This window comes from Notechis scutatus, chromosome 8 (assembly GCF_049901735.1).
Source record: "Notechis scutatus isolate UNSWTSFEM ecotype Mainland chromosome 8, rNotScu1.2, whole genome shotgun sequence".
Classification (NCBI taxonomy): domain Eukaryota; kingdom Metazoa; phylum Chordata; class Lepidosauria; order Squamata; family Elapidae; genus Notechis; species Notechis scutatus.
In genome coordinates this window covers 3,376,167-3,664,524 of record NC_142016.1, presented here as the reverse complement: position 1 = coordinate 3,664,524, position 288,358 = coordinate 3,376,167, and the positions used below count along the sequence as shown (strand labels likewise).

Sequence of the window (288,358 nt, the reverse complement as noted above, 5' to 3'; positions counted from 1 at the left end):
CGGACATCAACTGTTTCAACTCCTTCCCTCAAAACGATGCTATAGAGCCCTGCACACCGGAACAACTAGACACAAGGACAGTTTTTCCCCCATGCCATCACTCTGCTAAACAAATAATTCCCTCAACACTGTCCAGATTTGCAAAATCTGCACTACTATTAACCTTCTCATCACTCCTTATCACCCATCCCCTCCCACTTGTGACTATATGACTGTAACTTTGTCGCTTGTATCCTTATGATATATATTGACTGTTTCCCAGTATGATTTGATTGCTTATTGTACCCTATGACTATTATTAAATGTTGTACCTGATGATTCCTGACTCTTGACGAATGTCTCTTTTCTTTTATGTATACTGAGAGTATTTGCACCAATACAAATTCCTTGTATGTCCAACCACATTTGGCCAATAAAGAATTATATTCTATTCTATTCTAAGAAAGGAAGGAAAAAATATATTATTTGAGCAATAAATATTTATAGTTTTATAGATTATTGTCTAATACAATTGTTATTTGAAACATTTTGTATGTGTTTTTTTCCTTTTCTTTGATAATGTATATATTTTTATCTTTGTGGGATTTTTTTTCCTTTTTCATCATTTTAAAAGCAATAAAAGAATAAATGTTTCTGAGAAATCAGAATATATGAATATATAAGCAAGGGGAGGGGGAAGGAAGACATATGACAGACAAGACACATATATATACTGACAGAGAATTCTTCAACTTTTGATTTATCCCTGGATATTGAAATGAGAAAATTATATTGTCCTGAATGTAACTGTTAATTATCCCAAGAAGCGATGGACACCAAGATTGTTGGAATATTACAACAGTTCCACTGGGAAATTATTTACTTGAACAAAGATTTTAAGATATTATATTTTTATGCATATATTCTGTTCTGGAGAATGGCCTAGTCTTACATACACATACACACAAAGCATTTTTGCAACCTGATTCAAACATAATACAAGGTTGTATCAAGTCTGGGCATTTTTATGGCTGTATTTTAAATCTTCCAACAGTAACCAGTGATGAAACAAGTACAGATAGTCCTTGACTTACATTTAGTGACCATTCAAAGTTACAACAGCACTGAAAAAAGTAACTTATGACAGTTTTCACACTTATGACTGTTACAGTATCCCTCTGGTCATGTAATCCAAACATGGATGCTTGGCAACTGAGTCATCTTTTGACAGTGTCCCAGATTCATATGAACACCTTTCATGACCTTCTGAAAAGCAAAGTCAATGGCAATACCAGATTCACTTAACAACCATGTTTCTAATTTAATCTCTGCAGTGATTCACTTAACAACTGTGGCAAGAAAGTTCGTTAAATGAGGCAAAATTCTCTTAAAAAATATCTCAGTTAGCAACAGAAATTTTGGGCTCAATTGTGGTCATAAATTGAGGATTACCTGTATGTAGACTAAGAGCACTTCAGGTTTAGTGAGTTCAAAGAGTTTTAACAACCTTATAACTTGAATGGTTTGTAGATACCCAGATGAGGAGACATGAGTGTGCCCAAATGACTATACCAACATTTCTGCAAGTGAGTCCTATAGCAATATTGTTGAACCTTTTGGGCTCAGTGTGTCAAAAATTCAGAAAATGCCTACCTCAACTTTACTGGCATGTCACACATAAACAGACACATACACATATACACACACATGGAGCATGTGTGATCTTCAGATGCCTCAGAGGCTGGGGGAGAGCAAGGCCTTCTGTGATGACCCAGGGTGGGATACAAAACAAACAGTCACAGAAAACCGATGAAACCCCTTTTATTCCTTCAGTTTGCTTCCAAGCTCCGAATATCTTGGACAGAAGACAAAAACACTCCCACACAAAGAGTTACATGAAGAAGGAAAAAAGCAACACAAACCAGACAAGATAAGGGCTGGAGGATGTCCACACACTGGGAAGATAACACACACTGGGAAGGACACCAAACTCAGAGAGAAACTATAAACTAGAGGTATTTACACCAGGGGTGGGATTCAAATTTTTTAACAACCGGTTCTGTGGGCATGGCTTAGTTGGTGGGCGTGGCTTGGTGGTCATGTTATTGGCTGGGCGTGGCCAACTCAACATCACTTACATCGAAGCACGCATCTCCTCTCCTGGCCTCTCATGACTGTGGGGATGCTGCAACAGTCGTAAGTGTGAAAAATGGTCATAAGTCACTTTTTCAGTGCCATTATAACTTTGAATGGTCACTCCACACAAGCAAAGTACCAGCAAAGGAAGGGAAAAACCTCCAGAGAAGTTCCTGAAACAGGAAGTCTAGTCCTGCCAAGAATGTAATAAGGGTTAACAGAGAGGCAGTTTCTGTAAGCAACACCAGAATGTTTCCTTCCTGCCTTCCTTACAGGATTAGGCCAATAATTTCTTCTAACAACTGGTTCTCTGAACTGCTTAGAACGTTAACAACTGGTTCTAGCAAATAGGTGCGAACTGATAGAATCCCACCCCTGATTTACACACTTTGTTTCCAGTGTTCGTTAGTACACAAGTCCAAACTCTTATGCAGTTGTCACAGCTGCAGTCCATGAAGAGGATCAAGGCCCTCTCCTCCCAAGTAGACCACATTTTCCCCTGATCCTCTCCTCCCTGCGTGCCCTAGGATGGCTAGGGGATGGGCCTGGGTCCTCCTCTGACTGCTCAGCCAGCCTCTGCCCTTCCCCAGCCTCCTCCACCACCTCTGGAGCCACACTTCCACTCCCTGTCGGCTGTTCCTCCTCTCCTTCAGAGTCAATCTCCACCAGGGGCATGACACCTTCACTCACAATGTCTACAGGATGTAGATTCAGAGGAGTCCAAGACCCTAAATAGTATGTTATTTGGTTTATAGTTATGACTGTGACTCTTGCCACAATCACTTTCTGTTTCTTTCTCTCTTTTTTCCTATTTTGAGAATTTATTACAATAAGATTACATTATAATTGTAGATGTTTCAGGTTTTTTTCACAAATATTTGTATTTTAATCAAGATCTGGAATCTAGTCCAATCTCCAGGCCACAAAATATTACAGTTTTAATGAGTTTTGTTCAATTGTATTTGTTTCAAGGTATATAAAGGAGATGGAGGTAGAGTATAACAAAGTGGAAGAATTCCTTTAGATTTTTTTATATAAATTATGCAAGTCTGAAAGGGGCTTAAAATAAACTCATATTCTTCTGGAGGAGAAACATATTCATTCCAGAGTCTCAACATCTTTTTTACATCGTGGCAACCAAAATTGGATGCAGTTTTCCAAGGCATTATAAAGTGGTATTAACACTTCATGTGATCTTGATTCTATCCCTCTGTTAATGCACCCGAGGACTACATTGGCTTTTTTTGGCAGCTGTAGCACACTGATGGCTCATATTTAAGTGATTGTCCACTAGAACTCCAAGATCCCTCTCACAGTTAATATTGTTGAGCCAGGTACCACCTATACTATACTTGTATATTTGGTTTTTCTTCCCTAAATGTAGAGCTTTACTTTTTTCACTGTTGCATTTCATTGTGTTAGATAAGGCCCAATGTTCAAGTCTGTCAAGATCCTTCTGTATTTTATGCCTATCTTCTGGAGCATTGCCTATTCCTGCCAGCTTGGTGTCCCCTCATCTAAATCATTGATAATTAGTCATACAACTGAGCCATCCAAAAGATGTCCCTGCAGTTCTTTCTTGATATTGGAGGCCAAGGACATATGGATAGGGGAAAACAAGCTCAACAAGACTATGGATTTGGTGGGGGGGGTGTCATATTTTGTTTTGAGTGGGGTTTCTGTACCCTAGACAGACAAAAGTCGCAAAAAGAAGTGGCAGCTGTGACTCAGACGTCCTTCCTACAAATCCATCTCGTGTGCCAATTGTGCCCATTCCCGCATCAGGAAACCTTCCTCATAGTCATTCATGCCATAATCACTTATCATCAGGATTACTGCATGCATACTATGTGCTGTTGCCCCTGAAGACAACATGGAAACTGCACTCCAGTATGCCGTGTAAGTTTCATGTTGATTGAGTGGTTGTGTAGATTAATCATTTAACTTTATATTAACTATAGAGCTGTAAGGTTTTTTTTTATTTAAGCTCGAGCCTTCTCTTTTGAGCTTCTACTTTTTATTAATTAATTCTACAAATAAAAATTCAATCTCTGTCGGAAAATGTTTTAATGAGAAACCTTTTCAACTCTATCATGGAACAAAACAGTTTGGACTCTGACCCCCAATTGGCCTAAGTCCAACGCTTTAACTTTTAGCCTATGCAGGCATATACTCTGAACTCCCCAAAATGTCTCCATCCAATACATCTGGTTGATGTAAGCTGATGCAAGCGTTTCATCCATGCTCCTATCTGCTTGAAAGGATCATTCTGTCCTTCAATCCTAAATCCTAATTTTTGAATTTTTACCTTTCAGCCAAGACTAGCAGGAGTAGTCCACATGCTTAAGTAAGGAACATCATATCTAATTTAGCCAGTTCTTCACACCCTCTCTCCTGCATTTCTGGAGTTATAATAAGAACGGGGAGAGATGGTTCGGTTTAATGGTTAAAGTTAAAAACGGGGAGAACATGAGTTAAAGTCTTGCCTTAGTCAGATGAGTGCCCTTAGTCCAGTCACTGTCATGGCTGCCATTCAACTAAGCTATGCACTATGCATTGCAAGCTGGCAGCCTGACATTAGTAATGGGGGGAGGGAGCAGTGGGGCTAGGGACGCAGGGAGGAATTGAAACCAAGCTGTCCCATCCCATGACAAGCACCAGTTGTCTCAAGGTCACACCAAAATAATGCAGAGCCTGTGAACACAAGAAACATGGTATTCCCCAAACAATCTGGTAGCACCTAACTGGATATTGACTGATAACCAGGAGGTTGGCTGGGAACAAAGGGAAGTTAATTGGATCTTTTTCATATGAAAAGCTTAGATTCTGTTTGGCCTCTTCTCTAACCAATTTGGCTTTAGTGAAGTATATTGGGCCAGGAGTCTTTCTTTCCTAACTGACCAAGATGGAACAGTTGACAGACACTTTCTTTCTCAGCCCTAGGAAGCAGGCAATACCTTGCCAAGAAAACTGCAAGGGCTTGTCCAGGTAGTCTTGGAGTCTTAGTGGACAACCAGCTAAATAGGAGCCAGCAGTGTGCAGCAGCAACCAAAAAAGCTAATGCAATCCTAAATTGTATTAACAGAGGGATACAATCAAGATCAAGGGAGGTACTAATACCACTCTATAAAGCCTTAGTAAGACCACACCTAGAGTACTGCATCCAGTTTCGGTCACCACACTATAAAAAAGATGTTGAGACTCTAGAAAAAGTACAGAGAAGAGCAACCAGGATGATTGGGGGACTGGAGACTAAAATATATAAAGAACAGTTACAGGAACTGGGCTTAACTAGTCTAGTGAAGAGAAGGACCAGGAGAGACATGATAGTAGTCTTCTAATATTTGAGGGGCTGCCACAGAGAGGAGGAAGGGGTCAAGCTATTTTCCAAAGTACCCAAGGAATAATGGATTGAAACTGATCAAGGAGAGAATCAACCTAGAAATAAGGAGAAACTTTCTGACAGTGAGAACAATCAACCAATGGAACAGCTTTTGCCTTCAGAAGTTGTGGGAGCATCATCACTTGAGACTTTCAAGAAGAGATTGGACTGCCATTTGTCAGAAATGGTGTAGGGTCTCCCACTTGGGTGGGGAGGGTTGGACTAGATGACCTACAAGGTCCCTTCCAACTCTGATTATCCAACTCTGTTATGTGCTTAGTCTGTGAGAATTGGACATGGTTGAATGGAAGAAAAAAATATTCGGAAGCACTATTGATTTAATAGCAGTTATTACCACTAGGAACTGGTTTGATGTTTTCATTAAACAAAATTTTAATGCCGGCTCATTTGAGATTAGCTCTCTGGAGGCAACAGGGGATCACTTTTTCACTTTCTCATTGAAGTGTGATTTATTGGGACTAGTTCAAATGTGGCGCAGCTGACTGCTGGTGAGCCAAAACCCAGCATAGTTCTCTATTTAAAAAATAATATGTGGAATTGATTTTACTTTGGTTCTGAAATGTTCCGTATGTTCATCCAGCAACCTTCAAGTCTAAGGTGAGGAAAAAGATCATTCAGAAGGAAAGGAGAATATAAAAAAAAGAAGAGATAAAACAGAAATATGCAGAAAAGATTAGCAATTGGTTGTCCTGAATGTGAGCCTGGTAACAGTACAAGGAAAATTTCAGTGAGTTGTTTTAGAAACAGATCAAAGTAGTTTGCAAATGTCTTTTTCTAGGATTTTCTTTCTACATTTTTTTTTTAACATCACAAGTCTCCAAACTCGGATTTCCTTGTCTCTCCCATGCAAATGAAACAAGTATGACCCTTCTCTGCTTAAAAAAAAAATGACAGATAGGTCTCAATTTATTACCATAACTGGGCCCAAAATTTCCATTGCTAAGCTAAGTTGTTTGCAACCTTTCTTGCCAGAGTTGTTAAGTGAATGACTGCAGTTGTTAAGTCAGTAACACTTAATCAGCAGGCTTGTGCTGATCTGCGGCCCAGAGGTTGGGGACCCCTGCAATAACAGAATAAGAGAGTTGAAAAAGACTGTGAAGGTCTTCTCGTCCAACCCCTTGCTTAGGCAGGAAACCCTGTACCATTTCAGACAAATGGTTGTCCAATCGCTTCTTTAAAAATTCCATTATTGGAGCACCCACAATTCTGGAGGCAAGCCATTCTTCCAACTTTCTTCAGAAAACATTCGTTCTAACTGTCAGAAAATTCCTCCTTAATTCTAGGTTGGTTCTCTCCTTGGTTAGTTTCCATCCATTGCTTCTTGCCCTGCCCTCTGGTGCTTTGGAAAATAGGCTGACCCCTTTTTCTCTGTGGCAGCCCTTCAAATATTGGAACATTGCTACCATGTCCCTCTTATTCCTTCTTTTCATTAAACAAGACGTACACAATTCTAGCCATTGTTCTTTATATGTTTTAGCCTCAAATCCCCTAATCGTCTTTGTTGCTCTTCTGTGTACTCTTTCTAGAGTCTCCACATCTTTTTTTATATTCTGGTGATATAAAAATCTACATGAACATATAAGACAGTGAGTCGTGTATTATGAGTTCATTTCTTTCGTCCAAAAGTCTGCTCGCAGATGATTGAGATGGAATATAAACATGTGGAAATATAAAAATTTCAAGATTGAGTTAATACATGTAATTACTTCACCCTTCTTTGCTTTCTGTAAATCAGCCTGTTGCCCAGATCAAATCCAGCTCAAGTTTCTCTTCTCTAAGGGTTTTCTCTCTGATATTTTTTATTCTCACCAGGTTATTCAACAGTTTGTCAAAACAAAAAGGCATTGTTACAACTGCTCACCCACTTAATCTGAGATGTTACAATTAACCAGAATTTTATTTACTTTACTACCGTGTTTATCAAAAAAATAATACCAGGCCTTATATTAATTTTTGCTCCAAAAGATGAATTAGAGCTTATTGTCCAGTTAGGTCTTATTTTGGGGGGATATAGTACTAAATGTGTCTGGCTGATGATCTTAACTGGGGCTTATTTTGGGGGTAGAGCTTATATTACGAGCATCCTGAAAAAAAATCTAGAGCTTATTTTCTAGCTGGGTCTTCTTTTCAGGGGAACATGGTAGCTAATGACCTTTTTATCATCCCTCCTGCCTAGTTATGCTTGCTATAAAAGGGAAAAAATGTACTAGATTCCCCCTTTCTGCCAAGCCTTTTTAATTTTCGTATTTCTATTGTTATTGACTCTCTCTACATATGCATTTAAATGCATCGATTGTACACATTTAAAAAAAAAAACACCTCTGAAAAGTTTTTACCCTTTATTGTAAACCACTGCATATTGGTAGGAGTAATGGTATTCTATACTGAGAAATAATATAGAAGAATTTTAAATAAATAAATAAATAAATATAGTCATTGGTATTTCAACAATGGATGTGTGCAAATGCACAGACGAAGCAATTATTATGAACATGGAGACGGCATTATCAGCCATTTGGGTCAGCAGGATTCACCCCAAAGCTGATTGGGGCATTTCTGCTCTCCTTATAGGGGAAAATCAGTTCTCAGATGAATGGAATCGATTGTATCAAGTTGATATATAGAGGTGTAAGGCCACAGTTTTTTATCTTACTGGAACAATCCCAAAACTTTGCCATGGGAAATGTTTTTCTTTGGGTGTCTGGCATTGACAAGCTCCCCCCTTCGCTTGATTTATGGGAGAGTTTTCCCTCCCTGCTCTGTTGCTCTATTTCCCACACATACCTTTTCTGTTTGTTTGTTTGTTTCTGAAGGAAAACAGACACAGGATATAATCTGAACTCTGTTACCTATAGTGACTGGACTTGGGACCTTTTACCTATGAACATGTATGCTGACATCATTTGTTGCTTATGCATTAGTCTCTCCTACCTTTCCAAGAAGTATAAATATAAGTGCATCCCTTTGTTGGATATCTCAATATTGTTTGGAGGGAGTCCCACAAGCATATGCTGTCTGATAAACACTGCAATAAGTCTTGATTGGTTGGTTGGTTGGTTGGTTGATTTTTAACCCTTTATAAGTAACTCAAGGAGATAAACATACCTAATACTATTTCTTCCTCCTATTTTTCCCACAACAATCCTGTAAGTTGAGGAAGAGTGCTGAGAAAGAGTGATTGGCTTAAAGTGACCCAGCCAGCTTTGATACCTAAGGCAAGACAGAAATTCACCATCTCCTGATGATTGGCCCAAAGTCATATAGCTGGCCTTCATTCCTTAGGCAAGACTAGAACACATAGTCTTTCCTGCTGATTGGCCCAAAGTCACCCAGCCAGCTTTTATGCTTAAGGCAGGATTAGAATTCACAGTCTCCTGGTTCCTAGGTAAGCACCTTCACCACTATAGAAAATTCTCCCCCGAATCAACTACCGGTATTGCAAAACAAGTTTTCACTGTGAAATGGCAGAGCTGAAGTCATGGTGCCTAAGGCTGGTCCAGGAACCCTCCAAATCAGTGGTCCCCAACCACCGGGCCCCGGACCAGTACCGGTCCATGGATCATTTTGTACCGGGCCGCTGGTTTGCTTGTTTTGACGGCGCTTGAGAAAGTGCTTCTGGGTGAGCTTGTCGGTCGTCGGTTGTTGGAAAGCGGCGTTTGGGTGCTGAAGGAATCCTCGTGCCTTAGTTTCGTCAAAGAGGGGAGGGGAGGCTTCGAATGAAGAGCCATCCTGATGGCGGTGGAGTCTCACGTTACTCAGGAGGAGATTAAGAAAGAGCCTGAGAAGTACAAAAAAGGGTACAAAGGAGGAGTTGAAGGTGGCGGGGAGAAGCGGGGGACGGCTGGCTGGCCGGTCGCTCGCCTCGCCTTGCCTTGGTCGTGCGTGCTGATGCCGGTACCGGTCTGTGGATCATTTTGTGATGCCGGTACCGGGCCGTGGTACAAAAAAGGTTGGGGGCTACTGCTCCAAATCCATAAACCTTGTCCTCTTCCAACTAACCCAGTAATTACCGCTCCCATATTACTGCTCCTTCTGGGGCATACCTTTGCCTGGTATTCTTTCCCCTTAACCCCAGCAAATGAGATGTATAGGGTCCACACAACCTGTGTACCTCCCTGGCAAATTAAAAGTAAGTCTGATTAAAAATGAAATATTGCACCACTTCTTTGCACCAGTATTAAGACATGCAACTAGGAAAAATAACCTCCATACACTCCTTTGGGAGACAGATCAGTCTCACAGGGTATAAATAGAACCAACCTTTATTTGAAAGAAAAAGAAGTAAAGAAAAGAAGAGATAAACATTTCTTTTTAATGTTAAGTAGTCACACGCAAGACATTCATCAGTGGAGGAGGTAAAAATATAGACCTGCTAAAATTACAGGCAGCAGCTTAAAAGAGCCTGCAATAGAAAAACCTAGAGGAAAAGATAAGGATCTGATAGATCACAGGATGATGTTGGCCTGCTTCTGGTGTTCAGATGTCCTGAGCTGCACACACAAAAAATGGAACTGAGTTTGTATAAACAATAATTATCAAAGATGGGAGATTTAAATACCCAAAGTCAAAAATATTTTACGGAATATTTGTAACTAAATGTTTTTCCCTCCATTGTTCCTGAAACAGATTTTCCTTTCTCTCAATTCTTCCCATCCCCATATCCCTGAGGATTTGAGTCCGTGAATTCTGGAAATTGCCCTGTTTCTCTTCTCAGCCTCGGTTTCCAACTCTTGCTTTTAACATACAAACAGCTTTTCTCTCTAGCAAAAAAAGGTAGAGCAAGATTTGAGTTCTTGGATTCTGCAGACAAACACAGGCAAGTCCATCAAAGTCAGTATCCATTGGGGAAATGTCCTTCATGGGTAGAAAACACCACAAATGTTCTCTTAGATCTCTAACTATGTGCCTTGGCCAGGGGGCAGCATTTAGAGCCACTAATCAAAAGGACAACACATTAACTTGTCACCCATCAAGAGGCCTTTCCTCAAGGTACCAATACTTGGGCAGTCAGAAAGGTTGTCAGGCTTATAAATAAACCAACCAGGTGAGCATTTCCTACCCAGATCATACTGGGGTCAATTGCCAAGGTGATATCTTATTTGAATATTACAATATTACATTTGAATATTACAACATCTTGACATGTTGTATCTATTATAGTCTATTGTAACATGCAAATCAGGGGGTGGGATTCTACCAGTTCAGACCGGTTTGGGCAAACCGGATGTTAAAGTTACAGCTGGTTTGCTGAACCGGTATTTCAACTGACCGGCTGGCCCCGCCCCTCCTACCCACCCCTCCCAGGAGTCTCCACGTGGCCCATTTTCTATGGAGGGTGCAGGGTCCGCATGGAAGCTCTGGGAGGGGGAAAAAGGGCCTTCTGGAAGTCCAGAAATGGGCCTGTTTCCGACTTCCGGAGGGCCTCCAGAGGCTGGGGGAGGCTGTTCTCACCCTCCCAGAGGCCCGGGGGAGGCCTCTAGACCCTTGGGAGGGCAAAAACAGCCTCCCCCAGGCTCTGGGGGCCCACCGGAAGCCAGAAACAGGAAGTTCCAGTAGGCCATGGCCACCATGGCCACGCCCACCCAGCAACTGGGCAGCAAACCGGTTGCTGGGATTTTTGAATCCCACCCCAATGCAAATGCTATGGTAGTTTGTGATTGGATCTGGTTGATTGACCAATCAATAAACATTAAGTACCTAAGTGCAAAAGGAAGGGAGGGCTTGGGTAATCTGACTTTGCATATGACCTTAGACATGAAACTGTCCTTCTTATCCTATAGTTGAGGATTTTAGAGACTGAAAGTCAGGTGCGCCTGGTGTTGTGTACATGTAGGTTGCTTGCCCGTCCACTCCCTGCTTACCTGGCAGTGCAGGACAACCGCTGTTGTGCTCCAGGGGCTCCTTCTTGCCAGTTTGTGCCTCCAGAAAATAGAGTTGCCCACAAGTCTTTTTCGCCCTATTGATGTATTATTTGTGATATTAGTTTTTAAAGGTAAAAACTAGAAAGCCATGCATTTCATTATTGTTTGTTTTTTTCTTTTTCTACTACACTGAGTATTGTGTCAGAATATTGTAAACATACTAGTGGATCTAAAGCCATATATTTGTTCAAAAAATGGCTCCAGTATCAGAATTTGGAAAGATCATAGTATGAATTTCTTGCTGAAGAATGATTGGGACCAAGTGGACAATTGGGGAGGAACAAGGAAGAACAGCCAGAGGTGGCCCAAGATCCAAGAAATCCATTAAAAGGGAAGCAAAGCAAGGGCTATAACTCATTAAACACAAAACACCTGTTTGGTCTGGAGAAGATCCTAAATTGGATCCTCTGCATTCCCAGTTATGCCTGAAAAACTGGAAAGTTGCTATTAGTTGGTGATGCCAATACAATATCCCAGTGGAAGAGCCACGGTGGAGCAGTGGTTAAAAGGTGGTATTGCAGGCTAACACTGCTGACTGCCTGCAGTTCGATCCTGACCGGCTCAAGGTCAACTCAGCCTTCTATTCTCCTGAGATTCCAAGTGAGGATCCAGATTGTTGGGGGCAAGGTGCTGACTCTGTAAATCGCTTAGAGGGGGCTGTAAAAGCACTATGAAGCACTATGTAACTCTAAGTGCTATTCCTATTGCTATATCAGGGTAGATGCTTCTTAGAAAGCTCTTTGTTCTTCATCTACCCCTTGAGTCCAATAAACAGAGGGGGAAATAGCAAAGCATCATTTGATCGCTTACCTACTTGGTTCTCTTCTAATTATCCATATTGATTGGAGTTCAGTGACAATAATGGTCTGCCACTGGAGAGTCTCCAAGGTACTGGCAGGAGGTCCAGCCATGGACCAGGAGCTCTGGAAGGTCTCCAAAGAAAGACTTCAAGGGAGCTTGTGTACATCTGGAAATCTAGTAATAAGCCTTTGGTGTGACAACAATTATGCCCGTCAAATAGGAGTTGCTGAAGACACTCTCATCCACCCCATTCCACCTGCATCCTCCGCACTTACTAAAAAGGGGATCTGTTTCCAACAAGTAAGGGAGAAGGCTTTAGCTGCTGGATTTCTGTTTGGCAGACTAGCATTAAAACCCCCGGAGTAGAGCCAAGTTTAAAAAGATGACAATGTTATCATGCTTCCTGATGCGAGACAGAGCAAAAGACATGGGAAAAAATATCAGGACAGGAGAAGAGGATGCAGAGCCATGCTGAGCATGAAAGATCAACTGTGGAATTGAAAACTGGAAACTATTTATTTCCATCCTGGGGAAAAAGAAACTGCACTTCACCATCAACCTGGTTGCATTCATGGCTGTGGATTCCTGCTCTACTACGAGTCTTCTGCCATCTACAGAAGGAGAAGCAATATTTGGAAGGCTGCCTATGAATCCTGAGGACATTTGACTAGATGTGTCAAAGTCCAGAAAGTCTGTCTACATCTTTGAGGTAGGGGAATTTGTTTAAGTATTGCTTTTCTCCCCATTGTTTTTGTTCTGCTCTAGTTGTTCCTGTTACTTGTTGGATTTAGAGGCCCTAAGCACTGCAGGCCAACTGGGGCTGTTCCTTTGTTTTGGGATAAGAATAAGGCAAGAGAGAAAGTGAATCAGCAAGACTTGCTGGCCCATAGAAATTAAGATCAAGGAGTACAAACAATGTATGGACAGAGCTTCAATGCCTCTACAACAATCTTCTCCAACCCTTGACTTCCCCCTGTCCCCACCCAACTTAGTTTAGAGCAGCTGTGACCCAATACAAGAAGGAATGGTCTTAGATGGACAACAATTACAGGTAGTCCTCAAACTTTGAGGGGCACACTGGCCTAGCACTTAAGACGCTGGGCTTGTTAACTGAAAAGCTGGCAGTTTGAGACCCAAATACTGCATGACAGAGTGAGGTCCCATTCTTGCCCCAGCTCCTGTCTGCCTAGCAGTTTGAAAGCATGCAAATGCAAGTAGATAAATAGGTACCACTTTGTTGGGAAGGTCACAGTATTTCATGTGTCTCAGCATATAGCCATGGTGGCCACATACCTCGAAAGCTTCTTTGGACAATGCTGACTCCCTCAGCTAGGAAACAGAGGTGGGCATCACCCCAAAGAGTCAGACACAACTGGACAGGAGAAGCCTTCACCTTTTTTAAAATCTGAACTTTTGACCACAATCGGGTCCAGGATTTCCATTGCTAAGCAAGGTAATTATTAATTGAGTTGTGCCCGGTTTTACTATCATTTCCACCACCATTATTAAGTAACTCACCACAATTGTTATATGAAACATGTGGAATTAAGTGAATCTGACTTCCTCTATTGACTTTGCTTGTGGGAAGTGAGCTAGGAAGGTTGCAGGAGGCAATCACTTGACCCCAGGACACTGTGGCCATTGTAAATGTATACGTAGCCCAGAGTCACTTGATAGTGATGTGGGCTGCATATAAATAAATAAATGCTAGTTATTTTGCCCAACTTTTGATCCTAGGACAACAGTTGTAAGTGTGCAGACTGGTTGTAAGTCATTTTTTTCAATGGGGTAATTCCAAATGATTGCTAAACGAATGGTTGTAAGTGGAGGACTACCTACACATCTAAAGTCTGTTGATAGAATCAGAAGTAGGAATGCACAGTGAAGTTAGTGGCTAAGTGACTTAAGCATCTTTAATATACTCACTGTATTGCAAGTTACTCAAAGCAGTCTGGATTTGCACTAAGAATAGAGTAGGGTAGATAGAATAGCTCTCAAAAGATAGCCATTATGCATATGCCCACATATACACACACATGACACACAGAAACATTACAGTCTAATTCAAAAATATACCTATACATGGTGAAATAAAAGAATCCTGCAAGTTTACAAGACAGATGGTATAAGGAACAAAGATGTTACAGAATCTAATAGTCCTGCTATAGATACTTTGAGATCTCCACCCAGAGGGGAGCAACAGAAACAAACCATGAAGTGGGTGTGTGGAGTCCCTAACAATGCTTCGAGTTTGAACAGAAACAAGAATAAAAGTAATTAAGCTCAATGTGCGCAGGAAGCCACAAAGTCATTACCTGGCCGAGTGCAACTGATGCAAAGCATCAAAATGAATCAGGGAAGGTCCATGGAGGCATTTTGCTGGACTTGGGGGGCAGGATCATTCTGTGGGAACAGCAGCAGGATCCCTAGCAGCTTTCTAGTCAGTTTTCAGCTATCCTGGCCAATGTTTCTCAACTGGCCAGGGAGATTATTCTGGTCACATCCACAGCAGCCAAGAGATTTATTGACTGCTCTCTTCTCCATCACAATCCAGCAGAATTTTTTTCCCCAAGCTTCACAGTACAAAACTGGCAAGAAAAAAGACAGGAGTAGAAAAAAGAGAATAAGAGGAAGACAATCTCAATTGTATGGTAAATTAACTGTTTCAATTTGTCCAGAGTACAGTATGGCAGAAAAAGGCATTGGAGGTCAGGCAAACAGGAATGAATGATCGGTTGTTGGGGGAAGACTTTTGTCAGGGCAAAGCAGGCTGAAGAGAACCTATAACATTTGGAGACAGGAAGGTAGGGGTGGGATTCTACCGGTTCAGACTGGTTCTATAGAACTGGTTGTTATGATTCTGCGCAGTTCAGAGAACTGGCAAATCATGCCCTGGCTGGCCCCGCCCCTCTCCGCCAGCCCCTCACCTCCCCATCCAGTCAGTCCTTATCATGCATGCGCGACATCGCATGCATGCCTGACATTGCTGACTGCGTTCTCCCCCGCCCAGTCACTCCTTAAGGTATTTCCTTTTTTTCCCCTCCTGACAATCAGCTGTTCCGATGCTCAGCTGTGCCGGGATTCCCCTCGCTGTTTTACTGCTTCATCCAGGAGGCTTCCCTGAGGCCCAGGAGGCCCAAAAACTGAGCACGGGGTGTGTGTGTGCTGTGCACCCCCGTGCTCTGTGTTTGCCTTCCTGGGCCCCGGGAAGCCTTCTGTGAGCAAAAATGCCCCCCAGGAGGCTTCCCTGAGGCCCAGGCGGCAAAAAAGGGGCGGGGGAGTGCTGGAAGAAGAAGAAGAAGAAGAAGAAGAAGAAGAAGAAGAAGAAGAAGAAGAAGAAGAAGAAGAAGAAGAAGAAGAAGAAGAAGAAGAAGAAGAAGAAGAAGAAGAAGAAGAAGAAGAAGAAGAAGAAGAGGAGAGAGGAGGAGGAGGAGGAGGAGGAGGAGGAGGAGGAGGAGGAGGAGGAGGAGGAGGAGGAGGAGGAGGAGGAGGAGGAGGAGGAGGAAAAAGAAATGCCCACCCAGTCACATAGCCACACCCATCTAGCCATTCCCACCTAGCCACACCCACAGAACTGGTTGTTAAAACATTTGAATCCCCCTGGAGGAAGGGCTTTGACTATACAAACTCAGTGGCCATCTTGACTTTTTATTGTCCCCCAGATACCCCCAGAATGAATTCTCCTGCCACTTGGAGAAGTAGACATTGTGGCACATTCAGTCTCTTAACAGCAAGCATGATCAAAATATTTGTCCTTTTGCTAGATTTCAGTTTGCATTCTCCTCCTTGACATATTCAATATTCAATAGCTTAATGAACTAATAATCAAGGGAAAGGGACTCACCTCAACCTAGCCCTTTCTTCCCCAATCTGGTGCTCTCTAAAAATGTTTGTACTTCAGCTTCCATAATTCCCAGAGGGCAAGTTTAACCTATTTGGAAGCACCAAAAGTTGGGGAGGGCTAATTTATCCTGTGAAATGGGCATATGATTCCTAAATAGAAATTCCTAAGTAGAAATAGCCTCTCCCACCCACCCAGTTTCTTGCATTCTTTCAAATGCCAATGCAAGTGTCAAGTTTGAAAGGTGCTCATGCTATTATCACTTCTTAGCTTGCCAAAGAGGCGGGGGGGGGGGGGAGGGTGAGATGGAATGTAGGCTCCAGATGTTCCATATTAGCATACTCGAAATACCCTTTTCTGATTGGTCCAGAATCGCTGCACAGTGATTGGTTCAAGTAAACTATTGTGATTGGCTCAATAGGAATCAACCGCGATTGGCCGGGCCGATCGCGGGAGATTCAAAGAGCCGTCATTGGCTGCGAGCCGCGAGCAATCCCTATATGAAGGGCTGCTGCGGCTCCGAGGTCCAGCACAGATCTATACAAAAAAATAAAGAGCTGAAAAGTCACACTGGTCTCGAGTCTCTTTTCCCGCGATCTTGCACCAGACATCAAAAAGATGATGATCTGTGAGAGCCACTTTAGCAGGTGTTTGCCAAACCCAAAGACTGTTTTTTCTCATAAAAATACAATAATACTCAAATTGGACAATGTGACCTGCATTAATGAGGGTGAATCCTATAACTTAATTATCTGGGTTTGTGTGGGAATTAGCTAGATTTGGTTTTGCCCTCATCGGATAACGGACTCAATGAAATTTGGATCAGCTCAACCATGCTTGCTTTGGTTGGGTTTGTCAGTCGGGATGTTGACAGCAGGAACTGAATCTGGAGACTTCTGCTAAAAAGCTGGTGTCCTGTCAATTGATTGTGGCCTTTTGAGATTTATCTGGCCTTCTCAAGTAGGAAAAGCTGCTGCTCAGGGCAGCCATGCCTGGCTCCTCAAGGCAGGAAGACTCCAGAGATTTAAGAGTGTGTTGGAGAGAGGAGGGAGGGGAGATCATCCTGTAGGCCAGAGTTTCATACTCTCAAGAACTTTAAGCCGTGTCAACTTCAGCTCCCAGAATGCTGGCTGGGGAATTCTGAAGTGAAAGTCACACATTTTATAGGTTGAAGTTGAGAAACATGTCTGTGGACTATGGTTTGACCTCTGGCCTGAGATCAGGTACATCATTGTCATCGTTGTCACTAGCAGAGGATGACGTCATCCATTGTGCACTCTTGAAGGCAACTCCAACAGCTTCTGGTCACGGCTGGCTTAGCAGAAGGCAACAGGTTCTGCATACAGAAAAACCCAGCAGATTTTCTGTCTCAGATAACAGAGCACAAAAGAGAAGTAGCAGACATGAAGGATCAACAGGAGATCAGAAAAATCCAGTGGTTTCTAACATTGATGAGGGAGGAAGGAAGGAAGGAAGGAAGGAAGGAAGGAAGGAAGGAAGGAAGGAAGGAAGGAAGGAAGGAAGGAAGGAAGGAAGGAAGGAAGGAAGGTGTTGAATCAATAAAAGTAACTAAGCCAAATGCAAAGCAGGTTTTGAAAGCCTGCACACTTGATTGGTCAAACAACGGATTGGTCCATAACAAACCCCTGATTGGCCATTTTAGGACACTTCTTATTGGTTATTAGTTGAACTTGATGCACTTATTATTGGTTAATAGGGTAGCAGCCAACCCTATAAAAGGGTTACTGCTGCCCATAGCCTTGCTCTGTTCTGTTCTATCTACTGTTATTAAAGAGTTGAAGTCACTGGTCAGATGTCTGGTCTCCATTATTCTCCAAACTTAACAGAAGGAAAGAAGGAAAATATGCCATTAAGGATGGAAAACATGAGATTTAGTACTGGGAAAGGAGGAAGCATGAAAACGAAACTTAAAACAACCCTATTTTAATTCTGTTTGCTGTAAGGGGAGGCAGAGTTAGTCTTTCAAGCTTCCATGGTTATACCCTACAATGGCTTACAATACCAAAGAACAGGTAGTCCTTGTCTTACAACCACAACTGAGCCCAAAATTTATGTTACTAAGCAAGACAGTTGTTAAGTGAATTTTGCCCCATTTTACAACATTCTTGCCACGATGATTAAGTGACTCGCTTGTTGTTCAGTTAGTAACATGGTTGTTAAGTGAATCTGGTTCCCCCATTGCTTGTCAGAAGGTGGCAAAGGGGGATCACATGACCTCAGGACACTGAAATCGTCATAAATATGAATCAGTTGCCAAGAGTCTGAATGTTTATCATGTGACCATGAGAAAGTTGCAGCGATCGTAAGTGTGAAAAACAGACATAAGACAATTTTTTCAGTGCCATTATAATTTCTAACTATCACTAAGTCGAGGACTACCTGTAGCATTCCTGGAATCTCTATGATATCTGCCTTTTTTTAAACCTAGCATACCTTGAAGGGTTGTGTTATGACCAACGTCGCCTAGGCATTGGTCATAAACACATCAATAGAGTCCCTTTGGTTCTGCTAATTCCAAATGGCCCTACAACGGCCAGAAAGGTCCACCTTATTTATTATTAAGCCAGTAATCACCAGAGCTGAACCGCCAAGGCAGAAAGTCCAAAAACAAGTTGCAAGATCCGTAAGTCATACACAAGATTCCAGATCCACAAGACAAGATCAAGAGTCCTCAAGCAAGGGCCGGATTCCACAGGCAGAAACATGATTCAAGGCATTGTTTTTCTAAGCTTGGGGAAGTGTAAGCAAAAGCAAAACAATTGTCCCTCACAAAGAAACCCTCCCTCAGCCTCTGCTTAAGTTAACCCAAACCAGTTGTTCTTTGTGAGGAGGGAGTGAGGCGGCCTTCTCCCATGCAGCCTCACAGAACTCCTTCAAACTTGCCTCCGCTCCACTCTCCCTCAGGCCAAGTGGGGGAGGCAGCTGTCCCTTATCAGAGGGGGATCTTCTGCCTCTCAGCATCCCTACCAGTCATCAGTGGTTCTTCCCCCCAGCACGTCCCCGTCCTGTTGACCACCTCCCCCAATGCCTGAAGGGCTTGGGCAGGGGTGGGATTCTACAGGTTTGCACCTATTCGCTAGCACCGGTTGTTAACATGCTAAGCAGTTCGGAGAACCGGTTGTTAGAAGAAATTACTGGCCTAATCCTGTAAGGAAGGCAGGAAGGAAACATTCTGGTGTTGCTTACAGAAACTGCCTCTCTGTTAACCCTTATTACATTCTTGGCAGGACTAGACTTCCTGTCTCAGGAACTTCTCTGAAGTTTTTCCCCCCTCTTTTGCTGGTATTTTGCTTATGTGGAGTGACTATTTAAAGTTACAATGGCACTGAAAAAAGTGACTTATGACCATTTTTCACACTTACGACTATTGCAGCATCCCCACAGTCATGAGAGGCCAGGCGAGGAGATGCGCGCCTCGATGTGAGTGATGTTGAGCTGGCCACGCCCAGCCAATAACATGACCACCAAGCCACATCCACCCAGTCACATGACCATCAAGCCACGCCCACCAACTAAGCCACGCCCATAGAACTGGTTGTTAAAAAATTTGAATCCCACCCCTGGGCTTGGGGTAGCGTTGTCCTCAGCCCCTAGCCTCTCCAAACATTCCAGGGGAGACATGCCATCCCCGTCAGACGGTCCTGGTCCCAACTCCTCCTTCTCTTCCAAACCGGGATCGAAATAGGGCCATGACAGATGAAAAGATCACACCTGACAGTCAGAGACAGCTCCTTAGTGTCTAATCACACTTGGCCAATAAAAAATTCTATACTCTATAGCAGGGGTCTCCAACCTTGGCAACTTTAAGCCTGGAGGACTTCAACTCCCAGAATTCCCCAGCCAGCTTTGCTGGCTGGGGAATTCTGGGAGTTGAAGTCCTCCAGGCTTAAAGTTGCCAAGGTTGGAGACCCCTGCTCTATAGTGTTCCTGCCACTCTCCTGGCAACTGGCCATTATGATAGGGGGTTGATGCAACATGTTGTCATTACTGATGAGTTGCCCTCACAGAGGAGAAATGGGTGTAAGCAGAGCTGAGTGGCTGATGCAAGGATATGTCTCCCTTGCCACCAAGATGGCATCTCCAGAAGTCTTTCTTTAAACTCCTGGAGAGCTGATATTCATCAGGATCACTCTTAGGAGGCTCAAGCAAGTGATAAGAAACCCAGAAATTTGGTGCTTTACACCCAATTCAAGAGCTGCTTCTCCAAAATCCCTGCTGCAAATTCTCCAGATGCTACTTTCCATTTTTGTTATTTGGGGGGGAAACCGTGCTCCAATTCTGTTAAAGTACCATTCAGCAGGGCTTTGCTGCCCCCTGCTGGTTTAAACAGGAAGCAAGATGTGGTTTTTCCAGGCCAAGTAACCATTGGAAAGGGTTAGTTCTGCCTTGTATCGCTCCAAGAGTTTTAACAGCTATTTTTTTTTGCATTTGGCTAGATGATTTCTGGTTATTCCTCCCAAATGTGGAAAAATAGGGGAGCTCAAACTGCCATGTGTCAAGTCATTGGATGAACACAGCAGGTAAGGAACAAAGAGTAAACTCTTCGGCAGGAAACTGTATCGGATCTAAACCAGAATCCTAGATATAGGTAATCCTTGACTTACGACCAGAATTACGACCAGAATTTCTGTGGCTAAGCAAGTCGGTTGTTAAGTGAGTCATGCTCCATTTCCCGACTTTATTTACTATGATTGTTAAGTGAATCACTAGAGTTGTTAAGTGATCCTCATCACACACAGTTGCTAAGGTAAATCTGGCTTTCCTCGCGTTGACTGCTCCTTAGAGGCCAGCTGGGAAGGTGTCTGCAACAGTTCTAAGTACCCACCAATTGGCGAGTGCCTGAGTTTTGATCACATGACTTTGAGGATGCTGCAACAGTCAAGAGTGCAAGGATGGTTGTAAGTATTTTTTTCCCCATGGTTACGAAACAAATGGTTGTAAGTCAAGGATGACCTGCATTTGATGCCATCAAGTTCTGTGCAGGGCAGGAATCCAAATTCAAATCCAAGCATCCACATTTACATAAAATATATCTTTTAAAAAACAGGCGGAGCTTCAATCTCACCACAATGATCAACATCTTGACTTTTCTGACCACGGCCTTCAACACTCATTTTCTACCTTTCTGTAACTCAGGTTCATTATTCTGCATCCCTTCCTCTGGAACAGAGGTCCCCAAACTGGCCACTAAGACTTGTGGATTTCTTCAGCTCCCAGAATTCTCCAGCCAGCTCTGTGGAAGTCCACAAGTCTTAAAGTTGCCAAGTTTGGGGACCTCGGCTCTGGAACAAGAGAGAGGAGATATTGAGCTTCTGTGCGACAGACATCCTTTCTCAAGGCCATATGTCCTTCCTTTTCTTTTGATCAGGCTCGGTTCAGAGTCCTGTTAAGGTGTTTTCCTCCAGGCCTTAAGTCAGCAGGAAAGGATGCCGGCATAATTGTGCTGACCTGGTGGCCAAGATCAAATCGAGAGCAGGGTTTATTAATTCATTCTATGTAAAAAAAAAAAAGCATCAATTCGGAAGAATAATATAAATAAGTAAATGAAACAGAGCCTGTTTGGGGTAGTGGATAAGGAATCAGGCTAGAAACCAGAAGACCACGAGTTCTTGTCCCATCTTTGGTATGAAAGCCATTTGGGTGACTGTGATGACCCGGGGCGTGGCACAAAGGCAACACAGTCACATAATCAATAAGAGTCCCTTTATTATCTCCAACTTTGCCCCCAATGTCCAGGTTACCTTCAGGGCTGGAGAAAAACTCTCCCAGGAATAGCCTTGACTATAGAAAATTCAGTCCAAAACAAGGCACACACAAACTGTAACTTAAAATCCAAACAAACCAAACTGAAGTAATTAGCTTGGCAGGGCAGGAGCAGGAATTTCAAACTTGAAAGCACGGCAAAACTCACACAGTTGGGAAGATGCCAGGAACACAGATAAGCCACAACGATACCAGATAAAGTCATGTTTGCTCTCAACAGCTTGCTGCACGCAGCTTGCCTTTTTTATACACTGTGTTCCCAGCTGCAGCTAATGAAGGGAATCAGGGCCTTTTCCTCCCCCCAAGCCATGCAACCCACATTGCTCTCTTCTCCATTCCTCCCTGCATGCCCGAGGATGAAGAGCGGGTGGGCCTGGGTCTTCCTCTGAACTCTCAATTGTTCTACCTCTCCCCTGCTCTACTCAGCTGGACTTTGCCCTTCCCCAGTTTCTTCCACAGCCAACTGACGGAGCCACACTCCCACTCCCCGTCAGCTGTTCAGCTTCATCCTGAGTCAGATTCCAACAGTGACTTTGGGCTAATCGCTCTCTCTTATCCAACCCAACTCACAGAGAAACGTACGGGAAAGTTGTGGGGAAATCAGGAAGAGGCAGGAGTATTAGGTAAAGTTTGCTATCTTGAGTTTTATGTGAAAAAATAGATGGAATAAAATTCTAAAAACTAATATGGTTAAGTAAAATAAACTGTGCCAGGAACCAAACACAGACCTTCCTACACAGGTAGTCCATCATTACCACCATTTGTTTAGTGTCTGAAGTTACAATAACACTGGAAAAAGTGACCTACAATAGTCCTTGCACTGAGAATCGCTGCAGCATCACCAAAGGTGACCCAAACGCAGGCAATTCTGGCAACCAGCCTATATTTTTACAACAGTTGGCAGGGACCCAGGGTCATGTGATCACATTTGCAACTTTCCCAGCTTTTATTTTATAAAAATAAAAGAAAAAGTTAAAAAAGAAATAGCCAAAGGACAGATTGCAGGCATGCCTGCAAGTTGTCCCTAGGCCTAGTTCTCAACCTACGAAACTTGGGATCAAAGTTTTGATCAGTAAGTGATGTGGTCATTAGGTGAGTCCATCCCAGGACCAGACCCAATTTTACAACCATTTTTACCTATCAAGTACAGTCATTAAGTGAATCACATATTTGAAGTCACTGCACAGAGCCTGGAGAACAGTGAGCCTGGCCATAGATTATGTTGTCAATATATAGAATTTTTGCATAGAAAGAGGAGCAAATCTTGACTTACAACAGTTCACTTAGTGACCATTCAAAGTTTACAACAGCACTGAAAACATGACATGACCATTTTTTACACTTATGACCATTGCAGCATCCCCAGGGTCACTAATCTACATTTGGATGCTTGACAATTGACACATTTATGACAGCTGCAGTGTCCTGGAGTCATGCAATCCCCATTTGTAACCTTCTGAAAAGCAAAGCCAGTGGGGAAACCAGATTGACTTAGCAACCATGTTACTAACTTAACAACTGCAGTGATTCACTTAACAAATGTGGCAAGAAAAGTTACAAAATGGAGCAAAATTAATTTAATAAATTTTTCACGTAGCAACATAAATTTGGGGGTCAATTGTGGTTGTAAGTTGAGGACTAGCTGTACTTTGAAACGAGAATAATTAACTATAAATGATGGTCTGAAGCATGGGAGAAAGCCAACATCCTAAGGACAGGACTTCTAAAAATAATTAGTCAAGTTGTCCTTGCACTAGTGGCAGTCCTTAACATATAACTATTCATTTAATGACTGCTTGAAATTACAACTGCACTGAAAAAAGTAACTCATGACTATTTTTCACACTTATGACCATTGCAACATCCCCGTGGTCATGTGATCAAAATTTGGACACGTGGCAACTGGCATCTGTTCATCACGGTTGCAACGTCCCTGGGTCATGTGATCACCTTTTGCCACCTGCTGACAAACAAAGGAGGGATGGGATTCTACTGGTTCGGACTGGTTCTTTAGAACTGGTTGTTACGATTCTGCACAGTTCAGAGAACCGACAAATCGCGTCACTGGCTGGCCCCTCCCCACACCTACCCTCCCACTCACTCCTTACCTGGTATGCGCACTATCAAACTTGCTTGCTAAGTTGCTATTTTTCCTTTTGCTTTTTCCTGACCATCAGCTGTTCTGCTGCGCTGGAAGATTTAGATTAGCTAGAAAGCAGGAAATAGTTGCATTTCTTGCTTTCTAGCTAATCTAAAAGCAGAGGTGAACCTTCCTTAGAACCGAAGCTTCTATTTTTCAGTGCAGACTCAGGTAGCCGATTGCAGATAGATAGATCTCTAAGTGAATCTGTGATTCTGTGAGCAACTCAATCTGCCTGCCTGCTTTGCCTGATTTTTGGTAAAAGTTGCTCCTTTTTTAATAAAAGTTCAATATTTGCATAAATATTTATAATATTTACATACAAGCCATGCCCAGCCAGTCACATGACCACCAAGCCACACCTACCCAGTCACTTGACCACCAAGTGACACCCACAAATTAGACCACGCCCCCATAACTGGTTGTTAAGAAAATTTGAATCCCACCCCTGAAGCAAAGTCAAGGGGGAATCCAGGTTCACTCAACGGTGTTACTAGCTTAACAACTGCAGTGACTCACTTAACAAGAAGGGTTGCAAAAAGGGGTAAACCTTACTTAACAACCGTCTTGCTTAGCGATGGAAATTTTGGCCTCAATTGCAGTCATAAGTCGAGATAGGTAATGGGATGTAAGAATGATTCCTTGGTCTTTTAGGGGAAGAATTGATCTCTCTCCAACCCCATTATCCTGAAAGACACACCAAATCCATCATCTGTTTTTCCTTTCTTTTATTTGTCTGGCCTGCGAAGGATGGAGAAAGAGGAGAAAACCACCTGAGGGTCTTGGGAAAATCTCTCTGAAATGTTGATGAGTCAAATGCAAGGGGTGGGGTGCTTCAGACTGCACCCCCCGGTTAGGAAAACTGTCCCTCTCCGATCGAGTTAGTCAGCAGCATTTTTTCCGTTTATGGCAGCTGCCAGCTGTATTAACATAATTAATTATATTAGGGGGCCAGTAGATTAGCCAATTATAAAAGTGTGGTTGTTCTGATTTTCCTTTAATTAATTTGTTTTGTTTACAATGCAGCAACATCTGTCAAGGCCCCAATGGACTAGAGCCAGAATAAGACAGAACACACCTCCCTGGGATACAGAATTCCTCCAGAAAAATGACACTGTCTTTTAAAATAATCTTTTATTTCTAGGATGTTGTTTAAATACAGATTTCCAGCAACTGGTAGCCCTTTGTTCTCCTCACCTAGAAATTTCTTTTTCTTTTCATAAACATTAGCCATGTGTTGGCCTCTAATGTTTTAAATCACTATGGGTGAAATCCATTGATAGGGCTGAGAAGTTTAAATGATTTGGTGGCTTTTTAAAAAATGACCTATTTCAAAATCATTTTAGTTCAATCACTAAACCTGAAGATCTGATTCTCAACTTCAAAAAAAAAAAAACCTGAAGATAATTTGAACAGAAATCAGGGTTTTCCTATAACTGGTTAAACCAGTTTTGTGATTTTTGCTATTGTTTCAACCATTCATCCACTGTCTAAAGAACACAAGAAATATTGATGAAAAAGTATGACGTCTTTTTAAAATCGCTTTGAATGTGGATTCCTCTGCCTCTGGCCTGCATTTTAATAATAGTCATTAAAGCAATTAATGCTGGCATAAGAGAAAGCTCTTTTGAAAATTTGCTGCTGCTTTAGGTCAAGTTGATTGTTAGGTTGGGGAAATTAACATTAAAACTTCCTTTATCAAAAATGAGGTTGAGTGTACTGAGACAGGACTCTTAGTGAATCTCCTTCCAAAAAATATTTCACTCTCCAAGGATGTGTCAAAGAAAAAAGGGGTATCTCCAGACAAATTAATGGCTTTGAAGATATTTGCATATATTTGAAAATATTTGTCTTAAAACCTGACTTTATGGAGCACCAAGAAATTCTGGGTTCCATTTGGAAAACATGAATTCAGCAAATTTGTCGTATGAACCAAGCCATCCATACCATCAACCCAAGTGATGTCACAGTGCAATGCTTGCTCGCATTAGTCCTCAAGGAACAAATGCCAATATGGAGGCCCTGTTTAATATACTATTAAAATTATTTTTGTGTCTGTGACTTTTAACTGGATGAAACTGAGCATCACAGGGCAACAGGTGATTCGAACCAAATCAAATGGGCTAATGTACAGAATGCATCCAAAATCTGAGGTCCAAGATTTCTGTAGAACTAACATTTGGCAAATTTCATAAAACTTTTTATGACACAATACAAAATGTCATAAAACATTTCCTGCAGTCAACTGCTGATGTACTGTTGTACAGTACAACATGAGTTACTTTCAGGGGTGGGATTCTACCTGGTTGGTCCGGTTCTATAGAACCAGTTGTTATGGTTCTGTGCAGTTCGGAGAACCGGCAAATCACTCCACTGGCTGGCTCCCTCCCCGCCCACTCACACCTTACCTAGCATGCTTGCCTGACTTTAGTAAGTTGCTATTTTCCCTTTTTTTTTTCCCCCGACCATCAGCTGTTCTGCTATGCCAGGAGATTTAGATTAGCTAGAAAGCAGGAAATCATTGGATTTCTTGCTTTCTAGTTAATCTAAAAGCAGAGCTGAACCTTCCTTAGACTGAAGCTTTTCAGTGCAGACTCAGGTAGCCGATTGCAGAAAGATAGATCTCTGAGTGAATCTGTGATTCTGTGAGCAACTCAATCTGCCTGCCTGCTTTGCCTGATTTTGGGTAAAAGTTGCTCTTTTTTATTTAAAAAAAATCAATATTTACATAAATATTTACATACAAGCCATGCCCATGCAGTCACATGACCATCAAGTCACACCCACAAATTAGGCCATGCCCACAGAACGAGTTGTTAAGAAATTTGATCCTACCCCTGGTTACTTTCAAGATGTACTCTGAATATCTCCCTGAATTTTAAAGATTTTTTTCCAATACATTAGAAGCTCTGCCCTTGTTGAAGGTACATAGGAATCTGGTAAAGGAAATATATTTGAAACGATGACTCAACAGATCACAGGTTGCCTAGTTTTCATTCATGCCAAGAAGAGCATCTCTTAGTGGAGGGGTTTGAATGGATGCACAAGAAGTCATGCAGGCCACGTGTCACATGGCCACCTCATCACTGCAAAAAATTTACATTTCACCAGGACAATTTCTTCTAAATTCTGTTTCCCTTTGAAAAGATTTAAAAAGCAAATTATCTTTTAACCAACTGAAAGTTGATTAGGGCATGTTTTCATGCATGAGATGCAATTTGGTTTTTTCAGAAAGTTCTGGGCAATAAAATAAACTGTTGATTTCTGGTTCCCTTGATAATTTTCTGGTTCTTTATTTTTCTGCTGTTGTGCACATTTCATTCTTTTCTCTTGTTTTGTGATCTTTCCTTTGTTCTTTCTTTGACCTACACAACTGCTGCATTTTTTTTTAAAAAAAGGGCTTTTTGTTCATCACTTTAGCCACTTTAGATTGATTGCAACAAGAACTGTTAGGTGCATATGTTTAAAACATGTAGATAGATAAAATAGGGTAGAGGAACACATAGACTGTCAGTACAACCACTATTCCTAGCTGACACTTATGTCACTTAAATGCTTAATGTAGGACTGCATTAGACAGTAAGAGAGTCTATTTGGTGTTGTGGTTAAAGGCACCAATCTAGAAACTGGGAGACCCTGATTTCCAGCCCTCCCTTAGAATGAAAGGTGGTGGAGGGGAGGAGGAGCTGATGTCATGACGATACGATGTACTTTCCATAGTGCTCTATGGAAGTTCGCTGAATTCCTTCTGCCAGAGGGTCCTGAGAAACCTAAGCTACCCTAGTGGCCACAATAGTGTATGCACAGCATGGAAACAGGATAATATACCATCTGAGGGGACTGTGATAAGAAAGATTTTGGACTGCGCAGAGATGGACAGGCTGACTTTAGAGTTAAAAGATAAAAGTGAATCAGAGTATTATTTAGTCTGGAACACCTGGTACACTTGATTAAACAACAGATACGAAAGTATAGCAACTAATATATTAATATGAATGTTGATGCTGTAGTTGTTGAAAGTATTGATATGTTATGAATTGTTGGAAAATGTTTAATAAAATGTATTTTTTAAAAAAGAAACCTAAGCTACCCTGGAGGGGTGGTGAAGAAGAGAGGACATTCAGTAGATCACTAGGAGATCACAAACTCCTTGTTTGATCCAGAAGAACACTCTCAATCCGTCAGGAAGAAAAAGACGGCCATTGTGTGCCTGACCCAGGCTGTGACAGCCGACCGGAGAAGAATGAGTGAAGATTGAGGAGGAACAGTGTGGCGACTGGGTGAGAATTTTCCAACTTCTGTTGAGGAATTTGTCCCTTTTAAAACTGGCTTGAGCGACAGTGGGACTGTAAAAGAAGGTAGACAAAAATATTTGTCTATCTTCCACCCCCTGAGAATAGCAGCAAATATGCACAAAGCTGAAATAGATCCAAATAAAAAACTTGAATTATTTGAACTATTTTAGAGAAATAAGTGTTAAAAGAAGAAAATGGGACTGGTTATTCTAAGGACAATATTAATTGGATTTTATTGAACTAAAAAAAATTTTTGCACTATAAAACTTGGGCTCTGGAACCCCTAAAAGAAAAGGATTTGGCTTATGTTAAAGGAAGTTAAAGGAGAGGAGTAAAGAGAAATAGAGCAACAGTGACACTTGCTGTTATAGTGAAAGTGAAGGGAAAAAAAGTGAGATTAACAATTGACCCTGGATGGTTTATTGAAAGAACATTGTTACAAGACTCAGATAAACTGCCTGCACCTGGGAATGTTTACAGAGAGAAGTGTAGAGAAAGAGAGTGGAAACAGTGTAAGTTTTAAACACTATAGCTCTCTGACTAGATATGGATTTTATAATCTAAGCAACTGGGAAAAAAAGAAAATAATAGAAGTTGTTTATAAAGCAAGTGGAGACTTTTATCTTTCAGGTTCTCCTTTTTGGTAATTTATAATTTGTTTGATACAATCTTGGGGTTTGGTGAGCCTTTGTGCATTATAATTTATCAAAAGGAAAACAACCTTTTTGAAGAGAATTTTGGACTATGGATAAAGATATCTACTTTGTGAAATACAACAGCTAAAAGAGTGAAGTAACTTGAATACTGAAAATAAGAACTGGGAACAAAAAAGGAAATTGTTGGACTGTTTCTGGTGTATTCATTAAGTTGGGTATTGTGGAGTATTGTATTGTTTTATTTATTATTGATTGTTTGATTATTGATTGGTTATCTCTGTTAAATAACTATTACTTAAAATATTTTATTATTTAAAATTATCAAAATGATGAGCAACTCAAATTTAAGCAAAACAGGGAGGAAAAAAAATGCATCTTCTGCACCACCACCAGCAGCAGCATCAAGCCCAGTGAGTCAATGCTATATAGATACTATGTTACAGAATGAAAGATTAAATACTTTTCAGTCACAAATGAAAACTATATTCGAACTACTACAAGAAGCCATGGCTACGAATCATGATGATTTGGCAGATAGGATGCAAAAGATGGAACAAAAGATGGAAGATAAAATCAATAACATCCAGCAAATGATCACTAAAAATGAACAACAGATTCAGAAAATGGAAAAGAAGGCAGAGCAAACAGATAAGAAAGTAGAAGAGATGGATTACAGACTGACTAAGGTAGATAATGAGCTTGGGCAATCCATAATTATGTTGGAGATGGGTAGAGCAGAATACTTCCTGAGATTTCAGAATATTGAGGAGGAAAAAGGGGAAGATCTTGATGAAAAATGACAGAATTGTTGGCAGATACATTGGAAAAGAGCAAACAGGAAGCCCTCTCTGGGTTTGATGAAATATTCAGAAATATACACAAGCTATGCTAGAAGGAACAAACTTCCCAGAGAGGTACATATGAAATTTTCAAAGAAGGCAATAAGAGCGGAAATATTTCAAAGAGCAAGAGATGCACCATTGAAATACAAAGGGAGAGAAATAGCAGTCTTGAAACAAATACCCAGTAGAGTAAGAGATACAGTATCAATTTCTGACAAGACAACTAACAAAATGTGACGTAAACTTTAGATGGCTTATGCCTGAGGGAATATTGGTGACTTGGATGGAAAAAAGCATAGATTAGATACCATAGACCAGTGGTCGCCAAATTTTGGTGGTCCACAGAGAAATGTCCCCCCCCCAAAGCACCCCCCCAAAGCAATTAATCCAGGAACACAAGGCTGTGCCACCCACATGGCCCACCCACCTGCTGGTCCCCACCCTTCGGCTGAGTGCAAACATTACCTTGAGTAGAGCCACACAAGCTGGAACTGGAAGGTAAGAACAATGGCAGGGGAAGGAAATCCACTCAGGGGTGGCTTGCTGACGTTGGTAGGAAAGTCAGTCCCATATTCCAGAACCGCAGTAGTCACAGGACTGGCCTTTTGATCATCCCAGAGCAGCTCCGGGATGACCAAAGGACCAGTCCTCTGACTACTGCAGCTCTGGAATATGGGACCAGCCCATGGTGGGGTTGGAAATCTCTGCCATAGGCTGTGGCACGTGTAATGTGCAAATTTGCAGGTGGTGCAACATGCAAAAAGCAGCACAGTCCTCACCCGCCAGGACGAGGTAATGGTTCTGTTGCGGCAAGAGGGGGTCATAGTTAAACCACCACATCTCTGTTCCGAGCTGAGGGTTGCAGCCAAATTCCCTGCTCAGTCGGTGTTCTGGGAAGACGTGGCTTGGGAATAAAGAGCCTCTCCTCTGCGCAAGCAGGCAAGTTGGCAAGTTGGCAGGGCACTGCCTGAACTGGTGCCTGAGGCTCCTCCAGCCTTGGGAGGGGTGCTGCTTCCTAACCTGCCCCCTTTCGGGTAAGCCCAGCTGGGCGCCACATGTTTGGTCTGGTAGCAGATGGGGAAATGGTGCATCCTTCCCCACTTCCTGCAGGGCCTGCAGGCAAAGCACCCCTCTCATGCACCCGCCACTGCAGTTGGGTGCATGAGGGGAACATGCTCCACGTGGGGGAGGAAGACATGCTCCACGCCCATTGTGCTGAGCCAAAGGGCACCGGTAGGCAGGGGAGCAGCTGCAGCTGGCTGGCAAAGTGGTGATGCCAGTGGGTAGACTGATGCATGCAGAGAAGGGAGTGCATGGGAGATGGCAGCATCAGGACCCTCCCCGACTCTTCCCTGAAGTGCCTCATACCAGCCAACTACCCTGCCCCGAATGCTACCGCTATTGCCGCTTCCCGCCTTGCTTGGGATGCTTGCAGTGGCACTTCAGACAGGGTGGTGGCAGCAATGGGGGTTGGGCTAGTGAGGCTTCCCAGAATTCTCCTTGGCTCTTCCCCGAAGTGCCTCACACCAGCCGAATCCCCTGCCCTGAATGCCGCCACCACCGCTCCCCACCTTGCTTGGGTCATCTCCCAGGGACAGGAATTCGGCCAAGCTACCTGCAAAATCATCCCTCTCTCTCGAGGAGCACTCAAGGAGAGAAGCCGCCGGAGTCACTCTTGTCTCTCAAGAGCCCGGCCAATATTTAGCTTGTCTATTATTATTTTGATAAAAGAGACAAGCTAAATATTATTGTTATTATAGTATTAATGTTATTGTGATGAATGCTATTGTAAACATTTTGATTATGATTGCCTAAAAACAATTGTACCCAGACAACACACAGTTTGATTGAAGTGGAATTTTTGATACGTTATACAAATGAAGTAAAACAAACATTAAAAAAAAGAATGAAAGCTGGTGGTGATTTGGGGCCAATTGTGCACTCTCTAAACTAGCCTAGTTCACAGCTTGATATCCTGAGCAATGTAGGATGTGGAAATATACATCTGCCATTCTGAATTGTACAAAATAGAAGTGGGGTGCATGCATCTAATTGTAAACAAACAACATTAAAGAATTGTGGAACAGAACTCACTGACACTTAATCAGAGGAGATAAGAACCTGAGGAAATCTTGCTTGATCACATCAACATTTCTTCCCATCCATCATCTTGTTTCCACAATGGCTCAATCAGATGCCATTTGGAAGGCCACCAACAAATTACTACGATGGCATTCACACACACCTGCATTCCTCAGTGATTAACAGGGGAATGACTGTACTATCTCGGTCTCCAGACAAATCTGTTGCCAGGAGTAGAAAGCTTCCTTCATTTTCTAGCTTAAAACATGTTTTGTTAACTGTTGTTACGCAGTTTCTCGCAGGTCAAATCTTGGCTCTTCAGAGAAAGGTCAGGCCCAAATAGTTTGGAATTATGCTCATATTTTATGTTGCTAATGCTTTGCTTCTACTGAAACAGTGGCAGATCACCTTGGTGCAGAGAGAGATAGAATGTGAACTAAAGGATTTTGCTGATTTTGCATGGGATTCAGTTCTGAGCCAGTTCCAATTCGGTTATTCGGTTCCAGGCTTTGAACCCTCCATGTCTCCAAAATTACTGGCTATCCTTCACATTGAAAGCCTGCTGGGTAGCAAGGTGATCAAGAATAATAGACTTCTCTTTCTCTTTGGCTGAATACCAAGCCCTTCTGTACCAGTCCTCCAAGATATCAAGTATAAACCTCTGAGAACCACTGTGATGCTGACACCAATCCATACCTGTCATGCCTTCTAGCCAGGAATATTTTATTTTTTGCAATTGTGGATGAAATTGAATTTACCAAATGAATTATGAATGGCATAAGATGTGAGAGTTTGTGAGAGGTTGGAAAGGAATAAAAAAGGCATGTTAAAGACATGGATGGCAAATCCACTGGCAACTTATAAATGGCAACTCAGCCCAGGTGATTAAAAAACTGGGAAGAAACATTTCAAAGCATTCGCTCAAATGAACTCGCTATCAGTGACGGTTGCTAATTCCTCTTGCAGTTTCCAAGAATCTGTATTTTCCCCAAGACTAGCATGAAAGAGACCTGCCTGAAGTTTGTACAAGTCTTGTTTCTTCAACCTTGCTTGGATTCGACCAACGTGACAGCAGAGTTAAAGTGACTTCACTTTCACAGAATTCAGGAACAGGAAGACAGACTTTTTTGTTGACATTCAAGCTCTTGGTCTGGTTGATTGTACCACAGTATCTCACCCAGGGGAACCATGAAAAAGAGATTGTAAAGTTGTTTTCTTCAGTTATTGCTGGAAACACATCACTTTGGGAAGCTTGGCAATGTTTTAGTTCTACGGTCAAGGATAACTTGTCAGCCAGTTCCTCACACATCCATCATCCTCTAGCAAAAGATCCGAAAGGGACGGCCAAACTATACACACATGTTTTTCTTCTCCTTTTCAAAATATTGATGCTCTCCCAAGAGAGATTTGGAGAACTTATGCAATTGGACTGACTCTGGTGAATGAAGATGTATAAGCCCTGGTGACACAATGGTTAAAGTAGAATATTGCAGGAAAACTCTGCCCACAGCTTGGAGCTCAATCCTGACAGGGCTCAAGGTTGACTAGTCCTTCCATTCAGATTTTCAGATTAACAGAGTTGGAAGGGACCTTGTATGTCATCTAGTCTGACCCCCTGCTCAAGCAGAAGACCCTACATCAGGGTCGCCAAACTAACCCAGGGACCCTCGATTTTAATCCACAGAACTGAATTTTGATTGACGGTGGCTTGCTGACATTGGTGGGAAAGTCGGTACCATATTCCAGAGCTGCAGGAGTCACAGGACTGGCCCTTTGGTCATCCTGGAGCAGCTGCTCCTCCACCCGGATGCACCGGCCTGCCATGGACTGGAGGAGCAGCTCCGGGATGACCAAAGGGCCAGTCCTGTGAATCTTGCAGCTCTGGAATATGGGACCGACTTTCCCACCAATGTCACCAAGCCACCCCGGGGTGGATTTCCCTCTCCCGCAGTTGGTCTTACCTTCCAGTTCCAGCTTGTGTGGCTCTACTCAAGGGAAGGTTTGTGCTTGGCCGAAGGTGGGGGCCAGTGGGTGGGCAGGCCATGTGGGCAGCACAGCCTTGTGTTCCTGCACAGCCTGGATTAATTGCTTTTGGGGGGTGCTTTGGGAGGGACATTTCTCTGCGGACCACCAACATTTTCTCACAGACCACCAGTTAGCAACCACTGCCCTACACCATTTCTGACAAATGACAGTCCAATCTCTTCTTGAAGGCCTCCAGTGATGAAATTTGTTCTACTGGTTAATTGTTCTCACTGTCAGAAAATTTCTCCTTATTTCTAGGTTGAATCTTTTGATTAGTTTTCATCCATTATTCCTTGTCTGGCCTTCAAGTGCCTTGGAAAATAGCTTGACCCCTTTCTGTCTGTGACAGCCCCTCAAATATTGGAAGACTCCTATCATGTCTCCCCTGTCCTTATCTGCACTAGACTAGCCAAGCCCAGTTCCTGTAACTGTTCTTCATATGTGTTGGTCTCTAGTCCCCTAATAATCCTGGTTGTTCTTCTCTGTACTTTTTCTAGAATCTGAACATCTTTTTTATAGTATGGTGACCAAAACTGGATGCAGTTTTGTGGCCTTAATAAGGCTTTATAGAATAGTATTAGTATCTTACTTGATCCCTCTGATCGCATTGGCCTTTTTGACTGCTGCTGCACACTGCTGGCTCATATTTAGCTGGTTGTTCACTAAGACTCCAAGATTCCTCTCAGAGTTACTGCTATTAGGCCTGGTTTCAGCCAAGCTTCAAAAGAATCCAGATTTATTAGGAGCAACATGTCAACCATTAGTCTGTATGAAGCCAACTCTGGCATATATAATTTACAATCACCTGTGATCATTTCCCCCCCTTCCCCCTGGGTGTATCATAAATCAGATTCTCCAATGAAGCATGTTCACAGGCTGGGTGTCATCAATCATGTTCTTTAATTAAGGATTTTCCCGGGCAGAAGATCCAGTAGCTTATTTACAATCTTTGTGAGGTAAATGTGGAATGTGCTTCTGGTTTTAAACTGCTGCCCTGCTCCTTCAGATTTCCTGCCCCCACATTTATGGCAACTCTAAAAGAGGCATAGGAATGCTTTATGAGTTGACATCAAGATCCATCTGGATCTTGAGCTTATCATCTAGGGTATTAGCTATTCCTGCCAGATTAGTATCATCTGCAAATTTGGTAAATTCTCCTTCTATTCCCTCATCTAAGTCATTTATGAAGATATTGAAGAGAACTGGGCCTAAGATGGAACCTTGTGGTATCCCACTGCTTCCTTCCCTCCATGTAGACATAGACCCATTAAGGACTATTTATTGAGTGCGGTTTGTCAGCCAGTAATAAATCCATCTGGTGGTGATACTATCCCACCTTTTTCAATCTTACCAAGAAGTAGGTTGTGGTCTACTTTGTCAAATGCCTTGCTGAAGTCTAAGTATATTATGCCCACAGTATTTCGCTGGTCTACTAATTTAGTCACTTTGTTGAAGAATGAAGATTGGTTTGGCATGATCTGTTTTTAACAAACCCATGCTGACTGCTAGTTATTATTTTACTCATTTCTAGATGTTGGCAGATCTGTTTTTTTCTGTAGATGGTGCTCTCAACTTGCTTTTCAACAAAAATCTCCGAAGTGCTTATTTTCACAGCCTAAACAATTATGTTTTAAGAGTCTCTTATCACAGATTTTTTATTCCTTGGGGTTAATTTTTAAGTAAAAGAAGAATCATCTCACCCACCAACAATCTCTATTCACTGCTCTCTTTGCTCCTGTACTTTCTTAAGTGTTCTAAACTGTCCCCTGGCTTGATGGCAGCCATGTTGATCGACTGCCACTGCTCCTCGTCTTTGGATGAGGGGGATTTTCCAAGTCAAGGAGGAGAGATGTAGCTCTTCTCGGCTGCAACATGCCCCCCTTTACTTCACCACCCCTACAGGGTGGCTATGGCTTCTTTTGGAGCACTCCAACAGGGAGAGCTTGGAACGGGGCTGCAGAGTTCGCGGTCCTTGCCTCCAACGCCACTGGAAGCAGTGCCGGAAGCCTGCCTTGCAAATACTTAAGAACCCTATTTATCTGCAGCATATGAGTTTCCAGATCTGAATGTATAACAGAAGGCACTGCATGGGACAATGCCACAATAGACAAGCACCATGTCCAGAATACCACATAAGATCAGGGCAGCCAAGAATAAGGACTTGAGTGCTCTGGACTCTCTGATGGGGATTCTTCAGACAAAGAAGATGGTCAACCAATCTCTTGTGAACCAGGTGTATCTGGTCCTGGTCTAAGACTTGGACCAGAACCATTCCCTGCTAATGTAGGATCGTTTGCTCATGATTCAGGTCCAATCTCATCTATAGAGCCATTAGATCAAATAGAGATAGTCCTTGCCTTACGATGGGTCACTTACCAACCGTTTGAAGTTACGACAGACTCTGCAAAAGGTACTTGAAAACTGATTTCAAAGTTAAGACCACTGCAGTGCCTCTGCCATTGTTTACCCCATTACTGACCACAGGGATGCTGCAGCACCTCACACACACTATCTCTTCCCATCCCACCAGGTCTCAGCCTATTCGTAATCATCCAGACAAGGGAATCGAAAGAAGCTATTATCACACAGAAGGCAATTATAGCTTGTAGGCTACTTCCCATCCAACCATCCAAGAGACTTGCAGGACTTAGAAAATCCCCTTGAGATAGGGAAATCCTTTATCTACATAAAATCATTCCCCGTCCCAGAACCCTCACCCCAAATTGCAAGACTTCAAGTACTCAAAAGATTCAGAGTTAAACATGCCCCACTGGGTGCACTCTTTCTACTGTAAAGTCTCAACATCTTTTTGTGTCATGGTGACCAGAACTGGATGCAGTATTCTAATTGAGATCACACCAGGGCAGTATCTCTATCTCAAATATCTATCAAAAATGTTTCATTCAAAGTCTGTTGGAAGAGTTTGGGGCAAAAACACATTTTGTTGTACATTTTCCAAATTTGGCCTTGAAATCCAGAAGGGAGCAGGGAGTTTTCTGTACCTCAGTGCTACCCTCCAATAGTAATCATGGCCTCTGCAGTTAGATTTAGCAAACCTACTTCTGGTATATCTGTTGGTACACAAATATTACATGCCTTCTACGGTGTCAGATTCCAGAACGGATGTAAAAGATTTTTTTTCAGGAGGATGCCCTTTGAGTGGTGCACCTGAGACAGTTCTCCAAAACATAGGAGGTGTCAGGAGGGGAAAAAAACAACAACCTGAATTTAAATCCATGTTATTCACATTTGAAATAATTCATTGGTGTCAGTACAGATAGACCTTGACTTCAGACAACAATTGAGCCAGTGGTGGGATTCAAAATTTTTTACTACCAGTTGGTGGGCATGGCAGGGGGAGGATACTGCAAAATCCCAATTCCTTCCCCACCCCACTAACCTGCTTTCCAGCTCCATTCTCCTGTGCAGGGCAACCAAAGAAGACCCAACCGATCGGCTGGGACTCAATGGGAGGCAGAGAATAGATGTTAGCGGGGCCAGTCAGAGGCGGCATTTGCCGGTTTTCCAAACTACTCAAAATTTCCACTACCAGTTCTCCAGAACTGGTCAGAACCGGCTGAATCCCACCTCTGAATTGAGCCCAAAATGTATGTTGCTAAATGAAACATTTGTTGTGAGTTTTGCCCCAATTTATGACTTTTCTTGCCATTGTTGTTAAGTGAAAGTTAGTAGCACAGTTGTTTAAATAAATCCATTGACTTTGCTGGTCAGAAGTTTGCAAAAAGTGATCATGTGACCCTGGGGCACTGCAACCATCATAAATATGAACCAGTGCTAAGTGTCTGAATGTTGATCACAGGGCCATGGGGATGCTACAATGGTTGCAAGTGTGAAAAACAGTCATACATCACTTTTTTCAGGGCCGTTGTAACTTTGAATGGTGACTAAATGAACTTTTGTAAGTCGAGGACTACCTGCATTATGATTACTCCAGAAACCTGAAAATAAATCGACCCTCAAAGAATTCTTAAGACTTCTGGCTTGGAAAAACAGGCCTGGAGCATTTTCTCAAGGAGATGCCAAGATGGCTCGCAACACCTTCCGTTGAAAGAAATGGGGAGGTTGGCTGAGGAATTCTGGGAGTTGAAGTCCACAAGTCATAAAGTTGGTCAAGGTTGGAGACTCCTGGACTAGACCAATGTTTCTCAGTCTTGGCAACTGTGTGGATTGCAACTCCCAGCATGCTGTCTGGGGAATTCTGGGAACTGAGATCCACACATCCTAAAGTAAGATTAAATTACTCAAAGCCCCCTTACAGCTCTGAGATTTTATTCAGAAAACAACTATTGCAACTTTTTCCTTACCTCAGCACAAATAAAAAAAAGACTTAAAAAAAACCCTCAAAACCCCATAATCTTGCAAAAGTAATAAAATCTTTATTTAAAAAAAAACACTTTAGAATGGTTTCTTAACATGGAAATAAATGTTAGGAACAGTTGTGTCTTCTGTTCAGACAATAACTTCAACCCCAATGCAATTCTCATTTTCCTCATGGAATCTGCCTCTTGCTCAACATACATATTCAAAAATCATCAGCATATGACATGAAATCATAAAACTATCCATCACTTTTTGCCCTGGAAATTACCGAATGCCAATTTCCATTAACTTCATGGAATGTGCTCATTTTAAGTCTTGAGTTTACAATGGCTTTTGGTGAGCCAGTTGGTTAGCTGTTGTCATAACCATGGTATGAGATGGACACACTAGGATTCAGATAATTTACAGTTTCCAGCTCAGTGTTTTTCAATCTTGGTAACTTTACGTTGTGTGGAACTTTTAACTCCCTAGAATTCCCGGCTGGCTGGGGAAGTTGCGAAGATTGAGAAACACTGATCTAAATGATTTTTTAAACTCCGATCAATATGCAATTAACATGTAAATCTACCCCGTTCTCTTAGAACTGTAAGGAATAAATATCCAAGCAGGTTAAGAAAGTAATGAAACCTCCTTCACCTGCATCTTATTCCACCCTATTTCTACCCTGTTTGGAGTTGTCCCCTTTCACATCTGTCACTGTCCCAAGCATCTCAAGTTGATCCTATGTAGTATCCACCATCTTGCTGGACTGGAGATGACTCTATTCCTGCTGGAATCTGAGACAAGGCAGAGATCATTTCCTGCGTAAGGAGACTAAATGGTTGAGCTTCCAGATTTTGAATGTTGGACTGCATCTGTGTCACATACTGGATGAGACATAAAGTTTCCTCCACAGATGGGTTATGCTCTCCAATTGTGTTGGCATCAGGAATCTGGGCTGAAAGTTGACCCTGACATTCTTCAAAGGGTGTCACAGTTTCAGCATAAAGGACGCTCGGTGAAAGTAAACTTTCGAAGGTGTTTATTTGGGCTCCATGTGGTAATGCCATATGTGTTCCATGTTGATCTGGATGTAAAACCCCAGAAGGCAAAAGAGGCCCAAGCATGCTACAGAAATCTGATGGATGAAGATCAATGGAAAACTGTCCCTCTTCCTCACTCTGACATGGCCGTGCTCCCAACATTTCAGGAGTTAAATTGCCCAATTGTTCTCCAGTTGAAGCAGAATTCGCTGTTGAATGGACAGTATCACCCAAAGAAGTTTGGTTGACTTCATCTCTTGCATCTTGGTGGCAAGAAGAGGAAGGCGCTCTACACAGTATGTCTCTTTTGAGCTGTTCTAAGAGACTGAGAAGACTATCAACTGTCAGCTCCTCTTGCCTTGGAAGGGTTGACAGACCTTCTCCAGAGGAAAGCCCCTCTGTGCACAGAGGCTGTGGGCTCTGTCCCTGACCAACATCTACCTGTAAATGTGAAGGGACAGTGAAGCAGCTGTTTTCCGGGCTGACCTTAGCAGTGACTCTCTTTCTCTTGGTTTTAGGAGGAAGATCATGACTTGTCTTCAGAATGTCCAGATGAGTTCTTTTGGGTAAAATCAGCCCTAACAGCAAAGCTGGGTGGCATCGATCAAGACCTGTTAGAAGAAACAAAGCCATGGAATTAAAAGGACATTGCCCAAGGACACTTCACCAGAGTTTCAGCCATTTTTAAAAGAAGTGCTTTGTCTTCGCTGGTTGCCAATACTGAAAAGAATGAAGTTAGTGGGGAAGGAACTTGTGGTTCTCAAGCCAGACGGAAGCATAATGTCAACCTTAAGCACATCCTTCCTAATCACAATGCTGTGAAGAGAACAGCCAATTTTCTGCTGTCTATTCTGCAATTTAGCCAACAATTTAAATCTGGACATACATGCATATATATATGGTAATGTAATGGTGAGCCTTTTGGGCTTGGCATGTCATTTGGAAAATGCCTAACTTGACTCTACTGGCATGTCGTTCTCACACACACATACATCCCGAACAAAAGAGAAGCAACTCTTTACACATCCATTCATAATTTAATGCACATTCACACAAAGTTGATAACACACAATTGCTGATAGTATGATCATTTTGCAGACTGTGGTTGCAGATATCCTCTACGCTTTCTCCTCAAAAATGAGCTTTCCTGTGCAAACAACCACCCCATGCAGCAGCTAGGGGACAACTTACCTATATAGCTGCCATGTTCCCATTGCATTTTACAAGCTGCACTCTCATCCCAAAGGTGCCTTTTCAAGAGGCAACTGTACTTTCTGTTTTTTCTTTGAAGACATTTCTCTTCTCATCCAAGAAGCTTCTTCAGACCTAAAGAAGCTTCTTGGATGAGAAGCGAAATGTCTTCAAAGAAAAAAACAGAAAGTCCAGTTGCCTCTTGAAAAAGCACCTCTGGGAGAACCATGATCTGGATGACTGAGAATCTCCATAGACATTAAGCTGCATTCTCTTTCGTGTCACCATCAATCATGCCTTTGAAGATGGCAAATCACATGCTGATATGGATGGGGAGAATCCATTTTAAGCTTTGGGTGGTGCAGGGTCACACATATTTTTTGTATTTGTATTCATTCAGTTTCTTTGGTAATTCAAATAGGGAAAACAGTTGTTGTCGGATGTTGGTGGACACTGGCATGTCATGCAAAATGTCATGGTGTATAACTTTGGACATGCATGTCATAAGTTCATCATCACTGATATAGATACTGTATATAAACACAGATGATATAGATGAGATATAGAGATGGAGATCTTTATTTATTTAGCATATAGCAGATTAAAGATATTAATTTTGGTAGACTGCCATAAGCAAAACTGTGTGTATATGGTTTTCTTCCTGTCTCCACTGAAGCAATTAATCTAGGGGTGTTGTGTCCCCAAGTTCTGCTATAAGCAGTTTCCTGAATACAGACATTCTGTAAGAGTCTGAAGAGTCAGTGATTTACTGCTCTATGTAGGAGAAGCCTGTCAGATATAATAAATACACCCTAACCGTTTGCAAGTCGAACTTGACCAGGGTTAGGGTTGGGTGGGGGGAGGAAGGAAGGAAGGAAAAACAAATTTTTGGGTAATCTTGGGATTTCAAAACAAGTCTTTAAACTTGTTGGCCCTTATTTATCCAAAGATTTAACTAACGTTATATAGATGCTGTACAATGCTCTACCTTACAGACGCCCTGAAGTACAATTCTTAGAATATTTTGCTTAGATCTGAAGCAAAACAATGCAGTAAAGGAGACTAATCTGCTTTATTTAGAAAATGATGGGATGAATTGCTTTGACCAACTGGGTATGTTGGTCCCCTGCCTTTTTCTCTTCATCCCTCACCCCGGATTTAAGTAAATAGCACACTTGGCAGCTGTGCGTATGGTTCTCTGGCAATTTGCAATGTGAAACGAAAGGACGAGGCCAATTTCAAATGTCGATGGAGAAATTTTAATATCCTGTTCCAGTTGCTGCAGGACAATCAAATGCCATGTTGTCTCCAAACAGGCTTGCAAAGGTCATCGTAACAAAGCCAGTGAAAATGACAGCATTGGGGGGACAGGAGGTGGTAGATGACAGCTGAGGAAAGCAAACATCCTGGAAGGTCCAATCATTAAAGATTCTGCAAGAGTGCAGAATAGTTTCAGCTCATGTGGAGGTTGGTTGTAATCGGCCCCACGCATTGCAGATTCAATTAAATTCAACAAAAGTTCCAACATTCCCATGATTGCCCCTGGAGCATACAAAAGTATAGGACAGTGAATCATCCAAGAGGCCTGGAATGCATCACACCCAACAAAATCAAAATTGAGCCCCTTCGATGTAACACAAAGTTGCGTCACCTTTTTCAGCTAAGTCCATCTTTGCCTTTAGAACTTCATGTGAAATATACATTTTATGTTATTTGTCTGCATGTATTCTCAGTGGTTTCCCTCGTTGGTCACATTAAACGTAACAAATTATTGGTAATTTTTAGAGGACTTTTTATGATCTCAAAGCTGTAGGATAGGCATCCTTGACAGAGATGTTATCTTCCTTGGTGCACATACCAGAGCTAATATTTCTGAGTCTTCTTCAGTATTGTCTCCTTTGCCAACTATCATTGCTTAAATGTGATCTTAATTTTGAATTGCTTTAACAAAGTGACATCACAGGGAGTTCCCTGACAACCTTGCTAATGGCAAAAGGTCTTGACACTATTTAGTGCATCTTACCACAGAAATGTTCATATCTATACCATCCAGCGCAGGGGTCTCCAACCTTGGCAACTTTAAGACTTGTGGACTTCAACTCCCAGAATTCCTCAGGCAGTCCATACTGGCTGAGGAATTCTGGGAGTTGAAGTCCACAAGTCTTAAAGTTGCCAAGGTTGGAGACCCCTGATCCAGTGTGTTGTGTTCCCTCAGGTTTTCTCTTATCAGCTTTCCCGAATTCTGTTTCTTTTTCTTCAGATTGTGTTTGGACAGCAACACTCAGAACTGCCATCTACTCTGGTCAATTCCCAGGTTGATTACATTGATTGGGAATCTGAGTTCAATTTTTCTTCCACTTCAACTCTCCAATTGTCTTGTACTTTTCTTGACATATAATCAGAGAATTCTGTCAACTCTGTGTGAGATGGCAGTTTCTTTTGGTTACTCCTGCCCTGTCAGATATCAATAAACCTAGCAATTATCTGTGTGGTCCTTCATGCTCTCTGAGCTTGGTTGTTTTCTTGTAGGGGTTTTATGACCCAACTAGGTAACATCATCAGTATTAGCAGCTTTCTGCCATTCTCCTTCTTCAGAACTTTTTTTTTCTTCATTTCTCTGATTTCACTTGAGCTTTCATACCTCAGCTACACAAGTTCAGGTACCAACCACTACATGGCAGCTAAAAGATACAGAATACTCTCTTTCCTGTCATCTACTATGTTTCCCCAAAAATAAGGCCCAGACTTATATTTTGGGGGGTCCCAAAAGATGCATTAGGGCTTATTTTCAGGGAAATATGTACAACGTGGGCAAGACGAGAGATGGTGGGACGGATTGACACACAATTTAGTGGAGGCAGGTGATTCTGACACACAGCGGCAGTGGTTGCAGGCAGAGGTGGGGGAAGGGGGATGACAGATGATTTCTGCCATTCCCTTTCTTCTTCAGACCTTTTTTTTTTCATTTCTCTGATTTCACTTGAGCTCTCATACCTCAGCTACAAAAGTTCAGGCGCCACTAGATGGCAGCAAAAAGATGCAGTCCACTCTCTTTCCTGTCATCTAGTGCAATGGTGGGACTCAAATTGTGTCATTACCGGTTCTGTGGGCGTGGCTTGGTGGGTGTGGCAGGGGAAGGATACTGTAAAATCTCCAGTCAGAGGTGGGATTTGCCGGTCCTCCGAACTACTCAAAATTTCTGCTACCAGTTGAACACTACCTCTGAAGCAGGCAATAAAGATTAACACAATAAAGAAACAACATCAGAATGTTTCCTTCCTGCCTTCCTTACAGGAAAATGGAAAAAAAACCAAAAGGAGATTTCTTCCAACAACCAGTTCTCCGCACTGCTTAGAAACAACCAGTTCTCCCGAATAGATGTGAACTGGTTGAATCCCACCACTGATCTAGTTGCCATTCCAATGTCTGCAGTCCATAAATTTTAACTCTATAAAAACTGCTGAAACAAAGAGAATTTCACTTGAAAGAGAATCCATAAGAGAAAGGTTGTATTAAATTATAATAGCCAAAGAAATAAAAACAAAAAACACATAAATTTTCCTTGACAGGAAGCTTATCTTACAAAGAATGTTTGTCCTGGTTTTAAGCTGTCCAGCTTCCTAAGAACCAATAACTTAAAAGAGACCAGGTCTGGTTCCTACCTGGTCCACCTACAGGGTGGAATTGGGAAGGCACCAATTGGTAGGCTGGTAATGGCACCAGGAATATCTCCATCTGGCTGCTTTCCACAATGCCGTATCTCTGTTTGTTGTTCAGGTAGGTATACAATGTGTGGTAAGAACTGAAATCTCTGGATAAACTGGGGGAGAATCGTATCACCCCCATTTCCTAAATGAAAAGGTAAGAAAAAGGCCATTAGCCGATGGAAAATTGTTTGTAACATAAACATTTGTCTATATAATTTATGGGTTTTCTTGCAAGAATTAAAGCAGGGACTGCCTAAACCACCAACACACTGCAGGAATGGGCAAATTCTTTGAGGTGTGTGTATGTGTGTGTGTTTATGGTGTGTGTGTGTGTGTTTGTGTGTGCGTGTTTGGGGATTTACTTTATGTTAAGTGTTATGTTGGCAAATTAAGCCTAACCCAAGAAATAGCTAAAGAAGTAGAAACTGCAAAAGCTTTGACCTTGTGAGTGTAGAACTTACACCCAGGGGGTGTTCTAGATTTCAAGACAGCTAGTTTACTTCATAAGCTAAACAGGGAGGATTTCAAGAATGGAAATCCTGAAGGGAAAAATTCTTCAGGAGGCTTGGGAGAGTCTGAAAAAAAAAATTAATTATACCCCAAACACAAACAGTGCTAGAGAGAAAGAAAAATGAAAGACAGCTGATGAGACCATCATCGTTTCAAAAGATGCTCTCTGATAAACCGAGAAACACAAAGGACAACTTTTAAAAATGGAACAAAAGGTTGTATAATGAAACTAGAATACAGTCCAAACATGGGGCCATGAAGGCTAACGCTGAGAATGAATTGAGGCTAGTGATGAATGCAAAATGATAATAATAACAAGGTTTCTTTGAAGTATGTACAGAAAAAAGTCAAGGCAACAGGGAGTCCGCTGGTTGGAGAAGATGGCAAGATAGACTAGGAATTGAGACCCTATGACTTCTAGTCTTTCCTTCGGCATGCAAGCTTCCTGGGTGACTTTGGGCCAGTCAGACACTCTCAGCCAAATCAGGGGATTCCAGCTATGGGGAGGAGGTTGGATTAGATGGCCTCCCATGTCCTTCACATCCTATATTTGGAAGTGGAAGTTGGTTTGTTAGGATATGAGTAACCATCCCTAAACAAAGGAAGAATTTGGGAAGAATGAAAATACCTCTCTCTTTGTTGGCCATATGCTGTCTATATAAGCCCAGACATCCTTGGGGAGAATAAATCCCTCTGACTGAAGAATTGTTGGTAAAGCCTACAAGAAAATAAAAGAGGCAAACTTTCAGTGTTGCAAAAAAAGAAAGCTCCATATTTGGTAGTAAGGCTAATCCAATGGATACACTTTTTATCAGCACTCCTTATGGCAAGGAAAAGAAGTCCCTGCAGATTTGATCTGTTTATCATTGCCAGCTACTGTATAGGGGACAGTGTTCGTCTTCATTTCAAGGCCATTGAGCTAGTGCTGTCCAAAGACATTTCTGTGGTCACGGGGCCAGCATGATGTCTCAGAGTGCTATAGCTTCCCACCAAAGTGGTACTTATTTATTTACTTGCATTTCCATGCTTTTAAACGGCTTGGTTGGCAGGAGCTGGGATGAGAACAAGAACTCACCCCATCACATGATGCTCAGGTCTCAAACCTGGGCTGCCGGCTTTCCAGCCAACAAGCCCAGCACCTTAACCATGTACTGAGCCACCACATCACCCGCTGCTTATAGACTGTAGTAAGAAAACCAATAGGGCCAAAACCCCATAGCAAAAAGAACACAGATGTGTTGGGGCTCTCTAATAAGCTCCCAATGGAAGCAGAACATTCCTGCCTCGCAGCTTATAGAAGTCCATAAGGATATAAGAATAACTGTGGTCCATTTCTGTAATTGAAACCAGTCTGACTTCTCCTTTTTTTCTCCTTGCAGGAGTTCAGTGATCAAATAGTACACGTTATTATTCTTTTATTCTTTTATTTTTCTTATATGTACCCATTTCATGTATTCACAACTATGTATACACTTATACTTATTATCTTGTAAACAATTGGCAAATCAAATAAATAAATAAATAAATAAAATAAAATAAAGTTATTCTAAGCATGGATGCATTAGAGATGTATACGGGTAGTCCTCACTTAACAACCACAATTGAGTCCAGAACTCATGTCATAATTAGTTGCAATCATTAGGTGGGTCATTATGTGACCTGACTCAATTTTACAACCATTTTTATGATGGTCATAAAGCAAATGCATTCTCCTGAATGGGTGTAATGCTGAATTCCAAATTTCAAATGTTGAAAACCAGCAAAAAACACTGGAAACTGGCAAAAATTGCAGTCACATGACTGTAAGTTGCTGCAACCAGTGTTTCTTAGTCTCAGCAACGTTAAGCTGTATGATTTCATCTCATACAGTTCCCCAGCCAGCATTCATTAAAAAAATATTTTTCAAATCACCTATTTGAGATGGGAGCCAAGAATGAATGAATGAATGAATGAATGAATGAATGAATGAATGAATGAATGAATGAATTTTACTGCAGTTTGTTTTTTCCCCAAACATCATGTCTTGCAACATCTTTTATAAAAGTGCATTGTAATGAATTATGTAATTATGTATTTAAAATTTACCCATGCTGTGTAATGTTCTAGTGACAGAAGTGGAATAATGGAGAAATTGCACACTCCTTCTACGGGGCACAGAAGTGGCTGTGCTGATATTATGTATGTCAGGACATCAGGAAATTGTCTACTGCTATCCCAATGAGGAATAGCACTAAAATTCTGGCCCTTTTGGTGGTGTTATGGGTGAGAAGAGGAATCAGAAGGTAATTTCCATTTCAACTTGAAAGATAGACGCCCAAAATCACATTGCCAAAATTGACCATTCTGTGGCTGAATTTCAGCAACAGGTCAGGTCTTAACGTGCTGAGAGGCTGAAAATGGGGGTGTCAGGTGTGCATCTCACAGGTAGCCCACAGCTGATTCAGTTACTCAAAGCTACCCTTACCAGTGGGTGCTCTTCTTGGTGCTCTCTGAACGTGACTGTTTTCTGCAGACATTTCATTGCTCAACTAGGTAACATCTTCAGTGCTAGATTAACACTGATGTCCTAGCACTGATCGTGTTACTTATCATCTACAACATCTACAAGAAAACAACTACAAGAAAACAACTAAGCTCAGAGAGCACCAAGGACCACACAGTTCAACTCTGAGCTATAAATATTCTCTTCTTTAGATACTACCCCTACCTGACAGAGACGAGGGCCAAAACCAGAAACAGGGTATGCTTTGGCTACAAACTGCTTCACACTGAATGTCTGGATAAGCCCATTCCAGATGACTGAGTAGCTGGACTGCTTTGCCATCGGTCGATTTTGGTTTGCACTACTAGCAAAGGCAGACCTGAAGAAAGAGAAATAAATCTGCAGATCATGGTCTACACACCAGTTGCTTTGGGTCTTCCTATTTCATGTCTTAATTAATCCCTATGAGTTTCCACTCAATTTTAATATGCTAATGTTTCTACATAATAAATTTCAAATAGAAATGACTACTGGAAGTCACAGCATGTTTAATAGGGGTTATCTGACATGGATCCAGTGAAAGAATCACTGGTTGTGAGATGGGCAGCATATAGATTTAATAATTGAATAAAATTAAAACTTAATAAAGAAATGCACAACAGATGTACTTGAGGGATGGTCCCAGAGCAAGCAAGCAAACAAGAGATGAAAGATGGGTTTAATATTTAACTGCCAACTGCTTGGCATTGACCCAAAGGATCTAACCAGTTTTTTCCTGTTTTTGCTGATGTCTTTTTTTGCCCAACAGAAATGCATTAGGCTGCTTTGGCTAAAGGGCAAACACTGCCTTTATCTCCTATTCAAAGCCTGAAGATAAGAAATAGACATAGTAAGCAGGGCCCCCATTTTCTCAGCTCAAATATTTTCTTTCAGAGAGAAGACAGACCAATTTGCATGGGATGGAAAAAGAAAATACTCTGGCCTCTTCAATCTCCATTAAACATGCGTCTTGCTGACCAGAAAAGAAACTGAAAAGCAATCAGCCATAAATTAGGAGAACAAATTTGCAAAATGCAAAATGCAAGGTTACCTGCTGGAAACTCAAATAATTTAGAGATGACCATTCGATGAAAATAACAGTGCCACAGTTTGCTCTGGCTTCACTGCATTTGACTTTCAGTATGTGTTCCTCTCCTGAATGTGATAGCGACTGGGAATTTGGGGGCAGGGAGAAGTTTTGTCATTACAAAACTCTGCCTGGTGTCAGCTCTGATGGTGTCCAGCCATGTTCTTTGGCAGTCTGGTTTCCTTTTACCACTAACTCTTCCAAACCCACATAACATGGCCAAAGTAAGTGAGATCCAGTTTCATGATTTTGCCTTCTAGTGTCACTTCTGATGTTATACGCTCCAGTACGTGCTTGTCAATCACCTGAAGTCAGGCTGGAATATTCACATAGCATTCCCTAAGACCTCTGGAAGCTTTTATTGAAAAGGTCGAGACACTCAGTGGTTCATCGAATGTGAATACATGATTTGAAAATAATAAATTCCACATCAGGGGTGAGATTCTACCGGTTCAGACCGGTTCTATAGAACCGGTTGTTAAGATTCTGTGCAGTTCAGAGAACTGGCAAATCATGCCCTGGCTGGCCCTGCCCCTCTCCATCCACCCCTCCCCTCCCTGCCCAGTCAGTCCTTATCGCGCATGCCCAACATCGCGTGCATGCCTGACATCGCTGACTGTATTCTCCTCCGCCCAGTCATTCCTTAAGGTGAGGTCTCCAACCTTGGCAACTTTAAGACTTGTGGACTTCAACTTCCAGAATTCTGGGAGTTGAAGTCCACAAGTCTTAAAGTTGGTAAAGTTGGAGACCCCTGCCTTAAGGTATTTCTTTTTTTTCCTCCTGACGATCAGCTGTTCCAACAATCAGCTGTGCTGGGATCCCCCTCACTGTCTTACTGCTTCGCCCAGGAGGCTTCCCTGAGGCCCAGGAGGCAAAATGGGGCATGCAGGGGGGGAGGTGCTGCACGCCCCTCCGCACTCCATTTTTTACCTTCCTGGGCCTCAGGGAAGCCTTCTGGGAGCAGAAACACTCCCCAGGAGACTTCCCTGAAGCCCAGGAGGCAAAAAAAAAATGGAGCAAAAGGGGGAGGGGATGCTTCAAAAAAAAAAAAAGAAGCCATATTAACCCAGTCACATGGCCATGCCCACCTAGCCACGCCCACAGAACCGGTTGTTTAAAAAATTGAATCCCACCCGTTCCACATGATTTGAAAATCATAAATTGAGCTCCATAGACAGACCTGCCCTTATCCTGAGGTCTTTTGTCAATTTCCGAGTATGTGATGTTTTGATGCAAAATCTGAGAGGGATTTTCCTGCTGCTGAAAAGTAAATTTATATGTGGCTGGCTCAAATACCCGATCACTGTCAGCAGCCAACTCTCCTGCAGAGCCAGAAAGAAAGATACTCATAAGTGTTGTTTTCAATTACAGGAAGTTCTTAACTTATGATTACAACTAGGACCACAATTTCCATTGCTAACCAAGGCAGTTGTTAAGTAAGTTGTGCCCAAATTTACAAACTTTTTTGCCATAGTTATTAAGCAGATCATATGTTGTGAATACATTGTGAATAAATCACATTAAATGAATACATGGTCAGTAAGTGAATCCAGCTTTTCCCCTTGACTTTGCTTGTCAGAAACCAGTTAGGAAGGTTGCAGATTGTGATCACATCACCCAGGGATGCTGCAACCATCATAAATACATGCCAGTTGCTAAGGGTACAAATTTCAACCACATGACTTTGAGCACACTGCAATCATTGTTGAGTGCAAGGACCAGTCATAACTTTGAATGCTTGCTAAATGAATGGTTGTAAGTCAAGGACTACCTGGGCATTTTAAATGATCCTCAGTCAATTTTTCAAAATCCATGTTCACAACTCTAACATAAACAATTAATAAATGGACAAACAAATGGCAAGCCCTAAAGTTTGGGACAGATTGTCACTTACATTCCATGATTGACTGATTAACTCTATTTATTATTTATTCAAACATCTCAATATCAGTATGTCCTTCTGGTTAAAAGGGCTGGACTCTTGTATAGTTAGTTTTTCTCCTCCAAATCATCCTACAGCTCCTTCTTACAATACCATTCCCTGGTGAAAAAACTAATTCTGAAATGAAGTAGTAACACAGCCAAACAAACATAGGTATGATTGTTCCCTCACCGGAAAGTTTGCAGACTCCCCAACAGTGTGTTCTGACCCAAGCTTTGTTCAAATTAAGAAAACACATGCTGTGTGTAAAAGCAAACCTTTTTTAATGCGGCGCTGGGAATTATTTACATTTCCAGCCAAACTCATTAAACACAATTGTCTGCAATAAAAGCACGCCTTTCAGGCTTGTACAAGGCTGCCAAGAAACAAATGTCCACTTAATTAGCAGATAAACTGACAGAAGTTCCAGCAAAGACAAACCAGAGTCCGCAGGGCTTTGATGAGGAATCAGAATCTAATGAACTTCTTTGCTTCCTGCAAAGAGCACATCACCGAGGGCTGGCTTTTATCCCTTATGGGAGGGACAATCACCTCCCAGCCTTGCTCCCAAGTCACCCCTGCTGCTTCAGCTGCTCTGTCCTACTAGCAACCCTGCGCACACGTGCACTGGGAACAGGCTCCCTAGGGTCCTCTGCTTTGCTCCTACTAGACTCCAATGGCTCTGCAGGCAGCACCCCACTCTCAGATAGTCCTGGCCCCATCGCTGCATCAGATGCAGGACCCTCGTCCAAGTCCTCTTCAGACTCCCTGACTGGTTCTCTTTCGTTCTCACTGTCCGATACCTCTGCCGTCTGCACTGGCTGCTGGCAAATCACAACACAGTGATGGAAAAGGAACAGTTTGAAAACCAACATTCAGTTCCATTTATTCATTTCAGAATGATGTTCACTGGAAAAACAGCCTGTAGATTTTACACCAGAGCCTGGACCCAGGTGTTTCTTGTAGAACCCAGTGACCTGAATGCCAAATTCAGAAGCACCAAAGCAGTTTTGAGCCTCCCCTACTCTAAGCTGCAAATACAAATAAAATAGACCCAAATCCTTTAATGCACAGAACTATTTAGAATCATTTGGAGAATTGAGATTGCTTATATAGTTGTTTTTAATTAATTAATGTTTAATTTTATAGATTTAATGTGGTTTTATATGTTGTTTTAATTTATTTTGATTGGGAGTGGCCAAGACTTGGTGAGAAAATCGGCAGCTAGATAAATGCTTTCAATCAATAAAATATTAGTCAAATAAATAAATAAACTTACTTATTTGGTTGCTCCCAACTAATGATGGCACCTCGAGTAGCAATGATTCCTAAAAAAATGTACCACCAGGAGAGTTACTGTGCTTTTAATTTTTAGCCCCATCAGCTGACATCTATGATAAAGTTAATGAAGCTTGCAGCTTTAATATAATTTACGGGGGGGGGGGGCGTGTTTAGTCAATGAAGCTACTCTAACAAGAGAAAGACAGTTTGCTACACGTAGACTTCAACTTCAGCAGTTGGGACCAGAATTTCCATTGCTAAGTAAGGCAGCTGATAATTGAGTTATATCCGATTTTACATCACTCTTTTGCCACATTTGTGAATCGTGACATCATTAAGCAAATCCAGCTTCCTCCATTAGGTTTGCTTGTCAGAAGCTGGCTGGGAAGGCTGCAAGTAGCAATCACATGACTCTGGGACACGTCCACCATTTTTAATGGTTGCCAAAACCCCTAATTTTGATCAGGTGACTGTAAGATTGTGGCAACTGTTGTATGAGGACAGCTCAGTCATTTTTAGTCCTGTTGTAACTTCAAATAATTTACAAATGAATGTAATGTTCAGGACTACCTTTAACAATATTAGCAAAGGCAGTCAGAAATGAAAAATCTAAACATTAGATTTTAGGCATCTTTTTCCCAAGATTCTGATTTCCAGTGTAGAAACACCCATTTGGTTAACTTCTACAGCAGTTAAAGGAAATGTTAATACCAAGTAGAGTAAGATTGCCAGTAGGATGATAAGAGTCAAAAAGGAACTTGGAAAATCATCCAATCCAGACATCTTTTGTAATGTTAGCTGTACTATCTACAACCAATTAAACAGAATCCCAGGAATTTCACCATATATAACATCAATTCGAACCTTTTTCTTATTTGGTTGATCTGCTACTGTCTTTTTGCTATGGGAGGGAGGGAGGGAGGGAGGGAGAGAGGGAGAGAGAGGGGGCAGCAACTAAACCAAAACCAAATCAGAATAAAAAGTTGTAAGTACATTAAAATAATAATAAATGCTGAAAACACCCAAGAATTAAATTTCTCCATAAATTCATTGCAATGGAAAGCAGAGAGGCCAAAGGCAACCCCCAAGTTACATAGCAGGGCAGGAAGATGGGTCTCCGACCAGAGCGAATCTTGACAAGAGCCTCTTCTTCCAATCTTAACAATTCAATTGGGTCCCAATGATGCTTTTTTTTAAAAAGGCAACTGGACTTTCTTGTTTTTCGTTTTGCTTCTCATCCAAGAAGCTTCTTCAGCTTCAGTTGGGGGGTAATCCTTGATAATCTCTTCCTTCAAACTCAAGGGAATTACCTTCAGCAACACTCAGTTGGTTGCCCTTGCCTGAACACTACCCTCTACTCACAATTATTTCTTCAGATGCCACATCTATGTCTGCTTCTCTGTATATCTCTACAATTCCTTTATGGGTGAATTTTTCAGAGCAATGCCTTGGCACTTCTCGCTCCTCTTTCTCAATTATCTCCAGTTCCTGTAAGCAAGAGAATGAGACGGACGTAGCTCCAAAGAGGAGGGTCATTTCTCACATGACATTCAAAGGTACACATCTGAGAGTGGAGTCAAGAGGGTGACAGACCAGCAACTTCTGAAATAAGCTCAAGGATAAGAAGAAGAATCTGAACTAGACCCAGCAATGATAGTAGGACCCACAAATTTAACTGAGCAATGAAACATATGAGTGTCAACGCCTATCTCCCCACCACAGAGCAACTAAAAGTATGAATAATGGATCCACCAGGATCGTTTGCATCTCCAAAGATTATCATAATGCAAACCCATCTAAAAGATAGGCCACCTCCTTGCCTTTCGAAGATTATGCCTAAACTATTTTGGGGAACAACTATATCACTAAATGTCTCTAGGAGGCTTGTCTTGTGGCTGCAGAAATACAGGTAGTCCTTGGCTTATGACCACAATTGAGCCCAATTTTTTTTTGTTCTAAGTGAGACATTTGTTAAGTGAGTTTTGCCCCATTTTATGACCTTTCTTGCCACAGTTAAGAGAATCACTGTTAGGAATATAAGTCACCTAACAGGTATTTGGGTTAGAAATATATAAACCAGGATAAACATTTTAGTACTATATCTTTAAGAGATTGCAAAAACTGCAATTGGGTGTGGTTTTTCAAACAGCCATAAGATGGAGCCAGAAACCTGGGTTGTTTAGTCTTAGTCTCAGAAGAGAGTGTGTCTGAGTGAGTATCTCTGTTTCCTTCTGTTGGAAAGTATTGCCCTTGCTCCATTTCTTCTAATTGACTGATATTACTGGTTTTAATGTAAGTCTGATACTGAACTGTTCTTGACACTGGAATTTGATATTTGGATTATCCCTGGATTGAAAACTGACCGATTTACCTGTGAATGATTTTGGATTGCTTATTTGGGACTTTGCTTAAACCTTTATGGAAGTAAAAACCTACATTTACTGTACAGTGTATCTGTGTGCTCTGTGTGTATTATTCAAACACTTCTCTCAAATACGTCTCCCTGTATGCGCTCATTCTCCTAATGGGGAATTACCTCAACAATCACTGTACTTGTTAATAACACAATTGTTAAGCTAATCTGACTTCCCCATTGACTTTGCTGATTAGAAAGTTGCAAGAGGTGATCACACTACAGCCATCACAAAGTATGAATCAACTGCCAAGCGTCTGAATTTTGATCATGTGACTATGGGGATGCTACAATGGTCATAAGTGTGAAAAATGGTCATAGGTCACATTTTTTTCAGAGCTGTTGTAACTTTGGTCACTAAATGAACTGTTGTAAGTCAAGGACTACCTGTATTGATTTTTATCTTTATTTATCCATGTATATCCCACCTTTATTATTTTCTCAAATAACTCAAGGTGGTGAATATATTCAACACATCCTCCTCCTACTGGTGTCAAGAGTCACTTGAAAGTAAGATGGGTGGTGTATAAATTTAATAAAACAAACTTGGCTGCCAATATTAACTTTTTCAGATGGGAGAAATAAGACTGTATTTATACCCTCAGCAAATTCTTACCCTTCCAAATATGTCAGTCAAGCTGAAAAGGGCGCAGGGATCTCAACTTACATGTTTATTCTTCTTGGCTCTCCACTCTGCTAGTTCCTTGGAGGCCATCTCTAAATAATTCATCTGAACTAGTCTCCTTGGGGTAACTTTTCCAAGCATCAACTTGTGGAAGAGCTGGGAAAAACACAAGCAAAAGATGTTTTGCATGAGAGCTGTAATTAAAATAATAGCTGGCCTAAAACCGCCTTATTTTCCTGTCCGTGAAAGAATACAAGAAGCCAGAGATGCTTTTGAAACAAATAGTCATATAGATTACAAACCAGGATCTGTAATCTAGCAAGCTGGCTGGGTCAGCAAATCTCTCGCTGCCTTCTCTAGATTTCTCCAACTCAAGATGGATAAACTTCTTTCAAACTGGTGGGCGGGCCTCCAAGTGCATCTCAACATCCAGCAAGTCTTTTCTGTCCCATGAATTGATTTTATCTCACCCCCAGCCCACAAAACAGCCTTAAGTTGTGCTTAGCTGTAGAAGTACTAAGGTAATATTCATTACTTAGTCCAGCACTGTTCAAGGGTGGCCTCCAAATATGTCATATTTGTTTGTTTCATCGCTTATATCACCTTCCAGGAAAGGTTAGGAATTGAGTCGATGTAATTAGTCCTCAATTTATAACCATTTGTTTAAAGTTTGGAGTTTATTTTGTTTATTTTATCTACTTATTTGATTAATCCATCACTCATCTCAGAATAACAGACTTGGAAGGGACCTTGTAGGTCATCTAGGCCAGGGGTCGCCAACCTTTTGGACCTCAGAGTTAAAAGCAGAGCCAAAGATCTAAAGACTAGCTAGGAAGCATGAAATCCAACCATTTCCTGCTTTCTAGCTAATCTAAATCTCCCGGCACAGCAGAACAGCTGATGGTCAGAAAAAGGAAAAATAGCAACTTAGCAGGCAAGTTTGCTGGGTAAGGAGTGAGTGGGTAGGGAGGGTTCCAGTGGGCCATGTGGGCGGCACAGCCTTGTGTTCCTGTGCAGCCTGGATTAATTGCTTTGGGGGGTACTCTGGGGGTGAGATTTCTCTGTCGCCCACCAAAATTTTCTCAAGGACCACCAGTGGGCCACAGACCACCGGTTGGTGACCGCTGATTTAGGCCAACCCCCCACCCAGTGCAGGAGACCCTATACCAGGGATGTCCAACTCAAGGCCTCAGGGCTAGATCTGGCCCATGGGGCTGCCTTGGAAACAGCGAAGGACTGGCCCGTGATGCTTCTACCAGCAAAAACAGAGCTTCCTAGGGCCCTGTGTGGCCCTCCCAAACTCAGGTTTTGCTGGCAAAGGGTTGCAAGAGGCTGTCCCAGCTGAAAATGGAGCACGGGAGCCCATTATCATTGGCAGAGAAGCTCAGGCCAGCACAGGCACTCCCTGACACAAGTGACATCAGGCTGGCCACACCCACCCCAGCCACACACCCCACGCCCCCAATGTCAAACACAACCCTAATGCGGCCCTCAATGAAATCGAGTTTGACACCCCTGCCCTACACCACTTCTAAGAGAGGGCAGTCCAGTCTCTTCTTGAAAGCCTCCAGTGATGAAGCTCCCACAACTTCTGAATCCAACTTCTGTTCCATGGGTTGATTGCTCTCACTGTCAGAAAATTTCTCCTTATTTCTAGGTTAAATCGCTCCTTGACCACTTTCCATTTTTTATTCCTTGTCTGGCCTTCAGGTGCTTTAGACTTCAATGAGAAAGTGAAAAAGTGATCCCCTGTTGCCTCCAGAGAGCTAATCTCAAATGAACCGGCATTAAAATTTTGTTTAATGAAAACATCAAACCAGTTCCTAGTGGTAATAACTGCTATTAAATCAGTAGTGCTTCCTAATATTTTTTTCTTCCATTCAACCATGTCTAATTCTCACAGACTAAACAGATAACAGATAATCAGAGTTGGAAGGGACCTTGTAGGTCATCTAGTCCAACCCCCTGCCCAAGCAGGAGACCCTATACCATTTCTGACAAATGGCAGTCCAATCTCTTCTTGAAAGTCTCAAGTGATGGCGCTCCCACAACTTCCGAGGGAAACTTCTGTTCCATGGGCTGATTGTTCTCACTGTCAGAAAGTTTCTCCTTAGTTCCATGTTAAATCTCTCCTTGTCCAGTTTCCATCCATTATTCCTTGTCCGGCCTACAGGTGCTTTAGAAAATAGCTTGACCCTTTCTTCCCTGTGGCAGCCCCTCAAATATTGGAAGACTGCTATCATGTCTCCCCTGGTCCTTCTCTTCCCTAGACTAGCCAGGCCCAGTTCCTGCAACCGTTCTTCATATGTTTTAGCCTCCAGTCCCCTAATCATCCTGGTTGCTCTTCTCTGTACTTTTTCTAGAGCCTCAACATCTTTTTATAGTATAGTGACCAAAACTGGATGCAATACTTTAGGTGTGGTCTGAATAAGGGTTTATAGAGTGGTATCAGTACCTCATGTGATCTTGATTGTGTTAATGCAACTTAGGATTGTATTGGCTTTTTTGGCTGCTGATGAAAACTGCTGGCTCATGTTTAATTGATTGTCCTCTAAGACTCTTAAGATCCCGCTCAGAATTACAGTTATTAAGCCAGGTTCCATTCAATCTATATGTGTACTTTTGGTTTTCTCACTTTGAAAAGGGCTGCAGTTACAATGGCATTGAAAAAAAGTGAATTACAACTGGCCTTAACATGATTCTTACAGTGTCCCTGCAGTCATATGGTCAAAATTTAGACAACTGACAACCAGCATGTAGTTATGATGGTTGCAGCATCCTAAGATCTCATGTGATTGCCATTTGTAACTTCCCAGCTGATTTCTGAGAAGCAAAGTCCATGGAAAAAGTTAGATTTGCTTAACAACTACGTGATTGACTTATCTGTAGCAAAAAAAAAAAAAACCATAAAACCAGGTGTGACTCATTTAATGAGATTGAAATCTTGGTCCCAATTGTGATTATAAGTCAAGGACTACTTGGAGAGGCAGCAGATGGACCAACAAGGGTGACAGCAAATTTCATGCTGATACAGCTTTCTGGCAACTCAAGGATGAGTACATATTACCGGCAGTCCTTGCTTAGCAACCACAAGTTGCAACTGGCAACTTGGTCATTAAGCAAAATGGTTAAGTAGAATTAATAGGCATGATATTCCCTCTGAAAAAAAAAATCGGGCTCGCCAAGAGACCCCCACCGCCAAGAAATCGCCCGCCCGCCCGCCGCTCGCCTCGCCGCTCACCCTCGCCCGCCCCGCCCGCCGCTCGCCAAGAAAACGCCCGCCCGCCTGCCGCTTGCCCGCCCGCCGCCGCCAAGAAATTGCCCGCCCGCCCGCCCCGCCCGCCGCCAAGAAATCACCCGCCCACCCGCCGCTCACCAAGAAATCGCCCGCCTGCCCCGCCCGCCCCACCCGCCGCTTGCCAAGAAATCGCCCGCCCGCCCGCTCACCAAGAAATCGCCCGCCCGCCCCACCCGCCGTCGCACCGCCCGGCCGATTCCCAAAATCGGAATTCGATTTTAATCGGAAAAATATCATGTCTGAATTATAAGAGTGCCTACAGCTCTACTTCAGCTTTTCTTTGATTTACAGACTTCTAAAGGTCATAAATACAAATATTGGCCATAAAGTTACTTTTTCATCATTAATGACTGTAAGCAGTCATTAAACATAGAAGGTGCTAAACAAAGTTGCTACCTCTACTATCACCCAATACAGAGTTAAACCCAAGAATTGCATGAAAAGCTCATTTTATGTGGTAGTGCAGTGGTTAGAATGCAGTACTGCAGGCTACTTCTGCTGACTGCCAGCAGTTCGGCAGTTAGATCCTGGCCGGCTCAAGGTTGACTCAGCCTTCCATCCTTCCAAGGTTGGTAAAATGAGGACTTTTAGAATTGTTGGGGGAATATGCTGACTCTGTAAACTGCTTAGAGAGGGCTGTAAGGCATGATAAAGCAGCATATAAGTCTAAGTGCTATTACTAGTGCTACCTAAATCTAGCAGAATTTGGAGGAGCCATAAGCCACTGAACTGCAGCCTCCTTTGTCCTTCCTTTCATATATCATATTGAATAAAAACCAGACAAGAATAATTTATCATTTATCTTATAATTTATCATTTACCATAATTATTAACGATTCTTCTAATTTATAAGAAAAATTTATCCTGCTCACTAGATATTTGGTTTAAAAGTACCTTTTCTGATTAAATGTAATTTTAAATGGAACAAAAAAAAATGAATGACAGCCCAGGATGGTAATAAAGCAAGTCGTACTTTAAGTTCCTCGCTTCATAGTTAAGATTCTCTTAAATGTTTCAAAATAAATTATGAGGCAACTTAGCTTTTTTTTTTTTTTGTATTTATGACCTGGTTGTCTGTTGATTTCAGATTGAAGAGAAGACTGCGATACTTGTTTTTGTAAAGCCGATCCACACGGCCAAACTGTTTGAATATCTCCGTCTCCACTTTCTTTGCTATTTTTGATGCTGTATTTTTCTGCACATCCAAGTCAAGGGACTCATTCAGCCTGAAATACAGAGAGGCATGGGATACGTTAGTCTAACCAGTCAATCGCTCGCACCAAATAACATGTGTTCTTTTCATTTCCACCCAAAATTAGCAAACAGGCTATTTGGAATGCTGTTCTCTCAAGACTTTTCAATGAAATACTGTATTTGAAGATACCAGGAAACACCAAGGAAGAATATTTGCTTTGGTGTTCTATGAATCAGACAGAGGCCAACTCAAGCGGCCACTCTATCCTAAAGCATACCGGAGGAATGTTGGCGGTCCTCATTCTCTTAACCTATCTCAAAAATGAGTAAGGGATGCTATTTATACTATCACATGTGTAAGTAAAACAAAAGGGACTGTCAGATCCCTATCGTGATACAACCATTCCTGTGGGGAGAGGGCCTGGATACAATATTAGCTTATTGCTCTCTTCCTATTTCCCATACATCCTGTATCCCCCTTAGTTCAGAGCTCAGCAACCTTTTGGACCTCAGGGACCAACAAACTCATAATTTTAAATTCCGCGGACCAGAGACCCTGGGAAAATCCTCCCAAAAGTCTGCAGGAAAATTCCCCACCCTGTTTTCCTACTGATCGATCGTTCTTTATTTGGGATTGCAGGATACCGTCTCCAGCTTTGTTCTCAGGGGGAGAGAGAGAGAGACTTTTGGCTTCATGCAAGGAAAGCAGCAGAAGCAGCAAGTCTTTCTTTCTCTCCCCCAAACTCTGCCAGAAATTAGTCTTTGCCAGCGCAGCCTCTTGGAGCAGGATGCCTTGCAGGATCCCAAAGACTCATTTCTGGCAGAGTTTAGGGGAGATAAAGAAAGACTTTTGTTGCTTTCTTTGTATGCAGCCAAAAGCAGAAGAAAGAAGCAGAAAGAAGCAGCCTGGTGACCAGGCAAGCCGCGTGGGGTGAGTGGGACAAGTTCTTCCCCTCTCCCCTCACTTCCTCATGTTGTTTGCAATGCAAGGGATGCAAGCCTTGTGTTCCCGTGGGCCATGTGGGAGGCGCAGCCTTATATTCCCACGCAGCCTAGATTAATTACTTTGGGGGTGACATTTCTCTGTGAACCACCAAAATTTTCTCATGGACCACCAATGGTCCCTGGCCCACTGGTTGGCGACCACTGCCAGGGTCTCTGTCCTGAAGTTTCCTGCAAGACGAGCTTCTTATCTCTTTCTCAGGCCATCCGTTCTAGCAGCATCTTTGCACCTGTGGATTGGCTCATTCAACCTCAGACTGAGGAGAGGGGTTTCTAACTACTTTATCCTAACTGTATTGTTTGTCTCCTGATGGGGACTTTAGATCCTGCTTTCCTTGGTCCTGCAATTACTCTCTTCCAATAAAAGGTTCCTTTTGAAATGCTGGAGTTTCAAGAGCCTTTACTTTCTTGAACGGAGAGGAGAGGCAGACCCTTACAGAGACTTCCGTTTGCCACCATTGTAAAGTGGGACCATGTTAGCAAAACAGAAACATAAAACATAAAAGGAAATGTGTGCTAATTCAAGCATCCTTGAAGTGTCTGATTCTCAGTAACCTTTATCAAAATTTCTATCACCAACTGACAGGTTCTTCTATTAAGAAAATAATTCTTGAAGACAGCAACAGTGTCGCGACTACGCAACACACGCGTTTGCATCGAAGCCACAGTAACCTGAAGGATGGCATTCCTCTTCATCAGAATAAACTCTGTATCATAATTATATGAGCGGTCTATGTAAAATGCTGTGAGGTGAAACTCTATGCATTAACCACGATTCATGTGATTGAGTTCATATGAATAATTATCATTAAAAATGGTAATCATGGGTAATAAGGGTAATCAGGGGTAATGAAGGGTAATGAGGGGAAATCATTATAAATATCGAGTCCCAGGAAACTCGGGTTAGATCCAACTTTATTTTGTTTGCTTAGCTATTATCTCGGACTCCTTGCGGAGGAAGGAATAAACAATAAGCTTTTGTGTTACGAAATACTGAAGCGAAGAGTGTCTTATTTTCTCCCTGCATTTGTGCCAAAGAGTAGCTGAGAAACAGTATAATCTCCAATGCCCACTGTTAAATAAGTTGTTCTTCAGTAAGCGTTGATTATCGTTTTTTGGGTCCTGCATTTGATTCCACGCATCAATTAATTTTTAATTACTATTTATCAAATTTAAAATCCCAATTTGATTCATGGTAATTAAAAATTAATTTCATCACGTTTGTCCCCCTCCTGTATACCAAGGATGTCCAGCCATACTGACCTACCTTTTCTGGAGGGTTTCTGTCAAGGCTTCTATAACTTTAATGCGACTTTGTTCTTGAGAGAGCCAAGACCTAGATATTGGTTTGGGAGTCCTTTTTGGTGTTGTCTTCTCTTTTGTTCTGCAGCCTTTTAAAATAATAGGACATACTTGAGGCAATATAACAGAGGAATTTGCAGAAGGAAATTTGAGGAAGGCCTACTATTACTTCCTTGTTAAAAGCTCCTCTTTTTGGCAATTCATATATATGCATTCAGTACAATAGAAGAATGCCTCCCTATCTTCTCAAAAAAAAAAAAAAACTAATGTCAGCATTCCAGAAAACCTCCACTCCAACCAATAACTCCGAGACCGACAAACTCTCAAAAGTTCCTTTTATTTGGATAGTAACTGGCACAACCGTGGAATCCCAAATCTGAAAGTTCTGGGCTTCCTTACAATAAGTAAAAACTACAAATCCATCCTCTGCACCCATCACCACATCATATGGCCCAATCACCATCCGCCCCAAAGTAACATGACCTGACCTTGAATCAGAAAAAGAATTTTATTATGTCTTAACTAGATATACTCCAATGAATTCCCCCCTCCCACTTTCTCAGGCTCAATTGTGGCAGTGTGGGAGTGTCAGATCTCAATATGGCTTCCAAAGCTGACAGCTTCATTCTTAGCCTTCCAATCAGTTTAATGAAATTTGCCTCAACTGAGACATCTTATGAGGAGACAGGTCCCAATTCAAACACGCTCTCTAATTATCAAATCAGATTCAAAAATTAAAATTATCTCAGAACTAAATGAGAGAATTAGATTGGGGCAGTTTAAACCCTTGTACTTGTTTGTTTTCGGGTAATAAAAAAGAACTTGCTGAAAAAAACACATTTTTCAAGCTAGCATCTTTAAGATAGGTGGACATCGACTCCCAGAATTCCTCAGACACCATCCTGGCTGAGGAATTCTGGGAGTTGAAGTCCTCACATTTTAAATTTGCCAAGTTTGAAAAAACTGCTGTAAAGAGATTAGAGCAGGAATTCAAATTGCCATTCCAAATCACAAAAGATTCAAAACAGAAATTGTTGAGCTCGTTATCAGAAGCACCTCTTCATTCCGTTTCAGTTTTCCTGGACTTCTCTTTTTCTCTGAAAATTCCAAGCTTTGCTTTCAAGGTCTGTGAAACAGGACTAATCACGCATGCCTTTGTCTTTGTGACAGGAAGATATGGGTTCTAACTTTTCTGGTTTGGAAGCTCAAAGGCTGCCATTCACCTCCAGTGCAGTTACCAATGCTTTTTACAACATATCAGCCCTGAATTTAAATTGCACAGAATTTTGTATTTTTCTGAGCACACTTCTGATTCTAGAAATAGAGGAATTTAAAACATCCACTGAATGAAATGTATGGCCCATTAATGCATGACAGATATTCTTCAGAGCCTGTAAGGGCTTTCAACATTTTATAGACCACGATGAGCGCTCCTGAATTATTGCTGCAATAAACATGACAAGAAGGATCTTATCTTCTTCATAGCCCCTTCTTCAAGGAAGCTGTTGCAAATTTCAGAATCTCCTTTTTTGCCCATCTTTGTTCAGTTTCAGTCAATTTTTTTAGAAGTGTATGCACATGGTTGCAGTTTGCCTTCTTCCTTTTCTTGGAGTAGGACTGCTCCAACTGTCACATCACTGGTGTCAGCTTGAACTACAAAGTTTTTCCAGATCAAGATGTTTTAACACCGGTTTGGCTGAAAAAATATTTTCAGCTTTACAAAGGCTGCTTGGCATTCCATAGACAATTTTAGTGGCTAGCTAGGTTTCGGTTTATCTACCCCTTTGGTTTTCAACAAGTTAGTAATTGGAAGTGCTATTTGGGCAAAAGAAGGGATTTCTGATAGAAGTTGGCAAAACCCAGGAAGCTGTGCAATTGCTTGCGGACATGAGGGGTTTGCCACTCCAGCACCACCCTGACATTTTCTGAATCCATTTCCACTCCTTGATGATAAGATTCGGTATCCCAAGTAATTTATTTTGGTTTGGTGGAATTTGCACTTGGACAGTTTGGCAAACAACTTAGCTGCTCTTAGCTTTTTCAAGACTTCCCACACTAACTTAATATGTTCAGCCTTAGTTTCAGTGTAAATCAATATGTCATCAAAATAAAACAAAACCCCTTTGTACAAGTGCTCATGTAGCACTTCGTTAATCAGCTGCATGAAAACAGCTGGAGCCCCTTGGAGTCAGAACACCAAAGCTTTGAACTGAAAACACCCCAACGGACAGTTAAACACTGTTTTCCACTGATTCCCCCTCCCAAATTCAGATCCGTTAATAAGCTTCCTTTAAATCTAATTTGGAGAAAATCCTCCCTTTTACCAAATGAGCCAGTGTGTTTTTTATCAGAGGTAGGGGGTACAGATTATCCTTGCAAATAGCATTCAAATTTCTATAGTCCACTCATAGACATAGTGAGCAGTCCTTTTTCTCTCCAAACAGTACTGGGGCTGCCATCTTGGGACTGACAGGTTCGATGAAGCCGCACTCGAGTTTTTTGTCTATGAATCAGCTCAGGTCATCGAGTTCCCAAGGGGTCACGGCATGCATTTTTGGCTTAGGTAGTTTGGACCCTGGTAGAATCTCAATGGCAGTCTGTTGGTCTATGAGGGGGGAGTTTGTCTGAAGCTGCTTCACTAAACACATCAATTAAGTCTCGGTACTCTCTGGGGATGCCTGATAGGGATCTGCTTGTCACAGCAGGAACTATTTCCTCACGGTGTGGCATTCCTGCCTTGTGAGGCTCCTCCATCTGGGCCGATTCACTGTTAGGGAATCCATGGGTCCCTTCCATCCAGTCCACCCTCAGGTTCTATTTCTTTAGCCAGGTTAGTCCCAAAACTAGTGGTCACTCAATCCCTGGTGTTACAACGAAAGCAATGGTTTTGGAGTGGTTTGCCGTGGTGAGCTCCAACAGTTCAGTGGCACAAGTGGCTGGGGTGCTTCCTACAATGGATCCATCAAGCTGGCAAAAAGAGCCTGGAGTTTTTAATGACCTTAGTTGGATCTCCAGTCTTCCGACTAAAGTGGGGATTATTAGGTTCCTTGTGCACTCCCGAGTCCAACAACGCTTTAAATCTTACTTTTCTCCTCGTTAGTGGGATTAACAGTTCTATGGGGATTATAAGGGGTTCAACATTCCCACTTACCAATGGGTCTTTGTAGTCACTCCCTGAATGGTCAGGTTCTTCTGCTGGAGGGGTCAGAGTTCCCAGTGCCGGAGGCGACTCTGGCAGGAACTGCATGACCATGTGACTCTTCAAAGTGCTGTCCCTAGGATGCTGTGGTGGTTTTGCAGGCGTTCCTATGGTTGATTCTCTTCCTTCTGGGCAGGGGTCTTTGCACAACAATCAACCATGCAGTGGCCTTCTTTCTTGCAGTTAAAACAGGTGGTCGCATGCGGTGGGGCAGAGCAAGGTTTGGCCATCTCTCTTCTCTATTCGGGTGGGGACCTCCTCCAGGTGTGACTCGTGCAGTACTGGTTCCGGGCTTGGTTGATTTCAGCTTCCTCAGCCAAAACATACTAGTCATATAGGCAGTGGGGCTCCGCGGGCCACACAGGCGGTCATTGTTGAGCCCATCCTTGAACCAGCTCACTAGTATTTCCTTAGCCAATCCACGTGGCTGGCCAGGTCTCAGAATTCCTTGATGTATTCAGCCACTGGTTGGTTTCCCTGTCTGATGTGCCTGATGCAGTCTCTAGCCTTTTGATCAGTTAGGGGGTCCTCAAATCTTTGCCTCAGAGCCGTCATAAAGCAGTTGATGTTTCGGAACTCTTTCTGCATTGTGGCAGGTCACCATCCAGCATGCATCCCCCTCTTCTAGGGCCAGGGTGAAGACTCTGGCTTTGGCTCCTTTTGCGGGGAGGTTCCTCCCATATTCCTGCATGTAGGTTAGCACGTCCATGAGGAAAAATTCCAGTTGTTGGGGGGTCCCCATCAAACTTGACCCCAGGGGGTACCTTTCACTCTAGGGGGGTGCCTCCCTTCATCGAGCCATGGGCCATGCCCCATGCATGGGGTCCCTCCTGGGAGGATTTTCCAGGGTGATGGTGGACTCAACAGTGGCTCCTGCATCATCCACAGATATCCCTGGTGCTGAGGATCAGCATCTCAAAACCTGCCCCCACAAACAAGACAGTCTTGCTCATCCCATAAATTATCCCATTACTCCATTGCAATGGATCAAACTGAGAGCTCTTATAAGTTCTATTTACACTTTATGACCAATAAATCTCACAATTCCCAGTTGATTGTTAATGTGGTAGAGGGGCCAGGCCCACAGCAAGCTGACATTTGTTCAAACCCTTACTCTGTCATAAAGCTTATCACACAAGTCCCCAGGGCAGGGTTTAAAAACACTACAGACATTTCCATTTGCGCCCTCCAGGCCCTATGTGCAACGGGATGTTCAATTAAAAAATAATAGTAAACAAAATTAAGGAGGAAATGGGGAAGTTATAAAGGAAAACATCAGCTTCTAGCATCATCCATATTTTAAAAAATGCCTCTGGGGGCCATAACATTCCTATAAAATAAAAATAAATGGGGTTGTTTTCTTTGGAAATCGGCCTCTTTGTTGAGAATTACAGGAAAAATAAGCTGTGGAGTCGAATGACGTACTCTGCAATATTGTTGAGAAGCACCCTTAGTTTTTCCTTTTTCGTTTTTTAAAACTGGAAGCCGACCACGATAGCTATTGGGTAACACAGCCAAAATGCAATTTCAACATTCCCAGTGTTGTCCCAGCCCTCAAACTGGGAGTCACTGATCATGGGTTCAACCTTAATTCACCTTAATTAATTTGCTCCTGAACATATAAAATAAGCAAATCCTTAATTATCTGACAGTCTCCTTTCTACTACAATATGAAGGGCTGCAGCGTCTATGGAGATTCTCCGTCATCCAGGACATAGTTGTCCCAAAGGTGCTTTTTCAAAAGGCAACTGGACTTGCTTTGTTTTTCTTTGAAGACATTTCGCTTCTCATCTAAGAAGCTTCTTCATTTCTGACTGAAGGGTGGAGAATGGAAGGATTTATATTCCTTGCCATCAATCTAGTCATTAGCACTAAGTTACTCCAAGGAACATAAAATGCTTCCATTCTCCACCATTCAATCAGCACTGAAGAAACTACTTGGATGAGAAGTGAAATGTCTTCAAGAAAAAGATCTGACACAACCCAGAATTACCATGGACTTTGCCAATTTGATGCTTTCCTAAATAAAAGAATTTGTCTTGGAAGATGGGCTTTGTTCTTTTCTTTTTAAATGGATTTCATCACTTGGAAACCTGACATAGAGAAAGTCACATTTACTTTTTTATAAGATGCCCAGATCTCTTCGCTGGTTATAAATTCTATAAATAAATAAACTAGCAGCAACTTACCTAAACATATGGCTCTGTTTGCTAAACAGAGCCTATCTTCTTCTCTTCTCTTTGAACTGAGCCTGGCACCACTGCCTTCATATTTCTTGCATTACAGGAATTATGACAATAATGCAAGGGGAAAAAAACAGGATTAAATTAATGGCCTCTTCCAGACATGAATTCAAATTAAATTACCCATTGGTTGGTCATTAGTATGCAGCCCACAGTTGCACAGGAGAAAAAGGAAGTTTACCCTAGAAGTGGGCTCAGGCATCAGATTAATCCATGGATCGTTTAACTATTGCTACTGTTAGAAACAGTACGAGTTTGCAGACAGAACAACTTGAGACAATAACTTGGAAGCAGCAAAGGATTTATTTATTTTATTTGCAAACACGGGTGCACACAAGCTGGGCTCAGCATGAAGCATTCACCAGCTTTTTATCTCCTTACAGAAGTTCACCCTCCCCTGCCACCACTTTGGCACCGCATCCTATCAAAGACATCAACTTTATATGGTACCTACTCCCCTCAAAAAAGCCTGCTCGCCTGTGTCACACCTCCAGTTTAACAGCTTAACTATAACCTAGTTTTTGCTAGCATAAGCTCTATTTTTATCTTTGTCTTTCCTCGACTTGAGGTGTCAACTGGTATTTAGCTGTTAGCTGCTTATCTAATATTGAAGCTGCTCAGAATTTCCCATTTAGCACATATGTTAAGCATTTATTTTAGGAACAATAATAAATCCGTTTTTAAAAAAAATAAATGATACTGCCCCAGAAAGCTGGTCCTGCCCTGTGGGCAACACCTAATGGAACCACACACTGAAGTGGAGGTTTGAAAAGACTTTTTTCTGCACAAAAGAAGGATACGGGGGGATCGCTCCATGCCTTAAACCAGAGGTCTCCAAACTTGGCAACTTTTAAGACTTGTGGCTGAAGAATTTTGGGAGCTGAAGTCCACAAGACTTAAAGTTGCCAAATTTGGGGACCCCTGCTTTAAACAATACATTTTTACAGATTTATTTGCTCACCGGCCCCAGAAGCCATCTCCCAAGACCACCTAAAAGACCAACCCACTTCCATCCCCTATATTAGGGGTGGAGTTCTACTGGTTCAGACCGGTTCGATAGAACCGGTTGTTTTGATTCTGCACAGTTCAGAGAACCAGCAAATTGTGCCCCTGGCTGCCCGCCCCTCTGCCCGCCTCTCCCTTCCCTGCCCAGTCAGTCCTTATCGTACATGCGCAACATTGCGCGCATGCCCAACATCGCTGACAGCGTTCTCCCCAGCCCAGTCACTCCTTACTCCCCAACGATCAGCTGTTCCGATGATCAGCTGTTCCGGGATCCACCTCGCTTACTTACTGCTTCGCCCAGGAGGCTTCCCTGAGGCCCAGGAAGACAAAAAATGGAGGGGGCACTGTTTTTTTCCTTCCTGAGACCCAGGAGGCCCCAAAACAGAGCATGGGGGGTACTGCTCACCCCCTCCAGGCTCCTTTTTTTGTCTTTCTGAGCCCCAGGGAAGCCTTCTGGGAGCAAAAACACCCCCCTGGAGGCTTGCCTGAGGCCCAGAAGGCCCCCCAAAAAGGGTAGGTGGGGTGGTGCTGCCCAAAAAATGCAAGCCATGCCCCTCCAGTCACATGACCATGCCCACCTAGCCATGCCCACAGAACCAGTTGTTACAAAATTTGAATCCCACCCGTCCTATATTCAGCAAATCAATATATAATTAATCATTTAAACAATTCCTAGCATTTACTATCCCCAAGCTCCCTTTTTATGAGGCCTCCTTATACCATGGCCACATTTAGGGTTTCAACAGAGCAGGCATTTCTGCGGGTTTACTGACCAAGCTGTTTTCATTACCACCACCACCCCTTATGCATTAGCAACTGATTGCAAAAGGTCTGCAAAGCAAAAACAAGAATTTCTGGCAGATGCTAATTTTTTTAGGGGAAGGGGGTCTTTGGACCTTTCCTTCACTAGGAATTTCTAAATAAATCAGTATTAGTTTAACTGAGCTATAGAACAAACAAGAAGCCATCAAACTTTCAGATATCCAAAATTATTTCATAGCAATGAGCTCTGGAAAGTATGTTAAAAATAAATGATTTTGTTGTATAGGTACTGTTTTCGATGAATGCTCTGATTTTGAATCTGATAATCCACTCAAGACCACCAGAAAGAGAAGAAGGGAAAAAATGAACCAATAAATGATCAATACATTAAATATTGCATTGGTGAGAGCGGTCTTTTCTCCTGCAACATCAACTGCACAGGATGGAAATTTATCAGAATTCTTCTTGGCACAAATTATTAAGTTTTTGCCTGAATGATGCGTGCATTCTATTCCATCTTTCTGTCATTCACAGCTGTTCTGTTCTGTCATTTATTCAATTATTCCATGAAGTTGCAAAGGAAGATGCAAAATAACAACCCTGAATGAAACTATGGAATGATTCACCTCAGCATTTGAAGAATCCTCCAGTTCCGTAAGTCTTCCCAATCTGGACTTTTTCTGATTAACGCTGGGACTTCCAAGAAGTTTCACTAGTGACCCAAACAGTTCCTAAGGGAAAAAAACTCCACACAATTACAGGTAATCCTTGACCTACAACAGTTCATTTAGTGACCATTCAAAGTTACAACGGCACTGAAAAAAAGTGACTGATGACTGTTTTTCTCACTCACAACTGGTACCGCATCTCTTTGGTCACATAAACAAAATTCAGACAACTAGCAACTTGGCAAGTGATTGGTATTTATGATGGTTGCAGTGCCCCAAGGTCCTGTGAGCCCCCTTTGCAACCTTCTGGCAAACAAAGTCATTGGGGAGTCAGATTCCCTTAACAACCATGTCATTAACTTAACAATTGCAGGGATTCACTTAACAGTGGCGGCAAGAAAGCTCATACAATGGGGCAAAATTCATTTAACGACTGCCTTACTTAGCAACAGAAACGTTGGGTTCAATTGGGGTTGTGAGTCGAGGATGATCTATATACTAAAAATTTCTTATAAAAAATTCTTCTGAATTATTTTAGAACTGAATAATCACATAAAGAGCAATGATATTTTAAAAGGATAATATATTAGTACTATAGATTGTAAATTTATATCATTTTGTAAAAAAAAAAAACACTTCTGTAAATATATATCTTTAGGGAAAGAGGATATTTTAAATTTCTAGACAGCAATCCTAAAATATTTCTACTGGATGCAGAAGTAAATGCCTGGGTGAAGTTCCAAGTAGCTTTGGATTTTCATCAGTTTTATTGTAAACAGTTTTATTGTTTCCTGCATCTGTGAATCTTAACAGACAAGGATGTCAAGACTCACAAAACTCTTTCAAAGCTTACACATGAAAACACTCTTAACAATTTTCCCCATTTTTTCACCTATAGCATAACTATAAAATCTACAGATAGTCCTCAATTTTTGATCTTTTTTTAATTTAAAAATTCTTTATTGAAATTCAAAATAATAATAAATTATAAAAATTCAAATTATTAAAAAAATTACAAAAAATTCTATAATAGATGTGTCAATATTTTTCAACATCATTTTCTTGACAGTTCAATAAATACAATACATACAATTTGACAGTTAATAGTATTACTACTAATTCAAGTGCCTTAATAATATTAATAAAAGTGATTCATGAATTAGGTCATTGGTTCAAAAGAAAATATCATAGTAACACTAAGTGTATGTGTGTGTGTATATATATATATATATATATATATATATATATATATATATAGAGAGAGAGAGAGAGAGAGAGGGAGAGAGGGGGGAGGGGAGGGAGGGGGGAGGGAGGGAGGGAGAGAGGAGAGAGAGAGAGAATTATAGTCTATGTACTGTGCTCTCTATTGGATAGCTATAAAAGGAGGTATGTTATATATTTTTCAGTATACAATATAACTATAGATATAGATATTATAAATTAAATATGAATATTTACATGAATATTTTTGATCTTAATGGAGCCTGCCCATTACAGTTGTAAATTGTGATGATCATAAAGTGGATTATCACGTGATTCTTTTTGCAATTTCATTTTTAAATGAACCTATTGTTCTCTATGGGATGTTTTTTGCCATTAATTTGATGTGCTGAGCCTTGGTGGCGCAGTGGTTAGAATGCAGTACTGCAGGCTACTTCTGCTGACTGCGGCTGACTGTAATTTGGCAGTTCAAATCCCACCAGGCTCAAGGTTGACTCATTCTTTTGAGGTGGGTAAAATGGGGGCCCAGATTGTTGGGGGCTATATGCTGACTCTGTAAACCGCTTAGACGGGGCTGTAAAGCACCATGAAGCGGTATATAAGTTTAAGTGCTATTGCTAAATGCCAGTTTTTGACCAAAATATCATAAATTGTAGTCACATGACTATGGGACCTACCCTTAATGAACAGCATGACTTACAAATGTAATTCTGGCTTACTTACAGTCCTAAGCTGAGGACTACCTGTAAACATTTGGCTCTTTAAATTGTTTTGGAACTCTTGCCTCCAGGTGGGACTGTTGTTGTGATTGTAACACCAAGACCACTAAAAACTAGTAACTTCAGAATTTGCACTCTAGAAATTGCAGTTTGAACCTGGAACAAAATATCTGTGCTGCACATTTAACAATTACTCCAACGGAAAAGTTTAATCAAAGGCAGTTTCTATCTATGATGCTGCAAAAAGGAACTTACATAAAAGACCATTTTTACGCTCTGAGACTCACACCGCAGAAAGCCTTCTTCTTCCTTAGAAAGAACATACAAATCTTAAGTCATCCTTTCATATTAGTTTATCTCTTTTTTAGTGACCTGTTTACACAAAAGGATCGTCTCCTGATCTGTTTTCCCTCAAATCCATCATCAAAATGAAACACAAAGATTCTTCTTGACTATTCTGCTGGGCACTAGGTCCAAATAAAAATGTTTCATAGACTGCTCTTGATTTTAAGTTTCCCTTCTCTGAAAGATGGGACTGAAATTTGCACCTAAGAAATGGTACACTGAAATTCTCCATTGGAGACTCCCTTTTACCAACCAAATGTAGGTTAAACCTGACCAGAGAAACAGGTGCTAGAAAGTTTATGCTGATGAATAAGCATAATAAGAACAAGCATAGTGTGTGTTTTGTGACAAAGACCCAGCTTTTATTATTTATGCTGATTTTTTGCATTTAAGGTCTTAAGCATTTAAATGTAATTCTCTCACAAAATCTAGGAAAGCAAATAATGACTTTGAATACTGGCGCTAATCATGGATAATATAAAATACATTGTTAACACTTGTTACCAGGGGCATATGGAGGAACTTCAGAGTCAAAATGCTTATCCATCATAATTATGTGATCAATGTTGCCATTTCAACTTTTTTTTAATATATACACACACAAGCACACATACCCTGGTGTTAACCCAAGGTGGGAGCAATAAGGATCTGGAAAAGCACAGAAAGTACAGAGGTAATCCTTAACTTATGACCTTTTGTTTAGCAACTGTTCAAAGTTACAACAGCACTGAAATAAGTGACTTATGACCAGTCCTCACACTTATGGCCATTTTAGCATCCCCATGGTCACGTCATCAAAGTTTGGGGGCTTGGCAACCAGCATGTACTTATGTACTTATTTGTCAGAAATGGTGTAGGGTCTCCCGCTTGGGCGGGGGTGGTGGTGGACTAGATGACCGACAAGGTCCCTTCCAACTCTGATTATCTGTTATCTGTTATGATAGCTACAATGTCCCAGGGTTATATAATCATCATTTGAGACATCCACGAAGATTCTTAATCATCCAGGTCATGGCTGTCCCAAAAGTGCTTATCCAAGAGGCAAGTGGACTTTCTTAAGTTATTTTCCTTGAAAACATTTTGCTTCTCATGAAGAAACTAGAACTGAAGCAGCTTCTTGGATGAGAAACGAAACGTTTTCAAGGGAAAAAACCAGGAAAATCCAGTTGCCTTTTGGGACATTATTTGACACTTCCCAACCAGCAAAATCAAGGGAGAAAGCCAAATTTGCTTAATGGCCACATGATTCATTTAACAACTGCAGAGATTTACTTAATAACCATGGCCACAAAAGATCATAAAAAATGGGACCTAACAACCTTACTTAGCAAGAGAAATTCTAGTTCCAACTGTGGTCATAAGTCAAGGACTACCTTTATATTTTTAGATTGTCTTACTACTATTCCTATATTCAGAATCTGGTCACATTTGATCCAGCCTAGAGTGTACAGGGGACATTTTCCTAAATTGAATTGTTACCCTCCATAAAGAGACTAACTATAATCATACTCCCACAGAAATGTTTTATTTTGCTGGTGGAAAATCCATATTTTCTTTTTCATTATTGAAGAAACTGACTTGTTTGTCTTCAACTGGCATTGCTGCTTTTTCTACTTCAGTGTGTATGAAGACTCCATCATCGTCATCTGGGTATGTCTGCTCTGCTAAATGGCCATCTGATAGTAAACATTCAGCACCGTGACCTGAAAGGCCATCATCTCCATATTCCAAATCCAGAGCCATTTTTTCATCAGCTACACACACAGGAGCTTTATCACATTGAATTTCATTGTTTTTTAGCAGAGACCAGAAGCTCTCTATATTTTTACCGCAATCCTTGGTATTACTTTCTTCCTTTTCAAGGGTCATTTGATCTTCATGGATCTTTTCAGTTAATGTATTCAGACTGAGATCCACCATTTCCTTTATTGGCAGCTTAATTTCACTCTTGTTGGAAGTTAGAGTCTGTATATCTAAATTAAGACTTATTTCTGAAAATGATGAGAGAACTTCCGATACCTGACATCTGCCTCCTTTATGAGGGTTTTTATCAGACAAGGTCATTGTGCTAATTGATGTCTTGGAGAATATGTCCTTGCTAAAGGCAGGGATCATTTCCTGACTCTGCAAAATTCCTTCATCAGAGATGGAATGTAGGCTGTAGGGTTGGGTTACATCACTAATAGTTGTTTCACTTGAATCTCTTGAGAGCATTATCTCTACATCTTGATCATCTTCTGTTTTATAATAGGTGCCATCCTTCTCTCTTTCTTTAACCACATGGCTCCCAGATTCCATACATTTTTTACTGGGTTCAAGACATTGAGTACTCAATTTTTCTGCATCAAAAATCAGAGGGGAGGCCTTCTGAAAGCTTCTTTCTCTGTCTTCATCTGTTTGGGTGTGACAAAGATCCATTACTGCATTTCTATGGTTTGGTTCAATAAAAGATAATGTTGCAAACAAGCTCTGATCATTCAACGCCGAGCATTTTGAAGATTTGGCTCCATTTCTAGATTTTCTAATGTCACAATCTGAATTGGTTTGCTCAGGGTCCAATTCTTCAGAAAATCCCCCTGCTTCCGTAGAACTATCCACCTCTGTGGTGCCCCTCTCTGTTGTGTCCTTTTTATCCTTTTCTAGCATTGCTTCAACATTTGAGATTTGGTAGGACTTCTTTAACGTGGGAACGCAATTTTTATCCGATATGTCATATAGTGCGACTTGCAGTTTTCTAAAAGCTGGAAACTTCTTGTGCTGTATTTGTGGTGCCAACTGCTTTCCACGTGGAGCCGTTGAACAACAATCATGCCTTTCTTTTCTTTCATGGTTGATATTTTTCAACAGTACAAAAGATGCCTTTATTATTGTATTCTGCTTTAGAGATTTCTTTCGGCGTTTGCAAGACGTTGATAGCATTTCTGAGGTTAAACCAATCTGTTTTCTACTGTTTTCTTTCTTTGCTCCTGCTTTTTTGGATTGATATGCTGTAAATTCCATTTGTAATTTCTCCAACTGATGCTTTTCGTAATGAAAAGGAAAAGGTTCCTCGGTGTATTCTTTCCTTGCAGGGCAATTGCTATTTCATGTCCTTTTCTCTGCACAATCCTTCAAAGACTATGGAGTCTGTATTGTGAAAAGAAGACAAATCAAATACAGAGGCAGCACAGTCTTCCTCCCTTATTTCTTTTATCTATTTTGTCCCCTCCCCGTAATCTCTACCAGCTTTGAAGGTAAAATCTCAGCCATGTCTTTAAGGAGGGTGCATCTTTATATGAGGGTGCATCAAAAACACGTTATTTCACTGCGCCCCATCCTGCCCCAGCGGGCCGCGGGAAGCCGGCGGAGGGGTCTCCACGCTGCGTCCTTTTCCAATGCAAGACCCCGCAGCCGAGCAGGGGGAGGATGGGGCGCAAGCGGGCGGCTTAAAGCCCAACGGTCGTCCAGTCCAGCCGCGAACAATCCACGCGCCTCCTTTGCAAAGGGAGTTTTGATCCTACCTGGGGACGCCCCGCCCACTCCCCTAGGCCCCGCCCACGCCGAGTCCGCATCCCCCAGAGGTGGGCGGGGCGAGGGAGCGGAGCCTGCCCGAGAAGCCAATAAGGCGGAGGAGGGCGGGGCTTGAGCGCTTCCGGCCCGCCCCCACCGGTAAGCACGTGTAAGTAGCGGATTTTCTTCGGCAGGGATCGGTGGGTTACGGTCGCCCGTGCGGGGCATGAGTGGCGATTTCATTCAACGCAACTGAAGGACGTCGGGAAGGCTTGGCCGGGGCTTCGCGGCACGTGTTCAAACGGAACGTCGGACAGGAGCCGGGGAAGGCACGGAAGGCAGGAGTGGGCAGGGCTTGGGTCTCGTAGGAGAGCCGCCCCTAGTGGTTTCCTCCCTCCCGTTGAATTGGGTCTTGGGTCTCCTTTGGATTTTGTACAGTATAATTGAGGACGGGGAGGGGGTGGCTCACTTTGTAAGGAAATCATCAAAACTAAACGTAAGAGATCGAGGCGGTAGAAGTCGGACAATCATTAGATCAGGGGTCTCCAAGCTTGGCCACTTGAAGCCGGGTGGACTTCAACTCCCAGAATTCCCCAGCCAGCAAGGAGTTGAAGTCCACCCGGCTTCAAGTGGCCAAGCTTGGAGATCCCTGCATTAGATAACACATCATCAGAGTTGGAAGGGACCTTGTGGGTCATCTAGTCCAACCCCCTCCCCAAGCGGGAGACCCTACACCATTTCTGACAGATGGCAGTCCAGTCTCTTCTTGAAAGTCGCAAGTGATGGCGCTCCCACAACTTCCGAGGGCAACTTCTATTCCACAGCCAAGAATGGAAGCCTCTTCCCCCCCACCCACCCACCCACCCCAATTGCAGCTCAGATCTGGAAGCTCCAGTTCCTAATAAGGTGGCCTTCGGGGGAATGGTTGGGCAGCGTTTGAATGGTGCAAAGGGTGTGTGTGTGAGAGAGAGAGGAAGATGGCACGCTGCTTGAAGGGAATGGCTGAAACAGGCGAGACCTAGAGCCAAGCTTGAAAGGAGCCTCAAAGCAATGGGGGACAATCAGTGGTGGGATTCATTTTTTTTTATTACTGGTTCTTTGGGGGTTGGCTTGAAGGGTGTGGTAGGGGAAGGTTACTGCAAAATCCCATTCCCGCCCCACTCCACTAACCTGCTTTCCAGCTCATTTCTCCAGTGCAGGGCAACAAAAGACACAGACGATCAGTTGGAACTCGGGAGGCAGAGAATAGATAGGGTTGGCGGGGCGTCAGAGGTGGTATTAGAACTACTCAAAATTTCTGCTACAGGTTCTCCAGAACTGGTCAGAACCTGCTGAAGACCACCTCTGAGGACAATGGAAGCAGGATGACGCTGCTTTAAATGGTCTCATACCTTGCTCCAAGACTTTCCATCCGTCACGGGATGATTGCTTTTCCCTGCTAAGAGCCTGAATTAATTGTTCACCTACCTTTGGTATCCCAGCCCGGTGAGCACCAATATGAATAATCAGATAAAATAATTCATGCCACATAGCTCAAACAAAACTGAGGACTCTGACATGAAATAAGCAGGCAGATTAAATATCTAACAGTGGTATCTTTGATGCAGATTGGTTGTTTACAACCGTAAACCACCTGCCATCAGTTACATTAGGATAGTAGCTGATTGACACTATTTCAGGGAGTTGTTTGGTTTTGGCATAGTGAGGCATGAATTAAAAAAAACAGGGTGAAGGATATTTAGCTGCATGTACCCCTATAGAATAAAACTATGAAGTGATAATTGAGCTACCAATTTTTGGCTGAGTTCCTGTTGTCTTGCACTGAAGGAACAAGAGTGACATGCTCCCAGAGAATGGAAGTATCTACTTCCATCTACAACCTTGTTTCCCCAAGATAGCTACAGTTGCCTTACTTTGACTAATTAAATGTTATTAGCAAAACAAACCAATTAGATTCTGGTCTTGTACCCTAAATTCCTGTTCTGAGATTGGCTCTTGTGAAGGAAAGTTTCAAGAAAGCAGGTTTCCAAAATTAAACGCAGCTCAGATAGTTGTGTTTACATGACACATCAAACTGCAAAGCAGGTAACCACATTTTAGCTTAGTTTGTTGTGCAACTTGGCCCATGGGGTCAATGCCAGATTTAGACTTGAGGCCATAAACCAGGGTGTTAAACTGCCGACCTGCAGGCTGGATTCATCATGTGCAGGTGACACCCTGCTCTGCGAAAGTGGGAAATGTTGCAAGATGTCATGTGATGGCAATGGGACATGGCAAGTTTGACACCTGTTCCCTAAGCTATATAAAACCTGAAGGCCTCTTGTTAAAAAAAATTGCACTGGAAAGTCTCATAAAGATGTGTAACAAAGCAGAACCTTTGGTCACCACAAAAAAAATGTGCATTTTAATTACATATAAAGCCATTTTAAAACCTCACATTTACTATGCAAAGTACACATAAGTGCCACATAAAATTCTTTTTAAAAAATCTCTGAAATGTTGAGGCGCCCTATGGATTGGGAGGCCTAAGTTTGGCTTGTTTAATGTATGCCTAAATCTGACAATGCATGTGGTTAATTCATAGCTCACTTCAGTTCATGTTTTTTGCATCAAATCAGTCCAGTAACTAAGGAATGCCCAGATCTTGAAGTGAAAGTTCAGACATTTAAGGCAGGATGTGTTGGGTTTAATATTCAAGCTGATAAATTCCTCGGTGTATGTAGCACAGCATTTATGTGACTGTTGTAATTATGGAATGGTTTCTGAATCTTAAAAAAAAGATTCTGATAGCATCCAATATTATTCTTCAAGTAAAGAGATTCAGGCAGCACCAGATACAGGCACACAAACTTCCTTCATCCCCACAATCCTCTGAAGGACAGGTGATAGCTATCAAAAAATGAATTACATGAATTCCTAACAAAAAGGCTTTTCAGAATCAGAAGTTTGGGAATTAACAGATAACAGATAATCAGAGTTGGAAGGGACCTTGTAGGTCATCTAGTCCAACCCCCACCCGCCCAAGCGGAAGACCCTACACCATTTCTGACAAAAATGGTGGCAGTCCAGTCTCTTTGAAAGCTTCCAGTGATCCCACAACTTCAGAGGGCAAGCTGTTCCATTGGTTGATTGTTCTCACTGTCAGAAAGTTTCTCCTTATTTCCAGGTTGAACCTCTCCTTGTTCAGTTTCCATCCATTGTTCCTTGTCTGGATTACAGGCGCTTTAGAAAATAGCTTGACCCCTTCCTCCTCTCTGTGGCAGCCCCTCAAATATTGGAAGACTGCTATCCTGTCTCCCCTTGTCCTTCTCTTTACTAGACTCTTTAATTACCAGTAAGTAAATTGATTGATTTGGTATTTCCTAAAGGCAAGATCACAGGTTCAGAGTGGATCATTTTCTCTGAAATGCCATTGGGTCTAACACAGAAAAAAATAAAAAATGAAATCATATATTTTCCAGAAGGAGGCAGCAAATCTTTTTAAGTTCTTTCAGTATCTGGACTTCTGCCCTAACCCGACAGCTGATCCTTGTAACAAACTCACTAAGAAGCCAGGAGGAAACTTTACAGGAAGAACTTTATTGCACTATGTTTCAAGTGCTAAACCAGAAATTGTGCCTATTAAGCTCGGCTCACATTGAAGCTCCAGCATTTCTATTCTATGACAGAATGTGTAGCCCTGTATACCGAACTGCTCCCCCCACCCGCCCCCAATCAGTTCTGCTAGGTTTGAAATACAAGCTAATATACTGTAATACAATACAGTGAAACTGAAAGGGGAGAACAAAACTTTACATAGGGAAAAGAAAAGAAATCCAATTATTTTACAAGTTTAGGGCAGAACTTTAGGAATTTTTTAAAAATCTGACTTCAACACATTATGTTGCAGTATTTTTTGGTCAAAATAACATTTTTTTTGAGGAAATCAGATCTGATTACAAGGATGTGCACTTTTATGCACATGTGTGACAGCCAGAGCAGGAAATAAGGAAAGACAGCTCTATTTTTCTTCTTCTTAGAATTATGCTTCCAGGTAAACATGATCTTTCTTAAATGTAAGACATGCCACTCTGAACACTTGTATGTTTTACAACCGTGTAAAAAACAAAGTATCAAGGAATCTGGCATTTGGGACTTAATAGATTTACAAACTGAAACCAGTCAAAACTGCAATCTTACAAACATTCAGGGGTGTCAGTTTCCCTACATTTAAAGAAGTTCTCAATCAGCATGCATAGGATTGCACTCCAGGCCACCCACATTGAGATTTGAGTGGCATTATGATCACAATCTGCTTTCACACAAGTTTTGTCAGGAAGCTTTAATGATTTTTAGACTCAATATATTTAAAAGGACTACTGTATATCAAGTGATTCAGCACAATATACCATGAGATACCCTGTTGGAGAGAGCTGGAAGGCCTTGTCTGTGTGTTCACAGACAGAGCAGCTGGAGGAACTCACTGGAGGCTGATGCTGCGCAAAGACTGAAGAATATAAATTAAAAATCTTCAGCAAACACATTTTAAAAAGCAAAACTGAGCTGGAAGACAAACAACTCAGTTTAATTGAAGCAATTTGGCAGATAAGTAACTTAAAATGAACAACCGTACAAGCAAAACTTCCTGCCTTTCCTAATCAAAATCAGTAATCAAAACTGAGCCCAGTTTCCCCCTATTTTACACAAAGACAACATAAACATATGAGGCGTTGACAGTGTGTGATCAGCAAGTCTCCCTTAAGAACCTGGTGAAAAGTTAAAAACAAGGCAATCAGTGGTTAAGGTGAACTCTATGAGAGGCTAAGCTGGAAAAATGCCCAGAGGCATTGGGAGCTCAAGATGCCAAGGGATGGAAAAGCAGCATGAGAAGACTAGGCTTGACTCAACTGTTAAGATCTCTCCAGGCAGGAAACACGTACCATCTTTTCATCCACCCTGGATGATAGTTGGCATTTTAACTGTTTTCACCAAAAACATTCAGTCTCTCTCTTTGCTGGAAGATATTTTTTTTCTGCTTAAATTGCAGGAAGTTAACTTCTAACTCAAAACATTTAGATAACATGTAACTGTAGACAAATGTTGAGCAATATATCTCAGCACTGAAGACAACATCAGAAATACCCACCATCATGTAATTTGGACATCTGCATAATAAGAGCATGAAACATCACTGTTAAAATGTATCACAACCACCAGCATTTATGAAATGAGCCCACACCCCAGCCTTCTTCCTGGTGCCTTTTCAGGTGTAAACTGAAAGATACTTGTAGATAACACCTAGTTAAGGGCTTTAGCCCAGAATATCAGATTTACTGATGCTGCCTGTCCCTCCCTGGTACAAACAACCAGTTGCCAGCAAGCTTAGACACATACATATATCACACTATTTCTAAGAGCACCCCACAGGGTTTAAGACTGTTGCTCACTCATATGGACCATACGAAACTCCAATTCTATCTTTCAGGTTTCAACAAAATGAAAGAGAAACCACTTCTAAAACTATAAAAATAATAATAAATTCAGGCTAGGGCCTCATTAGGGCTCCCCATCCTACTCCACCATTACAAATTTTCTGCACATACTCCGGTGTTCCTCAAAACATAAAATCAATTTGGTTTTCTTCCACCAATAAAGGTTAAAAATACAGAAAAGTAAGGAAACTCCCATCGCTTGGCAGATGATCAGACTGTAACATGAGAAGACAATCCTGCACTGAAATGTTTTGTTTTAATTTTATTTTTTATCACAATCATTATCATTAGGAGAAAGGCAGAGGAGCCCTGACTCCACGATGGCCAGGATGTCGCTCAATGCAAGAATTACAATTCCACATTCCACAAGTCCAGAAAGACAGCCATGATAGCGCCAAAGACGTCACAAAGGGACTTGGCTTACTGCACAATGCAGTGCCCATTGGCATCTCTCAAGCGTAACCTCATCTTCGGCCGGTATTTCTCAAGATAGAGCAGCTGTTTAGAATTGAAGGCTCCTCTCCTCTTCCTGAAATACAAGAGATCCCAGGCATTAGTATATAATTGCTGAGTCCATGACTAAAACAGAATAGCCCCAAGTGTGGACAATTGAAAACTGCTTTGTATTCAGCCCCTTCCACTCTATTATCCCAATGACAGCAAGACACAAGACAAAGGAAGTTATTGGCATGTGTGCACACAAGGGCAAGTGGATCCACAGACTGTATTAAGCCTGCAATTTAGTTGATTGCTACCTGCATTAATTCAACAACAGGGGAGACCCAGCAATGCGGCTGCATTGATTGCCAGTTTGCTTCCAGGTTCAAAGTGTCAGTTACCACCTTTAAAGCCCTTCATGGCATTGGGCCAGGTTATCTGGGGAACCCCCTCACCCTAATGGCTTTGGTCTGCTCCACTTCCTCCAGCAGAAGAGGCCACCTGGAGATCCTGCCAGTGAGGAATTTCGGCTAGTGAAGTCAAGGAGAAGAACCTCTGGAACATCTTGTCCCCAAAACCGAGATCCACTTCCACCCTTCCAAAGGAGCCTTAAAGCTTGTGGTCCTGCTGGGGATGCATGTTGCTGGAGGTGGCTGATGGAGTTAGAGACAAATGTCTATCCCTCCTGTGCTTTCCACTCTCTCGGTCTTAACCATTTATCTATTTGCTAAACTTATTTGTAATGCTTTTATATCATGCTTTTATATTATTGCAAACCACACGGAGAGTCACTTGAGGCAGGTAGCATATACATTTAATAAACAAATTTCTTCTTTTGCAAGGAGAAAGAGAAGAGTCCATAAGCCAAATCTAAATCAGTAGTTTTAGGATAAAATGGGATGTTTTGGGGGAGCCTCATTTGCCAAACGTCTTAGAGGAAAGATGCAATTAAAAAAATATTTTACAAGCAAGCTGGATTGGTGAGATAAATGCTTAAATTAAGAACATGTGGCATATTAAGAGAAAACCAGGCTACCTTTGCTAGCAGCAGCCTTTTTCTTCAGTTAAATGCTGTAGGAATTACCTCCTAAAGCAGTGGTCACCAACCAGTGGGCTGGGGACCACTGGTGGTCTGTGAGAAAATTTTGGTGGCCCACAGAGAAATCTCACCCCCAAAGCAATTAATCCAGGCTGGGCGGGAACCCAAGGCTGCGCTGCCCACATGGCGCATGGGAATACAAAGCTTGCGTTGCTTGCATTGCAAACAGGAGGTAGTGAGTGGAGGGGGGGGAAAGGGAGGAGAGGGGGAACTCGCCCCACTCGCCTGGCCTGGCTGCTGCTTTCCGCTTTTTTCTTCTGCTTTTGGCTGCACACAAGGAAAGCAGCAAAAGTCTTTCTTTCTCTCCCCCAAACTCTGCCAGAAATGAGTCTTGGGGACCCTGCAAGGCCTCCTGCTCCAAGAGGCTGCGCCGGCAAAGACTCATTTCTGGCAGAGTTTGGGGGAGAGAAAGGAGGACTTCTGCTGCTGCTGCTTTCCTTGCATGAAGCCAAAAGTTTCTCCCCCGAGAATGGAGCTGGAGACGGTATCCTGCGATTTCCACCCCACCCCACCCACCCAAAAAAATGATTGATTGGTAGGAAAATGGGGTGGGGAATTTTCCTGCAGACTTTTTTTTTATTTTTTATTTTCCCAGGGTCCCTGGTCCGTGGGATTTAAAATTATGAGTTTGGTGGTCCCTGAGGTCCAAAAGGTTGGCGACCCCTGTCCTAAAGGGCACTTTCTGCACAGACAACTTAGGTTTCTCTGGAAAATGTACCATTATCGCCTGGACCAAAAATCTTAAGCAGGGAAACTCTCCCATCCAGACTGGTTGTATTGGCCAAGTATTCCAAAGGAGCTGGTCAAAATCCCAAGGATTCAAGACAAGAAGTCAGCATTAAGGTGCTCTTTTGCCAAAGCTTGTATGTCCTTTAAGGGGACATTCTCTAGTACCAGCAGAAATCTCAAGCACAAATCCTTGTTTTCTACTCATCAGCTGGGAAGAAGTCTGAACTAAGTTTTTTTCACAGCTGCCTCTGCACAAAATCAGAAATAATTACTTCAACCACTGCGACAGAAACTTCCTCAAGACAAAAACTTAAACAGAAAGCAAGGCAGGAGGAGACAGAATACCCCAGAAGATCAACCCCACTCACTGTCTTATAAACTGCACAGCGTCCTCATACTTCATTCCACATTCAATGAGTGCAAGGGCAACCAGAACTGGAGCTCTGGAAGGATATGAAATATTAAGACAGATTTAAAATTGGTCCAATAAACATTCAGAAATAAATCCAATTAGCATAGCCATTGGGCCAAGACAGTTTTTGCCTTGAAGCAACAACACCTGTTCTGATCTCGATTCAAGTCCAAGTCAGTGGTTTTCTGGGTGCCAAACAGAAGTGATATAACTATGGTTTGTACATTTTGCTAAAACAGCTCGTTACAAATAAATGAGACATGGGTAAGAAAATAAAGATACCTTTGGTAATTAGGAACAATTTTTAATGAGCTGACACACTCATTCAAAAGGCAACTGGACTTTGTTTTTTCCATTTCACTTCTCATCCAAGAAACTTCAATTCTGAGTGGACAGAGGTGGCAGGGGATGGAAGTATATAGATTCCCTTTCAGTCATCTGGTCATTAGCACTCTCTCGGAGCACTGTTGAGGCCACTTGGGTTATCTCTGCTAACAGTTGTAGGCACTCTGGGCTTAACCAATCCATCCTTTGTATTACTAAGCACTCAGAAAGGTATTATCGGTTAAGATATTGATATCTTAAGATGGCGATATCACATGCCATTAGCATAAAAAGGAAGTCTAACACCAAATCAGACAATCCTCCACCAACAGCCCGAGGCTCAACACACTAATGCAGACTACTGCGTATATTAGCACTCTTCAGAATGTTTCAAGATGAAAATAGATATTTCAAGTTTGAAACAGTCGGACTCTTCTGAAAATTCTAGAGTGTTTTAAGCCCCAGATACCCACAAGAACCTCAGACCAGCCTTGTTTCATGTTTGAAACACTGTTACACCTCTAGCAACCATGCACACACAGGGGCACCTACTGAGAGGAGACAGATTATTTAGAGGTGTAGCTAAACTAAGCTAAATTATTTTCAAGCAAAACCCTAAGAATTATCTGTGTCCCTCTGAGGAATGTCAGAGGTCTATACTTTAGCACTGGCAGATTGATTCTCATGCTTTATAATGTCCTAAAGATGATTGTTTTGAAAGAATAAATTGGAAACTGAAAGACTTTACATGGTTAAAGATTAGCTTAATGAAGGAAAAACAATGTATGTGTGCCTCACCAGAACCCAGAACACTTCTAAGGGAAAAATCTCTTTGGAAGAGGCATATTGCTGTACAAATAGGTTAGTTTACTATTTATTTTATGTGCAGTTGCTCAGAGGTAAGGCAGAAATTTAAGGAGTTGACTAGTCACCTTTCTGCAGACAAACATATGCCTATTGACAGACAGCTGCCTTCACTCTAACCCTAACCCTCAAAAGAGACTGGGCCACATTCATCCAGTGGTATCTGACAAAGGGATAAGTAAGTTTTAACAGTATATCTGACATAAGTAGGCAAGAATATTTCCTGTCAAAACCACAATAAGCCCGAAACAGTGTTACAAACCACACAAATAAATCTCAACCTTGCTAAGCTAAGCACAGCCTCATTCAATTTACCTTTTTACTCTATCCCACCCCCTTCAGCACCCGCCCCCCACACAAAACAGTATTAGTTAGTTTTCCTGTTCTAATGTAAGGCAATGCTTACCTTCCCAATCCTGCCACACAGTGCACAGCAACACAGCAGCCTGGCTCCTCACGGAATTTGGTTTTCAACAGGTTGAGCCAGTCCTCCACAATTTCACCAGGGGGCGGGGCTCCATCATCAAATGGCCAGTCCTTGGAAACAGAAGAAGAGGAATATCCAGTTTGGTCTGATGGTAAAGACACCTGGCAAGAAACTGGGAGCTCACAAGTTCTAGTCCAGTCTTAGACATGAAAGCTGTCTGGGTGACTTTGGGCCAATCACCAGGAGACAATGGGTTCTAGTCTCACTTTAGGCATGAAAGCTATCTGAATGGGCCAATCATCAGAAGAAATGTCTACAGAGATTCTCAGTCATCGGAACATGGTTGTCTCAAAGGTGCTGTTTTCAGAAGACAACTGAACTTTCAGCAGTTCCAAGAAGATTCCATATCCATTTGCACTCTGATTCAGGTGACTCAGAGGGCAGAGATAGCCCCCCAAGTGGTCTTAACAGCTCTTCGAGAGAGTGCTAATGACCAGATGATTGAAAAGGTATTAAGGTCTTGGGATTTAAGAGCCAACCAGCAGTGGAGCTGATTAAACTGATGTAATAAGAATGAACCAGCATATATAAAATATTATAAAATATTTACGACCATAATAGCAAATAGATTGAAGAGATTATTGAATCAATACATCCATTCGGATCAAAACGGTTTTTTGCCATCCAGATATATCAGGAATAACTTAAGGATAGTATTAGACATTTTGGAATATTATGAAGCACATCCGGAGAAACAAGTGGCCCTTGTTTTTCTGGATGCCCAGAAGGCATTTGATAATCTAAATTGGAAATGTATGATACAGCAAATCTATAATATGAACCTAGGAACCAGGTTCGAGAATATAATAAATACAATATACTCCAAGAATGAAGCAGCATAGCATGGGTATTTCCCTTTAAGACTGGGGATGGGTTCTACCCCTTTAAGAGGTGTTTATATAAAGGCAGCTATTAAGGCAGCCATTAGAGGGCGTGTTCTCTCTCCTTGTGTCCTGTATCCAGTGCAGAGTTTCTCCGTGTAGAGTTAAGAAGGTATTTGCCTACCACATATATGTCTGTGTATAACTGTTGTATATAAACCACTGTTAAATGTTTAAGTCTCTGTGTGCTGTCACGCTGCAAACGCTCTGACTAAAGGAATATATATACTTCCATCCCCTGCCATCACTATCCACTCAGAACTGAATAAGTTTCTTGAATGAGAAGTGAAATGGAAAAAACAAAGTCCAGTTGCCTTTTGAAAAAGCACCTTTGAAACACCAGAAGACAGTGACTTCTAGTCTGGCTTAAGGCATAAAATCCTGCTGGGTGACTTCATCCCAATTCATTTCAGAGCATTGTTGTCATGGGAAAAATAAGAGGAGGAATGAGTATTATAGTGTACCACAGAAGTGAGTATATGGCCTCACATTTTGTAAATATTTAAATATATCTTTTCATGTGACAACACTGAAGAAATGACACTTGGCTACAATGTAAAGTAGTGAATATACAGCTTGTGTAACAGTGTAAATGTGCTGTCCCCTCAAAATGATGCAATATGCAGCCATTAATAGGTGTTATCGCTCTCACTCTATCATACTGGTCACTGAAGTTCAACATGGCACCTCGTGGAAATTAACTCTCCGAGGATCTTAAAAAATGAATTGTTGCTCTTCATAAAGATGGCCTTGGCTATAAGAAAATTGCCAAGATCCTGAAACTGAGCTGCAGCACGGTGGCCAAGACCATACAGCGGTTTAACAGGACAGGTTCTACTCCGAACAGGCCTCACCATGATCGACCAAAGAAGTTGAGTGCCCATGCTCAGCATCAAACCAGAGATTGGCTTTGGGAAATAGACATATGAGCATAATAGACATATGAGTGCTGCCAGCATTGCTGCAGAGGTTGAAGGGGTAGGGGTCAGCCTGTCAGTGCTCAGGCCATATGCAGCATGCTGCATCAAATTGGTCTGCAGGGCTGTCGTCCCAGAAGGGAGCCTCTTCTAAAGATGATGCACAAGAAAGCCTGCAAACGGTTTGCTGCAGACAAGCAGACTTAAGGACATGGATTTCTGGAACCATATCCTGTGGTCCGATGAGACCAAGATAAACTTATTTGGTTCAGATGGTGTCAAGCGTGTGTGGCAGCAACCAGGTGGGGAGTACAAAGACAAGTGTGTCTTACCTGCAATCAAGCAGGGTGGTGGGAATGGCATGGTCTGGGGCTGCCTGAGTGCTTCCGGCACTGGGGAGCTACAGTTCACTGAGGGAACCATGAATGCCAACATACTGAAGCAGAGCATGATCCCCTCCCTTCCAAGACTGGGCCCCAGGGCAATATTCCAACATGATAACGACCCCAAACACACCTCCAAAATGACCACTGCCTTGCTAAAGAAGCTGAGGGGTAAAGGTGATGGATTGGCTAAGCATATCTCCAGACCTAAACCCTATTGAGCATCTGTGGGGCATCCTGAAACAGAAGGTGAAGGTGCGCAAGGTCTCCAACATCCACCAGCTCCATGATGTCATCGTGGAGGAGTGGAAGAGGACTTCAGTGGCAACCTGTGAAGCTCTTGTGAACTCTATGCCCAAGAGGGTTAAGGCAACGCTGGGAAATAATGGTGGCCAAACAAAATATTGGCACTTTGGGCCCCATGTGGACATTATGACATAGGGGTGTACTCACTTTGTTGCCAGGGGTTTAGACATTAATGGCTGTGTGTTGCGTTATTTTGAGGGGACAGCACATTTACACTGTTGTACAAGCTGTATACTTACTACTTTACATTATAGTCAAGGGTCATTTCTTCAGTGTTGTCACATGAAAAGATATACTTAAATATTTACAAAATGTGAGGGGGGTGTACTCACTTCTGTGATAGACTGTATGTGTTTTCACTGTCTTATTTATAAAATAATAATGGCTGGACATAAACAAATAAATGTGAAGTCCATCTAAGGCTGAAGAAAAGGGGGAATGGCACCAACTTTCTTCCAAGCAGGCAGAACAAAGTCAACACCCCCATATCTTCAAGGCTTCCATCAAATCCCATTTGCAAATTAATGGGAACAACTTAGAACAGGAGGCACGAGGCACACACGCTGGGAAGAGGAAACAATCGGACTCCTAATTCATACCTATGTAACATGAGGCCCCAGGAAATTTGGATGTGGTCTAGTATTGCTTACTAAATTTGTTTTTATATCCCAGAAACAAAAAAGTATTAAATATGAGTGGAGTTTAATCACGCATGCACACACAGAGTTTATATGTCTGCAGTCAATAATAGAGGGCTTTCCGGAAGGCATCTGAAGGCAAAACAGAGGCCAAGGTGATGCGTGCAAGTGGCAGCAAGCGGCTGCAGAAGGCGAGGCAGGTCTGGTAATAGCAATAGCACTTAGACTTGTACACCGCTCACAGTGTTTTAAGTGGTTTATAGAGTCAGCCCTCTTGCTCCCAACAATCTGGGTCCTCATTTTACCCACCTCAGAAGGATGGAAGGCTGTCAACCTTGTGCCTGGTGGATTCGATCTGCCAAATTGCAGGCAGCTGGCTGTAAGTAGGGCAGCTCCACCATCCCCATCCCCACCCTAGCTTTTTTTTTTACCTGTGTGCCTCGTCCAACCCCCCTGCACCCTGAGGTCGTAATTAGGGCTAATTTTGTGGGTGACGCTTAATTTGATCGCATGCGCTCAAAAATGTGATGCGGCTTCTTTTCAAAGTGGCTCGTCTTTTTGGAGAAACACAGTATCTACCTACCTACCTATTTTATTTATATACACCGTGTTTTCCCGAAAATACGATCTACTCTGAAAGTAAGCCCCAGCTTGATTTTTTAAGAAGGGTACCCAATATAGGCCCTACCCCCCCAATAAGCCCTAGTTAAGACCACACCCACTCTGTTCCACCTGGTTGCATGGGGTGGAGCGAGGCACATGGGTAAAAATCAAGCAAAGGTGGGGATAGGGGGCAGATTGAGCTGCTTACCTTCACATAGTTGCAGCCAGACGTCGCACATCCCAACACCTGCCTTGCCGACCCACTTCTGCAGCTGCTCACCGTGGCTTGCGCACGTCATCCCCAGCCCCTGTTTCTTTGTCAGAGGCCCTTCAAGAAAGGCCTCTGCAGCCAATAACAGAGCTTTCTCTCGCTGGGCAGGCAGATTTGTCCCAGTGTTACAACTCAAGATATGACATAGGAGGGGAAATGGATGCAAAAGTAAACAGGGATGTGTTTAGGTTGAATTACACCAAGAGTAGGATTCCAGGAAAAATTAGTTTTGAGTAGGGAGCTAGTGGGAACAAAATGGCTTCAGGAGTTCCAAGATGCAATGAAGTAATGGAGAAAGGATGAAGTCCCCAAGAGAGATGACTTTCAATTGATGAAGGAATGAAAGTTGCAGACAGGAAAGCATCAAGATATGAAAAAGAAGGATAATGAAGATCTTTGAAGAGAAGGACAAGGTTGCATAGTATAATCTGGAATGAACAGCAAGCCAATTTGGAGATTTAAAGGAAAGGCAATTAAAATCAAATGGCTTTGGGTAATGGAATATTAGAAATGGAAAAGAATGTGCAGAACCAGAAGGCTAAAGAAAAGGCTTGGCTAGAGATAAACGGGACATTCACCGGAGTTTTTGTCACTGGAAAAGAGAAAGGACTATTTTTGTTCCAGTTCTGCAAATGAAGAAACAGTACAAATAGGAGAGAGACTAATCCTTCCAGACGTCAGAAGTCTTTGAAACCAATTTAGTCAATGGAGAAGGATAATGTGTTGAAGCCTCCAGCCTAACTTAGTAGGAACTGCATACCTGAATTAATTACTTCTTGACCAACAAGAACAATTGAATACAGTATCTTTAAAATAGCCTTGTGTTTAATCAAGTCCATTAATTTAAATTAGTTCAAATTTATTTCATTTCCAACAAGGAATGGCACAGTATGATTTGTGTAACGTTTTAACTGAATTACATTCTTTATTTTAGCTGATAGTATTATTAAGCAACTAAAGTTAAAATATTACCAATCCAAAACATATCCCAAGAGTCCTCTCATCCAAACCAGGGGATTACCATGCTGTCAAAGGAACCCAGGGTCTACTTGTATCTCAATCGAGAAAGCGGCCCGTGTAAGGAAGTAGGAATAGATTAAAAAGCAGGAAATCAGAATTCCACTCAGCCATTAGGCATCCTTGGTCAGTCACTTTCTCTTAGCTTCACTTGAGATGTAGCACAGGAATAGCCCATGATGTCTTGAACTACTTAAGTAAAGGTAAAGAGTGATACACTTTAAAGGCAATGCCACAAAATTTAGTCAGGTAGTGCCTCTATCCCTCACACTGTTAAATTTGTTATTTTCTGATCCACGCACAAAACACAAACTACAAACTTCTCGTGCAGATGCAACCAACTGTTCTAAGAGCATAAGGTCTGGAAGTGAAGGATGGGTCAGAATTGTCAACGTCCATAAATTAATAGCAGCATTCAGGCTTAATCTAGCATATAGCACTGAAGGAAAAGGAAGCGGCATGGAAAGAGAGAGAGCAAATGGGGGCACTAGTTCCCATGTTCAAAGTTTTATCAAATCTCCAGAACGGATAACTCTGCAGCTTGTGTTATTGATAGTACAAAAACAAGCCCCTAAAAAATAAGCCACAAATCCCATCTTGTCAAAACACATGCAGGGATATCAGAAACCATTGGCTCTCAATGTAGACTGGTGGCATCTGAAGGTCTTCCCAGAATCTACAAGCATCTGGACACTCTGAACATCCGGACATATTGAACTAATACCTCAGCCAGTCCAGATGACATTCATCAAACCCAAGGCAAATCTTCCTACTGCTCTTCCTCCTCACAAAGCATCTGATTCCAAAGATCCCCATCCACTCAATAAAGACAGCAGCCAGGGAAGATGGCCAGAAAGAAGATCTGCTTTAATTTTCAGGAAAACAGTTTCAAGCATTTTTTTTTTTTTTTGTCGACAAGACCAGAGTCAGATTTTTTAGTATTTTTATCCCTTTTTTATATTCTGAAAAAGATACAGTCAGTAGTGGGTTCCTACCTTGGTCACTACCAGTTTGGCGGGTGATTGCGCGCAGGTGTGCGCACCCCCAACACGCCAATCAGGTGAGAGGATAAAGAAACGAAAAGCTAGGAGTGACCCTTCCACCCAACCCATGCGCTTGTCGCTTCTTTTATTCTCTCAGCTGATCGTCAGAGGAACCGGTTTGGCCGTACCAGTCCAATCCGGTTGCATACCACTACTGGGTACAATCTGTATTTCAATCCACCCATAGTTAGTTAACTAGATCCCCAAAATTAACTGAATAATTATCACCATACCAGAGATAATCGCCCTTAGTACACTGTGCCACCAACAAAACAGCTGCTAATTTTTAACATTTTAATTTCCAATTAAAAATTTTAGTGTCACATTTCTGCATTTTTGTCCAGAAACTGCAAAAGATGCGCAGGAGTGGGCCGAAGGAAAGAAACTCAACAAGCTAGGATAGTAAAATTGTGACAGCAAATAGGGCAGAGTACACAGCCTGCAACATGAACAGAAGTCCATGGAGATATCAAAGGAAAAAGCAGCAACCTCAATGCAGGCATCCTTGCTGTAATAAGTCCTATAGAGTTTATTTCATAAGGACATCATGTTGTAAACACTCATGAGAACAACATTATTGGCAAGAAGCTCCCACACACTATTGCTGGAAGTTAATTCAAGCACCTCAATGAATCAACATCTGTTTAGAACTCAAAAGCCCTTTTATTTCTCAAGTTAACAGCTATGCAAGACCTTCCCTGCAGTGCCTTATCAGAATGGATGCCAGGCACCAGAGGGACTTCCTACCCATGAAAAGAGGTACAGGGCAGAGCTACTGAAATTGAAGCTGCCACTGATAAGTTATTGTCATGAGACAGGAATTGAGATGTCTTTTAAGCAGCAATGGAAGCTGATTAAGTTGCAAGACTCATAAAGTGCACCCTTCAATTCTGAAGGAGACCAAAAGGACAAGAGCTGCATTCATTGCTACTAGGAATATATTTATAGCTTGCTAAATTTGTTTCATGTTTGTTTTTCTTCCCAAAAAGCCATGAACTGGCAGTTATTATTCTCTGTTTGACATGTTAGGGAACAGATTCTAAGTCAGGATGAACAGTTCTAAAACATATTTGTGTGTTAGATTTATATCCTGACTTTACTTCAGGAACTCAAAGAACCATATATGGTGTTCCCTCTTCCCATTTTCCCCACAGCCCCAAAGAAATAGGTTAGACAGAGAGTGTAAATCTGCTCCAAAGATATCAAAGGAGCTTCCAGGAAAGAGGAGAAGCTAGACCAGGGGTCCCCAAACTTGGCAACTTTAAGACTTGTGGACTTCAACTCCCAGAATTCTCCAGCCAGCTGGAGAATTCTGGGAGTTGAAGTCTACAAGTCTTAAAAGGTGCCAAGTTTGGGGACCTCTAAGCTAGACCAACACATTTATTCCTGTTGCACATTAGTGTCAGATGGTGCTCCATTCAAAATCCAAGAAAGAAATACTTAGACTCCGTTAATTAGAGAAAAGATATCTTTTGCTGGAAATCAAATGGTAGCAACAAAAGAATTCTGAATCTGAGAAAATGAGCGCGTAAATCACATATACAAAGTGATGGCAACGTTCCCACCCCCAATAGTTCAATTGGCTCATCCAATTAAAAGTTGTGTATATCATTATGTGGGCATCTCCTGGTGGTGATGAGGCCTCTGTCCGTTGACCTTGACATATTTTGATAGAGTTGCGGCTGCGTATAGCATAGAAGCCTAAGCAAGAACCTTCCCCCCCCCCAACTTATACAGTTCTGTTTTGTAAGACCTCCAGCTCGCTTCCCATAACCATGTCCCCACTCCTCCCCCGTTACTTATGACAGCCGAAAGATGCAAAGCAAAGGAAGAAAATATTGAAGGCTGACATTTAGCTCTTCAGGGACACAATGTATATATGAATACAAACCTGCAAATTGGTTCCTATCTTTCAGGCAAATAATTAGGCTCACATACTGCTCAAAGCTTGCTAAATATAATTTACAAACATACTCAACTCATCTACAACCACCAGAGTCAAATTATGTTGTGTTCCAGACACAGTTACTTCTCTGTAGCACCTTCTAATGAAACCATTCTTAGAAAAGAATTTTGTTATCTTTAATCGTGCCTGCTTTTCAAGCACAAGCTATTCTTGGAAGCCAACACATGAACTTGTGATGTTTCAACAACTGCCATGGATTAATCTCAATAAAATCCCATGACCATCCCCTTCTCTTTTCCTTTACGGAATGACATCCTTATGAGGGCTTGTTGTTTACTAACATTATAAAAGAGGTCAGTGGAATTAAATGTAATCTGCCAAGGCAAGATCAGTGAATTGTTCTATAAGCACCTTGGACCCATCTTATTCTCAAACAAATCTCCAATATGACAAGGGTATCTTTGAATTGTAATTTTTAAATTGCTTTAAATTACCCATTAAGAAAGTGGGAGGTAGCAGCAAGGCCAAGGTCATCTGTTGGTTTTCTACTTGAAATCCTTCCCTGGCCTACAAGTACTCTAGAATTCACTGGATACATTTCCCCCACACCTCCATCTGGTAACTATTCAGCTCTATTTCTGAAAAGTGGTAAAATATGTGAAGTCTCTTTTAGGACCAAATAAATGAACCAACCAGGAGGAGAGGGGAAGAGAGAATGTGATGATTCTTAAATCAAAATTCTCTGAGCAGTGAACCATAGGCCTGGGAGGAACCATGGAGGTCTTTCAGACCAACCCTGCCCAGGGCAGGAGTTCCTATACTATTCTAGACAAATGGTTCAATTTCTTTTCATGAAAACCTTCAGTGACAAGAGCACCCACAACTTTGGGAGACAAGCTGATGCATTCCACGGATGTATTGTTCTCACTATCAGGACATTTCTTCTTAGTTCCAGGTTGGATTTTCCTCTGACAAGCTTTCCATCCATTGTTTCTTGTCCTGCCCTCAGGTGCTTTGACAAATAAATTGACCTCCTCTTCCATGTAACAGCCTTTCAAATGTAACTATTAGTACAGTGGTGGCCAAAATTGTGGAAACCTTTTGGGAAAAGTGTATTTTTGAGGCTTAATGGCTAATAACACCACTTTTGTTTGAGTGGTACCATAAAATTATATATCAATGGAAAGATTGTTTAATCAATGCAATGAAGTTTGTTCAATTATCTATATTCTATGAAGTTATAGCCAAATAACCAGAAAAAGGAAGCACAACTTGCTTGGGTTTATACCAGATAGCTTTCCTTCATCTGATTGTAGCCAATGAGCATGAGTGTTTAGAGAGCCAATCAGGTGTCATCTTGTTTTGGCAATGAACGAATCAGATCACAGTAGGATTCCTTTATTGATGTCATGTATTGAAGCTGAGAGGACATTTGTCAGTGTGTTATGTGATCGCTATCAAGTTGGTTGGGTCTTTTTGTGTTCTTTCATTTAGTGAGCTTGTAAAATGTAATAAAATTAAAGTAATGGTGCAAAGAGGTGACTGGTCACCCAGAAAGCAATGTAAAATAGTATTATTAAGTGAACAAGGCTACAGTTATAAGGAAATTAGAAGAAAAATTGGTGGAAACTTAACCAAAAGTGGCATTTTGTCTGGATGCTGGATGTCTTAGAAGGTGGTCATAATAAGAATGTCTGTTTCAGAACAAGATACAAATTATTTACTCTGTAAATAAACAACCTGAAATAAACTGTGAACTGAATACAACAGAAAAAAATGGGGCAAGGGGGGAGATCTGGGTTGGGTGGGTGGGTGTGGGGGTTGGTGGTTGGGTGTGGGGTGGTGGGGGGCGCCGCGCGGCCGGGGCCATGGGATTCTGTAGACTAAGGAAATAAAGAATGCAACATGGATCAATCCATAATAAAAATTTAAAACCTGATTCTAATTTGCAATTAGCTCCACTTTTTGATGCATAACTGTTTCCTTCTGGTTCTCCAAATTTTATCCTTATTGGAGATTTTTTTTTCTTTCTTGGGGGGGGGGATTTTATATTAAATATTATTTTATATTGAATATTAAATATTTTATATTAAATATCAAAAACTCTTCTGAGGTCCTGATATTTAATGCTGACATGAAACATGTAAGACATGTGTACTGAAGTTAGGCTCAAAGATGGCCCGTTCCTAGTCCACTTTAGCTAAGGCAGAAATCAAAGCAGAGTCAGCTCCAAGAAGAATTTGGGATGGGCAACTTCTAGGAATTCCAAGGCTGGAAATTCCTAGAAATATGGAAGATCCAAAAATAATCTTGGGAGAAAGCAACAGCCGCTCACTTTGGTAATGCCGACAAGAAGCCTACTGAGTTGAGCTTCTTGAAAATGTCTTTACTTCCACCTTTACAAAGACTTCGCTTTGGCCTTGAATAAATTAGAATAGCTATTAAGACCAGAGGGCCCTGAATTTTCATTCGGAAAAATCAGTACTCATTTTTTTAAAGATATCTTATTTAATCCTCCCATCTTAAAGCATTTGTTAAATATGATTTTCTGAACAGGGATTCCAAGATCTTTTCATAGTAATTTGTTCTTTTTCATTATTTTCATAATTTCTAGTCAAGAAACCCTTTTTCCTTATATATTAATTGTCCCAAATATTGATGTTAATAATTGTAGTGATATTTATAAAAATAAGATTTTCTTATTTGAAAATATTGAAGCCAAGGCAAGATCCAAGTCCCAATACTTTTTTATCCATACTTTTCCACAAAATCTTAGCTTTGATCTCAAAATTGATCTAAATTTAGATTTGTCGAAGTTATCCAAAACCTTTTATTAACTTTTAGGTTCATGATGATTGATCAATGAATATGAACTGAAATCAGAATATCATAATAATTTGTTTTAGCCACATCCCTATTTTATGCTATTTTATTTTAAATAAACCAAAAATACAATTTGAGAAGTTGACTCCCTGAATTTTTATTGCATTTAAGTTATTACAGCTATACTTCACCTTAGAAAGTTGCATTTATTGAAATATAGGGCTTGTTTTTACTTTTAACATGCATTCAGAAATCTTAACGTTCGATATCTAATCGACACTATAAGAAATTTAAACATAAATAGGAAATGAAATCGGGGTCCTGCAGCTCAATCATTCCCACTTTATCCCTCCTGCCAGAGGGAAGAGTTAACCAAAGCAGTGAATTTCCTCACCAGAGTTTCTTAAGTATTTTTTTCAACTGATTTCCCATTGTTTTTCTATGATTTGCCGTTCTCTCTTTTTTAAAAAAAGCAACTCTCAGAAATCAGTTTATTTTTAAGATTCTTGTTTCTAAAACAGCAAGAGTCCAGGGATTTTTGGCAAGTTTTTAAAAAATACATAGCTTCCTTGGCTCAATTTAATGACAGATAATCCTTGCTTAGCGTCCATTCAAGGAGCCCTGTATGAAGGGACTAAAAGACCAGTCCTTGAAGTTCTGGCCAATGCAATGCCAAAGGAACAAAATTGTTCCATTGTTCCAATGCCAAAGGAACAAGATTCAGGGCCACTCACATTTACAGCTGCCTTTTGGCCATCCACCGACCTGCTACCACCCGCTGCTGTTCCTGCCACCCAGCCCTGCTCACATCATGCTCTACTATTGTATAGCTGGGATCTTCTTTGCACCACCTTCTTTCATGCTGGTGCAGCCAGGGCTTCTCATGTGACCTGTCCAGGGCCTCCATTCATGTCCCATCTAGGGCCTTCTTATGCAAAGTAACCTCAGCACATGAAAGCAAGCCCTGCCTGGCTGCATCAGTGCAGAAGAAGGCAATGGGAAAGGCCCTGGCCAGTACTGTAGTAGTATGTACTGATGAGTGCAGAACAGCTGGCAACAGAATATAGGCAGGTAGCCAAGAGGGCACAGCTGGGGGGAGTTCAAAAGGAAGCGGTCCCTTACCTTACTGGGTCTTGGAGCTGGGAGAAAACAAGCTGGGAATGACTTTAGTATTAGTACCTCAATTTATAACCACAATTGAGACAGAATTTCAATGGCTGTGCTTAAGCAAGACAGTGATCATACTACTGGGGAGGGCATTTTGCAACAAATCAGACGTGCTTCACAGGCCATAATTCAAATGGTTATTAAATGGCTGGTTGTTAAGCAAGGATTACCTGTTCCTCTCCGAATGACTGTTGGATTTAGCTAATAATGGCAACAAGGTTGCTGCTGCTAAGCAATGCGATCACATGATTGTCACACTTCCCAACCGCATTACGTAGCAATGGACATTCAACAGACATTATCTGAGGACTACCTGTATACACAGAGGATGCCACGCAGCAGCCCTCAGACTGCTTGCACCGATATGAATGATCCCATCAAATCTTAGTCAGAATTCTGGAGTCTCATGCCGTGCAAAGAAATCCCTCTGACAAAAGGGAGGAGAGAGATTCTGGGAATCCTTCTCCATATTAGAAGAATTGAGATTTTTATATTTTCCTTTTTAGTCTGCTGAAAACAGCCTCCCCCACACACAGAGATGCTGATCTGTTGAAATGAATTTTGCTTCAATTTATTGTTGATAAAATACTATTTTGCTTATTTATTATGTTTTATAATTTCTGTATTACTAGTTTACATTTGTTTGTGCGAGAGAGATTAAACAACCACACCAATGTTTAAGAATAATCCAAGGTTCTGGAACTCTACCAATGCATGAGGGAAGGCTTAGTCATCCTTCTCTGCATCTTGCTGGATCTCTCTGCTGCTTTCTAGCATCAGCATTTATCGCTCACCCAGGCATTGACTGATTATGAGCAACCTAAGAAGACTAAGAACCCACCCCTTCCTCTTCTCAGATGGCACAATGGTGACTCAGTTTCTCATCCCCATAATATTACTAAGAGATAAGCAGGATAGTTTATAATCAGATATCCTGGCATGGCAGCTGTGACTGTGGTGTCAGCTCTACAAGGTAAACCAAGAAGCTTTGTATGTAAAACTACTCTTATTAAAACTGACTAAAGTAACATATCTGAACAGGTACAGTTTTCTGAATATTAACAGGACTGAATGAGCTTCTCTGACTCTTTATCTTCATATGAATTCAGGGTGTGTCTGAGATGCCTTCAGATCTCTTCCCCCCCCCACAAAAAAAAATGGACTTTGTGATATTTATCTGCCCATTATTTAAAAAGTGGATCTTCCCCCTGTTATGGTCATCCTCTATATTCCTTTACTAAGCCATAGTTTGCTTTAACAGTCAGCGGCCAGTTAAACAAATTACATTCTGCTTTAATATTTGACTTTCTCATTAATACCTTTGGACTGGTTTGCAACTTACATCAAAATATACTAAAAAGCAACATGCTAGTATACTTTATTCATATCATAATCATGGGTCCCTCAGAAAACATGCAGTTAACCACCTGGGACTATTTCCTCTGTGACTTCTCTATCTAAGAAGAACTTAGTTCTGTATATCTGCTGAACCGATCAATTTGAAACCTTTTGTCTGTTCTGATGTGAACAGGATACTACTACTGCTTCTTCCTCTAAATGAGTAACTGTCAAAACCTTGACTGGTCATAGACCTACAAGGAGAAAAATGCAAGCTGCTTTATAGACCAGATTCCAAATCAATTTTACACAGATACAGGAACATTCCACAGCATTATAAAAGACACTTAGCAATGACATGGAAAGATTGCCATATTGACAGTCCCATCCTGTTCATGATTGTATTTCCCAAAGATCGAAAAATACTCACCAGAACTTGTATTCCTTCTTTTTCAACAGGTGCTTTATCATAGGTAGCATCGCAAACTCGCACCAAGGTGGTCACGCCGTATTTCTTCAGCTCCTTTTGTGAACAAACGGGAAACATGTCCAATTTATTTCTCGGAGTAAGGGGCAAAAAGTGTCACTTCTGGAGACATGCAGCTTTATTAATAACTGTTATCTTACAGCAACCTATCAAAAAGTATTTTTGCTGCAAGCTAAGATGGCTGTCCTGATGCCTCTGTGTCAACAATGCATAAAAAGAGTAATATTATAACAGCAGTATTTAAAAACTGTGAACCTTTGGAATTTTCAATATTTCTGCATAAATCCAGGTAGTTCTCAAGTTACAACTGAAGTGGAGCCTGCAGATCATGGTCAAAACTTATGACCTCATAAAGCAGGTAAAGTCGACTGTCAGATCCGTGTATCTGCCGTTCTTCAATGGAAGAAAAGGGTGGGTTGGATTTGATAAATTAATTCTTTTCCTCACCATGTATCCTAAATATCCTATTTCTTACATTGACTTTATATAACCTTTTACACGATTTATAACCATTGCCTGGTGCCCCAGATGCCTGGAAAAATCTCACCTCTTTGAGGGATGTAAGGGGAGAAGGGGCCATGTGGATTGCAGCACTGGAAGATAACTCCTGGGAACCTTTCCCTATTTGCTTTCTCAGAGCCACTGGGATAATAACATCTTCACACCTCTCTTTATCTTAGTTGCATGCCCTGAGGGACCCCAGACCCTGCTTTGAATTTGGGCATGCTTTAGTCCTCTTCAATAAAAAGATTCCTTTTGAAATACAAAGTTTTCAAGAGTTCATACTTATATTTTGAAGGGGGGAGGAGGGGCTAGTCCTTACACTGACATTATTTTTGTAAGCAGTTGTAAGTAAGCACTGCGGTCATAAAGCAGCCGCAAGCAGTCGTTTGTGGGCATGGTTTTGCGAACAATTGAAAATACTGTAAATACTGGATTTGGACAAGACTGTCGTAAAATGCAGTCATGTGACCACAGGACCCTGCAAACAATTATAAATGCAGTCCAGTTGCTAAGCACTCAAAATGGAATCACATGATGTGGGAAGGGAAAGGTGATCATGGTAACTTGCAATCCAAAGTTGTAAGTAACCCCCCCCCCCCCGTAGATCTGTTGCAACTTCAACCAGTCACAGTCAGGGGTGGGATTCAAATTTTTAAACAACCAGTTATGTGGGCATGGCTAAATGGGCATGGCCATGTGACTGGGTGGGCATAGCTTCCTTTTCTTTTTTTGCAGCACACCCTCCATTTTTTATTTTATTTTTTTTTGCCTTCTGGGACTCAGGGAAGCCTCCTGGGGAAGGGGGTTTTTGTTCCCAGGCGGCTTCCCTGAGGCTCAGAAAGGCAAAAAACAGAGTGGGGGGGGTGAGTGCTGCACAACCCATTTTTGACCTCCTCCTCAGAAGCCCACAGGGATGCGGTTTCTCAAAGTCCTGAGTGCGTGCCAGGGGCGCAGCACACACACCCCGCGTCCCTTTGCCTCCTGGGCCTTAGGGAAGCCTCCTGGGCAAAGACAGTGAGGGGATCCCAGCACAGCTGATCGTTGGAACAGCTGATCATCGGGGGGGGGGGAAAAAGAAATACCTTAAGGAGTGACTGGGCAGGGGAGAATGCAATCAGCAATGTCAGGCATGCACACAATGTTGCGCATGCACGATAAGGGCTGACTGGGTGGGGAGGGAAGGGGCGGGCGGAGAGGGAGGGGGCAGCCAGGGGCATGATTTGCCGGTTCTCCGAACTGTGCAGAATTGTAACAGCCGGTTCTATAGAACCGGTCCGAACCGGTAGAATCCCACCTCTGGTCACAGTTGAGGACTATACCCCATACAAGTCCTAAAACTAGATAAAGTGATCCAAATTAAACAAGTGAGTAAAAACTTTGTCCATGTATTTATTATTGAGGAAAATAATCCAAAACTATGTGTTTGCATGTGGCAAAGTATTGAAACCCCTAGGAATGTAAATTCTTTTAAAGGGGAAAGAATAATTCCTTTGATTGAAACACCTGATTCTTATCAGGTATAATATTTTGAACTTATTTAATTTGCCTGGAGAATAGGTAATATTTAAGGTCATATATATGATGAAATATTGAAAATTTAAAAGGATTCACATTTTTTTAAGCACCACTCTAAAAGTTTCTAGTTTTACTACAAATGCAGCAACAGGCTGTTGAATCTCAAGAATGTGGTACCCTTCATTTTTGCCTATTAGGAGAAATAGTCAAGTAAAGGTAACTCTAAAAATAGGGGGGGAAATCAGATTATTCTGGACTTCATCCTCCCTCAATAAAACACTAAGATGTATAACCAAGCTGGGGAGAAAGTAATGTGCAATACAAATTTTGCTCCATATAATTATTCCCATATATATAATTTTTGGTCTAAACATTTCCAGACAGAGACTAATTTCTTTTGCATCTTAAGTAGTTTAGATTCTTTTCTGTTTTTCAAAAGCTTTTGAGAAGAAACAAACTCAAGGGTGGGGATGGTCCCTTAATTGCTCCAGGATATTTTTCTGAGATTCTACCCTGCTAGGAATTGGTGATATGTGCTGAAATGTGGCTGCTCTTGTAACTATAGTGAAAAATAACGGACTATTTTAAAGGGGAATTAGATCAATTCATTGACAAGACCATCCTAATAACTAACAAACCACTTTAAGAAATATAATTTCCTGCTTTCTGGTCATGGTAAAAATAATTCTACAGGTATCTGCACTAAACTAGGGACTACAGTGGAGAAACTGGTTTTTAGATAATTATATTTTAGAGGACATATACACAGAAGCAAGGGCATCAGCTTTTCATTTAGAGTAAACTCTTAACAGATGACAAAAATTGTTTAAATAAGTAACAGTGAAACATCAAATTCTCTTAACAGAAGCCCACAGGTTACAGTGACTTTATCAAGACAACTGCTTTGCTTTAACATTATATTGTTTATATTTATAGAGAAGGAAACAGAGAAGCAAGCTTTATCAACAGCCTAAAAGAATATTTAAGAATGACTTTTTTTTAAATCAGAAGAAAGGTAACAAATGTTAAGTGTCCCCAACATAGACAAAAGCCCGGCAATGAGGAAGAACAAAACTAACCTACTACCACCAGCTCTACGAATCTCATTTACATGGAAATGTGTGGTTGCCTTGTTTGAACAGTCATCAAACTTTACTTGTCTGAAATACTGCCTTGTTTTCTGATGGCAATAATTGTTAAGAGTAAGCAAATCATTTCATTTTAATTGCAAATCTTATCATTAAAAAAAGAGAAATTAGCATACTGCAATGCAAGACATTCAGCTCAAGCTTGTTCTGCGTTCCCAACAAGGCCTCTTGACTCCATTAGCAAAAAGGGATTCTTGGGGAGGTATCAATCAATTCAATCCCGATTACTGGTGATTACACAAATCTATGCAACTTTCTTGGCAACATTTTCAGAAGTGGTTTTTTAAGGTTGAGAAACTGGTAGGCTCAAAGTCATCCAGCTAGCTTTTGTGCCTAAGGCAGAAGTAGAACTATGGAATTTAACTAACATTAAAGTTGCTCAAAGCATTTTTAGAACAATAAAATGGCAGTGGGTCAATGCTGCTTAGTAATGTGTGCATTCTGACATTTTGCAACCATCTTATGAAATGTCCATCACACATTTTTAATCTGCAAATTTGTCTACCAGTTCAGAGAATTTTGTGGATCCTGAGCAGTATCTGACATAAAGGCTATGGGAGAAAACAGGAAGACATATTAGTCAGTTTTGCAAAGTGGGACTGTATTTAGGTGTTAAACACACCAAACACAGGGGAAAAACCTTCTTTGTATTTTCATCGTACTCCTCTATTATGTAAGCTGTCAGTCGCTGACAAATTATGGAGGATCAATAATGGTCTCTTCAAAGTAAGTCAAAGGAATGATAAGTTCCTTTATTTTAAAAACTGAAATAGACTTGACATTTATTTTTACCACTGAATAGTTAAAGTGACTAACCTAGATTTGGTGAAGTGCAACCCCTCCTCGCTTAACTATCTAAATTGGGACTGGCAAGTTCATCACTAAGTGACACAGTCATTAACCAAAAACCTCATTTGACTATTCTGATTAGCAATGGTGGTTCCAGCAATCCCAGTTGCTGCTGAGCGAATCTCACATGGTTAAGTGAGGACTCAATGAGATCCAAGCATTATTGGAAGAAAGGGACTGCCTCTACTTCAATGTACCTCCATCGACCTATCTCTGCCCTTTCGGCCATCTATTTAATTGCTGCCACCAAATGCCCCTGCCACCCAGCTGGCACTACCAGCTGGGAATTGTCTTGCCAGAAAACAGGAGCCAGACAATAGTGGAATGTAATGCAGTGCACACACCCTCCTCCTATACTATCACCCACCAGTGCATGGCCAAGATGCATACCCCAGCAGAGGGGAGGCAGGTGAAGACAATGAAAGTCAGCAAAGGGGGTGGTAGTAGCGGTTGTAAAAGTGGGTGGGCCTGAATTTTGCTCATGTAACTGTGGGGGCACTGCAATGGCAGGAACTCTTGTTATCGCTATGTGTATCATAGCTATTATCTGCTCCAAATTATCTGCTTTTTTTGGGTAAGGAACTCATGGGGGCTGTACTTTTAAAATAATGAATTCTTTTAGATAATCTATGAACCAACAGCAAAGGAATTTTTATGAATGGGCTACATAAAATTACTTTTTTCTTCTTTTGATATGCTTTTTTCTTCCTCCTTTCCATTTCTCCATCTCTCAATACTTTTACTAATGCTTCAAACTTTATACATCATAGATGGATAACCCCTCTTACCTCTGTGAATTTGGTGAGGGTTGCATTGGTTGGGTTGTGGGTAATCAGGAAGCGCATAGTCTCATAAGTAATCTCCACTGGAGCAGGACGGTTCATAATGGCGAAGGGACGAAAGTGTATGAGAGCTAACAAAAATTAAAAATCAAATTGTGCAATGTTTCACAGCAGAAAACATCAAAGACCACTAAAGTGGGGAATAGGTGAGAACTTTCCTTATTTCCTTGGTTTTGTTCTTCAGAATAATTTTTCACTTTAAGAAATACTGGTTTTCTTGAGCATCTGCTGAAATTCAACTTCCAGCCTCAATCACTGCAGGTGGCACTCCTTCAGATTTTGCAGGTTTCTACTACATGCAAAAAATAGGCAGCCTTGATTACATTTAGGCACTGGTGAGGCACAAAGAAAATTGTACGGACAAATCTTCTCTCCAAGGGAGTTCAGCCAGGCTTTGCTTCTCTAGTGTCACTAAGAGGAAGAGGTTTCCAATGTGCAGAAGATAACCCCATATATTGAGGGTTATTCTCAGGGTCTTGAGTCTTCAAGGCCAGGTTGAGTTAGCCCACGAGGGACCGCAGCCTCCAGCTCACTTCTCAGCCAGGGTGCTGTGCTGGGCCCGGCAGAAATCTGCCCTGACGCTCAGAATCGCCATAAATGTGTGGCTTGGATTCAAATGGAAAACCTAAAAAACAAGGAAGAAAGTATCTAGGCTTACAGAGAAGTATTCATAGATTTTTAAGGAATGCATGTATGAAAGAGGCAACTTTCATATTACCTGACACATATAGCCTTCTGCAGATGATACACTGCACTAATTCTCCTTGCAGATTTAGAATCAATTCTGCTTTCCAATGATTGTGCTTAATGCACTGATTAAAAAAATTGTTACCTTTCATAGCCTGCTTATGGAAGGTTTAGTGTCACGATATGAGAATTGAGGGCTTCGTTAAATGCTCTGTTTGCATAAAGCATATATGTATAGCAGTCATGTCAGGAGGAAGCTGAAAGCCAAGAACAATTTCACAAGGCAAGAGTATTCCATGACGCACAATATAAAACAAATACCAGGAAATTCTAACCTGCCTCACTTCAGTGTTGATCCTTACCAAGGTTGTGACATACATTACCCAAGACAATATACTAAGGAAGGGACTACATGCTTCAGTAGCCCATTTATAAATTCCCAGGTAAGCACTTTAATCACTTCAGTAGCCTGTTTACACAATCCCAGGTAAGCCCCCTCAACCCAATCTTAATTGCTTATGGAGAGGGCTTTTAATCAAAGACAAAAAGCTAGCCATGTCCTGGAAATTCTGAAAATACCTCAATTTTATGGATTATGTTTGAAAACAATTTAGCTATTACAATGAGTACTGGAGGTATAGAAATGTCTGCAACAGTCTATCATGCTCACCTACTGGGGAACTACAACCAAGTGGGTTTCACAAATCTATCCTCACCACATATTATAGAGAAGGTGGTAGAGATATGTGCTGTGCCACTAAAGGCACAGGGCTTTTCAGAATCAAAGACTACTTTGAAAGAAGGAAAGACTGATGTGCAAAAACCATGTGCCACAGAAACATCTGACATTTTCCAGTCTCATTACTACTAGGATTTAAAGCTCTAAATCATTGGATGTATGGGACCACAGCTCAGGTCCCAAGTAAGATGATCTTCCATTGTACTGACTGCAGGTTATAGCTGATGAAGTTCAATACATAGAAAATCCCAGACTGGCAACGATAAACTGAAAGGGACGCAGCTTAATAAAATGTATAAAATGTTGACTGTGTGAGAGGGGATTTTGAGGCCTAAAGACTGCTTTGCAATGCTGTCGATCAATTTTCTCCTTGCCCAGGGGTCTGCAACCTTAAAACACTCAGAGCCATTTGAACCTATTTCCCACAGAAAACACCAGGAGCCACAAAGCCTGGGTGGGCGTGACCAACACATCACTCACTCCCAATCAGTCACATGACTCCCCAGCCACGCCTACCCAGGTTTTGTGGCTCCCGGTATTTTCTTTTCTTTGGGAAACAGCTCTCTCTCTCTCTCTCTCTCTCTCTCTCTCTCTCTCTCTCTCTCTCTCTCTCCCTCCCTCCTTTCTCCCTCTTTCTCTTCGCTCATCTTTCTCCTTCCCTCTCATCTCCCTCCCTCTCATCTCTCTCCTTCTCTCTCCCTTTCTCTTTCATCTTTCTCCCTCCGTCCATCCCTTTCTTCTTCTTTCTCTCCCTCTCTCCTTTCTTTCACCCTCATCTCCATCTCTTTCTCATCTCTCTCTCTCTCATCTCTTTCTGTCTCTTTCTCTCATCTTTCTCCCTTTCCCCCCTTTCTCTCTCATCTCTTTCTTTCTCCCCCTGTTTCTCATCTTTCTTTCTCATCCCTCTTTCTCATTCCTCCCTCGTGTGTGCGTTCCTTCTTGAACCATTTCCAAAAACAGGTGAGGGTTGGGTTTTTTTTAAAATGATGTTCTTTGTTCTTCTTTGAGTGGTTTTTAACCATATGATTTAAATCAAGATCATTTCAGGTTCCCAGATAAATGAAGCTCTTCCATCCCCCTGTGCTGTGGCTCCCTGTCAGCTGAACCCACCACTGGCTGCCCCCCCCACTCCTAGCCTGCCCTGAGAAGGGTGGCAGTGGCGAAGACTCGCTCCATATTCCAGAGCGGGAGAGAAGCACCCCTCTACTTGCCTCTTCTTCTGGCCCTTCTTGGTGCTGTCCGACTTTCTCTCTGCCCTGAAGTTCCAAACTGTAATTGGGCCCCAGGAGGAGGAGGCGCTGCAAGAGCAGTGAGCAGGCCATGGAGATGGCGAGAGGAATATGAGGACACACGCGGCTTCCTCTCCGTCCGTCCCGGGACACTGGCTGGGCCAGCTGCATCTGACGCCGCTGCTCTTGCCGCCTCCATGGGTGCTTGCTGCTCTTGCAGCGCCTCGCACAGCACATTTTTGCTCCCGCTCTGGATTACGGAGTAAGTCTCCATCCACCCGCAGTAGCCCTTCTCTTCTCAGGGCAGACAAGGAGCGGGAGGGAAGGGAGAGGGGTGGGCCCAGCCACTGGTAGGGTCATCCGACAGGGAGCTGCAGGCGAGGGCCCAAAGCGCCATGTGTGGCTCTAGATCAGGGGTGTCCAATCCTTGGCAACTTTAAGAGTTGTGGACTTCAACTCCCAGAATTCCTCAGCCAGCTTTGCTGGCTGAGGAATTCTGGGAGTTGAAGTCCACAACTCTTAAGTTGCCAAGGTTGGACACCCTGATCTAGATCCTCACGTTGCCAATCCCCATCCTCCCCTATCAATACATGTAAAGCATTCAGGTCCCCAAAGAATCTCAAATGGTCCAATAGCTAGGGAAGGTATATGAAGGGAGGTGAAGCCATTTTCTAGGCAAACAGCTTGAAATACCACTGAATGCAGAGAAACAATCAACTGACAGTAGGGAATCAATTAACAATATAGTTACAAGTGAGAAGAGATTTATAAAACTGCTGCTTGCATAAAATAATGCTCTTGCTATAGCTCTCCTTAACAATCCCTAAGGGATTAGACTTCTAATGGGTAGTTTATACAATAGTGCAGAATTTTAATCTCTTCTATTTTTCATTTTTCCAATTGCCTATGTCACAATATGACAGATTCAAACCATAGTAACAAAAGGCCAATGGTGAGCAAACATATATTTACAAATAGAAATATATTTGTTTTATATGTAGCATTGTAACTACAGAAAAGTATCACAGGCTAGCAAAGGAAACTATCACTTCAGAAATGGAGATGGTATTACTATTTGAAAACCTGAAACTGCACTAAGAATGTATAAAGTGTGTATAATGTAACCTCATCGGATTGATTAGTACCCTATAGAAAAATAATTGCGTACATATGATTTTTCAAGACCATCTTTGAGACATGGATCACAAATTTTAGAAAATACTGTTGGAAGTCCAAGTCTTGGTTATTTTAATTTATGAGGATAGCTTAGTAAATATCAAACTACAAGAAAATAAATATAGAAGAAAAGCATGTTTTTCAATCTTTTAAAATATCCTGACTTTTTTAAAATTTTGATGCTTCTTTACCTTTTCTATTTAAAATATTTCCATTTTATTCTTCTCATAAGAAGAGTCATAAAGCAATTTACTTTTATACCTGGTAATACCAGCAGACTCTGGATTATCAAGCTTGATAGTTTCCCTTCTGGAAACTATGGTCTCTGTCCCCTCACTCCCAAACTTAATCATTAGCACTTTGATTAAACTCCAGCATGACCATAATCAAAAGAATGGCATGAAAGCAGGAAGTGATATTTCCTCTTTTCTTGCTCGTGTATTAAAAACTGTTGTCAGAAGCAGTTGTATTTTACAGAAGCATTTCACAACCAGTCATTTAATGACTATACAGATGCTTTGCTTTATGGCTCATAAAGCATTCCCCCAAATGTCAGAAGTGGTCATGCGCTCCCCTTGGGACCAAATGACCACATGTCAGGCAACTTTATAACTGATAGTGACATTCTGTGGTTACATGACTACAATTCAAATTTTTCTGCCAGTTTCCAGCAAAAACGCCCATTCAAATGGATTCATACAACCGTCATGTTTGCTTAACATTAAGAAAATATGGAGCTCAAAGAAAAAAATCCTCAGAGCTTTGAAAAAAAATACAATTTGGTTTTCATTGCAGCAAGAATGGATCTAGCAGTTTTGGAAGTAATTTAGGAGTAGATTAGGCACTAGATTAAGAAACCCAGAATTTTAGGATGATATGACATAGGGACAGCAACATGGTTTAAACTTTATCTAAGCTTAACTCAAAACACAGCGTTCCCCAAAACTGGATAACCTCCAGCTGCACTGAAACTACAACTCAGAATTTCCAAACAGCATGCAATGGCAATGCTAATGGGAACTTTTGAGAACTGTAGCCCTAACATATACTAGATAATAGAAGCCCAGGTTGATTAAAAACATAATCAAGCAAGTCCTGGAACAAATACTAAGTTTCGTTGCTAGAAGACAGAAAATGTTAAAAGTACCTTGACAATGTTATTCATTTAATTCAGATCATTTACTTTTTTTGTGCCAAACTTCTAATTCAGTCTCCTATCAGGGACTGGAAGGGACTTTGGAGGTCAACAGCCTGCTCAAGCAGGAGACCTATGCCATTTCAAACAAATGATTGACCAATCTCTTCTTAAAAACCGCTAAGTGTTGAAGCACCCACAACTTCTGGAGGCAAGTTTACAAGCTGCTAATCCATCAGCCAGACATTGAATACTAGTTTTTAGTATGTGCAAGCAACATCTTTAACTTATCTGAACTCATTCTACTTCTTGCTGTATTCTACATTTCTTTATTTTCCATATAAACATAAATAATAGAGTTGGAAGGGACCTTGTTGGTCTTCTAGTCCAACCCCTGTGTGAGTAGGAGACTCTATACTAATTCAGAGAAATGGCTGTTCAGTCCAGCCTTCTTAAAAGCCTCCAGTATTAATGGAATACACACAACATCTGAAGGCAAGTTGTTCCATTTATTGATTGCTCTCACCATTAGGGAATTTAAATAGTAACATAAACTTCTACAAATAGTAACAGTAAAAAACTGTGGGGCTCTTCTCCATGTCAGGTCAACAGACATTTTCAAGGATATATTATGAGTAAGTATTGTTTCTTGGGGGGAGGGACACTTTAATATTTTAAAAATAACACACACAAAGTAGTCACCGAACTGTTAGTAACACCAGTTGAATTCCCCCCCGCCCCCGCCTTTCACATTCAGAAGGAGGTAAACTTTCCTTTTTTCTCTTTCTCTTTAGTAACTTTGTTACTAACTTAACAACTACAGTGATTCTCTTAACAACTGTGGCAAGAAAGGTCATAAAGTGGAGAAAACTCACTTAGCAACTATCTCACGTAGCAATTGGGCTCAATTGTGATCTTAAGTTGAGGACTATCTATATTGTTATCCCAAAGATGCTTTTTTTCAGGAGGCAACGGCACTTCAAGAAGCTTCTTTAACAGGACAGTGGGGAATGGAAGGATTGTCCTGCCACTGTCCTGTCAAAGCTGAAGAAGCTTCTTGGATAAGAAGCAAAATGTCTTCAAAAGAAAAAAACAAGAAAATCCAGTTGCCTCCTGAAAAAAGCATCTTTGGGACAACCATGACCTGGATGACTGAGAATCTTTATAGACTTACCTGTACTGTTAAAAAGTGTTGGGTGCATTGGTCCACCTTCTCTTTCATCTTATTCTACTGAATGTATTCTTAACATATAGTGTTCAGAGTCATTATGAATTACATAGCCTATAGATTTGATATATAAATTTATAAACTTGGAATTTAAAAAAAATGATAGATTCGTTTTCTTTTTAAGGGGTCCAGTGACTTAGATTCAGCAAAATAACATACAAATTAAACATTCAAAATAGCCTAAAGTCTGCCTACAGGATAGAGAATGCTACACCTGGAACCACTATTCAGTGATAATTTGGTTTGAGGAGATGTTATGAAGATTGTTTTATATTAAACCATATACTAATAGCATTTCATAATTAGTGATAATTTCATAAAGAATATTTTTTTCATTGGGTTGTAAACACTGAAAAATTAATCTAAATTTAAATGAATCATGAATACAGGTATAAAGTATCTAATAGTAATATACCTGTATTCATGATTCATTTAATAGTATCTAATAGTTACTTGCTATACTGAAATATTATCAGCCTGAAAGCAATTATGAAAAAAGCAAAATACCAAAATATGTTTTTGTTACTAAATGTTACAGGAAAAAAACAGAAGGGAGGTGTATGCGCATTAAGGGGCTTATCAATACCTCAGGTTTCTAGGCGTCAGTGCCTAATTTCTAGGAGCCCAGAAGGGTTAGGCAGTAAGCTGTTAAGATTCTGCACCAAAGATAAAATATTACAGTATAAAGAATTGTCCCAAACACATTTGCATTGCAACGATGCATATTTTCTATAAAACACTGAACATGGAAATATTTTGGAAAATTACACCATGCAAATTGTTCAAGATAAGTTGCATAAGGAAATTTTCAGATTGCACTGGAAAAGTTATGATGCAAATTACCCAATTCAAATTAGCCACATCAGTGATATAGAACAGAAAATTTAAAACTCAAGAATTTTCCATATTGCAGTAATCTGGTTAATGGCAATTTATTTTCAATTATCATCTATATCAACAGAATTCAACAAACCTTACATGATGTGGAAAAAAGAGCTAGAAACTGCAAATACAGAAGTGATTTCTGAACAGTGGAAGTAATGCATGAAATTAGTTCTGCTAATGAAGGAACTTGTGATTTTGCAGACTTCCTAGAATTTGCTAAAATGAGCAAATGAATTTCAAAGCAAATTAATTTAGATCCATAAATAAATTACTGTAAGATTTCCAATTACTCACAATATTGAGGGAATGTGTTTCCAAGTATATGCAGTTCCAATTTCCGGGGGTGGGGGTGTATGTGGCAGAATGGAAATAAAATATATTTACAAAAACAACTCGCTCAACTCCCTCAAGCATATTTCACATGTAGCATATTTCACTCTAGAAGCTGATGATCTATCTACCAATGTCTGATCAATGTCAACAATTCTGTTTACCCAAATGACTAATTACTGATATACCTCCGGATCACATAGACAAGTTGGTATAAATCCATTTTCAGAAACTAAGTTGACTGTTTGGAGAACTTTGAGAGATAAAGGTCAAAGTGCAGCATGATTGTAAAAGGTTATATATATTTTACTGAACAAGCAAGCTATTTAAGATCAATTCTGTATTAAACAAGTTATCATTCACCCCATAGGCTAAAATTTAGCTTAGCATTGTATCAGAAGTCAGTATGATAGAATAACGAAATTTCTCCTGTAGTATCTTGTGTGTGGTAGTTAGAGATAGAGATTTCAGGCATTTGCCTATCATTGTCAGTAGCTTCAAAAAGTGAACATAATCTTCTATAAAATCATTATTCCAATGTAAAAATCACACTGTTGTATTTACTTCAAGATGTACAAATTCTTTAAATTAAATTTTGGATGCTTTTTTATCAATCAACTTTCTATCTATGCTTGTGCTGCTTTGTCCCATTTCTTTAGCAAAAATCACATTATCCACCAATTTGAATAAGATTTCTTATTCTTCTCAAAAACAGAGGAAATTGCATCCCATTTCCTTCCAGTAACAAAATGCAGAACTTCTATGCTGTATGATGAAAGGTATCCCCCCTTTCCAGTTCTTTCTTTAGAAAGAAAAACTGGATTTTCTAAATGGCACAAAATTCTCAATTTTAAGAAATGATCATAGTAACATTCTACTTGCAAAAGACAGAATTGAAAATAAAGCTGAAATTTCAATTCCAACCCCGCCCCCTAAGTTTAAAAATGGATATTTTTAAAAAATAGTTTTTAGTGAAGTATCTACAGATCAAATAAATTGATTGTAAGTAAACGTATATAGTAGCATCCTAAAAACTTTTTGCACCTTACTTCAGACAGAACCACAAAGTCTTTATTCAAATTAAGTGACTTTACAGCCACATATTCTCTGTCTTTCTTTCTGGGCTCTCAATAGTTAACCAGCACAACATTCCATAGTAGGGCAAAGTACAGAGACAGGGTAGAAGATAGATTAGGTGTATTCACTTTAGCTTTATAGGAACAACTTTTTGTGACAAGCTTACTGCTGAATCATACTCAATTCTCATAGTTTAAATCAATTGCCAGAGTTTTGGCAGCTAACATTAAGGTATATTTTTGATTTGTTAGCGAAATATTTAAGTGGCCTAATGAAACATTTTTTGATCAATTAACTCTTCCAATTTGTGGAATAAAATGCATAACTCATATTAATATATTTTCTATGATTATAGAATGAAAATTACTTTTAAAGGAACTTTTCAATACCAGTATCAGTACCATATTTTTTTTAGAAAAAGAAATTTAAGTAAGCAATTGAAAACAATGCTTTTAATGAGTAAATGTTAAGAATGGAAGAAAATCAAACTTCATTATTTTTTATAAATAAAATTTCATCAGAGCTCCAAAATAAATCAACAGGCCAAGGTGTCCTACAGAGACCCTATCATCTTCTGTCCCAATCCCATAGACACAAGCCTTTCTCATGAAGAACTGACCAAAGCCCATTTCTGCACTTTGAGTCACAAGAGGAGGAGGTGCCTGGTTTTCCTTACTACTGCAGTTCTGAGTCACAACCACTTCTGCTCATTCAACAGGAAGTGGGCAAGTGTTCTCTTCATTTTCAATTTACACAAGAACTAACTGAAACTAGCAACCTGTCCATGGAGACGGAAATCAACGTCAAAAAGACTTCTTCCAAGACCAATGGGGGGGGGGGGGGAGTTTGAAGCAAACAAGAAAGAGAGAGATGGGAGCCAGCCACTTAACACAAATATCGAAGCACACCATTTTTTCTAGGCTTCTAAAAGACCCCTTACCCGCGGGAATATGTTAGCCCCAACAGACTGCCTCGATTCCCTATGAGCTGTCTCTGCTGAGCTTTCTCACCCATTTTTGCTGTTCCGTTTCTGACTCGGTGCCCTTTGCACCTTCCTGCCTTTGAATTACCAAGCAGTAATCTTGTCTACTGTATATGGGCAGCTCTCACTTCCTCAATGTCTTAAGCTCTAAACTCCATTTGTTGTTACATAACCACCGCCTCTTACTACACTGAACTAGAGCCGTAACTCCCCTATTACAGCTTGCTTCCTTACTCTACACCCCAAACTACACCCTTTAAGCCTGGGGGACTTCAACCTCCAGAATTCCCCAGCCAGCATAGCTAATAAAGAGTATATGATCACAGGGTTGGAAGGGACCTTGGAGGTCCTCTAGTCCAGCCCCTGTTGAAGCCAGAGACCCTATATATCAGGGGTCCCTAAACTTGGCACAAAGCTGGCTGGGGAATTCTGGGAGTTGAAGTCCGCCAGGCTTAAAGGGGCCGAGGTTGGAGACCCTTGCTCTACACAGCTCTTCCCCAACCCGCCTCCTGTGCAGCCTCCATTTTGTGCTCCATCCCAACGAGGGAGCCATGCCACAGGTGGCTCGTTGCAAGGATCTCGGCGGCTCCCCCACCCCCCTCTCCCGTCCCGGGGCGCTCCAGGTGAAACGTTCCTCAGCCCCTCTCCCCCCAGGTGCCCTTCACCTCCCCGCTTCTCTTAAGCCAAATGCAGCCGGGCTTCCCCGTGGATCCAGGCTGCCATCTTTGCCTCCAAGGGCAGGCACGCTCAGGAAGCCCGGCTCTCGGGGAAGGGAAGGAGGGGGAGAGAAGGTCACTCGCAAAGCCTTCGCCGGACCTGCCCGGGTACGAAGGACGGTTGTTGCCCGGCTGGTTTCCACCAAGGTCCCGCCAGCATTTCCCCCCCCACCCCCGCATCGTGACTTCAAGCAGCATTTCCTGGGGCCCCGTCTGGTCTTCAGCACCCCCCGCAGGCAGGACCCCTCCCCCGGGGCCCTCGGAGAAAGGAAAGCCCCCCGCTCAGGCCAGGAATGGGCCCCGCCGCCTGCTCGCCTCCAGCCCTCCGGCTCCCAACCGCTCCCCGGGGCTCGCGCGCCTCCAATGTCCCCCCGCCGCCCCACTCAACCTCCCCACAGCCAACGGCGCCGGAGCCCCGCAACTCCCGCCGGGCCAGAGGCCCTGCGAGGCTTCCCTCCCGCGCCCGCCGCCGCCGCCGCCGCCTTCGCGCTTACCCACCGGCAGCATTGAAGGGCCAGGCGCTGAGCGAGCCGGGCGCCTCCCACACGGCCTGGGCGGGGAGGCCCCTCTGGTGCCTGCGTCAGGGCGCGGAGCCGGGCCAGAGCCGCGACCGAAGAGGAAGAGCCGGGCCGGGCCTCCTGACCGCGACGCGACGTCACCACCCAGCCTCGAAACCGGAGCTGGCAGGCGGGAAGGCAGTGACGGCAGCAGGAGCGGCAGCAGCAGCAGCGACAGAAGCGACAGGCCGCGCTTTTCCGACTCCCCCCCCCCTCCTTCAGCCGGCCCAGACAGGCAGAAGGCCGCCCACCAATCCCAAGGCCCGCCGGGAAAGCCGCCCCGGCCGCTGCTCTGGCGGCAGGTGCGCCTGCGCCGCGCCCTGGCCGAGGTAGGGGGGGTGTGTGGAGGCCTAGTCGCCTCGACGCCGCCTCCGCCCGCCCGCCCTCGCGTCATGGTTTCACGCGGCCTCCGCTTACCCCCGCCTCGTTCTCCTAGGGCGGAGGCGCGTGGGCGCCCTTGGGTTTGGACGGGGCACCATGAGGAAGTCCCTGGCTGGGAAGTCGTATAACCGTCCAGCGGGGAGGCGGGGGTGGTGGTGTCTAGTCTCTTTGCCATGAGGTTCTATATCAGGGGTCCCCAAACATGGCAACTTTAAGACTGGTGGACTTCAACCCCCAGAATTCTCCAGCCAGCATAGCTGATAAGAGTATAGGATTCTAGGGTTGGAAGGGACCTTGGAGGTCCTCTAGTCCAACCCCTGTTCATGCTGGCTGGAGAATTCTGGGAGTCGAAGTCCACCAGTATTTAAAGTGGCCAAATTTGGAAACTCGTTCTATATACAGGTAGTTCTCAACTTAAAACATTTCATTTAGTGACCGTTCAAAGTTACAACAGTACTGAAAAAAGCGACCTTTGTAGCAGCCCAGTGATCACGTGATTAAATTCAACTGGTTGGTACTGATGGCTGTGGCTGTGTGTCACAAGGTCCCAAGATCACATTGTGCAAGCATTCAATGAGCAAAATCAAGGGGAAGCCAGATTCACTTAATTGTGGCAAGAAATGTCGTAAAATGGGGGCAAAACTCACTTAACAAACGTCTCAACAACAGAACACCTCAATTGTTGGGCTCGTAAGTCAAGGACTACCTGCATATTAGTATTAAACTTATCCAAATATAAAATACAAATGAAAATAAAAACAATGGGAAAATTGGGAAGAAAACAATGTGGGGGTAAAGGAGAAACAGAAAAAAGCATTAACTTCCAATTCTTCAGCGCAGTAGAATAAAAGTAACATTCCAGCCTCAACTTTTTATTTTTGCATACTTAGTATATAGCGGCCATTTCTATAACCACAAACCTATCTAATCAGCAAATCCCAAAGTCAGAATTTCATTTTTATTATTCTTTTGTTTTCTTTTTTTGTTTCAAGCACAAAATCTAGATCAGTGGTTCCCAACCTTTTTTTCGCCCCGCACCCCTAAAGAAATTTCACTCAAACCTCGCACCCCTGAAATTTAGGCTTTAGGAACTACTGAACAGCGTTAAATATATGGTAGGATTGAATCTTTTCAGCTATGTATGTGACGGCCACTAAATAACGATACTTAACTCTAAAATGAAAACAAAGTTCATCCATTGCATAATGAATAAAAATGCCAACGTATAGCCAATATCCTATTATTTACCTGGACTTTTCTCGCACCCCCTGGAATATCGTCTCGCGCCCCAGGCGGTGCGAGCACCCAGGTTGGGAACCCCTGATCTAGATAGTTTCCAAGCACCTACAGACCCAGCTGTCTTCCCCAGGTGTATGGAGCAACCCTCTGACAGGAGTATTTCTAGAGATGCAAAATTTCTGGAAACGTTGAAACCTGGAGGCAAAAATTGAAGCATTTGCAACCTGGGTAAGAAAGTCTTGGGCTGTGCAGCATTCATTTCAGTAATCAAACGAAATTCTTGGCAGCTAAATTATTCTCCAGCACAAAGAGAGCCGGGGCCATTTTCACCCAGTAGAATGCTGCCAGGAGGCCATGGGGTGGTGAAAATGAGGTGTGGGGGACCACACAGCCCGCCCCCCCCGTGCCCTGTTTGATTAGCAGGGTGCTGCAGGAGGCATCCATCCCGTGTCCCCCCCCCGGTGCCGGCACGTGGAGGAGAACTACAATGCTGATCCAGCCCTGGAAGAAATCCAGCTTGATACCCCTGCTCTAGCAATAAAAGATGAGCAAAGTGGAAAAAAATGGAATTAAAATTAAATATAAAGAAGTTAAACTAATGACAACAGGTAGAACAACCAGCCTTAGAATTGGCAGGGAAGTTCTTAAAGTGGGAGAGAGGCTCTGTGGATTTCAGTCATATAAGTGGTCCTCGACTTACAATCATTTATTTAGTGACTATTCAAAGTTACCATGGCACTGAAAAAAAGTGACATGGCTGTTTTTTGCACCACTATTGCAGCCTCCCTGTGGTCATGTGACCAAAATTAGGATGTTTGGTGACTGGCCATCATGCTCCTGTCGGAATCTGATTTGGAGGGGGAGGCTGAGCAATTGACGGAGTGGGAGTGTGGCTCTGGGAGTGTGGCTCCATTGGCTGTGGAAGAAACTGGGGAAGGGCAAAAGTCCAGCTGGGCAGAGCAGGGGAGAGGTAGAGCAAGGGAGAGGGAATTTGGAGGACGATCCAGGCCCACCCCCTCTTCATCCTAGGGCACGCAGGGAGGAACGGAGAAAAAAAGCAACATGAGTTGCGTGGCTTAAGGGGGAGGAAAGGGCCCTGATTCCCTTCGTTACCTACAGCTGGGAACACAGTGTTTAAAAAGGGAAATTGCGGGCAGCAAACTGTTGAGAGCAAATTGTGAATTATTGTGAAGTATTGTCAAGGCTTATCTGTGTTCCTGGCACTTTCCCAACTGTGTGTTTTGCTGGGCTTTCAAGTCTGCAATTCCTTCTCCTGCCCTGTCAAGTTAATTGCTGCTTGTGTGGATTTTTATTTACAGTTTGTGTTCCGGACTAGCAGGCTTGAAAGCCTGCAAAGCGGATTGGTCCGCTAACAGCGGGTCGTGATTGGTCGCTCCAGACTGATCCGATTGGCTAGTAAACGGGCTGCCGCGATTGGGCAAACCAAGCACGGCAAGCTCAAATCACTGTCATTGGCCGTTTAGCCGCAGCCAGCTCTATAAAAGGGGCTGCTGCGGCTATTTCGCTCAGATCGGAAGTCACTAATAAAGAGCTGTAGTTACTTTCTGAGTCTCGTCTCCGTTCTTGGACCCATCCTTCCAGACATAACACTGGCGACGAGGATGGGATCCGGAGACAGCAGAGCTGACTGAGCACTCACCGAAGATCAACAGAGCACGTGGCTGACAGCGCACAGACGTCGGCAGAATGGCCAGCAGCGCTATACCACCTGCCCCGTTCGATCCAGCCAGCGAATACTGGGACTCATACATGGACAGGTTTCAAATGTTCCTAGAGTCCAACAATCTGAAGGATGCCACTCCCAGCAAAAAACGAGCAGTTTTCCTGACGCACTGTCAGGACCCGCTGTCTTTAAAATGGCCAAAGCGCTTGCAAAACTGGCTGAAGTCAAATCAATGGACTGGGATACCCTTGCTCCCATCCTTCGCAACCATTACACCCCGGCAGTACCGACTCTCATCCGCAGACACGAATTTTACCAAAGGGATCAACGCGAAGGTGAGAGCATCAGGGATTTTGTAGCTGACCTAAGGAATTTAGGCGGCTTGTGTGGCTTCGCAAATCTAGAAGAAGCCATGAGGGATCGAGTTGTCCTTGGCCTAAGAGACCCAACGGTCCAAAGCAAAATCATGGCCAAAGGAGACATCTCCCTCGCAGATTCCATAGCCGACGCCACTGCAGCTGAAGCCACCTGTAAATCAGCAGCACGGATGCGCCGGACAATTGGGGTCAGCCACCAACCCACCAACAATATGGCAATGCCATCAGAGAAATACACGTCAGCCACCCATCATGAAGACATCGAATCCTCATCAGATAGTGAAGAGGAAGAAGTCCACAGACTCCGGTCAGAGCGCGAACAACGAGACCAGCGGGGTCGTAAATCGAATTTCCAATGCGCCGGATGTGGTGGAAACCACCCACAATCCGAATGCAGATTCCTAGACGCCATCTGTCGTTTTTGTGAGAGAAGAGGGCATATTGCTAAAGTATGCCGAAACAAAAGAGGATCCAGTCCCAAACGGAAAGAAAACAGTCTCCGACAAACAGATGGCACCCCCACCACAAATCGGGACCGCCCAAACAACCAGTGGAACCAGTACAACAGAACCCAGAAGTTTACTGGTGCACCCAGACGGGAAGAAGCACATCAGACTATCACCATCGGCCACGCTTCATCCTTAGACACCAAAAAAATCCGTGTAGAGGTCACCATTGAAAATCAACCGTGCATCATGAAAGTGGACTCCGGATCTTCTCTATCCATGGTCTCCTGGAAAACCCTGAAGCAGCTGATTCCCAACATCCGCCACCAGGACCTCAGCACTCAGAGGCTTATATTAAAGGACTACCAGGGCAACTGGATTCCGGTCGCTGGTTCCAGTCATTTCCAGGTCTCCTTCAAGGACCACACCGCAATACTACCTCTCACCATCGTTGACAGAGACCGACCCAGCCTACTGGGTCTACAGTGGTTCGCGCCATTAGGAATCGAAATGGCAGGCATCAATCAGACTGTAGATGAAGACTGGGAAGCGGCCCTCGTCCGGGACTTCCAAGAAGTCTTCAGTGAAACACTAGGCAAGTACAAGCGGTCCCCTATCTCTTTTAATCTCCGCCCTGATATCGCGCCCATTCGGCTAAAACCATGCCGAGTCCCTTTTGCTCTCAAACCAAAAATTGACGAGCAAATGGACAAACTAATTGCACAAGGCGTGTTAGAACCCATTGATCACGCCTGATGGGAGACCCCAATTGTAACTCCCATAAAACCTGACGGATCTTTGAGAATCTGTGGGGATTACAAGGCCACCCTCAACCATGCGTTACAGCAGAGCGCCTATCCAGTACCCGTGGTCCAGCATCTCCTTCACTCACTTGGGGGTGGCAGAATATTCGCAAAGCTTGACCTGGCCCAAGCTTATCAACAGTTGCCAGTAGATGCTGAAACCGCCGAAGCCCAAACCATAGTTACGCACAGAGGCGCGTTCAAATGTAACAGACTCCAGTTTGGAGTAAGCGTAGCACCTGGCATCTTCCAAAGTCTGATGGAAAGGTTGTTGCAGGGCATTAAAGGGGTCGTGCCCTACTTCAACGATGTGTTAATAGCCGCCCCAACAAGGAGTCAGAAAAATGACTGAGAACAGTCCTACAAAAGTTCCAAAAGTTTACCTCAAGGTAAAGAAGGAAAAGTGCCAGTTATGCACTGAAAGGGTTGAATTTCATGGTTACCTCCTTGACAAACAAGGAATTCACCCTACAGAAAAGAAATTGGCTGCCATCAAAAATGCCCCAAGACCACAAAACAAAACAGACCTTCAAGCCTTCCTGGGACTCATTAACTTTTATAACATTTTCCTACCCCAGAAGGCGACCGTCGCTGAACCCCTTCATAGACTCCTTGATAAAAAGGCTTCCTGGATTTGGGGACGACGGGAGGAACATGCCTTTCAACAAGTAAAGGACCTTTTTAACTTCGGATGCAGTGCTCATCCAATATAATGAAACACTTCCATTAACTGTGACTTGTGACGCCTCACCTTTCGGGGTGGGAGCCATCCTGAGCCACGTCCTACCAAACAGTACAGAGGCGCCTATTGCATTTTTTTCAAGAACTTTGTCAAAAACAGAAAGGAACTATAGTCACCTAGACAAGGAAGCCCTCGCTATCGTATCTGCAATCAAAAGGTTCCATGAGTATGTGTATGGGAGATCATTTTCCATCATCACAGATCATAAACCATTACTTGGCATCTTGGCAGGCGACAAACCTACTCCACATATTCTATCCCCTAGAATGACATGATGGTCAGAGTTCCTAGCCGCCTACGACTGCCAATTGAGGCATCGCCCGGGGAAAACCATTCCCCACGCAGACGCTTTGAGCCTCTCTCCATTGCCAGAACTCCAAGATGACCCGGCTCCCACACTATCAACACTACAAATTGAGACACTTCCCTCACCTCCACTAACAGCTCAAGACATCGCATTGGAAACCAAAAAAGACTCATGCTTGGCACGAGTTCTTGGCTGGGTGGAGAGGGGATGGCCAGAAATCAAACCCAACAAAACCTTTAAACCCTTCAAGAACAGACAAACAGAACTCTTCTCACAAAAAGGGTGCGTGTTGTGGGGAGACCGAGTGGTCATACCCGCAAAACTACAAAAAAAAGTTCTACAATTACTGCACGATGGGCACCCGGGCATCGTACGTATGAAAGCGCTGGCGAGGAGCTACGCCTGGTGGCTAGGTATGGACAAACAAATTGAAACCTGGGTCACCACCTGTAGCAAATGCCAAGAGACACGCTCGGCCCCACCGAAAGCCTCACCAGCCGAATGGGAAACGCCCAGGGGTCCCTGGTCGCGCATCCATATCGATTTTGCGGGACCTACAAAAGGGCATACTTTCCTAATAACAGTAGACGCATACTCTAACTGGCTCGAGGTTAACAAAATGAAGACTACCACCACAGATGCAGTCATCAAGAAATTGAACAGACTTTTTGCAACGCACGGGTTACCAGATGTCCTGGTATCCAACAATGGCCCTCAATTTACCGCCTTAGCCTTTGAACAATACTTAGCAGACCGTGGCATACGACACGCATTGACATCACCGGCTCACCCGGCGGCGAATGGTAGAGCTGAACGAATGGTTCAGTTCACAAAAAGAACTCTACAAAAAATGGAACAAGGCAACATCCACGATAAAGTCACCAGGATGCTCCTTCTCCAGCATATTACACCAAACAGTACGACCAACAAAAGCCCAGCTGAACTTCTGATGGCCAGAAAACTCAGATCGCCTCTAGACCGCCTACACCCTGCATACACCCCGGAAAAACCCCTGGGCTCCAGCAGTAAACACCGCGCCTTTAAGGTAGGAGACCCTGTATTTGCAAAGAACTTTTCAGGTGACCCATTGTGGATCCCTGCCAAAATAACTCAAATTACAGGCCCCCGCTCCTACCGGCTAGAAACCACAGATGGGAGAATGTGGAAACGCCACATCGACCAGCTGCAATCCAGGCTGACCACATCTCCCATCAGTGACCCCAACCACGAAACCAGAGGGGGAAGGGAAACCGGGGGTTCTGAAATTGAACCAACACCTGGCATAGAAGAACTAACCCCACAATCACCACATCAAAGCCTACAATACTCACCAGCTGATGAAGAGCCTTGGCAATTGATCGTCTCAGCTAGTAGCAGCAACCGAACAGGTCCAGCGAACCCTGAGAGCCCAAGCGGTAGCAACGAAGGAGGCGTGTCAATCATCCCGAGGTTACCTGAAGGGAGTCACAGCTACGGAACCAGCTTACCGTTCCAGGCAATTCCGGCGAGCAGCCCGTCGGAACCCGAGACCGAGCAAAGACATTTCGAACAGCGCAAGTCAGGTAGACAGGTGCGAAGACCCACCTACCTGCGAGACTACATAACCCCACCCCTTAGACGAAACCTAGAGGGGAGGGGTGTTCCGGACTAGCCGGCTTGAAAGCCTGCAAAGCGGATTGGTCCGCTAACAGCGGGTCGTGATTGGTCGCTCCAGACTGATCCGATTGGCTAGTAAACGGGCTGCCGCGATTGGGCAAACCAAGCGCGGCAAGCTCAAATCACTGTCATTGGCCATTTAGCCGCAGCCAGCTCTATAAAAGGGGCTGCTGCGGCTAGGATATTTCGCTCAGATCGGAAGTCACTAATAAAGAGCTGTAGTTACTTTCTGAGTCTCGTCTCCGTTCTTGGACCCATCCTTCCAGACATAACAGTTTGTATGTACTTTGTTTTCAGACTGAATTTCCTCCACTTAAAGACTGTTCTTGGGAGAGTTTTTTCTCCAGCCAAAGGTAACCTGGACATTGGGGGCAAAGTTGGAGGTATTAAAGGGATTCTTCTGGCTCATTTGACTGTGTTGCCTTTGTGCCATGCTCCTTTGGTTCATCACACTGGCATGTAATGAGGACAGTTGCAGTGTCCCAGGATCATGTGATCCCTTTTGTGACCTTCTGACAAACAAAGTCACAAAATTCACTTAGCAACCATGTTGTCAGGTTCCAAGTAATGCAACCATCATAAAACAAACTCTGGGGCATTGCAATACCCCAAATATTACCAATCCACCACCTAACTTGCATTCAGGCTTGACACATGTCACTAAACTTAATTACTGCAGTGATTCACTTAACAACTGTGGCAAGAAATGTTGTAAAATGGGACAAAACACACAAGTCTTGCTTAGCAATGAAAAAATTGAACTCAGCTGTGATCATTAAGTCAAGAACTACCTTTATAGGCACTTACTCGAATAGATACCCTACAGAGAAGAGACAGGAGGGGTTTTGTTGTTGTTGTCGTTGTTTTTAATTCCAACCATGTGCCAGATTGAAAGAGCTGTCTCTGCCATGCAGACAGCTGCTATGAACAGTCTATGCAATACCCAGCTGTCTTAAGCAATCCTGCATGTATTTTTTTTCTCATTACTTTGATGAATCACATGCCCACGAATACATTCATTTAAAGCACTTTAAGCCAATAGTACCGTGTTTCTCATATAATAAGGCCGGGTCTTATTTTTTTTTGAGCCCCGAAAAAATGGCTAGGCTGTCTTTTCGGGGGTGACTTAATTTCCCCCCCTTGCATCTTTGGGCGGGCGGCGATGGCTTGGATGTTGACCTCAGCATTGGTGGGGCACTTCGTATCGGGGTCAATGCAGGCAGCACCATATCCGGGTGTGCAACAAAAGTACTTCCTAACGGCAAGCCCCCCGCCACCATTCCCCACCATTTCACATGTTTTAATATAGGCCTTAATTTGGGGGGAGGGGCTTAATTTCATTTCATGCCTATAAAACATGCTGGGACTTCCTATTGGGGGAGGCCGTATTGTTGGAGAAACAGGGTATTTTAAATCAACAAAACTGGGACTTCTCTCACCTGCAAGCTATTTTTTTATATTTTTAAAGAGAGAGGTTGATTTATGATGCTTGACTGAAAAAGAGATTATTTTTATGTACTGCATCATATCTCAGCAAGGGCGAGCCTTTTGCATCCTATTTTTCCTTTTATGGGTTGTACCAAGAGCAGATGTGGACAAGCACTCTAAGAGACAGTGATGATGATGATGATGATGATATTATTATTTCACACTACCTGAATTATTATTAATTCACACTACATGAAACAAACCAACTAATATACAGCAGAGCTGCCGTTATAACTGCAGAATTGGGTTATAAAATGCCAAAAAAGAAACCCACGAAATGACATTGACAGGTTGTACCTGGCAAGAAGAAGAGGGGGCAGAGGACTATTGCAAGTCCATCAAACCTGTAGAAGAAAAACAAAGTTTGAATGACTATGAACCAAAGTACAGGAAAAACTGCTACAGGCTATAAAAATGGAGAATATTATAAAAACAATAGAAACAAAGCCAAAAATATAAGGAAAAACAGCTGGATGACAGATTAAATGGATGGAAAACCAAAGCTTTGCACGGACAGCACTTGAAAAACATTGAAGGAAAATGTGATAATAATTTGACATGGGCATAGCTTAAAATGGGAACATCAAGAAAGAAACAGAAGGTTTAATACTTGCTGCTCAAGAACAAGCACTATAATCTAATGCCATGAAAGCAAAGATACAAAACTGACAATCGAAACTGCTGACTTTGCAATGACAAAGTTGAAAATGTTCCACACTTAATATGTGAGTGCAGCAAAATCGCACAAAATCAGTAATGGGAACATAAAGTGGAAAAAGTTGTCGAAAATGAGAAGGTGAAAGTCTTGTGGGACTTTCAAATACAGATGGATCATCATTTGGAACACAAACGCCAGATATCACAGCTGTCGAAAACCAAAGCATACAATTTATTGATGTTGCTGTACGAGGAGATGCCAGTCGAAGAAAAAGAACTGGAAAAAAATCATGAAATATCACAACTTGGCCATCGAAACTATGTAATTATGGATGAAACATGTAACAGTGATACCCATTGTCATCGGGGCACTTGGTACCATGTCCAAGAATTTTGCAAAATACATCAAGAAGTTGCAACTTCCTGCTGTAGCACCAGAGGAGCTGCAAAAGACTGTGCTCCTCGGAACAAGATACATTTTAAGAAGATACTTGGTTGATATTTAGGATGCTGGCAGCAACCCGTATCAACCATCAGAGCCAGTCAATTATATTTGTGATAACATTTTTAAATGTCCAGTTGACTGAGTTTCATGTTTAATGAATAAAAGTTTATAATAATAATTTCACACTCGTGAATTATTATTAATTCTCAGTGCATGAAACAAACCAACTAATGTACAGCACAGCCACCATTATAACTGCAGAATTGGGTTATAAAATGCCAAAAAAAAAAAAAAAAAACACTGAAACACTAAAGTGGAAAATTCAACTTGAAAATAAAATTTAAAAATTACAAGGAGATGTCAGCAATTTGAAATATTTGAAATAAGGAAAACTAAAGAATGAAAAGCTGAAGAATAATTTATACAAAAATATAACCTGCAGGAATAAACAATAATGGAAATTATGGAAGAACCAAAACAGTTTGTAATAGCAACAGCAAAAGAAAATCAAAATACGCGAAGGACGAATAAAACAATATTGTGTAAATGTCCAATTCAGAAGAAACCAACACCTCTTCTACCAGTCACTTGATGAAAATCGAGTCCAAACTAATGTATAAAGAAAAAAAACTTTGAAGTTTTGGAAAGAACTGTGGAAAAACCCAGTGGAACACAATAAAACTGCCTCCTGGGTCACAACATATTCACAAACAACACGAAACAAGCAAAATCCATAGGGAAAGCCGCATTCATTTAAAGACCTTGTGATTCATTTGACACAGTCATTTGCATAACAACTGTGGCAAAAAGATCTAAAACTGTGTGCGACTCACTTAATGAGTGCATTGCTTAGCAATGGTCCCAATTATTGTCATTAGTACAGAACTATCTGTAACGGCCTGCAAGTAGAATGAGTAGCAAAAGAAAGCAAAGATAGTACCAATAGTATTAGGCACTTTGGGTGCAATCCCAAAACATTTGGAGCACCACTTGAACACCATTGGCATTGACAAAATCACCATCAATCAATTACAAATGGCAGCTTCACCAGGAACAGCTTACATCCTGCAACAATACCTACTTGTCCAAGGTCCTTGGGAAGGACTTGATAGGTGGACAGGAATGCCAAAAGCAGTCTAAACATCTGGCTGACTATGCGACCAACCACAATAAGAAGTTTGAAAGATTTTAAAATATTTTGTCATAGGAGTTCACTGTTATTATGGGGAAAAGTTTAAAAACCTGACCTGGCCTATAGAGTGAAGGATGTAGCGGAGAGGAGTTACCTTAGTAGAAATATGCAAGAACCATTATCTAGGCAAAGGGGACTGAGTCCTGGGAAAAAGATAATCTGAAATGGCTCAACAAAGAAGACCCTGATTCATTAGGGTATAAGAGGGAGGGAAGGAGCAACACCATTAGACCTAACAATTGTTATTATCGCCAATACTGTTATTTTTATCATATCCAATCAAAATAAAGCACAATTCTAGTCTATTAGTCTTCTGTGGAGCTGAGGTCTATCTAATGGATATAAATCTTGGCTTTCAAACTATGTTTCACCCAAAGATGTGGTCCTACTTGGAGACCATGTCAGAAGGAAGCTTCCTGTATACAAGTGGTCCCTGACTTACAACCATTCATTTAGCAACTGTTTGAATGAACATGCTGTTCAAATAATGCAATGGGAATAAAGGAAAAAGGAACTTACAGCTGGTCCCTGCATTTGTGACCATTACACCATCCCTATGGTCACATGATCAAAATTCAGATGCTTGGAAATTGGCATGTATTTACAATGGTTGCAGCATTTTGGAGTCATGCCAACTTCCCATCTGATCTCCGACAAGCAGTGTCAGTGGGGGAAACCGGATAAAGCTTAACAATCATGTGATTCACTTAGTAGTTGTAGTGATTCACCTTAACAACCATGGTTAAAAAAAACTTTGTAAAATTGGCCATGACTCACTTAACAACCATCTTGCTTAGAACAGAAATTCTGATCCCAACTGAGGTCATAAGTGGAGGAGTTCTCAACCTTTTCTTCACCATGGACCCCCCCCCCCCCACTTTAAATACCTTTTGTGGTGCCGGATCATGGCCATGGACCCCAAGACTTAACTCAAGATTTAAATCATAGCATTTCTTCAAGCCTTCACGGACCCCTGGGATGACATCGGACCCCCCACCCACCCAGGGGCGCGTGGACCACAAGTTGAGAACCATTGCTCCAAACTAAAACCAGTTCAGATATGCCAGGAAAGAAAGTGGGAGATTATGTCCTCTAGCATTACCATAAAACAAATATTACCTTTCTCCTCCTCTTGCCATAAAGCTTGACTTTACAGTCCAGGACAGACTGTTTCCTCTTTGACATTGATGGAAAAGTACAGAAGGCATCTGTGTGGGTAAATAAATAGAAAACAGGTTTGCCTTAAGTTTTCCCTCCTCCCAAAAAAACTTCCTCTATTTCAAGCTAACATATCACTTGTGGAGAGAGAGAATGGATCAAAAAAAAAAAGGCTTTCATTTTCTCCAGAATTTCCTACATGCAGTTATAGCATTTAATGTATTTAAGGACATTTATGGAAAGTGGAAAGAAGCAGCCCGGTGGCCAGGCGAGGTGCGTGGAGTGAGGAGGCAAGTTCCCCCTCCGCCTTTTCCCCCTCCCGACTACCTCGTGTTGTTCGTGATGCAAGCGACGCAAGCCTTGTGTTCCCCTGGGCCATATGGGTGGGGCAGCCTGGTGTTCCCGGATTAATTGCTTTGGAGGTGAGATTTCTCTGTGGACCACCAAAATTTTCTCGCAGACCACCAGTGGTCCCCGGCCCACTGGTTGGCAACCGCTGCTCTGGATGACAAGGGTTTGGCACTCTCCCTAGTCTCCCAAATCATCATCAATCTCCATTCCTCTTCCCAAGGTATTTCCATCTTTAACTTTCCATATTTCATCTCCATGGTCCCATCTTCCTCGAAAGAGATTTGTGCTCCTAATTTGCATAACAGATCTCTTCCTAGCAACGGAATGGGGCAATCTGGTATATATACAAAACTGCTGAGTTATAATTTGTCCTCCAGTACTACAAATTAAGGGTTTCAGAAATGGTTGCTGTCAGATTTTTCCTGTTGCTCTCTGTAGGTTGATGGAGTCGGGGGAGGGTTGGGTCATAGGCTGAGTTAGGACTGACCGAGTGACTCCAGTATCCACAAGGAAGGGGATGGTTTTGCCTCCTACTGATAGACTGACCACAGGTTCTGGGAGGCGGGCTGAACCCGGTCGGTCTCAGTGCCATTCCTCTACTTCTGCCGGGCCTATGAGGGGGGCTTTTGGAAACCCTTCTCTATGTCCTCTCCCTCCCTGGCTTCTCCCTCGGTCACCTCTCTGGTTCTTCACAAACCCATCTCTTTGTTCCTCTTGTCCTTCCTTCCAAGTTTTTTTTTTTCTTCTTTTTTCTGGGCACTCACCCTTCCAGTGCCCTTCCTTCCTAAGGCACGGCTGGCTTATGTCCCATTTTGTACCCCACACACACACCCCTGGAAAAAATAACAAAGAAAAAACACTGAATGGTGTTGACACACTTAGCTCTGATTTTTGCCTTAGTATACTACTGGCTGAGAGTTATTGATTTGATATTTTTATTTATTTAATAAACGTATAAGCCAGGGGTCTCCAACCTTGGCCACTTTAAGAGTTGTGGACTTCAACTCCCAGAATTCCCCAGCCAGCTTTGGGAGCTGAAGTCCACAAGTCTTAAAAGTGGCCAAGGCTGGAGACCCCTGGCCTATAGGCCATCTCATCTGTACAGGTTATCTCATAGAGATGACTCTGGTTGGCTAGCAAGTAAACAACAGTAAACAACATAACAATAATCAAAATTAAAAATATTTAACTCCCAGGAGATGCTTTGCCTGGCCTGCTGCCGCTGATCCCAGCAAGTAAACAACAACTTATAGAGACAGGATCCTCTAAAGTATGCCTCTAACTGATAAGAAACAGAAGAGAAAAAAAAGAAACAAGGGGGGAACAAAACACAAAATGAATTCTATCACGCTATATTCTGGCCTCATAGTGTTTGGTTTACACAATCATTTAGATGTTTTAGGGATTCCGAGCCAGATCTCAGCAGCTTGACATTCTATACATCGCTATTTTATATCTGTTATTGTTCTTATTTAAATTATGTGCAGAAAGAGGTGATCTTATGAGTCTTTCTCTATATTTATGCCTTTGAGCCAGTCTTGGTTCTTGGCAACCGCCTGAACTGCACTTTTCTTGGCAAGGTTTTTCAGAAGGTGCTTACCTTTGCTTGCTTCCTGGAGCCGAGAGAGGGCCTGGTTCAAGGTCACCCAGCTGGTTTTGTGCGAAGGCAGGACTAGAGCTCATTCTAGCGGCCTGATACCTTGGCCACTATACCAAATGGGCTCCCCCCAAAATACACAGATACATAAATAAAGATCAGCCCTTCCTGCTTTAGCCTTAATTTTGCAAAGTATCAATAGAATCAAGTGAGGAGGAAGAAAGAAGAAAAAGGTAGTCCTCAACATATGACCATTTAAGGAGCCTTGGTGGTGCAGTGGTTAGAGTCCAGTACTGCAAGCTGCTACTACTGCAATTTGGCAGATTGAATCCCACCAGGCTCAAGGTTGACTCAGCCTTCCATCCTTCTGAGGTGAGTAAAATGAGGACCCAGATTGTTGGGGAGGCAAGAGGCTGACTATGTAAACCGCTTACAGAGGGCCTTAAAGCACTATAAAGCAGTATATAAGTCTAAGGGCTATTGCTATAATGGAGCCTCTCCATTACAGTCATACATCATAAGTCATAAAACGGGTTGGGCACATTATTAACCTGATTTTATGCCTTTTTTTTTTTGTGGAGGATGTAAAACACTGCATTAAACAAACCCATTATTAGCCGAGACAGTTTTGCTGAAAGCCAGAAGTAAATTGAGAAAATCATAAAAACATGACCACAGGACAATCTAACTGGATAATATGGCTGTGTTGCTAATGGCAGTCATGTGATAATTTAAAACTTTGGAACCAGGCTGTTAAGTAGATTGTTACTTTAAACAGTTACTAAGCAACCAATTTATAAGCCGAGTATTATCTATATAAACATCTCCTTCCAGCACTGAGTAGTCCCACATAAAATATTCACCAACAAAGGAGATAAAATATAGAATTGTTCAAAATCACATATCATAATTTATAAAGAAAGAAATCCCCCCCCCATAGAAAATCTATGCAGTACTGGTAGGCTTCAACTTCAACAATTCCTTTAGTCAACATTCTAAGTTACAATGGCACTGAAAAAAGTGACTTATGACTTTCACACTTTCGCACTGTTGCTGCATTCCCATGATTACGTGATTAAATTCAGATGCTTGGCAATGGATTCGTATTTATGACAGCTGCAGTGTCCTGGGGTCATGCGATCACCTTCTGCAATCCTCTGGCAAGCAAAGTCAATGGGGATGCCAGATTCACTGAACACCTGGGTTACTAACTTAACGCTTGCAGTGATTCACTTAACATTGGGGCAAGAAAAGTCATAAAATGGGGCAAAACTGACTTAATGAATGTCTTGCTTAGCAACACAAAGCTTGGGCTCAATTGTGGTCATAGGTTCGAGGACAACCTGTACAATACAAGTTTCTGAATGGAGTCAAAATGTCTACTTTAGAAGTCCTTTGCTGAAGAGTTTCCAAGTTGCATAAAAATATCAAATTCACTGAGCTGAACAAGGAACAAACGATCAAAAGAATCATCACCTACGACAATAGACTTAACCCAGAGGAAAGGGAAAATAGCCTTGTGCAATTATTCTAATTAAAAGAGCGGTTACTTCTTGTTTTTTTCTTCTTATGCTTTCAAAGACAGTCATTTTTCCTGAAAATTTTTTCCCTTTGCCTCAATTCTTCCTGAACTCCCCATAATATCTCTGTTGAGGAAATGGAAAGGGTCACTTTCTCTTCACAGCCTCAACTTTCAAAGTCTCTGTTGGTTTCAAAATGACAACGTCTTTTTTCCCCTGGCAGAAAGGGAAGCGGTTGGGCAATCTCTCTTTTGTACATGACCCAGAGCGGTCAATTGTCTCTTGTCCAAATGCGCACAGTAATGAGGAAAGTCTGTCTGAGAGGATATATATTTTGAGACCATCTTGAGTTCTGCCAGCTGGCATAAGAAGATCCTGGTTGGCAGCCAAGTCACAGGAGTAAATGTGAGCATCGGGCTTGCACGGCCATTCGCTACAGCTACTGACTGAAGTAAACCACCTGCCTCAGTTTGCATGACACACTGAATCATAAAATAACCATGTTAGCTCCATTCACACAACATAAATTAACATTTTGATGTTGTTTTCAAGCATTGCTAGAGTCATGGGGCTGGTTTTAAGACTGTTATTGATATTCTGTTGTAAACTAAATGGTATAGAAAAGAAAAGGAGGAGAAAGGGGGGAAGAAGAGGAAGAAGAGGAGGAGGAGGAGGAGGAGGAGAATACACTAAGCCACAAATATGCCTTTTTCTTCACGTTGTGAAAGCTGTCTGTGGTAATTGTTCTGATGAAGCTTTGGAGAAGGGAATTTCCAAAAGCCTTCTGAAATTCCAGCCACAGCATAATCTACCAAATTTTCCCCACCCACGTTTAGCGGGACTCAAAGAATGATGAAAGTTATTGAGATCGAGTTCTTGTTGGCAGAAACTATGCTGCTGCTGTTGCTGCTGCTTCAACAGAAACAACCCTGCTAGAAAGTTTCATTTGACAATGTTTTCCACAAATTGAGCCAGAACACATGTTCAGCTATTTGTAACCTTAGAGATCATACAGCTAAACTTTGGGTGAGAGCTTTAAAGGTGGGCTGCCAAGATCAAATGAAATCAATCAACATGCACTCTGAGATCCTATGCAAAATGCAGATAAAAACAATAAAATAGTAAACATAATAAGACCTCTCTGCTGAATGAGATTGAAGACATGTCCTCTGCAACATCTGCTTGAAATGTCATCAGCCTGTTGCTTCTAAAATCAAAATAACCAAGGTGAGCTGGTGTCCTTCAGAAGACTTCATCTCACCCATAGCTATGGATATTTAAAGAATAGCATGGCTTGGCCCCTGGATATCTGCAAAACTGCTTCTTACAGATGGATCCAGCCCTGCCCATTTCTACACCGCCCATTAGTTCAAAAATAAAAAAGCCTATCCGTTTTATAAAAATAAAACATGATTAACTATATTATAAAAGATCTTGCAGCAAAGGCAGCTCAACCGGTCCATACAGGCTCACAAAATTTCCTAACTCAGATTGTTCGAGCGATTGGAGTGTTATGACTAACAGTTTCACTTCAGTACTCTTAAATTGTGCTGGCATTTTTAATAGCTTCTGTTTCAATGTCTTTACTATAAATGGCCAACTGGATGGGGGTTATGGGTTTGAAGTTATGTACATGAAATCAATAAATAGATAAATATAGTGGGGTGATTGCCTGTCAGTAGGGTTTTATCAAATTTTCCTCTTACAAGGTCTGGCCAGAAGCCGTTAATCTCCAAAATCAGCCTAAAGGTTCTGATTAATGAGGTTTATTAGAAAGAATGGATTAAGCTACAGTTCAAGAATACCAGATACTGATTTATTTTCAAATGAAGCTTCTTTCTTTCACTTTCTTTTTGGCAGAAAATATTTTCTTTTGTGTGTGTGCGTGCTCTTGCAATATATCAACCTTCAAAAAGAAGGACTGGCCAAACTCCACCGTTTCATAGTTTGGAAAACTCAGATTTTTTGAGAATTTGCAGCATAATTCAAATCCAGAAAACACACAGATGACTGATTCAGCAGGATCATTAACTTCTTTATATACATAACAACATGAAGTAAATACCAATAGTTTCTTCCAACGTAACATAACACAAACAGCAACTCAGGAGCTCAGAACAGATTACTTGTTTTACTTTCGGACTTGAGAGCATGGAACTAAGCCACGCCCAGACTCTCAGCCTCCAATTCAGCTCCCATTGGCTGACTTTGTTAACCATGTCTCTGCCAGTTCATGAATATTCTGACAGATTCCCTTAGCAACCAGGAAAATAATTATCAATGTTTAGTATCCAGGTTCTTACCACAGCAATCCACATCTATGTGTGAATACTCTTTCTCTCTCTCCCTCCCTCCCTCCCTCCCTCCATCCATCCATCCATCCATCCATCCATCTATCTATCTATCTATCATCACAATATTTTTCAAACTTGGCAACTTTAAGATGTGTGGATTTCACCTCCCAAAATTCCCAATCCAACAAAGTCAAAGAGGAAAGACAGATTTGCTTAACAATTGTGTGATTTACCTAGCAACCATTGTAAAAAAAAAAAAAACAAATAGCAAAATTGGGCATGACTCACTTAACCACCACTTTGGTTAGCAAATAAATTCTAGCCCCAATTGTGGTCATAAGTCAAGAACTAATTGTACTTGGAAAGATAACTATTTGATGCCACTTTAATCATGGCTTGGCTGCAGTTGAGCCAAAAGCAGGATAGAATTTAGGAATGGTGGGAGAAATTGAATAATGGTGTGTAACCAGCGAACTGATGAGCCAGGTGAATGCCATCATCAGAATGATAGATGAAGACTTTCGGTTTGTTCCTCGTCGGTGTCGGTGCGGAATCCGCAATCATGCGTAGTTTCACCTGAGCTCTCTTGCTGGAGGGTCCCGATCGAAACCAGAACCACCCTGGTGGGGTGGTGAAGAAAGAGGAAATCACCTGGAGGGTTGAGGGGAGCTGCAACTCCCCTCCCTGACAGGAAAATCCCTCCCAAAGGCAAGCTGCAGCAGTGGTCTTAAAATGGCCACCACGAAGACGAAGAACATTCCAGGAAACTAAGTTTTGTGCTGGAGAGAGAAGTTGCGGGCAGAGTGTGAACCAGGCAAAGGACATCACTTTTGAGGTACCCCGGTATCAAATTAAAGGGCTATTTTGGAGGAAAGTGTGTGGAAGCGGTGACCAGAGAAAGTGAGAAAGAAAATGGGTTTTTAAATTTGGATTTGATTATTTTACTGGACTAATCTGGAGGAGAAATTTAAAGGAAAATACATGAACACAACAAAGGTTTAAAAATTAAATTGGACAGATATCGAATTGTGGGCACTTAAAGGGCATGTCTAAATGCTGCAATTGAATGCGTTGAAAAGAAGAGCTAATGATTGAAATCAGCGAACTTAATAAAAACATCATATTTAACAAAGAAAGTTAAAAAGAAAAAGACTTAAGAGCGCCACCTGATGGAACAGGAAAACTTTAATATGTTTTAAAACAAGCGTCTGGTCTTTTTGGGACTTTGGATCTTGGAACTTGAAAGAAAATAAAAGGAACTATATTATTGTCAAAGAACCACCCGGTAATTTGGGAAACAGTTGGGAGGCCAATTAAAAGATTTGGAATAAAGATTCAAGAGTATGAATTGTTGAAAATAAACTCAAAAGATATTGGCTGAAATAAGATACTGGACTCTGGGATTGAATATATCTATCAAAGAAGAGGATTTCAACTATTAAGGAAGAGGAAAGAAAAAGAAAAAAGGAGAAGATATAATGGAGGAGCTACTTGTTGATATAAGACTGGACTTACAAGACATAAGATCGGTTATGCAAGATACAAGGGACATGATAAAAATTAAATTTGAAATGTGTAATTATGTATTACAGAAATTAGAAATGGTGACTCAGCATACACAAGAATACAATAAACCAGAGGGGGAGGAGTTCTATAAAGAAGAAGCCAACTTAGAAGAACAAAACAAACAACAATTATTCAAGCAGGGGGGGAAAGGAATTAGAATTAAAAATTTGTGGTCTGATGGCAAGATAAAAGGGAGAATGGTTTGGAAAATGGTTAAAGAGAGAAGGGAAAAGCAGAAAAAGCAAGTGCAAAGGAAAAATCAAAAGAGGGAGACAGAAAAGTTTAATAATTGGAATGAGAAAAGGAGGGGAATAAGAATGGGGGGACAGGGAATTAAGAGAAAGGACCAGAAAATAAAGAGGAACAGGAAACAAACAAGGATGACAAGAAGGTGCATTGTTCAAAGAGTGAAAGGTAATGGGTGAAAAAAAAAGGGATAAGGAAGGGGATTCTGCAAGGTAATATGTTGGGATGTATAAGAATATATTGAAAATAGTATTTTGTAATGTATAGATGATTCATAGAGAAAATACAATGCGGAATCTGAGAAAAATATATATATTTGTGTTTTATACTAGATAGGGAGATTGATATTAAGGAAGAATGAAGGTGGTTGGCTCGAATTATTAACTAGAGGGGACAACTATATTTACAGATAAGGATTGATAAAATGACAAATGTGACAGGAAAAAATAATAATATGAGAAATGATATTAAAAAGGAGATGAGAATTTTAGAGTATATTGTAAAATAAGATGAAAATATGCTAAGAAAAATGGAAGGAGATATATTAGATTTGGAATTGAATAAATGAATATAGAATTGAGATAAGAATTTTAGATAATATTGTAAAATAAGATAAGAGAACATGAATTGGGATTGAATAAGATAAGCTTAATATTTAATAATGATGATGATATAATATGAAATTAAACAAATAAAATGAATAGGTAACTATGGTCATGTTTGTATTTAGAGGTGAAACCTGGAACCACACTGCTTGCCAAATGAGAATTTTTCATTTAAAAAAAATAAAATGAAAACAGAGGGAAAATTGAATAATGGAATTATCAGGTATGTTTAGTTGATATGTTGGTAGGCATTTGTAGAGAGTAAGGTTGAAAATAAATATTGAAGAAGTATGAATTAATATGAATATAATGCAATGAGGGATGTATGATATACTGATGCCACACTGTTAATGTATTGTTGTTATATGTAGATTGAAATTTAAAAAATTGGAAAAATAAAGAATGATAGATGTCTATGCTCACCAACGGTCAGATCCGTGTATCTGCCATTCTTCAATGGAAGAAGAAGGGGTGTGTGGATACAAGTAATCCTTTTTGATGTAACCTGAATATCCTAATTCTTGTACTGAATCTGTATGACCTACACGATTTACAACTGTGGGCTGGAGCCCCCAGATGCCTGGAAACCTGTCACCTCTTGGAGAGATAGCGAGAATATAAGGCTATAAAAATTCCAGCTCCAAAAGAAACTTCCTGGGAATCTCTTCTCAACTACGTTCCCAGAAAAAAAGGGGGAGATTAACATGTTGCTTCTTTGTATTGACCAAATCCACATCAGACTAAGGGGAGATGTTCTAACTCCCTTTATCTAAGCTGCATGCCTGGGAGGATATGAGATTCTGCTTTGAATATTGACTTCCTGCCTTCCTTTTCAATAAAGAATTCCTTTTGAAATACCCGGTTTTCAAAAGTTCATTCTTATCCTCTGAGGGGGAGAGAGTCTAGATTCTAGTCTTTACAGCAACATCATTTCAGTTTCCGCCAGCAGAGAGCAGTAGAAAATTGCTTTCCTGCTCTAATCAAAAGATGGTACAGACATCAACAATCATCAGGTTTCCAGGCTCCTTTCACGCCGCCCATCAAGAATACTGAAGGTTGCAATGGTAGGGCAGGTGGGACCATGGCTTAAGCCAGGGATCTCCAAACATGGCAACTTTAAGACTCGTGACTGGGGAATTCTGGGAATTCTGGCAACTTTAAGTCCACAAGTCTTAAAGTTGCTGTGTTTGGAGACCCCTGGCTTATACATTAGGGGGATGGGATTGATCCGAAGATATCAGAGGACAGAACTGTTGCACTACATAGCTTGCTGGCGTTGGGGGGGAGGATCAAAAAAGGCAAAACAGCAGATACAGCAATGGTGTCCGTAAGCAATACTGAAAAATTTGTCCACTTATGATGACCCCAATGTGGAATTGCTATCTTTGACAGCAGTCAGCCTATCCAAGTGTGGGAAGACAACCTTTGAATGCAGCAGGGATGCTACCCCTTAATTGAGGTTGGAGGCTCATTGAGGTATTTATTGAAATTATTGACATGCTGCTAAGTTCCAAAAACTCTGGGCAGCAATCCAATTCATTTCCTGGTCTAAAAACAGCACCCATAAAATGGAAGTATTAAATAAACAAAATGAACAGAATTATTTAAAACTGTACAAATCAGGCACCCATCCCTTTCGTATGTCTTCTCTTTTCCCTCACCGTTTTAGAGGTAGTTCTCAACTTACGGCTGATTGGAAGTAACATTTCTGTTGCTAAGTAAGGCTGTTGTTTACTGTAACCATCCTAAATCAATACCAGTTTCCAAGCATCTGAAGTTTGATAATGTGACTGGGGATGCTGCATTGGTTGTAAATGCGAGAACTGGTTGTAAGTCACTTTTTCCGTGACACTGCAATTTCGAATGGTTGCTAAACAAATGGTTTTAAGTCAAGCACTACATGCATATCCATTTATTGCAAGGATCCTCAAATGGGTGTGTGCATCAAGTCAGTTTATCTACAGTAGATCTAGAACAGAGGTGACAAACTCAATTTCATTGAGGGCATTAGGGCTGTGGTTGACCTGGGGGGGGGGGGAGGGGGCTGATTGCATAGGCGTGGCCGTCTGGGTGGGTGTGGCTAGTTTGACGCCACTCCGCAACCTGCTGGCATGTTTCCTCTTAGAATTGGGTAGACCGGGCCAAAGCCAGGCTGGCTTGATCTTTCTTCTTTGCATTGGGTAGACCAGGATGCCCTGCGGGGTGGATCTGATCACATTGCGGTCTCGATCTGGCCCACGGGCCTTGAGTTTGATACTCCTGATCTAGAAGGAGGGAAAAACCCATTCTTATCAGGTTGGATGAGAAACCTCAAGGAAATCCCCAGCTGAAAACTAGACAGAAAAGGTTAAGAACACTCTAAAAGAAAGCTAGTGGCAAACCACATCCATGCAACAAATACAGCCTTGCCTGCACAAGCCAAATGTTCTTGTCCAGGAAGAATTTCTTATGAGGATCATTAAAAGTCCTCCTACTCCTCTTCCCTGTAGCCCAGAGATCCCCAACCTGTGGACCACAGTCCACTATTGGGCAGTGGGCAGGGGTGGGATCCTACAGGGTTAACTACCAGTTCGGTCTTTAAGAGGTTCGGTGATTTACAATGTGCTTCCCTGCACGCTGCGGGGCATGGACCTGTAAATCGTCATCAGCATGCTGCGTGCAGGGAAGCAGCCTTTCAAAAAGCCCTTTTTTCCTGCTTTTTTAACTGCAGCTGTGCCTCGCACGGTAGCTGAAGTTGAAAAAATCAGGAAATAAAGGACAGGTAAGAGCCCGGGTGGATGGGTGGGCAAAAACATCAGCAGACATAGAACTGCTTCTATGTCTGCTGCTCTTCAGAGCTCCTGGTTCTACAGAGGTGGACAGAACCAGTAGAGACCCACCCCTGGAAGTGGGCTAATTGCCACCGGGCTGTGTGAGGGGCCGGCCAGTGTGCATGCCTCTGTGTGCACATGACCCCTTCTCATGCTTGCGTCATCACAGGTGCTCGCGTCCCCGTTCGTGCTCATGTGATGAATGTCATGGGTACTCGCATGTACGCCTGCATGTATGTGCTCGCCCCTTCCGCAATATCATCCCCTTTCCCCCCCCCCCACTCCGGGCCACCAACCCAGAAAGGTTGTGGAATTCTGCTATAGCCAACAGAAGTTAAGGGGAAATAGCCCAGATGGAGCCCAATGCTGCTGTGGCCCCCACACTTTGGAAAATTCATGCCCCACCCCCAGGACATTTTGAAAAGCAGCCAAGATGGCCCTCCTATGCCAAGCTTTTAACAGGTAGTCCATAAGTTATGGCAGCAATTGGGATGGGTTTACTGTCACTAAGCTACGAGGTCGCATTATTTGCTGTTTAATAAAGATGATATTAACATTTTAGCCTAGCACCCATGCCTCCTTTTAAAGTTCAGAAAACCCATGTTTTTCTTTTAGCCAAAACTATTTCCTCTGTTGTGCAAAAACTACCTTATGTAGAAACTAAACAGCTATATTCCAGCTGTATTCTGGAATCTTTGAGTGCTGCAAGCATTAAAGAAATAAGCCCAGAGGGAAAAGGAGAAGCTGCAACATCTTTTAAGGCTACCTGTCTTTCTTCACATCCAATCAATATCTATTATGTCTTGATTTGTTGTTTTGTAATGCCTCACATATACCAGAAGCATGTATTGTTTCTTTCTGTACCCTACATAAAGACTTATCCCTCCCTTTTCATAAATGCCTTTCACTTGGATCAAGGTGGGTCTTCATGGAACAACCAGTGGAATTCAATTAAAATTCCACAACCAGTGGAATTCAGTTAAAAATGGCAACAGGTACTGATGGGAGCATGAGAGGGGGGCCTTTTTGAATAATGTTTTCAGTAACTACGAGTGTCTTTAATGAAGGTTTCAAATTTTTTGAAGCAACAAAGCAAATTTTCTATGAAGAATGTGAATTCTGATAAGAACCGGTTCAAACCTGCTAAAGACAAGGACCGTACAAAGATTTGAACTCTAGAACTTGCAAACCCATTATGCTTCACTATAATGTAAAAATTACAACTTCTGAATATGAGGAGCATTAACAAGATCATACTATGATGGGATGATATATGCAATGTGGTACATATAAAGTTACTGAGCATGCATGCAAGATCATAGATGAGTCAAATGATGCTAACCAATGAAAGAACTCACTCCAAACCCAATGTGTTTGAACTATATATAAAGTGATTCCCCATGAGGTGGTGCTTCTCCTTGTTTATTTATAAACAGGCATTAATCTACCTTTCCAGCTTGGATTCTATTTTAGTATTATTACCTTTATTGTCAGAGTACAACATGTGTACAATGAGATTGACTGAGCCTCCCTTCGTGCACCCCCCCCCAACACAACTCACAGTGAGGACAGAAGCCCCCAACCCAGTCCCAATCTTATTGCACTATGTAACCTTTTTTTTTAATAAATTTTTTATTAATTTTCAATAGACAAACATATACAAACAAAACACAAAACATAAAAACATAAAACTTCTTTTTGGAAAGCGGCTTAGTCCCGGGTTACATCTTTTTGTACAGACATAAATCAAATTCATGCTCACTTTATATACCATTTCATATCTTATTTACCATTCTACATTTTCTATATAGCTTCTCCCCTCTTTTCACTCTCTTAATTCTATCTTATTTATTTCATCTCAATTTAAATCATTATGCTTGTATCATTTGTCTGTTCTATTTCAATTATCTATTATCTTTTCTCATTAACACAAAATTTCTCCTGTGATCACTGATTGAAGTATGACGCCTTTATATCCTTCCCCTAAATTTAACACTTAAAATAATATATAATTTTCATTCTGATTCTGCACATTCTGTACATTCTAAAGCTACGTACTATATTTTAAAATAGGAAAATAATAAGTTTATAATATAATTAAAACAATAATCCATAGCAAATTAAACTCTTATCATTAAATCTTAAGCATTTTACACATTCCTTTTAATATTTTATCCCATTTTATAATCATATAGTGTTCCAGTTTTCTAACATTATTTCAAATACAAATACAACAATACAGTCTTATGTACTTTTGCAGAATCTCTTTTTAAATTATATTTTTACCCATTATCTCTGAATAAATCCTGTTTCTTTACATCTTGTTTCAAATCTTTGTAACTTCTCTTCCTTTTCCCCCCTCCTTTCTTCTCCAATCTAGCCTTTTTACCCCCCCCCGTCTCTTGATCTCCACCCTCTTAATCTCCACCATCTTCTGTATTCCTCTTTTCTGTTGCTTTCTGACATTGTATCGATTTTTCACCTTATTTTTCCCTTTTTTTTAAACAAATTTTATTAATTTTAAAGACAAACAAAGCATCATTAGACATTAAAGACATTGAACCTCTTTCCATTATAAATTTTTACAAGGCAGATAAAACATTGTTTTATACAATATAATTCTAATATATCCCATTTCCACTTAAATATTTTTAGCAGATTTCTCATTATTTCTCTTTGCTCTTATTCAATTACATTTCTTCTATATTTATCCATTTTATACTCATCATATTCATATTTCCCTCTGCCTTGTTTACAATTATTCTTCTCGCTTTCTCCCAAGGTTTTATTAAATCTCAATCAGACATACACACACAAAACACAAAAACATAAAACTTCTTTTTAAAAAGTAGCTTGGCCCCGGATTACCTCTCTTTCTATGGACTTCAATTAAATTCATGTTCAACTTATATGCCATTACCTATCTTATTTACCCTTCTATATCTTCATTATAACTTCTCCCCGCTTTCCACTCTTCTTAATTCTATTTTATTTATTTCATCTTAATTTAAATCATTATATTTGTATCTTTTGTCCATTCTTTTCCAATTATCCATTTATCTCATTCATATTAGAAACAAAAGATTTCTCCTGAAATCACTAATCGAAGTATGATGCCTTTCCATCGCTCCCCTAAATTAACATTTAAGGTAACACCTAGTTCCCTATCTGATTCTGCTTAGTACATTCTACCTACTAAGTTTTTTTTAAAAAGAAAAAAAAAAGTAAATCCATAAAGTAATTAAATATATAATTAAACATTAAATCTCATAACATTCCAATTATCTATTTCAAAAACAAATACCATAATAATAAGTTCATACAAACATCCACACAATAGTCAATTAAAATCTATACTTAAACATATTTTAAACATTCCTTTTAATATTTTATTAAATCTTAAAATCTATCATTATTAAACCTTTAATGTTTTAATCTTTACTTAAGTCTTATAAAATTCTAATTTTCTATTTCTAATACAAATACTACAATACTATCTTATGTACCTTGCAGAAACATTTTGAAACAAAGTTATGCATTACCCATTATCCCTAAAAAAATTTCTTTTTCACATCTTGTTTCATACCTTTGTGGCTTTTCCCCCCTTCTTCCTTCCTATCTTATCCCATCTGGTCTTTTTACCCCCTTAGCTTCCCCTCTCTGTTGTATTTCTTTTTTCTTTTGCTTTCTAACATTGTATTGATTTTGCATCTTATTTTTCTCTTTCTTGGATGTTTTTTTAAGTCTTATGTCCTTTTTCCTTCCTCTCTTTCTCCTTCCTTTCTTAATCAACTTTGTAGACTCATTAAAGATGGCTTCTTCTTCTTCTTCTTCTTCTTCTTCTTCTTCTTCTTCTTCTTCTTCTTCTTCTTCTTCTTCTTCTTCTTCCTCCTCCTCCTCCTCCTCCTCCTCCTCCTCCTCCTCCTCCTCCTCCATTAATTGTTGTGTTTGTTGATAAGTGGCAAGTGCCATTTCTAAAAAGCGAAAAATTTATCTCACACCGTCTTTACCTTCTTTTTTTATTTTACCATATTCCTCTCTCAGTTCATCAACAGATAAAGCCATTATAAACCTTTTCTTCTTCTTTTTTCTCTTCTTCTTCTTCTTAAAACAACCAAGATAATTCAAAGCTTGGAACAATTCCCCAAAATCCCAAAGTCATCAAACAATCCAAACAGAGCACAAAGTTCTTCACACTTTTTCTTCCTGGGGTAATATCAATTGGCAAGGGAAAAAAACAACAACACCAATCTGTATTTTAAAGTCTTATTGCAATTAACTTCCAATCTCAAAATCTTCCAGGCATCTCCTCCAACAAAATCTTAATAAAAATTTTCCTTTTGTCCTCTCCCTTCCCACTTATAACAGAAAGCTTTAAATTTTTACCTTCTGTAAAATAGCAGGATTTTCAATATCCATTTGTTAAATCCATGTGGAAGGAGAGTAAACTTTCTCTTTAAGCACTTTCACTCGCCGCTTGTAAATCTCTTCTGGAAACAAAGTATCTTTCAAAAAATCAGGATTTTCCGGATATTACTTGTATCTTATAGTCCCAGTTCAGCCAAAAAACTTTCACTTCAGAACTTTCTCCTTCTTCCTCCAGCACAATCTTATCCAGCTGTCAGCTTCTTTGTGGCGGCCATTGCTGACCGCCGCTCCACCGCCTTGAGAAAAGAGGGTTAAGCCGGGTGGGGAGGGGGTCTGCGAAAACCCCAACCCCCTGTCCGGATCCCTCCTATCTTCGGCTTCCTCTACGGGGCAGCCTTAGCCTCCAGACCCGTCCGGATCTGACATTCTGACATTGTATCGATTTTTCACCTTATTTTTCCCTTTTTTGGTTGTTTTTTTTAAGTCTTAAATTTTCCATTCTCTTTCCCCTCTTTCCCTTTTCTTCCCCAACTAAAGTTGTTTGTTCATTAAAGATGGCTTCTTCTTTTTCCTCCCAACCTTCTTGTTCTTGTAATTGCTGATAGGTAGAAATCGCCATTTGTAAAAAATGAAAAACTAATCCAGAAGAGCCCTTCTTGTTCTTCTTCTTTTAGCTTTTTAAATTCCATTTTCAGTTCATCAACAAGTAATGCCATTGTGAAAATGTTTTTTAAACAACCCAAAAGTTTTTAATCTTTCAAATAATAATTTCCAAAGGTCCCAAAGTCACCAAGCAATCCAAATACACACAGTCTGTTTCATTTAGCACTTTCTTCTTTTTATACTTTCTCTTCCTGGGGTACAGTTCAATTGCAAAGTTCCAAAATGTAACTTTTAGAAGTCTTGTTACAATTTAACTCTAGTCTTATAAGTTCCAAGCAGCCTCCTCCAGCAAAAATCTTAATATTAATTCTTTTCCTCTCCCTTCCCACTTATAGAAAAAAAAAATTTTTTTTTCCAATGTTCAGAAATCTTTAATGTCCCCTTGGCTTTAACTTTCAAATTTAATTACCTGCTGGTGCCAGAACGGGTTTTTCCGATTTCCATCTGCTATCACCGTAAGGAAGGAGAGTGAGAAAAAACAAACTTTCCCTTTTAACTTTCATCCGCCGCTTTTCACAGTCTTCTTTGGGAACGATGTATCTTTGACAAAATTAAAATTCCAGGGTATTTAAATGCTACTTATTATCCCAGTCAGCCAGAACTTTCACTTTCTCAGCTTCCTCCTGCACATTCTTATCCGGATGAAAGCTTCTTTGTGGCGGCCATTGCTGACCGCCGCTCCACTGCCTTCGGAAAAGGGAGTTAAGCCAGCTGAGGAGGGGGGTTGCAATTCCCCCGGATCCCTGCTGGATCTCCCCTGTCTTCAGTTACCTCTACGGGGTAACTATCAGCCCCCAAATCCGGCTGGATCGGGGGCACTCCAGCGGCGAGCGCAGCAGAAACCGCGCATGATCGCGGATTCCTGCCGCCGCCGAAGCCTTACATACCGGAAGTCCTTATTTGTAGAGTTGTAATTGCAGGAATTTCTTTATCTTGGATGGCAAACCTCAGAGAAAAGAATGCTTCCAAGCAAATACAACTCAGGCAAATAAAGTTACTCATCTAAAGAAGGATTAGAGAGAGGAAGTAAACATATGTTGGACTTTGACTAGAGATCATTAATTGTGTTAGTTACTATGCTGAACAATAACGAAAGTCAAGCAGAAACCAAAGTTAACCAATGTTGGAGGATTACTAAAAATGTGTATAAATGCAAGACTAGATTCCAATAAAGTTCATCATGAATCAGTTGATCATGATCAAACACCTCGACTGCCTCGTCATTACAACACTTATTGCACTATGTAATCTTGTTGCATAATGCACCGGCCCCACAAGTTTATCCTACTATGTTGACATGAAGTTATTTTCCGTTCAGAAGTCTGACAGCCCACGGATAGAAACTGTTCTTCAGCCTGTTGATGCAACTGGCTATGCTTCTCCTTTGCTATGCTATCTCCTACCCAATGGTTGGACAGTGAAGAAGTGCTGACCAGGATGTGAGTCGTCCCTGAGAATTTTCCTCACTCTTCTTAGGCAGTGAGCCCCAGTGAGGTCATCTAGTGGTATCAGGGAACAGCCGTGCTCACCACCCTCTGTAATGGTTTTCTCTCCGTGGCTGTCAAGCCAGCATACCACACTGTCATGCAATATGAGAGGACACTTTTCTATTGTGGACCGGTAAAAGGAGGTCATCAGTCATTGTACCACTTTATTCTTTCGCAAGACCCTGAGGAAATGGAGTCTCTGTTGGGCCTTTCTGGCCACCTGGGTTGTGTTGATTTTCCAGGTGAGATCTTCGCTGAGGTGGACTCCCAGGAATTTAAAAGAGGAAACTCTCTCCACACAGCCCCCCCTCAATGTAAAGTGGGGCGGGTTCTTCTCTCTTCTTCCAGAAGGCTATTGTTATAGATAGTCCTTGACTTACAACAATTTGTTTAATGACCGGTTACAATGGCACTGAAAAAAAGGTACTTATGAGTGTTTTTCAATGGTTTACAATCATTGCAGCAGTAGATACATGATCAAAATTCAGCTGCTTGGCCACTGACTCATATTTATGATGGTTGCAGTGCCCCGGGGTCACCCTAACCCTAACCTCCTGACAAACAAGTTAATGGGGAAGTCAGATTCACTTAACAACCATATTGCTAACTTAACAACTGTAGTTCACTTAACAACTGGGGAAAGAAAAGTTGTGAAATGGGCCAAAATTCACTTAACAAATGTCTCACTTAACCACAGAAATTATGAGCTGAATTGTGGTTGTAAATTGAGGACTACCTGCATTGTAACTCAAGGATTATCTGTATTGTGTCCAATGTTTTTAGCCCATTTTATCATATTCTTTTGTATTTCATTCTCTGGGCCTCTGGTTTTTGAAATATGCTGATTTTCTCCAGATTAATTTTAATGGCCTCTTGCATGGCATTTCTATTCTCTGTATTAACTATTTTGTGTTTTGTAAGCCACCTAGTCTATCAGAGTGGGATACTATACATGTAATAAATAAAGGAATAAATTGTTATTGCCCAAGTCCTATTTTGAAAGAGACTTTATATCCAGTTATATGGAACATCTTACCAACTTTGACAGATCTCAAATAAATTGAACCTAGTTAGGAAGACCACAGGGTAGCGGGCTAAATCAGTTGGCTGGGAATTTAGGGAGCTGAAGTCCCCACACCTTAAAGTTGGCAAGGTTGAGAAACACTGGACTACATGGAAAAACAAGCAAAAAAGTAAACCATTATTGGACTGCTACCAAAAATGAAGTCGCCCGGAGCAGAGCTCCAATAAATAATACGCAGCTAATCAACGAAATAAATTTATTGAAATAAATTTAGCTTTATCAAACGTGGCGTAAACACTACATCTCCAACAGGACGCTCTGGTCTGAAACATCTCATTTACCCCGAGTAACATTGACCCTGCTACAAGGACAAAGCGTGTTTTTGTGCTTTTTTTTTTTTTCTTGCAACGAGAACAAGGACTCGCAGTCCCGATCTTGCATGATCCCCCCCCTCCCGCAAGAACCAATTCAGACGACGGAAGAGGGTACCACGTGCTCCACCGCGACAAAGAGATCTCTGATGCGCATGTGCGCGGAGAAAAAAAAAGGGGGGCGCCTGCGCACCTGGTCTGGAGGGTCTCGCTTTTCGGCGGAGCGGCCCTCCGGTGCGCCTGCGCGAAGGGAGTCGCAGCGAGTCCTGCGCAGGCGCAGTCGGGCCCTGACTCGAGGAGCGGTTGGCGGCGGCCGTAGTTGGCGCGCGGCGGAAAGAAAGGCCGGAAGCGCAAGCACGGACGCCGCGTCCCCCCTTCTTTCCGCTTCCCGCCCCGGTGGCCCCTGCGCTCCGTCGGCGTGGCAACCCTGTTCCCTCGCGCGCCTTTGCCGCTCCTTCGGCCGCGGATGCAGCGCCGCGAGGATCTCGCCGCCGCCGCCGCCCGGCTGGGCCGGCCGCCGGGCCCCGCCGTGGCGGCTCGACTCCAGTCGCCTCAGGCGGCGGCCTCCCCGCGACGGGCGGCCCGCGGCGGCGGCGGCGGCGGAGGAGGGCGCGGGCCTCAGCCGCCGCCGCTCCTGCCGCCCTCGGCCACCAGCTCGGCCCCGCCGGCGCCCAGCGCGGCGCCCACCCCGCTGATGCCCGGCGCGGTCTCCGCGGCCAAGGCCGAGCCCGAGAACAAGTACCTGCCCGAGCTGATGGCCGAGAAGGACAGCCTGGACCCCTCCTTCACCCACGCCATGCAGCTGCTGCAAGCAGGTAAGGCCGCGCCGGAGGGCCGCCCCCGCCTCGCGCGCGGCACGGCGCCAGGCTTCTCTCGGGCGGGGAGGCGCGGCTGGCGGGCGGACGTGCCCCGGGCCCCGATCGGGGGTGGGGGGGTGGGAGCCTCCCGGAGCGCTCTGGGACCCCGGGAGCTCCTCCTGCCTCTTAGCTCCGCGCGTGTGGAATCTCTCCGTCACCCACGGCGTGGAAAAAAAAAAGTTTCTTCCACTCTATTGCGAATGGAGGCTGTTTTTTCACTGCCTGCCTTCCCTTAGAAACAGGGTTTCCAACCTTGGCAACTTTAAGACTTGTGGACTTCAACTCCCAGAATTCCTCAGCCAGCAAAGCTGGCTGAGGAATTCTGGGAGTTGAAGTCCACAAGTCTTAAAGTTGCCAAGGTTGGAAAACCCTGCCTTAGAAGGAGACGATTCCTTTCGGGGACCATTACTACGATCTCAGTTGGATCCGTTACAACATTTCCATGCTGATTGCCACCCCTTTCCGTTGGAAACGGGGCCCAGGCCGTGGGATCTTCCTCTTCCCGCGCGTTTCCTTTGTGCTTTCCCAGCGTGTGGTTTCTTCGGGACGTTTCAGCTCCGTAGTTGGAAAGAGCTGATTCCAGAGTCATCGCCGCGGGCTGGAAGAACCTCTGCCCGGTGGCTGGTATGGAGCAGGGGTCGCCAGCCTTTTGGACCGCAGGGACCACCAAACTCATCGTTTCAAATCCCGCGGTCCAGGGACCCTGGGAAAATACCCCCCCCCCCCAAAAAAAAAGTCTGCAGGAGAATTCCCCACCCCATTTTCCTCCGATCGTTCTTTATTTGGGATCGCAGGAAAGCTCTCCAGCTCCATTCTTTGGGGGAGAAAAAGAAGAGAGAGACTTTTGCCTTCTTGCAAGGAAAGCAGCAGAAGCTGCAGAAGTCTTTATTTCTCTCCCCCCAAACTCAGCCAGAAATGACTCTGTGAGAATTGTTGTACCAGCGCAGCCTTTTGGAGCAGGAGGCCTTGCAGGGTCCCAAAGATTCGTTTCTGGCAGAGTTTGGGGGAGAGAAAGAAACACTTTTGCTGCTTTCCTTGAGGGCAGCCAAAAGCAGAAGAAGAAAGAAGTGGAAGGAAGCAGCCCAGCGGCCAGGCGCATGGGGCGAGTGGGGCACCCTTTCCCCCCTCCCCTCACTACCTCCTGTTGTTCATAATGCAAGCGATGCAAGCCTTGTGTTCCCCTGGTTCCCCTGGGCAGCCTGGATTAATTGCTTTGGGGGTGACATTTTTCTGCGGATCACCAAAATTTTCTCACGGACCACCAGTGGTGCCCAGCCCATGTGAAAGTGGTCTAACAGAGCAGATCTCTGTTAATAAAGCAGAATCCTCCCTCTGGCCCTTTTCCTTTTCAGAAAGATTTGGCCTTGGGCTGGCTTGAAAGTATGACAGATCATGCCACCAGTTTTGTACCTCTTCTGACAATATTGCTTTCGTAAAGCACCAGTGGTGTAGCTATGAGCAGATATTTTATCTGTTTGTTTGTATACGGTACTTATTGTTCCTGTAAGTAGGAAAAGTAGTTCTTTTTCACATATTCATACCACATGAATATTACAAACCTGTAAATGTGGTTGGTCTTAACATAAAACATTCTTTTGTACTTAGGAACAGCAATCAACAACTTAGGTTAAGTTAATTCTGGGTTGCTTTTTTCTCCTCTCATACCTGAGTTTCTTATGAAAATGAGTATTTCAAATGATAGTTTTGATTAAAATCTGTTTGCTGATTATTTACATTGCATTTATTGAGGAACATATACGTTTGAAATAATGTGATTCCTTGTGTTTGCATACCCAAATTTAAGCTGCGTGTTTTGCTCATCAAATGTTCAGGCTTCCAGCCTTCAAATGTAAGAAAGTATATTTGAACAAATCTCTGTGTGTTACAGTGTAAGTTTTTGTGGACTAGTTCACAAACAGATTTAACAAAGGTCTGGTGTCAAAAAGTATCAAATTGTGTATAATGATAAATTCAGCACTTCTATACCTAGTGATCACAGAAGATTTTAATGAGTATTTTTTGCACTCAAAAACAAATACATTCATTGGGGTAAAAGATAATACCATAATGAATTGAGCACTATAATCTTATAGTCTACCCAAGACTCCTTTTGTGGCAATAGGTTAACCCAACTATTTTTCCATAAAATCTTTACATCTGCTTCCACTACCAGACACTGGCTTTAATCTCTTCCAAACTGCTTTGCTAAAACCCTTCCAACCAAAATAGGATTGTACAGCAGATTTACTTAGGCGGTTTTGTAAATATAGCAAATGAGTTGATGTAGATGAAGCATGTCTCGACTATATTGTGAATAGGCTATTTTTTAACTGCCTTTCTTCCCTTAGAAGAAGGGGATGATTCCTTTCGGAGAATATTAAGATCTTAGTTTGATCTGTTACAATATTTCCATGCTGATTGCCACTCTTTCAATTGGAAATATAATCCAAGCTATAGGATATTCTCTTCCCGCATTTCCTTTGTGCTTTTCCAGCATGTGATTTCTTTTGGAACAGTGCGATGGCACCATTTTTTTTTTTTAAAATGTTTTTACTTGGTTTTTTTCCAGCACACTCTGTAATAACAGTGGTTTTATCTGTTCTGAGGAATTATAATAGTTATCTTAACAATTGGCTGATGCTAATTGTTTTTAAAACACTGATTTAAAAAGACAAAACTAAGAATTCCTTTATGTTTTAGAGAAGATTTAAAAAGAGATTTTTCCGTGTATCCTTCTTGTGCAGAGACTTTGCAATCTGTCTCTATGCCATTGCTCTGCATATCTGCATTAATTCTTGTTTCATGCTTCTGGAACCAACCAGAGTGGAAATGGCAGTCTTTGTCTCACTAGCACCCCCTTCTCCATCTTAATAGGATCTAATCGCAACAGTGCAGCTGTTGTGCTTTCAGGATCTTCTTACATCAAGTGAATCTTAACTGGCTGGAAATAAGTACTGTAGTCAGAACGTAGAACAAAGAGCCAGGATTTGTTACTTACTTTGTTTTTCTTCTCTCAGTAAGGTGGAAGTGTTCTTGCTCTGAGGACCAAGCAAATTCTATATTGGAAGAAAATGTATTTTCTTTTCCATACCAGTTGGAAGATCTGTAGTTTAATTTTGCTGGAAGGCACTGTTATTCATTCATTTTCAGTTTTGTATTAAGGGGTATTCTTACCCATGAGAAGCATTTACATATCCTTTTAAATGAAATCAGTTACCTCACAGCTCTAAATTCCATTTGTTGAAACAAAGATGAAAAACAAGATTTAGAAGAACTTATCTTAAATTGTTGATTTCTACAGTTGAATTCTTGACAATCATCATCCCTTTTCTATCAGTTGCTTGTTGTTCCCTGTTATCTCTGGGTTGCTAGACTAAAGAATATAACAATGTCAGAATAATTCCCTTCTCAGAGTTTCATGTCTATTTCAATGCTTGTTGCCTTTGACACATTTATTCCTTTCTGAAGAATTGGAATTAAGTGCTTATTTTTCTGAAACCAGAAAGTCGTCTTTATGTAAAAACACCAACTTTTGATGCTTAAGGAAAGCAGTACTTGCAAGGGCAAAGTCATTTATTCCTCAAAGGAATAAATGTGTCAAAGGCATCAAGCTTTGTGGGGAGTTAAATTCTGCCAGTTAAATTCCATTTCCACCAATAAAAGAGAACCTTGCTGGCTTTGAGGGCCCATGGATAGTTTTACCTCATTTTATCCTGTATTTGGCCACATCAAACAAGCTTTTCAACTCTTTATTTCCTTGTGACCCCGCTTTTGGATTTTGCCCTCTCTTTGAATGTTTTCTGACCAAAAATATCTCTGTATGTAGCACGTAAGTTCTACATCAAGAGAGGGCAGCTTACCCAGTGATTGGGCTGAATTGGTAAAATATGTAAGGGTCCCCAGTGCATGGTCTATGGAGTGTGATCGGGCTGTGGTGCGGCATGCCAGCAACTGGGCCACACAAACAAACAAAGCCCCATCCACAAGATGCAGGCAGCACACAAAACCATGCCCTCCCTGGTCCGTGGAAAAACCTTTCTCCATGGAACCAGTTCCCGTACCCAAAAGATTGGGAGCCACTGCTGTACAACAACGAACTTTTAAAGCAGTTTCTTCTACTACTATTGGAGGATTTTTAAAAGATTAATTGCTATGTTATTTTTTTTTTCATGGGAAAACTGGAACAGTGGAAAAACCATTTTTCTGTTGCAGGCACATTTACCAGGCTCCCCCTCCATAGCATTTAGGGTTAAAAATAGCCCTATTACATCAACAAGAATGGCTACATTAAAGAATTGCTGATGGTTGAACACAGAAGCTTTTCTAACTAAGTTGAGATGTGAAATTTGGAGAGAAAAAATGGGAGCTTTGCTTATTTTTGAAGAATTAGAAATAAATGCTTATTTTTCCTGAAACCAGAAAGCCTTTTTTATGCAAAAACACCAACTTTTGATGCTTAGGGAAAGCAATACTTGCAAGGGCAAAGTGATTTATTCCTCAAAGAAACCCCTGCCTTTGACCTTGAGCTCTCTTGTTGACTTTTGTAAAAGTTGCTTTTCCTTTAGGCATCAGAATGCAAAAATGGAAACAACATTTATATTCTTAAAGGGATTAGAAGCAAAAAAAAAAAATCATTGTTTTGTTCAGGCTAACAAAGTTCATTTAAAGCCTTTAGCATTCACAGGAAGTCCTTCTCATGCTTTTTGAATCCCAATAAATCCAGAAAAGATAAATATGTACAAAGTAGCCAAAAGGAAGCATTTTGTTGAAAAATATGGCTTTAAAACTCAATATGCTGTAGTATATATTGCATATTATATATATTATATATAGCTATGCAAATTAGAATTGAATTCTTATAAATTCTTAATACATTTGTGGGGATATGTCTCATTCAAATATACATTGGTTAGAATCTCTCTATATAAAAGCGAAATACCACTCACACATCATCAAAAAATTTCCAGAACTGAAAAGCCTACAAACTTGAAATTAGGCACGTACGTTCCTCTTGGCTTCTAGGTGCTCACTGAGAAAGGATTTTTCGAAATGACCATCAGCATTAGTATTTTGTATGTTATTATTAATACACTCTGATGCTGAGTTCTACTCCCCCTCCCCACGTGAAAAAAAAATCTGTTCCAAATACAAGCAGAGGAGAGGAGTTTCAGTTTTACGGCAGCAAGCAGCTTTAGTACAGAACAGTTGAGCTAAGCCACACCCAGGCTCCTTGCTCACACAGCAAATATCGTTTCACTTTCCAAATAGCCCTCAACTTTCTCACACTGACAGGATGCTAGCCAGATCAATACCGATGGTAAGCAGAGGCAGAAATTTTTTCCCCCTTATTTTCCTCCCCCAAAATTAAGCCCGGCATAGTTTCGTAGCGAAGCACGGGTATCGAGCTAGTTTAATATATGAGCTATGAGGTTTTGATCCAATCAAAATTCTTGATGTCTTTATACAATGTGATCTTCTTTTGCCCTTCCCCTCTATTTCCCCCCCCTTCATTTCTTTTGGATTCCAGTCTTCCAGTTTGTAGATCCTTTTTTCAGATTCCTTATCTCTAGATAATTCTGGGTCTGTTCTCCATGGAGCTGCTGCGAGCATCCAGACAGTGGGAGGTGCTCCAGTCTTCACTCTAACAGGCTGAGCTGAAATTGAGGAACGCTTCTCCTCCTCCACGTGACTCCTCCACGCGTTCCCCCAGTTTTAGCTCAGCCTCGCTAGAGTCAGGCAGCTGGATTTCTTGCTCCTTGGCCGATCCAGGTTCTTAGCTGTTTCAAAATCAGGTTTGATCTCTCCTTTCCTTGTCCTTTGCGCTTGTAGTTTGTTTGTCTTAAATATTACTGGAGGAACGCTTTCTTTTCGTCCCTCAAGGGGGAAATAGGGGATTTGGAGCCCTTTGCCCCACCCCTCCTCCGTTTTTTTCGTTCTGCCGTTTTTCAAGCCGCGCTGCAGCTGAGTAGCGGCTTGAGATCGCGCCCCAGATAGCGCGGAGTTGCGCCTTCCCCCCACAAACGCCTAGAAGCAAAAGCTTCTTCTTTTAGCCCTCGTTCCTTTTCCAGCCGCTTTTTTGGTGTGCTAGAGGGTTGTGCGTCTCTGAGGTTATAGCGCCGGAATCGGCGGCCATTTTGGGCGCGCCTCGTGGCCGGCCGCCATTTTGGAATTGGTCTTTGCTATCTCTCCGATCGGGCTGCGAGGGTTTTAAAGGCCCATAGCGGGACCGGCAGGCCGTGTGGTGCCTAATTGTTAAGGGTAGTGTGGTTCAGTGCCCAGTTGCCCTTCTCAAATTATTTCTAGTTGGCTTTCTTCTCCGCAGCTCGCCCAGAGACGTAGGCACTTACTTCCCATTTTTGTTGGGAGGCTGCCTCTGGAGGCCCCATCCTTTTTTTCCATTGTTGATTATTCCTTTCTGGCCTCTGCGTTCATTTGGTGTATTGGATGGTTAGGATTTAATTTTTAAAATTTTTTTGTTCCTTTATCCTTGGTAAGCAATATTTTGAAAGCAGCTTATTATTAAGCCCTCCTTTTGTTTGGAATTGATTGGTATTTTTTGGGTCCCGCCCACAAAAAATAAAAATAAATAAATAAATAAATAATAATTAAAATTAAAATTAAAAATAATAAAATATATTATAATAAAAAAAAATTTATCCAAAAGGGGGACGCGGCCCAACTATAGGAAAGCCGGCCTGCGTTGTAGGTCGAACTCCCAGGCGTGCCAACCGCCCTTTTTTTCTGATCTGATATCTTTTTGTGTCATGGCAGAAGGCAATCCCAGTGGCCCTTCTTTGAAGGCAAAGTCAAAAACGCACTATCTGCGCAAAAGGGACAAGGACTCCTCCAAGGCCTCTCAAATGGATGCCTTATGGCGTCATAAGGCCTTGGAGAAGGAGTTTGACAAACGATCTAAAGACTCGCATTCTGTAACTCCTGCCCTGCCCTCTACCTCTATTCAACCCCCTCCCTTGTCAGGTCATCCCTCTCCTTCCGGGTGTTCACCCGCACGTAGTCACCAGGCTTCTCGCACGCCTGAGGCCACTTTCACACCAACTGCAGCGGGCCTACGCCCAGAAAACCTGTCCTCATCCATTATTCCGGACAGCATTAGAGAGTGGATGCAGCTGGCTATCAGACAAGGAATAGCAGAGGGCATTCAACAGTTGTCCAGAACAGGATCCCAAACAATGGCACCCGAGGTCGAGTTGATGTCCGGAAGATCTCTCTCCAGACCGCCATCACATCACGGTCAGGTACCTTCCCAAGTGGAAGCCCCCTTCCCGGAAGGGGAGGTGAGCCAGGAAGAGGAAGAAATGGGGTTTGAACCCTTCAGGGAAGAGGAAGGTTCAGACAGGGGGTCAATTCAATATTCAGAACCATTTTTCGAGGTAGACCCCATGGAAGGGGAGATGTCCGAGGATGAGGGCATTTCCCCTGACCAGCCAGTATTCGTAGGCCTATTTAAGCCTCACTTGTTTAAGTCCTTGCTATTCAAGGCAAAGAATGTCTCAGGCCTGGCTTCCCAGTCTCCTTCTGAACCATCACCAGCGATCCCGGGGGAACCAGAAGACTCAGTTTTCAGACAGCCGGTCATCGAAACCGAGGTCATTCCAACTCCCCCAATTTTTTCCGATTTGGTTGCAAGGCAATGGGCCTCTGCGGGCCCCCCTCCTGCTCCTTCCAGTCAAGACAAGAGATTGTTTAATCTCGACTCGGAGTTTTCTAACATGCTAAACACTCCGGAGGTAGACGATCCCATAGTGAGACTAGCATCCTCATCCAACCTCACTGACGCTTTAGAAGCGCTGAAGCTGGAGGATAAGTGAGCTGAGATGGCTCTGCGACGAGCGCACCAGTCGGATGCTTGGGCCATCCGGTCGGCCACAGCCGCATCATTTTTCACCCGATCTTCTATCAGGTGGCTCAGGCAGTTAAAACAGCATGTCCCCCCGTCAAACACTAGAGCACATCAGGACATTGCAAAACTCACGGCCGCAGCAGAGTTCGCGGCCGATGCCACTTTTCATTCCGTGAAATTTTCCGCTAGGGCCATCTCCTCGCACGTTTCTGCCCGTAGGCTACTCTGGCTTCGGCACTGGCAGGCCGATGTCAAGAATAAAGCCAAATTGGCCTCAGCTCCTATAGCAGGGGGGAAATTGTTTGGCCCAGCACTTGAGCCGCTGCTGATGGAGAGCCGGAATAAGAAGAAGTTCCTCCCATCGCTTTTTCGAAGGCAAGAGTCTAGAGGGTCTCAGTCCTTTCAGAGGGGCTCCTTTCGATCCTCCTTTCCACCGGTTTTCACCCCTAGGTATCAGGGCTCCCCGATGTTCCGGTCGACCTATCAGGACCGGAGCGACTCGGGGGATAGAAATAGAAGGGGAGGCTCCTACAGGAGACCCTTCCGGGGCGCAGGGAATAAAGCTCCCCGCCGTCCCAGGTAGCCCTTCAATTTCTTATCCCATTGGCGGTCGCCTTAAGTACTTTGCCGACCAGTGGGACTTATCCACGTCAGATTTCTGGGTTAGGGACACTGTAAGGTTTGGTCTCCCTCTCCAGTTCCAATCGGCTCCCCCGGAGCACTTTATGGTTTCTCCCCTTTCCAGAGACCCGACTAAGCGGGCTCTCATGGCAACCGCTATTTCTCATCTGTCCGATATCAAGGCCATCCAGCCCGTGCCTTTGTCACAACGGGGAAGGGGGTTCTACTCCCTTCTCTTCTTGGTCCCAAAGCACTCTGGCGGTTGGAGACCCATTTTAGATCTGAAAAGGCTCAACCGCCATATTATTCGACACAAGTTCAAAATGCATACACTTCAGTCGATCTTACAGGGCACTAGGACGGGAGACTGGCTTACATCCATCGACCTCTCCGAGGCGTACCTCCATATACCCATTCACCCCTCGTACTCCAAGTATTTGAGATTTTGCTATAACAATCAACATTTCCAATACGTAGCCCTTCCCTTTGGCCTCGTTTCGGCCCCGAGGACCTTCACCAAGGTGCTGGCGGCCCTGGCGGCTCACCTTAGTCATTTCCCTATCTGCATTCACTGCTACCTTGACAATATTCTTATTTTGTCCCCTACCCGACACCAAGCCGAGAGTGACACTAACACCACCCTCTCAGTACTTCAGGCTCATGGATTCCTAGTTAACTGGGAGAGAGCCAACTTAACCCTTCCACCCGTATAGCACACTTGGGAGCTGTGATTGATTCGGTGGAAGGGAGGGTCTTCCTCTCCCAAGAGAGGTTTACCAGCATCCAACGAGTGATTAGGGTAATCAGACAGAATGGTAAGGCATCGTTGCTGGACTTGTCCAAGTTGCTTGGAAAGTTAGTCTCATGTATTTCAATTATCCCCGGGCACGCTTACATTCCAGATCCTTGCAATGGTTCCTCCTGCCTTACCAACGTTCCAGAAGGAGCAACTCAGGCCTCGTGGTGAAGGTTCCTCCAAGGGTTCTCGCCTCCCTCCTCTGGTGGACAAGACCCTCTACCAACAGAGGCCATCTCTTCAAGGAGCCCCAAAGGGTCACTCTCACAACAGACGCCAGCCTTTCTGGATGGGGAGCCCACATGCAGTCGCTTTCAGCACAGGGAACTTGGTCAGCAACCGAGCGGCGCTGCAGCATCAACTGGCTAGAGCTCCACACAGTATATCTAGCACTGCGCGCCTTCCTCCCCCAGGTGCGAGGCCGTCACATTCTGGTCTTAACAGACAACACTACGACCAAGGCCCACATCAATCGTCAAGGGGGCACTCATTCTATTCGACTCATGAGGGAGGCCGAGCGGATTTGTCGATGGGCAGAGAGGCATCTCTTATCCATCAGAGCAGAGCACATCTTGGGGGCCTCGAATATCCAAGCAGATTGGCTGAGCAGGGCCACACTGGACCAATCGGAATGGCGCCTACACCCCTCCTTGTTCAGGGAGGCAGCAGCGATATTCGGTCAGCCCTTGGACCTGTTCGCATCTCCACTCAACGCCCAGACACCGAGGTTCTTCTCTCGTTACCCTGCCAACGGTGCAGAGAACCACGATGCCCTGCGCTGTCCCTGGCCCACCGGCCTTCTGTACGCCTTTCCTCCTCTTCCGTTGATACCCAAGGTGATTCAGAAGTTGATTCTCGAAAGGGCGGAGGTCCTTCTGGTAGCCCCGTATTGGCCCAGGAGACCGTGGTTTGCGGATCTTCGCAATCTGTCAGTGGCTCCGCCGTGGAGGTTCCCCCTCGACAGGATCTCTCTGTCCCAGGGACCTCTTCAACATCCAGACCCACAGTGGCTTCAACTAGCCGTCTGGAGGTTGAGCGGGAGAGGTTAAAGAATGAGGGCTTATCGCCTCAGGTCATCAATACCATCCTGGCAGCGAGGCGGCCTTCGACTACTCGCATTTATGACGCAACCTGGAACATCTTTTGTAAGTGGTGCCATACGTCGTCTGTTAATCCGCTCTCGCCTTCAATCGCCCAGATCTTGGCCTTCCTACAGGTCGGGCTAGAGAGGGGCCTTTCCCCCAACACTCTGAGAAGGCAGGTCGCAGCCCTGTCCACGGTGGTTGCTGGCAGCTCTTCTGTCTCACTTTCCCACCACCCTCGCATAAGGTCTTTCCTTAGAGGGGCCTCTAATCTGCACCCTCCGGTGATCCACAGATATCCTACCTGGGATCTTAATAAAGTTCTTTTGGCATTAACTAAACCTCCTTTCGAGCCTCTCAGGGAGGCGCCACTTCAGTTTCTCACATTCAAAGTGGTGTTCCTTGTGGCAATAACATCAGCAAGAAGGATATCTGAAATAGCAGCTCTATCCGTGAGAAAGGACTTATGTGTCTTCCATACTGATTGGGTGGTTCTGAGACCAGATCCCGCCTTTATGCCTAAAATCAACTCGGCTTTTCACAGATCCCAGGAATTGATTCTGCCTAATTTTTGTCCCAAGCCTTCCCGGGAGAGGGAAAGGCAGTGGCACACTCTCGATGTGCGAAGGGCTCTTCGTATCTACATCTATCGTACACAGTCAATCAGAAAATCAGAGTCTTTATTCCTGTCCTTTCAGCCAAAGACGCTGGGTTGCAAGGTTTCCCCGTCCACTATTGGCCGCTGGATTAGGGCTACTATATCCAAGGCCTATTTGGCGCAGGCTCTCCCTGTCCCTTTTGGGGGTCCTTCTCCTTTATACGTCACTATAAGATCGATGACCCGCAGCCTGGGCTACTCAGCTGAGGCTTCCTTGTCGCAGCCACGAGTCCTTCAACAGGTGGCAAAGTCCTTCAACAGGTGGCAAAAGATCCAGAGGTGATTCCGGACCAGACGGAGTCCCTCTCGTAGGACAGGCCATGCTTTGGTATGTCCCACTGTCTGGATGCTCGCAGCAGCTCCACGGAGAATGGGCGTTGGTACCTACCTGATACGCCCGTTCTCGTCGAGCTGTGTAGAGCATCCAGCCCCACCCTAATTGGTCCGTCTGGTGGGTAATCCTGTTTCGGCCAATGATGTATATAGTTCACAGTTGAGACTTGTATTATAGTTGACATGAGAGGATAGTTGTTTTCTTCTCGTCTTCGTAAAACTGGGGGAATGCGTGGAGGAGTCACGTGGAGGAGGAGGAGCGTTCCTCAATTTCAGCTCAGCCTGTTAGAGTGAAGACTGGAGCACCTCCCACTGTCTGGATGCTCTACGCAGCTCGACGAGAACGGGCGTATCAGGTAGGTACCAACGCCCATTTGTGTCTTCCAAGTGCTTGTATATCGGTGACACAGCTGTTCAAAATCTGCTGGTTGAATAGCCTTTCTGCATAATCTCCCTGGATAATGGATAAATGGGCTATGATAAAGGATGTTTTTATTACCACATGCAGATTCTGACGTTCTCCCAGAGCTTAACTGGTGAAAACTATTCTGACAGACCTCTGCTTAGCTGGATAAATTTTGCTTGTTCTGTATCTAATTTTTATCTGCTCAACATTTTTAATCACATATGCTTTTCCCCTCCTAAGCATTGCTGCTTTATTGTGATGTGGTTTAAGCCAGTTTGAGTGATGGGTAGGTTGTCAGGGTTCTGGCGATTGCCCTAATTAAGACATGAGCTTCAAGCCAAGCTTCAAAAGAATCCCAAAGATTTATTAGGAGCAACATTTTGGCATTATCCCAGTTGAAGCCAACTCTGACACATGTAATTCATGGTCACCTGTGACCCTGTTTCCCCCCTCCCCCTGGGTGTGTCATACATCAGATTCTCCAAGAAGCACGTTCATTGGCTGGGTGTCATCAATCACACTCTCCAATGAAGAATTTTCTTTTTCTTTTTTTAAACAAACTTTATTAATTTTTTTTTACACACACAAACAAAACATAGGATGTAGTGACATAAAATATCTTTTCTAGAAGACACAAATAAACCATCTTATTTAAAAAGAAGATAATTCCAAATTATCACACTTCTCTTTATTACTCCCTTTCCTTCTATTTAATCATATTTCTTCTGTCTTAAAATTATATACTCATTGAATATATTTTCATTAGTGTTCTTCCACATCCTGTCAGACTTAAACAAACATTACACAAAACATAAATACATAAAACTTACCCCGTAAGGCGGCTTACCCCGAGTTAACTCTTTTTATACAGACATCAATCAAAATTTATACTCACTTAATATACTATCTCATATCTTATTTAGCATTCTCTATTTTCCATATATTTTCTCTCTCCTACTCATTCTTTTAATTCTATTTTATTTATTCCATCTCAATTAAATAATTATATTTGCATCTTTGGTCCGTTTTCTTTCAATCACCTACTTATCCTTTCTATCTAATACAATATTTCTCCTGTAAACCCAGATTGAAGTATGACAACTTTTTATCTTTCCCCTAAATAACACTTAAAATAATACATATTTTCCGTGCTGATTCTGCTCCGTACATTCAAAGTATTACATTTCAAAATAATAAAACAAACAATGTTGAATTTGATAAGTAATAATAAAACTAAAAAAAAAAGAGTAAAAAAGAAATATTAAATTTATAATATAGTAAAAACAATGTTTCATGGGAAATTAGATTCTATTATTAATTCTTAAACAATAAAGATAATATTTCATAAGAAATTAAACTATAATTAAATCATGGCTTCCCTTTAATACATTTTTAAATCATATAATATTCTAATTTTCTAACTCAGCTTCAAATACTAATGTCTACAATACATTCTTATGTACTTTTGCAGAATCATTTTTTAAAAATTATTTTACCCTTTTTCTCTGAAAAAAAAATCATTTTTTAGCATCTTGTTTAAAGCCTTTATGACTTCTCTTTCCTTTTCCCCTTTCTTCTCCATTCTAACTTTTTGACCCAATGAAGGATTTTCACGGGCAGAAGATCTGGTAGCCTAGCTACAATCTTGGTAAGATAAGCGTGGAATCTACTTCTGGTCCCCTGCTTATGGCAACTCAGAAACAGGCATGCTTTACGAGTTGACATTTGACTCCCCTCACTTCTTGAAGACCTATACAAAGCAAAAACAAATTGAGTGCAGGTATAGAATTTAGGGTTGCTACACCCCCCCCCCCAAGGCTTGGTTGGATTTTCTGCATGGAATCTTGTTATGAGGCGATCAACCTGGACGTTCCTACTCTTCACCCAAGATGCCTCTGATAAGGGGTAGCCCTTCCAATTGATTAAGTATTGGAGTTGTCTCGAATTGAGGATTCGCTGCACCTCATAATGGGTTTGGCCTCCTATGACCATGGGATCTGGGGGCTCACAAGGTAGGGGCCTCAGGGTTGATCTGAGCACGGGTTTTAAGAGGCCACTATGGAATACTGAGTGTATCTTCCCTAGCAATCGGGGCAATTTCAATTGCACTATGACTGGGTTGATGATCTTTACTATGGGGAATGGTCCCATAAACTTTGGTCCCAGTTTCTTGCTAGGGAGTTTTAGATATTTTGTGGAGAGGTAGACCTTCTCCCCCAACTGGAATGGCCGTTGCTGTGCTCGGTGTTTGTCTGCCTGTTTCTTATAGGTCTGCGCTGCTTTAGCTAGCGCTTTTTTAACATTCTCCCAAGTTGCTTTCAGCATTGACATCCAATTGGTCAAACTGACTGATGAGGAGGATCCCTTGGATACTCAATTGTTCTGGTGGGCTCTCTGGGAGGGTTCCCTGCATGAGTGATGCTTCTATTTGCTGATGAGGAGGGGCTTGGGGTCCCCTTGCTATCCTCAGTCTGCGGCTGCCCCCTGCCACCAAATGGTCGGGCCCCACTTATCTAGCCAGGAGAGTCCCAGTATGACTGCATCTGTCATTTTGGGGGCCACTACTAATTGAATGGTTTCCCAGTGATCTGCTAGCTCTAGCCTCACTGGTTCAGTTAAGTGAGTGGCATGGGCCCCTCCCAATAGAGAGCCATCAACTTGTTCGAACCAGATTGGGTGGGCCAGCCTTTTTGCTCTGATCCCCAGTTTCAGGACCATGGTTAGGTTGATCAGGCATCTAGTGCAGCCTGAATCTATTAGGGCTTGGAAAGTCCCCTGAGTCCCTGTTTTTGCGGCTGTGAGTCATACTGGGAAGATGAAAGGGGGGATCAGTCCATTCTTCATTGGGTCGTTTTCACCCTCGTCCTCTCTATCATAGGAATCCAGCGACTGGTCATCGTTGCCTGGGGTTCCCCCCCTTTCAGCTTCATGAGGAGGGACCACTGCAGCCTTCGGGCATGCGTTGGTGGCACATCTGGGGCCTCGTTCCCGTTGTGTCCTCGGTGGTGGCTCTGGCCTTAGTTTCAGGGCTGGGATTGCGCATGCCGCTGCCATTCTCCCATGGCTTCGTCGGTGTTGGAAAAAATATACAGTAATTCAGAATATAAATCAATAAATATAGATCCAGGCTCCAATTTTATTTTCCCTGAATATAATTATAATGGTAGATAAATTGACAAACTCTGGACATCAAGTTCTCTAAGGAGCTTAATGTTCTTTGCCATCATACCAAGCAACAGCAAAAATCAATACAAATACTTGTAAGTGGGTTCTTGGAGTAGGTTGGATAGTTTGGATTGGTAGTCCAATGTGTTCATCACGACTGTGGCGTTGCCTTTGTCTGCTGGGAGAATGATTATGTTGTTGTCTTTCCTCAAGTTGGTGAGTGTTTTTTGTTCATTAACAGTAATCCAATTCATTCATTCATTCATATCCTGCCTGTATTTTATAATAAATAACTCAATGCGGTGAACCTAAGTCCACCCTCCTCCTGTTTTCCCCATAATAACAACAACCCCAAAGAGGTAGTGGCTTTCATGCTTAAGGCAGGACTAGACCACTAAACCAAATTAGCTGTCTGTTCTCTTGTTCCTTGCCCCTTTCTAAAACCAGCTTTAATATTGGTCGTTTATCTTTCTATGTAGGGTTTTAATGTGCTTTGAAAGATCCTGAGTATTAATTTTGCTATCATGCAAAATTAAGACTATTATGTGATCATTTGCACTCTTATTAATCATCCAATTGATTAACAGAAATTGGTAATATTGGCCACTGTCATTCTCTAGTTTTTCCAGCATTTTTAGTTAGAGCGTTTACTGTTCCTCCTTTTCTTGTTTGCTATATTTCTGTAGATATTACATTAATTCTTATAGCCTTTCACTTGGTAATGATAAGATTTCTGGTGAGAACTTCTTATGGTGGTTGTATTGAGCTCCTGAAGAGTAAATTCTGATGCTGATCATGATTTTGTGTTTATAAATTGATCATGGATAATTTCCATATATTTGTATATTGATTTTTAACTCATTTTTTATCTCTTGTGGGCCACTCAGAATCACTTACATGAGATGGGCAGCCATACAAATAGAGGCAATCATGTTTGACTGACGATTTACGAGCTTATATGAAAGTATACCAATAAGAGGGAGGTCTTGCAAACTCCGTTTTGCACCAGCCTTTTTATAAGTCATGCATTTCATTTAGATAATAGAAGTCAGCTGATAACTGACTTTTTTCTTTTTTTAGAAATTGACAAAATTCAAAAGGGTGAATCAAAGAAGGATGAAGAAGAGACCTATCTGGACTTGTTTTCTCATAAAAACATGAAACTGAAGGAACGAGTTCTTATACCGGTCAAGCAGTATCCTAAGGTGAGATACCTGTAACATCTGCAAAAGGATTACCTTCACTTTATGACCACTTTCGGATTATAGAACTGTAATAATTATATTAGCATAAAACTGTTGGGAACCAGATATTTCCCAGATATGTTGGACCATCAATCTATATTTGCCACAGTTGTAAAGGGAAAGTGAAGCCTCAGAAATTAAATTTCAAAGGTAAAAAAAAATAGTGGGCTGAGGAATAGGGAAGGAGGTTGGCATCAAGCATCCATTCCTGCAGTGGCCTGAATATATGACTGGTAGAATCCAATAAGGGCAAGTGTCTGAAAGGATGAAAAGAAGGAAGAATGGCAATCCAAAATACATATAGGTTTAGAAGTGGAGGGGGAAGCAAATGGGCCCAAAATAATGGAATGAAAGAAAATAAGGGAAACCAGGAAAAAACAGCAAGGATAGTATGGAAGATACAAGACATGTAGCTTTTCAATGTGTAAATCACAAGCAAATGCTACAATTGCTGATCTCCTAATTGTGACCTGAACCTGTGTTTGGTTCTATTCTTTTACGTCTTAATATAGGTTTGGTAGGGGAATAAATAATGCAGCAGATGGTAATTTGGTAAGTAAAGAGCCATGGTGGCACAGTGGTTAGAGTGCAGTACTGCAAGTTCCTTCTGCTGCCTGCCGGCTGCCTACAATTTGGCAGATCGAATCTCACCAGCCTTCCATTCTTCTGAGGTTGGTAAAATGGGGACCCAGATTGTTGGGAGCAAGATGCTGACTCTGTAAAAGGCTGAGAGAGGGTAGTAAAGCACTGTAAAGTAGCATATAAGTCTTAAGTGCTATTGCTATTGCTGAATGATGTATTCAGAATTAAAGCAGGATTTTTCTATAATGTAATGATGGAAGTTATTCTGCAGAATTGCCGTGTTGCTTTCCTGCCTATACCAAAATTCAGGATGCTTCCCTTTTTGGTTGGAATACTGAAGTCAGCACAGTTGCTACTTATAAATAATAAAGTTGTGCTGCCCACCATCATGACAACTGAAGAAAGTTATCTTTTCTTTCAGTTCAATTTTGTTGGGAAGATACTGGGCCCCCAAGGCAACACCATCAAGCGATTACAGGAGGAAACTGGAGCGAAGATTTCTGTCCTAGGGAAGGGATCAATGAGAGACAAGGCAAAGGTAGGACTCCCTGGACAAAATTTTGACTTTGAGTATCTAATGCAACATTTACTTATCTGTCACCTTTTGTTACCTGCAGATTGACACTGTAGCTTGAAGACTAAAGGTATTTCCTGAAGTTAAATGAATCTTGAGGGTTCTACTCTCAGCCCCCAGACATTGCAGTGTGACCAAGCTCTGAACTGATGTACATTCCTCAATGGCTTTTAATGAATACCTCATTAAAAGATTTTTCTGACTGGACTTAGCACATTGCATGATGTTGAGTTTACAAATGGATTAGCAGATTAAAAAAATGTTTATTTGGATAAATAATTCTGATTTTTTGTTTCCATAGAAATTGAGAAAATGGGTTATAATTTCAAAATGGTTGCCTCCAAATTTAAACATCTTCAGGCAGCCCCAATATTTTGCAGTTCTATAAATGATCTGGGCAATAATCCTATTCAGGCTTTTACTACCAATGGACATGAAACACTTGAAGTGGCCAGCAGGAATATGGAAGGGCTAACCTCACCCCCTCATTGAAACATACCTCCCCCACCCCCAAAAGACATAATTAGTATCAGTCTGAAGTAGGATCTTATCCTTGCAGAAGGCATCCAAATTAATTAGGATTCCTATGTCAATTCTCTATTCTGACTGCCACTTTCAATTATCAAGAGTGTGGGCAGCAGGCATATCAATGTTACAGAAATGAGAAGAACTGAAAGAGTCAAGAACTGAAAGAACTGAAGGATTACCATGATCCTTCTACGGTAGCTGTACTGTATTTAACCTTCAAGGATCACCATGAGCCACAGTGATGCAGCGGTTAGAGTGAAGTACTGCAGGCTACTTCTGCTGACTGCCGGCTGCCTGCAATTTGGCAGTTCAAATTTCACCAGGCTCAAGGTTGACTCAGCCTTCCATCCTTCCGAGGTGGGTAAAATGAGGACCCAGATTGTTGGGGGCAATAGGCTGACTCTGTAAACTGCTTAAAAGAGGGCTGTAAAGCATTATGTAAGTCTAAGTGCTATCTCTATTGTCCTCAAGTATAGCCTTACAATGAGAAAATAATGACGACTAAATTTTGTCTTTAATTTTAACAGGTAGAACAGTCCTAATTCTTAATTCCTTCACAGTACCATAAGTTTTTATCTTGTGCTTGATGGATAACATTAAGAAAAGCTAGGAAAGAAGAACAAATCTTAGCTGTAATCAGATGTTAAGAAGTAATGTGTGATTAAGAATGGTTTATGTCTATTTTAAAACCCTAATTATAATTTATTTTTGTTTCCAGGAGGAAGAATTGCGCAAAGGAGGCGATCCAAAGTATGCTCACTTAAATATGGATCTGCATGTTTTCATTGAGGTCTTTGGCCCTCCCTGTGAGGCTTATGCTCTTATGGCCCATGCCATGGAAGAAGTCAAGAAGTTCCTTGTTCCGGTATGTAACAGTTACCCCCCGCCCTTCTAAATGTTGTGCATAAAGGCATACAAGTACATATGACCACAAGGGGCTTATGACACCACTTCCTATTCTATCATTGAGTCACCACAATCATTTAAACATAATATCTATGACTTGCAATTTTACTTTTGTGTTCTTCATTTATTTCTGCTTGTCAGAAGCCAATTTTGATGACTGCAGGACACTGCAACATAAACGTCATAAATGTGAGGATTGGTCACAGCTCTGTTTTTAACGTCATCATAACACTGAACCATCGCTAATGAGGCAGTCGGTAAAGAAGGACTGCCTGTATTTGCTATCTTAGTTTTCTATGTCTGTTTAACCTTGGGAATTAATTGAGTCAGCCTAGCTGTTGTTCCTTCAGACATTTTCTAGAAAAATGGCCTCTGGGCATCCAAAGACACAAGAATTTGAAATGTTTTGCAAAAAAGAGTTGGTAAACGTCTTAATGAAATAGAGAAATTCAGACTCTTTGGATGGGAGACCAGGAAATATCAGAGCTAGACAGGGAAGGGAAAAAAATCTGAGGAAAAAGGAATGGTGAAACCTTTCTGTGTTGTCATCTTGAAGGATAGGTGATGTGTTTCTTCTAAAGATTCAGTTCCTCATTACACAGTACAATCTTACTTTGGAGAAAGTGTCGGAGACTCACCAAAACAAAGGATCCTGGAGGAAGTAGACTATCTGGTTCCTTTGCGGTCAGGATTCCGAGGTAGATATGGCAACTGAAACAGCACCACTCATTCTTATGGATGAATGCTTGATACTCTTCCCTCCACTAATGTTGTTGCATCCTTCTGGACCACTTGTGAGATAAGTCCTGTTAGGTAGAGAGATGAAAAAAAGAGCCCTTGGCCACTAGTGAGTCATATGTTGGCCCTGTTCAGCATCTATATGAGATGGGTCATCTGCCAGTTCAAAATGAGGGATAATCAGTATGCTCTTGATATCAAGTTGATGACCGAAGGAAAGTTCTGGTGGGCATCTGAATCTGGTTAAATCCCAGTGAAACAGTGTTGTTTATTTCTAATTTTCCAAATTCCTACTTCATTCTGATGGAATTGCTCTCGCCTACAAGAAGCAGGGCTTTGGGCTCTTGGTGTAGCACATGAAGACGATGGCTAGAAGAGCTACACCTACCAAAGGCTGGTGTGCCAGATATCTCCATTCCGGAATAAGGTGCTGTAACATCAGTCATCTGTCATCTGACACTTGGATTATTCATTGTGAGCCCCGTTCGATGTTGTGATTGCAAGCACCAAACCAGAAACTGGGACGCCATGAGTTTAGTACTGCCTTCGGCAGCTGGGTGGGTTTGAGCCAATCCCCTGCCTCAGTTAGGGAAGAAGATAGTGGCAAACCATTTCTAAAAAATTTGCCAAGAAAAGTTACTAGGAGTTAAGACTGAGGCACAAAGGCGCAGCCTACCAACCTTCCTCTGCCTATGCATAAATTACAAGTGGTTTGCAAGACCCCTGCCTGCTTGTTGACTGGCCATTGTTAAGAATAAGACCCCTTTTATAAGAACTGTCTTGATCACTAATAGATTTCCTGTATGGAACAGGTCCTTATTATCTATGGGTCATCTTTTTCGACTGGGACCTCCGCTCTGTTCATTCTACCTGGCAAGTGCACATTTCGTTCTTCCAAGATGTCAAGAGAATGGAGTTTTCTTGAATGCCAAGTCTTGATAGAATATTGCCTCCAAATTTTTTTTTACATTTTACTTTATATTGATTACTGTAAGGTACTCAGTCTGTTATTGGGACAACTTATACATTACATGGAATAAATAAATAAATAAAATTACAACGACCTTTCAATGAAGTCACCAGGAACTGAGCTCAATTGGAATTGGTATTTTTTAAAGAAGAAAACTGATTAATTTTACTATTTTCAAAGGCACTCTGCTACAAAAAATATATTTCTATTTTCTAAAAGTATTGTCTTCTTTATCTGTTTAAAACTTCCTTGAATCACAATTTTGTTAAGCTTTTTGCTTTTAAATTAAAATCCTTTAAAATAGCCCCCCGGCCGCCGGACCGGGAAGGGGAACGAACACCCAGGGCCGGTTTTTGGGGGCCCCCCATTTTTTATAAGCGGCGCCAGTGGGCTTCGGTCCTTTATATTAAAAAAATTATTTTTTTTAAATTATTTTTTTTTTTAAATCACAAAAAATTATTTTTTAAATATTGGGAAATTAAAATTTATGAATAAAAAGGTTGAGGGTGTACCAGCCGCGGCGGACTGGGACCAGGCTGTAAAGGATGTTGTGGTTTCTTTTTTATATATTTTTTTTCTTCTTAATTGCAAGAAGCTTTGTTCTTCCATTCAGAATATCTATCTTAAATTGTAAATTATATGCAAAAGTGCTTAAGAAAATGAGTGTTTTGCATTATATCTTAAAGGCTGCACCAACAGACCAGATCTTTTTATGGATGCAGATTGTTTGTTTTTAAGGAGACTAAATAATTGGTGGATTTTACAAAATAAGAAGATAATAATACAAGCTAGTAATACAAGTTAGTAATACAAGCCAGACTGTCTGACAGAAACTACATAGGCTAATTGGGACTAAAGTGTTAAAGGGAGAGAAAAGCAAACCAGAGAAGGAGAAGCTTGCCTTTTATTTTCATTCTAGCAAATGAGTGTCAGGTCCCAAGAACAACATGTGGAGTTACTTCTGAGTAATTTATTGTCCACATATAGGCAGAATCTTGCCAGATTAAAGCATTTCTCTGAATAATTATAGTTAACTCTGTTAACAGAATTGGTGGGGAAGGGCCGTCTTAACCCTATTCCTCCCTATTAGAATTCCCAATCCTCTTTATCCTCTGGGAAAGATCTCCTCTCTCCTGGGATTCCAGACTACATTCCACCACAATGCTGTACTTTAACTTTCTCATACTGGCATGAACAAGAAAAGCTGCAAGATTGGTATATGGTAAAACAGGTTCACTAGAACAACTACAGATTAGAGCATTTCACAAAATTTGAAGAACTTAGTAAATCTGAAGAAAACATTTGAAGAACTTAGTAAGAAAGTGACTGTAATGGTTATCAGTAGTTTAAATGCTTTTAAAAAAGAAATGGAAACTGGATTTGCAAGAATAAATAACGGATGTGAAAGAAGGGGTTAAGAAAATCTAAGAAAGATGAAAAGATTCTGCACTATGCACCATGGAGGTATGGTTGGAGAAATTGACAGAACTTGCTGAGATGGACAACTTGACCTTGATGAGAAAGAGACAATGTTTATTTTTATGATTGGAAATTCCTTATAGACTATTTGTATAAAATAAAAGCAATGAACATTTATGATTTTGATTATTAGATAATTTAAGGGAAGATGTTATTTTAGAGAGAAAGATTAAAATATAGTCATTTTACGCATTTGATACTATTTAATTTACTGTTAATGTTTCTAATTTTAATGCTTCATATTTTAATGTTTCTAACTTTTAATAGCCTATATTGTTTTCATGGTACTGTAAGCACCCAGAGCCACTCAGTTGTGAGATACCGTGTTTCTCATATAATAAGGCCGGGTCTTATTTTTTTTTTGCATGTTTTAATATAGGCCTTAATTTGGGGGAGGGGCTTAATTTCATTTCGTGCCTATAAAACATGCTGGGACTTCCTATTGGGGGAGGCTGTATTGTTGGAGAAACAGGGTAGGTAGCATATAAATTTAATATAAACAAACAATTGTACTTATAACTGCTGTGAAGAATATTGGAAGCCACTTTTTATATCTTTATATGTTTTTAATATATTTTCTTACTGCGCTTAGAGCCTTCTCTGTTATTTTTCTCTTTTATTTTCTCGATTCTAATTTAGTTTTTATTATTGCTTTAGTATTTTTAATAAAAATTATATTAGCAAATTAAAGAAACTATAAAAACTAAAATTATCAATTCTGTTTTCAACTATGGAAAACACTGAGACAATTGGACACTGGAATAAAACATTGCTTGAGACTGGTTGTCCTGTACTGTGTGTGTATTGTGTTTGATTTATATGATTTATATTTATATGGAATCACCATAGTGATTCCGCTTACAGCAGATTGCTTGAAGCCATTTGTGCACCCTTTGATGGAAGAGAGGTAAAAGTACACAGCAGAGACAGAAGTGAAAGAAGCAACTTAGATTTATTGGTGGATATTAGAAACATAGAAATTCTGAAGAGACAAAAGAATGTTTTGCAAAAACATGATATGCTCCTGTTTTGCGAACAGAATTTGCTGCTGAGTGCACAAAAATGGTCTTTCAAATTAAAATGCTCTGTATATAACAGAAATTAATTCTCTTTGTTTCTATATAGGATATGATGGATGATATCTGCCAGGAACAATTTTTGGAGTTGTCCTATCTCAATGGGGTGCCAGAGCCAACACGTGGTCGGGGGATCTCTGTCCGTGGAAGGGGAGCAGTTCCCCCTCCCCCGCCTGTTCCTAGGTAATGAACAGATTCATGGATAATTAATTTGAAACGATTAAGCATTAATATTGCACTTAAGTTTCAGAAAATGAACAAATGCCATTAAATAAACAGTATTTTTTTTTAGTAAATTTGGAAGAGTTGCATCTGTGGTATGATGCAGTCCTGTTAAAAAAAGTGAGAACCATTATAAAAATTGTTCAGTTTCCTTTAGACAACAAATTTGGAATGTTGGTTTAATAAAGTATATTTAACTTGCCCTAGAACTTCATATATAAATACAAGAGAGAGGTGTTATTTTTCCAGCAGACTTCTTGCCATTCTTGTCTCTTTATTGTGGATCAGTTTTCATTATACCCACCCACATAGTTGTACTAATATATTTTGCAGTGAGCAAGGATGATTTTTGTCTAAAATGTCTCCAATGTCAGGCTACCTACCTGGTTTCCAAACTGGATTGAGGAGGGCATATCTTTCACTATTTTGCGGATAGTTTTAAGTGTATTGTATAGCTGACTTTTAAACATATTTAAATAGCAGTATTCCTTTGGTTCATCGTTTCCCAACTTTGGCCATTTCCAGGTGAAGTGACACACTAGATGTAGAATTGACCTCAGAACGCTGCAACCAATGTGTCCATTCACACTTCTGGGAGTTGAAGTCCACATATGTGGAAGTTGCCATGATTAAGAAACACTGCTTGAAGTCACCCTAACTTTTACTGTCCTATACACTTTTTAATTTGCCTCATGTCTTCCAGGGTCCGTTGATAGATTTGCCTTACATTTGAAAACATTGGCTTTCCAGTTTAAAAAGTCCCAATTGATTCAAAGATTGAATCTTGGAAAATAAACTATTCTGTAAAAAAATTTATCTTCCCCTTTAAATAAAAGAATCTGAGCCAGCTGTTTTGGTAGCAAATAATACTGCTTCCTCTTTCTTATCCATATTTTCTGATCAATCAAATAATAAAATAACTAACCCTCAGTTAGAGGTTTCAGACTCTTCTTAGTGCTAAACCAGGGGCCCCCAAACTTGGCAACATTAAGACTTGTGGACTTCAACTCCCAGAATTCTCCAGCCAGCATGGCTGGCTAGAGAATTCTGGGAGTTGAAATCCACAAGTCTTAAAAGTTGCCAAGGTTGGAGACGTCTGTGCTACACTAACTTATTTTTTAACTGACTTTGATAGATACTTAAACTTATTTAGACTGGGTTTCCAATGCTTTGTGAAGATAAATCATTTTTATCTCAGGTTGTTTTCCTGAGAAGCAACTGATCAGCCTTCCTGCACAGACCACCTGTATTGCTTTTTTCTGCCTTTTCTGAACAGAGGACGTGGTGTGGGTCCTCCTCCTCCTCCTCCCCGTGGAGCCCTTGTACGGGGTGCCCCAGTGAGGGGCGCAATTGCAAGAGGAGCAGCTGTGACCCGCGGAGTCCCCCCTCTCCCAGCAGTGAGAGGGGCCCCTGCCTCAAGAGCTCGTGCAGCCGGCATTCAGAGAATACCGCTTCCTCCTCCTCCTGCACCAGAGACCTACGAAGATTATGTAAGTAATATTAAACATTGGATGCTTGACGGTTTGAGAGCATCTTGGAAACAGAGTTGAAGAAGCTTCTTGGATGAGAAGCAAAAACCTCCTCAAAGAAAAACCAGAAAGTCCAGTTTCCTCTTGAAAAAGCAACTTTGGGACAATCAGGACCTGGATGACTGAGAATCTCCATAGACAGTTGCTAGAAAGAAATAGCCGTTAGGAAATAGTTACAACTATGTCATGTAATTTTAACCCTAATCTTGAATTATCTTCATGATCAGTTGGATGATTTGCTAAAAAAAAATTTTTTTTTAAAGAAATTCTGTTCCATGGAAAATTCCTATGAGCCTCCTCAAGTTCAAGTGATCAATCATCTTTTCCAGATGAGTTTAAGGCTTTTTCTGCTTGATGGAATTTAATTAGAAGCACCATTCCCTTCCCTAATGAACCCCCCTGTGCAACTCTAGCTGCTTGACCGCCTTCTCTCTTTTTTTTGTCCATTTCAGGGCTATGATGATGCTTACGCTGAGCAAAGTTATGAAGGATATGAAGGCTACTATAGCCAGGGTCAACAGTAAGTCCTCCCTTTAGCTTTTTTTAAATTCCAGCTGTCTGGTATTTCCTAGAAAGTCTCTTGATTTGCTTATTACCCTTTCTACTGTTTGTCACCTGGGCTTGAATTAGTGAAGAATTACAAGATTTTTGACTGAGTTCTCTTTAGTTTTAGGACTTGTGTTGAGAGCAGATCACATATTTATGCAGAAATACTGAATATTCAAAAGGGCTCACAAGTTTTGAAATACCTTTATGATTGCATACTGCTTGCTCATTCTGGTATTCAATATACCTTCATTCAGCACTTGGCCTTTCTTGGCCCTATCTCCTTCTGTGTTATCATATACCTTTGCTACATAACTCTTTGCATTCATCTCTAATGTTTTCCCAACAAAACCAGTTCTAATTTTCATATAACAAAATGAGCAGGAGCACATACAACCTTTTTACTTCCGTCTATTTTTTTGTAATATACCAGGGGTCTTCGGACTTGGCTAGGAAATTCTGAGAATTGAAGTCTGGAGACTCCCTGTAATAAACTAAGCACGGCTGCTTCTGTTTTTGTTAGGTCTAATTCTACTGAGCATTCTGCCAAACTACAAAAATTAGCCTTGCTCTAAATTTTTCAGCATACATGCATATAGCTTACTGCTTCTCACTGACTATGTCAGTAAATTGCATGTCAATGTCCTGTTGGCATGCGTAGCAAAAAACCCTCCTGGGACATTTTTTTACTTTACTGACAGATCCATGGAGGCATAGAAGAAGCAAAGCCAGTTCTAAGGTTTTGGTGCAAAATGCACCATAGTTTAAAAAAAACAAAACTTTTCCTTCCTCGGGCCGTCCATTGTTCACTGTCCACCAATTCAACTTACACGTTTTATTTTGGGAAAACAGTCTGCACCTTTCGAAAGTCCAATGCATCTGACCTTGAGATTGCAAGATTTTCTCAGGTTGCAAATGGCATACGTAAATTCCTTTTCTTGTTCCCAACTCGCCACATATTCCAGTCATATCTATCCCCCTTCCTTAGCTTCTTTGTCAAGTTGCAAGTGGGAAGAAATGCCTTGCGAGTCAACCTTGACATGTATCTCTTGGTTAGTGTGATGCAGGGAACAAAATATTGATTTTTTAAGGAAGTCTTTCAGATATGTTATTCTATATTTAAGTAATGTGCTTTGGCTATATATGTGACATACATGAGTAAGACTAAAGATGGTAACCTAGTCTACTGCTTTGTTTTCTTACAAAAAACTGTTTTGCAAAAATCTCAGATTAGGCCGTCTAAGTAATAGCAGTAGTATAATATCTAGAAAACATCAACACAGCCTCTTCTTGTTCTTGCAGGGAAACAGAATATTACGATTATGGACATGGTGAAGCTCAAGAATCTTATGAGGCGTATGGTACGTCTGTGTGTCAGGGGATAGGAACACAGTGATTGTATGGATTCGAGCTTTATTCATTAATTGAATTTGGGCACCAGATGTTTTGCTCAAACAGAGATCCTATGACAAACTGGTAATGTTTTTAGGGATCACATTAAGAATATATTTATTTGGTTTTATTTATATCCCACCATTATTATTTTTATAAACAACAGAAAGTGGTGAACATACCTAATGCACCTTCCTCCTCCTATTTTCCTAAGAGCAATCCTGTGAGGTGGATTAGGCTGAGAGAATGACCCAAGTCACCCAGCTGCTTTTATGCCTAAGGCAGGACTAGAAGTCACTGTCTCCCACTTTCTACCTTGTGCTTTAACCACTAGACCAAACTAGCCCTTACAAATTGGAGCAATGAAAAGCAGCTTCAGGGCTTTATACAGAAACTTCAGTCTGGAATTTATTCCAGATTGGACAATACCAAACTTAGGGTATTTTTAGCATAGTTTCTCCATTTTGTTTCAACTCCACACAGACCCTCTCCCCCCACCCCCACCCCCACAAATAGTCTCTGCCTTTTGGAAATCACTTGTCTGGCTTTGAGGTACACCCAAAAGGGCCTGTGTCTTTCTGGACATTGAGCCCAGATGCCCTTGCTAATTAATTAGTGTGGTAGGAGCAGATGTTTCAACTGGTTTCCTGCAGCCATAATGAGAAAAATAAGATCTGTGGAACACTTCAGGGAAACAACAGTGTTGATTGGAGTACAAGTCATTTGTCCAAGGGGGAATTGATTTTGGAGGTATTAGGTAGAATTCTGTTGAAATTAATATGCAGTTTTGGGAGTTTTAGCCAATCAAAAGAAAATAGAAACATACATGATTTCCTCTTGTTTTACCATCCTAAGCCTTTGGTTCCCCCCCTCCTTCTTCTATTAAGTATTTTGGATGAGCTCCCTCTTGTGTGCCAGCTTTTCTTGGACCTATGAGAACACATTTATACTGTCACTTTGCTGACACTAAGCAGGTGGGAGTATAATTGCAGCTCTTAAGCTCAGCATAAGCCACCTTAATTCCTAAAGGGAGAATATAACATGCTAAGTAAGTGGTTTAAAGGAAAAAAACAAAATGGTTGGAGGAAAGCTTGAAAGGAGCATTTAAATCTCACTGTATGTGTTCCGATATGAGCATAATATGGATATGCAGAGTTCACTAATCTGCTGATCTGTAACATTTCCAGGACACTTATATCCCCAAACTATTCAGCCACCCTGGGAACAGTTTTGCACATAACAAATGTGGAGAGACTCACTCTTTTTCTTGAACAAGCTGCTCCTGAATAAAAAAAGTAGATAGGCTCTCGTTAATCCTGTTTAGGGTTGTCCTGGTGGAATGCATAGTTTCATTCGAAGACATGATAGCTGGAGAATATTGGGAGGTGAAGTCCACACATCTTAAAAGTTGCCAAGATGGAGAAAAAGTGGCACAGAAGCTTTCCATCACTAAATGCATGAATCAGTCTGAAAAGACCCTGTTTAGTGGCCTCTCACAATCTCTTGGTTAATGGGATCATCCTTGCCCCAGAGTTGCTACCCTTTTCCTCTTAGCTAAGTGGGCAAATGTGATGGGTTTTTTTGTTTTTTTTTTCATCTCACAGGTCAAGACGACTGGAACGGAACTAGGCCTTCGCTCAAGGCCCCTCCTGCTAGGCCAGTGAAGGGAGCCTATAGAGAGCACCCGTACGGACGCTATTAGAACATTCAGCAGGGCAAATCACCCTTTTGAACAAACAGTTGTTTCTGATTCTAGTGTCTCCCAGGATTCCTCTTGCTTTACCACAACAGACAAGTAATTGTCTCCCTGATTTTTCTCTGGCTCCCTTTTTCTCCCACCTCCATCCTCCCTGACCACTTGACCCTACATTCTGCGTCTGTATGTAGTATTTTAAATAAGTTAGAGTTAGAAAACTGAATTCAACTTTTAAGTGTGTAGACTGCTTTTCTTTCTCTGTTTAGATTATATATAAAAACAACAACTGTACCTTTAAAAAGAAAACTTTGAGATAAAATGTTAGTTTCCAAAGTGACATGCTTGCTTAACAGTTATGGAATTAAAGTTTGTTAATCTTTAAATTTTTTTGTTTTGTTTTTTAGGCAACCCATAAAAGTTCTAGTTGCAGAATCCCAAAGTAGGCTACATTTCAAAATTCAGAGTTTTTTTTTAATGAATTAAAATGTAACTGTAGTAATTGCCACAGTTAAAAAGCAAGGTCAAATGTCAAAATTTTGCCCTTAACAGCAAATTGCTTGATTAATCTTAACTTTAAATATCAATAGGAAGGCTCCTCTAGAACAAATTAAATGGTGGGTTGTTTTTTTCTTCAGTAGATTTAATTTTTTTTTTAAAAAAAAATTAGGTTTGTAGAAAGACTTCCAATGTGGATATTGAAATTTGTCCCCGAATTCTGGGATGCTAAAGGCAGAGGTTTTCAAGCAAAAAGTGTTCTTAGCTCAATTGTGCATGAAGAGATTTTAAGAAAATGGACATCTAGCTGCTCTGTAATTTTATATTGCTCTAACTGCCCAGTGTTTTGATATTAAGAAATATTAAATATAAGTAGCTGTGCATTGTGTCTTTTTTTCTTTAATGGAAAGCTAACACGAGTGTTTGCAGTACATATTATAGTTCAAGCTTACAATTGGCAACATTATCAAGCTTTTAGTCATTCCAGTGACATGTTTGTGTGTCTCGACACTCGTATTATGTTAAAAAGGGACATTGCAGCTGAAAAACCAAGGAGAGCTTATTTTGTACATAGATTTGTACACTGTCCTCCCATTTTGTTCTTGGAAGATTAAATGCTACTACATGTGTAAGCTTGCCGAAATAGGTAGCTAAAATTTGTCAAGATGTCTGCAGCAGTTTGTCAATAAAGTTTAGTCCTTTTTTTTAATCAAAGTAAATGTGATGAATTGTCATTTTTTTTAAAATTCTGGTCAAGCAGTAAAATAGATTTTCCTCTTTCAATAAAATTTAAATTAATGTTAAACAACATGGTCTGTTTTCTTAAAACAAAAGACTTAAAACCAGAAGAGATAAAATGGTATACTCTGAAACTTTAAAACGTTATGAAGTCAAATGAGCTTAATTTTAAAACAAAACTGTTTTTCACCCCCTGGAAGTTGAACAAGGTTTCAAGCTGCTACATAAATGTTTTGTTTCACCCTCCTTCAACTTGCTGTTCCCGGGGAAGTACTAGATTTCTTCCTTCGTCCCCAAGTTGTGGGTGGTAAGAATCATAGTCTAATCTTTCTAGAGGCCACTGGCTAAGGAAAGCCTTTCCTTTCTCTGCCGGCTATTGACCTTCCATATCTGTAGGCAGTGATTCTGTGCTGTCACCTTGCAACCCGAGTTGATTTCAAAAAGGCACAGCCTCCTCCTGTCCCCCAGCCCGCTTCCTTTTGGGGCCGCTTGCCCAAAGCACGTCCCCATGGACTGTACTCTATAGAACACCAGGCATGGTTGGGCCAAACCATTGCCAATTTGTTCAGTGTCCTAGAAACTAAAAGTTCTTTATATGAAAGAAAAGGGGTCAGAGTTCTTAACAGTCAAAAGTAATGGCTTATGCCAGGGGCAGGCAGATCATTTGCTATGGCCCACGAGGGAGGGGCATAAAACAGAACATTGCAAAGCTGGCCAGTTCACACAGCCTCAAGTCACTAAATTCCTGCCTCCAAGGAGAAAGAACTACTTTCCCTTTGGGAAAAAAAAAGTCCAAGCCGCCATTGGCTATAAGCCTAAGTGGCTATTTGTTCCTGGACTAAAACCAGAATAGGTGGCTATGTAATATTGTGGCTTGTCTTCTTGGCCATTTTTTAAAATTGGATTTTCACTGGGGAGGAACTGCTTGGGGGTGAAAAAAAACTATCCACTGTTACTGTCAAATTGCTCACAGAAGTGCATGATTGAGGGAAATTACTTTTAAAAACCAAAAACAAAAAAAGGTTGTTATTTGTAGATTGTTATTTTAAAAAAATGTAAATAACTGAATTTTCCGCAACGGTTTGGAGTCAGCTTTCAGGGTTTAATGTCTTGCTTGATGAAAAGATCGCCCCAACCCCCCTTTTAAAGGAAAATTTTCGCAGGAGAATTCAGGATGTCTTAAAGCTAACATGCACCGAAAAACTCAAAAGGTAACCTAAATGTCTGATTTTAATAGCGCATTTCTTTTACATAAACTGTGACGGCAACTTGCATAAACTATTTAGCACTGAAATTCTTCAAGTGTTAACTTTAATGTAAAAGTTGGTAAAAAGAAAAAAAAAGATGTTTTAAAAGTAGATACTTAAAATATATCCACTTGCATCTGCATAAATTAGTAATAATGTTTTAATACTTGTGCTCTTTTGTCAATGTAATGAACTGTAAACCTTGGGCAAAAGCAAAAAGATTTAAATCTTAAATATAAATATGGATGTAGCTAGTCCTGTGTTTATCAACAAAATCCAAGTAAAAACTCAGCCCTTATTTACCCATTATTGCTGTTCACTATCTTAAAATGCCCATTTGTAGGTTTTAAGTTGCATGTTTCCTTTCCCTGCAGCGTTAAATTGCATGCAAAAGTTATGTCAAAATTTATTTCAAATTGTGTGTGGTGGTGAGGAAACTTACTCTGTCTTTCCATTTGCAGGTAGCGCTCGGCAGTTTGGGTGAAAGTGACATTTGATGAGAACATGTTGGGTATGTTTATCTATTTTTGCTTGTCTGGTTTTGAAACCATATTCTTGCAGTTTGCATAGGTTATTTTTGCATTGGTACTGTCATTAAAGTTTTAAGAGGTTGTCTGCAGTATTACATCTCTCCATTTGGTTGGCTTGACTACTCAGTTCCTGCTAAGAGATGGAAGCTGGTTGTCCCCCGTTTTGGGGAGGATGGGGTAGAAGCCCACAAAGGGCTGTTTTGCAGTGATATAGTTTGCCATCTAGAATGGCCTCTCAGTGGAGATTTCTTTTTGCCCAAACATTGCCTCTCTTTCTGGAAAAAGCTGAAGACAAGTATTCTTTTTAAAGTACATACTTTATTGGGTGTTATTAAGGCTTTATTTTAATTTTTTTATTTATTTTACATATATCCCACCTTATTTTTTTTTACAAATAACTCAAAGCAGTGAACATATGACTCCTTCCTCCTATTTTCCTGACAACAAACCCTGTAAAGTGTGTTAGGCTAAGTGTGTGACTGGCCCAAAAATCAGCTGGGTTTGGCTCAGAGTCTCCCAGTCATGCTTTCATGCTTAAGGTAGGACTAGAACTCACCGTCTCCTGGCATTGTCACTCAGCTTTCTTGCCTAAGGCAGGACTAGTACTCACCATTTCCTGGTGATTGGCACAAGGTCACTCAGCAGCATTTGATGCCTAAAGTGAGACTTGTTGTGGTTAGCCAGCAGCAGGTGCGGACGGCTGAGGAGAGCGAGGACTCAGATGAGGGGCCAGGACCATTAGGGAATGGACTGCTGCCTGCAGAGATTGTGGGGGCTGGCAGCAGCAATGAGGTTCCCGACGAGCCTGTGCCAAGTGCGCACAGGGTTGCTTGCAGAAAACAGCTGCAGCAGCATGGGTAACTCGGGAGTAAGACTGCAAGGTAATGGCCCTTCCTTCAAGCAGATAAAAGCCAGCTGTGAAGCAAACGTTCTTCGCAGGAAGCAAAGACGTTTTGAAACTCAGTCTCGTGGACATTACAATATCTTAGGTTGGTATTTGAAGACTCTTGTGTTGTAAAATATTTCTTATCTGTTATTCTTGGCAGCCTCGCACAGTTTTGGTGAGGCTTGTGCTTATCAAAGTTAATTAATTTGCAGCAGCCTTTTACCCGGGGATTCATAAGAATAACTAAAAGGTTTCTGTTCCCTTTGGTTCATGTTTGTTTATTGGAAAAAGGTTTGGGTCAGAACAAGACTAGATCTCACAGTCTTTTAGTGTGATGCTTTTGAGCCCGATGCTTTAAGCCAGGAGTGTTAAATCCACGGGCTGGATGCATCACACGCAGTCCATGCCCACCCCAATTCCACAAATGGGGGAAACTTCGCAAAATGTCATGTGACGGCAACATGATATGCCAGGAGTTTGACACCCGTGCCTTAACCACTAGACCAGGGGTGTCAAACTCGATTTCATTGAGGACCGCATCAGGGTTGTGTTTGCCCTGGGGAAGGGGGGGGCATGGCTGGGGTGGGTGATGTCACTCGTGTCGGGGGGTGCCTGTGGTGGCCTGAGTGGCTCCCATGCTCCATTTTCGGCTGGGATGGCCACCTGCAACCCTCTGATTCATGATTTTTTTTCCTACCATAGACTAACATGACTCTCTTCCTACAATGAGTTCTGTATGGGTCTGAAGATGCAAGCTACCTCTTAAACTGAAAGTGACAAGTCTCTTGTATGTAATGGGAACTAAAACATATCTTGGCTTCCAGATGGATGTCTTACTTTCACTGTGATTTCAGGGGCAATTTGAAAAACATGAATATTGTGTTTTGGGGGCTCTGACTGTAAATCACTAAATCATAACTGTGCCACTGTTTTATTGGTATGTTACTGTTGAACATAACCAAAACATTAAGTGATATATTTCAGTAACTTTCTCCATTTTTCTCCAAATAGGCGGAGTCTTCAAATCAAAGAAGATGACTTGGAAACAACTTTTATAATAGAACACATTCTTATCAAATCTTGGAGATTTTCCAATCTTTTTCAACTCTATATGTACTGGACAGGACTTCAGGGCGGTTTATTTTATAGATAATGTAGTCCTTCCTATTTAGCTTATTTCCCTAAGTTTTGGTTGTAAATTTGGAAGTACTATAAATTCTGCCTAACATAAAATGACACTGCAGACTAACGCTTATGGCCTATGTAAAGTGTTTCAACAAGATTTCAATAATTTGGTGATTTGTTGCTCCATAATTACTCCGTGCACTTTCACATTTTAAAAGAATGCACTGACTTTCTAGAAATTCCTCTTTTTATGGTTAGTGCTGGAACAAAGGAATGTTATTTGGATCTATTTTCATGTGCTATGATAGTACAATTCATTTGAATAAAGGTTCCTTTTTTAAATAAATATGATTTTATGTTAATCATTTTGCTAGATGGAGCAACCTATGGACGTTCATTTGAACTTTATTTTTAAATTATAATTCAGCCTTCATATGGATCAGGCAAAATCATTTATCACAGTATTGAAAGAAAGAACATGAAAAATAGAAAGTTTATTGTTACCAGGTAGGTAACAGAAAAAAATGGATTTAATTATAATTGCACCCTTCCTCTTTGAAATGTACACAACCATTCTGGATGGGACAGTTTAAGAAGAAAGATTCCTTCTGCCAAACAGTTCTCGGTCCTTCCTAACTTCTCAGGGTTACTAGAAGCAACCAAATTTTTTTTCACATATAGCACTTTCCAACACCTGTGAATGAAAAAGGGGGAATTGAGTACTTTCCCCCCCTTTTCATTCACAGCTGTTGGAACAAAAGGTCATAATAGTAGATACATTGTTTCCATTTTTATTAGCTTTGCAATATTTAACCCCTTGAAAAACAAATGTGGGGATTTAAAGTATGTTAGAATCTGCTTAAATATTCAAAGGATGTGCATATTTGTCAAGAAAGTGGCTGATCTAGTTCCTCGCTTTTAAAGGATCAGTGTTTGAAGTACACCTTCAAGTCAAATTTAAATAATTCAGTGATCAAATACTCCTCCAAAGTTTGGAGAGCAGGTGGGACCACAAAATAGTGTAAATGCACAGCTCTGGGAAACAGGTTGGTGATTCTAGGCATGCAAGCAACATTTCCTGCTATATAATTTTTCACCTTAATTTAAAGCAAGCTAAAGTTCAGGAGAATGCTCTGACTGGAAATCAAAAGATCTTTATTTGTGGCCATTTTGGTACAGTACATCAAGAAAGAAATGTTGGCATATGAAGACAAGTACAAACCTAACATCAACATGCTGTCAGGATATAGGTGCTAAATTATAGTTGCCAAAGATTGTACAGTAGTGGGAAACAGCCACCCAACAGCTTCACTTCACTGGGCAGCTGGAGAAAGAAAGATCGTTCAGGAATTAAGGTCTGAATTAAAAAGCAGCTTCATTCCTCTGCAGACTCCACGGACGTGTCTGCATAGCTGACTAGGCGAAAGTATGCCAAATATTCCAGGATATTTTTTTCCTAAGTTTAGTTCAGGGGTCTCCAAACTTGGCAACTTAAAGGCTTGTGGACTTCAACTCCCAGAATTCTCCAGCCAGCACAGCTGATAAAGAGTATAATGATCATAGGGTTGGAAGGGACCTTGGAGGTCCTCTAGTCCAACCCCTGTTCAAGTCAAAGACCCTATACCAGGCCCCCCCCAAACTTGGCTATTTTAAGACTTGTGGACTTCAACTCCCAGAATTGGGAGTTGAAGTCTACAAGTCTTAAAGTGGCCAAATTTGGGGACCCCTGGTCTAGTTGATGCTGTGAGATTTTCTGGTGGTCTCCCATCCAATCTTGTTTAGGGTTCCAAGCTCAAGGGTGGGTCCTTGCGCGTCTCCAGCTAAGCTTCGCAAAGCAGACTAGTGAGCTACGAGCGCCTCCTTGTCTAGACTGGAATCCCGGGGGCGGCGGGGTGGGGTTGCATAAGACGCCTTGGCTCCCGAAGCAAAATGGCTCCTTCCATCTGGGCGCCAGTCTCCATTCCTCCGGGCGCGCTGGAATTCGACCAAAGTGAGAGAGTACGGGGCACGCCGCGTTGCGCGCGCACCCTCACCGAAGCTCCTCCAAGAATAAGGGGCGGGACGCGAAGGGGCGGAGCGCGTTCACGCGAGCTCAGCCAAGCGAGCTCTGCGACGGGCCTTTTGTCTCTCGGCGGCCGCCGTCCCCTTCCCAGCGCCGAGAGAGCGCCTCGCCCCCGCCATCTTGTTTCCCGCGGCCGCTGGAGCTGAGCGACCCTGCTGGCGATGGGTGAGGCGAAGGCGGTGGGCCGCTGCGCGGTGGACCGCTTAGGGCTCCTGCAGCGCCTCAGCCGCGCTCCGTCCCGGGGGAGGCGGGGACCCGCGCGTTTCTCCGACCTCCGGCCTGTGCTGCTGCTCGGCAGCTGCGGCCTCCTCCGGCACGAGGATGGGCATTTTGCCCCCCGTTCCCGTCCCGTCCGCCCGGCTCCCTCCTCACGCGAGGCACAATGGTCGCGCCGGAACAGGCTGCGGGGTCTGGCCGCGGGCTTTCTTGATAGCCTGAAGGCGGGCAATCGCGGGGCTCGATAGGAGGGCAGCGGCGGGGGCGCGGATTAGATTCCGTTTCTGCCCCCTCCTCCCATCGCGGTGATGCTTCAGCTGTTAACACGCCTTTTCCTGGTCCCCAGAACTGCTTAATGGGGTCCGTAACGATCCCTTCCCCCTCCAAATCACCCCCAAACCGTTCTCCACAAGCGCCTCTTGCCTCCTAAGCCTCGACTTACGACCTAAGCCCTTGCAGGTAGTCCTCGACTTACGACCACAATTGAGCCCCCCACAGTTTGTTTTTTTTTTTGTGGTGAGACGTTTCTTAAGAGGGTTTTGTCCCGTTTTACGATCTTTCTTGCCACACTTAAGTGAATCGCCACAGTTGATAAGTTGGTAACCTGCTAGTTAGGTGAATTCGATTTCCCCATTGACTTTGGTTGTCCAGAAGGTGGCAAAAAGAGATTGACATAATACAGGGTGCTGGCAGCGGTCATAAGTATGAACCAGTAGCCAGGTGCCAGGATTTTAATCACATCATCATGGAGGTGCTACTCTGAAAAACAAGTCCTAGGTCACTTTCCCCAGTGCCGTTATAAGTTAGAATGAACTGCTGTAAATCGAGGACTACCTGTACAAATGGCTCCAGGATGTGCTCCAACTACCCTCTCTGGAGTAACTACTCCAGGTTTAAAGCTGTCTGCTCTATCCCGTGGCACTTTTAGGGGCTTCTTGCTGATGGTTCCATTCCCTTCCTCTGTTTAAACTGTGCACACTCTAACCTCGTGTTTTTCAAACTTGGCTACTTTCAATTCATCGCTGGGGAATTCTGGGACTTGAAGTACAAGTGGCTTAGAAGTGGTCAAGTTTGAAAGAAAAAAACAACTGGTATAAGTAGTGCTATATTGTGTGGGTTCTTTTACACTGTTGGGGGGGTGTTCCTGACTTTGCGAAATGGATATAAAAGTGTTTTGGAATGAATGACTATAAATAGTTTTGGTTCGTTGTGCACCCCATTTTTCCCCCCAAGATCAGGGATCCCCAAACTTGACCACTTTAAGACTTGTGGACTTCAACTCCCAGAATTCTCCAGCCAGCTATGACTTGAATCCACCAGTCTTAAAGTGGCCAAGTTTGGGGACCCCTGGTATAAGGTCCCTGGCTTGAACAGGGGTTGGACTAGAGGACCTCCAAAGTCCCTTCCAACCTTATGATCATATACTCTATCAACTATGCTGCCTGGAGAATTCTGGGAGCTGAAGTCCACCAGTCTTAAAGTTGCCAGGCTTGGAGACCTCTGCCCAAGATGGTAGCATAAGATTTTTTTTCTTTCAGAATTTTTTTATATATAAAACAGCCTACTTGAGAGCAAGTGGCCCCAGGAAATGAGATTTTCAGAAATTAGTTTTGAATGTTTAAATGTAGCAGTGCTATTTCTAGACCCATGTGCAAATATTCCCAAAGTGATAAAATATTCAAAAATTGGAACAGGATTCCTCAAAGTAGATGCCCAGATTTACTCAGGTTGCATCATTAGGGTGTGTATGTATCTGCATGAAGCAGCTCTAGGATTGTTATAAGTAGAACTCATTGCAGCTTCCCACAGTTTGGCATCCTTAGCACATTAGACAATAATCCCCATTTTTCCTAGTCAGCCATTGAAGCAGGAGAGCACCAGGTAAAGGAAGAGGTTTAACAGAAATGGCAAGCAGATATATGAAACATGCTGCTGTAATATAATGAATAAATTGAAAGTGAGATTCAGGAAATTTCTAGTTTTAAGTTTGAGCCTAATGTATCTGCAATTTAGGAAGAATTTTATGATGTCCCAGTCATTCTTACACAGATTGTTAACATGTTTGTGTAATGTGTAGGTTTGATATTTGTACACCAACCCCTCATATGAGATGCTTTTCTTGAAATGGTAAACCTATACAGAACTTTCCAGATATTCTAAGAATTGCTGTAACAACGCAGGCCTAACAACATTTTCCTTTCCAGTTCATAGAATCAAAGAAACCATTTGAGGAGTGGGGCTGCCCCTCTGAGTGGCAGGGGTTATGGCAGGGGGAAGAAGGGGACCTAACCGGACATCCTACTGCCGCAATCCTCTCTGTGAACCTGGAGCTCCTGGTGGTGCCAGCCACTCCACAACTTCTTCAGTCACTAGTGTGCGTTCACGTACCAGGTAAAGCTGTGCTACAAGGGCAAAGTTCTTGTTGAAACAAATGTAAAACCACAACACAAAAGTGTTTTTCTCTGGAATTCACATCCTGATCAGCTGTGATGAGCCAAGGAAGATTAGTGCAATGATTCACTGTTTTCATGGAGCTGGTTTTAAATTTTTCAGGCCTTTAAAATAATCACTCTTTAATTTGATTTGGAAATTATTGATGACCAGATGTTGATGCTAAGTATTCTTGTGGCCAAGGTTTTCTATGGAGGTAGTGTAGAAGCTGAAAATATATCTGTGCAAAGGGAGCTGTAGCTACTTCTCTTGGCTGTAATGGTTATTTCTCTTGGTTTTAATTGTTCTGTATAAACTGCCTTGAGATATGCAGCTGGCACTGTATAAATGATGTAAGGTGAATACTTTACCTTTATTGTTGATCCAACCTTTATTGCAAGTGATAAGGAGAGGATGATAGCTCTAAATCAGGGCTGTCAAACTCGATTTCATTGAGGGCTGGATCAGTATTATAGTTGTCTGCCGGGAGAGGTGGTGGTGGTAGGGGAGGCCGACTGAGCACGACCAGTTTGATGTCACTCACGTAGGTGTTGCTTGTGAGGACTGAGTGGAATTGGGGAGGGAATCCAGGGGTCTTGGGTGGGTGGGCGTGGTGGGACGCTCATCCTGTGGGATAAGGTGAGGTGAGGCAGGAAGTGGGGCACCTACAGACGGAAACTGTTGGTCACTGCACGCTCGCCGCCCTTTTTTGCAAGGGGGGATGGTTTCCAGGTGTAGCTGCAGTCTGCCGGCTCCTTAGCTGGCACACGCTGCAGCTCCAGAGCCCACTGCCATCACCGGGCTGGCTGTCCATGTGGACCGCTGGACAACTTACTCCCACTGTCTGTTTTGACTTGTGGCTGGAGAGCAGGTCACTGCGGGTCATCTTGGCCCCTTTGCGGGTCTTGCTTTTGGCCTGAATGTGGAGAGCGTTCCCCTCATGCACCTGATACACCTTGGCCCCGTTGCGGGCTGCCACCACCACTGCTCGGCAGACCCACCCAGCCTGATGGAAGCTAGAAAGGCCAAGTAGAGCATGCCCAGGCCCAGCAGGCAAAAGACAGCTACCATGAGTGGGGAAAGCTGGATCTCCCATCACACCATGGCTGCCCAGACTCAGCAGAGAATGGAGGGAGGCACCCGATCCCAGCTGAGCCTGGGCGGCCATGGCGCCGGTGGAGATCCGGCTTTTCCCGCTTGCAATGGCTGCCTTACACCAACTTGGCCTGCGCATGTACAACCACCTCTCTTTGGCTTTTTCAGCTGGCTGCTTCGCCTCCTTCGGGCTGGGCGGGGCTGCTACTCCAGGCAGCAACAGCAGCGGCCTGATGGACCTGCACAAGCTGCTGGTGGCCTTGGTGGTGGTAGCGGCCTGCAGCAGGGCCGAGGTGTGTTGGATATGTGACGGGGATGCACTCCATGCATGGGCCAAGGGCCCCCTTGAGGGGGCCGAGGAGATGACCAGCGGCGACCTGCTCTCCAACCGCGGACCAAAACATTCGGGAAGAGTAGGTGGGCCGATGGTGTCTGGCAGCAGCTGCTCCTCGCCTTGTCTTGGCCCGCCACGGAAGTAGCTGGAGGCAGAGGCGCAGGGGAGAGGCACACGGTCGGGCCTGGACAGCCACCTGCCCTGTCCCATCCACATGGGATGGAGCAGGCACATCTGGTGATCCGCATCACCTGTGTGTCCTCCCTGACTGACTGCTGTCGGTGCCAGCACTGCTATACCTGATCCTTGGAGGGCCGGCTGCGGAGCCCCTGCTGCTACACACCTTCCCCCCAACCCCTGCGCACACCTGAAAGGCACAGGAGGCGGGCTCAGTGCACACAGGCCCAGTCCATCCCGGCGTGCACATGTGTGCCTGCCTCATGCGCACCCCCGTGCCTGCTGGGATGGTGCGGGCCGGGCTCTGTGCAAGTTCACCCGCTGCCTCATGTGCACATGCAAGTAGGGGTGGGATGGGATGGGCGGAAGCGAGGCAGGCCAGGCCCCTTTCCATTTCCAGGCCGGCCATGCAGGCCGGATCCGAGCACATCGGAGACCGAATCGATCCCGCAGGCCTTGAGTTTGACAACCCTGCTCTAAGCAGCCTTTAGAGGGCACTGTAATGGCACGAGCAAAGGACAAACCGATTGGGCATGGGGATGTTAATGACATAGGGAAAGGAGTTGGGTGCAAAACAGATTTGTACAAATGCAAGCAGTCCTCGACTTAACAACAGTTCATTTAGCGACTATTCAAAGTTACAATGGCACTGGAAAAAAGTGACGTATGACTTTTCAGAAATGCGTTCCCCCGTGGTCACGTAATCAGAATTCAGCCGCTTGGCAACCAGCTCGTGTGTATGATGGTTGCAGTGTCCCAGGGTCATGTCAGGATTCCCTTTTGCCATCTTCTGACAAGGTCAGAGAGGAAGCCTGGTTCACTTAACAATCATGTTACTAACTTCTGTGGTGATTCGTTTAACAACAATGGCAAGAAAGGTCGTTATATGGGGCAAAACTCGCTTAACACATCTCACTTAGCAACAGAAATTTCGGGCTCAGTTGTCGTAAGTTGAGGACTATCTGTCAGACCAAATTACATTTCTGGAAGTTGAATAAGTAAAATAGATACCAGAAAATTACCAACATTCCTGAATGCACATAAGCCTCTCTAATCACTTGCTCAAACAGTTACAGAGGCTTGCTCAGAAATATTTTAAAACAGGGCATATTCCTCCAAGGTAACTAGGAAGTAACAGCCACAAAGTCTGACTTGTGCAAACCTCCATTTTATTAACTGTAGTCTCACTGTAAGCAGAAAATTTAATCCGCGTTATCAATAATAAGAATGGCATTTGATATTATTGGCCAGCATTTATTATACAGTTTATTTGAATCCTCAAGGTAAAGACTGTTTTTTATCCCACGCTGTTGTTCAAATAAACTTAGCTTAAAGTGGTCATGTGGTGTTCACGTATCAATTGGGCCATTGGGAATTATCTCCTTCAGAGTAAGGCACATGATGAACCTCTTCGTTTAGTTGACTTCCTCTGTTTTCCTCTTGCAGGAGCGGTTCAGGGACCGGCCTTTCCAGCCCTCCTTTGGCAACCCAAACAGTGGTTCCCCTCCAGCACTGCAAGATCCCAGAGCTTCCCATTGAGAGGAACATCTTGTTTGAACTCCAGCTGTTCTTTTGTCATCTTATTGCTCTCTTTGTCCACTACATAAACATCTACAAAACAGTGTGGTGGTACCCACCATCTCACCCTCCCTCCCATACTTCATTGGTGGGTATTTTATATCTGATTGCCTGTTTGCAAGATCTTAAAGTCACATTTAGATTAGATTAACAGTTGGAAGGGACCTTGTAGGTCATCTAGTCCTACCCCCCCCTCACCCAAGCAGGAGACCCTACACCATTTCTGACAAACGGCAGTCCAATCTCTTCTTGAAAGCCTCCAGTGATGAAGCTCCCACAACTTCCGAAGGCAACTTCTGTTCCATTGATTCTCACTGTCAGAAAATTTCTCCTTATTTCTAGGTTGAATCTCTCCTGGATCAGTTTCCATCCATTATGCCTTGTTTGGTATTAGAGGTGCCTTGGACCCCTTCCTCTCTGTGGCAGCCCCTCAAATATTGGAAGACTGTTATCATGTCTCCCCTGGTCCTTCTCTTCGCTAGACTAGCCAAGCCCAGTTCCTGTAACCGTTCTTCATATGTTTTAGTCTCCAGTCCCCTAATCATCCTGGTTGCTCTTTTCTGCACTTTTTCTAGAGTCTGAACATCTTTTTTATAGTGTTGTGACCGAAACTGGATGCAGTATTCTAGGTCTGGTCTTATTAAGGCTTTATAGAGTGGTATTAGTACCTCCCTTGATCTTGATTGTATCCCTCTGTTTAATGCAAGTTAGGATTGCATTAGCTTTTTTGGCTGCCACCACACACTGCTAGCTCATATTTAACTGGTTGTCCACTAAGACTCCAAGATTCCTCTCACAGTTACTGCTATTAAGCCTGGTTTCAACCAGTCTATATGTGTACTTTTGGTTTTTCTTGCCTAAGTGTAGGACTTTACTTTTCTCTACATTGAATTTCATTTTGTTAGATACGGCCCAGTGTTTTAGTCTGTCAAGATCCATCTGGATCTTGAGCCTATCGTTTTGGGTGTTAACTATTCCTGCCAGCTTAGTATTGTCTGCAAATTTGGTAAGTTCCCCTTCTATTCCCCCATCTATGTCGTTAATGAAGATACTGAAGAGTCCTGGGCCTAAGATGGAACCTTGTGGCACCCCACTGCTTACTTCCCTCCATGTAGACTTAGACCCATTAAGGACTACTCATTGAGTACGGTTTGTCATCCAGTTGGGAATCCATCTGGTGGTAATGCTATCCCCCTTTTTCCTAGCTTTTATTTATTTATATATATACAAAGAGTATAGAAGTGTAATTTACAACAGGATCTGCTGTGAGTCTTGCAGAATGGATAAGGGCTGCACATGACATGGCAAATGAAAGCTACTATATTTTTCTTAAATCTAGTCCCTTCAGTTAATATTAACCTTCTATGCCAGTGTTTCTCAACCTTGACCACTTTAAGTTGTGTGGACTTCAATCCTAGAATTCTCCAGCCTGCTAAACCCTGTTCTATGTTGTCTGGGCTTAATCATTTAAAAAACTATTCATGTTAATTTGAAGGGTGTTACAGAAAAGCAGTAGCTGAGGAAAACTCTGGGGCTGCACCCATTGGAGTGTGCATCCTCAGGCCCAGCAACTACATTGCAGCATAAACTCTAGTGCACTTCATAAAATATCCCAACCATTATTATGAGATAATAATATTTACAAATGTTACATATTTGTTCCCACGTTTGTGAGCTCAATTATACAGGAAGTATGTTAGGAAATCTTCGCTGACTCTGTAATCCAGTGTTTCCCAATCTTGGCACCTTTGAGGAGGAAACTTGACTCACTTAAGATTATGTGATTCACTTAATAACAGCAATGATGCACTAAATAACCATGGCAAAAAAAGGCTTGAAAAATTGGACAGAATTCTCTTAATAGCCACCTGCTTAGCAGTAGAGATTCTTGTCCCAATTATGGTCATAAATCAAGGATTACCTGTATACTCACGGCTTTATTTTCCTATTTCTCCTACGGCTCTCTGGGAACTCTTCTTGCTTTTCGGCATTTGTCAGATTGCTGCTCCTAGGGTAATCATAGTCTTGTCTTTCCTTCCTGCAGAATTTTCATCTCATTGATTTCAATGTCCTGGCAGTGACCACTATTGTTCTGGCAAGAAGATTGATCATTGCTATTGTGAAGGAAGTGAAAGAGGTAAAGTTGACCGTCAGAGATGTAGGAAATTTCGCTGTTTCCGATTATGCCTTGGCTGCTTCTTACTATGTCAAGAACAACGCTGCGCTCAGTGGCTTTCTCTAGTTCCAGGAACTTTCCACAAAATGCCTAGCAGCAGGAAGGAAGTGTTGCTTCCATCCCATAATAAACCAGGTGTGTCAAACTCAAGGCCCGCGGGCCGGATGCACTCCGTGATGAGGCCAAATCCGGCCTGCGTGGCTATCCTGGAATCTGTTAAAGGTCCGGCCCGCATCACTTCAGCCCAGCCCACACCATCCCAGCATGCCTGCGCACCCAGGCCCAGTTCTCCCGCCATGTGCAGCAACGAAAATCGTCTGTGGGACTGCGGTTAAAAAAACATAGTCCAGGCTTTCCAACCTCACAAGATCTTTTTCTTTTCTTTTCTTTTCTTTTGTGAGAAGTTGGAAGGTCTGAACTATGTTTTTTTAACCGTAGTCCCACAGACGACTTTAGTTGCTCTGCACGTGGCAGCGGCAAAAGGAGCTGGAAAGGTTAGTGGAAAGGGATGGGGTGAATGTTTGGCCTGGCTGAAGGGCCCTCAGGTAAGGTGGGGCGGGGTGGGTGGGGCAGCTCTACACCCCCTGCCTTGCTTCGTCCTCCACCCCCCTTCACATCGCTTCATTCTTCACCACTTCTCCTTGCTCGCCTCCATAATCTAGTAGGAGACTGAGCACTGCACTGGTGCGACGGCCACAAAGCGAGGCTGTGGGGGGTGGAGTATGAAATAAGGTGAGGGGGCGGAACTGCCAGCTTACCTGAGCGCCCCGCCAGCCAGGCACGGAAGCTCTGCAACTGCCGCTGCAGAGAGAGAGAGACAGAAGAGGAGGCCTCTCCAAACTCTGTTTGTGTATAGGAAAGAGAGCGATCTTCAGCCAAGCTGCGGGCAGTGGCATGGGGAGGCAGGAGGCACCTGGGCAGGGTGGTGGAGTACGAAGCAAGGTGGAGTGAGGTGTGGAGCCGCCCGCTCCCCATGCCCCCCACTGGCTTACTTGAGCACCCTGCCAGACAGACACCAAAGCACCGCGACTGCCCCTGCAGAGAGAGGAGGGGAGGTCTCCAAACTCTGTGTGTGTTTGTGTATGAGAGAAGAGAGTGAGTGCAGTCGCTGCTCTAGTTGGAGCGTTTAAGCTGCTGGTGGCAGGGGAAGGGGGCAGGAGCTGTTTTTCTCCTTGTCCTCCCTATTGAAGCAGCAGCAGCCACCTAATGATTGCCCCCTCCCCAATCAGCCAGCCAGCCTTACCTGGCCAGCAGGTGCAAAGCCTCGCTCTTCTCCTCCTCCTAACCAGAAGTAGTCATATCCTTGTTTTTGTTTTGTTGTTGTTGTTGTTCCTTTAGGCTTCTCATACGGGCAAGGTCTCCTTGCCACGCTCCATCTTCCTTGTCACCATGCGCTTTGCTGTCCTAACTGGCGCAGGCTGGAGCTTGTGCCAATCTATCATTCACCTCTTCCGATCATACTCGCTCCTCAACCTCTTGTTCCTATGTTATCCGTAAGTACCAAAAAAAGAGGACTTGATTGTTCCTTTATTATTTTTATGAATAACTCAAGGTTGGCCCAGACTCACCTGGCTTTCATGCCTAAGGTGGGATTAGAACTCAGTCTGATGGTGACTGGCCCATACTGACCCAATTGGCTTCTAAGGCAGGACTAGGGAACTCACCGCCTCCTTATTTCTAGCCTGGTGAATTCACCACTCGACCAAACAGGCTGCCAGTTCCCATCTTTCTGCTTCCTTCTGGTTCTGAAATACTCCCAAAATGAAACAATCTCATTATTAAAAATCAAGAATCCAGTAGCACTTTTTCCGGCTAACAAATGTTATTAAAAGGCATAAGCTTTTGTGTGCTCATGAAAGCTAATGCCATTTAATTGAAAAAAAATGTTTTGTGTTTTTTAACATCCTTTTTGAAGTAGTAGTAGTATCATCCCACCTTCATTTTTGGCTAACTCTAGGTGGCATACATTAGCTAGGTGTAGGTGATAGTTGAATTCCACCCAGAAGCACACTGAAACCAGTCTGTCCATGGAGCAGAGGTATAACATGGCTTTCCTGAAATGCACCAGTAACTTCCTGTGCCGAAGTATTCTGGACTAGTCGCAGCTTCCAGGTGATCTTCAAAGGCAGTTCCGTATGGAGCACATTGCAGGACGCCACCTGGGACATATCTGATGCATGAGTGACTGTTAACTGGTCCTGGAGAGGATTCTACTGGAGAACAAAATGGAATAGGGCAAAGATTCTGTACCAATTCTCCTTGATGTAGTGCAGCCGTATCTAAAACTAAAGACTGGAATGCCCTGGATCCAAGAAGCATTAAGACTCAACAGCCATATGGTTTTGTCATTGTTGAGTTGCAGCCTGTTTTCCCCATCCATACTTTTACAGTCCATGGCATCACTTGGCCACCCTGGAGCTTAAATACAATAGCACCTAGACATGTATACCGTTTTACAGCCCTCTCTAAGTGGTTTACAATGTTAGCATATTGCCCCCCAAAATCTGGGTCCTCATTTTACCAACCTCGGAAGGCTGAAAAACTGAGTCAACCATGAGCTGCTCAGGATCGAACTCCTGGAGCGAGCAGTGAGTTAGCTTGCAGTACTGCATTCTAACCACTGTGCCTCCACGGCTCTTACAAAGCTGGATATCACCAGCATACTAATATCAATAGCACTTAGATTTATATACCACTTCACAGTGCTTTACAGCTCCCTCTAAGTGGTTTACAGTCAGCCTCTTGCCCCCAACAATCTGGGTCCTCATTTTACAGACCTCGGAAGGATGGAAGGCTAAGTCAACGTTGAGCCAGCAAGAATCAAATTGCCGGCAGTCAGCAGAATTAACCTACAATGCTGTATTCTAACCACTGCGCCACCGCGATTGTTCACCCAGTGCCATCATTACACATTACATACCTCATGTTGTCTTCTTTTATTTTCCCCACGACAACTATCCTGTGAGGTGGATTGGGCCAAAGGAATGGGATTCACTCAGTCACCCAACAGGCTTTCCTGCCTAAGAGAGGGCTAGAACTCGTGGTCTCTTGGTTTCTGGTTCATTACCTTAACTGCAATGGCAGATCGGAGGAGCATGGTGACTAGAATGCTATTGCCTAGTAGAGTATTAGCCATAGCATTCTAGTCACCTCACATCCAGTTTGGTTATGCTCAGCATTACAGTATTGGTTGTCTTTCCAGTTTACTTTCTAAAAAGCTTTAAGATAGGAATCTCTTCATTAGAGCGGCTGCAAGTCTGTTTCATGCGTGTAGGAAATTAGGAAGTTTATAATTTTTGATTCGCTGCTTTAATGCCCACATGCACCAGTTTTTGCGTTCTTGGAGCTCCCTACAACCCCTGACAGAGAATATGAGGGAATTATCAATAAGGCATTGTCAGAATATTCCACTGTTCTATTGATTATTTGTAATTTTAGGGCATTGATGAACAACTTCAGAAGGGCCCTACATCTTTCATAGAACTATTCATTTATTCGTAGCTGTTTCAGGTGTTTCAATCCATTTTAGTCAGTAAGATAGCAATACTTTATCTGTTACTTGCCTGCTAAGTGTCAACTCGTGAAGCTTCCCTGACCTGCTCTTGAGTTGCCACAGACAGGGGGATGGGAAATCACGCCTCGCAGCTGCACCAAGGAATTTACTCCTCAGTCATACCAAAATGTAACCTGGACGAGCAGGTCAAGGCCATCTCCCACGGATACCAGCAATGCCTGGAGGGAGTGACCTCCACAACCCTCGAAATTACCTCGTTGGGGAGAGGAAACAGGGTCAGAAGTGAGGCGTGAAGTGGGTGAAGTCAGAGTTGGCTTCATCCAGGTAAGGCTGACATGGTACTCCTAATAAAGGACTGGATTTTTATTGCCAGGTGGCTTGAGACTCTTAATTGCATTAGGGCCCTGGTCGGAACCTTGACACTAAATTTGCTATTTTCAGTGAGGAAATTGGAAAAAAAAATAAGAACCTTGTCACTTTTTGTGTGACAACACTGGCACACATTTAAAAAATGAAATTCTTATTATACAATATAATCCAATTTAATGTTTCTCTTTGTTCATACTTGTTCAAATCTTGTTGACAGTTTTGTATATCCAAAATATATGGAGCCAGAATCTAGCTTTAACGAATTTTGTTCTTTTACAGGTAGATATACTTAATGACTTGTTCAGCAACTATTCAAGCTTGTGATGGCACTGAACAAGTGGTTCTTATGCTAGTTCTCAGTGTCACAGCCTCCAGAAGTCACATAATCCTTATTTGTGACCTTTTCTGACTTCTTACAAGCAAATTCAATGGGGAAGCAGATAGGAAGTCACAAATGGTGACCAAGTGATATCTTTGCTTAATGATTGCTCTGGATTCCCTTAAGGACAGCAACCAAGAAGAGTTGGACCTGCTATTGCTAGGCTGTCATGTGATGTCACAGTTTATGACTGCATTGTTTAGCGACAGAAATTCCGGACCCAGGTGCTGTCATTAACTGAGGACCACCTGTATTAAAGAACAAAGCATTTATAGTCCTCCAAATGATTTTGGGTTTCCATTACTTTAATATCCAGTTGTTTTGGTCAGTGGCCAGTGATGGCACAGTTTTCCTCTTCTGGATATTTGATGACTGTATTTTAATAAGTTATTCTATCTACGCCAGAGTAAGCATTGCGTTATGTTACTTGTAATTTCTTTAAATTACTTTAAACAAATCTCTGACATTAAGTAGGCCTCTTCCCAGTCTCTCACTTGACTTGTTTTACAGCATTCTTAGTGGCAACGGATTCATGTTAATTTCTGTGAGAACTCTCAAATGAATACCAGTTAGATTATAAGCTACTCAGTGTTTGGAAAGGAACCTGGATGATGAATATAACTTCATAAAAGTTACTTCAGCATTGCTCTCCTTTTCCAAGGTTTGGCATGTACATCCCCTTCCTGCAGCTGAACTGCGATTTCCGCAAGAGCAGCGGCTTCTCTCCTGTGGCCAGCATTGGCCCTCGTGATACAGGGGACGTCAGCTTGCGGGGAAAGGACTACCTCTCTGTTCTCAAGGAGACTTGGAAGCAGCACACTCGGCAGCTCTACAGCATGGAGACTATGCCCACCCATGCCTGCTGTCTCTCCCCAGATCTGATCCGCAATGAAGTGGAGTATCTGAAAGTGGATTTCAACTGGCGCATGAAGGAGGTGCTGCTAAGCTCCATGCTCAGTGCCTATTATGTGGCCTTTGTACCAGTGTGGTTTGTGAAGGTAGGTGGTTGTGGACTGGGGCTCCTGCAGGACAGTCCAGTTGTGGGGCGGGGAGGGCAGACCTCTCACTCAAGGTGGGACCAATTCTGAAAGGGAATTGCTCTCCTCCCTTTCTAAAAGGGGAATGGGGCCCTTTTAGAAATGATACAGTTTTGACGCGTTTATATAACTAACTTAACCTCATGCATTCGGCCCCCTAAATACACTGTCACTTTCTTCTAGAAGTTACTCGTTTCTTCTATGTAGTTCAGAATCAGGAGGTTTTATCCTGTTCTATTTTTCTTCAGCCCCATAAATTTAGGGATCTCAGATATGGGTTGAGACCATGGCGTTATGACGCAGTCATGGACTGCCATTTGTTAGAAATGGTGTAAGGCAGTGGTCCCCAACCACCGGGCCCCGGACCGTACCGGTCCGTGGATCATTTTGTATCGGGCCGCCTATTTTGCTTGGGCGCAGCCATCTTGTTTCGACGGCGCACAAGAAAGTGCTTCTGGGTGAGCTTGTCGGTCGTCGGTTGTTGGAAAGCGGCATTTGGGTGCTGAAGGAATCCTCGCGTCTTAGTTTTGTCGAAGGGGGGGGGCGGCTTCGAACGAAGATCCGTCCCGATGGCGGTGAAGTCTCACGTTACTCAGGAGGAGATTAAGAAAGAGCCCGAAAAGCCCATCAACCGCGAGAAGGTACAAAGGAGGAGTTGAAGGTGGCGGGGAGAAGCAGGGGACGGCTGGCTGGCCGGTCGCTCGGCTCACCTTGCCGTGGTCATGCGTGCTGATGCCAGTACCGGGCTGTGGATCATTTTGTGATGCCGGTACCGGGCCGTGGTACAAAAAAGGTTGGGGGTCACTGGTGTAGGGTCTCTTGCTTGGGCGGGGGAGGGGAGTTGGACTAGATGACCTACAAGGTCCCTCCCAACATTGTTAATCTGTTAACCAGTAAAAGGATGTCAGATTTGATGTCTTGCTCAAACCCACCACTATTGAAAGTTAGGTCAACAGTGTCTTAGTTTTGTGCCTTGGGCAAGGTTGTACAAATTGGTTGTGCAAATTATTGTATAAAACAATAAGTTTTAGGGCAGGGGTGTCCAATCTTAGAAACTTTAGGGCTTGTGGATTTAAACTCCACCCCGTTGAAGGTCATCAATCTTAAAGGTACCAAAGTTGGACACCCTTTTTGTAGAGACAAAGTTTGAGATGGTTCACATTTTTTATCACATTTTACAACACAGTCAATGCTTTTTTGGTTTTATTTATAAGTCTATTTCGAAATCATCCTCCAGGTCAGATGTTAAGATTGAACATACTTGACCTATTCTGGTCCCCAGAACCACCATGTAATAAAGAAGTTGGACAAGCCCAGTGCTATAGACTTCCGCAAATAATTCCCGTTTCCCACTCATCAAAGAGCTGTCCCTTGGATGATCTGGATACTTTGGGAAATGCAAGCCTAGTTTGGAAAGTACAGCTGTGGACCTCATTTTTTTCCCCCGTTTGTTCCTGACCTTTTCCCACAGAGCACTCAGTATTACGACAAGCAGTGGTCGTGCGAGTTGTTCCTCTTGGTCTCCATCAGCACGTCTGTCATCCTCATGCAGCACCTGCTGCCTGCCCGCTACTGCGACCTCCTGCACAAGGCTGCTGCACATCTGGGCTGCTGGCAGAAGGTCGACCCATCTCTTTGCTCCAACGTCCTGCAGCATCAGTGAGTGGCCTCAGTCTTCCAAAAATCAATTTCTCTGTCCTTTTAGACAGCCAGAGACTCCGTTTGTACGAAGCAGCCTTCCTAAGCTTGTCAGTTCCCAATTCCCAGAATTGTCAGTTGCAGCCTGGAGGTACAGAATGCCGCCTTAAGCAGTGGGGTGAAAAGTAACAGGCGTCTTAAGTTTGGTCTAATCTGGTGTCTCCTTTTTAGAAATATTTTAACCATTTTTTAAGTGTTCAGCTAGCTAAATGCTACTTGGGGCCTCACAAGCTGGCATAAAGGCCCGATCCTCCTCCTCCTCCTCCTGCTCGTAGCCTCTCTTCCCCCTTTTCCCATTTTCTGTGGGGTTCTCATGGCCCATCAAGGATCCTTTGAAAAGCGCCAACTAAATCTGAGGAGCCTTCTGGCGTTGGGTCTGCTGTAAAAGGCCCATAATGTCCAATTTGGGGTGGGAGTGGGGAAGGGGCTACCATAAAAGGAAGCTTTCTGTGACATTAGAAATTGTGCAGCGGCTGCCCTTGTGTGCCATCTCTGGCCAGCACCGTTCTGTATTTTGCAGGTTTGTGTCTATAACATTAGTTCACTTCCTGTACCTGTTTGTCTTGAGGAATTGCTTAATTTCAGTGTGTTGCTCTATATTTGCAGGACGTTGTATCTCAATGCAATACAGGCAGTCCTCGATTTGTGACCATTATAGAACCTTCCCATTACGGTCATAAATCATGATGATTGTAAAATGGGTCAACCATTTGACCGACGCAATGTTATGACCCCCTTTTTTGTGGAGGTTGTTAAGTGGCTGCCATGATTGTTAATACAAACTAATGGTTCACTGTAGGACAATTTTGCCAGAAACCAGAAATGCTGGTTTCCAGGAAAACCTTCATAAAAGATAGTCACGTGACTATAGGATGCAGCCAAAGACTAAATGTGGGACCGATCCCAAGTGCCCCGGTGTGCCATGTGACTGCGAGGGGGCAGTTGTCAGGACCCCCAGTGGAGATAGATTGTAATTTCAAATACGGGTAGTCCTCGACTTAACAACAGTTCATTTAGTGACCGTTCAGCGTTAAAACTACACTGAAAAAAGGGACGTAATGATGACTATTGCAGCATCTCCATGGTCACATCATCAAAATTCAGATGCCGGGCAACTGACTCCCATGTATGACGGTTGCAGTGTCCCTGGATGTGAGGGCGATCTGGCTGCGACATCTGTCACCCCATTGATCGCCAGGGTTGATTCGGCTGACCTGGCTGGCTAGGCGGGTGTCCCCTTCCTCCCTCACCACTCCATGGGCGTCCCTCCCGAAGCTGTGTGCTCGGTGGAAGAGGACGGCCATCCCAGATAGAAGAAGTGTACCGATCTTCGGTCAAGGAGTGCAGTGTCCCAGGGCCCCGTGATCCCCTCATGCAATCTCTTGACCAGCGAGGTCGATGGGGAATGCAGAGACACTTAACAGTCGTGTTACTGTTAACAAATGCCGTGATTCACTTAAGAACTGTGAAGAGAAAAGTCATAAAATGGGTCACACCTATTTAACAAATGTTTCACTTGGCAACAGAAATTTTGGGCTCCGTTGTGGTTGTGATTCAAGGACTGCCTGGAGTTGTGAAGGGATCGGTCAGTAGTTGCTAAGTAACTAGGGTGGCCGAGGCCAGCTCGACATTGCTCGGGTTGGGGGCACCTATGGTGGCCTGGGTGGTGCTGGGGGATTCCACTGTCTCCAGCGGAGGAAGGCGAGACCAGGGAGAGCACCAGACCCTTGTCCTCCAGAGGAGCCTTGTCCCTCTCAGGCCACACGGAGGATCCTGGATGGCGGCGCAGGCTGTCCAGAGTCCTAGGCAGTAGAGGGCAAGTGCCTAGACTGGCTCTCAAGCTCCCAGGGCAACGGGACCCCACAGTTCCGAGCTCCATTTTTGGTTGTGACGGCCTCCTGCAGTGCTCTGCCAGTGAAAACTGAGCTCGGGAAGGTGGTGCGCGGCCCTTCCGAGCACCGTTTTTGCTAGCAGAGGGACACCAGGCCGGTCCTTTGATGTTTCCAAGGCAGCCCTGCGGGCCAGATCTAAGCAACCTGTGGGCCACATCTGGCCCTGGCCCTTGAGTTTGACAGCCCTTCCTGCTCTACAGTCCAGGATTTTTTATCTGGAAGACAATCTACTACCCTTCTCACTCCCTCCCCGACTCCTCTCAATGACTATAGAGATAGATAGATAGATAGATAGATAGATAGATAGATAGATAGATAGATAGATAGATAGATTCCTTTCCAATGTTAAATTCCTGCCCAGCATCTCTCAGTAAGAAAACAAGCCCTGTGCTGCTTGGCAGTCCTCTGTCCTCCCCCTTGGAAGTCAGTGCCACCAAAGGGGAGGGTTAGCCGCTGGGAAAGGCCCAGCCTCTCCTTCTGCTCCTTCCATCAGGTCCCTGTTGCACGTGTTTTGCAGGTGGACGGACGAATGTCTGTGGCCACAGGGGGTGCTAGTGAAACACAGCAAAAACGTCTACAAAGCAGTGGGCCACTCCAATGTGGCGGTGCCTTCGGATGTCTCCCACTTCCGCTTTCACGTAAGCTGCTTTCCTTGTACAAACATTTGACCGTGGATGGCTGCCCTCTTGCCCGGCCCTTCCTCCACAGTGGTTTGGTCTCTAGTGACTGCAGGAGTGCAGCCGGTGGTTTGCTAAAGGGACTTTTTTTTAAAAGCACCCTACGATCCCTGGGACCGTGATGGCGAACCTGTGGCACGCGTGCCAGAGGTGGCACACAGAGCCCTCTGTGGGTATGTGCACTACCTCCAGCTGCTCTTCTGGTTTCTGGGGTGCTGGAAAACAGCCCAAAACCAGGGTCAGGCCATTTTTGGGCCTGAAAAGGGCCCCAAAAACGGTCTGGAAAAAAAAAACCCAAAAAATGGCCTGAAAAGGGCCCAAAATGGTCTGAAAAGGGCCTAAAAACAACCAAAAATGGCTAAAAAACAGGCATGCGTGCAACAGCCAGCTGGTTTTTGGGTTTTCGGCACTCTGGCATGCACACATGTGTGTTCCAGTTTGGACCCTTGGTGCTGAAAAGGTTCGCCATCACTGCCCTAGGATTTCCTGGTGGTCTCCCAACCAAGAATTCACCAGGCTCCAGTTTGCTTAGCTTGTAGCCCAAAAGGATTCTGGGTGTTGCAGAGGTAGCTTTTGCCTATAAGCCTCCAAGCCCTGTGTGAAAAGAAGATGATGTCCTTTTCATTGGCTCTCCAGCCAGGAAAACTGTTACTGGGAATTTTCTACAGCCTCTATTCCTTCTTTATTATTTATTTTAGGGTATTTTTTCAATTTGGGGCCTGGAACATTAATTTAAAAGCATGCCAAGACATTCGCCATTTGCCTAAAGAAGGAACTTAATTCTGCCATCACCAGAAAGGCTGGGCTATAACTTTCTAATCGATAGAGACGCCCAGAGCACAGGGCCAGCGATGCCGCTGTTAACAACAGAGAGTTCTTAAGAATGTGGAGTTCCACGACCAGTGTGTGTGAAAGTGAAGGCTGTCCTGCATCTCCTTGCTGTGTTGGCAAAAGGCTGGTTTTATCAATAAAGTTTTTTTTTCTGGACTATTTGCCCATGACTCTTGCAGCTGATCTGAAAACCACAGGCTAGAAAGTTGAAGGATGCTCTCTGTTGACAAAATAAACCCCTGTCAATAAACACAGTTGCCCATAACTTAGAACGCACCTTGGTGTTTCTCTGTTGGGCACTGCCACTGTTCCCCCAAACTTTTCTTTCTGTGCCCTTTTTCTGTAGTGTCATCCAGAGTTTTTCAGCCCTGCTCTGACAGCCAAGAGAGCAACACAGCACTGATTCAATAAAAAACAATTTGTATTTTTAAGAGCTCCGATCCCCCTCAAAGTGGCTGCAGTTCCATTTCCCTTTTTGCAATTTTGTGAGGTTCAAGGTGAGAATAGCAAAAGATCTGAGGAAGATTTGAGATCTTTACTCTGCACTTTTAACTTTTTAGGTTCTGTTTTGGTTTGGCAAGTCGGTTTGAATGCTCACTAGAGCAAAACGTTGGGTATAAATAAAATAAGATAAGATAAAGTAAGAAATGCGTGAATGTTAAATAATATAATTTTACTCTGATTCTGGGATTGAAATCAGTATCTTTGTGAAGTCACTGGGCCTCAGGAACTGCCGGATATTCACCCAAAGGAACCTCTCTTCCCTCTAGTTTTTTTTCAGCAAGCCTCTGCGGATCTTGAACATCCTGCTCCTCCTTGAGGGGGCCATCATCTTCTATCAGCTCTACTCACTGGTGATCTCCGAGAAGTGGCACCAGACCATCTCGCTGGCCCTGATCCTCTTCAGCAACTACTATGCTTTCTTCAAACTCCTACGGGACCGCCTGGTGCTGGGGAAAGCTTACTCGTACTCTGCCGCCAGAGAGGCTGATCTGAAGCTGAACTGAGGGCGAGGTGCAGAGGTAATGGAGAGCAGTAGCTCCCAGCGTTGTGGAGGGCCACCCGAGACTGCTCCGAGAGGCCGTCTCAGCTGCCTGCCCTGCAGGAGAAGCGTTTCCTCACTGGGTCACGGAGCATGCTGGAGCACAGGGCTTGAGAATCATGCAGTCAGGCCGGCCCTGAGCTTTGTATGTCTTTTTTACCATTTCTTTTGGTTTGGTTTTTGCTTCGGTAAGGAAAATATCTTATTTTTATACTCTCAATTTCTGTCAGCCTACTTTGTGGAGCAGTTTAAGAGCTGTAACAACCACCCAGTCTTAAGAGTATTTCTTGTCAATATTCTGGGCTGCCTGAGGACTTGTTGGGGTGGGTGTGTCTGCATTTGTAAGAATTTGCAGCTTAGCAAAAAACACAAGGTCTGTAATCAAAACTTCCTCTGCTCTCTCCCCCCCAGTCTCCACAGAAAACACTGCAGGGCTGTAGGATCTTGATGGCAGGCGGTCCTGTAAATCTTTACAGGAGGAAGGAGTTTTTAACAGCTCCAGGAAACACTCTATTGGGTACATTTGTCCCCAATGACAGTAGAGCAGTGGTTTCTCAACCTTGGCAGCTTTAAGATGTGTGAACTTCAACTCCCAGAATTCCTCATGTCTGGCTGGGAACTTCTGGGAGTTGAAGTGGGCCTGGCAGCCAAGGTTGAGAAACACTTCTGTAGAGGAAGGAATTGAAACTCTTGAAATGATTTCAGCTAACACTTGGAGAGATGGAAGGGATTATCCTTCTGAAGAAAGAGAACGGGGGAAAGGGAGGTATATAACACTCGTAGTTTGGCAGCATCTTTTCTGACTAATAAATATTATGAAACGTTTTACAAAACCACGAAGGATGTGAGTGAACAAGGCTCACATGCACACTGGATGGTATTTCCTGTGTCTCCTCCTGTGTAGTAGTTGCTTGAAACAAGAACCTTTATGTGCAGGGAAAAGGCCTGAGGTGATTATAGAGCGTTCTTGCACTGAAACTGTCCCTATCAGTGGTTAAACATTAAGAAATACAAAGGCAGGGATAGTAGTGGGGAGTTTCTTGCCAGTCAAATCTTTCCTGTTCTACTTTTTTTTTTTAAAGCGTGGGACATTGCTCAGTCGGGTCAAGGCTTCTCTAGCCTATCATCCACTTCCTTCTGTGGCCATCCAGATGATATTGGCAGCCTTTGGACAGATAGCCATTGCTGTCTTCTATTCCAGTCATGGACTCACTGTCGGTGCTGGGATAAGCCCCAGTTGCTGGTCAGTTGATTTCCTCCAGACCACCTCTTTGATCCTTTGTGCATTGCACACTTCCTAAGGGAATCCTGACTGTTGCGCACCAGCCATGGAGTCATGGGACTCCAGGAGGTGAAATCTGCCTGAACATCTCCTGCCTCTGTATTTGCACATGGTTGGTGACCTATTGTAAGTGCTTTTTCACTGCTTGGTCTGTATGTTAAGGCAGGAATGTCCAATTTTGCCAACTTTAAGATCTGTGCACTTCAATATGCTGGCTGGGGAATTCTGGAAGTCTTAAAGTTACCAAGGTTGGACACTTCTGTGTTAAAAGTATGGACTGTCTTGCCAGCTTCATTTGCTAAGAAAAGCATGAAGAGGTATTTTTTAAGAGTCATGGTCTCGGTCACGCAGAGTTCGGCTGTCCTACAATTTCTAAAAGACATTCAGGAGAGAGTGCTACCAAAAGTACTTCAAAATGGAAGAGAGCACTTTGCATGGGATCAAATTTTGTTGTCTTTCAAAACCAACATGCATGTTTTGGAGGTGAGTAGAGAGGAAGAGAGGAATTGTAGTGATTCATTAAATTAAGCCTTCCAATTGTACAGAGAGTGCTCGACTTATGATGCCAGTTGTTAAATGAGTCTCATCTGATTTTACAACTTTTTTTTGCCACAGTAGGGCTTAAGAGTGGTTAGAGTTCAGTACTGCAAGTTCCTTCTGCTGCCTGCCGGCTGCCTACAATTTGGCAGATCGAATCCCACCAGGCTCAAGGTTGATTCAGCCTTCCGTTCTTCTGAGGTGGGTCAAATGAGGACCCAGATTGTTGGGGGTGATAGGCTGACTCTGTAAACCGCTTAGAAAGGGCTGTAAAAGCATTGTGAAGTGGTATATAAGCCTAAGTGCTATTGCCCTTCCTTCCTTCCTTCCTTCCTTCCTTCCTTCCTTCCTTCCTTCCTTCCTTCCATCCATCCATCCATCCATCCATCCATCCATCCATCCATCCTTCCATCCATCCATCCATCCATCCATAGTTAGAAAACACTATTGCAGGCTGACTCTGCCCACTGCCAGGAGTTCAATCCTTACTGGCTCAAGGTTGATTCAGCCTTCTGTCCTTCTGAGATGGGTCAAATGAGGACCCAGATTGCTGGGGGGGAAAGGCTAACTCTGTAAACCGCTTAGAGATGGCTGTAAAAGCACTGTGAAGCCGTATATAAGTCTAAGTGCTATTGCTATTAATGTTTTTACACTCCCGGATTGTGCCTTGCTGATCAGAGTCATAGAGGTGCTGGGGCTGACACCTGTTTATTCAAATACGTACCTAAAAAAAAAAAAAGGGATTCACTCATTCTTAATTTCTGTAAGAGAATGAAAATACCCATGAAATATCCTTACTGGCCGTTTCCCTGTCCACGGCAGCAAGGCCCTTGTGTGTATTTTTAAAACAAATCACATGTAGCAAAATTTCATTGGTTTAGACTCATTTTTCCTTTTCTAATGTGCTGGGCATAATAAATCTGCAGGAAATCCTATGTCTAAAACTGCTGACAGCCACGGGACTTGCCTGTTCTGCCCTGGTGATGACAGAGCACAACTGGCAGTTACCAAAGGCCTTCCCTGCCTTTGAAGGAACAGCTAGACATTCTTCACATCAAAGGACGGTAATGCTCATAAGGAAACCACCCAGGATTTGAGATATAATTTGGGCAAAGCTAACTGTAGTTTTTTTTCTTAGCTAACTGCTGCTTCAGGGTCCTTTTCCTGAAAGGCCTTGGGGTGTAGCTCAGCAGGGTATGCTGCTAGGAAGATGTAGGGCAGGGGCCTCCAACCGTGGCAACTTTACTACTTGTGGATTTCAACCCCTGGAATTCCTCAGCCAGCCATGATGAAGAATTACTTGTACCAAGGATTAACTCTACCATTGGTGTTTTTTTTGGGGGGGGGACCCCACAATGGTGTAGCTCAAATGTTTTTCAACCTTCACAGCTTTAAAAGGTGTGGATGTTAACTCCCAGAATTCCCCAGCCAGGCATGAGGAATTCTGGGAATTGAAGTCCAGTGGTAAAGTTGCCAAGGTTGGAGACCCCTGATCTAGGATTTTATCTTTACAGCACAAAGGAACTTCTAAGGGCTCATGGAAACATTCTGTTGGGTGCATTTGTGCATCCTGAAATGATTTAGAGGAGCATTCTCAACCTTGGTAACTTTAAGAAGTGTGGACTTTTAACTCCCAGAATTCCTCATGTCTAGCTGGGGAATTCTGTGATGACCTAGGGTGTGGCACAAAAGCAACGCAACCAGAGAGCAGATCTAATTCTCCTTTGTTGCTCCAACTGTGCCCCCAAACGTTCCCACATTCACTATAAGTCCTGGAGCAAAGCTCTCACATGCACCTTCAGAAGCCTCTGGCTGGGAGTAGTCCAGTAAGCCAGGTTAGCCCAAACATTAACAAGGGCCGGCAGTCCAGTAAGCCAGGTTAGCCCAAACATTAACAAGGGCCGGCAGTCCAGTAAGCCAGGTTAGCCCAAACATTAACAAGGGCCAGCAGTCCAATAAGCCAGGTTAGCCCAAACATTAACAAGGACCAGCAGTCCAATAAGCCAGGTTAGCCAAACATTAACAAGGGCCGGCAGTCCAGTAAGCCAGGTTAGCCCAAACATTAACAAGGGCCAGCAGTCCAATAAGCCAGGTTAGCCCAAACATTAACAAGGGCCAGCAGTCCAATAAGCCAGGTTAGCCAAACATTAACAAGGGCCGGCAGTCCAGTAAGCCAGGTTAGCCCAAACATTAACAAGGGCCAGCAGTCCAGTAAGCCAGGTTAGCCAAACATTAACAAGGGCCGGCAGTCCAATAAGCCAGGTTAGCCCAAACATTAACAAGGGCCAGCAGTCCAATAAGCCAGGTTAGCCCAAACATTAACAAGGGCCAGCAGTCCAATAAGCCAGGTTAGCCCAAACATTAACAAGGGCCAGCAGTCCAATAAGCCAGGTTAGCCCAACATTAACAAGGGCCAGCAGTCCAATAAGCCAGGTTAGCCCAAACATTAACAAGGGCCAGCAGTCCAATAAGCCAGGTTAGCCCAAACATTAACAAGGGCCAGCAGTCCAATAAGCCAGGTTAGCCCAAACATTAACAAGGGCCAGCAGTCCAATAAGCCAGGTTAGCCCAAACATTAACAAGGGCCAGCAGTCCAATAAGCCAGGTTAGCCCAAACATTAACAAGGGCCAGCAGTCCAATAAGCCAGGTTAGCCCAAACATCAACCAGAGCAAGAAGTTCAGTGAAGCAGGCAAACTGGGCAAGCCCTGCAAGACAGAGCACAGCAATCTCCAGGTGTTGGCAAGTGCACATGAGGCTCCACAGATCCAACGCTTGTTCCCCCACGAAGGCCCCTCCCACGGGCACCTCCTTATATCTCAGTCCCCAGGTGTGCCTTGTGAAAAGGGGCGGGGCACTCTCCCCTCTTCCCCCCCCCCTTCCCTCCTTGCTCTCTGATCAGGAGGGAGTAATCCTTGCTCTTCTCCTGAGCTCTGTCTGCAGGCCAAAAGCCTTGCCTGGATGGACTCTGCCCTTCCCCAGTCCCCTCCAAGGCCAGCTGAGCCTCTGTCTGTGTCAGCTCCTTTTGTTCCAGCTCCTGTTCCCCTGCAGATCCAGACTCTTGACTAATTCTGGGAGTTAAGATTCAGAGCTCTTAAAGCTGTGAAGATTGACATACGCTGATCTACACAGGTGTGTCAACCTACACTTTAGACTTGTGGACTTCAACTCCCAGAATTCCTCAACCAGCAAAGCTGGCTGAGGAATTCTGGGAGTTGAAGTCCACAAGTCTTAAAGTTGCCAAGGTTGGACACCCCTGATCTACACTGTTGTGGGGTTTTCCCCCCTCCAGACCAATGGTGCAGGTAGTCCTTGATTTACAACTTTTTGTTTAATAACTTTTGAAGTTAAAGGGCCCTGCAAAAAGTTAATTTATGGCCATTTTTCACACTTCTAACCACTGCAGCATCCCTATGCTGGTGATGTGATCCAAATGCAGGCGTTGGGCAACTGGCATATACAGTTTCGCGATTCCCCCTTTTGCCACCTTTTGACAAGCACAGTCAACGGGGAAGCCAGATTCACTTAACAATCATTACTAAATTTAACTGCACAGATTAATTTAAAAAAAAAAAACTGGCAAGAAAGGTAAGACTGTCTTGCTTAGCAACAGCAGTCTTGGGCTCTGTTGTAAATTGAGGACTGTATATTGCTTCACATCTTGGTTATCTATTGCCGCGTGCGCATCGGCAGCAGACATCTGGCAAACCAAGCAAACTACCTCGATGGCAAAGCTCCGTCACGCCAGCTCTTTCCGAAGTGGCTTCTAGAGGAAAGCAGGGACACAGCCAACTGCTGATGGATGTTGGCAAAAATTAAAAAAAGGGGGTGCTGCCTGCAACAGCTGAGCCTTAGTTTATGTCCAAGGTAATTAAAATAATCCCGGCCTGCTGAGTCTCTTTGGGCTTTGTGGTTGAATTTCCTCTTCCTGCCCTGTGGCTGCTTTGTTTTTTTCTGCAGTGACTGAAATTATTACCCTTTTGCTAAAAGAGCGGCAAAAGAGGAAGCTGTATTTATAGCTTGCCAAGCTCTTCAAGGAGACAAGATCAAGAAAGGAGTCTTGGAAGGGATGGCAATACAATGAGAGTGTTGAAACAGAAAGCTGTCAGTCTCTATTTCGATTTACACCTAACACAAAGGTACGGGCTTTTTCTTACACACTCTAATTTACCAGGACTCAGATAATCTCTTCTACCATGGCTTGAAGATCCCCTCCCTGTATCCTGAATCAACGCCCCACCCTCATTCCTTCACATAACCTCTTAAACCAGGGGTCTTCAAACTTGGCAAGTTTAAGGCTTGTGGACTTCAACTGCCCGAATTCCTGAGCTAACATGACTGGAGGAGGAATTCTGGGAGTTGAAGTCCACAAGTCTTAAAGCTTAAACGTAGGTCTACCGTGTGTGGGCAGCAAGACACCTTTGCTGCCAGATAATGATCGTTCAAAATGTTGTAACCCAGATGAGGTAGCTCCAGCCAGATACCCATCCTAAGGTTCTTGCCAATGCACCAAGCTATAAAACATTTTGGTTATTGGCGATTAATTGATCAATACCAACTACACAATGTGATCGTGAATTTAATCAGTTTGTATGGCTGCCCATCTTAGCAAGTAACTGGGTGTTCCAAGGGTGCTTTTTCAAAAGGCAACTGGACTTTCTTGGCTTTTTTTCCTTGAAGGGAAAAAAAATGAAGCCCAGGTCTGTCTTGGAAAAGCCCCTTTGGAACAGCCATGATCTGGATAATTGAGAATCTTCATAGACAAGTGATTGGGTGGCAAACTGTTTTAAGTAAGGACAATATTACATTGGTTAAAATACACAGCGACTGAGCTACATCAACCCAAATCACCAACATAACCAAGAGGTGGGTCCCTGCATATCCTCAAAGTCCCAGGCCCAGAACCAGGTTCTTCCAGGCCTCGTGAGAGGCCAGCAGGGTTGGAGCCCTTCTAATCTCTGGAGTTTCACATGGTGGACATTATGGCAGAAATGAGCTGTCTCCTCAGCTCCACCAACTAGCTTTCTTTAACTCAAGGGTCTTCAAACCTGGCCAGTTTAAGACTTGTGGACTCCAACTCCCAGAATTCCTGAGCTAACATGACTGGAGGAGGAATTCTGGGAGTTGAAGTCCACAAGTCCTGAACCTGTCAAGTTTGAAGAGCCCTGCTTTAACTGATGGGACCTGACACATGCCCTTCCTGCCTATTAGGTTGGACAGATGGAAACAATTGGGGAAAGTTAGTCCCTCAAGTAACCTGACCCTAAGCCACAAAAGGCTTTAAAGGGAACACCTTGAATTGAACCCAGAAGAACCACTGCAGCACACAGAATATGGATGTTGCATGTGCAGAATAACCATCGCAATGTGAAGCTTCTAAGTGCTCTTCAAAGGGCAGTCCACAAGTAGAGTGCATTGCAGTAGTCCAGGTGAGAGGTCACAAGGAAATGAGTGACAGTGAGTAGCCACCTCTGGTCCAGGAACAGGCTCAGCTGGAGCCCAATTTGAGGTTCATCTAGTGACATCTGCCCTCTGCTCTTCAAGCAGAAGTTGATGATCCCCAAATTACACATTAGGTCTGAGGCACATGCCCCATAACAAGGCCAGCAGTGGAAGGTACCTGGCATCAGATGGTCCAAACACGCAAACTGCACGGTTCTGCTTGGATTGAGCTAAAGCCTATTGTAGCCTATCCAGGCTCTCTCAACTTCCCAACATTGGAATAGAATGATGGCATTCAGCAAGCCAGGGTTGAAGATCTAAAGCTGCAGATACCTCATTCTTAACCAATGAAGGATTGAGTTGTGCAGCACCCCAAAAAATAAAAGAGTATGGACAGCACCTCTCCCCATCATCAACAGTGACGGATTGGTGCCCCAGAGGAAGGAGAACAAACCGAACACGTTGCTTCCCATCATGCTAAATAATGCAGTCCTCAAGCAAGAATTAATGTGACCACCACAAACTTAGCATATCACTTTCCATTCAGTCATTTAATGAGTCATTACATATTAAGTGAGACACCAAGTGACCACAATTTGCTATTACACCAGTGGTTTCTCCATTGAACTGGCTTGTCAGAAGCTGTTTGAAGCCAACAAATGATGAACATGTGATTGTGGGATACTGCTAGTCATAACCACCTGCCTGCAGCAAAAGGCCCAAATTACAGATTAATAGTTGGAAGGGACCTTGTAGGTCATCTAGTCCAACCCCCTCCCAAGCATTTCTGACAAATGGCAGTCCAATCTCTTCTTGAAAGCCTCCAGTGATGAAGCTCCCACTAGTTCGAAGGCAGTCCATTCCATTGATTGATTGTTCTCACTGTCAGAAAATTTCTCTTATTTCCAGGTTGAATCTCTCCTTGTCCAGTTTCCATTCATTATTTCTTGTCTGGCCATTGGGTGCCTTGAAAAATAGCTTGACCCCCTCTATGTGACAGTCCTTCAAATATTGGAAGACTGCTATCCTGTCTCCCCTGGTCCTTCTCTTCACTAGACTAGCCATGCCCAGTTTCTGTAACCATTCTTCATACGTTTTAGCCTCCAGTCCCCTAATCATCCTGGTTGCTCTTCTCTGCACTTTTTCTAGAGCCTCAACATCTTTTTTATAGTGTAGTGACCAAAACTGGATGCAGTACTCTAGGTGTGGTCTTACTAAGGCTTTATAGAGTAAGGTCTCAGTACCTCACTTGATCTTGATTGTATCCCTCTGTTAATGTAGTTTAGGATTGCATTGGCTTTTTTGGCTGCCGTGGCACACTGCTAGCTCATATTTAATGAGCTGCACTGCTAGCTCTTATGTTATTCTGAGTTGTCCACTAAGACTCCAAGATCCCTCTCACAGTTACTGCTGTTAAGCCTGGTTTCATCCAGTCTATATGTGCACTTTTGGTTTTTCTTGCCTAAGTATCAACTTTACTTTTCTATATATTGAACTTCATTTTGTCAGCCCAATGTTCAAGTCTGTCAAGATCCACCCAGCCTATCATTGAGGGTGTTAGCTATTCCTGCCAGCTTAGTATCATCTGAAAATTTGGTAAATTCCCCTTCTATTCCCTCATCTAAGTCATTAACGAAGATATTGAAGAGTACTGGGCCTAAGACCTTGTGGTAGCCCACTGCTTACTTCCCTCCATGTAGACTTAGGCCCATTACTTAGGCCCTATTCACTGAGTACAATTGCGACCTGGGTTTGAAGCTCTAACAGCAGTCCCCATTCCCACCCTGCAATCGTGATTGTGTTTTGGACGTTCTGCAATCTGCAAAAATGCCCACCGAAACAATGACTTCGTTTAATAACTGCAACATTCATTTAACAACCAACACACAAAAAAGTTATAAAGTTGGGTACTCATAGGATGACCCGTTTAACAGCCAGCATGACCATAATTCTGGACTCTATTATTGTCATAAGTCGAGGACTATCTGTAACTGTTGCCCTGTAATAAGGGAAGGGAAGGCAGGATGGGAACTGCTTGAACAAACTTATTTAAGAGTGGAAATGGACAGAAACTGATTAAGGAGAGATTCAACCTAGAAATGAGAAATTTTCTGACAGAGCAATCAACTGATGGAACAGAAATTGCTTTCATCACTTGAGACTTTCAAGAAGAGACTGGACTGCCACCGGTCAGAAATGGTGTAGGGGCTCCTGCTTTGGCGGGAGGTTGGACTAGATGACCTACAAGGTCCCTTTCTGTTATTCTGTCCTGTTAAGAATTTGTCAAGAGATTTTAGCCTTTCAAAGTGTTTTAAAATTTCTTACCTCCGTGATAGGAAAGCAAAAGCTTCATGGGTTGGAAAATTGCCCCTGGTCATCTATTTGCATTTGTGGAGCAAGTCCATACTTGCCTGCTTGGAAAGCGCTCTAGGTGCTGGCATTAGAGGGCAGCAGAGCCTTGTTTTTACTTCTTCGGGGAGACCGGAGAAGGAGGTGGCACCATTCATTCTGCCAGGCCCTCGTGGAGGGAGGGGCCCAGAAGTCTGGGTCTCTGGGGTCTCTGCAGAGCAGGGGTTAAGGCTGGAAGAACTGCTGGGGAGGAATGTGGGCATGGGGACAAAAATGGAGAAAAGGCCTCCAACATCAAAATGCAAATTTGCTCCAGGATGCCATCCCTGCAATTTCTTGTCCCAGATGGGACTGCCAGATAGCAAGTTTATCAGCGAGTGGCTCCTGCCACCCGGCTAGACAGTTGGCAGAGATTCCTGGTTGTTAATGCCAGATCAACATCAGCTAGGACTGTAACGTGGCAGGTGGCAAGGAGGGAGAATGAGGCTGGCCGCCTTCCTATACCAGGGGTCTGCAACCTTAAACACTCAAAAGAGCCATTTGGACCCGTTTTCCCACAGAAAACACTGGGAGCCAATAATTTAACAACCAGTGTGACTGGGTGGGCGTGGCCAAATCGACGTCACTCATTCCCACCCAGTCACCTCCTGCTCTGGAATAGGGACCGAGTCTCCATCCCTCGCCATCACCCGTACCTTCTCAGGCCAGGTGAGGAGTGTCAGGTGGGGAGGGCAGCCAGTGGTGGGATCAGCCGACAGGGAGCCACAGCAGAGGGCCAAAAGAGCCGCATGTGGCTCCAGAGCCACAGGTTGCAGACCCTTGTCCTATACCGTGAAGTTTGCGAGTGGGTTTCACTGCCCTATTGGTGAGAACAGATCCCGCCCCCTCCCCCTTTGCTTTCAGTGCCCCAGAGCAGCTCATGGGCAGATGAAAAAGATCCTGCCTCTCTTCCGTGGAACTACCTTCTCTCCCCACAGAGAAACCACGGCCATCATTCACAGCGGACTTGCAGGTGCACCACGAGGCTTCGACTTCTCCGTCTCTCATTTGAATCCTTGCCAATGGCAGGGCACAACCCTCTGCATGCCCTGCCCCGACCAGCCTCCTGAGGGAGTCTCGCCGACGTGACAGGCCTTGCTGGTGCCGCTGCCGGTTGGCAAGGAGAGCCTGCTGCTCGTTCCCAGACAGACGTGTCAGAACCTTGTGCTTGATCTGGCACGTCGTTCCCGTGATGGCAGCAAAACCCAGAGGCGCTCAGAGGCACAGCTGCCAGTTTCTGTCCGTGGATTTCCCAAATCACTCCTGGCTGCTTTCCCCAGCATTTATAATTAAAAGGGGGGGGATTTGGAAGGGGGGAAATCTCTGCCAAGCCTGAGGCAAGGAGCACAGAGAAGGGATTCCTCTTTGCTTGAGCAAGCAGACCCGTTCTTCAACTGAATCTGGAATCCTGCCTCGGATGATGTGGCCTGCACCCTCCGATGGGGTAGCAGAAGGCCAGACTGTGGGAAAGCCCGGAGGGGAAATGATTATTATGCTTATTGTCAGCTTGGAGGAAAAAGGTATCATCACACCGAATTCTCAGCCAGAAGTTGCTCACAAGGGATCTTCTCCTCCTCTGACTCATGGACTTCAGTCAGACTCTGGTATCTTCACTGTGATGGATGGGACCCATGTACAGGAAAACTCGGCTGCTCCCCGCAAACACACGCACACACCCATTCCTCCTTGACATCTGCTCAGCCTGCCAGGATGGATGCACATCTTCTTTGGATTAACTGCCTGAGACGCTCTAAGGAACACGTTGGATGGGGAGGGCTGCATAACTCTGTAACAACTCTTTGGGTTCACATTCACGCTTGCACCAGTTTTCTCCTAGAACCACAGTGCCTTGAGACCAATTTCTTCCTTTCTCAGTTCTCCTGGTAGATGTTGTCTTTTCCTTGCTCTCCTTTTAAAACACGCCTGCTGGTGGTGGTTGAGGGATCCCAGTAGTAGATGGTTTTTGTACAGGAATTGTAGAGGAATTATCTCTTTTAAAAACAGCTGGCTCTTTCAGAGCTAGCATTTCATTTTCATGAGAGCAACATCCCTTGATCCAAAAGCTGTTTCCCCTTCATGGCGGATTTTCAGGACTGGCTGAAGCAAACAAAGACCTCCCTCCTTCTCCAACCCAGCCTCCATATTTGGAGAAATTCATGCTTTGGAAAGGGCTGGTGGGGAGACACACGAAGACCCTGCAATGTCTTTGGCTTTGTAGTCCATCTTTTATCATCCCTGGCCTCCCTTGCAATGCAGCTCCATCTTCCCATATCGATCTCCCAGAAATTATCACTGATTAGTACAGCTAATTATTATTATTTTTTTGCAAGCATCTCTTGGCCTTGCAGCAGATGAACCAGTGGTTGGAATCCATATATCTTGAAGTGAAATGTTGCAGGGAAGACCACAGATGGTCAGCTGGGACTTGCCTGCCTTTCTCCTGCAAATCTGCCCTACTCTGCCAGCCAGCCAACTAGCCAGACACAACCAAATCTGTTTCTGCACTTCCTTGTAGGAAGACCCTGCGTTCTCCCTCCCGGACTCCTCTGACCAGCAAAGGGAATCCTTGCCCAGGTAAAGGACACCTCGGATTCTAATAGCAGCCTTGATTCCATTGACGGTTCCCAAGCTGAGAGCCCGTTGATTGCCAGTTAAAGTATTTGATCTAAGGCTGTTCTTCAAATTCAGAATGAAATGCACATTTGTGCAGCTGAAGGTTTACATGCTTCTGCAATTGGCACGGTCCCCCGCTAATGCATGGGTATCCAACCAAGGCCACTTTTAAGACCTGTGGATTTCAACTCCCAGAATTCCCCCAGCCAGGAGAAGTTGAAATCCACAGGCCTTAAAATGACCATGGCTGGATTCCCATGCATTAGCAGGTGACCGTGCCAATTGCAGAAGCGTGCAAACCTTTACCTGCTCAAGCGTGCATTTCATTCTGAATTTTAAAAGCAGGTTTTAAAGTGGCCAAGATTGGGTTAAGTAGCGTGTTTGCAGTTGGGCTCCTGTGTGCAGTCAGAGTGGTTAAGCGAAATGTTGGCAGGACTCTCAGGTGCTGGACTTCCAAGCACCGTCTGCCCTGGGAGTAGAAGAAGGGTGTTGACGTACCTTTACCTTCTCACCAATACAGTCTTTGCTTTGAGCTTCCGACTCTGCCGTCTTCCAGCCAACCTGCTCTCCTCCCACTTGCCAGCCTCCTGCTAAATATAGCTCTTTGCTGCCATTAGAGCCCAGTGCTGCAGGCCACTTCCTTTACTGCTGCTTGCTAAGAGATCCAGCCAGCTGTGGCTCTTCCAGCGATGCGTCTTGCTTGGGCTCACTCCAGCAGCAGAAGGCAAAGACAGGCAATGGTCATCTGAAGGACAGACGGGTTAGGTTTCTGAAAACCTGGGAAAAAAATAATGGCTGGTGGCTCTCAAACTTTGCCTGAGTGGCTGTCTCTCTCGCCCCACTCAAGGACATGCCTCCTTGGAGGGCAAAGGCCATGAAATGGGGAGTGCCTTCCTGCACCTCTCAAACCTTTCCATTAAGGTGAGCAATGCCTGGGCTTTGAAATCTCCCACTTCATCTTGCCTGGTCCTGGAAACTGATCCACCGGGGAGACACGATTCCAAATCCCCGAATTCTCCTGTCCTTGCCCTCTGTGGATCTTCTCCTCTCTGGGACCAGGGATGGACAGCTGAGAGGGAATTGACTGGACCACTCTGGGCAATGGTTTGCAGTTACAGAAGCCACTCAAGGCAGCCCTTGCTCTAAAAGGGTCACGTTGAACATGATCTTGAGAAACCCAAGACTGGTGCTGCCTTTGTGATGTTCTTTGGGCTGAGTGAGGCCCTCTTCTCTCCAAGTGTCAAATGGGAAGGCCGCCTTGAAGCCCAAAAGACTTTTTTTTAAAATTCAAATCAGGCTCTTCGGTTATTTTATGGGGATATCATTGTGCAAATCTGGGAACAGAATCAATGTGTTTATGAACTATGCCAATATCAGTGTAATCACAGTACAAATGTAATAGCAGTACCACTTATATTCCATTTCACAGTGCTTTACAGCCCTCTCTAAGCAGTTTGTAGAGTTAGCATGTTGTCCCCCCAACAGTCTGATTCCTCATTTTACCGACTGAGGAGGACGGAAAGCTGAGTCAATCTTGAGCCGGTGATGCTGTGGTTCGCTGACAGCCGGTGCAGATGGCAGCAGAAACAGACAGTGGGGAAGAACAGGGACCAGTCTGCGAGTCTGGAGAGGACTCGGACGAGGGTCCTGCATCTGATACAGAGATGGGCCAGGACCATCTGGGAGTGGGTGCTGCCTTTGGAGCCTTTGGAGTCTGGCAGCCGCGAGGCAGAGGAGGACCCAGGGGAGCCTGTTCCCAGTGCCCGTGTGCACAGAGCTGCTAGAAGGTGAGAACAGCTGAAACAAAAGGGGCGACTCGGGAGTAAGGCTGGGAGGTGATTGCCCCTCCCATAAGGTATAAAGGTCAGGCCAAGATGATGAAACCTTTGCAGGAAGCAAAGTAGTTTGATCGGTTCAGAGTCATTCTTGAAGCTCTTTGTACTTCGGTTGGTTTCTTTTCTACTTCATTTGATACTTCGGTTTTTGGCAACACTTCACAGAACTGAAAGGTGGGTGCTTATCTCGAGGGACATTTGAGATTCATTACCAGCTGGGAATGAAAACAATTCCTAGCATTGCAATAAAATAAGTCTTGTTTTTAAAATAAGTGTGTGCATAATTACGGTCTAGGAAGCCTTAGTCAGAACAGGTGAGACTCAAAACTACTGAAGTGAGAACCTGCAGTAGCACATTCTAACAACTGCGCCACCACGCTAATACAGAAGCCCTTGACTTACGACCACAGCGGAGCCCAGAATTACGTAAGTTGTGCCATGTGATTGTGACTGAATTTACAACTTTTATTGTGGTGCTTGTTAAGCAAATCCCTTGTCTGCGATGAGTGTTTGTTGCCATAAACCAGAAGAAAATGGCCTTGGCTTTAGGATGCTACAAATGGCTGGAAATGCAGGGGGGGGGAAGTGCAGAGGGCTGAAAATGTGAACGTATAGCTACAAGTTGGGGGGGTTGGCCAGCGTAACTTCAAATCCTGGTAATAAGTAGTCCTGGGAAGGTATGTCAGAACTTCCAGTAGTCACTAAGTAACTGACATAAGTTGAGGACTACCTGTTTAAACCATCATATTTTACATCCAGTGGAGAACCAAGTTAATCTTTGCTAGCCAAAAATCAGAACCCCCCCTTTTTTTATTCATAGGCATAATCTTTGGTGAAAAGCTACTAGCACAGACTGGTGGTCAAGGCTTTGCAGCTGCTCCATCGCTTACATTTGACCCCTTTGCTAAGAAAGTTATTGATCTGTTGTTCCTTCGCTGATGAGCCTGCCAACCTCCCACCCCCTATCGCCCCCCCCACCCCTGTGGCCTTCTCTTGCTTCTCTCCTGGGCCCTCTTTGAGCTCCGCCCTTTCAAGCCTCAAGGACGGTTCGGCTTCCTGCAACTCTCAGTCCCAGCCCCAACCCTAAAAGCACTGATGGGTCGTTGGGTGCCTCCTAATTAAACAAGAACATCGACAGCAATCTGCCCTGTGGAGACGGCCCTTGCAAAGCAGCGCTGGCCTGAGGGACACGTTTTGCAATGAAGGAACGAAATTAACCACGCAAAAAAAAAAAAATTATTATTTTTCTTTCCCTTCTCTTTGCCCCTGTTCATCTCCACACTGGCATAGGCCACAATCCGATCTCAGCTCGCCAGCCATTGCTTTTCCTTCCTTCCTTCCTTCCTTCCTTCCTTCCTTCCTTCCTTCCTTCCTTCCTTCCGTTCTTCCTTCCTTCCTTCCTTCCTTCCTTCCTTCCTTCCTTCCTTCCTTCCGTTCTTCCTTCCTTCCGTTCTTCCTTCCTTCCTTCCTTCCTTCCTTCCCTTCCTTCCTTCCTTCCTTCCTTCCTTCCGTTCTTCCTTCCTTCCTTCCTTCCTTCCTTCCGTTCTTCCTTCCTTCCTTCCTTCCTTCCTTCCTTCCTTCCTTCCGTTCCAATCCAGGACCACTGATGACAAAGCTGCCGAGTCCTACACACACACACACACACACACACACACACACACACACACATGGCTTCCAGCTCTCAAGCGTGGCCCACCCTTTCTGCATCCCTTTTGATGCCCTCTTTGATAGCAGGGTGGGGAGGGGGATGGAGAGCAGCGAGAGGGGACAAGGCGGCTTTCTAAGCCCCTGAATGGTTGCCATGGAAACCAGAGGAAAGGGTTCCCATGGGAACAGCTGTCGTCAAGACCCCCTACCACGGGCGGCCACATCCCACCCCTCTTCCTGCATATGGGGAAGGGGGAGCTGGTTGCAGAAGAGAGACGGATCTAGAGGAGGAGAAATTCCAGGGAAGGCAGAGAGGAAAGGAAGGCGATCTTTGGAAGTCCAGGCTCAAGAGCCGGGTGGAGGGTCCAAAGGAGAATCCCCTGCGCACAGAGCCTCTGAGCCTGTGCAAAGTGTCCCATCCTCACTTTTGGGGCTGAAGAAGAAAAACCCTGCCCTGCATCACAATGGAAAGGGACACGCAGGAAAAGACCACAAGCTATGCTCTTCGTGAATGCTGTAGGGCAGGGATATCAAGCTCAATTTCACTGAGAGCCGCACCAGGTTGTGTTTGATTTCGGGGGAGGGGGGGAGGCGTGGCTGGGATAGGAGTGGCTGGGGGGCGTGACCAGCTCAATGCAAACCCCCCAGCTCCATTTTTGCTGGCGGTCCTTGCTGTTTTCACGAGCCAGATCGAAGCAGCCTTGCAGGCCGGATCCTTGAGTTTGAATCCATGCTGTAGGGCAGGGGTGTCCAACCTTGGCAACTTTAAGACTTGTGGACTTCAACTCCCAGAATTCCTCAGCCAGCAAAGCTGGCTGAGGAATTCTGGGAGTTGAAGTCCACAAGTCTTAAAGTTGCCAAGGTTGGACACCCTGCTGTAGGGGAAGGAGGGGATTTGGAGAGTGGGAGGAAAGTGCAAAATGAACCCATTCAAATCGGGAGCTTGGATTGCATCAGCCTGGCTACCATCTTGCCTTTGATGACCAAACCCTGCAGTTTGCAAACCTAGGAAGAAACTTCCTGCCCAAAAAATGTCTAGGCAGATTCTCAATCTTTCAGGTCACGGTTCTCCCAAAGGTGTTTTTTCAAAAGGCAACTGGACTTTGTTTTTATTTTTCTTGAAAACATTTTGCTTCTCATCCAAAGAGCTCCATCAGTTCAGCAGAACTGCAGAAGCTTCTTGGATGAGAAGCAAAACGTTTTCAAGAAAAGAAAAGAAGAAGAAGGAGGAGGAGGAGGAAGGGGAAGGGGAGGAGGAGGAGGAGGAGGAGGAGGAGGAGGAGGAGGAAGGAAGAAGAAGAAGAGGAAGAGGAAGAAGAAGAAGAAGGAAGGAGGAGGAGGAGGAGGAGGAAGAAGAAGAAGAAGAAGAAGAAGAAGAAGAAGAAGAAGAAGAAGAAGAAGAAGAAGAAGAAGAAGAAGAAGAAGAAGAAGAAGAAGAAGAAGAAGAAGAAGAAGAAGAAGAAGAAGAAGAAGAAGAAGAAGAAGAAGAAGAAGAAGAAGAAGAAGAAGAAGAAGAAGAGAAGAAGAACTCCCCATCTGCTTTTGAAAAAGCACCTTTGGGGCATCCTGCTCAAAGGTGCAGCTTGCAGGGCTGTTTCCTCCCAATCCTGCCCCTCCTGCAAAGGTTCAGATTCTCCACCCATTGCAGTCCAGGTGACTCAAAGGGACCCAGGACAAGCAGATTGACTCACTTCCCTCTTGGTTGCCTAACAAGGTGTGTGTGTGTGTGTTCGGGGGGTGGCAGGATTGATTTTTCCTTGGGAGTTCAGGAGGAAAGCAAGTTTTTGGGTGGGGGAGAATAGCTGCCAGCCCTATGAGGTAGACCTGTCAGGAAACTGATTCTACGGGAAGGCTAAACAAACTCTAATGGTGAGAGCCTCCCATGACCAAATCTTGCAAGACTGTTTGTGTATTATTTTTTTCCTTTTACTTTGGCGAGTCAGGGAGAAGCCCAACTGATCCAGAGGTGGTATTCAGCAGGTTCTGACCAGTTCTGGAGAACTGGTTGTGAAAATTTTGAGTAGTTTGCAGAACCTCTGACTGGAGATTTTACCTTCCCCTGCCATGCCCACAGAACCAGTAGTAAAAAATTTTTTTTTGATTAGGACGACGTTACTACAGGCCATTGTTTTTCAAGAGAGAGGGGGGGAGGGAGGGAGGGAGAGAGAGAGAGACTTTTGGCTACCTGCAAGGAAAGCAGCAGAAGCAGCAGAAGTCCTCCTTTCTCTCCCGCAAACTCTGCCAGAAATGAGTCTTTGCCGGCGCAGCCTCTTGGAGCAGGAGGCCTTGCAGGGTCCCAAAGACTCATTTCTGGCAGAGTTTGGGGGAGAGAAAGAAAGACTTTTGCTGCTTTCCTTGCGTGCAGCCAAAAGCAGAAGAAGAAAGTAGCAGAAAGAAGCAGCCTGGTGGCCAGACCAGGAGCATGGGGTGAGTGGGGCAAGTTCCCCCCTCCGCCCTTTCCCCCCTCCCCTCAGTACCTTGTGTTCTCAATGCAAGCGAGGCAAGCCTTGTGTTCCCGCGGGCCATGTGGGCGGAGCAACCTTGTGTTCCCGCGCAGCCTGGATTAATTGCTTTGGGGGTGAGATTTTTCTGCAGATCACCAAAATTTTCTCGCGGACCACCAGTGGTCCCCGGTCCACTGGTTGTCGACCACCGCTCTAGGGAGCCTCCAGTGGCCATCACTACTTTGCAAAGGGGGTCCGTGATGAGGCTATGGGCCAGGCGGAGACAACGGGCTGAGGAAATGATTCTGCCTAAGCAGGATTCTCCCCAAGAATTCACACAGAGAAGCTGGGAAAATGTACTTTCATAGCTATTGCCATCTTCCTAAATGCTGCAACTTAAAATGTTTTCCTTTCTCTCCTCTTCTCCTTTTCCTTCCTCCCCTCCCCCCAATACCTTTTTTTTGGGGGGATGACTAAGTACATCTGGGTGGGATCCAGACTGGGTTCCTATGCCATCCACAGCCCCTCTCAGTGCCATGGATGGTGGGGTGCCCTGTCTTGATTACACATTGTTCCCTTTTCTGTAGCAGAACATTTCTAGACGGCATAATTACTGTTGTGCGACAGATGCACAATTGGCTTAATTGTGCCTAATTAGGCCACCCATTTTTTTTAAAAAAAACACCCGACCAGGATAGCCAGACATGACCCAGCTGCCTGTTCAGGGCAGAAATCCATAATTCTGTGTCTGTCTTTCTGACTGAAAGGGTGGTAAGCCATGGATTATCTGTGGCATCTTTGCATGCAGATTTTTAGAGTAAGCTTTAATGACTCATTCCCGGGAGGAATCCAAGTTTCAGTTGCATTTTCTTCAATACCCTTTGGGACGTCAACTCAAGTCATCTGTTCCTCCAATGCTGTCCAAATGGTTTTGCAAGCAACCCTGAAGCCTTCCAAGATGCTCCAGGTCTTCCCCCGGCCAAGATGCGCACATTCCAAGAGAGAGGAACAGGCCTCTACTGCGTTGCCCACCGCTCCTGCTTCCCACCTGGGATGGAAGAGAGAGGCCTGCTTGTTGTCTTGAGCCAGGCAATATTTGAAAGAAAAGAGAAAGGGCAGCCCCTCACAAAGCCCATGCCCTCCTCAGGGGCCTTGAGGAAATAGTGCCAGATGGGAATGGCCCCTCACCTCCAGAGCGGTTGAGGTTCTCCTCCGCTTCAATCTTGCTGACAAAAGTGCTTCTGGTTTTGGGCTCAGAATGTAGAATCATGATGTGGGGAGAGAACTCCGAAGTCTTCTAGTCAAGACATCTATCAAGGCCTTCTATCATCCCAGTCAAACGGTAGCACAATCTATCTTAGAAAACCTCCAGTGACAGAGCACCCACAACTTCCAGAGATAAGTCATTCCACTGATTAAATGTTCTTGCGGTCAAGGAAATTTCTTCTGAGTTCTAGGTTGAATTTCTCTTTGATAATCTTCCACCTGTTACTTCTTGTCCTTTTCTCTAGTGCTTTGGAGAATAAAGTCAACCCCCTCTCAAGTACTGGAAGACAGTTATCCTGCCCTCCCAATCAGTGGTGGGATTCAAATTTTTTTACTACCGGTTCTGTGGATGTGGCTTGGTGGGCATGGCAGGGGAAGGATACTGTAAAATCTCCAGTCAGAGGTGGGATTGGCCGGTTCTCCGAACTACTCAAAATTTCCACTCCTGGTTCTCCAGAACTGGTCAGAACCTGCTGAATGCCACCTCTGCCTCCAATCCTCTTCGATAGGCCGGACACACCTAGCTCCCACAACCGCTCATCATGCAATTTAGCCTCCAAGCCCCTCATCATTTTTTTTGTTCTCTGAACACTTGCTGAGGGAAGTCTTAAAATACAATTCACACCGTAGTGCTAATTGTCAAAATACACAGAAGAAGTCGCTCCCCGGCACACAAAGGCAGGCGCTTAGTGAACATGAGTCCTCCCGCTGTTCTCCCATTAGCAACAAGGGTCTGAAATGGGCCCTGTGACAACTTATACTGCACCGCCCTGCTCTATATTTCTCTTCTGACCCAAGCTGGGAGGAAGCTGCTTGCAACCACGATGACTCCTGAACTTAGGTAGTCCTTGTCTTACAACCATTCATTTAGGGACTGTTTGAAGTTACAAGAGCTCTGGTGGTATTCTACCAGTTCGTCGCGGTTCTGCCAAGCCGGTAGCGCCAATGAGAAGCAGAGACTGAACTGGTTCTCCCTGCCATTCTGCTGTTGGGCCTACATGCCCGCCCAGGCTTCCATACTCACCTTTATCCTCTGCTTTTGAAGTGCAGGTGCTTTGGGCGGCATAGCAGAGTGCCGCGCGGCAGCTGCTGAAGCGACCGGGAGAGGGCAGGCTTGCAGGAGGTGAGTTGGAACGCCTCTGCGCCTGCACAAAGTATGCGTTTGGCACACACACGCACGCAAAGTGTGTGCATGCGTGCAAAGCGCGCCCACCAAGCCACACCCACCAAACCAGTGGTAAAACGTTTTGAATCCCACCACTGTACAGCACTGGGGAAAAAATGACTGATGATCAATCCTTGCGCTTAACAATCCTTGCAGCATCCGTTTAGAGGAGGAAATAAACCAACTCCCTCACTATTGAAGGGAGTGGTTGCTGCAAAGGTGCAGCAGCCAGTCCACCTTCACCTGTCTAATTATTGTAGAGATAGTCCGTGACTTACAACCGTTCATTTAGCAGCCATTCAAAGTTACACAATCACTGAAAAAAGCGAGTTACAACTGGTCCTTGCGCTTACTACCACCGCAGAAACCCCACAGTCATATAATCAACATTTAGGCACTTGGCAACTGACACATATTTACAGCGGTTGTAGCATCTCAGAGTCATGGGATTGCCCTTTGCAAGCGTCCCAGGCAGCTTATGAAAGACTAAGTCAAGGGGAGGGAGCTGAATTCTCTTTAACAACCATGTGACTCACTTAATAACTGCAGTGATTCATTCCACAACCATGGCAAAAAAGTTCCCCAAATCCAGCCCGACTGACTTCGCAACCATCTTGCTTGGCAATGCATACTCTGGCCCCAACTGTGATTCTAAGTCAAGGATTACCCTCCACGTTCCACCTTGGGTGATCCTGACCAGACAGTAGAATAGAAACTTAAGTTTGGAGTGAAGCTGGTAGGCATTTTCCAGGCTTCTTGAAGGATAGAATGAAGCGCACAGCACCTAGCGTGCTTACGCAGCACATAGCGATAAACCACATTTTGCACACTGTTCAAAAGAGAGAAAGGAAAACCTAAAAAGAACAAAAAGATCAGAATGCTTCCTTGTTCGCCATCAACACCTCGATAAGCCAGGATTAATGCTAGGATCAAGGAACTACCCAGAAGGAAACAAAACACTCCCAGCAACGCTGACACGGCAAGCCACTGTGTACAAACAGAGAGCAAACCCCTCTCCCTTCTAGGACTGATAATGTTACCTGAGTTGAGTAATGAAACGTCTGCAAAAAACCAATCAAGCCCAGGTGGTCCCAAAAGTGTCGTCCCCCCCCCCAAGGTGCAACAGTACTGTCTTGTTTTTCTTTGAAGACGTTTTGCTTCTCATCCAAAAAGCTTCTTCGGGTCTGACTGGATGGTGGGGAATGGAAGGATGTATATTCCTTGCAGACAGCTGGTCATTTGCATTCTTTTAGAGAACTCTTGAGGGCACTTGGAGCTTTATCTGTGTCCTCAGTGTCATCTGACTAGTGCAAATGGGTGCGGAGCCTACTTGAAACTGCTGAAAGGACTGTGTTGTAGACTGGAGATCAATGAGGCCGTGTCCCTCCACCTCTGTTGAGTGAGGGCTGTTCAATTTTGACATAAGATGGCCTCTTTGACCGTTCTTTCAAACCAGCAAAATGTTGACTTTGCTGCCTTCAAAAGAGTGGCAGATACAGATAGGACATCAGCTATCTCCAGTCTACCCATTTGCATTACTCAGGTGACCCAGATAAACCTCCAAAAGTCCTCAACAACTCTCTAAAAGAATACAAGGAATATGAATCTTTCCATGCCTCACCATCAAGTCAGAGCTGAAGAAGTTTCTTGGTTGAGAAGTGAAACATCTTTAAAGAAAACCAAGGAAATCCAGTTGCTTCTTGGGTGGGAGGAGAAACACCTTTGGGGCAACCATGAGCTGGATGGCTGAGTAGACAACCAAGGACTCTACAGAATCACCAGCTAGCCCAATAATTTATTTTCCAATCTGATATAATCCAAGATTTACCCTTTGATGCTCTCCCTCTCAAAACCCTGATTTTATTGTTTTAATTTGAAATGGAATTAGATTCAGATAAGTCTTTATTTAATGACCACTATTGGGACCGTCAACTTGGTCATTAAGCAAAGTCATCATTAAGCAAAACGCAACTTTACAATCTTCTTTTAGATTTCCTTTGCTGGTCAGACCTATGGAGGTTGCAAATGCAAAGATTGGTAACAAAGTTATTGCTTCATCGCCATCATAGGTGCGAACAGTCGCTAAATGATGCCGTTGCTAAACAAGGACTCTCTATGGATAGAACATAACCCTGTTGCAGGAAGTCTAACTTCCTTGCCTCAAGATGACAACAACTTCCACCACTTGAAGCTAGCGAAGGTTCGGTCAGCCTCCTTTTTGGTCCCATTTCAGAAATGAAAAGACAAATGTGCTTCCCCTTCCTTCCTGGGGGTCCATGCCGGGTGGGGGTAGGGGGTGGGTAGGGGGGAGGCAGAGAAAGCCCCCCAGCTTTCCCATGCAGCCAGTGACGACGATTGGCATGGACATCCTCTTTGCACTGATGATTGGTGATCACAACCTGGAGGGGTGCGATACCACCCAGAGCCTTGGGAGGTCCCGAGGGACCACCGACCAGAGGCCTCTCCCAGCCTCTTCCCTGGGGGGGGGCTCCATCTGATTGATAATGCTGGGCACATCCTCCGGTGCAGCCAGGCAGAGAGAGGAATGCCGGAAGGCAGGGAGCCATTGGTCCAGGCAACTCTGCTAACAAGCTGCTGGAGGAGCCCTCCACCCCCAGCCTAGTTGATATTCTGGGCAGGGATTCATCAAGTGACCAAGCTACGGCGGCGCTTAGCTCTCAACAAGCCACAGTGCCCAAGGGGGTGCACCAGCCAATGGCCCCATGTGCAGCTCCCTTCTTTCCCTCCCTCCCTTTTGCTTGCACCAATGCACATTTCATGGCACGGATAGCCTGGAGAAAGGTTGGATCTTGCTGGTCCTCTATTGAAAATCTTATTTTATTCCATTATCTGCCTTTCATGAATGCACAGCTGCACAACCTCAAAAAATCTCAACTCTGTTTTAAACAACGGATTAGAAGAATCCCATTAAAGTCAATCAGGTGCAAACCATACAGACCCAAAGTATGATATCTATCCATATCTATCTATCTATCTATCTATCTATCTATATCTATATATCTATATATCTATATATCTATATCTATATCTATATCTATATCTATATCTATCTATCTATCTATCTATCTATCTATCTATCTATCTATCTATCTATCTATCTATCTATCTATCATTGTGAAAACGCAACTTTTTGGAAGCCAAAATTAAATATTTTAGAACTTCCCAACATGCTGGCTGGGGAATTCTGGGAGCCGAAGTTCACCCATTGTAAAATGGTCAAGGATAAGAAACACTGCTTTAAAATAAAAGGCAAGGGAGATTATCATGCCAAGAGCCACCAGACCTTTGCTTCTATTTCTATTTGACTCAAGGCAACACAGGTGGGTGTGTATATTAAGGACCTTGACAAAGAGCCAAAATATCACACACCCAAGATAAGGCACTTTGTGGTTTAACCCTTGCAGGGCAAGGGAACTGACCAAGGAGTATCAAATCTGAGCATAAAACACCTCTCCAAAGAGCGGAGGGAAACTGCTGTGTGGTTCCTCCATGCTGTGGCTTAGGAGAAGGAACATGTCTATCATAGGACACCGCCAAGTGCCAGAAGAAGAAGGCTGAGAGGGCCATGAACTCAGCCATGTGAAAAAAGGCTAAAACTGGAATTGCCAGGGATATGTGCTGTTGCTCTCTTGCTGGTGCAGTAAGCCTTCGAGGGGGCAGAGGCAGGCACAATTATTCTGGAAGGCCTGGTGGTTTGATCTTGTTGGTGTCCTCAGGTCAAAAAAGTCCAAGGGGGATTAAGTGGCTTGATGACAATGCGTTAACCCCTTGTTGTGTTTTGTTTATTGTATTTTTCAGGATGTGATCTTTTTCAAGGGGGGATGCCTGTCAGCTTTGTAAGCCATATTAGCACCAGACTGCCACATTCTTAAGCCTGGGAAAATGGGAGGAGGGCATTTCTTGGAGCGTATGTGGTTATAGACATAATAGCATTCTTCTTCTAAGTCAAGGTCATGTTATTTCTGCACCTGGTTGAGAGGATGTCTCAACTTGGGACAGATGGTGATTGGGGCATGTGATGTGATGATGGGTGCAAGGGACAGATTTGTAATTTTTTACTTATTGAAGGGAAACCCGGAACTTTCAAATTCAGGATTTCCCAGATGTGCCAGTTTACTACTCTAATAAAAGGAACCTTTGAGAAGATGTCTGTCTCTGAATTATTGATTGGAGTTGAGGTTTTCTGCAACACTGACAGCCAAATCATCATGCTTACGTCTTCAAGTCTAGGTGTTGTGATTAGCCAGCAGCAGGTGCGGATGGCTGAGGAGAGGGAGGACTCAAATGAGGGGCCAGGACCATTAAGGAATGGACTGCTGTCTTCAGAGATTGTGGGGGCTGGTAGCAGTGATGAGGAGGTTCCTGAGGAGCCTGTGCCAAGTGCGCATGTGCGCAGGGTTGCTTGCAGGAAAGAGCAGCTGCAGCAGCATGGGCAACTCGGGAGTAAGGCTGCAAGATAATGGCCCCTCCTTCAAGAAGATAAAAGCCAGGTGTGAAGCGAACATTCTTTGCAGGAAGCAAAAACGTTTTGAAACTCCAACCTCATGGACAGTACAGTATCTTAAGTTGGTATTTGAAGACTCTTGTGTTGTGAAATATTTCTTATCTGTTATTCTTGGCAGACTCACACAGTTTTGGCGAAGCTTGTGCTTATCAAAGTTAATTAGTTTGCAGCAGCCTTTTAACCGGGGGGGTTCATGTTTGTTTTATTGGAAAAGGGTTTGGGTCAGAACACTAGGATGCAGTGATCTGAAATCTAAACAGAATTGTTACCACAACTCATGACCACGCTTGGGATCAGAAAATTTAGGTCACTAAGCAGTTAGGTCACTAAGCAAGACTGCAGCTTGTGACCTTCCCTGCTGGTTTCCCAATTGACTTTGCTTGTCAGAAGCCAGTTGAGTAGATCGCAAATGATAATTGTGTGACTCCAGGACACTGCAAACATTGTAAATGCAAGCTGGTTTCCAAGCACTCTAATTTTGTTCTCCTGAGCCAGGGGCATTGCAATGGCCATAACTTCAGGGATAAGTCTTGTCCCTTCATCCAGCACCATCATAACTTCAAAAGGTTATTAAATGAATGTAACCCGAGGACTCCCTGTAGTGAGAATCATAGAATTGAAAGGGACCTTGGAGGTCTCTAATGGAGCTTCTGCTCAGGACATGAATCCTTTGACCATCAAACAACTGGTTGTCTAATCTTTGCTTGAAAGCTTCCAGTGATGGACCTTTCATGACTCCAGGAAGCAGGTTGTTGAGTGGTTTCACAATATTCATGTTCAAGAAATTCCTCCTTATCTTGAAATCGGATCTATTTGTGTAAAGATTCCACCCACAGGTTCTCATTCTACCCTTGAGTATTTGAGAGATTAAATCTTCACCATTGGGACATTCCTTCACATGTTGGAAGATGAACCTCATGTCTCCCCACCATCTTGTCTCTATCCCAAACATACTCAATTCCTTCCAATCGTTCTGCAGGAGACTTCACTTCCAAGCCCCTGTCAGAATCTGATTCCGAGGGGGAGGCCAAGCAGCTGACGGGGTGGGAGTGTGGCTCCGTTGGCTGTGGAAGAAATTGGGGAAGGGCAAAATCTGGCTGGCCAGAGCAGGGGAGAGGTAGAGCAAGGCAGAGGGAATTCAAGGAAAGATCCAGGCCCATCCCATCTTCATCCTAGGGCACGCAGGGAGGAACAGAGAAGGGAGCAACATGAGTTGTGTGGCTTATGGGGGAGGAAAGGGCCCTGATTCCCTTCATTAGCTGCAGCTGGGAACACAGAGGTTGTGCAGAGCAACTCGTGGGAAGAAAATTGTGGGTTATCTTTTATGGTCGAGGCTTATCTGGGTTCCTGGGTCTTCCCAACTGTCTGTGTTTTGTTGGCCTTTGAAGTCTGCAATTCCTTTTCCTGCTCAGTCCAGTTAATTGTTCCAGTGTGGTTTGTGTGGATTTTTATTTACAGTTTATATGTACTTCGTTTTTGGACTGAATTTCCTCCACTTAAAGACTTTTCTTGGGAGAGTTCTTTCTCCAGCCGAAGGTAACTAGACTGTGGGGACAAAGTTTGAGGTATTAAAGGGACTTTTCTTACTTATGTGACTGTGTTGCCTTTGTGCCACACCCTGGGTCATCACACTTCACTTCCAAGCCCCTTACTGTCTCTGTGGCTCTTCTCTTCCCAATTCCTCACCATAGAGTAGGGCTTTCGCATCTATGAATAATGGCCACAGAAGGAAAAACATGATAGCACCCATTTTAAAAATGCCAATTTTTCACGACCAACTTAATCCACTGCAAGTGTTGCCACTGCCCATTGCTCTGGTGTTTGGTCGCACTGAAGCTGGAGACAGAAAATAATGGAAGACCCAACAGCTCTTGAAAAAATCAGAGACGTTTTTGGAGCTGGTGGATTTGGAAAGGGAAAAGAATGACTCCTGTTGTGTGAGGTTAAATGAGGCTGGTTTATATTTAGCTCTACATCTGTTTTGTTATGCTATAGTTCTTCTAGATCAGCATTTCTCAAACTTGGCAACTTTAAGATGGCTGCACTTCAATTCCCACCCATCTTGGAGAATATTTTTGGACAGAGGGTCAAAAAAGTCACGATGGTAGCTGCAGTTGTGCTGTTGAAGCTCTGCCCCCTTTTAAGTGCTTCACAACCTGTAAGAAAGGGTATGGTCTTTGATTGCAGGATTGCAGCTGCCATCTTGGATTTTTTTTTTTTTTTAACCCTCCCTGTGAACATCTCACACAATTACCGTCATAGGTCCTCCAAAAATGGCCAATGAAAAGGACAATTATATATGCAGTTATGGTGCACTCAAATTCCAGAAGTCAGTTAAAGACACAGCGATAATTACCTGGTGAATCTCAACATTTCGCATTGTTGATGTCTTCACAAATTGGTGGAGGAAAAAAAGTGATCTTAAGAAAGAAAGAAAGAGGTTTGAGGGAAATTCAGAAAATGAAACACATAAAGAATCTCAACCATCTACTAGGATGTATATATAAATTACTGTTAAAACTTGACCAAGATAGAGAATAAACAATCACAAGTAGATACAAAATTTAAAAGATAATTGCAATACAACAATAGTAAAAATTATGCAGGGGAAAAAACAACAACAAAACTTACCCTAAGCTGCATTTTGAGACAAAATTGGTATTAAATATTTACAGATGGTATATAACTCTCTCAGTAATGACAAAAATAAATCATATGGTAAAAGATATTATGAATGTTGTGATATAAAAAGAATATTCCATTATATTTGGTTATGTAAAAAGAAAACAACTCAAACATACTGGAAGAAATACAGAATAAAAAAAAATCTCTTTAAGTCTTAAAAATAAAGTTTGAATTGAATCTTCCATTTTTATATAAAATTAGGATTTCTTCTGGAACACATAAATTAAAAAAAAAAATCACAATCTATTGAGATATAAATCGATGGCACAAAGACAAACATTAAAAGAAACATTTTGTCAAAGGTACCAGAAGCCCAATTGGAAATACACAGCAAAGCCAAAGTTAAAAATCCACATTCAGAAGAATATCCTGACCAAGTTTAATCTGGAAAAACTGCTTGTGTATCACACATCATACAATGAAATGAACTTAGAGACTGGTTTTTAAGGGGGAAACAATTAACTCAAGGACTGTAATCAGAAATAATTTTTGAATGTTTATAAACATGTTGATTATAATTATCATTTGGGGCTTAAGGAAGGGAGGAATTTTGAAATCAAGTAGTATTTATTTATGTATTAATCATTTTTAAAAGAAGAAGAAGAAGAAGAAAAGAAAACGAGCAAACAAAAGGAAAATAGATGATACAGAAATATATCATCAGTAAGCAGACAAGGGAATTACCAAGATTAGTTTATTTGATGATAATCTTAACCACAAAAAAAACAAAATACAGTTTGTATAGACATTTGATATTTTGTTGTGCTTCTGATATCAATTCTTTACAGTAGACAGTTCTTGGTATCCATTTATGCTCTAAATATTTTACATTTGCCTTGTGTAATATTTTGACTGACTGGGTCTAGCAAGGGAACCTTCCTCTGCCACTTCCCCTGCATTAAGGATCATCATCCTTCCCCAGAGGTGAGGTGGAGCCCCCACTCTCCTGAATAAAGTGGAGGGGCAACCTGACTCTTTGGCCTTGCTCGGGGGACACAAAGGCCCCTACCACCGTGGGTCTGACGAGCGCCATGGAGACCCCTCCCTTCACCCTGATTAAGTGGAATGTTTTATTTCTTTGAAATTTTACAATGCTATATAATCTTACAGTTTTTAAAAATGTTTAATCCTAAATTAAGATTAACATTTTACTGTTAATTGCCTATGTGTTTTATATCGATTAGATTGTACACTGCCCAGAACCTCTCCTTGAGGGAAATGGGCAGTCTAGAAATATGCAATATAGCACTAGCACTTAGACTTATATATCGCTTCACGGTGCTTTACAGCCTTCTCTAAGCGGTTTAGACTCAGCCTCTTGCAACCAACAATCTGGGTCCTCATTTTACCCACCTTGGAAGGACAGAAGGCTGAGTCAGCCTTGAGTCGGTCAGAGTTGAACTCCTGGCAGTAAACAGAGTTATCCTGCAATGCTGCATTCTAACCACTGCACCATCATGGCTCCTTCCTTCCTTCCTTCCTTCCTTCCTTCCTTCCTTCCTTCCTTCCTTCCTTCTATCACTTAGACTTATATACCACTTCACAATGCTTTACAGCCCCCCTCTAAGTGGTTTACAGAGTCAGCCTTTTCCCCCCCAACAATCTGGGTCCTCATTTTACCCACTTCAGAAGGATGGAAGGATGAGCCAACCTTGAGCCTGGTGAGATTCGAACTGCCAAACTGCAGGCAGCTGGCAGTCAGCAGAAGTAGCCTGCAGTGCTGCGTTCTCACCACTGCGCCACCATGGCAGATCAACCTCTGATTCAGACAAAACTGAGCCTCACCACACCAAAACTGCTTTCTTATTCAGAGCTTTGAACCTCCTGTTCTCCCAGGAGATGCAAGGAGAGACTCCTAGCAGCTGTTCTTCAGAATCAAAAGCTGCACATTAACAGGATGCATTCTCCTTGCCTGATGCACCAGGCTCTTTCTGATCTTGTGCCCCAAGAGGGTTCAGCTCCAAGGCGCATCCCCTATACAGCCAGCTCAAGTCAAGAAAAGCATCAGCACACTTCCAACACAGGCACATAGCCAGAAACATTAAAGGATGGAAAGGAATATTTTGGGAGGAGCTTAAAATCAAACAAACCAAGCAGCTGAATCAATGCAAAATGGAGTCCTGCTATTTCATATTCTCCAGTGGGGTTCAAGTCTTCTTTCTGTACCTGTTCGGCCATTCTCCTATCTGTGCCCTTCACTCTCCTAAACAGCACGGGAAACCATATTCAAGGTTGCATTGCTGTGGCAACTGCTAGAAATGTGATTTGGGGACTTAAGCATGAACTGGATTTTTCTAATTGCTACATTTTTGTTTGAAATGAATTGTCCACATGACCTCAAAAAAATCCTGAGGTGGGAGATACTTCCAATGGTATCGGATTGCCCTTGTGATTATGTGGGACAGATGGGGAGGAAGCTAACCACCAGATTACAAAAACACAATGGAGAGGTCAAACAAGGAAAACCCGAACTCATCGGCAATCTCACATTGCAATAAACGAGGAATACGTTCAATTTTGCTGCAACTAAGATTGTTGGACTAGCAGGCACAAAAACAGCCAGGGAAGTGATTGAAGCCTGTGAAATGGGCCTCTTGACCGTCAATAGGAGTGCTGATTTACCACCAGCTTATCAAGTACTTAAGAGGTAAGTGCTTAGTAGCAAAAGGAAACAACAGCCAACCACTTAATAGCCAATCATCAACACCCCAATCAACATTTTAAAAGCCCCACACAACATGCACCATATAAATAACACACACAAAATAACCCAAAACATTACACTCTGCTAGAGAGAAGTTGCCTGAGCATGGGCTCCAGCATGAGTCCAAAAGCTCGTCCTGGTGGCCGACCCAAATTGGATCCTGCAACATTATCCTGGGACATGGCTTCATTGGTGAATTTCTGTTTGTCAGGGATACATAGGGTATAACAATGATAATAAATGGCATTTATTAAGGCATCCAGAATTGAAGATTTGTCATGGATATTAATTATGGAATATTGGAAAGGCCAAGACTGGATCTGGTTTGAATCATGGTTTGCATTAATCTGTTTGGTTTGTTTTTCTGGCAAAGACAAGAAAGGGGACTTGGGAACAATCTGGTCAAATTCTCCCCAGCCATTTCATTTTAAGCACAAATTCCCACACATTCTCTTTTACTTGTTATTCCTGTTGCAAATTTTAATCTTCAAAGACATATGGGCTGGCTGAAAGGCTAACTATTACTTTCGTGTGCTTTGTCAGTATTGGTATCACTGAAAGCTTAATTACATTTTTATCTATTATTTGTTTGCCTCAATATTATGGCTATGATTATATTATTGGAGCTTTTCATCTAAGAAACTGAAACGAAGCAGGAGAATGATTTATTGGTTTCTGCCAATCCAAGAACTTCTTCATTGCTAATCCAACCTTTAACAACCAAAATGATGCCTATTGTACATACATGGACATCACCAGATGGAGTAGTACAGGCGGTCCTTGACTTACAACCACCATTGAACCCAATGTTTCAGTTGCTAAGTGAAACATTTGTTGATTGAGTTTTGAGTTGATAAGCAAATCACTGCAATTGTTAAGTTAGTAACCCTGTTGTTAAGTGAATCTGGCTTCCCCATTGGCTTTGCTTGTCAGAAGGTCACAAAATGTGATCACATGATCCCAAGATAATGCAACTGTCAATAATTATGAACCAGTTGCCAAGTGTTTGAATTTTGATTGTGTGATCATCAGGATGTTGCAATGGCCATTAGGTGTCCAAGATTGAATTGAATTATTTATTGTCATTGTAGGTATATACACAGTATACATACAACGAAATTCACATCACACCCAGAGACCAGACCTAACACACATACACACATGACAATCCTGAAACATCCCCACCCACCCACCAAGGTTCCCCGCCCCCTAAAAATGCACAATGGAGACCGAGTGGAGCAAGTGGCCAGTTTTAAGTTTCTGGGTGTTACCCTAAAAGAGGACCTGACCTGGGGTGCTCACATTGCAGCCCTGGTCAAAAGGGCCCAGCAGAGTTTATGCTACCTGAGTCTTCTCAGAAAACAACAACTGAATGAGAAACTGCTGGTGACCTTCTACCGCTGCACCATAGAGAGCATTTTAACATACTGTACCTCTGTATGGTTTGCCAATTGCACTCCAGAGGGTGAACGTCATTGCTCAAAAGATCATGAGTTGTCCTCTCCCCTCTTTGGAAGAGCTTTACAGCTTCCACTGCCTTAAGAAAGTTCAAAACATTCTCAAAGATCCATCTCATCCTGGGCACCCTTTTTTTAAACTATTAGCATCTGGCAGACGGTACAGGATAATAAAAACAAGGACAAATAGGCTGAAAAACAGCTTCTATCCCAGGGCAGTAACTCTTTTGAATTCTACTGTATAGTGCAGTGTTAGTGCGGTGTTGGGGGTTTTCGGTTCAATGTGTGGAGTGTGAAGGATGTGTGTTTGTGTTTATTTTCATGGTCATGATGTGCACTGAAGATGGTGTTTGATTTCATTGTACGAGGTGCAATGACAATAAAGTAAACTAAAAACTAAAACTAAAAGAGCATCCACACAGCAGACCAAGTTCAACAGCTCACTGATGGTGGTCCTTAAGTTCACTGTTAAGTGCAATTATAGCTCTCGGATAAAAACTGTTCAGAAAACGTTTGGTCTGAGTTTTAATTGATCTGTATCTTCTGTCAGAAGGCAACAGAAGGCAAAAATGGTCATAATTCACTTTTTTCAGTGCTATTATAACCTCAAACAGTTACTAAATGAACTGTTGTAAGTTGAGGACTATCTGTACACAGAAATCAGATTGACTGTGTTTTGGTACAAGCTGGTGGAGAACAATACAACAATAAAGAAAAGGCCAAGGACTGACCGTGAAACAGATCACAAATTGCTCGTGTGTAAATTCTGTTAATCTACAGGTGAAACTCGAAAAATTAGAATATCGTGCAAAAGTTCATTTATTTTAGTAATGCAACTTAAAAGGTGAAACTAATATATGAGATACTCATTACATGCAAAGCAAGATAGTTCAAACCATGATTTGTCATAATTGAGATGATTATGGCTTACAGCTCATGAAAAGCCCAAATCCACAATCTCAGAAGATTAGAATATTACATGCAATCAATATAACAATTGATTGTACTTAGAACAATATCGGACCTCTGAAAAGTATAAGCATGCATATGTACTCAGTACTTGGTTTGGGCCCCTTTTGCAGCAATTACTGCCTCAATGCGGGGTGGCATGGAAGCTATCAGCATGTGACACTGCTGAGATGTTATGGAAGACCAGGATGCTTCAATAGTGGCCTTCAGCTCTTCTGCATTGTTCGGTCTCATGTCTCTCATCTTTCTCTTGGCAATGCCCCATAGATTATCTATGGGGTTCAGGTCAGGCGAGTTTGCTGGCCAATCAAGCACAGTAATCCCATGGTCATTGAACCAGGGTTTGGTGCTTTTGGCAGTGTGGGCAGGTGCCAAGTCCTGCTGGAAAATGAAGTCAGCCTCCCCATAAGCTCATCTGCGGAAGGAAACATGAAGTGCTCCAAAATCTCCTGGTAGATGGCTGCGTTGACCCTGGACTTAATGAAGCACAGTGGACCAACACCAGCAGATGACATGGCTCCCCAAATCAACATAGACTGTGGAAACTTCACACTGGACTTCAAGCATCTTGTAGTGTGTGCCTCTCCATTCTTCCTCCAGACTCTGGGTCCTTGGTTTCCAAATGAGATGCAAAAGTTGCTCTCATCAGAAAAGAGGACTTTGGACCACTGAGCAACAGACCAGGTCTGTTTTTCTTTAGCCCAGGTAAGACGCTTCTGATGTTGTTTGTTGTTCGGGAGCAGCTTGACAGACAAGAGGAATACGACATTTGAAGCCCATGTCCAGGATCAGTCTGTGTGTGGTGGCTCTTGATGCACTGACTCCAGCCTCAGTCCACTCCTTGTGAAAGTCCCCAACACTTTTGAATGACCTTTTCCTGACAATCCTCTCCAGGCTGCGGTCATCCCTGCTGCTTGTGCACCTTTTTCTTCCACACTTTTCCCTTCCACATAACTTTCTATTAATGTGCTTTGATACAGCACTTTGGGAACATCCAACTTCTTTTGCAATTACCTTTTGAGGCTTTCCCTCCTTATGGAGGGTGTCAAGGATGGTTTTCTGCACAACTGTCAGGTCAGCAGTCTTTCCCATGATTGTGATTCCTACTGAACCAGACTGAGAGACCATTTAAAGGCTCAGGAACCTTTGCAGGTGTTATGGCTTAATTAGCTGATTAGAGTGGGACACCTTGAGCCTAAAATATTGAACCTTTTCACAATATTCTAATTTTCTGAGATTGTGGATTTGGGGTTTTCATGAGCTGTAAGCCATAATCATCACAGTTATGACAAATCACGGTTTGAACTATCTTGCTTTGCATGTAATGAGCCTATCTCATATATTAGTTTCACCCTTTAAGTTGCATTACTGAAATAAATGAACTTTTGCACGATATTCTAATTTTTCGAGTTTTACCTGTAGCTGTGTTGCCAAAAGTCCACAAAGTTCAATCATGTGACTTGGGGGGGGGGGGAGGTTGCATAAATGAGGAACTATTCTTGCTTCTTTAACACATTGCTACATAGAGATTTCCTTTCAGCTGCTGCTGGGCTAGCCCCATTTCCTGTGGTTGAGCTTTCTCTCCAGCTGTTTTACCGAAAACCATTCCAATTCTAGTTCTTGCAATATTCTGAAGGTTCCTTGGTGGAATTCCCCCACTTCACTTTCTTTTTCACTCCAGGATGTCAGGTCCCCAGAAATCCCCACATTGGGCAAGGCTTGTCAGAAGCTAAGCATGCTGCATCAGCTTTCCAGCAGGGCCTTATTTCCAGAAGATGACTTTTGCTGAAGTGGCAGGAAGAACTGGAAAGCTGCCTTGTTCACTGATAGACGTGGACAGCAGGGAACCAAAAAGTGAAATGATGGAAGCGTAGGGAGTGGAAAGGTGAGCTGAGGACAGGTCAGAAGCTAGGAAGGCTGGAAAGGTCTTGGCCAGTGTTCCTTAGTCTTGGCCACTTGAAGATGTGTGGACTTCAACAATTTCTCTTCTACTTTTCTGGACCTAATGGGTCACTGCCAGAAGTGGTATTCAGCAGGTTCTGACCAGTTCTGGAGAACCGGTAGAGGAAATTTTGAGTCGTTCGGAATTTTGTTGAGCGATGGAGATGTTCCGAAGGAGCAGCCTTGTCTGTTTTCTAACCTCCCTAGCTTTACCCACCAATTATCCATTATTTTCATTACCACCAAAAATCCACGAAGGAGAGAAAGATGGACTGGTGTGTGTTGGAGGCAGAAGCCAAAGAAGCCAGAAAAAAAAAAAACAGTAAGAAAACAAAAGAGGAGGATGAATAGAAGACAATGATGACTGTGCCCCCAATGAAATTCAACAAATGACCCAGAGGGATTGCACAAGATAAGCTACAACTGAGAAGACCCAATTATTTTGTGTTCATAATGCTCAGAATTGCCCATTAGAAAATATCCTGAGGGAACTACAAACCATCATGTTGAGTTCAGATCTCTCTTTCTCTCCCCCTCTCCCTCCCTCTCCCTCTCCCTCCCTTCCTCTCTCTCTCACAGACAGACAGACAGACACCTTGAACTCCAAGTGTGTCCTGGAAAGAGAATGAGATTGAATCACTTCTACATAACTAGCATACAGTTGATTAAAATAATTTACCGCTTTAATCAATACTCATTCATTCATTCATTCATTCATTCACACTGGAAAGCCGACCCCTCAAGACCTGAGCATCATGTAACAGGCTGAGCTCCCATCTTTGCCTAGCTCCTGTCCACCTAATAGTTTGAAAGCGGTCAAATGCAAGTAGATAAATAGGTAGCAATTCAGTGAGGAAGAAACAGAGCTGTGTTATTATGCTGGCCATATGACCACAGAAAGATCTTCAGACACTACTGGCTCAATGATCCTTGAAATAGAGAGGAGCGCAGTCCCCATAGTCGGTTAGGACTATCGGGAGTAAAATCCGAGTAAAATTCATTTCCTTTCCCTCCCTTAATTAATTAATTAATACTCATAAAAGGGAGGGCTAATTTTGGCTGCACCAACACAACTGAACATCCTGGGTCTTACTCATGGGCAAATGCTGATCAGCCAGAGCCAAAAAAATCTGCCTCCTAGCCCATAGCTATTATGGGTAACAGAACGTACCATCTGTAACTGGGAATTAACTGTTCCAGGAAATAGTGACTATTTGGCTGCTAAGAGGAAAAACAGTGAGCAAAAACAATTTAGTGAAAATTTTATTCAAAAAGGTGATGCCTTTTTTGATCACCAATAATGTTATAGACTAACGACCATGGTGATTCACTTAATTACTGACAGACAAAAGGTTGCAAAATTGGGCATGGTCACATGGTGCCTCACTTAATGACCAGCATGACTTACATTGACCATTCCAGGCTCAATTACGGTCATAAATCAAGGACTACCTGTACTTATAATTTATATTTATGGTTAACAAAGTCACAGAGTAGTGAGAGAAAGCAACATTTTTAAAAATCTACTGCAGATTCAGACATTCCAACATTATCTCCCATTTTAGAGTTGCTATGACCACGCTCATCATTCAATTTCATCAAATATGTGTTCTAATGTAAGAATGAGCCTTTCTTTTCTTTTTTTCTAAAAAACTTGTTCTGTTTTCCTCTGAGGGAATCTTCTTTTCTTTATGTTGCATGCCCAGAGATCAGCAGTGTCTAAAACCAAAACTGTAATTGTGTGTGTGCTAGTATTGCAATAACTGATTTTGGAGCAGTATTAAATGCAATCTGAAATCAATTTACAATTTGCATTGAAACAAATATTGCATTGTCCAAACTTGCACTAATCATGGCTTATCTGTATGTCATGATATAGTTCAGGTTTATTTGAACAGTATTTTGTCTTGAAGAATTGTCTTTCAATTAGATCCTTATGAGCACTCCTATATGAAGCTGGACTTGCTATTTTTAACAATCCAAATAATATTGACATTCTCATTTTCTCTGCTTTTACATTTCTAATTGCAGAACAAGCCTCACATCTTCCCTCCTATTAAAAAAAAGATTTTAGCTTTGTTAATTTAATCTTTGTGTTTTATAGCAGTTCTGGATATTTTACCATTTTATACAGTTTGCCATATGTTTCCTTATAGTGGATAATGGAATATTGGATGGAAACTGAACAAGGAGAGATTCAACCTGGAAATAAGGATAAATTTTCTGACAGTGAGAGCAATCAACCAATGGAACAGTTCACCTTCAGAAGGTGTGGGAGATTCATCACTGGAAGCCTTCAAGAAGAGACTGGACTGCCATCTGTCAGAAATGGTGTAGGGTCTCCTCCTTGGGTGGGGGGTTGGACTAAATGACCTACAAGGTCCCTTCCAACTCTGCTAATCTGTATCTGTATCTACCTTAAGGTCCTTGGTGATGAAAAGCAATGTCTAAATGCCTCAATTAATGAGCAACAACATTGTACCAAAGAACTTAAGCGTTTTGTATGTAAAAGTTGTCAGTGGGATTGCCTTTCCTTCACTTATCCTGCAGGATGGATTTGGAGCAGACCAGAGAAACAAAAAAAAATATGCAATTTGTGCTTTCTACATCACTGTACACACTGATGAAGTAAGGAGTACGCCAATCACTCTGAATGGGTGGCATATAAACTTAATAAATAAAGTAAAATGATAGATGAGAGAGAGAGAGAGAGAGAGAGGGGGGGGAAGGGAAGGAGAGAGGGAGGGAGGGAGAATGAACATTCAGGGAGAAATTTAGCCGCATAAATTTGCTCTGTCCACACAGCCTATCTCGACTCTGCCCCATTAAGCAGTCTGCACCATTCAATCATGACCACAACATGATTGAAACTCTTAAGCAAGAGTTGTTTAAGCATTCTTAAATCAAAATTGTGTGTGTGTGTAGGTGCACCATTTTGTTTTCTTGGGGTAGAGAAAGAACAGAGGCACCCTGCTGCTGCTCTCCCAGGCAGAGGGTCCTGGCTGGGGAAGCCTCCATGGGGGCATCCAATCATTTACTGGGCTTATTCTGCTCGGTTAATGGCTGAATGGTAAGGGGCCATTTGCAGCAGTGAATTAGAGGTCAGAGCAGCTTCTCAACCTCAGCCATTTTTAAGACAGGTGGAAACATGTGCAAACTTGGATAGGGACTGGGGAATTCTGGGAGTTGCCCCACCCATCCTAAAGTAGCCAAGGTTGAGAAACACTGGATTAGGGCTTTGAAACAGCAGACAATGACTGCTCACCCTAACGTGTGTTACGTATACTGAAGACCTGTCCCTTTCTTACGGCCCTCTCCTCCCTGGCAGAGGCTCCTGTCCGCATTTCTGCCTGACCTGGTGAAGCCAGGGGCTTCCAATCCCTGGGCAGGGTGGGGATGACCATGGGGACCAGCCCCAGAGCAAGGTTGCACGGCTCAACGGGATTCCCTTTTCTCCAAACCCCAGAGGTGCTGAAGGCTGGAACACAAAACAGCCCCAAATCCATTCTCAGCAGCCAAGCCTTTTGATAGGGATTAATCAGAGACCACCTGGCAAATTAAGGATTTAAATGAACATATCTCAAGAGCCCCGCCCCTCCACTTTGCCAAAGCAGGGAGTGCTGTACAAAGAAGGCAATGCATATATTGGGAGGGGGGGCTGTTTATATAAGGCCCCCTGCCAAGCACAGCATGCAGCTTGTATTTATTCATTTATTTTTGCTCCTCCAACCCAAGAAAATGGCAAATCGCTTATTAAACCAGCACTACTTCCTTTGCCTGAATTAACTGGCCTCGAGGCAGGGCTTCAAAGGCAAAGATTTCTGTCTAATCAGAGTTTGAGGTATGAAATCAAAAATTTGCATAACTGCCGTCCTCTTAACAAACCTTTCTTAGTCTCTCTCTCTCTCTCTCTCTCTCTCAGAATGGGTGTGTGAAAACAGTCAAGATGGCATCCATTGACCACAAGGCAAAGCCTTGTCTCTGTCTTTTTTTTCATGTGCATTGCAACTTATGTTGAAAGGGATAGTGTTTGATTGCATGGTCAGTAGATGCCACTTTGACCTTTTTTTATATGATGATGATGATGATGAGGAGGAGGAGGAGGAGGAGGAGGAGGAGGAGGAGATTATTTCTAAACCTCAAGAACATCAGGGTTATCCTCTATTTTAACTTTTTTGGGCCACACGTATTTTCTTTTTTAAGTTTTATTGGATTTTTATACATCAATGCATGAACAGTGTAGCCTCTGGGTATAATTCATGTTGATACAAACATCAATAATGATAATCATATAGTTGTTATATTAATCAAACTCATATAATCCTAGCATTAATATACTTGGTTTTTTTAGTTATTCAATATTTCAATGATCCATTTTAATGCCAATGACATTATAAGCATACATGGTAATACAACTTTCAACCTCTGATCTTTTCCATCAAATTATTACTTATATTCTGTTATAAAAACATTTTATCTGCTAATAATCCCCCTATTTCTTATTTCTACCTCTATTCTAGGTTCTAATCAGGTCACCATTGATAATCCTAGAATTAATACACATTTATATTTAGACATAGTCCTTCCTTATTTGATTGTTCAAAGTCAAATACACCATTCAAGTACCAGTCTTCCTGTTATTTAAACATACCTAATAATACCATCTTTCTTTCTTTTTTAAATAAAGTTTTACTGAGTTTTAACAAAGCAAATAAAACATCTTATTTGATTACAGCATGGTTCCGGGTTATCATATTTCCATACAGACACAATTTCATATGCATATTCATCTTATGTATTCAACTTCATATCTTATTACTCTTTTTCCAACTTCTCACTCTTTCTCCCTTTACTTCTCTTAATTTTCTTTTATGGTTATCTCATTTTCTTCTTATTCAATTGTATTTCTTTTACCTAAATTTCTATATCTTTTTATTCATTATACTTATACTTTTGTCTGTCTTGTTTACAATTTCATATGTTCTCTTCCAGCATTCTTAAAAAGCAAAATTCCCCCTATGATTGCCAATCGGAGTGCAACACCTTTAAGTCTTATTGTTATTATCATATGAAATCTCATTAAACATTAAATTTGTGCATTTTAAAATTATAACATTCAAATTTCTAATATCTATTTTATATCATGTAAATCTCATCATTCAGACTCTGCTTGGTAATTCCCCTTGAAAATGTAAAAAGAAAAATCCTAAAAACATAGCAAAAACAATATATATATATGTATATAAACATTAGTAAACAAAACAGTTATTCAAATTCATTCTAGTACTAGTATGAGCCTTGTAAATCTTTCACGTTTCTTTTCAATATCTATCAATTTTTGAGAACAATTGAAATGTTTCCCTCCCTTCTTCATTATTACTTAACTGTTAATAAGCATGCCATTGGATAGTCATACAGTTTTATCTTATAAATTATTTACTATTAATAAGCAAAATAATTATTCAAATTCATTCTAGTGACTGGTATAAATTTCCTTATAAATATTTCAGATTTCTTTTCAATATTTTATCAATCTTTAGAAACAATTGCAATGTTTCCCTCTCTTCTTTATTATTGCATTAATTATAAATAAACATACCATTACATAACAATACAGTTTTATCTCATAGATTATTTATTTATTTCATTTCTAACTCAATACAGTATTCTACTGTCACAACACTATCTTTTGTACCTTTGCAGAATCCTCACTTTTAACTTAATTTAACCATTGTCTCTGTGTTTTCTAGCTGAGCAAATACCTTTAATCCTAGTACGTTTCCCCTTTTTCTTTATTTCCTGCTTTTGTCCCTCATAAGTTCCTTCCCTTTCTATCTCCCCCCCCTTTTTCTCATCCCTTTTTTTTATACCCTTCTCTCTCTAATTTTCCCTTCTGTAGTTTTCTTTTCTGCTTCTCCTTGCTGTTATACTTCCTTTTCAGACTATTTTTCTTTTTGGCTGTTCCCTTTGATCTCAAACTTTTAACTCCTTCCCCCATTTTTCCCCTTATTACCACACTTTGCATTATTTTATCATTGAAAATGGCTTCTTCTTTGTCCCGCCCTTCTTCTTGCTCTTGAAGCTTTTCCTTTTGCTTTTCATAGTTCAGGATCTCCATTTCAAAAAATTCAAATACGAAGCCAAAGGATCTTCCTCCCCTTTCTGCATCTTCTTTCTGTTTTTTAAGACTCATCTTCAATTCCTCCAGGAGTGATGGCATTTTAAACACTTTTGAACAACCACCCGATTGATTTTAAGTAAAAACAGAAAAAGAAAAAAAAACCCAATGCCAAAAACTTTTTTTTAAATCACCAAATGATCCCAGACTGTTCCTTCTAGTTTCTTTCCTTTACTTTTCCTTTCTGTGGGTTACTGTATCTTTTAATAAGGTTTCAGTTACAATGTATCCTCGGGAGTCTTTTCAAAGTTTCACTGTTAATCCTCTTTATTTTTCCAGGTAGCACTCCATTTTTCCATTATTCCAAGTCCCACCCTTTTGCCTCCACTCTTCTCCTTTTTAGGGCTTTAAAATGACCAAAGAAAAATCTTTATTCTCCTTTTGACACTTAGATTTCAGCTTAAAGTTGCCTATTAGTGTCAAAATAGATCAACATAAATTTCTTTCCATACCATTTGTAATTGTCAATATAAAGGTAAAAAAGGGGTTTTTAACCTTTCTTTTTCTTTCCTTTGCCGCTTAAAAATCTTCTTTCAGAAGTATCCCTCTAGGTACTTTTAGATTCAGGGTACCTTGCTTAGATGTTCTCTGTTGTTTATCCCGGTCTGTCCTGCTTTCCTCTTTGTCTTCCTCCTGCACAATCTTATCCAGTCAGGTTCTTCTTTGAGGTGGCCATTTCTGACCACCACTGCAACCGCCTTTGGGAAAGGGAGTTTAGACCAGCCAAGGAGGAGAGATGCAGCTCCCCTCCACTCAGCTAGCAATCTCCCCCCTCTTCACCACCTCTATGGGGTGGCTTCAGCCCCGAATCCGAAGGATCGTGGCACTCCAGCGGCGAGCACAGATCGAAACTGTGCACGATCACGGATTTCGGTCTGTTGCTGAAGAAACCCAAACCGGAAAACCAATAATAATACCATCTTTCAACCTCCAATCTTTCCATCTAACTATTGCTTCATATAAAGGTGTGTATTCTTATTTTTACCTCTATTCAAATTTCTAATCAAGCCATCATATTAGAAAAAAAGAAAATACATATATATATATACATATAATAATTCCTTTCTATCCATCATCTCTCATTTATTTTAATACTTCAATTCTTATTTGTTTTTGGTTTCTCTTGGGTCTTTCTCTATCAACATCTGCATCTTCACCATTCAGACTGAATATTTCTCCCTTCTCTATCCTCCTCAGCTGCCAGGTCTCCAGAGTATCCACCCAAACCCCTATCTCCCTTTCAAAAATATCTTCCAGGTTATCATATTTCATTTTTTAAAATCTCTTAAAGTACTTTTTCCTCGGTTTATTTCATCAGTCATTATTGTCTTTATCATATCTTTTCCTTCTCATCATCTTGGTTTGTTTGCTGGGTTGTCCGTTCTGTCTTTTTTTCCATTCTATCGGCCACACTTCTTTTCATATGCACCAGTCAGCACCCATCAAGGTTGATAATTTTCCCAGGAATTGAAGCCTGAAAGCCTACAACACGATAAAGCAATGGCAGGGATCTTACCACATGCCGAAATACCAATAATCCCAACTCCATTTAGCCTGGACTTTCCAGTGTGGTGTGGGTCATAATGTAATATTGGGGGAGGGGCCAAGGAGTCTGGATTTCTTTGTCTGTAGGGGTAAGGAATTTGTCTACCTATAAATGAGTTTCTTAGGCTCTGCATGCCTGTTTATCGATACATCCAAATATTCTAGGAAGACCCTACATCTGTAGTCTATCCGGACATATCACGGGCAAGGTGCCAAATCCTTGAAAGATTCTGTGTGTGTGTGTGTGTGTGTGTGTGTGTGTGTGTGTGTACAAACAAGCCCCAACACATATTTCTCAGTCTCACCATCCAGACAAGCCCAGCTGCTGGTAGGATCAATTTCTTTCTCCTCTGCATGAGGTCAGGCATCACAGAGGGAATATAGTTTTTCAGAGACTACGAATCGAGCCCTCAGGGGCCGTGGCTATTCCTGATGCCGTGTCCACATCCTTTAAAGATAGGGCCAGAGTTGCAGCCGATGGACTCACCAACTAACCGACAGGAAGCTCAATCGCAGTGCAAGGATCTCCAGCAAGGATCCAGAAGAATGATGTTTCCTGAAACAGCTCTCTTTGTGGTGAACTATATCCTGGCTCGGTAGGTTCCTTCCTCGTACTTTCCTTGGGCAGAGGGTGGGTGGGAAATACAATTGTCAATTTCCTCCAAAAACATGCATATACAAGAGGCCGGCAAGGATCTTTTTGTCTGGGGATCATTTGCAAGGCAGCTTTCATTTTAGCTGCCACTTTTAAATAAACTATCCAAATCGGCAGATTGCTATAAAGTGCAACTAACTTCAAGACAGGGAGACAGCTTGATATAATGTTTAAAGGCAACAGGTTAGAAATGGGAGATTGTGAGTTCTAGTCATTCCTTAGACCTAAAGCCACCTGGCAGTCTTTGACGTTGTTCTTCTCTCTTGGTCTTAGGCAAGCCACTTCTGAAAACCTTGCCTAAAAACTGCAGGTTTTTCCATTGAGTCACCAAAGAAGTTCAAGAGACGAGTGCCAAACCCTTGTTCAACAGGAAAAATAAATAGATTTGGACAGGGACACATTTTCTGGAAGATGTAAATCCAAAGTATGCCTCCTGCAAAGAATTGCATGCCTGGGTGTAAAAAGGGCAAATGCATGCAAAAGGCACTTTCACACAGGAGAAACTGGACTCGTAACTGTGGGCTTCTCTTCCTTGAAAAAGCCAGTTTGCACCAGATAATCAGAGTTGGAAGGGACCTTGTAGATCATCTAGTCCAACCCCCTCCCCATTTCTGAGAGATGGGAGTCTCCAATCTCTTCTTGAAAGTCTCAAGTGATGGCACTCCCACAACTTCTGAGGGCAAGCCAGTCAGTCCCATTGCCATGACCACCTCTAGATTGGAGTGTTGGTAGATCTCTTGGTGGGACTGTCTCTCACAAGGTTCAGGAAGGACAAGAGGAACTGGATCCTGGAGCCAAATGATGAGGAAGACAGTTAGTTGGATGCACTACTTTTCTTCTTCTTCTTCTTCTTCTTCTTCTTCTTCTTCTTCTTCTTCTTCTTCTTCTTCTTCTTCTTCTTCTTCTTCTTCTTCTTCTTCTTCTTCTTCTTCTTCTTCTTCTTCTTCTTCTTCTTCTTCTTCTTCTTCTTCTCCTTCTCCTCTCCTTCTCCTTCTCCTTCTCCTTCTCCTTCTCCTTCTCCTTCTTTCTCCTTCTCCTTCTCCTTCTCCTTCTTCTTCTTCTTCTTCTTCTTCTCCTTCTTCTTCCTTAGAATAGAATAGAATAGAATTCTTTATTGACCAAGTGTGATTGGACACACAAGGAATTTGTCTTTGGTGCAAAATACTCCTTAATGTACATAAAAGAAAAGATACATGCGTCAAGAGTCAAGAATCATCAGGTACAACACTTAATAATAGTCATAGGGTACAATAAGCAATCAAATCATACTAGGAAACAGTCAATATAAATCGTAAGGATACAAGCAACAAAGTTACAGTCATACAGTCACAAGTGGGAGAGGATGGGTGATAAGGAGTGATGAGAAGATTAACAGTAATAGCAGTGCAGATTTTGTAAAAACTTGGCAACTTTAAGACTTGTGGACTTCAACTCCCAAAATTCTCCAGCCAGCATAGTTGATAGAGTATATGATCATAGGGTTGGAAGGGACCTTGGAGGTCCTCTAGTCCAACCCTTGTTCAAGCCAGGGACCCTATACCAGGGGTCCCCAAACTTGGCAAATTTAAGACTGGTGGATTCAAGTCATAGCTGGCTGGAGAATTCTGGGAGTTGAAGAAGTCCACAAGTCTTAAAGTTGCCAAGTTTGGTGACCTCTGGTCTTAAGTGTGAAAAATGGTCTTTTTTCAGTGCCATTGTAACTTTGAATGATCACTAAACTAACTGTTGTAACTCAAGGAATACTTGTATTTTTATTTTCCCCTTGAAAAGGTCTCTGACCTTGAAAATGTGTTGATAAGGACCTTACCTCAGTGGCGAAAGTTCCTCTGAGGTACCCCTGCACCAAATGAGGGGCAAATAGCAGATTCTGGTAGAATCAGGATTCCTGGAATGAATCCAGTTGTAGAATTAGAATTAATTAGAATTAGAATTCTTTATTGGCCAAGTGTGTAGCTCCTTATATACCCAACACGGCAAGGTTAGAGAAGAAGAATGTGTTCCGTGCACAGATGAAGCCATTCAGAACAATTGATTGCCTCTGTGAAAAGTTGGGTGAGTCCTTACATCTGTTGTAGAAATAGTCCTTGACTTACAGTTACAACCATTCATTTAGTGACCATTTGAAGTTACAATGACACTGGAAAAAGTGACACGACCAGTTTGCACACTTACAACTGTTGGAACATTCCTGTGGTCCTAAGATCAAAATTGGGGGGGCTTTGCAAATGGAATGTATTTATGGCAGTTGTGCTGTTCTGGGGCCATGTGATCATGATTTGCGACCTTCCCCAGCCAACGCCCAACAAGCAAAGTTAATGGGGAAATCCAGATTCACTTAAAGACCACAGGATTAATTTAACAACGGCAGTGCTTCACTAAAGAACTGTGGCAAAAGTCATAAAATGGGGCAAAATTTACCCCAAAAACTACTTAGCAACAGAAATTTTGTGCTCAATTGTGGTCACAAGTTAAGAATTACCTGTACTTTAAACCAGGACTTGCCAACCTTTTGGACCTCAGGGACCACCCAACTCATAATTTTAAATCCCGCGGACCACTGATATGAATTTTGACTGATAGTGGCTTGCTGACATTGGTAGGAAAGTCAGTCCTATATTCCAGAGCTGCAGGAGTCACAAGACTGGCCCTTTGGTCATCCCAGAGCAGCTCCTCCAGTCCCTGGCAGGCCGGTGCACCTGGGTGGAGGAGCAGCTGCTCCAGGATGACCAAAGGGCCAGTCCTGTGACTACTGCAGCTCTGGAATATGGGAACAACTTTCCCACCAACGTCAGCAAGTCACCCTGGGGAGGATTTCTCTCCCCCACCATTGGTCTTACCTTCCAGTTCCAGCTCGCATGGCTCTCCTCAAGGTAAGGTTTGCGCTTGGCCGAAGGGTGGGGGCCAGCGGGTGGGCAGGCCATGTGGGCAGCGCAGCCTTGTGTTCCCGTGCAGCCTGGATTAATTACTTTGGGGGGGGGGGACATTTCTTTGGAGACCACCAAAATTTTCTCACAGACCACCAGTTGGCGACCACTGCTTTAAACCAGTGTGTCTTAATTTTTTTCCCCTCAACTATAAAATGTTCAAAAAAAAAAATCAAATCTGGAACTAAGGAGAAATCTGATAGTAAGAGCAATTCATCAGTTGGCCTCCTGGAGTTGTGGCTGCTCCATTGCTGGAAGTCCTCAAGAACAAAATGGAAGAGCCGTTTCTCCAGTCTGCAATAAGGCCTCCTGCCTTGGGCAGGGGTTGGATTAAAAGATATCTAAGATCCCTCCCAGCCTTATTATTCTATGATTTCTAAGCATGGCCTTCAACTTGCCGAATTTCCCTCTCCAGCATGCTGGCTGGGGGAATTGAGGGTGGTTAAAGTCCACGCATTTTAACATTGCTGAGATTGGGAACCACTGCCTTAAACCCATCAGTACTTTCCCCCATGATTTAACGTATCAGCTAGTAGTTGATATAATGGACATTCTTGCTTGTTGGAACTGTTACTTCATTTTCTTATTTATCAAGTTAAATCACTGGAAGCTTTCAAGAAGGGAGTGGACTGCCATCCGTCAAAAGTGGTGTAGGGCTTCTTGGGTGGGGGGTTGGACTAGATGACCTGCAAGGTCCCTTCCAACTCTGATTATCTGTATCTGTATATAAGACACTTATCTCATAAGAAGTGACTCTGGGCGGTGTATGATACTTAATAAAAAAAAAGTATACATTCATAAAAACATACATTTAAAAATGGAAAAATCAGCATTAGAAATGGAGATAAGATAATATATTGAAATATTGATTATAAATAATGGAAAATTGCAATTCAATATGAACAGCAGTATTATCAGAGCTACAGGGACTTGTTAAATGCATTAAATATGATTACTGATGTTTTATTTCTGGTAAAAGGAAGGATATATTTGATAAATGATAAGAAGAGAATGTTTAACACAGTTTAAAGCAAATAAGAGAGAATGGTTAAAGAAATTTTTTATTCTTTTTAAACTTATTTTTCTTTTTTCTTCTTTCTCCAATACAAACAAAGATATAATTAAATTTAGAATAGGGTTGGAAATTAGAGAGGGGGGGAATAATGGAATATATGAAATGAAATTTGAATGATAAAGTGGTGATTGGTATAAAAATAATGTATTGAAATATTGATTAATTAAATAATGGAAGATTGGAATTTAATATGAACAGGAGTATTATTAGTAGAGTTACAAGCACTTGTCGAATGCATTAAACATGATTATTGATCTTTTATTTGTGGTAAAAGGAAGGATATATTTGATAAACAAAATGTTATACTAAAAAAACTATTAGGGAATATTTTTGGAAAGTGTAGTGGCATAACTGAAAGTTAGAACTGGGATGGAATTGGGAGCGGGGAAATAATGGAATACACTTCTTTAACAATAAGATGATGTAAGAAAAAGAAAGGAAACTAGATTTTGAATGAAGGTGATATTAAGTATATTTGAATCACATGAGGATTGGCGTAAAAGAACCAATACAATGAAACATAAGTGAATAGAAGACTATAATGAAATATAAATATGTGTATTAATGTTAGAATGAAATAAGATTGTTTAAAAAATAGCTAATGTTTAATAACATATTAATGGATGTACAAGGAATTTGAATATAAGGATTGATATGCAAATAAGATACTGAAATATTGAAAATTAAACAATGATCATTTTGGAAATAACAAATTTAGGTAGAAATACTATAAGTATATAAGTTTAATAAAGTCAAATATATGAAGTATTATTTTAATTGTATTAATATGTAAAACACCCAGGTACCATATTGTTCATATATGGATATGTATGCAAAAAATAAAAATAAAAAACTTTTACAAAAAAAAAGAAAAGAAATGGAGATAAGAAAAACTAAAAATACATACAAACTATTGAGAAAAAAAAGCAAAACAACAACCAGAGACAACCACTAGATGGCAGAAAGGAATCCATTTTCTGAATCTCTTTGCTACCTCCTAGTGTTTGCCTAGATATGGCAGCTCTTAGACTTGGGAGGAGCAGGCGTGTCAACATTGAGGGTGCCCAGCATGGGCCTGCAGGCAGGGCAGGGCTCATTACGGCACCTTTTCTCACACATAGAAAGACATCAGCGGAGGAGAGGGACTCCGCAGCTGAGTTACGATTTCTTAAAAAGACAGGATCTTCTTCTCTTTTCTGGAAAAGAGATTTCTTTCGTGGTTACGGGGAGTCCGTGACTTTTGACAATTAGAACCAGCATTTATTTCCATTGTTAAGCAAGGCAATTGTTCAGTGAGTCACATCCAGCTTTATGACCTTTTCACCACAGTTGTTAAGTGCCGTCTTTAAGTGAATCACATGGTTGTTAAGCAAATCTGCCTTCTCCCACTGATTTTGCTCGTCAGAAGCCAACTGGGAAGGTCCCAAAAGGCAATCACGTAACCCCGGGACACGGCAACTATCGCAAATACATGCTAGTTGCTACTTTTGATCCTGTGACCGTGGGGGACGCTGCAGTGGTCATAAGTATGAGAACTGGTCAAAAGTCACTTTTTAATGCCACTGTAAGTTCAAATGAGTGCTAAACGGATGGTTGTAAGTTGAGGATTATCTGTATTTGCATTTTCTCAGATGAAGTTATACATATATGTGGGTACCTATATATGTACTTATTATACATATATGTATGTTCTGTCTCACCTGTGACCACGAGGTGAGAGTCCAAGTTTCCAAAGGGATATAAATAAACAGACAGGACCAGGAACGACAGGGTTAAATTCCTTTGGCTGCAGAAATCCTTGGCAGTCTTCCACAAGCTGCCTGCCAAGTCCGATAATAAAACAAGACCATAAATCAAAGGCAAACGCCGCACAGAGAATTTGTCAAAGCTTCTATCCCAAATAAACAAGTTGTCCCTAATGAGGATCCAGAGCTAACACCCCCCCTTTTATTCCCTGAGGGGCGTGTCAGTCTCTCATCTCAGTCCCTGATTTGACATTTCCTTTTACGTTGCATTTCGCGTCTATGTCTATGTCTTTGCCTTGCATCAAACCAACATTCCTCAGTTTGATCCTCAGCCAGAGGCTCCGCTACGCTCTCCTGATTATCTTCCGACACCTGAGGCACAACCAGGGAGGAAAGTCCTGGGGAGGAAGGTAATTCCGAATCCTCCAGCAAAGCAGGCTCAAACCTCAGAGCCAAATCCTCCTCTTCCTCATGGCTCAAGTCTGTGTCTTCTAACAGGGCAGGCTCAGACCTCCAAGTCACAACATATGTGGTTATACATATATGTGGGTACACATATCTGTACATATATATGTACATACATTTGTATTGATTGATTTATTTAGTCATGTTTATGTAGTGTATATTGGAGGTGGTGGCCCTTTGAGAGTTCTATGCAACAAAAATTTCCTTTTAATGTAGGCTGATTAGTGCACATTCAAAGTGACAATAAAGTTATTATGATTCTATTCTACATATGACTATCTAAAAGGGGATGAGGGAAATAAACCTTGAATCATAGTCTAAAATTCCCTAATAGTAGTACCTCTTTCCCCCACTCTGCGTCCAGAAGTCAAGGCAGAAGTCTTGCTATTGAGGCTGATTTTAGTTGGGTTTAGCTCAGGGGTCCCCAAACTTGGCCACTTTAAGGCTGGTGGACTTCAACTCCCAGAATTCTCCAGTCAGCATAGCTGATAAAGAGTATATGATCATAGGGTTGGAAGGGACCTTGGAGGTCCTCTAGTCCAACCCCTGTTCAAGCCAGAGACCCTAGACCAGGGGTCCCCAAACTTGGCCACTTTAAGGCTGGTGGACTTCAACTCCCAGAATTCTCTAGCCAGCATAGCTGGCTGTAGAATTCTGGGAGTTGAAGTCCACCAGCCTTAAAGTGGCGAAGTTTGGAGCCCTCTGGACTTTAGCTGGTCAGACCACCTTTCAGTCTTTGTTCTTTTTCTTGATTTTTGTTTGTTTATTTGCATTCTACTTTTGGTACTTTTGCTGCAATAAAATTCATAAATAGCCCTCTGGATTTTAAGGTTATCACTTTATAAACAATAGCTCCAGCCACTTGCCACAAAAAAAATACAAAAACCAAAAACCACCTCACTCGCTTTTTTGAACTTGGCCAAGAAACTTTGCCCTCTGGTCCTACTCTGGCCCTTTTGGGCTTTTTCACCAGAGTTATGGTTCTGGCAACTTAAAGGAAGAGTGTCTGCAGACTGTGTGATCCAAGCAGCCCCGTCCGGGTGCCTGGCGACAGCTGTGAGCCGTGGGCTCTTAGTCCGTAACAGGAGGAGAGGGGACAGCTGCAGGACCCCCAGCCATGCTTTCGCTCAGCCTGGATGAAGCCTGGAGAAAGCTGGCTGTCCGTTGTCATTGTCTGATGAAACAGCTGCTCCTATCAGCCAATCTTTTAAATCTACTCTGTAATCTTTACATGTTAATCTCTATTTCAAAATTAGATAGCTCCAAATGCTTGTTTCATTGCTCCCTCCCTCGCCTAGATTCAGGGCTCGTTTCAGCTCTTTTAGGGATCGGGGCAGAGGTGGGATTCAGCTGGTTCTGACCGGTTCTACAGAACCGGTTGCGGAAATTCTGATTAGTTTGCAGAACTGGCAAATTCCGCCTCTGACTGGCCCCGCCCCTATCTATTCTCCGCCTCCCATTGAGTCCCAGATGATTGGCTGGGTCTTCTTTGGTTGCCCTGCCCAGGAGAACGGAGCTGGAAAGCAGGTTAGTGAGGTGGGGAGGGAATGGGGATTTTGCAGTATCCTTCCCCTGCCATGCCCACCAAGCCATGCCCACAAAAACCAGTAGTAAAAAAAAATTGAATCCCACCACTGGATCAGGGGGTCTATGTTCTTAGGTGTTTTGCACTTTTTTGGTTTTGTATAGTTCAAACTTAGCGCTTCTGCTTCTAGGGTACTTGCCCTATGGCAGTTTCTGCAATATGCCTTCCAGTCAGTTTTTTGACTCCTGACGCTGCCTAGACAAGTCCCCTGTCATTGCCATGGTCTCTTTCCTAGGCCTGAGAGAAAGTCACCCAGCTGGCTTAATGCCCGTGATCAGACTAGAACTCAGGATCCCTGGTGCCAAGCCTGGGCCATTAACCACTACCCTGCACTGTCTTTCATTGCAGATTTACTTTCAACTTCTTTTGCATGTCTAATGCTCTTGAACCACTGCAATAAATTTTATTGTATTTTATTTTTACTTTACTTTACTTTTTGTTTTGTTTTGTTTTACTTAATTTTTTTTTGTTGTTTCCTGAAAAAAATCCACCAGGCCTTGAATACAAGGACAGCAATACTGGTGCTTGCCATTTGATGCCATCTGCTCCAGCACCCCGAGAACAGTTTCTGTGTATTAAAAGTTTCTGGGCTCCAGATTTGAACAATATGAGCGATATGCTCTTTAAGGTTCCCTGGCCTCTTCTGGTATGATTACATCTCTTATTGATTTAACTGGGCTAGACATTTGCATATCAAGTTAAACCAGTAGAGAGGAATTTTGAATTTCAGGCTCAGCCAGAGATGCAGAAAATCACCTTGTTTGGAGGGGCCCTGGTGAACACAGAGTTAGGGAGACATGCAGGACAAGATATCATCCAAGTCTCTGCAAGGATGCACCATTGGCTCTTTGCCAGGTTTGATCAGGTTAACAACACCTGTGCATCAAGTATGGTAACTCTAGACTGCTGACAGCTCTTTGAGGTTGGCCGGGTCACAAAAGAGAACACTGTGGCGATTTCAGGAATTCAACTGGATTGCTATAGGTGATGCTTCCCAAAATTTGGCAATTTGGGGGGAAATAAGTGGATGTGCTGGCTGGGGCATCCTGGGAATTGAAATTTATCCATTTTAAAATTGATGAGGTTGGGAAACAGTGGTGTATTAACAGATTCTAAGTTTCTCTCTGCCCCCAAATCAAGGCAGGGCTATTCTGAGTTTCTTTCTCACACTTGCTTCTCTCTCTATCTGGGCTGGAACTGCTTCTCCAATTCCCCTCATGGCTCTTGTACACCATCCCCAAGGTCAGCCTTACATCTACTTGGCCCTCCCTGTACCCACCTTGGCTTCTTGCTCCCTACCTCTTCCACCTCTTGGCCTACCTAGCCAGGTGCAGCTGTTTGGCGTTCGAGCCGTTTTGCTTTGCAGCCTCATGTCTCCCCTGACCGCGACGGCTGGATATTGGCTGCCATTTGCTCCCCCTTCTAAAGTGAAAATATATGAAAAGGGCAAAGTTTGCCCTTAGGCCACAGAGTTCAACACACCTCGTGCAAAAATAAATAAATAAATAAAAATAAAGACTGCTGGACTCCTGGTGCCTTTATGGACATCCCTATATATTTTTCTTGGACAATCAAAATAGCCACTTCTGGGATGTACTTTCAACTTCCAGAGTAGCAGCTCTCACTCCAAGCCAGAGGTGGTCCTGCTTGGCTTTCCAAGATCCATCAGATGCTGCCCTCTAAACCTGTGGAGGGACTTCCAGGAAGACTTGCCTGCAACATGCATGACTTTGGTATGACTTATCCTGCACTAGTGGAGTCTTCCTCCCACAAAGATAAGCTGTTTTGTTGGGCCCTCCCTCCAGGGGTGGTATTTTACCGGTTCGGCCCGGTTCAGTTGAACCAGTAGCTCCAAGGATCAGCTGCAGGGCCCACCTGCTCTGGCTCTATTCTGACCTTTATTTCCTGGTTTTGGAGCTCAACTGTTTCGCGCGGCATGGCTGGTTGCCGCCTGTCAGCTGTTGAACACACAGGGAGAGTGCAGGGTTGCAGGAGAAGATGAGTGCGCACAAAACGTGTGCGCGCAAAGCACACCCACCAAACCACGCCCACAGAACCAGTGGTACAAGAAGTTGAATCCCACCCCTGCCTCCCTCTACAACTACTCCTTGACTTACAGCTGCTCATTTAGTGACTGAAAAAAGTGACTTACAACTCATCTTCACGCTTACAACTAGTGCAGCATCTCCATGATGTGATCAAAATTTGGGTGCTTGGAAACCAGCATGTATACACATTCACAGGGTCATTTGCGACTTTCCCAGCCAGCCTCTGACAATGGAACCAAGTCAATGGAGGAAGCTGGATTTGCTTAACAACTTCATGGTTCACTTAACCAACTGCAATCATTTGCTTAATAACCGTGGCACAAAATTTAAAATTGGGCCCAATTCACTTAACAACCACCCTGCTTTAAAATGTGGTCTCAGTTGTGGTTGTAAGTCAGCCTGTCATGGCTGACATTATAAACCGTTTAGAGCAGGGGTGTCAAACTGGATTTCTCTGAGGGCCAGATCAGCATTGCATTACTTCTCTGTGAGCCGGCGGCTGAGGGGGAACGCGGCCAGGGGAGGATGGGGGGCAGGATGGATGCCTCCTGCAGCACCCGGTCGGCCAAAACGGGGGTGCGGCGGACCACACACAGCCCCCCCGTGCCTCATTTTCACCCTCCATGGCCCCCTGCAGCACTCTGCTGGCCGGAAATGGGCTGCGTGGTGGCTCATTTTAGGCCCTTTTTTGGCCATTTCCAGCCTGTTTTTTTACCCATTTTCAGCCTGTTTGGGGCTCATTTTTCTGGCCTATTTTTCAGACATTTTTGGCCCATTTTTCAGGATGTTTTTGGCCTGTTTGAGCCCGTTTTTCGGTCTGTTTTTGGCCTGGTTTCGGCCGGCAGAGTGCTGCAGGAGGCCATGGTGGGTGAAAACAAGGCGCGGGGGAGGGGGGCGCGCGCACACACACACCATTTTAGCTGTCAGAGGCACCATGGGCTGGTCCTTTGATAGTTCCAGGTCGGCCCTTTGGGTCAGATTTCAGTACCCTGAGGCCTGGATCCAGCCTGGCGGCCTTGAGTTTGACACCCCTGATTTAGAGAGTGCTATAACACAGGGGTCCCTAACTGGTGGGCTGAGGACTACTACCGGTCCACAGCCTATTTGCAACTGGGCCACCTGAGCGACTGGCTGATGTGGGCGTGTGCACACAGCCCCATTTGCACAAGCATTGAGGGGACCCACAGCCCCATTCCACGGGAGCGTTGGTGGTGCCCTCAGTCCCACTCGCACGAGTGTTGCAGGTGCTTTTGGCAACAGGTGTTCACTCTCATGCCTGCCCCTCCCACAAAACTATCCCCTCTTTCCCACCTCCCCCCCGGCTCTTGGCCACCAATCTGGAAGATTGGTGAACTCTGCTATAAGGCCCTATGAGGTGGTATATAAGTGCTATGCTATTTATTGCTACTTGCTGGTGCCTTGATTGCAATCCCAAACACCATCTTGACTTTTTTTTTTAATGTCACCCCCTCCCCAGGGAAGCCCCCGGCTGGCAGATTACCGTCCAATATTAGCATGCCAGGTTCCTGGTGGCTCGGCTGTGCCTTTCTTGGTAGGGAGTCCAGAACTCTGTAACCTGAGCATGAAACAAGTAGATTTGTATAATCCAATAGGTAGCCCACCTTCTCACTCAGGTGAATCTGCCAGGTGTCTTATCGATGTGCTTCCTGGACATTGTATCCCATAAACTTTATGCAAGGATAATTAGATTCTTTTCATGCCATGTGAATCCAACTCTAATGAGATCTCCTTCTATGGCTCCTTCTTTTCTGCAGGAAACCACGCGCTCCTCCTCCCCGGCGGGCGATAGAGGAGACGCCCTGGAAAAGGCTGGTCAGCCTCCATCCGGCTACTTACTCCAGCCGCCAGGGCCTGCAGGACTACTGGATCAGCCCCCAGAGGCGCCATCCAGCAGGCAGCACAGAGCGCACTTCCAGAAAGCGGTGGCTGATCCTTCCAGGAAGCACCGGGGTCTCAGATGTGGAGTCTGTCCACTGGCCAAGCTCAGGACAGTACAGGCACAAACTCATGTGAGTAGGGAGGCTGGGCTGGCCACAGGCAACACTGCTCCCTCCAGCTTATATCCCCCATGCAAAAGGACCCATCTGAATTTTCTGCCAGGATGAGTTTGGTGCTTCCACCCACTTGGTGCTTGCTTTGTCCTCATGCTGTAGACCTGTGATGGCGAACCTATGGCAAGCGTGCCGGAAGTGGCACACAACCGGTTCTAGTGAATAGACAGGACGGCCTGGTAGCATCCCACCCCTGATGCGTGGGGGCGGGGGTGGGTGGGAGACATGCATGCACGGGCAGAGACATGCAGCATGCACGGAGGAGTCTCACATGCATGCGCAAAGGGGGGGTGTCGCGTGCACATGTGCAGGGGGCGAGGGGAGCCCACGCACATTGCCTTCTGGGTGCTGGCACGTGAGCGCCAGCCCAGTTTTCGACACAGGAGCCCCGAAAGGTTAGCCACCGCTGCTGTAGACACACCTGATGTGCTGCAGGGCTGAACTGGAGAGTTAGTACATATGGATGTCTTTGGACCCTCACAACAAACCCAGAGGAAGATTTCCCAGCTAAACCCCACCACCCAGCCCTGCTCTTTGCTGCTGCCCTCTCCCACTTCCCCAGGCAGGGAGGGGCAAAACACTAGAGAGATCTCCAAGATTGGAGTTTCTCCAAGAACTCCACCATCTTGTGGCTGTACTGGGAAAGAGGGAAACAGGGTGAAGGAGGCTGGACCTTGGAGCTGGCTCCACGCGGATGCTGGTTTTGATCTTATCCAGAGGGAGCGGAGAAACGGGGAGCTTCAGTGCCTCCCTTCCAATGAAGAGAGAGAGAGAGAGAGAGAGAGAGAGAGAGAGAGAGAGAGAGGGCATGTGTGTGTAAGTGTGTAGGTGTGTAGGTGTGTGTGTGTGCGTGTGAAAAGCATCCCATCTACCCCTGTGCTTGCTCTTAGCAGAGGGCGTCCATTTTCTCAGGGCAGAGAGACCAGGCCAATCGTGTTGTGCCAACAGGGCTGAATGCCTTGCAGGCCTTTTGTCAATTGGCCGGGATACGTGTTTCCCTTCCCCATCCAGCCTTTTCTGAAAAGGAGGGAAGAGGCAGCCAAAGCTGGAGGAAGCCTTTTCTGGCCAATTCACGGGCAAAAGGAAAGGGGGGCGTGGGTGGGATTCAGGCTCAAGTAGAACTTTGGCAACAGAAACTTGGGCTCCACCATGTCCAACCCAGCCAGCCAGCCACTCAAATGCAAACCGGCTCCTGGCAGTTGCTGGGCTACAGACTCCTGCCTCGTAGAGCCTGTCAGCCAATGAGGGTTTTTTCAAGTGATGTCATATTGCTAGCTGATGGGTCATTGGCCAGGACAAGCTCACCCTTGACTATTCTGCCAGGTGGTTACCTGGATGAAGGTGGATCTGGGGCTGGACCGATCCTGTTTTCCATGCTGGCCGAGGCATTGCCACTGTGCTCCCCCTGCAAGTTCTCTTGTATTGTGGCTCCCGATCAGGGCCCGGGGGTGGGGGGAGAGGGGAGGGGGGAGAGGGAGGCAAGAAGCAACCAAGAAGGTTCGCAAGTTGCAGCCATCCTTCCAGAAGAAATGTCAGGCAATGCCCCATTTTGACTCTTTCCTGGCCAGTTTAAGAACAAGCACATGCCAAAGGGTGCCCCAAGTGGGCACGTTCACAGAAAAGTTTTAAAAGTTTTAAAAGAGCTGGATTCGGGGAGGGGGGCTTTTCCCCGTGCCCACTTGAAAGCAGAGCGGAAGCTGAAGTGGAGCTTTCTAGACCAGGGCATTTCCTGACAGTGAGAACCAATGAACCAGTGGAGGTGCTTCTGTCTGTCTCTCGATAGGCTGAGCTGATTTCTGAGGACACGCCTCCTTGAGGCTCCTCCTTAGCGCCCCCAGTTTTGGCGAAGTCGAAGTGATAAGTTCATCATTGCTCTTCTTCACCTTTGCCCTCTAGACTTGGCCAGGAATGGACCCACACCAGACTGTCTCTGGGTGGGTGGGGTTGGATGCTCTTTACAGCTCGTAGAGAATGGGCGTGTCAGGTAAGCACCAACGCCTCTTCTCCTGAGAGCTGTTCCGAGCATCCAGGCCATGGGACATACCAAAGCTGGCGTATCCTACGGGAGGGTCTCCCCCTTTTTACCTGCCGACCCGTTGCAATGCCCATCTGCCGAAGGCTGCTTCAGCGGAAGCAAAAACGCCCAGTTTATAGTGCCTTGTGAAAGGCGATGGTGAAACCCACGTTGCCGCCCTGCAGATCTCATCAATCGACACTTGGGTAGCCCAAGCAGCCGGTGTTGCGGCACTCCTAGTTGAATGTGTTGTAATGCCTGTAGGCACAGGCAGTGAATGAGTCTCGTAAGTCTTTGCAATCGTGGCTCGCAGCCCCCTGCCAACTGTCGACGACGTGACTTTCCTTTCTTGAGTAGAAGGTTGAAGGGAGACAAAGAGTGCCTCCGTCTTCCTAAAAGAGGCCGTCCTGTCTATGTAGATTTGGAGGGCACGTCGTACATCTAATAGATGCCATTGTCACTCTAGACCAGGGGTGTCCAACCTTGGCAACTTTAAGACTTGTGGACTTCAACTCCCAGAATTCCTCAGCCAGCTTTGCTGGCTGAGGAATTCTGGGAGTTGAAGTCCACAAGTCTTAAAGTTGCCAAGGTTGGACACCCCTGGTCTAGACCATGAGATGGTCTAGGACAGAAGTTGGGGAGTATCAACTCCTGTGCTCGATGGAAGGTACTCTGATTGGCCATATATCATTCACCAGCCATGATTTATCTTGGCTGCTGAGATACTGTATATTGGGAAGGAGGCAACTTGCAAACCTTTGTGGTTGCTTTTTTTTTTGCCCCATTTTACGATCTTCCTTGCCACAGTTGTTAAGTGAATCACTGCAATTGTTAAGTTAGCCACATGGTTGTTAAGTGAATCCGGCTTCCCCGTTGACTTTGCTTGTTGGGGGAAGGTACACTGCAACAGTCATAAATTTGAGTCAGTTCCCAGGTGTCTGAATTTGGATCCTGTGACCATGGGGATGCTGCAACACCTGTAAGTGTGAAAAATAGCGATAAGCCACTTTTATCCATGCTGTTGTAACTTCAAACAGTCACAAAATGAACTGTTGTTAAGGCAGGAGCTACCTGTATAGGTTTTAATTATCAGTTTAGGCATCTAACTTTTAGAGGTTCTTCTTCAACGGCCGTTTCAATTGTCTCACTTTATGGAACAGTCTTATTGTATCTTAATTATTATGGAGCTGTGTTTGCATTACCAAACTGAATAAATTTCAAGTTGAACCTGAAGGATTGCACAGCTCTGGTTTCTAATGAATAAAAAACTGTATTGGAAGTGCATTCATAATATATGGATGAAGAAACATCTAATAAATTAACCTTTGGGGAGAGAGTCTGTTCTTCCTTAGAGGAAGATGGAACCTAAACACATAAGTCACTCTGTCTGCCTGCAACATTTATATTTCCCCCCCACTCGCTTTCCCCTTCAATCTCAGTGTTTTTTTGGTCACACTTTCAAAAATGGCACACCCTGATTCCCAGGGTCATGGCAACCATATCATTTTTTAAAAAATTTCCTTTCCAGACACCCATGCTATTGTTCACGCTGAACTCTGTTCTTTCGATGCCACTTTCTCACCCAAGGCCATCTTTAAAAAAAATCTCTGGCTGCTTTTGTGACGAAACCTTTTAGCAAATGTGCTAAAATGCAGTGTTTGAAAAATAACAAGATGATTTCTTTTTCTTCAGAGAAGTTGCTGAAAAGAGGTGCCGGTTACACCTCTTTTCCCCTAGCAGGGAAAATAAAATTAGAGTTTTTGATCAGCATTTATGAAACTGATTGTGGAGATATAAAATTGACAGTGTCGGATTCTAAAATTGCATTTCAGATGGAAAAACTGGCAAGGGAAAAAGGATGGGAGAACTGTGTGACTCCTCCAGAAGATTCGTGATCAGGAAAATAGGAGTTTCCTGTTGAAAACTCGGTGATTCCACTTATCTCAGTGCTATGAGGATTCAGGAAGGCAATCAAAGCTGGTTATTTCAGCAGGCTGTTCAAGGGCAAATTTGAGAAGAATTACTCCCGAATAGGAATATATACAGTTATATATAGGCTTTGGGAATTCCTCAGCATAGGAATATTTGAGTGTACAGTACACATAGTCCTCAATTTACAACCGTTCATTTCACAATGGGTCAAAGTAGGGGTGGGATTCTACCGGTTTGCACCTATTCGCTAGAACCGGTTGTTAACATTCTAAGCAGTTTGGAGAACCGATTGTTAGAGGAAATTACTGGCCTAATCCTGTAAGGAAGGCAGGAAGGAAACATTCTGGTGTTGCTTACAGAAACTGCCTCTCCGTTAACCCTTATTACATTCTTGGCAGGACTAGACTTCCTGTCCCAGGAACTTCTCTGGAGTTTTCTTTCCCTCCTTTGATGGCACTTTGCTTGTGTGGAGTGACCATTCAAAGTTACAATGGCACTGAAAAAAGTGACTTATGACCCCTTTTCACACTTACAACTGTTGCAGCATCCCCACAGTCATGAGAGGCCAGGCGAGGAGATGCGTGCCTTGATGTGAGTGATGTTGAGTTGGCCATGCCCAGCCAGTCACATGACCACCAAGCCATGCCCACCAACTAAGCCACATCCACAGAACTGGTTGTTAAAAATTTGAATCCCACCCCTGGTTCAAAGTTATGATGACTTGGAAAAAGTGATTAATGATCTGTATTTGCACTTACGACCACCGCATCCCCCATTTGATCATAATTCAGAAGTTGGCAACCCGCTAATATTTACAACTGATTGCAGTGTGAATGTGTTTTATGATCCCTTTTGCCAATTATTGATAATGCCCATTGGAGAAGTTGAATTGACTTAACTACTTCATGATTCACTTAATCACTGCCATAAAAATTGTAGTAAAATCGAGGTCCAACTTGACTTCTGCCCACAATGAGTTACAATGGAAATTCGGTTCCCAAGTGTGGCTGTAAATGGAGGATTACTTGTAATCTTCTTGAGTTATTTGATTTTCATTGTTTACATATACCATGATTGTAAAATCAATCAACAAATCAATACGGTTGGGATTTTGATCATACTATCATGGCTGCATCATGGCTTTTTTGAGCCACCTGCAGATGCCCTTGGGCTCAACCTTATTTTGCTTTCAGAGACCAGCTAAGATGCATGAATTGTTCAATACATTGGAAACCTAATAATTAAACCATGAAAAGTATTATAACTGGCTGGCAGTTCTCACTAGGATGTATCGATCTGCTTGTGTGTGGACCAACAGCCTTCTCTCTCTCATTCTGTCTCTATCATAACATCACCACATTTGTAATTTTTTTCTGAAAACCAAAGGCTGTGTGGGACTAAAAGATGTCAGATATACAGGTATTTATTTACATTTTTCTAGATGTAAGAGAAACCACTTTGATAGAGAAGTATAGGTGTTGGTCTAGAAACCAGGAGTTCTAGTCCCACCTTCAGCATAAAAGCTGGTTGGATGACCTTGGATGACTCACCAGGAGATGGTAAGTTCTAGTCCTGCCTTAGGCATGAAAGCCAACTGAGTGACTGTGGGCCAATCACTCTTTCCCAGCCCAACCCATCTTACAGGGTGGTTGTTGTGGGCAAAATAGGAGGAGGAAGGAGTATTATGCATGTTCACTGGCTTGAGTTATGTAAGGTGGAATAAACATTGAATAAACAAACAAACAAATAGTTTCTCTGTAGCTCAAAAGCACTCCTAATAGGCTGCAAATAGGTGGGTGATTGGCAGTGAATATCATGAGAGAAAGAGAAACAGTGGAGAAAATCAAAGTTGCTTGATTCTTAGCCTCTTCCTGGTTTGCAGAACTTATTCCTACTTTTTTATTATGGTTTCTGGAAGCTGCACCAGTGTCCCCTGTCTTTTATCTGCCTTCGCTTCTTGGCTCCCCCATCTGCTGCAGTTTTCCTGCTCTGTGGTCCCAGGTGGACTTCTTCTTTCTCCATCTGTCCCTCCTTTAATGGGGTCTCGGGGAGCGGCCTGCACGAGGGAGAGACAGACCAAGGTGGGGAGGCTGCAGGAAGGAAGAGAGAGCTTAATTGGTCAGCTCAGTCACAGTGTTGCATTGTAGGGATTTTTTCTGCCAAAAAATGGCCCGGTTAGGAATCTGAGTTAATCACATAAAAAAATCCGGTTTAACTATTTTTTAAAGGCAGTGTTTCTCAACCTTGGAAAATGGAAGATGTGTGAACGTCAACTCCCAGAATTCCAGCCATAGCTGGCTGGAGAATTGAAGTCCACACATCTTAAAGTTCCCAAGGTTGAATAACACTAGTAAATAGAGAGCAGGATTTGTTTAACAATTGATCCAAGCCAACGTTTGTGTTCAGATCAGGGCTGTAGAGTGTTTTGGAGTCACGGTTGCTACAGTTTCTCTGTTGACATATCTAAACTGTGTCCACTTTTCAAGCAGGAAATTGCCGGAAAGTTTTTTATTAAGTGCATCTTGTAAATGTTGAACTTAGGTGGGTCCTGCAGGCTGATATTTGTTTATTTGTTTAATTAAATTTATATAGTCACCCAGAAAACAGAACATTTAAAAATAAATTTTTAGAAAACCATAACTAAAACCAGAGGAGACTGCCCTCAAGATCTTACAAACAATGTATCTACACCAAGGCTCTTCAAACTTGGCAGCTTTAAGACTTGTGGACTTCAATTCCCAGAATTCCTGAGATAACATGACTGGAGGAGGAATTCTGGGAGTTGAAGTCCACAAGTCTTAAAGGGGCCACGGCTGGAGTCCCCTGCTCCAAAGCATTCGCAGGACCCCTGATTCACGGAGTCTCCCTATGGCCTGACCTCATTCTCCTCCTTCACAACTTCCATCCCATTTATTCCCACCCCAGATCAGCAGGGGAACATCTTTGCCAGTGAGTTCAATCCTACCTTACAGGGTTGTTGGGAAGGCTACTAACAACATGCAAAGTGCTTGAATACTCCCAACATGCTAGCACAAAGGTCTTCAAACTTGGCAAGTTTAAAACTTGTGGAGTTCAACTCCCAGAATTCCTGAACTAACATGACTGGAGGAGGAATTCTGGGAGTTGAACTCCACAAGTCTTAAAGCTGTCAAGTTTGAAGACCCCTGGTCTATACTTTCATGGGATCCTGAAGCCTATTGACAAAACTATTTCATGAGATTTGCAGAAATTCAGTAGGATCGGAGCCAGTCTATAAACAATGACAGTAAACGTCTATTTTTAGGTAATTTCCAGTAGTGATTCATATAAATCAAAAGCAGTAGATAGGTGAATGAAATAAAAGCAATGGATATATTATATGTCAAAAACAAATCCAACAGCAAGGTCACACATAGAATACATATAGAATTGGAAGGGACCTTGGAGCTGTTCTAGTGTAGTCCCTGCCCAAACAGGAGATCCTATACCATTCTGGATAAACAGATGTCCAGTCTCTTCTTAAAAACCTCCAGTGATTGGGCAACCAGAACTTCTCGAGGCAAGCATTTCCACTGATGAATTGTTTTCACTATCAGGACATTTCTCCTTCGTTCTACATTGGATCTCTCACGGATAAGTTTGCATCTATTACTTCTTGTCCTGCCCTCTGGTACTTTGGGGGATTGGTTGCCCCCCTCCTCTTTGTGACAGCCTCTCAAATATTGGAAGATTGCTATCATGTCACCCCCTAGTCCTTCTCCTTGTTAGACTAGATGTAGAAGTATACATAGGTATGATGGATTTAGGAAATACATTATCTGGAATGTTATAGTAGAATCCAATGACTTTCTTATGGTCTTTGGTTCTTATGGTGTAAAGGGGCTATGGTTTGAGGAGCAACGCAGTCTAGCCCAGGGGTCTCCAACCTTGGCAACTTTAAGACTTCTGGACTTCAACTCCCAGAATTCTGGGAATTGAAGTCCAGAAGTCTTAAAGTTGCCAAGATTGGAGACCTCTGTGATTTGATAGACTGTGATTTGTTGAGTATTTTTCATGGCCCTAGTGAAGGTGATGCTTTTAAGGTCATGCTGATGTACTGTACTATGACATAGTGAAACAGGTGCTAGTGTTTGGAACTGGGATGCATCCTGGCTCTTTTGCAAGTCTGAACTTTGAATTAGTGATGCCCAGTCACAATATGCGATTATCTCAATCCATTTTCTTGTGGCTTTGTAGATGATATAAAGCTAGTGAGTCGTCCCTGTAAAGTCAGGAATTTTTTTAAAAATTCAATAACTGCATTAAGTACATGATGTATAATTGCATCCATTGCAGCCACATCCATCTAAAGGACCAAGTTCTCCTGAAGCGAGGGCTGGATATGTTAGAAAGTACAACGGTTGATGTGGACTTGAGCAGTGGTGGGATTCAATTTTTCTGTGGGCATGGCTTGGTGGGCATGGCAGGGGAAGGTTACTGCAAAATCCCCATTCCCTCCCCACCCCACTAACCTGCTTTCCAGCTCCGTTCTCCTGTGCAGGGCAACCAAAGAAGACCCAACCAATCAGCTGGGACTTGGGAGGCAGAGAATAGATGGGGTTGGCGGGGCCAGTCAGAGGTGGTATTGGCCGGTTCTCTGAACTACTCAAAATTTCTGCTACCGGTTCTCCAGAACTGGTCAGAACTGGCTGAATACCACCTCTGCTTTCCAGCCCACTAACCTGCTTTCCAGCTCCGTTCTCCTGTGCAGAGCAACCAAAGAAGACCCAGCCAATCAGCTGGGACTCAATGGGAGGCAGAGAAGAGATGGGGTTGGCGGGGCCAGTCAGAAGTGGTATTGGCCGGATCTCCAAACTACTCAAAGTTTCCCCTACCGGTTCTCCAGAACTGGTCAGAACCTGCTGAATGCCACCTCTGGACTTTGAGCCAAGATGACTTTAATTGAAGAATGTTCTGCAGGGAAGCCCTCTGGACTTGGAGTATCAGGGGGACCGACAGACGTTTTCTGAAGGAGCAGGAAAGGTGGCCTCCCCAGGTTAGCAGAAAGCACATCAAAACAAAGAGAGGTGAACCACTATCTGCCCCTTGGAAAAAAGCAGCAGGCCTGGGGAAGGGAAGAGGGGAGAGGGGGAGACCACATTGCTCAGCTGGAGCAAAAGAGCAAACCCATTGTGGTTTGGCATCACTGAATGAAGAGAGTCTTATGGTAGCCCAAAATCAGGACTCTGTTCACACTTCTGCAAAGGTGCGACCAGCCTCCTGTGACTTTCTGCAGTTTGCATGACCAGAATGAGTAATCAAGGAAGAGAGTTCAGCAAGGGCTTCACATGAAAACTGGTTTCAACCATCTCTTGGTCAACTTGGTTACAATGCCCCCAATGTCTGGCTCTTGCTGGCGAGTCTTGTCTCAACTTGAGCTGTGGGTGAGTCACACAGCACCACCCAGGTTGCATGGAACAATATGTTGGTGACAACTACTGGTTCCCTCACTGCCACTTCTGAAAGTAAACACACCTCCAAGAACTTTAGGACACAGCTGGGGGCCTGCATTCACCGGCATTCGCCAGTTTAGCCTAATGGTGAAGATACTGACAATAGAATGCAGGAGGAGCCTGTGAGTTGTAATCCAGCATTATGCATGAAAGCGACTGAGTGACACTGGGGCCCTCCGCTCAGCCCATGGGGGAAATAGAAGGAAACCAGAGGATTAGGTACGTTCACCCCCTTGAATTATTTATAAAGTAACAAAGATGGCATTGGGACAACAATACATAAAAGAATAAAATAAAATAATAAATAAAATAAAATAAAATATCCTGAGTTTATGTGACCTTCTCAGCCAGTTTTTGATAAAAGAAAATCAATGGGGTAAACCAGATTCACTTAATGACCACATGGTTCATATAACAACTATAGTGATTGACTTAACAACCATGGCAAAAAAAAAAGATAATAAAATCAGGTGTGACTCACTTAAGAAATATCTTACTTACGGTAGCAACGGAAATTCTGGTTCTAAGTTGAAGTCTATCCTTACCACAGCATTAGCATCCCCTGAAGAGAGCTACACTTAGTGCATGTTTAAAGATACAATAATGAAATAAAATGGCTCTTTTTAAAGACCACCAAACCTACTTTTATAAGGAATCCATACAAAAATTAAGCAATTTTGGAAAGTGTCTCTTAGGCACTGCAGGGCCAAGACACCCAGAGTCAGGCGTCTCTGCAGCTGGAGCCCAGACCACCTTAGGGGTCCCACGACTTCAGGACTAGGTGATGGAGTGCCTATAGGGGTCACTAGGAGCCAGGTAGCTTACACCCTTTGCTTACGTCAGCCATCCCATCCTTGATGAACCATTCCTAGCTTCTATGTTTGGAGAAGAGTGAGTACCTTGGAATAGGGACAATTAATTGCCTTTGCTGTCAGCTGGGTTAAGATAAGGTCGTCTCGAGGGTATGCCATTAAAAAGGGAGTGCCTGGGCATGTTTGCACGATGGTTATGTGGTTTGAAGAGAAATGCTCTCCACGTCAACAGGCAAAGCGGCCCTTCCACGCATTAGAATTCAAGAAGGCTCTGGTGGGAATTTTTGTTAAGTGTTGTTCTGGCAATCAGACCTGCATTTTTTTTTTCTGCGCTGCTTTGTCCCCCAAAGGGATTCTTAAGGTGCCTTTTAAAAAGTCACCCCAAATTCACCACAAACACGAGCTGCTGCCCTTTGCAAAAAAGGCTGGTATGCATGGAGTGTCATTCTTTTGCACCTGGCTCCTGGGCACACCTGCTCGGCTCGTCGCTTTCTGCCCACCACATGGCCTTTGTGTGGTGCTACTTGTGCACTGCTGAGATGCAGAACAGAGCAGGCTTGACAGCCTGGGGGAGAAAGGGAGACGCCTCAGGCAAAGGAGAAGCTATTTTGGCTACCAAGCGGCACCAGAAGAGCCAACTGCCTACACGGGAGAGCAGGTGGCTTTCTGAATTACTGCATCAGGCTTTGCAGCAAGCAAACAGCAGATGGGCTGGAGGGGGAGAGGCAGCTAAGGGGGAGGGGACCTCGCTAAGCCAACTCCTGACGCTTCCTATAAATACTGCACCACCTCCCAGCTTCCTGCTGATCTGAAATTGACGTTTTTAACTGGTCTCCCGGTCCCACCGGGGAGAGACTGAGCTGCAGCTCCGAAGAAGGGAGGAGGTGCCCTTCCTCTTGAGCGCCAAGCTCTTTGTTGCAGAAAAGGGTTTGCTTTTTTCATCCAGGGACCTCATTTCCACGTTCAGGAGAAGGAGCTCTGAAGATTTTAACAAGTTCAGTACAAGACTAGTACAAGCTAGGCTTCAAAGCACTCAGAAGAGATGGCAGTAACAAGGCCAAGGAGCAAAAAAAAAAAAAAAAACCTGCTTTGTGTGCATTGCACGGTGGCTGGTTGCAGTACAAGCAAACAGTCGTTATCAAATCATCAGCATTTGGGTGTAGTTCTGTGCAAAGTCCATCTTGGTGGTGAATAGCAATATTTAAAAGCCCCAGAGCTCTGGGAACAAAAGGCTTCCTCTCAGCATTTCAGGAAGGAAAAAAGAAACCCACCGGGCAGAATTCCTGTCTGAGCTGGGTACAGACCTGGCTATAGCTGCAATCTTCCCCGGATCACAAGGAAGCAGCAATTGAACCACGGTAGCTCTTGCTGAAAAGTTTGGACAGCAATTCCCAAAATTCCCAGCCATCTTGGGAACAGCAGTCCTATAAATCTGGAGAAGGCAAAGCTGTTCAGAAGGTTGGTTTGGTAAGTTGGATTTCAGGGTGCTGCAGTTGAAACCAAACCAAATCAATGAAAAGGCAGTTTTCAACAAGAGCGTTTCCACCTTCAACTTAACCGCTGGATTCCAGTACCTAACTCAGCTGGAAACAAACTGAACACTCTTTTTCCAGATTAAAGCATCTTCCACTGCATTGGTCTCAGTGATGGCCTGTGCTGTGTTGTCTTTTGTCCAGAATGCAGTCAGCGCGGCCTTGGTAGATTCTCCTGTATCTTTACCTTTTCCTTTCTGTGGGCAGTTCTTTGATCACAGGTGGTTTCTACAGTCAAGCCTTTTGTTTTGAAATACCTGTCCCTTCCCCCCCACACCCCCAATACCCTTGTACCTGATAACTTCCAGTATGGTGCATCCTGGATGTTGGTTCATTAAGAGAAGGAAAAAAAACTGCACAATTTTACCATTTTTCATAGCTCTCTCACAGGAAAGGAAGGAAGGAAGGAAGGAAGGAAGGAAGGAAGGAAGGAAGGAAGTCCACCTTTCTGTTGTCAATGAACTTGTAGGGAAAAAAAAACCACCATTGTATCATTATTCCTTTTACTTGCTCTGTAAGGAAAACTGATAGAACGCTTGACGATTTCACATCTTTTATTTTTTTTAAAAAAATGTCCAGTTTCATCAGTCCCACCACCCTAGATGAAATGGTGTGGGAGGGCAGTACCCACTGACCAAACAGGGGACTTTACTGCCACAGGAGCCAGCTGGAGGGGTGAAGTTTGACTATAACGAAATGAAGCTGAACAGGCCACCCCTTGGCTGAGCCAGCAGAAGGATCCTCTTTCCACTTCCTCCACTTCTGACACAGGTGAAAAAGGCAGGCCGTAAGTCCTTTTTTAATGGGTTTGGGCAAGTGGAGCAAGTAAATCCAGGTCTTCTCAATCTTCATGAAATGGCCTGCTGGTTGTGCGATCAGCCCCGTTGGTCAAGTCATAAAGAGCAGCTGCAGCCAACCCAGGCAAATCTCATTCACCCTATAGGAAAGGAACTACCGATGATTCTGTACATACTGCTCCTGCCTTGGGGGTGGGTGGGGGAAACTTCTGAGTAGTGACACCTGCCCTTTGGGACACACAACCTCTTCTCCCCCCACCCCCCAGATCAGGCAGGCCACTACCTTCCCAGCCTTCCAGAAAGTTGGAGAGACTTGGAGCCTCGTGGCGCAGTGGTTAGAGTGCAGTACTGCAAGCTACTCCTACTGCAATTTGACAGATCGAATCCCACCAGGCTCAAGGTTGATTCAGCCTTCCGTCCTTCCAAGGTGGGTCAAATGAGGACCCAGATTGTTGGGGGTGATAGGCTGACTCTGTAAACTGCTTTGAGAGGGCTGGAAAGCACTATAAAGCGGTATATAAGTCTAAGTGCTATTGCTATTTTCCCTCAAACCTTGGGGCGAGGTTAGGCTGCAGCCCAGGAAAGCACTACAGCGGTTACAATATATGAGTGTGTGCTGTGTTTCAGGGGGAGGGGGGCAGGAATGTGCTATTTTATGATTTTTATGCTGTTTTATTGTTTTTATTCTTCTGTTCCTGTTGAGAGCCATCCAGAGTTATGTTACGTAAGACGGGTGGCTATACAGACCTCTTAAACAAATATATTGAGACACAGATTTTGGGGCTTAAACTTCCTAGCGTCACCAGCTCATGATGAGCTCCAAAAACCAGGATGACTGTGGGACACTCCGAGCTTCCTCGGATCTCTAGGTGTCCCCACAGAAAGCACGTTACACAATGCAGATTGCATATAGGTAATCTTTGACTTACAACCACAATGGAGCCTGGGTTTTCTGTCATAAATCATGGCCGTCATAAGCCAAGGCACCCGTGTGATCGAATTTTTACAACTTTTGTGGTGGTTGTTAAGTGAGCACTAAGCGAAGCAATGGGCATATTTTCCTGGAAAGCTACCCAAAAGGCTAGAAACTGGCAAAATAGTTGGAATCCCAGTTAAGCCACTGTGCAACACTGCAAACAGCTATAAAGGTGAGTTTGTTGCTAAAACCCAAAATGTGATCATGACACTATGTGTGTGTGCTTGTGTGTGTGTATGGGTGCTCTGAACTAGATCATCACTAGCTTTGGAGGGAGAGGGTTGTCCGTCATAAATTTCAATGTTTGCCAAGCAACCAGTTGTTAAGCAAGGACTACCTGTAAAATCATGGATTGCTTGACTGTGGTTCGTGGATTCAATCTGGGTTCACACAGCCTCAAACATACTTTAGAAACTACTTTAGCAGATTTAAGCAAACCACATGGTATGATTATCAACTAAGCTCCTAATTGCATCTTTCTTCCCTTCCCCCTTTTCTTTTTGTTCATCTTACCACTGTGTCACATTATTTCCCTTTTCTCAGAACTGTTAACAGTTTGCATAAGTGAGCTCTAATAAACAAAATTGCTGAATAAAATGCTGTTAAATCTGCAGTTGTAAGGGAAAGGAAGGACCACGAATGGGTATGGGAGAAAACGTGCAATTTTTAGTTCAATTTATTGTAAAGTTTTTGTTTTTTTTTAAAGCAGAAACAAACATCTTTTCTTGTTTTTAGAATTCCTGGGCTTTGTCAGGATTAATCACGAAGGTTACTCTGGATTTCTGCTCATTTAAAAACCCATGGTCTCATGCAGTGGTGGGATTCAAATTTTTTTACTACCTGTTCTGTGGGCATGGCTTGGTGGACGTAGCAGGGGAAGGATACCGTAAAATCTCCAGTCAGAGGTGGTATTTTCTGGTTCTCCGAACTACTCAAAATTTCTGCTACCAGTTCTCCAGAACTGGTCAGAACCTGCTGAATAACACCACTGGTCTGGTGGCTGGGGCCGAACCTAGCAACTGTATTGTGAGTCCTTTGCTCTGGAAAAGTGCTTCTTGGTTTTCATCGTAGATAATACAAATATTCAGCTGCATCACAGCCTTCAGGAGTCTCAGAAAAGCAGCCAGGAAGTATATGTGGTTTAACCACAAAGATGCCAAACGGGGGTTACTGTGGGATTGTCAAGCAAGTCAGAATGGCAGCCACAGCTGTGCAGTTGAAGCTCCACACATTATCTTTTTATGTGCAACATACGTAATCTTAGCTTTAGAAGAGAATATTTGTAGCTCAAGTTTGAACTGTGAGAGACCCTTGGTGCTCTCTGAGCTTGGTGGTCTTCCTGCACACAGTTCATTACCCAACTGGGTAACATCATCAGTGGGGTTTGCTGTTTGGTTATATATACTGGCTTGTCTGTTAGTGTTGTTTTTATCTTGGTAATGCCTTGATTAGGCTGCTGTTTATTGTTTGTCTGACTTGGTAATTGTTGATTTGGATATTGCTTAGTGCTTGATTCTGAAGAAGTTACTTAGTTGGGTAACTCCCAGAATTCCCCAGATAGCATACTGGTTGAGTTGAAGTCCGTGCAACTTAAAGTGTCCAAGGTGAAGATACATTGACATAAGCCGTGCCTTGGTGGATAGACCCCCTCATCCATCTAGTCCACACTGTGTTCTCACAGTGGCCAACCAATTGCCCAGAAAGTACACTGGCATCTTAGTAAATAGCCTCCAAAAGCAATCACTTTGCCATCACTGCTGATAAACACTCATACCCACATTGGCCTCAAGATCTAGATCAAATCAAGAAATCAACTTTGCATGACAACTACATTTATTACGCGTGGCTATGGTAACCAAATCCAAATCTTCTAAGTCTGATTATTTATCCCCCCACCCCTTTCTTTTAAGCATGTGAATTAAGGGAATGCCTGTCTGAGACGTCATTCTTCATTGTTTGGGCTTAGGTATTGTTTCCCTTCTCATAGGTTTGGTCACATATCTTCCCACTCTCCATCAAGGCCATCACCTTTATTCTCTACATCCCATGACTTCCAGGAATTGGCCTAACTCTTTTGGAAGCTAGCCAAGCTGCTGAGCCACACATCTCATGGTAGCGCAACTTCTCATGGTATTGTGTGCCCTGCTACCTTCAACTGCTCATCAGTTGAATCAGGGCAAAGCAATAGACTCAATCTACATAGACTTCTGTAAAGCCTTTGATTCAGTGGTACACAACAAACTACTCCTAAAACTAAAATCTTATGGTATCTCTGGAGAACTGCATAACTGGTAGAAGCATTCCTGTCAACAGACAACAAATGGTCAAAATTGGGAGCGTCCTATCAAATTCTGTACCTGTCAACAGTGGTGTCCCCCAAGGCAGTGTTCTACGACCAACTCTTTTCATACTCTACATAAATGACCTCTGTGATCATATCAAGAGCAACTGTGTTCTCTTCGCTGATGATGTAAAGCTATTCAACACCACAGACAATACTGCTACCCTTCAAAGAGACCTTGACTATGTATCAGAATGATCAAACAAATGGCAACTTCAAATCTCAACAAATAAATGCTCTGTCCTACATATTGGCAAAAAAAACCCCAGAAAATAAAATACAGGCTGAATAGTCAAGACCTTGTTGATGATCCAAACTCTGTCAAGGATCTTGGAATTCTCATCTCTAATGATCTAAGTGCTAGAGCCCACTGTAACTACGTAGGCAAAAAGGCATTAAGAGTTGTTAACCTAATCCTACGTAGCTTTTTCTCTGGTAATATTACACTACTAACTAGAGCATACAAAACATTTGCTAGAATACAGCTCATCAGTCTGGAACCCACATTACGTATCTGATATTAACACAGTTGAGAAAATCCAGAGATATTTCACAAGAAGAGTTCTCCACTCCTCTACTCATTGCAGAATACCTTATGCCACCAGACTCGAAATTCTAGACCTAGAAAACCTAGAACTATGCAGCCTTCGGTCCGATCTAAGTATAGTATATAAAACCATACACTGCAATGTCCTACCTGTCAATGAATACTTCAGCTTCAACCATAACAACACAAGAGCACACAAAAGATACAAACTCAAGGTAAACCGCACCAAACTTGATTGCAGGAAATACGACTTCAGCAACAGAGTGGTCAATGTCTGGACTACTCTCCTGACTCTGTGGTTTCTTCCCAAACCCCAAAAACTTTAACCTTAAGACTGTCTACTATTGACCTCACCCCTTTCCTAAGAGGCCTGTAGGGGGCGTGCATAACCGCACCAACGTGCCTATCGTCCCTGTCCTATTGTTTCTTTTATATTTTTTTTTATTTTTCTTATATGTATCCATGTATTCATAACTATGTTTTTACTTATACCTATTGTAAGCAATTGACAAATCAAAATAAATAAATAAAATAAAAATCTATCAGCCTAGCCCAAAGAGACTCTGGTACAATTTCGGTCCCATCCATAAATGGCTTTGCTTCCACACTGCTTTCACCTTCACCTTGGCTCCCTCATTGTCCACCACCAAAGCAGCCCACCACAAAATCCCTACTATACCAGCTTCTGAGACGTTTTTCCTAGTCACTTTAAGTCACTTTTTTTTTTTTTTTACTTCTGGCAACTGCCTGGACTAGTCCTTGTGTTTGTCCACAACAAAACTCACAAGGCCATCACACAGCCCATTATACCAACATCAACTCCATCAACCAATCAAGAGGCAGCAGCGCAGCCAACCAGCCCAGCACACCAGCCCCCACCACCAGTATATATAGAGAGACGGCAGCTCCGATCACACACTGCTTGCACTGGCACGAAGCCGAAAGCACCAGCCTGAGGATGGCGAGTGGGACCTCGCCGAAACGTCACCAAGATACTCTTAATCTTACATGGGAAAAGACTCAAAGACACCTAGACCTACATGCCTGTACCTGTGAAAATCTACGAAAACAAATATATATCGAAGAGATGATTCCACCAGACTGTCAATTATTTGGAAGCCTGCACTCACAAACAAAAAAATATCCACACCACAAGCCAGGCAAACACCTGGGCACACACAGATCCCCCCTGATACCTCCAGCTCAAACACATCCCAACCAGGCACCCAGATGAAACCTAGCTTCCTAATAAATGATAGCCGTCCATTTACTCGGAGCCAAGCTGCACTAAAAGCCTCCAATACAGGAACACAATGTTGCCAGCCAATCAAGACAAAAAAAAGCCACAAAACAGACAGAGAATCAGAAGATACCAATCAAGCAGAACACAGCAAACTCAAAGACCAATAAACACAGACCAAGACTCCCAACCAATCAGGACGAAGAAAAAACCATTCTGGCACAGCAGTAGGCTAGTCCCAAATTTAAAACTGAAATGTCTGTGAAAGTCTGATTCATAGATGAACACAATACACAAGCCTGATGATGGCAGATGAGATTCTGCCGAAACGTTGCTACAACTTTAAAAGCAGTTTTAAGGACGTGGGAAAATACCCGAACAAAGCTGAATACTATACATGTAAGTACCCGCAAAAACTTAAGAAAACATATGTGTGTGTGTGTGTGTGTGTGTGTGTGTGATGCATGTATACAATATCAGCAGCAGAAGTCAGAACCAGAAAAAGCAGCAGAAGTCAGAACCAGAAAAATCCAGACACAGACACAGACACAGACACACACACACACACACACACACATATATATATATATATATATATATATATATATATATATATATATATATATATATATATATATATATATATATATCAGTGAACCTAAACCACGCCCAGGCTCTGAGCCATCTGCTTCACCAAACAGTCCCTGTTGGCTTTGTTACCATATCTATTCCAATTTATGGACTTTATACACTGACAGACTTTCTCTTATAGATGGAAACACCGCTGGCAATACCTGAACTATTACTACCTGGGCAAGAGGCCCTCCTACCGCTTCCTCTGAGTGAGCTTCTGAACTCGACCCAAAGCTTCTGGTAAGTAGAAAAGGCTGGTTGAAGTGCAGCCCCAGGGGAAAAGGGGGGGTAGGGGAATCTAGGCAAGACCTCTCTGCGAACATCTGGACAGACTCCCCAAATCCTGAGCCAGCTTCTGGCAGGGAGTGCCGAGAAGCAAAACCCAACACAAGAGGCAAGGTTGGTTGGCAGTCATTCTCAGCCAAGGGGTTGGGTTGGGGAAATCCAGGTTGAGAGGCGTCCTGGGGGTGGGTGGGAGATGAGGGGAGAACATTCCGAAAGCCGCCTTGTGTCCTTGTGACGTATGTGAAAAGAGAAAAGTTTGAAGGTAGAGACGCCCCTTCCAAATTCATCTCCGTCTTCAACGCCTGGAAGTTCCCAGTACGCTTTGGAGTCAGACTCCCTTGCTTGGTGCCATCTCCTTGGCAGAGTGGTTGTTGTAGAACTACTGGAAGAGGGAGGGCTATGCGCCCTTCCTCTTGCTTTTAAAGGGCAAGTGAGATGTACATCCAACAACAACCACCAGAAGAAAAAAGATAAATAAATCATCCCAACCCTTAACTGCAGGAATTGGCAAGGCAGTTAATATGCAGCTAGTCCTTGGCTTGTGACCATTTGTTTAATGGCAGTTTGAAGTTACAGTGGTGCTGAAAAAAGTGGATTATGACCTGTCCTTGTGCTTAGGATCACTGCAGTACCCCTCATGCTCAGGTGGTCAAAATCCAGGCACTTGGTAAGGGGCATTTATTTACCACAGTTATAGCATCCCAGGTGACGTCACCATTTGCGACAAGTGGGGAGAGGGGACGGGCTTCCAAGCAAAGTCAGTAAGGGAAGCCATGATTCGCTTTATGACACATAATTTGCTCAACAATCATGGCCACAATGCTCATAAAATTGGGTGTGAGTCACTTAACGACTGCAGAATGCATCGCTAAGCAATGGAAACATGTTGTGGTTGTAAATCAAGCGCTATCAATAAAAGGATCAGTTTTGAAAGATCAACCCGTGACGCTGTTCCCATGGGCTCAGGAATGCAAATGCCGCAGCACAGTTGAAGAATCTGGCTTTCTATCTGTTTTGCCTTTGAAGGTATTCAACTGCAACCTGTTAACACAGGATCAAGGATGGGATCCACTGATATCCTAACAACTTTTACTCTGGCTGGTTCCTTGTTGTGCAGTCGGTCTTCAGTGAAGCTGGAAGCTGGTTTCCTATGTTTTTCTTAAACAGAATACCGCTACTGTATCTGTCATCTCTCAAATCTCACTTCCACCACCACCCCCTCTCCAAATTCTGCACTTGCCAAAAAAAGTGTCAGAGGAAGAACAGGCCTGTTTTTCTCCTTTTCTCACAATACTTGAGCCCAGGAGTCATAGAATGAAGTGAAATGGTGAGGGATTCAGCACAGAATGGAAGTGCAGCTAAAATGTTTACTGTCAACTTTGCTGCCTTTGAAGTGTGAATTTGGATCACACGATCATGGGGATGTCGCAAATGTTGTGATTGAAAAATGGTCATGTGTCACATTTTTTCAATGCCATTGCAACTTGTCACTAAACAAATGGTTGAAAAGTGAGGACTATCCGTACTCTATAACAGGGGTTCCCAACCACCGATCCGCGGACTGGTCCCGGTCCGTGGAACATTTCCTACCGGGCCGCCGGTTTGCTGGGCACCGCCATCTTGTTTGACGAGAAAGTGCTTCTGGGTGAGCTTTTCTGGTTGGAAAGCGGCGTTTGGGTCCTGAAGGAATCCTCGCGCCTTAGTTTCATCGAGGGGGCTTCAAACGAAACTAAGGCGCGAGGATTCTTTCAGCACCCAAGGCAAGGCGAGCTGAGCGACCGTCCCAAGCCGTCCCGGGCGAAGCCCATCGACAAAGGTACAAAGGAGGAGTTGAAGGTGGCGGGGAGAAGCGGGGGACGGCTGGCTGGCCGGTCGCTCAGCTTGCCTTGCCTTGTCATGCATGCTGATGCCGGTACTGGGCTGCAGATCATTTTGTGATGCCGGTACTGGGCCATGACACAAAAAAGGTTGGGGGCCACTGCTCTATAAAATCTGCCTTTATTCGTGAAAATTTACTCCGTACATGTTCCATGCAGGGGTGGCTAGGTGGGTGTGGTCATGTGACTGGGTGGGTGTGGCTTCTTCTTCCTTTTTTGCAGCACACACCCCTGGGCCTCAGGGGAGCCTCGGGGGGTGTTTTTGCTCCCAGAAGGCTTCCCTGGGGCCCAGGAAGGCAAAAAATGGAGTACCGGGAGGGGGGGAGCCCCCTTTGCTTCCTGGGACTCAGGGAAGCCTCGTGGGTGAAGCAGTAAGACAGCGAGGGAGATCCTGGAACAGCTGATCATCGGAACAGCTGATCGTTGGGAGAGGGAAAAAAGAAACACATTAAGGAGTGACTGGGTGGGGGAGAACACAGTCAGCGATGTCGGGCATGCGCGATAAGGACTGACTGGGAGGGGAGGGGAGGGGAGGGGTGGGCGGAGAGGGGCAGGGCCAGCCAGGGGCACAATTTGCTGGATCTCCAAACTGCGCAGAATCATAACAACCGGTTCTATAGAACCGGTCCAAACCGGTAGAATCCCACCCCTGGTTCCACGATGTGATGTGATTGGCCTTCCCGGGCTCTGTTCACCTCCTCTGTTCATGATGTCAAACTATTCTGAATAGGGATAGACTGAGGAAGAAAATTTTAATATACATCTCAATAGGATTTTTTTCATTCTTTCCCGATTCAAACTTTGTAAGGAGATGAGATGCTATTTATTCCAACCCCCCAATTTATCTGCCAGGAATATTCGAATTTTTGGGGCAACCACCACCTCCTGAAGATGGTATGGATCTTATAGCTTTATTCAACAACTCCAAATGTATTAATAGCAAGCAACCGTGGCTGCAGCAATTACACCATAAGAATCGTGATAATGCAGTGTTAAATGTGTTGCATAATGTTATTCAGTATTAACATTAACAATAATGTTAATGTTAATAATAAACCATTAATACACTATATACTATAAGACCGTATAATCAGTGGTGGTATCCAGCTGGTTCACACTGATTCAATAGAACTGGTACCTAATCTTTTGTTCAGTTTTGTGAACCGGTTAGAAGTGTTCTGGAAAATCTGTGTTTTCTGGAACACCTCTGGTTTTCATTCAACTTCTTTCCAGGTGGGAAAAAAGATTTAAAAAAACCTCCCCCAAAAGTCCAAGAGAAGAGTGACGGAAACCTTCGATTACATCACTCAGGCAAAAACTGTCTCATTTGGTGTTGGCGGGGCCTGTGCACAAGGCAGCAGCCCAGGGCCAAAGCATCGGTGGAACATCAGAGGATCAGAGATAATGCTGAAGCGAGTGGACATCCTGCCACCCATGCCAGTTGCCCCTTCCCGGCCAGAGCTGGAATGCCGCTGCGTTTAAGTGTCAGTAGATGCCGGCCTTCCCTTCGGCAGACCTGGGCAAGTGCTGGAGAGAGATGGGCCCATTTCAGCAGATGCCCTCGCTTCCCCCAAGCATTTCTTGGCCTACTTGATTTCCAGCTCTGTTGCATTTCTCCATCACATTTCTCACTGTCGTGTGCAGGGAAACAAAAGTTGGTGGGACTAAACATACAGTTCAATCAATTCCAACATCTCATGAAAAAGAAAAAAAGATCTGGTGAAGTTGGAAGTGATTGATTGAACTTTTTTTTTTTTGAGTCCCACAAACGTTATTTCCCTGCACATGATGAGGAGAAATGTGATGGAGAAATGTGACAGAGGTGGAAATCAGGCAGGCAAAGAAATGCTTGGGGGAAGTGAGGGCATCTGGGAGCGGGGGCAGGCTCTGTGGCATGGCGCTGTGCTGCAGTGGAGAAAGGGGCAATGGAGCAGCCAGCACGAGGAAAGGAGGAGGCTGCTTTCCCTCATCTCCTTGCTTCTCCTTCTTCCCTCATGCTGGCCACTCCAGTTCCCATTTCTCCATCGTAACGCAGTGCCCAGGATCCACTTTGATAGCACGAGAGGGAGTCATTGAACAACCAGTTCGCCCAGGGTGAGGTTGGCCGTCGCAGGAGGCTCATTTTGCGTCTGTGGCAGAGCTCAAGGACAGAAATGGGTCACACCTCCCATCACAGCCAACCTGACCCTGGGCGAACCGGTTGTTGAATTATTTGAATCCCACCACTGCTTATATAACATGCAATCCAAAAAGATGAATAAGATATGGTAGTTCTTGACTTACGATCAGAATTTCCATGACTAAGCCAGGTGGCTATTAAGTGACTCGTGCGATTTTCAACCTTTTTTTTTTTTTTGCCATAGTTGTTAAGCAAATCACTGCAGTTATTAAGGGAATAATGCAGTCATTAAGTGAGCCCAGCTTCCTCCATTGATTTTGCTTGTCAGAAGCTTGCTGGGAAGGTCACAAACATGACACTGCAACTGTCATAAATGCATGCCGTTTGCCAAGCGTCCAAATTTTCATCACGTGATCATGGGAATGGCCGTTAAGTGAATGGTAAGTCAAGGACTACCTGTGTTTGGAAACTAAAAACACCTAGACAATGGGTTGATGGGTAGGATGAGCCCAGAAGCTCTGACAGTTGAACGAAGACTTCTCATCCATGATGCCTCCAGCCAAGCCAGAAATTCCTGTGGCCTGCTGGTGCTTGCAAAGTTCGTACAGGAAACGATGGAATATACTGCGGTCCAGTTAAGCCACGAGCCCCTTGGCCAGCCAGCTCCAACGCTGCTGCTGCCACCATCTGACCCCCAGAGCTTTTCTCTTACATACCAGGAGGGGCAGAAAAAAGTATCTTTTCAGATTTTGGCTTCAGAACCAGGCAAAGTAATATTCCAGCCACAGAAAGGGGCAGCTATGTTCCTTCTGTTCAGTAAAAGCTCTTTCTCCAGCAGGAGGAAATCCAGAAAGGGTCAGTTTTGCACATCTGCTTTTCAGCAGCGTGCCAGAGGGTTACAAAAAGAGAGAGAGTGCATGACTTCATTTGTTGTTATCCATATTCACTTGAAAGGAAAGATTGCATAAAAGTATCTGATGAAATTTCCCCATTGTGTTTTAAGAGAGACTCTTCTCGGTTACTAAAATGTTGCCTGCTCCTACTTTATGCGAGGGGTTGTAAATGTTGGGGAACAGCTGCCCCTCGGTGACCCCTCTCCCCCAAAAGCTCTTCAAATGCCACCTTTTGCTACCTTGACAAATTGAGAGGTTTCTGTAACCAGACCCAAGTTATGCATCTTGTGAAGTTAGATCAGGAGACTGTGTGAGAGAGAGTGAGACAGAAGCATTCCTGCTTTCATGTTTAAATACTGCAACTCTCCGTGTCAATAATATTTCCAAACTGCATTTTGGAAATGCTACAAATTGGGGTGTCTTCTCTTGAGTAGCACCTGTGAACAACCTGGATGCAGAATAGCAGAAGCTCTACTTTTTAAAAAACATGACCCATTGTTTAGTTTGAACACGGTAACAGTGTCTGAACATGTGCACTGTGAAGCCCTCCCCATAAATAAAAAGAATATATGACAATTTGACAAAAAGCATTTGCAGGCTCTAAAGTGGTGGCCATTTCGTAAGAGTTTTGTTTTGAAAGAATACAAGTGTGCTGCAGCTGGCAAAAGAACCAATTGCAATCCTGGGCTTCATTAACAGAGAGATAGAAGCAAGATCATGTGAAGTGATAGTACTTACTCTATACTGCACTAATAAGACCACATAACACTGCATCCAGTTCAGGTCACCACCATCCAATGGGACCAGAGGCAAAACTGTATGAGGAACAGTTAAAGAGAACCAGGTATAGTTTCTAGTTTAAGAAGGAGAAGGACTGGGCGTGACATGATAGCAGTTTTCCAGTGCTTGAGAGGCTGTCGCAGACAAGAGGGAGTCAATCTATTCTCCAAAGCACATGAGAGCAGGACAAAAAGTAATGGAGGGAAGTATCAAACAGAGATCTAACCTAGAATTAAGGAGAAACTTCCCGTCAGTGGAATTAATCAGTAGAATGGCTGGCCTTCAGAAGTTGTGGGTGCTCCAACACTGGAAGTTTTTTTTAAAAAAGAGATTAAACAGCCATTTGTCTGGAAAGGTTTAGGGTCCCCTGTTAGAGCAGGCAGTTGGACAACAAGACCTCCAAGATGTCCAATAACTGTTATTCTATGATTCTAGGTAGTGGTGGGATTCAAAAAAATTTGCTACCAATTCTGTGGGTGTGGCTTGGTGGGCATGGCAGGGGAAGGATATTGCAAAATCCCCATTCCCTCCCCACTAACCTCACTAACCTGCTTTCCAGCTCCGTTCTCCTATGCAGGGCAACCAAAGGAAACCCAGCCAATCAGCTGGGACTCAATGGGAAGCAGGGAAGAGATGGGGGCGGGGCCAGTCAGAGGTGGGATTTGCCGGTTCTCCGAACTACTCAAACTTTCCGCTACTGGTTCTCCAGAACTGGTCAGAACCTGCTGAATCCCACCTCTGATTCTAAGTAAGAAAAATGGAGAACATATAAAAAGACAAGGGAGTGAAATTCAGACAGATCAACGATGAATCCAGTGTATTGGGAGGACCACTGTCTTCTAAACAGGGCTCTCCAACCTTGGCAACTTTAAGACTTGTGGACTTCAAAATTCCTCAGCCAGCTTTGCTGGGAGTTGAAGTCCACAAGTCTTAAAGTTGCCAAGGTTGGAGAGCCCTGTTCTAAAGTAACTTTGAAGACTTAAGATATTGTCAAATATGTCGTCTCCACTTTCCGGAAACAATCTGAGTATTCCTATTGGGCTTAAAACTGCCAAGGCTGGCTTAACATAGCAGTTTAACATAGCAGCATCTTTTTCTCTTGCGGTTTTTTTTTCAAAGATGCTTTGACTGTGCTCAAAAATCTTTGGGGCAGGGGTCAGTGCCCATCTAGCTTGCAACTTGCAATGAAATATTAATCCTTGCCACTCTACTCCTGCCTCGCTTGGCATTCCCCAGCAAACCGGGACTCTTTGAGGTCACCTTTGGGGTGCGCCCAGCAGCTATTTCAGCCTGCCTGCTGTTGCTGTACCTTATGAATGACAGCATTATGTTTTGAGGTTGCTCCCCCTCCCAGCTTGTTATTTTACACTCTTGCTACCCTGACTGTGTTTGATCATTACTTGGCTGGAGCTGCACCTGCTGCATGCTGGCAGAAGGAGAGAGGGAGGGAGGGAGGGAGGGAGGGAAGGAAGAGGGCAGGTGCAGCCTCAGACCCTGCCTGCTGCCAGATGCTCAGCTCAAGGAGTTGGGGGAGGATCCTTGCAGGCCAGCCAGCCCACTCCTGGCAAAGAGGCCGTGATGGTGCACTCCAGAGCAATTCTAGCACCTCTGCAATGTGCAGCAATGAAGGCTGACTTTGGAGTAAACAGACAATACCTCTTTACATTTGTGCTGTAATAATACTGTGTTTTCATTTTACCCTTTAAAAAAGAAAATCTTTGCAGGTTTGTGTCTATTAAAAATGCACATTAATGTGAAGCCAAGACTTGACATTAACAATGTCATCCTCAAAATCCTTTCTTTATCCAGAAAGCAGCAGTTGCAAGCTCACAAATTGGAAGTAGGATGCACATGTGAATGTGTAACATCCATTGCAAAAAGCAACAAGCTGTTCTGGCCAACTTTCCATATTAAAGAGAATTCAGGGAAATGGGAACCAGTTCAGAGAGCAGTGAGGATAGTAAAGATATTGTGATGACCGGGGCATGACACAAAGGCAACACAGTCAAATAAACAAGAAGAGTCCCTTTATTATCTCCAACTTTGCCCCCAGTGTCCAGGTTACCTTCAGCTGGAGAAAAACTGTCCCAGGGAACAACCTTTAACTGTAGAAAATTCAGTCCAAAACAAGGTACATACAAACTGTAACTTAAAATCCAAACAAGCCAAACTGAAGTAATTAGCTTGACAGGGCAGGAGAAGGAATTGCAGACTTGAAAGCACGGCAAAACTCACACAGTTGGGAAGATGCCAGGAACACAGATAAGCCAAGCTTATACAAGATAAATTCATGTTTGTTCCCAACAGCTTGCTGAGTACAGTTTGCCTTTTTTATACACTGTGTTCCCAGCTGCAGCTAATGAAGGGAATCAGGGCCCTTTCCTCCCCCGTAAGCCACGCAACCCACGTTGCTCTCTTCTCCGTTCCTCCCTGCGTGCCCTAGGATGAAGACTGGGTGGGCCTGGGTTTTCCTCTGAACTCTCCCTCCCTTGTTCTATCTCTTCCCTGCTCTGCCCAGCCGGACTTTGCCCGTCCCCAGTTTCTTCCACAGCCAACTGACGGAGCCACACTCCTACTCCCTGTTTGGCTTCCTCCTCCAAATGAGACGGGGGCATGACAGGTATTGGAAACTGAGCTTCAGGAGGAGAGATGGAGGAACCGAGTATATTAAACCTTGAGAAAAGAGGGGTGTTTGGGAAGTTTCTTTCCTGAGCAGGGGAAGACTTCCAAGGTCCCTTCCAACTATGATATTCTGTTAAATTGTAAATCCTTCTCCTGTATCTGAAGACTTAATAAGCACACCTAAACATTTGCTCCTTTTCCAGATTTCAGGACAGTTAATGATAAAATTAAAGAAAGGCAGATTCCAGATCAACGTGAGGATAAATTTCCCAATAATAAGAGTAGTTTGATGGCAGAATCAAATCATGGCTACTGTGCAGGCTGGACAGCCAACTTGGGGAAGAGTGTTAACTGGGCTGAACTGGGTGCCTTCAAAAGCCTCTTCCAGCTCTTGGATTCGTTCCCTGCTTTCATTTGCATTTAATTGTCAACAGCTTCTGCAAGGTGCCAATTTCGACCCTCCCGATGCTCTGCTGCTTAATTCAAATTTATTATTTGTTTGCTTGCTTGTCTGTTAGATCTGCTCCACCACAATTCTGGGCAGTGTTCAATAGAAGGCAATACAAAATAATGAACTACAAGATGCAAAAGGAGAAAAAAAAACCAAGAAAAGAAATCTACCTTTCAGCTACATCCAATGACGCTGCCTTCGTTTCAATGAGTTCAAATTGTGGTTATTGAGGCCAGCTTTTCCTCCCTCTGTTGACACCCTCCAAACACACACACACACAGAGTGACACCCTTCACAAAATAGTATATTTTGCAGTTCCTGTTCCCTCCAGAACACCTTACATGCCTTGCGTATGGCTACAAGGGGACCCCACATGTGGCTCTGGCAGATAAGGGCTGGGGGTGGGGTGGGCTTGTCTGAAATTCGACCCCTGCTTCCTCCCTCCCTCCCGGCTCCAATTCTCAGGTCTTCCTGTTGACCCTGGCTTTTTTCAAGCTGCCTTCCTAACCCTGTGCTCTTCCTTCCTTTGGCCGTTTCCTGCCTTCGGTGAGTCTCCTGTGCCAATGCCCTTGCTTTGATTTATGGGCCATTTCCTTTGCCCTGCCCCAGTTCAGCATTGCTGCACGTCCAAAAGAGACCCTGCAGGAACCGGAGCCCCTCTGCTCTTAGCTCCTGCCAGGCCAACTGACATCTTTCCAGGAGGAACCCTGCAAGGGAAGGGCCCCTGCCTCCAGCAAGCTGCTGCCATGTGGAGGTGCAAGACGGATGCTCGGATGCTTGGCATAGTCATTCAGAGCAGTGAGGGAAGTCTGGGGTCCCCCTCCCTGTCTTCTACATTCCTATCCGTGCAGTCAGCTTCCCTTTGGGGCTTGCTTGCTTCGCGCCATATCCCTTCCCGAGCTATTCCTCTGGGCCTTTGTTCACAAGGCAACATCCGCTCAACTTTCACGACTTCCTCCTAAGCTTCCTCAGCGAAATGTGATTTGGGAAGGCCCTGAGCCAGCTTGGAAGAGATACTTAGCGGCTAGTTGCTCGTCTACTTAATTCCACCTGAAGCACTGGAATCACCTCTTTAAATTAACCAAATGAAAGGGTTTTCCTGGTTTGAATCGTGCAAAGCCAAAACTTAAAAGATTTATTTGCAGGAAGCGCCTCATCTTTAATAGCATGGAACGTTTGTGTTTATTATAGATACTCTTTTAAGTTACAACCGCTTGAAGTTACCACAGCACTGAAAAAAAAAATGACTTAGAACTGGTCCTCGTACTTGCAACCATTGTAACCATCCCTACTATCACCTGTTCAGAAGTCTGGTGCTTGGTAACCAAGATGTATTTATGATAGTTGCAGTATCCTGGGGTTAAATAATCACCATTTGCGACCTTCCCAGCCAACTTCTGACAAGGAAAGTCCATGGAGGAAGCCAGTTTTGCTTAATGACTGTGTGATTCACATAACCATTGCAGTGATTTGCTTAATAACCATGGAAAAAAGTCACAAAATCGGATGCAACTCACTTAACAACTGCCTTGCTTAGCAACAGAAATCCTGATCCTGGTTGTGGCCATAGATTGAAGACTACCTGTAGTTATTTACAGTATCATCAGAACAGCTTGGCAGCTCCAATTTTATCTCCCGGTTGCCATAACATCCCAGGCCATGATTCACACAGTCTTATCTTTTTGTTTCTTCTATTGCAAACCACCAAGGAGAAGGAAGGGTGATAGGATGAGGAATTCTCATTAAACTAAAGGTTTTTGGTTATTGCCAACCTTCTCCAGTAAAGACTCAAAAGGTGACCTGCAGAACGAACACAACACGGGTATTAATTGCCACAATATACCCTTTCCATCAAGCAGAGTGAGGCAGCATAATCATTATTTCTTAAACAAGTATTCCCTTGGTCAATTTGAATTAATGATAATTCCTTCCTCCAACCCTCCATTGTCCATCACCAGAGAGTTTAAAATTCCATTTCTTCCTCTTTGTAGTTATCCATTTTAATCTATCAGTGTGAATAACATGTTTAACCAGGCATTAAATCTAAATGTAGTTATTAAACATTCAAATTTAGACCTTTTGTCTATTCTACCAGGAACAATTAACAGGAAGTAAATGGCTTTTCTTTTAAACAGGTTATGTTCAACAAAGGAAAACCCATCTTTGCGTCTGTAGAAGTAAACATAATTCTCCTTACAGGAACAGGAAGAGTTGTCCATCACTAAATCAAAACTGCTTTTAACCCATTAACTGTATTACAGTGACTGTATTTCCCCCAGTATATATTATTGGCATTAAGCTCTTCTTTATCAAGAAATTAAAACATTGGACAACATCCAGGGCTCAAAATGAATCTACAATTTTCTGTGTATTTTGGAAAATGCTTTACCGATTAAGATTATATTCATTCCTGTCTTAATAACAATTTCATGATGCATCTCTTAACAAAATTCCAAGTGCTCTGGAGGCTCATAAAATAGGGGTTTAGTATCCATAGTCCCCATAGTCCTCAGAGAGCACCAAGAACCCCGCATGAAAATTTTTGCTCCTTTCTTTTACACATATACAAAGACATATGTACAGAAATCCCTGAATGTCAGCCAAGTCCTGGCACATCACATTAAGCCCCAAAGCCAACATATGATGCAATCTTAACACAGACAACTGTCTCCAAAATTAACTGGCTTGCCATGAATGTGAACTTTGCCTGCATGGAATGGTGTAGAGAGTAGGTGTGAAGACGCGGTCCCTTGTCTTTGAGGACATTTTGGATCACAGTTTCTTAACATTAGCAACTTGAAGATGTGTGGACTTCAACTCCCAGAATCCCCCAGACAGCTGAGCAATTCTGGGAGCAAAAATCCACACATTTTCAAGTTGACAAGGTTGAGAAACATTGTTTTAGATCACCCAATTCATTATGTAAAGCTGCATTTGGTATATGGTTAATCCTTAACTTATGATTGGTTGCTTGGCAACATCCAAAGTTACTACGGACTCCCCAAAAGTACCTATAACTGATAAGAAGTTATGACAGCTGTGCTATATGCCTACACTTGGGCCCTTGGCAACCAGCCTGCATTTACAGCTCTTTGAAGTCTCCTTTACAATGGTTTTGCCCCAAACCAGCATTTACTTTCAGTTTTTAGCAAAACTGACCCATAGCAAACCATTGCTTCATTTAACAACCTGGCATTCACTTAACAACCAGCACAAAAAAAGGCCCAAAATTGGCTGAGTCACATTGGTAACCTGATTTATTATGACTGTCATGACTTACCACCACAATGGGCAGGTTCTATTATGAGTGTAAATCAAGGATTACCTTTAACAATTGTGGAACAAAGCACACAGATTTGCACCCTCACTTATAAGATTTGAAAGAGGAGGTGGTTAAAGTACATATAAGAGCTTTAGCAGATCAGATTCTTGGGTGTTAAAAGTGCCCCTGGAGTCAGGGATCATCTTTAAACTTCAGCTCATTTCCAGAATTTTTGGACTCAGTTATGAAGAAGTTATGAATGGCTCTGGCCCATTCAGTAATCACCCAGAAGTGCTGGAAGAAAGTAGTATTTATATCCACAATTTCTCCACCCATTTTCTGCAAGACAATTCATTGCTTCCTGAAAATTTCAAGCTTCCACTTTTGAATCACGTTTCCAGCTCCTTTGACAGGAGAACCGCACTGGTGAGCTTGGAAGCATGTTGCATGATATGACATGAGAGCATCGGAGGATGGTGGTTCCCATTGCATTCTTCCACACCTCTCCCACGACCAGCAAAATGAGCTTTGGGGTGTTTTTTTTAAATGCAGAATAAATGATGCAAAGGGAGGGAGGTGCTGGAGAGACATTCAATTGAAAGGGATGTGTGAGGTTTCTTTGGCAAGCAATTTAGGTTGCCTGGCAGCAGAATTTCGTTTTAATTTATTCGGCCGAGATGCTGAGCATGGAGCCTTTTATATCCCGGGCCTGGCCACAGTTTACATGAATGCATACTTCAAAGCCACTCCCCCCCTCCCCCGACTCCATACCGTGTTAGGGTATTTCCTGACTGCTGTTTCTAGGTGGCTGGCTCAGCTGGTCCCCAAACTGCCAACTTTGCTTTATTTTGTCAACAGCATTTCCGGCTTTATTTCCTAAGCAGGGCTGAGGGAAGATAAGTTTGTGAGTCAGAAGGTGACTCACCCCTCAAGCTCTCAAGGGCAAGATGTAGCCAGGGCAGACATGCCCAGGAGAAGCATGGGTCAGCCTGTCAGGAAGACAATTCAGGGAATTGCAATGTTTGGTGCAACACAGGATGAGCGCATTTCTGGTGCAGCCATGCCCAAGTCCTGATTCACCCCAGGAAAAAGGAAGAGCATCAGCTTCCTTCTCCTGGTTGCGACACCAACACAACTCTGCCC

At 43.0% G+C, this 288,358-nt stretch overlaps 5 protein-coding genes across 12 annotated transcripts; 3 read left to right on the top strand and 2 right to left on the bottom strand.

The window, feature by feature from the left end:
- Positions 1 to 38,279: 38,279 nt before the first annotated feature.
- SPOCD1 (SPOC domain containing 1) lies at positions 38,280 to 71,440 on the bottom strand. The gene is made up of 13 exons (XM_087970496.1): positions 71,393 to 71,440; positions 69,156 to 69,260; positions 66,709 to 66,793; positions 61,286 to 61,409; positions 58,889 to 59,048; positions 54,567 to 54,680; positions 52,849 to 52,974; positions 51,485 to 51,533; positions 49,465 to 49,606; positions 47,384 to 47,537; positions 45,305 to 45,394; positions 44,122 to 44,308; positions 38,280 to 39,879 (listed from the first exon to the last, which is right to left on the bottom strand). The coding sequence occupies exons 1-13, from the start codon at positions 71,402 to 71,404 to the stop codon at positions 38,957 to 38,959; spliced, it is 2,271 nt and encodes a 756-aa protein (XP_087826622.1). The 5' UTR covers positions 71,405 to 71,440; the 3' UTR covers positions 38,280 to 38,956.
- Positions 71,441 to 80,689: 9,249 nt separating this feature from the next.
- PTP4A2 (protein tyrosine phosphatase 4A2) lies at positions 80,690 to 146,518 on the bottom strand. Of its 7 annotated transcripts, XM_087970502.1 has the most exons (7): positions 146,394 to 146,490; positions 126,711 to 126,799; positions 103,380 to 104,058; positions 98,519 to 98,611; positions 84,715 to 84,845; positions 83,077 to 83,151; positions 80,690 to 80,971 (listed from the first exon to the last, which is right to left on the bottom strand). In XM_087970502.1, exons 3-7 carry the CDS (start codon positions 103,473 to 103,475, stop codon positions 80,863 to 80,865), a joined length of 504 nt encoding a protein of 167 aa, XP_087826628.1. In that variant the 5' UTR covers positions 103,476 to 104,058; positions 126,711 to 126,799; positions 146,394 to 146,490; the 3' UTR covers positions 80,690 to 80,862. The 7 variants fall into 7 exon arrangements, with proteins under 7 accessions (XP_087826628.1, XP_087826627.1, XP_026529476.1 ...); XM_087970501.1 differs by lacking the exon at positions 126,711 to 126,799 and having other exon boundaries at positions 146,394 to 146,518; XM_026673691.2 differs by lacking the exons at positions 126,711 to 126,799; positions 146,394 to 146,490 and adding an exon at positions 114,116 to 114,600.
- Positions 145,924 to 180,279, top strand: KHDRBS1 (KH RNA binding domain containing, signal transduction associated 1). Of its 2 annotated transcripts, none has more exons than XM_087970498.1 (10): positions 145,924 to 146,466; positions 162,511 to 162,635; positions 163,678 to 163,794; positions 165,077 to 165,223; positions 169,577 to 169,710; positions 171,026 to 171,239; positions 171,731 to 171,798; positions 173,127 to 173,185; positions 174,821 to 177,903; positions 179,820 to 180,279. In XM_087970498.1, the coding sequence occupies exons 1-9, from the start codon at positions 146,118 to 146,120 to the stop codon at positions 174,916 to 174,918; spliced, it is 1,311 nt and encodes a 436-aa protein (XP_087826624.1). In that variant the 5' UTR covers positions 145,924 to 146,117; the 3' UTR covers positions 174,919 to 177,903; positions 179,820 to 180,279. The 2 variants fall into 2 exon arrangements, with proteins under 2 accessions (XP_087826624.1, XP_087826623.1); XM_087970497.1 differs by having other exon boundaries at positions 179,511 to 180,279.
- A 1,808-nt stretch (positions 180,280 to 182,087) lies between these two features.
- On the top strand, positions 182,088 to 201,660 carry TMEM39B (transmembrane protein 39B). The gene is made up of 9 exons (XM_026673688.2): positions 182,088 to 182,160; positions 184,416 to 184,602; positions 187,694 to 187,913; positions 189,870 to 189,962; positions 191,340 to 191,494; positions 194,925 to 195,261; positions 196,772 to 196,959; positions 199,408 to 199,528; positions 201,169 to 201,660. Exons 2-9 carry the CDS (start codon positions 184,475 to 184,477, stop codon positions 201,403 to 201,405), a joined length of 1,479 nt encoding a protein of 492 aa, XP_026529473.1. The 5' UTR covers positions 182,088 to 182,160; positions 184,416 to 184,474; the 3' UTR covers positions 201,406 to 201,660.
- A 42,800-nt stretch (positions 201,661 to 244,460) lies between these two features.
- On the top strand, positions 244,461 to 286,372 carry LOC148129874 (uncharacterized). The gene is made up of 4 exons (XM_087970505.1): positions 244,461 to 244,658; positions 256,335 to 256,589; positions 275,066 to 275,166; positions 286,089 to 286,372. The coding sequence occupies exons 1-3, from the start codon at positions 244,495 to 244,497 to the stop codon at positions 275,133 to 275,135; spliced, it is 489 nt and encodes a 162-aa protein (XP_087826631.1). The 5' UTR covers positions 244,461 to 244,494; the 3' UTR covers positions 275,136 to 275,166; positions 286,089 to 286,372.
- Positions 286,373 to 288,358: the final 1,986 nt, after the last annotated feature.

What these genes read in the sequence shown, in the direction of transcription:
- SPOCD1 (XM_087970496.1), bottom strand. An exon ending in AGTTGGGAGCAACCAAATAA is followed by an intron (nt 49,607 to 51,484) that starts GTAAGTTTATTT and finishes CTGGCTCTGCAG; the next exon opens with GAGAGTTGGCTGCTGACAGT. An exon ending in TATGGCCAACAAAGAGAGAG is followed by an intron (nt 44,309 to 45,304) that starts GTATTTTCATTC and finishes CTTTTCATTTAG; the next exon opens with GAAATGGGGGTGATACGATT.
- PTP4A2 (XM_087970501.1), bottom strand. Translation starts at nt 103,475, where the DNA reads ATGAACCGTCCTGCTCCAGTGGAGATTACTTATGAGACTATGCGCTTC. An exon ending in AAGAAGGAATACAAGTTCTG is followed by an intron (nt 84,846 to 98,518) that starts GTGAGTATTTTT and finishes TCTGTTTCCAAG; the next exon opens with GACTGGCCATTTGATGATGG. An exon ending in GCTGTGCAGTTTATAAGACA is followed by an intron (nt 80,972 to 83,076) that starts GTGAGTGGGGTT and finishes CTTGTATTTCAG; the next exon opens with GAAGAGGAGAGGAGCCTTCA.
- KHDRBS1 (XM_087970498.1), top strand. Translation starts at nt 146,118, where the DNA reads ATGCAGCGCCGCGAGGATCTCGCCGCCGCCGCCGCCCGGCTGGGCCGG. An exon ending in CAATGAGAGACAAGGCAAAG is followed by an intron (nt 163,795 to 165,076) that starts GTAGGACTCCCT and finishes TTTTGTTTCCAG; the next exon opens with GAGGAAGAATTGCGCAAAGG. An exon ending in AGAATCTTATGAGGCGTATG is followed by an intron (nt 173,186 to 174,820) that starts GTACGTCTGTGT and finishes TTCATCTCACAG; the next exon opens with GTCAAGACGACTGGAACGGA.
- TMEM39B (XM_026673688.2), top strand. Translation starts at nt 184,475, where the DNA reads ATGGCAGGGGGAAGAAGGGGACCTAACCGGACATCCTACTGCCGCAAT. An exon ending in AGTGTGCGTTCACGTACCAG is followed by an intron (nt 184,603 to 187,693) that starts GTAAAGCTGTGC and finishes TTCCTCTTGCAG; the next exon opens with GAGCGGTTCAGGGACCGGCC. An exon ending in CTCCCTCCCATACTTCATTG is followed by an intron (nt 187,914 to 189,869) that starts GTGGGTATTTTA and finishes TCCTTCCTGCAG; the next exon opens with AATTTTCATCTCATTGATTT.
- LOC148129874 (XM_087970505.1), top strand. Translation starts at nt 244,495, where the DNA reads ATGCCGTGTCCACATCCTTTAAAGATAGGGCCAGAGTTGCAGCCGATG. An exon ending in GTGAACTATATCCTGGCTCG is followed by an intron (nt 244,659 to 256,334) that starts GTAGGTTCCTTC and finishes TCTTTTCTGCAG; the next exon opens with GAAACCACGCGCTCCTCCTC. An exon ending in CAGTACAGGCACAAACTCAT is followed by an intron (nt 256,590 to 275,065) that starts GTGAGTAGGGAG and finishes TTTCTCTTATAG; the next exon opens with ATGGAAACACCGCTGGCAAT.